This window comes from Balaenoptera physalus (genome assembly GCF_965194825.1).
Source record: "Balaenoptera physalus genome assembly, chromosome: 9".
NCBI classification, from domain to species: Eukaryota; Metazoa; Chordata; class Mammalia; order Artiodactyla; family Balaenopteridae; genus Balaenoptera; species Balaenoptera physalus.
Genome location: NC_138888.1, coordinates 6369 through 236541, shown reverse-complemented (window position 1 = coordinate 236541; position 230173 = coordinate 6369). Strand labels below are relative to the sequence as shown.

General features: G+C 47.2%; 6 protein-coding genes, 2 long non-coding RNA genes and 1 pseudogene across 32 annotated transcripts; 4 read left to right on the top strand and 5 right to left on the bottom strand.

Moving 5' to 3' along the window:
- Positions 1-17587: 17587 nt before the first annotated feature.
- On the bottom strand, positions 17588-31666 carry DLL1 (delta like canonical Notch ligand 1). 6 transcript variants are annotated; one of them, XM_082475745.1, is made up of 10 exons: positions 26356-31666; positions 25332-25745; positions 24849-25145; positions 23601-24150; positions 21751-21811; positions 21103-21233; positions 20812-20981; positions 20480-20696; positions 18558-19353; positions 17588-18365 (listed from the first exon to the last, which is right to left on the bottom strand). In XM_082475745.1, exons 2-10 carry the CDS (start codon positions 25383-25385, stop codon positions 18152-18154), a joined length of 2490 nt encoding a protein of 829 aa, XP_082331871.1. In that variant the 5' UTR covers positions 25386-25745; positions 26356-31666; the 3' UTR covers positions 17588-18151. The 6 variants fall into 6 exon arrangements, with proteins under 6 accessions (XP_082331871.1, XP_082331872.1, XP_082331873.1 ...); XM_082475746.1 differs by having other exon boundaries at positions 26364-31666; XM_082475747.1 differs by lacking the exon at positions 26356-31666 and having other exon boundaries at positions 17588-18151; positions 18248-18365; positions 25332-26243.
- On the top strand, positions 22281-24404 carry LOC309667371. Its single transcript, XR_014267732.1, has 4 exons — positions 22281-22701; positions 23170-23245; positions 23663-23745; positions 23975-24404. It is a non-coding gene; the product is annotated as an uncharacterized lncRNA (long non-coding RNA).
- A 6517-nt stretch (positions 31667-38183) lies between the features above and the next one.
- Positions 38184-123219, top strand: FAM120B (family with sequence similarity 120 member B). Of its 5 annotated transcripts, none has more exons than XM_082475755.1 (11): positions 38186-38334; positions 49209-50678; positions 55685-55865; positions 67651-67752; positions 74373-74545; positions 77999-78091; positions 91788-91994; positions 93426-93534; positions 96002-96094; positions 101864-101915; positions 122428-123219. In XM_082475755.1, the coding sequence occupies exons 2-10, from the start codon at positions 49230-49232 to the stop codon at positions 101902-101904; spliced, it is 2448 nt and encodes an 815-aa protein (XP_082331881.1). In that variant the 5' UTR covers positions 38186-38334; positions 49209-49229; the 3' UTR covers positions 101905-101915; positions 122428-123219. The 5 variants fall into 5 exon arrangements, with proteins under 5 accessions (XP_082331883.1, XP_082331882.1, XP_082331884.1 ...); XM_082475759.1 differs by lacking the exon at positions 38186-38334 and adding an exon at positions 38342-38521; XM_082475757.1 differs by lacking the exon at positions 67651-67752 and having other exon boundaries at positions 38184-38334.
- A 13665-nt stretch (positions 123220-136884) lies between these two features.
- LOC309666572 (uncharacterized protein) lies at positions 136885-164190 on the bottom strand (the record flags this gene model as incomplete). Its single annotated transcript, XM_082474041.1, has 2 exons — positions 146842-164190; positions 136885-141134 (listed from the first exon to the last, which is right to left on the bottom strand). The coding sequence occupies exon 2, from the start codon at positions 137824-137826 to the stop codon at positions 136885-136887; it is 942 nt and encodes a 313-aa protein (XP_082330167.1). The 5' UTR covers positions 137827-141134; positions 146842-164190.
- Positions 164191-165864: 1674 nt separating this feature from the next.
- Positions 165865-183446, bottom strand: PSMB1 (proteasome 20S subunit beta 1). Its single transcript, XM_082475775.1, has 6 exons — positions 183265-183446; positions 179453-179560; positions 176215-176296; positions 173652-173781; positions 167207-167313; positions 165865-166152 (listed from the first exon to the last, which is right to left on the bottom strand). The coding sequence occupies exons 1-6, from the start codon at positions 183375-183377 to the stop codon at positions 165967-165969; spliced, it is 726 nt and encodes a 241-aa protein (XP_082331901.1). The 5' UTR covers positions 183378-183446; the 3' UTR covers positions 165865-165966.
- A 110-nt stretch (positions 183447-183556) lies between these two features.
- On the top strand, positions 183557-200867 carry TBP (TATA-box binding protein). Of its 14 annotated transcripts, XM_082475768.1 has the most exons (11): positions 183571-183783; positions 184879-185162; positions 187057-187154; positions 187674-187714; positions 187860-188060; positions 190280-190665; positions 193296-193383; positions 195139-195230; positions 196272-196439; positions 197650-197744; positions 198441-200867. In XM_082475768.1, exons 5-11 carry the CDS (start codon positions 188007-188009, stop codon positions 198518-198520), a joined length of 963 nt encoding a protein of 320 aa, XP_082331894.1. In that variant the 5' UTR covers positions 183571-183783; positions 184879-185162; positions 187057-187154; positions 187674-187714; positions 187860-188006; the 3' UTR covers positions 198521-200867. The 14 variants fall into 14 exon arrangements, with proteins under 14 accessions (XP_082331892.1, XP_082331894.1, XP_082331895.1 ...); XM_082475766.1 differs by lacking the exon at positions 187674-187714 and having other exon boundaries at positions 183557-183783; positions 187857-188060; positions 196272-196400; XM_082475769.1 differs by lacking the exon at positions 187674-187714 and having other exon boundaries at positions 187057-187123.
- A 1891-nt stretch (positions 200868-202758) lies between these two features.
- On the bottom strand, positions 202759-209825 carry PDCD2 (programmed cell death 2). 2 transcript variants are annotated; one of them, XM_082475760.1, is made up of 6 exons: positions 209371-209805; positions 208520-208762; positions 208024-208155; positions 205968-206071; positions 204630-204743; positions 202759-203356 (listed from the first exon to the last, which is right to left on the bottom strand). In XM_082475760.1, exons 1-6 carry the CDS (start codon positions 209651-209653, stop codon positions 203198-203200), a joined length of 1035 nt encoding a protein of 344 aa, XP_082331886.1. In that variant the 5' UTR covers positions 209654-209805; the 3' UTR covers positions 202759-203197. The 2 variants fall into 2 exon arrangements, 1 of the variants encoding a protein (XP_082331886.1); XR_014267731.1 differs by lacking the exon at positions 205968-206071 and having other exon boundaries at positions 203220-203356; positions 209371-209825.
- On the top strand, positions 209807-211490 carry LOC309667372. The gene is made up of 2 exons (XR_014267733.1): positions 209807-209892; positions 210464-211490. It is a non-coding gene; the product is annotated as an uncharacterized lncRNA (long non-coding RNA).
- A 159-nt stretch (positions 211491-211649) lies between these two features.
- On the bottom strand, positions 211650-217747 carry LOC309666571 (immunoglobulin heavy variable 4-59 pseudogene; annotated as a pseudogene). Its single transcript has 3 exons — positions 217702-217747; positions 217541-217615; positions 211650-211972 (listed from the first exon to the last, which is right to left on the bottom strand). The product of its transcript is annotated as an immunoglobulin heavy variable 4-59 pseudogene (transcript).
- Between the last annotated feature and the right edge of the window lie 12426 nt (positions 217748-230173).

Here is a 230173-nt window from a genome sequence, read left to right as displayed (position 1 = left end):
CTAAGCACGCGTCTACTGAGCATTTTATATGTGTTTGTTCATTTATCCTCACAACGACTCTAAAGAGAGAACTATCACCCCCTTCCTCAGATGGGGAAACTGCGGTTAAATACCCTGGCTGAGGTGAGGCCACGCCCAGAGCAGGTCTGCCTGGTCCAGGGCCCCTGCTGCGGGCAGGCCGTCGGCACACGTGCCAGTCGGGCCTACCTGCTACCACTGTCATTAAATGCTGGTTCTTGTGGGTCTAGGCCCAAGACCTAAGGGAAATAAAACACTTCAGCTGCCAAGAGCCGGGCCTCAGTGAATATCACAAACCAAAGAGCTTTCTTGCTCCCAGGCACCTCACGCCACGTGGAGAACTGGCCGCCACCCACGGGAAACCGTCCGTGACCCCACCCGTCTCGTCATATGTTGGGGCAGAAGCATTATTTGGGGAATTTCCGTGAGTTTCCCAAAGCTCTGAGTCCTAACGTGACTTTGTAAAAGTGGGTGAAATCTGGGCGCCTGAGGCTCCAGGGGGCAGGATGGACAGACACCTTTCCACGCCCCCCAACCCCCAGGAAGCTGGCGCACCAGCAGGAACTGAGCCCCCAGTGAATCCAAGAAGAGGATGGCACAGGTTCCACCCACCCGAGTTGACCATCCGAGAGGTGGGGGTTGTCACGGGGACCCCAACCTACCACCCAAACTGCACAGATGTGCTAAAACAGCGTCTTTACTTTTGGTGGAACTGTATCAAATCGGGTTGGTACGCAGGTCATCCAACACTCACCAGCTGCTCTCTTTGGCAATTAAATGTGCCTTTGATCAACAAAATGGTAAAACACACCAACATAAAAATGAACATAGGCTCTACAGGGAAAACAATAAAAAGGGTGTTTGATGATGGAAAGATAGAGAATATCACCATCCTTGATAAGTTCTGACAACACGAGAGAGGCTGAGGAGTTAGAGCCACGTTGAAAAAGGGGTCACTCATCACATAACGAGGTCAACCAAACTGATAGGAGAACCGTTACTATTCCACTAGAGGAAGGCGACAGAAAATCATAACTCAGTGAGCGAACAGCCCAACTCGCTCATGATCAAATAGTGTAATTAAAATGATTGCTTACCCATTATGGTATAAAATTTCCTTGATAAGTATATTGTGGTAAAACAGGCGTCCCGTACATCAGGGGCACGGAAATTGGTTCCGTCTGGGGGGGAAGAGATTTGACATTTGGCGATGAGTGCCGAGAACAGAATCAGCTCAGGTCCTTTGACTCAGTAATCAGTGTGGCAGGTGGCAGGAGCTGTTGGCCAGTGTCATTACAGTAGCGAGAATTTTCTAAATAACCCCTTTATGGAGTATTAAGTAGCCTTTTAAAATGATGGTTTTGAAGACCATGGCGTAACACAGAAATTGCTGATAATATAATGCTGCTTAAAAATAGCAGGATATAAAATTGTTCGCAGAGTATGATTACAACTTAACATAAAGTACATTAGGAAAGAGATGCAAGAAAACATAGCAAATGACATGAATGCCAGGGTAAGAAAGCTAGGATTCAGTTTTGTTTTCCCAAACTTTCTGTAACACGGCTTAATCAATTTAGAATTTCAAACGAAAATTACTTTTTCCAACAAAAGAGAGTTTGGGTTTTTCCCTCTTGGTAGCGTTAAGAGATGGCTCCAAGCCAAAACCGCACACAGGCTCATGGGTGAGCCACACCAGCACCTGGTGAGAACTCCAGGTGGCGCCCAGTTGAGCGCTACGGCAGGTGTGCTGGGCAGCCCATCCGGACGCAGCTTCGAGACACCGGGAACCCCCCGCAGAGGACACCTCCTCTGCTTGAGGGCCAGAAATAAGCAAGACTTCTTTTTTTCATTTTTTTAATTTTGACTGCATTGGGTCTTTGTTGCTGCGCATGGACTTTCTCTAGTTGCGGCAAGCGGGGGCTACTCTTCGTTGCGGTGTGCGGGCTTCTCACTGCAGTGGTCTCTCTTGTTGCAGAGCACGGGCTCTAGGTGCGCGGGCTTCAGTAGATGTGGAACATGGGCTCAGTAGTTGTGGTGCACGGGCTTTGTTGCTCCGCGGCATGTGGGATCTTCCCGGACCAGGGGTCGAACCCCTGTCCCCTGTATTGGCAGGTGGATTCTTAACCACTGCACCACCAGGGAAGCCCAAGCAAGACTTTCAAAAACAACATAACAGAAAATAAACATTGCATAATACAAATACAGCACCTAGCAAAAAGCCATTATAAAATTGATTCATTTGACCTACAACTTAAAGGTTGAAATTACCTTGTTGGAAAACTGCCCACACGGTCCACCAGGTTGAATAACATTTGATGTGTAATTTGGACCTGTGTTTATCTTCTTAAACATAACCATTTTTTCACATTTATTTCACTCCATAAAACATTTCTTTTCACAGTGACTGTTACAAGCATAAAACAAGGCAAAAACGTTTTCTGTACCTTCTTTCAAAAATTCACTAACTCAAATGTCCTTAAAAATATTTTTTCCATGCTTATATATCCCTCTACCTCCCCTACGTGGCTCTTTCCGAACTCGAAGGCCCTGGTTTTCCTGAGATTAATGAGATAAAATATGCATAAGTGATTCATAAGAGGTAAAACAAGGTGAAACTATGACTCTGGCCATCACAATGCGTACCGCTGTCACTACCGTTGGACAGTCAAGTCTCAGAGATACCGGACCGTCCTGAATCCCACAGACAGACCCCACGTGGAATCCACAGGTGCTCAGCCCAGCTGCCTGTGTCCTGGAGGCTCTGGGGCTAGGATGAATGAGACTCTACAAGCAGGAAAAAGTCACTTGTCTCAGCTAAAGACTGGGCAAGGCCTGGAGAAAAGCCAATTAAAGGACGACCAGAGATCAGTGTGGAAACACGCCATTCCTTGTTCCTTGGAAAACATCGGAAACCTGCCCCCAGGGGAAGGGAGGCGTGGCCGGCTCTCAGCTGGGAAGGGGCCTCACCCGTCTCTCGGATCCTCGAGATCTGGGCGAGGAAGGAAGAGGGGCTGGTGCATGAGGATTCCCACCCAGGCCCAGGCGTGGTCAGGGAGGCAGGCGAGGATTCCAAACTTGCAGTTTCCTTGCTAGCGTGTAAGCGGCCACAGCCTCTCTTGTGCGCAAGAGGTTTCGTGAGCTTGAGGTGCCCAATCGCCGGTCCGAGTCCTGGCGTCCAGCTGTGCAGCACGTGCAGTGCGGGTTGTGGGTTAGAAACTCCAGACCGAGCGTCGCTCCCTGTGAACCCTCAGAACGACACCTGAAGTCTACGACTCACGTTGTCACACAAAGCTTCTCAGGGACGAGGCCGTGGGCTGAGTCCAGAACCTTCTGTGTGCCGGGGTGGAGTCCTACCTGAGCATCTTCCTGAAAGGAAGAAAGTTCTCGGTCTACCGCGGAGGCCTGCACCCTCCCCCTCATGTCCATCTGCCACACTGCAGCGCCAGCAACGCGAAGTCACATCTTCAGAGAGGCTTTACGTCAATGGCACATCACAGCTGCGAGAGCTGCAGCAGTGGCAGCAGCAAACCTTGCCGACGCGCCGCAAACGAGGGCCCTCCTGGCACACGCGGTCCCAACGCCCCTGCCGTGGAATCGCATCAACCCAGGCTGGCGCTCTGGGCCACCCATGCTCGATGGAGTGGGAACTCTTGTTCCAACCTGTTTATCGTCTGTATCATCCGTTCAAAACACAGCAGACACTTACTGGGCGGACAGTGACAAACTCGAGTCTGAGCCACCACGGCGCCCGCTGCCTCGCGCCCGGGGTGGTCACCTCCCGCCGGGCCCCTGCTCCTCACGGGCGCCGAGGCCCCTCCGTCGACTCCGCTCTCTGGAGTCAATCCTGAGGAAGAGTTGGGCCTTTTTCAGTAACCTGAGCCTCATCGTGCAACATCCGTTCTCAGGGTCTCCCACACGGAACAAGCCTCACTTCTCTGAGCTCCGTCGGGGCACCTTGGACATCTGTGCAATTTCAAAAGGAGAAGACGATGGGCTCTCACCGGGGACAGAGCTGGCAGCCAGGTGACGGAGGAGGGGGCGCGTCACCTGCAGCAGAACAGGCGGGACCACAGGGCCGTTGCCGCTTTCCAGGAGACCTCATGTTAGCAGCGGCTCCGCAGCCCGGCTGCCCCCAGGTGACAAAGGTAGGAGGTGTTGGGGGGTTTATTAACTGTTCCCTGGCCCCCGAAACCAGGACTCGGAAACTTGCTCTGTACAGAGATTTGTGTTTCTCTGAACTCTGTTACTGAAGTAATTGCCAAGTCTTTTCCTGTCCTCTGCTGACCCCAGGAAAGAGCTTTTTCCCCACACGTTGCCATTCCGAGGCTTCTATCATCTACCAAACCGGCCGTGTGCACTTCCGTGGAAAGACCCAGCTGGGAGGGGGCAAGAGCAGCCCTGACGCTGTGCCCCGGGGCTCACCCCGCGGGGGCTCTGGGGCGGCAGGGCTGACAGGGGATCTCAGAGCGGCAGGAGCTGGCCTCGGTCCCCCCGTCTGTGAAATGAGAGGCTTGGGTGTGTGGTCCCCCGCAAGGGGACCCCCAGTCCTCGTGCATGGGGGCGGTTCTCAGAACACACCGGGAGTGGGCCCAGCCCCTGCCCAGAGCTGCCCTCAGGCAGATCACCAAGCTCACGCCCCGTACCTCCAGGGGCCCCTCGGAGGGACATCCCAGAAGCCCCAGCTCCTGGGGGAGGGGGCTCACCAGTCTGGAAACAGCGCATTCTCCTCAACTTCCCTTTCAAAACTGGCCTGTTTCCTTGGCACTCTTGGGAAGATCAGGCAAAGAAGGCTTGACGATTCCACAGAAAAAAAATCAGTGTTCATTAGTGCATTTACTGGACATTATTTACTTTAAAAAGTTACAGTCTAAACCCCCCAGAACACAAGTGGTTAGGAGGGCAGAGGAGGAGGAGTGGCGTCTGGAGCTGGGGGAAATGCCAGCCCAGCAGGCGGGACACGGGGACTTTGCCTGCCCCTCCCGCCCCCCCCTCCCCACCAGGGCAGGGCTGCGGCAGGACCTGGAAGCAAGTGCTGGGCCGGCTCCCGGCTGACCCGGTGTCGCCAGCTACGTGCCCAGGTTGGGCCCAGGGGCTTCCGTCAACATGATCACTTTCTTCTTTGTTTTTCAAAGAGGTCAAAGGTCAGGGGCTGAGGGCTGGAGAGACTGGGGATTCTGAGATGTGGTTTCTTAGAAAACACCCCCCAGGAAAAAATACTTCTGTCACAAAATATCAATGCTGACCAGATGTCACTGGCTTTTTTTTTTTTTTTTTGCATGTGTCCCTTAACAGCTGGCAAGAATATCAGCTCAAATTATTCGCCACGAGCACACACTTTCTGTCTCCAGATGAAGGGATTTAAAATCCTATTTGTCAGTAAGGGATGGTGAAAACTGTGGAATGGATTTTTCTAGACCAAGAGAAAGGTGACTTTCTTCCCTGCCGCCTGGACATGGTCCCGAGAGACTGGAGGGCTGCTCCAGCCTCCTGCCTGCTCCCGGGAGCGCCCCCTGGATGAATCCCACATCCACCGGCAGGTCCTTCAGCAGAACCAGAAATGAGGCCACCGTTACTGCCTGTTCTGTCTTGGGATTTTGTAGGCATAAGACCAACCTCCTTACAATTTAGAAGCTCCCGGTCATTCCTGCAGTGTCTGTTGGTGTCCAGTCTAGAACATTCTATCATGCGTCTACTCACATAGACTGTCTTGGGGTGTTTTCCTAATTTCATGTACAGCTTCCACGTCTTGTCTTTTCTTGTGTTTTCTATTTCATTTCTACTCCCTGGGTGCTTTGAACAAGTAGGTCCTCAGAAGATACTCACTGAGGAAAATTTAAAGCAGATAACGCCTTTTTAAAAGCCATTTCACCTATTATAATGACTGTTCTATAGTAGGTTAAATGATATCCCTCCAAACCCAGCACCTCAGAGCGTGACCTTGTTTGCAAATGGGGTCGTGGCAGATAATTCAGGATGGAGGTGAGCTCATATCGGAGTGGGGTGGCCCTAGATCCAGTGACTAGTGTCCTTACAATAAGAGGCAGAGAGACACACAGGGAAGGGCCCTGAGAAGGTGGAGACTGCAGTGACGCCGCCCAAGCCAAGAACACCAAGGTGGTCACCCCCCCGGAAGCCGGCAGGGAGGGCCTCCCGGAGCCTCCAGAAGGGACCTGCCCCACCGACATCGGATTCTGGCCTCAGAACTGTGGGAGTCCACACTGCTGTCGTTTAAACCCAGCCGGCTTGAGGTACCGTGTTATGGCAGCCCCAGGAGCTAACCCAGGACCCAGGAAGCACAGCAAGTTACAGCTGGTTCTAAGGGAAGCCGCTGCCCCTGAGAGAAGAGCCTGCAAACCCACCAGTGATTCAGAGTCGCATCCAGAACGGCCCTCGGGTCACCCCCCGCCCCTCGGGACCCGCTGCAGCCACAAGGACCCCCAGGACGGGACACCCCTGGGGGGCTGCCCTGTGGGGTGAACTCGGCCACCACACCCAGCAGGCTCAGTGAGGGGGGGGCCACGGGACTGCCCAGGACCCCAAAGGGACATGTCCTCAGCAGAAGCCTCGGAGTTTGTGGCTTGAACGGATTGGCGAGTTTCCCATCTCATTTTGAGTTGATAAACAGCAGGAAAAGGCAAAAGACTAGACTCTCACTCTCCCACCGCAAAGGAGCCCAGAGATTTTAACTCAAAGTCAAGGATGTGGCTGCTGGGTATTTTCCGCACAACACAGCTCGGAGCCCAGGTCCTGCCCTGAATGTGACGCCCGGGGCTGCCTGGCACTTGAACTCTGACGGGGTGAGCATGCTCCTGGCTCTTGATCTCAAACATTCAACCCCATGGCACTGAACAGGTTAGAACCCGTGGTAAACAGGCAGCCCTGTTATTGCAAACGCTGGCGAGCAGCCCTAGAGCTCGGCAGGAAGAGTGTTTGCGGCCCTCACCCTGAACGCAGCCGGTGTCGGGGCCGAGGCGTCAGGAGGGGACTTCGCACTCATCAAACCAAAGAAATAACTCAAGTGACTTAATCGCATTTTCAGGAAGCACACAAAAAGCGAGTGAGAAAATCACGCAGAAATTCTTGGCATTTGGTATCTCAGAGTCTAAGAGCACAGAACCCAGCCAATAACAGAGACCCAGCTCAGCAAACACTGTGACCTGTTTTGTCTTTTGTGCAGGGAACGCAGGACACTTCACAGCTGTCTCATGGCCACAAGCGCTCTGCCAGGAGCACCAGCGTCTCGTTTGCTCTGCTCATCCGGGCCCAGCACCAAGTGATGCCGCTGGTGGTGAGGGAGAGGGTGCTGTCTGCGACCCACCCACCTTCAGGACAGACCCCACCAGAAACGTGGGAGCTGGAGGGGGCAGCCCAGGGAGCAGACACACCACCCACGCGCCTCACCCAGCACGCCTGTGCGTGAAGCCCGTACCGTCTACACAGCTCTGGGGGGCAGTTTCAGCCTAGGCGACAACAATCACCTCAGAAAGATGCCGTGAAGAACCAAATGCCATTTCAAAGCAACTGCAGGGGCTGCCGTTTAGACCCTCCCCAACCTGTCACCTCTCCAGCTCTGCTGCAGGTCTCAGGAATCAGCTTATAAATACTAAAGCTGTTGCTGTAATAAGAAAACGCAAGAAGCATTCCTTGAATATTTCCGAGCAAAATGCTTCTGCAAGCCCTTGGGTCCCCCACAGAAAACAGATTTAAAGAAGAAGCGCCGGCAACCAGTAGCAGCTGCCCCAGCACCTGTTATTTATTCCCATCATTACAGTTCTCATGGCATTTTGGAAAGAACTGAGCATTTTCCCTGAAGAAATACTCCGGGTTCTGGAGCACACAGTTGACTGCACCCAACTGCTGCGGGGACAGAGGGCCCATGAGGTTCACCGCGGGCAGAAGCAGCCTCCGCCAGGCCGCAGGAGAGGGGAGGCCGCGAGCCATCCCACCCCTCCTGGCCCCCTCCCTGCTTCCCTGCCCCGCCCTGGGCCCGTTTCTGCAAGGACTAAGGTGTCACCTATCTGTAGTTTTCACTCGCATAGAATGAATATCTGGAGCGAGGGTCTTCAGGGCCCTGGAGACGCTCTAAGGATCCACCCTCAGACACTGGCCGCTGCTGGAGCCAGGTTCACTTCTCCCTGCATCAGTCCCCAGTCCCCCTGTGGAGCTAAACGCATACTCGCTTCCTCTTGCTGCGGTAACAAACTTGGTCGCTCAAAACAATACAAGTGTATCCTCTCACAGTTTTGAAGGGCAGAAGTCTGAGACAGGTCCCACTGGGCTAAATACAAGTGTCAGCGGGGCTGCTCCTTCTGGGGGCTCCAGGTGGAATTGGTTCCCTGCCTCGTCCAGCTCCTCGAGGAAACCACGTTGCTTGGCCCCTGGCCCCTTCCTCCATCTTGCCATCTCTCTTGTCCTAACCTCTGCTTCCACCATCACCTCTCCTTCCCGCCTGACCCTCCTGCCGCCCTCTTCCCTGTACGAGGACCCTTTGATTACGTCGGGCCACCCAGTAACCCAGCATAACCTCCCATCCCCACGTCCTTAACTGATCACAAAGGCAGGTCCTGTTGCCACATGAAGCAACATATTCACTGGTTTGGGGGCCCAGGAGGTGGACAACTCTGGGCCTTCTTCTGTCCACCACATCCTTGATCCATGTAATTTTTAAATGACCTCTTTGAATTGGATCAGTTTCTGTCATCCACGCCACTGACGCCCTTCACCCAACCATTCCCTGGGTTCTGTTTCTAGGACGCTGGGATGTAGAAAGGACAGCTGAGAAGGGGTTCTTCCACCTACATCTTTCTGCCAATAATTTGTTCAACAAGTGTTGATGAGCACCTGCCGTGGAAGATGCCGGGCTCAGGGTGACCAGGGCCATGAGGAGGCCACGGGTGGGCAGGACACAGTCCTGGGTGGCCGTCAGGAGACCTGCGTGCTGTGTATCGCCCAGCCGCAGGGACAGAGCTTCCCAGTGGGCACGTCCTTCCTCCAGAAGCAAGCCTGGGTCAACAGAGCCTCCCTCGGGCTGTGCTTTCTTGCCAGTTTTGTGGGAAAATGCACCAACAACACAAATCCCATTGATCTGAATGAGTGTCACATGCTAATTTGGAATTTTCACTTCCTCAGTAGACCAAAGCAAGAAAGTGAAAGTGTAGCAAGAGGTCAAGACCTACTTGCTAGAACTTCCCAAATTTCTAGAGGTCGTTAGATTTCCTGCGGAGATGGCAGGCTGTCAGCACTGAGTAGAGCCGGCGACCCAGGAAAACTGGGATCATCACGGTGTCTCAGCATCCACGTCTGTTGTTCTGAGTCAAGCTTGGACGGCCTGGGTCTCACGGCCACCGGACCCCTTGCGAGCTGTGGGACCTAGTGATTGAACATCTATTTGCCTCAATTTTTCCATCTCTAAAGTCCTTAACCCAGGGCCGAGTGTCAGCGAGCTCTGGGTGAGGGCTATTAATATCCCAGGTAAATTCTGGTCATTTCCAGGAGGCTAGTCCCAGGACCTGAGGGGCTTTGATGCTGGAAGGAAGACCTTGCTGAGAAGATTAGCCTGTAAGTGTTTGGAGCTGGTGGCACTGAGCTCAGCACACCTAACGGGTGGATGGGCAGAGGACCAGCAGTGACTCCTCACTACTGATAAAGCCACACAGAGGCCAGGTGTCGCAAGGAGAGAAAAGAAGTTCCCCATCAGCCCCGTATGTTGGCTGTATTCCCAGGCTTCTCCTGCCTCTCTTCCATGATTACTGGGACCTCAGAGATGATGGGCACCAGAGATACAAAAGCAACCAGAGAGCGCTTATCCACAGAGAGGCCAGGCATAGGGAGGGGATGCCAGCTTTATGAGGCATAAAGGAACAGGCCTCCTGGGCCATGGTGCAGAGTGCGGCACCTCCCCCCAGAGGGGGTGGGTCTGCAGATAAGTGGGGACATACGGGGACCCAGGGAGAGGCCCTGTGGACCGGAGACAGGCAGCCCCAGCCTCTGTTTCCCTGCTGATAGGATAGAAATTGTGTCTCCCACTTAGAATCCGAGAACTATGGCAGCACGTTAAAAATCCTTTTCAAAAGATGTTTAAATGTTTCCACTGGCCACCGGGAAGCCGTGCGGTGGGGGAAGCTCAGAAACCTCTGGGATTTGGTCTCTCTGTTGGTGCTGTGACCTTGGGCTTCAACCTCCACCTCTGAAAATAAGGATTAAATGAAATGTACTTGGTGCAGAGCAGGGACCCCGGTTCTGGGTGGACGTTTGGGGAGCGGATTGGAGGCTTGACCCTAAAGGGCAGGAGGGAGGCCCTGGCCTCTGGCCGGCATCTGGGTCCAGGCAGGGCCCCTCTGGTATCACCCTCTGCGCGGCCATCCAAGCGGCTGGTACGGCGGGCACGGAAGCCGCCTCTGCAGCACTGACGCCTGCCGTTTTCACTTCCGGTCCTGGCGGGACCACACGTCGGCAGTCACTGTCATTCTGAAACTGTTTCCCTCTGGCCACGGACACCCGTCAACTCACAATTAGAGTACCGTGCAATTTTCAGTGTCTCGCTCCTGAATCTTCTATTTTTGCAGAGTAACGCTTTACTGACACCAGACTGCACAGCGCAGCGTCAAAAGGTGGTTTGTGATGACAGCCTAATTTAATCAGTGTGATCAGATCATTTGAACCCTAATGTTGAGTGGAGAATTGCTCCAACGCCATCTCGCTGTGTCAGATGCCAAGAGCCTGGGGGCAGGTGTTCAGCATACAGGAACTCGAGCCGGCCTCCTGTGACAGTGACCTGTGTCCCCGCCTGCAGAGTGGAGACACAGAGATCCCACCTCGCAAGCAGTTGATGCCGTGGTCGACGTGGGCCCGAGGTCCCACCCGACCACTCCCCTGGGCCCCTCGGGCTGTGGGCTCGGTGCCCGGCCCGTGCCCTGGCTGCAGGGACAGTGCCTCCCTTCCCCCTCGTGCACGAGGGCTGCAGAAAGAGTAACCGGGTGGCCGGCACCGCAGGCGCAGGACTTCTGGCCTCCAGCTTGTCTCCAGCTGCGACCAGAAGACAAAACTACCATCCGACTCTGCCGTCTGGGCTCAGGCAGGACGACAGGCCAGCAAACCCCACTTGTTTCTCTGTCCGGCGAGCGTTCCCAAGCTCTCCTGCGGCTGAGCCTCCAGCAAAGAAGACCCAGCGCTGTGTCCCCGATGTCAGCTGACGAAGCCGCAGGCTGGGAGCTTTCACGAACGCCGCCACGGGGTCACGGGGCGTGTCCTGTGGGAGTTTCCACGGGGTCATGGGGCGTGTCCTCTGGGATTCCCACGGGGTCATGGGGCGTGTCCTCTGGGATTCCCACGGGGTCAGCAAACCCCAGAGGCAGCCACCTGGCCGACCCACGATGCTCACGGTGAGGTGTCCGGAGCTTCAGGCCCCAGAGGGAGAAGCAGTGCAGCCCAAGTGCTCTGATGTAAACTGAATTCGGGTGAAATGAACCAAGGCAGAACTCCTTGCTTTCACCAGATGGTCTGTCTAAAAAGGTGTCTTTAGGTCTCAAAAACTTTTTAAGTTACGGAGGGTATGAGGGGCATGGAGCAAGGCCTGGAGGGGTGAGGCAGCATTGTCAGGAGAAACACGATAGGCGCGCTACCCAGAACTCCTGCTGGTTTGTGCTGCAGCGGGTGGCTTTATATTTTCTCTGCCAACAGCCAGGAGGGGGGTGGGTGGAAGCAGGTAAGGAGGAACGCGGTCCTTTGTATCCCTGCTGGCTGATTTGTAGAGTTTCATTTATTCCACTCAAGCACAGCTGCCCTCTGGGCCTCTCGCTGCCCCTGACCCCTCAGCCTGAGCCCCCATCTTGCCTCCCCACCTGGTCCCAACCCATCGCCCCGTGACCCTGGTCTTGGTGGCGACTGATGAAAGTTCATGCAGACGCCACAAGGAACAGCACGAGGAAGAGCAGGGGCACCTTGGCTGCGTCCTAATCCCTCTGTGCAGCCGCTTGGGAGAGGCCACCTCCTCGGCCACTCCCATCCTGTTCTCCCAACTGCATCAGAAACCCCACGTCCACCAGAGGCCTGGCCCTCAACAGAGAGAGGGAGCAGTCTCCAGAAGCAGAAGGGGCGCAGTAGGCAAGGCACTGACGGCAGCCCCAGGGAGTCTCAGCTTCCAATTCCGTCTCCGAAGATGCGAGCTCACAAGCCACGAAGGTTCTGGTCAAGTGCCCAGGACTGACACTCTCCCTTCTGGCCCAGTCTTTTTCAAGTTCAAGTTAACTTAAAGATTTATTAACTTTTTGTTAATATTGATTTGAGCACATGAGAGGTAGAAGCCAGTGCGTGTGTAGCACAGACGTAGCCAGCAGAAATTGGTGGTGGAGAATTTGAGCCTGAGCAGGCCCGCAGCTTTCTAGGTCTTCATGCTTGTTTCCACTGTACGTTTACGTGGTTTTCAGAGGTCACATCGCAAGGACATTCAGTCGCCACAGCAACCCACCACCAGCCCGGCCAGTCTTCCGAGGCTGCGGGCGATACCTTGGTCCCACGTGGATCCTCTCCCTTCTGGTTTGGACTCTCTCCTCTTACCCTGAGCCCGGTTCCCTTTTTAGGAGTGCTGCCCATGACGTCATCGCTGTTCATTCGTGTGCTTCAGAAAACAAAGAGATCCTGATCCTTGTGTCGCAGTACCTCTTAAAATGCTGGCACCTTCAGGGACAGCACTGCCGTTTCTTTTAAGGTTATAATCTCCATAACGCGGAATCAGCAAATGCCAGATGCGGAGCAGTGGATGTTTTCTTAAGAAACAAGAAAGATGAGAAAGAGAGTGTGGTTGTTCTTCCAGTCTTGGTAGCAAGAAAAAGCAAGGCCGCCGCCGCCGCCTCCCAGGGTGACGCAGGCCAGTTAGGGTTCTCCAAAGTGGAAATATTGGTTTAGTCGAGCAAATGGATGTAATTCAAGGTTGCTCTGGGGGGAAATGCTTATATTCTGCATGCACACGGATCATCTTTATAAAGTTTGTCTCCGAATTACTTCCAGAAGACAACTGCCTGACATGGTCGAGTGTACCGTGGTGCGCACGCCTGTCGCGTGCGGCTTGACGTCCCACAGACGCACACCCACACGTTTGGGGCCCAGCTCAGCCCGAGTTCCAAGTCCCGCTCTTCTTTTCAGTGTTTCTACAGACATCCAGCAGCTGCCCTTTAGGAAAATCGTTTAACTTCCGTACAGTTTTTCTACAAAATTCACAGCCTAAGAAATTACTAACTGCCTATGGCTTCGTTGGCTGGATACCAAGCAAACATCCTCACAGCACACTCTGTGTCTAGGTGACCTTTTACTTGTTAGAATAAAAACAAAGTAATATGGTCTCCCACTCAGTTCATATCTATGTTTGGCTTCATGCTATGGTCCCAAAGTACCAGTCACATTGGGAGGAATAAAACTTCTGTCATGACCAAACCCTCACACACTTGTGCGCGTTTCCCTCCTGTGCGGTAAGCGTGCACAGACGACGGCTCTGGCTCAAGCTCCAGGTGGGGCCTGGAGGTGGCGGGAGCCCTGCCCGCCCCCCGGGACGCACAGGCCTTCCACAAGTCGCCGCACATACTCAGCCGCAGGCCGGCCAGAGGACAGACAGTGCTGCGACAGGCCAGGTACCCCGGCCGGAGGCCCAGCGGGGTCTTCCCTGTCGGCAGCACGGCCCAGCAGACGGGAGGTGACAGCCAAGTCTCGGAGCCGGGGAGGGGTGCAGAGCCGCATGCCGACGGCCAGGGTGGCTGGAGCTGAGCGCTGAAGGGACAGGGGAGAGAATGACACAAACCGAGGCAGAAAGACGGCCAGGAGCCAGATTACACCGAGGCCTGAGAGACCAAGGCGAGGATTTTGAACTCTGTGCTAAAAGCAGATGTTAGCTGGTTTTAGCAGGAACGACGCTCTCGGGTTTGTGCTCTGGGAGCCCCTGGAGCCACGTGGAGAACGGGGTCCTCGCAAAGCTGCTCAGGAAAGACCGTCATTTTTCAGCAGAGTTGACAGTCACTGAGCCCGGCCAGCAGGGGAAGGGCCTGGATCTGGCACCAAAGCCCTGAGCAAAGCCCGCTGCGTCTCAAGCCGTCTGATTGGCTTGGTTCGGTCTCACAAGATTTTTCATCTGAACGTGCAAAGACCGGAAACCTCCCTAAAGCCCACTGTGCTCACACATCTACGAGACACAGCGTTACACGCGCACCTGTGAGTGTGTCACCTGGGTGCGTGCACTCACTGTGTAAGTAAGTCATCTTAATGCTTTTAGTTATGGAAAGTTTCCAACACACACACAAGGGGCGAGAAGGGTGCAGCCAGCTCCACCGTGCACCCACAGCCAGCCCCGCGACTGTCTGCTAGCAGCCCTCGTGTTTCACCTGCACCCCGCCCGCTGCCAGCACCCCGTCTCGTTATCTTTAAGTAAATCCCAGACATAATACTGTTTCATCCATAATATTTCAGAATTTTTCTCTAAAAGTTAAGTACTCTTTTTTGTTCAACTTAACAGTAATAACCTCTCACATCTAAAAAATTTACAAGTACCGCTTAACATCATTAAACATCCAGTCGGGCTTTACATCGCTCCAGTCGGCTCATGAATTTTTAAACTGTTTTCTAACTAAGTCGCTTCTAATCTGAGGGTCCCCTCATCCCTCTCCTTCTGCCCTGGACTCAGCCAAGCAGATCCTACTGGTGTCCGGACTGTGTCCTCAGCCCCCTGGACTCCTGTCAACAGGTGACTCGATCAAGGCGTCTGACCAGATTCAAGTTCAATTCTCTTGGCAAAAATACTTCCTCCACTGTGTCGCTGGCCGTCTACTCAACGACGCAGAGCATGCACCTGAGTCACACTCGCTCAAGGGCCTGTTTGGGACTTGTATACGGGTCACACACTTTACGTCTCGGTAACTGCCGGCTGCTGTCAGGCTCACGAGGGCACAAAATGAGAAACAGGTTGTCTCCCTCCTTCACTGATGGAACCAGGGTTACTGAGGGGGACCAGCTCCAGAGCTGGGCCAGGAGGGCTTGTGAGCCTGAAGGTAAGACACAGCCAGGAGGGTGGGAACCACCCCACCGTGGGGCAGCAGCAGACTGTGAGCCACTGAGCAGCAGACTGTGAGCACCTACACTGCTGTGGACAGGGAGGGACCGCTCGTCCTGACTGCAGACGGCCAACCAGTCAGGATGGAAGGAGGATGGACGTGACAGCCATCGTCATAACGAGAATTCTTTGCAGAATTTCTGGAAGTCCAAAATTACTTCCCTATGGAAAGTTAAAGGAAAAAGACCTAAGGAAAAGTATGTGCGCCCCGCCTTCCTTACGGTCTCACCAAAGTCCCGGAAGGCGGTGCCTGGAGCGTGGGGCTGAGGCCTGCAGGCCGGGGCCCTGGGCAGGTGTCACCCCCGCTCGGTTGCTCCTCAGAACTTGGGAGCACAGGCCCAGCACCAGCTTCGCCCCTGCTGAAGGGATCTGCCTTTTCACCTCCTTGCTCTTGGCACCGATGCTCCTTCCTGCCTGGTCCCTAGCAAGGCTAATCATGCTGGGCGTCGCTTGGGCGGTGAATTGTGCATATTTCTGTAAATACCCATGTGTTTATGTGGATGTCTTTGGTCAATGTACCTGAATTTCCCCCTGCAAATGACATAAACCCTGAAAGCTGAGGGACTATCTGGTTAAATGTCCAATTAAAACGTAAGTCTCAGGAGGGACCCAGGGAACCACGTGCACCAATTGTCAATTGGCTGGCAATTCCAAAGCTGCACCTTTAAGTCTCAGTTTGCTGTGTTACTTGCTTACCTAGATGAAAGATGAATTTATTCCCTGATTTTACTAGAAGGCTGGGAAAGATGAAAGTGAGATTATCTTTAAGTGCATTGAGGTTCTTTCATGGAATGGGCTTCGCAAGAATCCCAGAATATTCCATATTCTTGAAAATAGATAAGCCATTTAATTTATTATCCAAGTCAGGTCACTGCTGAAAGTGAGAGGGAGCTATGAATGACTCCAGGTTAACAAGCGTAAACTGGATTGAGTTCACCCCACTCTGTCACCAGATCCTGTAGACTCTTGAAAGAAACCTTGGTGACACCCTCAGTTATTCTAGAATATGCTGCTAACCCTTAAAGTCAGCAGGGGACAGTTTGAGTGTGGAAGAGGGTTAGAAGCCTGAATCTCCCTCAGCCGCACTTGGCCCTGACACTGACTTCTTTCCGTGGATGCAATCTCTCCACTGGAGTTTCTGCCTGTGAGCAGTTATTCCAAAATAACAAGCCAGAGGGGTGGGGAATGGATGGGGTTGTGTTTCAGATGCAGGAGCCCCAGCCGGGTGGCTCCTGGGGGTCGTCTGGCCCCTGATGTTGTTTTCTCGGTCTCCAGTCCACTGCACATGCATCTCCATCCTTTACACACAGGAGGATGGGCATAAGGACCGGTTAACACACAACTTGCTTTGTGTTTCCTCCGCAGGAAGAGTCCAGAATTTCTGACTGTACAATAACGACCAACGGAATAAATTCATCACAGTCACTGGGACAAAGGCAACCTCTTCCCTCTAATTAGTTAAGCCCTCTGCCTGTTCCCCTCTGACCCCAGGAATAAACCACTTTTCCCCAACAGTAACTTGTCTTCGAGAGCTGACCATCTGCACGGATCCTTTGGAACCACTGAATGGCACCAGTGATGGGGTCTGTTAAATCCCTGTCTTGTTCTCAATAAGAAGCTGAGTTTCTGACAGATAATGATCAAACCAGGATCTGGAGCCAGACTGCCCAGATTTGAATGCTGACTTTGCCACTTACCAACCCCAAGCAAGTACCTTCACCTCCCCAAGCCTCAGTCTCCTCAGCTATAAAATGGGAGTAACAAAGCTACTATCTCGGAGGATTAATGAGATAATTCACGTGGAGGCGCGGCCTGGCCGGTAGTAACCACTCAAGAGGAGTGTTTTTATCATTGCTGTTGTCTGTCCCATGGCAACTGCGGTTGAATTAGGAGGCAACTAACTCTTTTGAATTAGCTAGAAATAAACCCACAAACCAATGAATGAGTAAGTATTATTCTAGGACCGAAAGCCTTTGTCATGGCAACATTAAAGTGCTTCGTGGGTATTTAATCCAAAATGAGGTTTTGTTCCAGTCCTGATAAAAATAAGGCTCAGACGGAAGGTGACCAGCTCCGAGGCTTCTCAGCAGTGACCAGACGTGAGGCGCGGGTGTCTGTGCCCTCAGTTTTCCCTGGATGCATCCCAGGGGATGCGCAGGGAACCAAGCGACCAGCAACACTGCGCCTGCCCCCTCCTTGTCCTGATGGCGACCCTTGGAGGGTTCTTTGAGGTGGGCAGAGGAGCGAGGAAAGTTGCTTTTCATCAATCCAACGGAACTATGCAAAGACCTGAGAACCAGAAAAGCAGAGGCCGTTTCTGTCCTCACGGCCTCGGACGAGTGTGAGTGAAAGTCTGCTCTGACGAGGGGTGAGTAAGTACACCTCTGGATGTCGTTCATAATATTTATTTTGGAAAAATATTTTAAAAAGGAATTTCTTCATTAACAAAACAGTAAAAAAAAAACTCAAATAACATTTGCACAATATTCCATAAATACATTTATATACAAAAAAATATAGTCACATAGACCCGAAGTGCCTTTGTACATATTTACCAAAAATTTAAATTATAAAAATGAACATCACAAAATACTCAAGCTTTACAGATATCATGAAAAATATTTTTACAAATCCAAAAAATAACGCACATTTTTTTCCACCTAGAAAAAACACATTTTAGTATCAAAAAGGACAATAAAGGCAGTGTTTGTGATTCTAATTCAAGAAAAGACTGGCTCATAAGAATCCAAAATATACACTTCAAGCAGTGCGTGCTTCTTACGTAGTGATCAAGTCCATTCATTTAAATATATATCTTTTAAAAGCAACTGTCCATAGTGCAATGGAAACGTCCTAAAAGGCAGTGCGGCAGGCGCCCGGAGCGCCGGCCGGCCGGCCCTCGCGGGACGCGGGCCCGGCTTCCCAGCAGCAGGTCACGAGCAGCTCCGCTCCTCTCAGCAGCATCGTCGGGGACATATCCTTGGAGGGTCACGCATTCCAAGAGAAACGGGAATTCGCCACCTCACCTCCGCTTTACACCTAGAGGGGCCACGAGGCAGCGGGGAGGTTAGCGCCGGTCAGAGGCCCAGGCCCGACCCGGCCAGGCCGGGGTGGGTCGGGCGGCCGCGCACTGACCTCAGTTGCGATGACACACTCGTCCTTCTCCTCGGATATGACGTACACCGACTGGTACTTTGTGTCTTTCGAAGTGGAGTACACAGAATCCGGCCTTTTTCTTTCAGCTGCTTCTCCACTAGAAGGGAGATGAAAGGGAACCACAGTCAACACGAGGAAACGTTTCTGAACAGGAAAATGGCCAGAGCCCGGAGGAACACAGCCAGCTGGTCCCCCTGCCCTGCCCAGCCTGGCCCGAGGCACCCCCCGAGGGTCGGGCCCCCTCCCCAGCTTGCCTCCCCGCCCGTCCCCTCTGGCCCACAGCACGCACCCCCGGAGGGTTGGGGCGCTCTTCTCCTCCCCCGCAGAGCCCTGGGGCTGGCACTTGGCATCATGCTTGCTGGGGGGCTCCCCGGTGGCAGCGGCACCCTTGAGGCCCTGCAGCAGCTTATAGCCCACGGCGGGGTCGCAAGCCTTGAGGCTGTTCTTCTCGGTGCCGGGCTCCGTGTGGAGGTCCACCTTCTTGTTGGTGTTCTTGATCTGCGTGGCCCCGATGACGCTGACAGAGATGTCCTTCTCCCGCTGGCGGTTGGCCAGGTTATTCATGGTCTCCGCCTCCGCCGGGCAGGGGTCGGCGGGCGGCCGGCGCTTCTGCATCCTCAGCCGAATGCAGACGACGGCGGCGGCGCAGCCCAGGAGCAGCGTGAGGACGAGGACCACGCCCGCGCCGACGGCCACCCAGGGGAACGGGCCGGCTTGGCCCTCCGCGTACTGCTCGGTGAGGTCCACCACCACGGGGCCCGGGGGCAGCGCGGGAAGCAGGAACTGGCAGTTGGGGCCCCCGTAGCCTCGGGCGCACTCGCACAGGTAGCGGAGGGCCCGCTCGTGGCAGGTGGCCCCGTTGTGGCAGGGCGCGTGCTCACACCTGCTGACGGGGGCACTGCAGTTCCTGCCCGTGTACCCGGGGGGGCAGGTGCAGGAATACTCATTCGCGCCGTCCCGGCAGGTGCCGCCGTTGGCACACGGGGAAGAGGCACAGTCGTCCAGGTTGTCATCACAATGCCTCCCAGAGAAGCCGGCCTGGCAGCGGCAGACGTAAGCATCGCCAAGGTCTACGCACTGTGCACCTGGGACACGGACAAGGGCAGCGGCTTGTCACCCAGAAAACACCCTGAAGCACGTGCTGCCCCGGCCGCTGCGTCACACACCAGAGCAGAGACACAGGGGCAGACCAGACAGAGGCCACCGCTTAAGACAACATACATCAAACACGAGCCCACGGCGAGGGCTGGGGTGGGACTTCTGGTCGAGCTCCATAAATTACATAAAAAATACAGGCTAATACCTCCTGACATGCACCGTGCAAAACACTTTGCCTGCAGTGCTGCATTCACCTTCACAGCAAGCCAACAAAGGACCCAGTTTACAGATGAGGAAACCAAGGCTTAAAGAGGATGACGTGCTTGCCCACAGTTACACAGTTAGTGACAAGTAAGACTTGAAACAGAAAGAAAGAGAAAAGAAGGAAGGGAGGGAGGAGGCTGGGGTTTGGTCTTTGTCCTTCCAGAGCCAAGCCTGCTAAACCTCCCTATTCTTCCCCTCTAAACATGAAGCATCCACCGCTCTATTGGTTCAGTGGCTGGAAACAAACAGGAGAAAGAGCTTGACCCCAAGACTGCCACACCTTCTGTACAGAATATGGAGAGCAAAGCAAGCTGATTCCTCTCCATCGATTATCACACCCAACGCAGAAGCTCCAGAAGCTTCCAGAATGGTCCAGCCTGTCTGGGGCCCAGCTTCCCCCCTCTGTGAGTTTGCTTAGGGCATCCCACCCACTCGTGGAGACCATACATCCTTGGCAGCAGACGGCTCTGCTTGGTGACAGAGCAGAGCTGGGCTTCCCTCCAAAAGCGCAGTGGCTGGGCTGGCGCTGGGGCTGACCCGCTGACGTTTGGAGTCTCGGGCACCCGAGGTGCCGCAGGACCGCGAGCAAGTCATTGCACCTCCACCTGAGCTGGGCCCTGCGGAGAAGGAACGCTCCTGCCTGCCTTCCTCGCTCCCTGGGTGCTTCCAGACTCGAGGATAAGATTGCTATGAACAGTTTCTCACTGTTCAGACAAAAGGGCTTCTGAAACTCAAGGCAACTCACAAAGCGATGAACTCAGCCTGAAACTAAACTCATGCGCTTCTGCCGCGTTCTCACCAGTGTGGACCTCTGGACGAAGTCTCGGATGGGTCAGGCGGCCCGCTTACCGTTGGAACAGGGTGAGGAACTGCAGGAATCCAGTTTCTTCTCACAGTTAAAGCCAGAGAAGCCCCCAGGGCAGCGGCAGGTGTACCCTCCCTGGGGGTTGTCCGAGCACCGTCCCCCGTTGAAGCAGGGGCCGTCGGCACACACCATGGCACTCAGCTCGCAGATCCTGCCGTAGAAGCCAGGCGGGCAGGTGCAGGAGTAGCTGTTCTCGAGGTCCTGAGTAACGGAGAAGATGAAGAAAGCTTTCCTACGTCGTTGCGAGGGACCCACACAGTCTGTCTCAAACCAGGGTTCCCGGTTCGGCACGAGAGCCCACGGCGGCCAGACTCACCGTGCAGCTCCCTCCATTCCTGCAGGGGCTGGCACTGCACTCGTCCACCTCCGTCTCGCAGTTGGCCCCCGTGTACCCAGGCCGGCAAGAGCAAGTGTAGCTTCCCTGGCCCGTGTTGGTGCAGGTGGCCCCATTCTTGCAGGGCTTATGGTGTGTGCAGTAGTTCAGGTCTGTGAGGGTGGAGACAGGAAGAGGAGGAGAAGGGAGGCCCAGGGTTAAATTCGGGAGACTGTACTTCCCCGTGACAGAGCCAGGGAAGACAGGCTGCCTGGTGGGGGATGGGAGGCTTACCCTGGTTGCAGAAAAGGCCCCCCCAGCCTTCCTGGCAGTTGCATTGCCAGGGTTGCTGGCAGGTGCCATGGAGACAGCCGGGGTACCGAATGCACTGGTCACAGTACCGGCCCTGCCAGCCCACTCTGCACCTTAGAGGAGAGGACAGAGTCAGTGGACGCTGACGCTACCGGGTTCCTAGCAACACCTTTCCCACTCATGAGAGACTGTCTTCTAACAGCATCAACACCGCTGGTTCTCAAATGAGGCAGGACACTGGACCGTCCTCAGGAGCTTTAAACCACATGGGTGCCTTCGTCCCACGTCAGAGCGTCTGACTCTGGGTACAAGGGCCAACCAGGGTAGCATCTCTAGGTAATTCTAACGTGTTGCGAAGTTTGAGAACCAACTAAACTCTCTCCTCTTCTGTGCCAATTCTTTTTAAATCTCCATCTGTAAGTTCCACAACCATCGAGGAGCTTAGATGGATGACAACCTTTGACCCTATGCCCGTCCGTGTATTTATTTAGTAGAAACACAGAAAAACAGCCCCCTCCAACCAGCTAATCTTACCTGAGGTTTTCAAAAGAGCATCTAGAGATGCTTTACTAATACACTAGGTGTAAAAGGACAGCAAGAAAAAGAAAAGAGCAACTTTTGCAAACTTACTTGCATTCCCCGGGCTTGTCACAAAACCCATGCTGCTCATCGCACCCCGGCAAGCAGATGGCTGCAAGGAGAAAAGGCACAGGGTCAAGCCCAGCAGAGTGGCCCCCAGCACAACAGGGCTACAGACCGCGCTCAGCTCCGCCACAGAGCCTCGCTGAGCCCCGGGCATCGACCGTCCTGCCGGGTAACCACCGCGGACTTCACTCAGCCCAGGAGGAGCATTCTTCTTAACACAGCGGCTCCAGGACAAAAGAGCGCGGAAGCCCACCCCCACCCGGCCCCTTTTCTTCTAAGAGAGGGTCAGAAGTCCTTCCCCCTCCTCCTCCCCCACTTCCCAATTCTATGCACAAAGCTCCACCTCTTAATACCCAGAAAGTGTGTGTGTAGATAAGGGTGGACAGCTGGTATGCAGAGTACCAGGGCCAGACAGCTGCTCTATTGTCTGTTCTCTCCCCGCAGCTGCCCCAGTGCAACAATACCGGCCTCCCCCTCGCCCCCCGCGCCCCCACCCCTCACACACACCCCAGCGTGTGCACCACACACACACACACACACACACACACACACACACACGTGCACCCTTTCCACCAATGGGCACAGGCGTGCGTCCCAGCCGCCTATCCCCGGAGAGATCTAATCGATGGCACGCGCGAGCTGGGGGCGGGGAGAGACTCCAGTGTTTGAATAAGAAGAAAAAAAGTTTAAGTTTATGGCAACCCCACGGTGAAGGAGAGGGAGGGTAGCCAGGAGGGAGGCGGCAGGCCGGCCAGAGGTCCCGGAGGGGGTGGGGAGGCTGGAGGCTGAGGTTTCGAGCTGGCTTCCTTCTCCTGGTTATGAAACTCATTAACAAGCCGCCCCACAAGTTTTAAAGACAACAGAGCCAGCTCAGGCCAAGACGAGCTCAAAGGAGCTGTGGAAAGCTGAGCGGGCCGAGCGACCATGACGCTGCAGGTAGGCGCAAATCAAAACTGAGAAACTGCACCTCCCAGCGAGAGGTTCTGTCCTGCCAGAGAAGGCTCCCAGGCTCAGCGGCAGAAGGAAAGTTCCCTGGGGTTTCTGGGGAGCTCTAGGACCCACCCCACCTGACACCTAGAGTGCGAGGTGGCAGTGAGGCGACTGGGGTCCAGCTGAACCAGGCCCAGGAGCCAGCCGGTCCGCACAACCCTCCTACTCCCCCTGCACCTGTGCAGCTGCCCTGCCTGCCTGCAGAATACAGAACGACGGGCAGGCAGGGCCTACGTCACTCTTGTAAAGGCAGGTCCCCCCTCCCAGGCAGGGTGCTACGTAAGCATCCCGCAAGCAGGACAAGCAGAGCCCTCCCCAAGCAGGGCTGACAGGCCCAGGCCTCAAAACACACCCACCCACGTCCATAGACCCTGCGAGTGAAAATGTCACGAACAGTGGAATGTTTTTAAACAGGCTGAGCACACCAACTCCGGAGAGAAAATGAAGCACTTTTCAATGAGAAGCTGTCTGGGCGAAGAGAACTCCTTTGGTAAAAGCAGGCCCTGCACACAGCCTCCTCTCTGTTCCTCCCTTCCTTCCTCCCTCCCTTCCCTCAGGCTTACTTCCTGACCCCTGGCCCTGTGTCCAAAATCCTCCCTGATTAAGAAAGGCAGCTTCCCATAGCGGAAGTTAAAACGTCTAAGTTGACCCCCACCTGCCACTGGCTAACTGTGAGGTCTCAGCAAATCCCTCTGGCTCCCCGGCCCCGGTTTCCCCACCAGAACATCTCTCCGGGGCTAAGATCCCAAGATGCCAGCAGCTCAGGGACTATGTCCCCACCGCCGGGGAGCGCAGGCCCGGGGAGGGGTAGACGGAGGGAGTAGCGGCCTCCCGGAGGGACTCACGCTCAGTGCAGTACTGGCCTTTCCAGCCAGGGTTGCAGACTTTCTCCCCTCTCTCCCCGCAGGTGAAGTGGCCGAAGGCGTCGTCGCGGGGGCGGCAGAAGACGGAGCAGCCCTCCCCAAAGTAGTGTTCGTCACACACAAACCGGTAGGAATACTTGAGGTCTGTGCGGCCGCTGCTGTGCAGGTCCTGGGACCACTCCTCGCCCACCGTCAGGTGCCTCTGCGTGGCCAGGCGGCTGATGAGTCTTTCCGGGTTCTCTGCAGGAAGAGGATGGTCTGTTGGCTCTGACTGGGAACCCAGAGGCTTGGGGAGTGAGGGAGGTGGAAAGGATGCTGGGCAAGGAGGCTGAAGACCTTTCTCCTCAACCTTCCAGAGCAACTTGCAGAATGAAAGACGCAGACGTTTGTTTCTGGGGAGATTTGAACTCAAACACATAATAACTGGAGACGCAGTTTGCACAGTTTGGGAGTTTTTTGGTTTGTTTTTACCTGTTGCGAGGTCATCAGGAGAATCAGTGTGGAGAGCTTCAATGATCAGAGAGAAGGTTCCCTGGAGGAAGGGGGAAGAGACAGAAGATAAACCAGAAATGTTTAAAAAAGAATCAAAGCTTTCGGGACAACCAAGTCGTCGCAGATCTGTGTGCAGTGTGTCGTGGGGAGGGTCTCTGTACATCTCTTGTCTGATTTCACTTTCCTTAAGGAAATGGAAGAACTTTTTAAAGAGTGGTTTCCTGACGTGTTTTTTCATCCTGTTAATACAGGATATCACGGTAAAAAAAAAAAGAAAAAAGAAAAAAGGAAAAACGATTGCGCGGAGCAGGCGGGGTTGGAGGGGCTTGTCTGGAGTCTTCTGGTGAAGGAGCCAAGCAGAGGGGGCTGGGGGCTGTCGGGCTGCGAGGGCGACTGAACAACTAGCCGGTCCACGAGCTGGGGAACTAGAACTTTCCCAAGTGAAGGGGCCCGTTCAACTTGGGGGCTAGGGGCAGAGACCGGATACGGAAATGTCCTGGGTCCTCAGCCTCTCTGCCTCACTCTACCTCGGCTGTCAACTCCCACACTCACCCCCCCCCGCCGCCGCCGCCGCCTGCAGATCACCCGGGCGTGGAGTCAATGCCCCAGGCCCCCGCGGACCGCGGCGCCCACCTGCCCAGGCCCAGCCGCGCGCCCCCGCCGCGCCCCGGAGCAGGGCTGGCGGCCGCCTCCCTGCCCACCTGCCGCCCGCCCCGCGCCCGCAGGTGCGGCGCTCACCGGCCAGGTGAAGCCAAAGGGGAAGCGGATGGGGTTGCTGAAGGCGGGGTCCGCGCCCGTGCCGTCCGGGAGGCTGAAGGAGTCGACGCCCAGCACCGGCGTGACGGCGCTGCCGTAGGTGCAGGGAGGCTCGGGGGACACGCTGGCCTGGTAGTGCTTGAGGCACACGCGGAAGAAAGTCCTGCAGGCGCACGGCGGCGGCCCCGCGCCCCCGCGGCAGCAGTTGCGGTTCCCCAGCAGCCCCTTCTTGTTGACGAACTCCTGCAGCTTCAGCTCGAACACCCCGGAGCTCCAGACCTGCGGGCGAGGCTAGGGCGTGGGGCTCCGGGCGCGGGGAGCCCGCCCGGCCGCGTCCTGCCCTGGGCCCTGCCCCCCGCGCGGCCCGCGCCCCGGGTCCCCCCACCTGGCGCCACAGGGAGCCGGAGAGCCCCGCTGACAGCCTACCTGACGGCGCGGCCCTTAGGACCCCGCCTGGCAACTTACCTGGCACAGCAGGGCCGAGAGCACGGCGAGGGCCAGGGCGCACCGCCGGCCCATGGTGCACCGCCGGCCGCGCTCGCTCTCCTCGCGTCCCCCTTCTCTTCTGAAATCGCCAGGGAGTGCTCGGGGAGGAACGTGTCTCCAGGAGCGCGGGCAGGAAAGCGCCGCCGCTTTGCCTCGGGCTGGGATTATCCGGACTTCTTTCCTCAAGGGTCGGTCTCCGGCTCTTTCGGAGGCCGAGGTTCCTTAGATCCTCCCTGCGGAGGCGACTGCGGCTCCGGGGATGCGCGAGGAAAAAAAAAAAAAAAGGGCTCCCCGGAGAGATTGCTTCTGGCGCGGCAACTTTCGGTTTTCCCCTCTTTCTTCCAATCCACGAGTAGGTAGGGGTCGTCTGCTTCCTGGTTTTGTCTCAAGATTCTTCGCAGGAAAAAAAAAAGGAAGAAAGAAAGAAAGAAAAAAAGGAGAGAAAGCGTCCAGCTATTCAGCCCAATTCCCAACGAGCTGCAGGGCTCCCCGCGAGTCCGATTAGCGAGCCGGGGTCTGGAAATCCCACGCGCGAGGCGGTAATCCGGCGCCGGCGGAGCGCCCGCGGGTGCGGCCCGGCCGGCTCACTCGGCGGCCGCGGTCCGGGGAGCGCCCTGGACCCGAGTTTTTCCCAGGGACCCAGCCAGTGCCATCCAGGTCAACACCCGTGGTCCCGGACCGGGTCCCGGCGGAGGCTGCGCGCCAGGCTGTGCGTCCGGTGCGGCGCCGGCCGGGGCTCCGCGGGCGCGCAGGGGCTCGCGCTCGCCCCGCGCCGCCGCCTTATATCCCGCCGGCCGCCCGCATGGCTAATGAGATGCAAATGAGCAGCCCCCCAATCTGGCGAGAGCTGTCACAAAGGAGCCACTTTTCCAAACCCTCCTCTCAATGGATCGCCAAATGGTCAGTGAGCTGTAAAATGTGCAACCCTCCTCCCCGCCCCCACCCTCCCCGCCCCCGGCCCTCCCCTGCCCCCGCCCCCAGCCCCCCACCGCACGAAACGCACTCATTTACATTCCTGCAAAACGTCCACCGCAAGAATCCCCTCTGCGCCCGAGGCTGGTGCCGCCGCCCGGGCTCCCCGGCGCTGCCCTCCCGGCCACAGGCTCGCAGAGGCCCCGGGACCCGCGGGGGTGGCGCTGCGCCCCTGCCCTGCCGAGAGCCACCCGGCGGGTGAGGCCGCGTCCGGCCTCGGGAACTCTCCGGTCGCCGCGGCGCCCGCCTTCGTCCCTGTTGCGCGCCGCGGCCGGGGCCTGGCGGCGGGGGCGCAGTCGGAGGCCCAGTTCCCGGTGGACCGCCCCTTCTCCCGGGCAGCCTCTTCCTAAGGAGGAGTCTCCGGGGCGGGGGACCGGGCACGAGAGGGAGGGGGCAGGCTCGAGCGGCGGGCAGAGAGTGGCGAGAGGGCAGCGGCAGTTTCGGGAAGTTTGGGAAGGTCTGACACCCAGACGTCTCCGGGCAAGGACGGCGACTCTGCGTCTGGGAACACAGGGGCGAGCGCGGCGCCCCCGGGGACCCTGTTGCCGCGAGCTCGGGGTGTCCCCGCGCTGGTCGGCGGCCGCTGGGGGGCGGGGTCCGGCTAGCGCCCGAGATCCTGACGCCTTAAACCACCGCCCCCCCCCACCCCAAAAACACACACGCACCCTTCCGGGTGCTATTCTCGGCCTCCGACACCTTTCCTGGGTCTCCGGCCCCTTTCTCCTGTGTCTTCCCCCCTCGGCCTCCCTCTGCTTGGTAAAAAGTGAGTTTGGTGTGTGTCGTTCGCGTGGCTGTCATTAAGGCAGTCTGTTATTGTGCGAGGCTGAATCAGTGGCTCTTTGTGCGCTCAGCTGTATGGTAATGCAGACCGCACCTGCTCCCCGCACAATGCGGAGAGAAAGAGCTCCCCTCCGCGCGCGCCGCGGCCTCTGCAACAATGTCCGGCACATGTTCTAAAGACCCTCTAGCCTGGCCGCCTCAACCCGCAACCTTCGCACAACCATCACCTTATTAGGGTTTACACGTCCATCAGACACTAGAACTTTTGTTTTCTTTTTTTTTTAAGGGAAATGAGTTTATTGGGAGGGCCGAGAACACACGTTATCACACAATGGGCTATCTAAATTGCTCTTATGCTTGCGGGCGCAATGCAGAGTTAAGGTGGGGCGTGAACTCCTGCTCCGGCATCCAGCTTCGTGCTGGGCGCACTTCGAGGTCTCTCTCCCACCCCTATCTGCTCCTCCTCCATTCCCCCCTCCCCCCAACACCTAGGGCAGCTTCCTCCAGGACGAGCGGTGTCAGCGTTGGAGTACATGTCACTTTGATGGCGGCACAGCCCCAGGGCGCCTGGCCACAAGGGCCTTGCTCTAGGTGTGCTACAGCTGCCTTGTTAGTGGAAACGCGCACTGTCCTGGCAAAGTGTGACTTTCATTGAGGCAGATGTTGAGATCACAGTGTACCATATAATGCACGGGAAGAGGGAAAATTCTCAAATACCAAGTAATCAGTTGAAGTCATTCATGGCCATCCCTCCAGCTGTTAGGCAACAGGCTCCCAAATACCTTCAGGACAGATTTTAGGTTTTCCACTGATGCCAGAGAAGCAAAGAATTAATCAAAAGTAATGTGCATGTAATGTTTAAGGCTGAGGTGAGAAAGGCAGGCTTGGACCCCACCAGAACCCCCTACGGTTTGGTTCAGAACAAATGGAGACTTCAAAACCTCCTGTGCCCCCATGACGGTGGCAGTCCCAGCGTGGCCGCCCTCTGGGGACTTTTCGAGGACTCGCTGCATCACCACAGGGCTGGGCCAGTGCGAATCCTAATTTAATCTTGCCACCTAGTGTCAGCATCCTTTTTTCACTACATCCATGTTTCCTCTGAAAGCTAATTTCTGAGAACTCTGCTCCCTACTGCATGGAAGCTGGTGTGTGTGTGCGTGTGTGTGTGTGTGTGTGTGTGTGAGAGAGAGAGAGAGAGAGACAGTGGTGGGGAGAGAGGTAAGAGGGTTCCAGGAGCAGGAGAGGGCAAAAGAAGAAAGGAATGTGAACTCTAAATCCTCTGTGCTTCCAGACTGAGAGTAGATTTCAGTAAGAAATGAAATATCGGGAACCTTTTAATTAGAGAATGGAAGTGGGAAAGAGACTCATCTGAATGCCTGTTTAGAAAACTGGAAATAAAAAGTTCCACGCCCAAGGGCTTAAACCTTGTGGGGGGGGGGACGACTTGCCCCAAATCTTTAACAAACCCGCCTCAGTATCAAGTATTTGTTAAATTGACATGGCACAGATTTCTCGATTACAGCGGCAAAGCGGAACTGAAAGGCATCGTAAAATCCATCAGAATCCTGCCCAAAGCGTTCATTCTTTTCCAACTTAATTTATGTCACGCAATTCTGTATTGGGGAAATCAAGCAGAAAGCCCTTTTCTTGCCCTTCCTCCTCCTCCGGCTCTTCTTTCCTCTACTTTCTTCCTCCTCTTCTCTCTCCATCTTCTTCTCCTTCTCTCTCTCTCTCTTTCCCCCCACCCCGCGTTGGGCCCTCTCCCCCTCTCCCTTTCAAAGCTGAGCTAACGGGAGACTGTTTAACTTCAGTGTTTCTATAGGAGTCTGTTGTAGTTTAACTCCTGCACACCAGTAGCTGAGACGAACAAAGGAGAGACTCGAGGTCCAACTATTCATCCTTTCTTTGCACTTTAATTTTCATTGATTGGGAAGACAAGGGGAGCCCTTAGGGATTCAGGCTGAAGGGGGACGACACGCCTTTCGACGCCATCAGCCCCCTAGCCAGCCATCTGCTCCAAACCAAATGGCGTTTTTTCACTCCCTAACTGCATGTCTGTATACTCCTGCAGCTAATCGCTCTGAACCCCCTAATGCAGGAGGGAGCTTAAGCTCGACTATGTTAAATAGACTTGCCCCCGTGTTGGCTTTAGCAGTGATTCCCTCCTCCCACACACACCATAAATCCTCACCTTGCTCATTAGGAAAAAGCAGGAAACTTTCTTTTAAATACTTTTTGATGTCTCAGCAAATTTACTGTACAAAGTGAGGCTCATTAGGGCTTCGAAGGCACCCAATATATCAGACACAGGAGTGGAGAGAGGGATTTACCGCCTGGTGTTGGTGTTTTATTTCTGCCAGGCATTCAGAGCTTGTAGCCTGAATGACCCCAACAACCAGGGTAGGCCTAGCTGTACAGTCAGAACCACAGCCGCGCCAACTACAGCTGAGCTCTCGGTTTGTTGGCGACCCTGATCATTTTACCCATCATTTTATTAGGCCGCTTGGGAATAAAAGCTCATGACCATCATTTTATCAGATTAAATATGCCCATCCTCAGCAGTGAGTGCGACTCATACTGTGGTCAGCCCAATCCTGTTTCCTTCCCCCTTTGCCCAAAGAAAGGTTCTATCCCTGAGGTATGTGTGTGGCGGAGGTTGTGGCCGGGGGAGGAGGGCCTGGGCAGATTGCAATAAACAATGCCCAGAATAGGCTCCAGACTCCAAGCCAGCCCCAGGTTCAGTTTTCTGTGTAAACAAGTCTGGAGACTTGAGTGGGGTTTGTGTTTTCTTAGACCAACTGAATACTGTATACCCAACAGAGAGGTTCTCTTATTCCTAAGAAGAATTGGGGTCCTTGTTCAGAACAAGAAAATGAAAAACTTCCAGGCAGCAAATCTGGTGTTGATCAAACATGCCAGCTTACTTGAAAAAGAAGATGATGAAGGGAACCTAAAGCAAGTTTATGAATTGGTATTAGTATCACATCTCCCACCAGCACACCCTTCTGCCCATTCTCCCATCAGTCACAGGTCTGGAATCCTTCAGTGGGTAAAAGAGCAGGACTGGCCTGCTTGCTTTGCACATAGGAAGCTCCTACACGTATCTGTGGGTAAAACCGCACCCCTGCCGGGTAGCTATGACGGATAGTTCCTTACTTCTCCTTAAGGACCGAACCCCCGAGACACGTGAACATTTACAAGACGCGCTGGCCCGAATGTATACACGGTGTGTTTGCACCTGATCAAGTTCCTTCCGGATCACTCTATTGAAAATACATCCTAACCCAAGCCATCCGTTTGTCCACGGCGGGAAAGAGGGGCAGATCTAGCTTTTATATTCAGGCTCCGAGGCTTCCCTCTCGCTAAGGCTAAACGCTACGCGGCACACCAAGGAAGACCCCACAGCTCGGCCTCCCCTGCCCTCCCTGGGACATTTCCCTCGGAGGAGGGGCGGCCCGCAGACACCCAGGACCACTCCTGGTGGTCGGCAGGTTGGCGCGGGGCGGAGGGCGCCGGGACCGGAGGACAGAGCCCGGGAAGACCCAGTGGGCCTGACGCCTCCCCTCCGCCCTCCCTTCCACCCGCCAAGCGCAGACACCCGCGGCTAGGGAGGAAGGACGGCCCGGCCACGTGGTCCGGAGCGGGGACCCCGCGCCCTGGGGCGCAGCGCGGGCCGGGGTTGCGGAGGCATGCGCTGGTTTGCATGAGAAAGGCGGTCGCGTGGCTCAGCTGGCGGCGCGGAGTCCGCTCCTCCGACCCCGGGATCATCTGCCCGGCGGTCCACGCTCATCTCCATGACAAAGCGCTGTTTACCTGGCGCGGCTCCGGGCGCCTTTGTCCCGATCGGATGACCGCGCAGCTGCTCCGCTCGCCCGCCCGAGCGGCCCCCGACTGAACGCGCCGGGCCGGGCGCTCTGGAGGGCTGCCTGGAGGGGGTGCGGCGCCAGTGGGCGCTCCGGAGGGCTGCCTGGAGTGGGTGGCGGCGGCGGGCCGGACACTCGCCGCAGGGGCATGAGCGCCGCGTTGGGAGGGCCAGGTCAGCGGGTCACCCCCGGCCGCCGGGCGTGCGGCGTGGGGGGGGGGGCCACCCTGTCACCTGCACCGAGGCGCGGCCCCACCTGGGAGTCGCCGGCCCGTGACCGTGTCAGACAATGAGGATGGGAAAGAAAGGGCGGCGAGAGCGACCCGGGCCCTCCCGAGGCCTCGCTCCGGGACGCGCCCCATCCGGAGGTCGCGGGCACCTGTCGCCGGTCCCGGCGCCCGTCAATCACCCGGCCCGCGGGGCGGGGCGCGGGCCGGGCCGGAACCGCGAGGAGGCCGCCCCGCCCGCTCGTCCCAGCCGGACCCGAGCTGCCCTGCGCGACTGCGCCGTCCTTCCCCGCCTCCCACCTCTTTTCTGCGAGCATCTGCCCGCAGAGGAACAGATGTGGGCACCTGCGGTGACAGGCCGCATATGTTCCATCCTATTCACAGGCATTCAGACGTGGCTACAATGAGCGGCCTTTGTGCGCACAGTCACTAAATATATTAATCTGCACTCCCCAGAGCACCGGGCTGTTTAATTTTTCACTAGCAATAACATCTGATCTAATCCTTAAATCGGCTCCCAAAAGCCTGCCCTCCCGCCCTCCTTTTTTTCCTCTTTCTCCCCACCCCCTCCCGAAAAACGTGTGAAGCTATTCAACCTTCCACCTGTTGCCTGCTGAACTGGGCGTGGGTTCCTGCAGCATCTGATGTCGGTCGGGGCAGGGGGTGGAGGTGGGATTGGGGGCGGGCGGGGGCGACTGTGCGGGGGATGCTGCCTGGCCACATGGGCACCGCCAGGGCCTGTGCACCAGAAGGAAAGTAAGCGCAACGTGCGAGGGTGGCTCCCGAATGTTGGGCAAACAAAGAACGATGATTATTAAACAGCTTCCAAAGCAGCCCAGCATTCCCATCCTCTCCGTGGAAGCGCCTTGAAAATGTACAAGTTCCCATTTATCTTTTTGTTTATTAAACTCTGATGGTCATTATAAACACTGGTCAATAGGCCACACAGCCAAAAGGTAACATAAATTTCAGATGTACGACTTAGATTTTTTTTTAGCGATTTTGTTGCATGACTCTTTTATCTTAGCATCCCGTATTCTGTTTTGGTTTGTTTTCGGTCACAATGAGTCCCTTAGTGCCATTGTGGGTGTCACAATGCAGACGGACATCGGGCTGTGAATGAAGACAGAGGCAGTTTAAACAAACCAAGCTCTTTCTTTCCTTTCCGTCCATTGTACTATGAATGGGCCTTCTGCATTCGGCTGCTAGGAGACGGCTTTGCAAAGCCCTACTCCAGTAAATGGGCTGGAGAGAAAGGGACCCCAATAAACAGCCTAAGTATTGGAGAAAAAAGGGGGACAAGTTTAGGCAAATGTTTTTCCACCTTCGCATCAACACCTTTCCTAAGCTCAAACCGTAAGACATACTTTCCAGCAGTTTCCCTCCTTCTTGTCACTGTAATTCTTACTCCCCCCCCCCGACCCCCCACACCTCCTAGGAGACGCAGAGTGGGGACAGCACTGGCTCACCATTGAGATCTGTTTCCAAATGCTGCTTTGTCTCAGGAAAGTAGAATGGGGCATGGGGCTGTTTATGTCATCATCGCTAATAACTAAGGATTGCAAACTGCTCTCAAAATGAATGCCTGGAGGTGTTGCTAGGTAAGTAGGGGCAGGGTTGCTGAGTCTGTATATTTAAGGAACAATCATGAACTATGAATTGTTTTCGTGGTAGTTGGAACTGTTCTTATTAACATAGGTAGGTTAACTGAAGCAAGAAACATAGCTGTTTTCAGGTCAAGGGCCCAGCTCGAGTACATTAGGGAATGACCCACCACCACCACCTGCGTTTCTCAGGGGCTAGAACGAAGTCATAGGCCACCACCGACCCAAACGCAGTCAAGGGAAATGGGAGAACCACGACTGGCTTATCTCAATCACAGTTCACAGCTGGGGCGACTGTCAGACCCAAAGCACATGGCAATGAGAAGGCCAGTTCATTTAGTCATTTATTCATTCATCCACTCACTGCTCAAGGGGCTGGAGGTCCAGAGTGAAATCAGACCTGCTTCCTGCCACTAGATGAGTGGTACAAGTAGAGAAGTGTCGCTTGGTCTTTTATTTTCGGAAAGAGTTTTTGTAGGATTAATATGTCTTCCTTCAATGTTTGAATAGAACTCACCAGTGAGACGACCTGGGTCTGGAATTTTCTTTTTTGGAAGATTTTTACTTACAAATTCAACTTAATATAGGGTTTAAGAAATATAGGGTTACTCAGATTTCCTATTTTTTCTTTGGTCAGGTTTGGTAATTCATATGGTTCAAGGAATTTCTTCATCTCATCTAAAGATGTTCAAATTGTCTCCTTTTTACCCTTTGGTGTTAGTAAAATCTGTGATACCATCCTCCATCCTTATTACGGGTAATCCGTGTCTCCTATCCTTCTATCATGATCAGTACAGCTATGGGTTTATCAGCTTAATTGATCTTATCAAAGAACAGTCTTATTTCAGAATCTCCATCCTTCACTTCCTGTTGCCTAATGTCTAAAAATAGTAATTTCATATATTTTGTCTAGTTTTCTAGTTGTTTACAGTGGAAGGACAAGTTCTGTAGGAATTATTCCTTCATGCGCAGAAGCTGAAAGTTACAATACTTTTGGCTGCAAATAGCAGAAAACCCTAATTTAATATTCTTAACTGTAAGGAAAAGACATCAACTCATAGAATGAGGAGGTAGAGTGGTTTTAGTTAACTTCTGGCTCAACCATAACGTCAAGGCACAATGTGCCCTCCATCTTTCTGCCCCACCTTTCCTGTCTTGCTGGCTTCCAACATGGGTTAGCTCTCTCTGGTGACTGCATGAAGCCTGCAGGTATCCAATAAGTCACAAACAGACACAAGGACGGCCAGTAGAGGAAGAGGATAATTTCTTTCTATATGATGCTCTTTTTTCAGTGATAAAACAATTCTGTAATATTTAACGTGGATCAGCCATGTAGAAGTCAGTATGTTTTAACGGTTGTAGCTTTTTTTCTTTCCCAGTTTTTGGGAAACATTTTACTCTCCCTTAATTCCCAACTTCTCCCTACTTTCAACCTACAGTTTTCTATTTTTCTTCCTTTCTTTTTGTCCCTGTTTTTCTCACTTATGTAAATCCTTCATCCCGTTTTTAGATTCTCCCACGAACTGATAAATCTGATGTGTATAGTAGGGCACAGGAAAGTGTCTATAGGTGGTATGAAGCAGAAGGTGGGGAAAAGGATGTGAAGAGTCTCGTGTAAATCTTTGTGCTCCTTTTACACTGATTTCTATGTACAACTTTTCCTTTAGTATCCTAGGAAAGAGACCTGGAAGTAATCTTTGGCTCTTCCTTTCCTTCACTGTAGTGTATGGTAGTCGTAAAAAATTTTAAGAAGCCATTAGAATTTAGACAGATTCGAGTTTGAGTAATAATTGTGCCACTTACTACCATTGTACTAGTTACTTAATCACTTTTTAAAACTTATAATATTTTCCCTTTATCAAAGTAATATACTTACAGATTTTAAAATTCAAATAGTTCTTCTAGATTTACAAAAAACAGCAATTTCCTACATCACGCATTCCCACTCCCAATTCTTTCCTTTCTAACTCGTAGCTACTTCTTTTGAAATTTATTCATATTTTTAAAAAACTTTCTAATGCTATGTCTTTTTCAGTTGTGTACATTGTCTATGGACTTCCTAACTCTAGAAGATGAAGGTTTAACACTTCCACCTGATTTCCTAGACACGTGCATGTTTATGAACGCATAGAAGATCACCTCCCATTTTTTCAAAAATAATTATAGTACCCTTTTGATTAAATTACCATTCAGCATTTACCTCATTAAAATTATGGAATCATTATTCACAGCTGAGGCATATGCTACAATTACGTTTTCTTTTTTGTACAATTTTGTCTTTACTGGATTCAACAATTGCCGAATTTATTTGCTTATTGATTTTTCTATGTACCTATTACATATTGTCACCAAACCCTGAAGATCTCCTTTTAAAACACTCAAACAGGGCTTCCCTCATGGTGCAGTGGGTAAGAATCCACCTGCCAATGCAGGGGACATGGGTTCGAGCCTTGGTCCGGGAAGATCCCACATGCCGCGGAGCAACTAAACCCGTGTGCCACAACTACTGAGCCTGCGCTCTAGAGCCTGCAAGCCACAACTACTGAAGCCCGCACGCCTAGAGCCCGTGCTCCGCAACAAGAGAAGCCACCGCAATGAGAAGTCCGCGCACCGCAACAAAGAGTAGCCCCCGCTCACTGCAACTAGAGAAAGCCCGTGCTCAGCAATGAAGACCCAACGCAGCCAAAAATAAATAAATAAAATAAATTAAAACAAACAAACAAACAAAAAAACACTCAAACACCTCAGGCATTCCATGGACTGGCTTTTTCCTGGAGATGTGTCTCTAGCTTTCTCCTGGGATTTCCCACCTCTCTCTTCACTTGGATTCCCTACTGTCTGGGTCCTAAATATTCCTTTTTCTTGGCCTCTTAGTTTTGGAGAATATCCTCCAGCAGGTATCTGAGATAAAGTATTTGGTAGAAAATATTTTTGAGCTGCATATCTGAAAATATTCTACCCTCACAATTATAACTAATATTTTGATTTTGAGTAGAATTCCACATTAGAATTATTTTCTTCAGAATTTTGAAATTTAGTGCTCCACTGAATTTCAGTTTCCTGTAATTCTATTGAGACTTTCCATGCCATCCTGGTTTCCAATCCCTAAATGCGACATTTCTGTTTTTCCTTATGGAAAATCTTTAAGGTCCTTTCTCTGCCCCTGGTGTCCTGACATTTTGTGATGACGTGCCTTCATGTGGATCTTCATAAGTTTGTTGTGCTGGGCGTTTGGTGGGTCCTTTCCATATGAGAACATGTCTTTTAGATCTGGGAACTGTTCTTGAATTATTGCTTGAATAATGTCCTCTACTTCATTTTTCTGTCCTCTATCCTGTAACTCCTATTTTTCAGATGTCAAACTTCTTAATCTTCTACTTTTCTTATGTCTTTCTCTTTCTCCATCTTTTTCTCTTCCGTTATGAGAGATATCAAATTTATCTTCTATCAGTTTTTAAGTTTAAACTACTGCTTTTTTAATTTTCAAGAGCACATTTTCTGAATGTTCTTTTATATACTTTTTTTCCTTTCCCTGGTATATGATCTTCAGAGACTGCAGATCATGAAGTTTTTCATAATATTTTTCCTCTTCCTAGTTTGTTTGTTCCCTTTTTTGCTGTCTTCCTCCAACGTCTGTTGGCCTTGGTCATCTGTGCATATTTAGGAGGGGCAGAGCCAAGTACCGCCGAGTGGCAGGGCTCACACAGGGTGGTGAGTGGGGCTGTGGTGGCCTGCCTCCTCTGCCTCCACGGGTCTGCGCTGTCTGTCTGTGTGAGGCTCCTGCTCCTACAGTCCGGGATGCCTGGCTTCTCCCTCACACCACCTGAATCCCTACCTCCATCACTCTCCTCCGTTTGCCCCTCTGCCCACAAGTCCTCCTTCTTCTAATCCTGCCTCAGGCCCCACCCGCCCTTCCAGGCTCAGCTCTCACATTGTCTCCTTGCTGCCTTCTTCATCCAGGTGTTCTAAGACTTTATGTTTCACTTGTTCCCTGATACCTGAAGTGTGTGTTTGTCTCCCCAACCACCCGTGCACTCAAGGCTCGAGACCATTTCACATACTGTTGGTGTGACTCTATGGCACCCAACAAGTATTAGGTGCTGAGCGCTCTTTATTGATTTTAGAAAAAAATATCAACAGGAAATGAAAGCCTTGTATGCCGAATGAAGAGATGGCTTCCCAAATTATTTAATACATACATATGGTGTCACTTCAATTTGGTAATGCTTTTTTTTTTTTTTTTTTTTTGGTGGGAGGGCGGGTAGATCTTAGTTCTCTGACCAGGGATCAAACCCATGCCCCCTGCAGTGGAAGCTGAGTCCTAACCACTGGACCACCAAGGAATTCCCATCAATTTGGTAATGCTTTTTGACTGCTTGATCTGCAAGAGACTCTGCAGGAACAATATTTGACCATCTTATTTCCCTGATGGAAGCCTCCAGCTCCCTGGGGCTTGCAGCAGCCCTCCTGAAATATGTCATGTGTAAAGATACGTTTTGAGATGCATCTTAAATAACTTGATATCATTAATTGAAGTTTGTCAAGTATTTACTTAAAAAATAAGTTAGATTGGTTTCAAAGTTATTCTTCTGTCATTCTTCTTGGCTACCAAAATGTTCTCTTGGTTGTAGAGAAAAGGGTGGCGTTGTGACTAGAGGAATGGGAATTGTGTATAATCTGAAGCCTGCCTATCTCCCAGCCCAGGGGAGCATGTCCTTAATGGGAACCTTACTGGCCTTAAAGCATATGCAGAAACAAAGTCGAGGCGGTGGCTTCCAGAGTCCAAACTCCTTAACGTGAGACGCAGACACCGCACGACCAGGCAAGCGCGTCCTCGCTTCCTCCCCTACGCCACTGCCGTGGCTGCCCACCCCGGAGCTCTCATGCCCCGTTCCAGACCGCAAGCCTGCCCACTAAAACTGTGGGCTCCAGAACAGTTCGGGTGGCCGCCGCCGTCACAGCAATGCTAGCAAGGCTCCTCTCTACCTAGTGCTTGCTGTGCTCTGCTGTGTCCTTGGTCAGCCCGCGCTAGGAAGCGCCGCCCTCCTCCAGACAGTACAGACACCGAGGCCCAGGGTCGAGGTGGACAGCGCGCCAAGGTCCCTTGGCTGGAAAATCCACCCGTTCTGGACCCCCGGCCGCCTGCCTCCTGCGGGGCCCGGGCTCAGGGCCAGCCTGCCGTCTCCTAGCAGCCCGCACCGCCCTCCCGGCGCTCTTCCGCCAAACTGCGGCGTCAAGGCACAGGCTCGCATGTCCGCACCACTAGTGGCCCAAAGCGCCAGCGGGTGAGCCAGCGGCAGCCGAGCGAGGCGTGACCCCGACCTCCACGCACCGCGCGGTTTCCGAGGCAACGGGCGCTGCGCCTGCGCATCTCGCTCCCCGGCGCAAGTGGGGGCCCGGCCGCGCAGGCCCCGCCCACCGAGCGGGCGGGGCGGTCTCTCGGGCGGAAACGCGCGAGCGGAAGCGGAAGTGCGCGGCGGCTGCGACGGGCCGAGGTTTGTGCGGGCGCGTCTCCGGCTGTGCTGGCGCATCTCTAGGTAGGGCCGGGCCTGCGGGGCCAGCGCGTCTGGGCCGCTCTCGGCCGTCGCCTCGGCGCGGCGGCTGCGCTCGTGGTTCTGCGCCGTCGCGGTCTGGGCCGCGTCTCCCTCACCGCATGTCCCCACAGCCGTGCGCCCTGCCTGCTCCTCCCGGTGCCGCTTTGGCCCGACTCCTCCCCGGAAAGAGGTGTGCAGTTCCGGGTCGCCGTGTGGTCCCTGTTGGCCGTAGGGAGGCGTCCTCTGACCTTTGCACTTGGCGTCTCCGAACTTGGGCGCCTTTCCCAGTGACCCGGCTGTTCTGAGCCGGGACCGTAGCACCCAGCAAGCACCATGCCCTCCGGGGAATAAAGGCTGACGGGATGACGCCTAGGTGGCTGAGAGGATGATTTGTCCATGTCGGCCAAGGAGGGGCCAGAAGTTTCTATACGGGGGGGGGGGGTGGATTCCAGCTTAGTTTCGAATAAGTGGGAGTTGGGAGGTGCTGAGGGGCAAGAAGCCATTCATTCCTTCAGAGGGAACAGAATGCTCAAGACCTGAAGGTTTGAGACTGCCTGGCATATTCTGGGAGAGACAGGGTGCTAGAGCTGGGGATGGCAGGAAACTCAGGGGAATTGGGAACAGGGAAGTGATGTGATCGGATCGTAGTGTTAAAAGAGTCATCTGGCAGGCGTAGGGATGGTGGTGCTGGGTGACTGCATGTGATAAGAGGGCTTTTGCAGCCATTTAAGGAAGAAGTTTTAGGACTGAAAACCTGGAAATGGTAGTGGGGAGAACTTGGAGGTGAGTTTGATGGGGAAAAAGTGAGGCCGTGGTATTTCCAGTGACTTCCACATTTTTGGCTTGAGCGCTTGAGTAGGTGATGCAGAGAATGAGAACCACAGAATGGGGACAGGTCTGCAGCATCAGGTTCCTCACCTGTCGCCTCCCAAATGTATTACGCTCTGGTTCCTCCGTGTCTGGTGTCCTCCTCCTGTTTTGTCCTCCACCTCTGTCATTTCTGAATCGTGGCCTCCCATCCTCATGTGCTCTGTGGCCTGCCCACGTTTGGGCCTTTCTGTTAGGAGCTACCACTCCTGCACCACCACAGCCTTCACACATTCTCTATGTGTCGATTTCCCCATCACCCCATCTCTGCCATCTCTAAGCTCTGCCGTAGGGGTTTTCCCCCAACCTGGCCATCTCTCCCTCCCAGGACTGCAGTGGTGCATTCCTTATTGGTTGTGTTCAAGGAAAGCAGTGAGAACACCTTGGCTGTGTCAGGTCGCACACTACTCATCTCCACACATACCGTTTCCTGACCACCTTACCTCCCAGTTTCTTTGTGTAATTTCGAACAGGCATGTCTGTCTTCCAGACATGGAAATCTCTAATCACTTCTGGCCCTCAGTTTTCTCGTCTGTGAACTGAGAAGACCGCAGTAGGTGTTGGTGGAGGTCACTTACAGCTTTTACTATTCTGAGGTTCTCCCTACTCCCTGAGCCTGAATCAGTGTCATTTATGGGGCAGGTTTACTGTAAAGCTAATGAAGTTCAGGCTTCAGGGTCCTCGCTTTCACAGGTCCCTTCCAAGGCACTGGGAAGGACCTCAGTGGTCTTGTGTTTATAATTTTTTATTTTTTATTTTTATTTATTTATTTTTAAAAATTTATTTATTTTTGGCTGCGTTGGGTCTTCGTTGCTGTGCGCGGGCTTTCTCTAGTTGCGGCGAGTGGGGGCTACTCTTTGTTGCGGTGCGCGGGCTTCTCACTGCAGTGGCTTCTCTTGTTGCGGAGCACGGGCTCTAGGCGTGCGGGCTTCAGTAGTTGTGGCTCGCGGACTCTAGAGCGCAGGCTCAGTAGTTGTGGCTCATGGGCTTTGTTGCTCTGCAGCATGTGGGATCTTCCCGGACCAGGGATCAAACCCATGTCCCCTGCATTGGCAAGCGAATTCTTAACCACTGCGCCACCAGGGAAGTCCCATAATAGTGTATTCTTTTTTAGAAGAGGGACCTCAAATTATATGTTTCAGGCCCTACAGTACTTGGATCCCTACGAAACTGGCCATTAGTCATATCCGGCTGTCTTGGTTCTTGTGTTCTTGTCCTTCAGACTTTCCCCTCCCCACCTCCTACTCCTCCTTGTGTGTGCCTCTTATTGAGGCTTAGAGAGAAAATATGAATGAATGGAGCTGGTCAAACTCCTGCTGTAACCTGGCTTTGGTTTGCTCTTGGGTCAGGAAGAGAGGTGTCAGATTGGCAACTTAGCACCGTGGGCAGAATCTTCACAGCAGTGCATGTATTTGATTTGCTTGTGTGCTGGGTTGCCATCTCTTTCAAGAAAAGGTTGAAAGTAAGAAGGGAAGTCCACTTAATTGAGATCATAAAAGCAACTCTTATCTCTGTGGAAACTAGAATCATACACTGGAACTTCATTCAGAGGAATTAATCGCATCCTTATTTTATTAGTTTGAAAGTGAGGCAACCCTTATGCTATCAGTTACTTTTATAGAGCTTTATAATAAGTGTGAATAACTTTTACATTTTCATTTGCTTTTAGAAGCAAATTTCTGTTTCTTTACAAGGTGTTCTGTTGGAAAAGTCTTCAGAGTTAAAACATGTTATTTAAGGTTTAAATTATTTATATAAATATAATAAGATACTTCTAAAGGATTTTATAGTAGTAGTTTAAAATCTGCCAAATTGAGAGGTAAATCATTATCTTATTTTTACAAATAAGGAAATCAATGATGTACAAAGAGAGTCAGTGATTTGTCTTCAGTCAGCCAGTAAATCAGGGCCATTGCTAGCTAAAAAAGCCAGGTCCTAAGCACTCTTTTCCTTATAAAAACGTATGGTCCAGAGAAGGAGGAGTCCATTTAAGTCAGCTCTTACTGTCGAATGCTTGCTATAGCATGGACCGAGTTTATACTTGCCCATACCTGTCCAGCTGCACGCCCGTGTGCGTGCTAGGCTGTAGAAAGTACACAGCAGAGATGGATGCTTCCCCATCAGTCCTTGAGCCGAAGAATCAACTCAGTACAGATTCGTGTAAGTTACTGTAAGTCATTTATAATAAAGCGGTTGGCAACCAGGACAAGGGGACAGTAAGTCTTTGAACAGCAGAGTTTGCTGGATAGTTCAGTTTTGGATTTTTGCCCATTAAGCACCAAAATTTCACATTTAGGATGGAAATCTTTCTAAAATAGAGTATTTCCCTGCTTTTTAAATTTTTTTAAAATTTTTAAAAACATTTTTTAAATTAAAAAAAATTTTTTATTTTTAAATTAAAAAAAAATTTTTTTTTTTTTTTGGCCACACCACAGTAGCTTGCGGGATCTTACCCCAGGCCCCCTGCAGTGGAAGCACGGAGTCCTAACCACTGGAGCCATTCCCTACTTTCTTAATAGAGTGTGCTAAATATGATACGAACTTTCCCTAACCCCTGTGATATGATCTCAAGTAAACATTTTAAACATAAGATTTGTGATGCAAACGGTGTTAGGGCTCGTTGAGGCACATACAACTGTTTTCCCTGTTATTTGTTTGGAGTTTTTATGTCTTTCGGCCCCTTTCAGTTTTTCTGTCCCTTTGCTTTCCCCAGGTCAGCTGTTAGAGGTTCTGACCCTTGTCACTATGTGCATGCCTGCAAATGCCCTTTCCATACTTTTCTCTACTGTGGACTTAGGAGCTAATTGTTAGAACTATGGAGAAGAAGAATTTATAGATGATAAATCAGAGCCTGAGAAGTCGTTCATGAATAAATTATTTCAGTTTTACTTGTGAATTTTAAAATTTATATTGGAGTCTTATCCTACATTCTGGATACACGAGGCGTAAGTTTTTGTAGGTGGCAGACATTTTCCTTTTCTATGTTCATTGACTTGAAGGGGTTTTGTAGCGCTGCAGTCGGGTGGGGAAAGGCCCAGGGTCCAGCCTTCTGGGTTGCTCCTTTAGTCCAGATGTTCTGTTGGGCCCCTGGGACTGGGAGGACCTTCAGAAAGGAGCGCTCTGGGCTAAGCGCGTGCCCCGCAGGCTGACTCTGCCATGCGAGTTGGTGTTCCGCGCGTGCCGGCAGCCAGATCACTCTGAAGTGCAGTGTTGGGGTGGGGGCTCCCCTAGTGAGAGGAACCGGCTTCGGAGGCAGGTGGATTCAAATCCCGGCTTTGCCGTTGCTGTTTGTGACCTCAGGCAGGTGACTGAGCAGCACACACTTGCTGGCTGCCGCCCAGCAGGCAGCCATTCCTGCCTTCGTCGCTGGCAGGCGTGCCTCACAGTGAAGTCTGAACAAAACTTGATAGTGTGCCAGTGGGACGAGAGGGGTGTCTGCCGTGGGGCTTGTAGAATAAGCTGCACGTATTTAAAGTGTACGGCTTGGTGCGTTTTGACATGTGTTTGCGCACCCCCAGGCTTGCTTCTTTCCTGACGGACCCTGAGCCTTTGCTCCCTCTTTCAAGGTGCATGTCTTAGGGACTTTGTCTTGCTCGTTGCTGTGCCCACAGCTGCTAGATCTTTGGTATATGGGGGGAGGGGGGTGGAGGAGCAGAAGAGCCTCTCTGTACCCTCCTTTGTATTTTGCAGCAGGAAACAGGGCTCTGCCTCCCTGCAGTGTTGGGGCTCTTCCACATCCACGTGAGGGAGGGTGCTGGGCGGTGCCCGGGGTAGCTGGTTTTCTCCAGTCCGGCCTGCCTCTCTCCCTCCTCCGCAGCACAGGCAGGGCAGTGCTTCTAAAAAGCGCTTGCTTAAGAGCCCTGAGCAGCATCTGCTTTCCCTTAGGATGCAGTGTACACGTGCGTGCGGCTGTGGAGACTGGTCGCTGCGCCTCTTCATCTCTCCAGACTTCTTCCCTTACTGCAGAGGTTCTGGCCAGACTGAGGGGTTTTGTTTTTGTTTTTTTCCCCCCATTTTCCATGTTGAAGAACACATTTATGATACAGTAAATAAAGTTGCAGATTAAACTACCTAATAGAACGGATATTTTAAGCACCTTAGAAACACTGATTTAATAATAAAAAAGACACCTTATGGACTTAAAAAAGATTCATCCCTTATTCCTCTCGCTCACGCCCCCCGTCCGCCTGCTCTCCCCCTCCCTCTGGCTGTGCCTGCCGGCTCTTCTGCCTCATGTCAGGGCCGCTTGGCATGCCCTTCCTTGGGAGGGCCGTCGCGGATCCCAGGTCTGGGTTGGGTCTTCCTGCTGAATATTATGCACGCTCTCTGCTTTTCTCTGCCCTATAGTAATACCCAAGTGATCATTGCTTGTTGGAGGTTTTCCTGCTGGAGCATAAGCTGCCAGAAGGCAGGGACCCTAATCTGTCTTAGTCATAGCTCCACGTCTGCTGTAGCGATGACAAAGGTAGTTGCTGAATGAATAAACCCGATTTATGTCTAAATAAAGTTACCTGGTGTCACTGAGGAGAAGTAAGTGTGAATGAGTTACAACTACAGTTGGGGAAAAATGACCAATATGTGCTTTTGCGTTGACTCAGCAGTTTCACATCTAAGATTAATCCCAAGGAAATGATCAGAGATAGTGTGTTCAGAGATGTGTATTCACTGATGTGATTGACATTCTTATTTATGGCATGCAGCATTGGAAATGAATGTTCAACAGTAGGGTTAAATAACTCCTATTATGTCTACATGGTGCATCCATTAAAAGTGACACTGCAGGAGAAGGTTAACGTTATGACTTGGCAATATATTCATAATAAACTAAGACACAGAAGTAGATTATAGAAAAGCATGATCCCAATTTTTAGTAACAATGAATAATTAAAAAAACTAGAAATACATACTCAAATGTTTGTTGTAGTCATCCTTGGAAGATGAGATTATGAGTAGTTTTTTTTCTTTTTGTGCTGTCCTTAATTTCTGCAAAGAACATGGCTACTTTTTTTTTCATGGCTACTTTTTTAATCAGAAAAAAAAATTTTATAAATAAGTACGTTCCTGATATTAAAAAGTAATATAGGTAGTAAAAATCATAAATACAGTAAAGCCTGACTAAAATTTATATGGCTTTGTTTTAAATTTTGAGATAATTTAATAATTTTGACTTGTGCTGGGCTTATTTCACTAAACTTTAGCAACTAATGCAAAATGTTTGATGACCAAATTTATAATGTAAATAAAATTGCATCACAACAATTGAGTCTTATAAACCTCATTTTGCATATAAGAAGAATGAAGTAACTTGCTCCAAGATTCACTGCTAGTGCGTGGAGGTTAGAATTTCAACTCAGCTCAGTTTTGTTGTAGAGCCTTCCCTTCTGTCAGCAGTGCTGTGCTGCCCAGTGTTCTGTCTTTTTCCCTAGGACGCAGCCAGGAGGGGTTGAGCTCCCAACTCCATCTGCCACACACGGTTTTCTGAATGTTGGCGTCAGTGGTCATGGCCAGACTGTGGTCCGGAGGGTCCTCCAGGGAGGGCACCCTGAGTCTGGAGTCGTGACGGCTGTAGGCTTCCCATTTCTACTTTGAATAAACTTTATTGAGGTTGAAGTTAGCGTTAAAATATCCCTCTGACACTTGTTAAGACAGTGAGAAGGACTCTCTTCAAGACTTGAGTGGGGAGAGAGGCGGGCTCAAGTTCGAACACAGCACAGACACCGGGGGATTGAGAGCCTGCAGCAGAGGGAGGGCCAGTGGGACCGGAGGGCGGGGGAGCAGCTAGACCCGATCTTGGGGAGGGTCACGTGTCAAGGGGGGGGGTTGCTCAAGCTGACTCAGCAGGAATCTGGCTGAAATTGGTAAGGATGACCTTGCAGCTCAAGGTGGAGGCCTGTCGAGAAGAGGGCCCAGGAGCCTAAGTTTGGTCAAGGAGAGCGTGTTGGCCAGTAGTTCCGCGAGTCCCGTGTGGAGGCCTCTGACGCAGGGAGACCAGCCTGGGTGCAGCCCCCCCGGGACCACCCTCGGTGAACCGCTGCCCTGGCTGTGCATTCGTGAATTCCAGCAAACACTGGGCAGTTGCTGTGTATCGTGTGCTGGCCTGGGACACGTTTTTATCTCTGAATTTTCAGTCCCTGTTCTTACCCTGCTGTGTTGAAAGGGTCCCTGTAAGTTCCTCTTTTTAGCTGGGGCTAAGGGGGAGGAGAGGAGAGAGCAGACTTCAGACCCTCCACTTCAAGGTGTGAGGGGCCTCATGAGAGGGCCCAGGCCCAGACAGCAGGTTACCACTGAGAGAACAATTGTCCAAGACTCAGACACGAAGCAACGGAAAAAGAGGACTGTATGTTCTTCACTGAATCCTGGGACATTGTCCAAGAGATCCTTCCAAGATTATTCAGTTTTCTAACAGAAGGTCCCGCTCTGTTTTACTTTGCTGTTTACTCTTCATGAGAGCTCAAACACTGTGATGTTACATGTTAACTTTTAGATTTTTGTCTTGTAGAGACATTATTTCTGTCTGATAAAGATCTATCCAAAGGTTATGGTTCTATTTCTGTAGGACATTAACCCAGTTCGTCTCCAACTTTAAAAAGCTCACTTTGGTCGGCCAGCTCTTCAGATGCGCTGGAACTGGCTTCCTGTCTTACAGTCTCTTTCATTAATTTATATTTGCATGGGTTATGTCTTTTCACCTTTGAACATTATGCCTTGACACCTTTGGGATGCTGGAGGTGGCTCAAGGTGGCCGCAACTGCTGGTACTGGTTGCCTACAAACACTGCTCCATGGGGGGGTGTGCCCTGGGCTGTCCATGGGTCCACTGTCCCTGTGTCCAGAGTGACTCTCCATGTGTAGCTTTTGACCCCGTTCTCTCAGTGGCAGATAGGGTGCATATGTGTTTTGCTGAGCCCTGCCTCTCTCTTCATTTCTCTAAGTGTGTGTCCGCTGAAAGACTGTGAATAAAGGAGCTTCTGGGCTTTTCTCTCCAGGCTTCATTTACTGGTAGCCCAGTACATTGGGATTGGTCTGGGTGTAAGGAGAACAGAGCCATTGCTAGGAGCGAGGCCTCCTCCCGTGTCACACACTCTAGCTGCACTTGTGTGCCTGCTGCTGCTTCCTAAAATCTCCTGCACTGATGCTTTGTTTCCCGAACCAGTTGGTCAGCTACTCAAGGGCAGACTCTACTCTGTACTTCTTCTTTGCCCGCAGTTGGAATCTATAAACTTGTTGATTCCTGATTTCTCTTTATACACTTGCCCTTGGATGCCTTTATCTGTTTATTCGTTCACAAGTGCTTGCCAGGCCCTCATGTGCCTATACTGTGCTGGGTGTTAGGGATCTGACAGGGTGACATCTTCTGCCCTGAGGCCCGCATTAGCGCATGTGACTCCCAGACTGTGTTTTGGGCAGTGGGACTCCTGCCTAGTGAGACGTAAATTTTGTTTTCCTTCCAGACAACAGTTATCTAGATAATGACAATTTCCTGTATAATTTGCAGGTAGAATAAGTGAAATTTTATATATGTGTATGTATATATACAGGTATAATTTTACAATATATATTATATAATCATATTATATGTGTTTGCAATCATCTTAAAAACTACCTTTAGAGTATATGCTGTTAGCAATAAAAGGCTTTAAAAAACAGAAGAAAGTTATTTAAAAAGGTGATATCCACAGACTTCTCTTTTTAAGCATCTCCTTTCACACCACACTGACTGCATTGATGGCGGGCTAACACTGCATTAACGCTTTGAAGAGCCGAAGTGCCGGAAGGCATCCTCTAACGCCCAAGTCCCCAAACCTTTGCCTATCCAAAATTGTCTTTGTGAGTGCCATAGAAGAGCACATTGTAACATGACATTCCTGAGGTAATTTGTGATTCAAACTGTGAGAAATTGGCAGTGTGAAAGACAGGAGAAACCAGTACATGTTTAAAAAATAGTGAGCTTTTCACTACTGGGATAAGCAAGGAGGAAAAACATTTGAATAAAATCAAAGCAGAGGCTGAGCCCGACCTCTTGCAGAATAAAGAGGGGAGTGTTTCAAGAAACTCAGTGTTGTCACTTGCAGTTTTAGTAGAAAAATGCTTGGAACAAAAATGTCTTCTTATCGGTGCGGGAAGGCAGCCAACGCAAATGTGGCAGAGCTGCTGCGCAAATGGACCCACGTCTGTGTGGGGTGGGAGGGAAGGCGGTGCCGGGGCTTTTGCCCTCCTGGCTCCGTCTCCACGTGGGCTTGGTTGGTGGGAGGGTCCTCGGCACCCCGCACGGAGCCGGGGGAGAAGCAGGCCTCCTCTCACAGTATAGAAGAGGCAGCCTCCCGCTGGGTAAGACCTACCTCGGATCCAGGATCCACCTGTCGTCCACAGACCTTGCCTTTTTTTTTTTTTTAAATCCATTTTGGTATTTTGTACAGTCTGACATTGTGTTCTGAAACATATCTCCTTTCCACACCAGGCCCAGAGGGCCCGACTGGAGAACTACCTTATGGCTGAGATAATCATGTTATGAAGTCTATCGTCTGCTTCAGAAACACACACCTTCCCAAGATGAACCCAATGCTAGTAATAGGTCTACAGTGGTTTGGGGTATGTGGATCCATTATGAGTAACAACTTAATGAGCAAGGCCTCACTCAATTTCAACTTAAATGTGTGCTATTTGTGTCCACTCAGTTTTTAGATATTCTTTATTATTAATGGCTGTTAAACAGATAACTTCAAATTCTCTTAGGGGCAAGGGTCCATTAACAGGCAGCACATTCTTAAAAGATAAATCACGAGGGGGCCTTTTCCCAGCCTAGTAATTTATTTACTGAAATAGGGCTAATAGTTTTTTACCCGCCAGGGTTGTTGTGAAGAGTGGAGACGTGCCTTGAGTGCGCAGCGCTGTCTGGCAGGCAGTGGGCACAGACAGGACCTGTTACTGCTGTGTGTGGGCAGCCTGGGGCTCCGGCCCTCAGTCCCCAGCCTGGGAGAGGCACCATTCGCTCTTGTGCTGCTGTTTGCATAATAAGGGTTTTTTTGTTTTGTTTTATCGGAGGATGGGAAGCCCTGATGAAAAGAATAGGCCGTTAAGATAAAAGATGTCTGACTACTGATGGATGTTACTGGCTATATTACACCTTTTATTATGCGTAAGGACATCATACTTATTACATAAAGGACTCTGCTTAAATTTTTTCCAGAGTGTGAATTCTGACCCTTTGAACTATTTTGTGTGTTTTTACATTTTAGAATGGGCAGTTTTCCATCCAAAGTCAGTCAGTCACCACCTCAAATGTTGCTGCATTTGGCCTAGTGAATTTTCATGTAGTTTTCTTTTTAACACCTTTATTGAGATGCACTTGATGCACAGGAAACTGCACGTATGTACAGTGTATGATTCGAGAGGTTGAGCATGCGTTCACCCGTGACACCATCCCCACAGCCAAGGTGGTGAATGTGTCCCATCACCCTGTCTCCGCTCTGTCAGTCCCTGTCTCCTCCTGCCCCACTGCGGGCGACCACAGGGCTCTCGCCACTGCGGGCAGCTCAGCTCCCAGTGGGCTAGGCTTTTACGTAAGTGGGATCATGCAGTGTGCACTCCTTGGTCCAGCTTTCACTCAGCACAATTATTTTGAGAAACATCAGTGTTGCACGTACCAATTTTACATTTTACGTTTTCAAAATTAACTTCTGTTTGAGCTCCTAGATGGGCAGTATTACTTCTTTGAAATCGTTAACCTGTTTTTGAACTTTGTTGAGAAATCTCTTGAATAGTAGTCTTAGTGACAATCTTAAAAGAGTGCTGCCCTGTGCTGTCCTGGTGGAAGTCCGACTCAGCACCTCACTCGCAGGTGCAGCCCCACGGGTGTGTCCGGGGAAGCCTCTTCAGGCTCCTGACCGGCGTGACGTGCTCTGTGTCATGCTGGAGACAGAGAGTGAATGTTAAATATTGTCTGTGTTTGCTCTGAAAGGCGCCATATGTCTGGAGATAATGCCATAAGTACTCATTTCTTTTCCTTTCCAGATCCTTTCCAGGAGGTCAGTTATGGGTGTGAGAGGCTTACATGGATTTGTGGGAAGTAGCTGCCCACATGTATGTATGGTAGTAAATTTCAAAGAGCTGGCAGAGCACCACCGAAGCAGGCATCCTGGAGGGACTCCTACCATTGTGGTCGACGCCATGTGTTGCCTCAGATACTGGTACACGCCGGAATCTTGGATCTGTGGTGGCCAGTGGCGGGAATACTTTTCTTCTTTGCGAGAATTTGTGAAAACTTTTACAGCTGTTGGCATCAAGTTGATATTCTTCTTTGATGGCATGGTGGAGCAGTCCAAGAGAGACGAGTGGGTGAAACGAAGACTCAAGAACAACAGGGAGATAGCCAAGATCTTCCATTATATCAAGTCCCACAGGGAGCAGCCTGGCAGAAACATGTTCTTCATCCCCTCAGGGCTGGCCATATTCACTCAGTTTGCCTTGAAGGCCCTGGGTCAGGAAACTCTGTGTTCGTTACAGGAGGCCGACTATGAGGTGGCTTCCTACGGCCTCCGGCACAACTGTCTTGGGATTCTTGGAGAAGACACTGACTATTTAATTTATGACACCTGTCCCTACTTTTCCATCAGTGAGCTCTCCCTGGACAGTCTGGACACCGTCATGCTCTGCCGAGAGAAGCTCTGTCAGAGCCTGGGTCTCAGCCTGTCCGACCTTCCTCTACTGGCCTGCCTGCTTGGCAACGACATCATCCCAGAAGGCATGTTCGAAAGCTTTCGTTACAAGTGCTTGTCTTCTTATACCTCTGTGAAAGAGAACTTTGACAAAAAAGGTAACATTATCTTAGCTGTAGCAGACCACATATGTAAAGTTCTTCGGTTGCATCAAGGTGAGAAGAAGCTGGAAGAGATGTTACCTTTGGGGCCAAACAAAGCTCTTTTTTATAAAGGAATGGCATCATATCTTTTGCCAGGACAGAAATCTCCATGGTTTTTCCAAAAACCTAAAGGTGTAGTAACTTTGGACAAGCAGGTACTGTCCATGAGTTCAGATCCTAAATCCAAGCAAGAAGTTCCTGTGTGTACACACCCTGAATCCAAGCAGGAAATTCCCATGTGTACAGACCCTGAATCCAAGCAAGAAGTTCCTTTGTGTACACACCCTGAATCCAAACAAGAGGTTCCCATGTACACAGACCCTGAATCCAAACAAGAAGTTCACATGTGTACACACCCTGAATCCAAGGAAGAAGTCACCATGTACACCGACCCTGAATCCAAGCAAGAAGTTCCCTTATGTACACACCCTGAATCCAGGCAGGAAGTTCTCTTATGTACACACCCTGAATCCAAGCAGAAATTACCTGTAGGTATGGACCCTGAATTTAACCTAGAAGCACCGCTGTGTACAAACCCTGAAATTAAACAAGAAGATCCTGTAAATATGGGGCCTGAAGTCAAGCAACAAATAACTATGGTTTCGGATCCTGAAATCTTAAAGGTATGTAGATGTGCCCACCCAAATCTAATATGTCATGATTGAAAGTGTACCCACTGATAGATTTGCCAGTGAATATTTATTGACTGCCTGCAGTGGTTAGGACACTGGGGTGGGGGCGGGGGGGCGGACACAGAACAGAACCCTTGGAGTTTAGCTAGGAAGTAAGGTACAATACACGTGAAAACCCACATTCATTATAAACTCTGTCTCACGTTGTTACATCACTGTTGCCGAGAGAGTGCTCGGAATTTGAAAGAGAGTAATCACTGTGGGTTAAGTACAGAGAGAAGCTCCCAGAGGAGGGATAACGGAAGCCAGGCCTTCATGGGGCCTGAGATTCGCTGTGAACAGGTGAAGTTGGGGTCTGTGGGAGCGCTGGGAGGGCTGGCGTGTAGAATCTGTCCCCTCAGGCACAGTTCTGGGGCAGGTAGCTGAGGCATGGGGTTTGAAGGGCTAAGTAAGGAGAAAACAGTTGGAAAAGATAGACTGCAGCCAGATGGTGGATTTTAGTACATGCCACGCTAGGAATTTGGACGTAGTCCTGAAGGTAATATAGAGCCTTGATCGTTTTTGAAGGAGAGCCACTGTTTATTAACTGCTTGCTGCGTGTAGGTTCTGTGTACGTGCAGTGCGTGTATTTTATCTCATTGAATCCTCTCGTTCTCCTTGGGTTACAGAGAAGGTGCATGTCCACATGAATGCCCCGAGGCATCTCAGCAAGTGCAGAACCAAACATGACCACAACCTTTCATTGTTCCTGGCCTTGACTGTCACCATCTTGCACAAGTTAAAAACCTGGGAACCATCTCTCCCATTTTTCATAACCAGTCTCTCCCAAGTCTTATTACTTTGATCTATTCAGTGGCTCTTACCACCCTAGGCCAAAATACCGCTGATGTGAGTGACTGCAGTCATCTCTGAGCGCTCTTTCTAAACAGACTTCTGCCCCTTCCCATCCATTTGTCGTGCTGCACACAGAAATAAAGCTCTTACTTGCGTTCCATAGCTCTTAGGAGGGACACAGTCACCGGAGCAAGGCTGGCAGCCATCACCCAGCCGCCACCTGCGGTTCCACCTTTGTCTGCCCCTCGGCCTTGCCTGCGCTCTTTGCCCTCCTGGACGGCTCTCCTGCCCCCTTCCGCCTTTTCCACCACACACGCCGAGAAGCCCCCTGACTGCCCACCCTGTGTGTGGGTGCCTGACATTTGCAGCACGTGCCCCTGGAATGTCGTGTCTGGTTCCTGTCTTTCCTGCTAGATGGGGCGGTTCTGTGAGGGCAGGACCTTGTTTGTCCTTGTCACTGCCAAGCCCCTTGTCCTGTCCTGCTGTCTGTCTGGTAGGGGCTGCTAGTTCAGTCTCAGAGAGGATGTTCTCTGTCTCTTGCATCTTTAGGTTTTCTCTAGTGACTTCTTCCCTCCTTCTTGTACAACTGCAAGGGTTCTCCTGTCTGCAAAGTCTTTCCCCTCTTTCTCTGTTACATATATTGTAGCAGAGGAGCTAAGAGGTAGAATGTGATACATATTTTATGAGAGTTGTAGGTGAAAAAGTACTAAGAAGTTAAGAAATTTATTCTACCGGGAAGCATTCTTAACTGCTTTTTAGAGGAAAAAGAATGTGGGTGGACATTGGAGGAAGGTTAGAAGTGGACCTCCACATGGAGGTGCTGCCAGGCAGTGGGACATGAGTAGAACATGACAGCACGGGGACGGGTGGGCCTCAGCAGAGAATGAGGGGTCATCTGATGAGGAAGAAGGAGAAGAGCATAGAGGAAGGACAGAACTAAACCTGGGCTCGACTTGCACGTGTTCAGTTTGGTTACTTAGGTGGTTCTCCAATGATACATCTCTACGTAGTTGCTCATGGTTCCCAGAAGGCGTTCCTCACTGTGTCTCCTTTAATCATCGCACAGCTCTGTCGCTAGACGCGCGGGTGAGGACACAGGTGTGAAAGGTTAAGTGACATGGCCTGCAGTAGTCACACGGCTAGTGCTTGGCAGACCCCGGGGTTGAACCCAAGCCTTTGACGCTTTACAAGATCACAGCCGCCTTCCCTGCTGGTCTAGAAGTTCATTGGCGCTTAGAGAGGTGACACAGTCATGGTCAGTAGTCTAGAAGCAGGAGCGTGGAAGAGTTTGTAAGGGAACCCCCCTGCTCTGAGTCTCATTCGAGAGGCGGTGGTGTCTGCTTCTCAGCCAGCCCAGGACTCTGACGGAGCGATCACCTGCCACATCCACAGCGCCATCCAGGCCCTCTCTGCTCATTCTCTTCTGCCCTGGCCCCTGCCAGTCCCCGACTCCCGCCCCGGTCTCCCGTCTGTGTACGCCTTGCACCTGTCCCGTCTGGGCTCCTCGTCACGCACCCTGGCTCGTTCGCCACACCCACCCCATACCCACCTGGGCTTCCGCTGTGCTCATGGGCGTCCTGGCCATCTCACCCGGTCTCCTGCAAGGGGAGTGCGGACGGGTTGGGTCTGACTGCCAAGGGTAGCACGTGCGCGCTGAAAGAGTTCAGGACTTAGTTCTTACACTCTTTAAGGAGGCATTGGCTATCAGGCAGAGGTGTGGTGAGTGAGATCAGATCTTTGTTTTTTAAAACATTGGGTACACGGCAGAGAATGGCTATTGGCACATAGGAGGGTTGGGTGGCCTCAGAGAGCTGTGGTCACCCAGGGGCCTGGGGGAGTTCAGATTACAGGGATTTGGGGAGCAATTTGGAGGCAAAAAAGGCAGGAGCTGGGGATGGGGTTGCTCTTTCAGGAGGTTTGGCAGAAAGAGCCTGGGATGGGAAGAGGCCGGAGAATCTGGTAGGCCTGTCTGCCGGTGCGGGGGTGGGGGGAGGGTAAGGGCAGATAGTGTGCTGTTCCAGTGACACTCGCATTTATTGAGCTTAGTGATACCTTTGAAAACAATTTTGAAGTTTCTTAAGTTTCCCTTAATTTTTCCTTAAAAATTTTTTTGCAATGGAGTCTTCCAGCCCTGTCAATAGGTAACCAAAATTCAGATGTGTGCATTTTGACCACACATAGTCACCCTAGAAATCCTTAGGTGCAAAGTTGCTGAATGCAGCAATTACCTGAGTACACACCCACAACCATTGCTCTTTCCTCCAGAGTTACACACTGTTGGATAAACTGAATTCTTGCTTTAGAATTTTCAGATTAGGTGCATATGGTAAAGGTTTTCCAAGTGTGGAATGCTATATAATATCTGCAGTTAAGGGCAGAGATAAAAAGATGCTGAGGTGATGAGCTAATTAATGAATTAATATTATGCTTGTAGAGAACTTCTCTGAAAACCCTGTGTATACCCAGAAAAGAACGTTACATCTCAATTTCTATAGAGTTGCCAAAATTGAAGATTTCTTGGTAGAGTGAGTATAACTTATTATAGCTATATACATAAATTTGTCAAAATACTAAGTCTTTTGAAATAAAAAAAGAGTAAGAAATGGAAGAGGGAATAGGAGAATAAATTAGAAGGTATTCTGCCTTAAAAGGATCATGAAATATCTAGCCATATTGTTTCTGATAGATTCTGTATCAAAAGGGGCATTATAGAGAAATAGGTTACTTCTAATGATCTTTGATTGGTTAGAGCATCAAGTAATAACTCTTTTGGAATCCTTGCTGACCTTAAAGTTGCTAGCTTGTCTGCCATCCTGATTTAAAGAAATTTTAGCCATGAGATAGACACTCGAGTATGTCCAGCCTGAGAGCAGAAGTTATCACCTATTGGCCGTGCACTATGTGCCAGCCTCGTATATTAACACATTTAATCCTCACAATAGTTCTGTGAGGTCAGCACCTTTGTTAAACCTATTTTACATATGAAGGAAGTGAGGAGTTAAAGGGATTAGGACTCAAGTCTACAATAATGAATGGGTGTGACTGAGCTGCTTCATGTGTATGAATAACGAGACACTGACACACAGAGGTTTTGATGTTCCAGGTTATTGTCAGCACACTTTAAGGGCCGTTAGTGGTAGGCTGGATTTAAATTCTGAAGAGTAATCTAGATGAATTTATTCCTGCAGTAATAAAAATGTTTTTGCAGGAACATGAAACCTGTATGGAGGATATTATAGGCCATCTGATCGTAACTACTCATTGAATGAGAAAGTGGTATCCATTTAAATCATCCATCTCATCACCTACCACGTGCTGCCACTGTGCTGCATTCGAAGTAGAAAGAAATGAGTGCCCAGTGCATAGTTTCTGCTCAGTAAAAAATTCCTGAACAGTTGAATGAACGTGATGCAGTTTCTAATCCCAAGGAGTTTATGGTTTCATAGGAGAAGTAAGGCCAGGTAACCAGTGTAGGGTAAATGTGAGTTGAGCCCATCAGGCCAGGGGTAGGTGAGTTGCTGCTCAAAGAGGGTGACAGGGTTATGGAGAGATGACGCTTTAGGGGAACCTCGAAGGGGCAGAGACTGGGAAGTGGCTGGTTGGGAAGGGCTGAAAGAGGTCAGTTTCCCGGAGCACAGGGAGGGTTCTTGCAGAACCGTGGAGGTTGGGCCCCAGAGAGTCCGCGAGGGGCAGTGGTGTACGCGGGAAAGGAGATGGAGGCCTCCGCGGGGCCTCCCTTGACTCTCAGGCTGAAGAATCTGTGGTAGCCGGCCAGATGCTTTGAGGAGGTATTGATTGGGCCTCTGTTTCCAGGAAGGCAGAGTATCGCTGGGATGAAGGGTGGGTTGGAGAGAGGAGAGACTGGCGGGGGCGGCTGGAGCCCTGGCTAGCATCTCTCCCTGTCAGGTGGACGGGGTGATGAATGATGGCAGAAGGAAGTATGACAAGTCTGGTGGGTGGTTGGAAATTGGAGGAGGAGGAAGAGGGGTAATAGAAGGTTTTGAGCTGGAAGCCCAAAGGAAAGGAAGCACAGAGGCCAGCTTGACGTCATGAGTCCAAGTGATAGTTACTCTACTTCTGAGCCCTTAGAGGCGTTGGATTTCCTATTAAAGGTCACTGTTTTGTTTTCAACGAGAAACCAGTTGCATTTAAATTTCCGGCAGGTCGCCAGAGCACATCACGTCCAGGCAGAGAGCTACCTGGTGTACAACGTCATGAGCAGCGGGGAGGTCGAATGCAGTAACAGCCTGGAGGACGCGATGGACCAAGCTCTGCCCAGCCAAGCCTTCGTCTACCGCCCAGTGCGGCAGCGGGTGTACTCCCTCTTGCTGGGGGATGGCAGAGGTGAGTCGTGGTCTCGCAGTGACTGTGCTCATGGAGCTGAATTCTGAGAACTGGCCAGACAAAGTAGAGTGCATTCTTGCAGGACTTGGGGTTTGTTTCTCTGTGAAATCTGTAATGGAGAATGCCACTCACATCTGTGCAGAATAAAGGGTAAAATGCCTTGGGACGTCTATATCTAATTAGCAAGCAGTTGACCAGTATTCATTAAAAGAGAAGTGCACTGTTTCTGTAAAATGTCGAGGTTTTTTTTTTTTTTGGCCGCACAGCTTATGGGATCTTATTTCCCCAACCAGCGATCGAACCCACGCCCCCTGCATTGGAAGTACAGAGTCTTAGCCACTGGACCACCAGGGAAGTCCCTAAAATGTTGTATTTTTATGCCTTAAAAGGATTCGTGCTTTTTAAAAAATGTGAAAACCCTTTCCTCCCGTAGGAGTATAGCGTGTGTTTATTATTAGAAGACAGCGTCTAGTTACTCTCCCTCAAAATGTGAGTTTCGTAAAATGATTGTATGTAATCTAGTACATCATATTTTAAAATATAAACAAAATTTTCCTTTGGAGTTTTTGTAATTAAATTTATGTTTTTCAATCTGTATTTCAATTGCACAGTAGGAACAAAGAATATAAGGAGAGGACTGTCCATGGCTAGGCCAGTAAAATTGGGAGGACCTTTAACACCAGGAATAAAATTAATCAGACCCTGTAACCCTCTGTTAGGAACAGTCTGGGGGAATTGGGAGTGCCGGAGAGCACTGTAGCACAGGCTAGTGATGCTTAATGCATGCAGTTACCTCTGTGCAAGGCCTTGCTGACCTGAGGCAGGCTGCTGGAACATCGTGGTCTGATCGGATGGTGCTGGGATGAGAAACAGAGTCTAGCACACTACTATCAGGGCAAGGATTGAAGCAGAAAAGTCCTGGTGAAAGGATGTCTGTGGCCCATTTGCCTAAACTCCATTATCTCCAAACCTACCAACATGACTATTAATATTATTCCAGAAAGGAAACATTTACATAATCTAAAGGTGGTGATAGAATCATCAGATTGAAGTGTTGTGATTATTCTTTTTTTGGGCAGAGGGAGTGGCAGGTTCTTTGCACCCAGATTTTACTAGATTCCCAGCACCACCCAGCATGTGCTGCCTTCTCCCATAGGTGCTGTGAGAGTTCAGACACTGATGTGGCCTAAGGAGGACATGAGAAAGATGTTTAAGCTGATTTGAAGACAGAAACAGAAGAACCTATGTAAACTTTGAAACCAAATATTATTGAAATAATTTTTCTATTTTTCTTATGTGGTTCTCTGCCCATACTCTTTCTTAGTATGAATGATGGCACATTGACTCCGATGATTAAAGAAAAGATATCTTCATCATGAAAAAATTTTATGTTATAGAATAATATTGGCCTAGAATTATTTTTAGAGTATTTTGTTAAATGAGGTTAAAATATATAAACTTCATAACTTAAATTTCATACTTTCTTTTTTTAAATTTTTTTTATTTGTGGCTTTGTTGGGTCTTCGTTTCTGTGCGAGGGCTTTCTCTAATTGTGGCAAGTGGGGGCCACTCTTCATCGCGGTGCGCGGGCCTCTCATTATCGCGGCCTCTCTTGTTGTGGAGCACAGGCTCCAGACGCGCAGGCTCAGTAATTATGGCTCACGGGCCCAGTTGCTCCGCGGCATGTGGGATCTTCCCAGACCAGGGCTCGAACCCGTGTCCCCTGCATTGGCAGGCAGATTCTCAACCACTGCGCCACCAGGGAAGCCCTCATACTTTCTTAATACAATTTATTGACAGCCATAGAGATAACTTTATTAGATAACCACAATAACAGGAAAATTACTCAGATTGAACTTATCTTCACAACTGATCCTCACTTTCCTTTTTTCTTTCTCAACTTTTTGGCTTTCTACATGAAGTCTACATTATTCGGATGTAAACATAAAAAGCTGCTGTTGCAGGTTTATTTATGATGAATATAATAAAGCGTATTCTGTGCTGTTTGCTTGGCTTGGCTTACTATTGCACATGCACCTAAAAGAGATGTCTTTTCTACAGTTGAGCGCGGTGTTCTATAAATGCCAGTATTGTGAAGAGGGCTATGAGAGTCTTCCACCGACTTTCTGTCAGCTTGTTAGTAGTTTTTAAGAAAAGAGTGTTGAAATCTCCAGATACTGTTGTGGATGTTTTTATTTATTCCCTTCAGTTCTGTTAGTTTTTACTTCAGATGTTTTTGAGGTTCTGTTGTTAGTGAATGTACATAGAGGATTGTATGTTTCTTAATGAATTGGCTCCTTTAACATTATGAGATTTCCCTTTTTTAGAAAATCTGATCATATTCCCTATGTTGAAGCTGGCTTTGTCTGATACTAGTATACACACCCCAGTTTTCTTATGACTATGGTGTATCTTGTATCCTTTTACTTTAAAACTATTTCTTTATATTTAAAGTATGTCTCTTTTAAGCAGCATATACAGTCTTTCAATCTCTGTCTTTTAATTGGACTGTTTAGGCCATTTACACTTATTGTACTTATTGACAGTACATGTAATGTCTTCATGGGTTTAAGTCTTCATTTTGCTCTTTGCTCTGTTCTTTTTTCCCTTATATTCTCCTTTTCTGACTTCTTTTGGATTAATTGAATAATTTTTAGTATTTTGTTTTATATTGGCTTATTATTGGACTTGGATTATTAGATTTACCTGTTTTTGTTTGCTTGGTTTTTTTTAGCATTTTTTCTAAGGTTTATATGTCTTTAACGTGTCACAATTTGACTTCAGTATCATACCACGTAATGTGTATTGTAAAAACCTTACAACAGTGTACTTTCATTCTCCCTGCTATTCTGTATATTTTAAAAACTCTTTAAATGATTATATACTCAAGGGAGTTGCAAAAAATAGCTCATAGGGTTTCATGTACCCTTCACCCAACTTCCCCAAAGATGACATCTTATATAATAAAGTACAATATCAAAGCCAGGAATTTGACATTGGTACAGTACTATTAACTAGATTATAGACATTATTCACTTTTCAGCATTTTGTCTACCCATTCATTTGGTATGTGTATAGTTTTTTGCAGTTTTATCCCATGTCAAGGTACAGGAATGGTCCATCACCACAAGGGAACTCTCTCATGCTGCCCCTTTCTACCCTGCCCTCTGTCCCTGTCCCCTGGTGACCACTAGTTTGTCCTCCAACTCAACATTTTGGTCATTTTGAGAATGTCACATAAGTGGAGACATAGTAGGTAACCTTTTGAGATTATGCATATGTTTTGAACCCCATAACACACGATTCTTATTTTTACTTTAAACCATGGGTTGGCAAACTTTTTTGTGAAGGACCAGATGATAATAAATATTTTAGGTTTTGAGGGCCCCACAGTCTGTAACAAGTGCTGAGCCCTGCTGAGTCAAGTGCCATGGACCTACGTCCAGAAGGGTGTGGCTGTGCCAGTGATGCTTTATCTAGTTTTCCCATGTCACAAAATTTGAATTTTATGTCATCGGTCTGTGTCACAGAAAATTCTTCTTTTGATAATTTTCCAATCATTTAAAACAATATGAAAAGCATTATTAGCTTTCAGACTGTATAAAAGCAAGCAAGCCAGATTTGGCCTATGAGCCAAGTTTTCCAACCCTTCCTTTGAACAGTCAGTTGTCTTTTTTTTTTTTTTTTAAGAATTATTTATATTTTTGGCTGCGTTGGGTCTTTGTTGCTGCGTGCAGGACTTCTGTAGTTGTGGCCAGCTGGGGCTGCTCTTCGTTGCAGTGTGCGGGCTTCTTATTGCATCGCGGTGGCTTCTTTTGTTGCGGAGCATGGGCTCTAGGCCGTGCGGGCTTCAGTAGTTGTGGCACGTGGGCTCAGTAGTTGTGGCTCGCAGGCTCTAGAGGGCAGGCTCAGTAGTCGTGGCGCACGGGCTTAGTTGCTCCTCGGCATGTGGGATCTTCCCAGACCAGGGATTGAACCTGTGTCCCCTGCATTGGCGGGCAGATTCTTATCCACTGTGCCACCAGGGAAGTCCCAGTCAGTTGTCTTTTAAAGGAGTTAATAGGTGAGATGAGGTCTTCTGTGTGCACCATTTCTGCTGCTCTTTATTTCAGAAATATAATTCTGCTGGATGTAGAATTTTAGGTATTTTTGTTGGGCACTTTCAGGGTGTCATTCTGTTGTCTCTGGCTTGTGTTTCTCATGAGTTGACGATGGTCCTTCTGAGTGTTGTGTCCACAGGTTGCAAGTTTGTGATTCTCTGGCTGTCCTTAGGGTTTCTTCTTGATTTCTGGTTTTCAGCCACTGTTTAAGCTGAGCTTTGGAGTCGTTTCCTCTCTGTTTATTCTGCTTGCAACTCTTGAGCTCTTTGGGTCCATTTCTATTCCCTGTTGACTTAGAAACAACATTTCATGAAACGGTGCTCAACCTTTTCAGTCTCTCTCTCACCTGTCACTCTGGGCCTTCAGTTACGTGCCTGGTTCACACCTCACGGCGTCCCTCAGGCACCAAGGCTCATTTTTATGCCTCTTCTCTCTGTGCTTCAATTTGGGTCACTCTTGTTGTTGTTTTCGCATTTACAGTGTCTTTCCTCTGCAATGTCTAATCTGCTGGTAACCCATCCGGTGAAATTGTCATTTCAGATATTGTGTTTTTCAGCTTTTTAAAACAATCTTCCATTTCTTTCTTCCCTGTCTTCATGTTTTCCTTTAAATACTTAAACTTGTTCACAGTAGCTGTTTTCAAGTCCTTGTCTACTAACTCCATCATCCCTGTCATTGCTGGGCCTGTGTATATTTATTGACTTTTCCTCCTTATAATGGGTCCACATATTTCTGCTACTTCTGATGTCCAGTAATTTTTATTGTATTCTAGAAGATTTTGGATCTGTGAAGGGTCTCGATTTCTGTCCTGTCGGGCAGTTCATTTACCTAATCCTTTCAGGGCTTGCCTTATAGGGAATTTCAGGAGGTAGAGTGGCCCTGCTCCTGAGGCTGGGCCTTCCTGGGCTGTCGCCCTAGTGCCGGTGTTTGACAGCGTCTCTGCACACTGGCCTCGGGCGGCCCCGTGTCGCGGAGCCCTGTGCAGCTCGCGGGTCGGTCAGCAGGGCTCCCCATGGTTGTCTCGTCTGGCCTCACTGAGCTTTGCCCTGGACCCGCCAGGACCTCGAGCGTGCCCCTCTGCAGACTTCTGGAGCCCTCTCCGCACGGCACCGGCTCCTGGCTCTGCCTGCAGCCCCTGCTGTCACGGCAGCCTCGTCCTCTCAGAGTGGCTTGTTCTGCCGGGCCGTCCCGCCCTAGGCTGCTGTCTGCACGGAGCCTCGAGGTAAAAGGTGTCCGCTCGAGAATGTGGCAGCTTCTGGAGTTGTTGGAGAGGGAAGAGTCGTCAGCACGACTGCCCTGTCTCAGCCAACCCCGCCCTCCTCCAGTGTTCTGGGTGCTGACGGAGTTGAGTGCGAGTGTGGTTCTTGTTCCTTTTTTGTGACTGTGTTCCCCTTGGAGAGTTCTGCCCTGCATGTTTATACATTTTTCTCCCATCCATATGTCCGCGTTCCTTTATTGGAACTGCTAAGAGATGTTGCACTTTCTGGTCTGATGTTCTGTTTCTTCATCTTCTACTTCCTGGTGTGCTTTTCCTGCATCTGGGGAGCACTTCACCACTTCATCCTCAGCTCTTTTGGAGACGCGTCCCTCTCTCCCTCCTCTCTCCCCCGGGGCCTTTCTCCCCTCCCTCCTGAAGCTCCCCCGGGACCGTTGCATTCCTCAGCTCTTTTGGAGAAGCGTCCCTCTCTCCGTCCTCTCTCCCCCGGGGCCTTTCTCTCCCCTCCCTCCTGAAGCTCCGTCCTCTCTCCCCCGTCCTCTCTCCCCCGGGGCCTTTCTCTCCCCTCCCTCCTGAAGCTCCGTCCTCTCTCCCCCGGGGCCTTTCTCCCCTCCCTCCTGAAGCTCCCCCGGACCGTTGAACTCCTGCTGGGAGCCACAGGTTGCTGGCCTGGCTCCTGTTCTCTGTGGCTCCGTTGGTGGGAGGCCAGCAAAGCTGGGTTTGTCCCCTTTATCCACAGGGGATTTCATTCACTTGCATTGCTTTAAAAACCAAATCCATGTTGAAAAATACAAAATTTATTTTTCTGGCTCAGGCCATCCTTTTTTTTTTTTTTTTTTTATATTGGAGTGTAATTGCTTTACAATGTTGTGTCAGTTTCTTCTGTACGGTGAAGTGAATCAGCTCTATGTATACCTATATCCCTTCCCTCTTGGACCTCCCTCCCACCCCCCCCCCCCATCCTACCCATCTAGGTCATCACAGAGCACCGAGCTGAGCTCCCTGTGCTACACAGCAGGTTCCCACTAGCTATCTCTTTTACACATGGTAGTGTATATATGTCAATCCTAATCTCCCAATTTGTCCCACCCTCCCCTTCCACCCCTGTGTCCACATGTCCATTCTCTACGTCTCCGTCTCTATTCCTGCCCTGGAAATAGGTTCATCTGTACCGTTTTTCTAGATTCCACATATATGCGTTAATCTACGGTATTTTTCTCTTTCTGACTTACCTCACTCTGTATGACAGACTCCAGGTCCCTCCACATGTTTACAAATGACCCATCCTTCTGATCAGTTCTCTTTATCCCTCATGCCCTTGAAAACTAACTCCCCCAGATTCCTCCCTTACGCCATCATCAAAATTGATTTCCTCTCTGAAGATGCTTTGTGCTTTTCATTCTTAAGCTTATTACAGTTTGTCCTTGCACCCTGTTTACATGGGTGTTGTCCAGTGGCCCTCGTCCCCACTAGGCTGAGAGAGCAGGGACTGTTCAGGGGGCATTTTGCCGCACTTGGCAGATTTCTCAGGTGAATTAGGTGACCGATATATGTGTGTTGAGTGTGTGTTTAAAATGTTACCTTTTCACGAGTACTTGCATTTAGCAAGGCATTCCATAGAAAACGATTACCCTAATGGTTGAATTTCAGACACGGGAGGGGAGGGAGAGCGATGGTCTCACAAATCCCACTAGGTAAGCAGCTGTCTCTAAGCCCCGTCTGACTGGCAGGCAGGAGCCCACTCATTTGGAGTGAGGTTTAGAATCAAAGGTGCCTTTAACTCCACGGTCATCGACTGTCAGCACCAGGGCTCCTGCAGGTGTACAGCTGTGGACCCTGGAGGTCTGAACCAAAGCACAGCACCGAATTGATGGCTTCATACTTCAGAGTTCCTAATTATGGGCACGATTTGGATAATGGATCTGTTGGATACTCCAGTCCATCTGGAATGTTGGAGAGTGCCTCTTCAGGGAGTGGTTGGTCGCTGTCACTCCTACACGTATTTTATATAGTTGAATATATGGTATTTAGACAGCTCAATGGCATCATGGCCAAAAGTAGGGAGAAACCCTGAAATCAGCTCAGACCTTAGCCCATCCTTGGCTTCATACCCATTCTTACCACGGATTTTAACTCTGTCTCCGTTTTGTAGTCTCCCTAATGATAAAATTAGGTCAAATCACCGTAAAGCTTGATATATTTTAGGAAATAGAAGGAACTCAGAAAGATGCAAGAAGGCAGATTCTGTTCTGCTCTCCTCCTCTTGTCTCACTGGTTTGCAGCTCTGGAGAAGAGCCCACGCCTATGGCAGTCTTTAACAATTAAGGTTAACTGTCCTTTTTCCTTGTCATTCTCTCCTCGTTTTCACTTAGCAGACATTCTAGGAATCCATGGGAGTTGCAGGAGAATGATGGTCTTGTGATGGGCGGTTAGGGAGTCATGTCATCCGTGTGGTACCTTTACAAAGCGCCTATAGGCCATCAGCTCATCCAAGTCCTAGAGGTTGACCTAAAAGGTGACTTTTTTTTTCAAATGTATACAAAAAAGAATGGAGAGTTTTTCTATTTTTTTAAGGACTAAAGCCACACATAATTATAGATTAAACCAGCAATATAAAAAATATTACAGGATCCTAAGGACACATACATACTTTTTAAAGCCTGGAGGATTGTTATCAAACTTGAGAATCCCAGCATTTGAGCGGTTAGAGTTGACATTGCTTCCGCTCATTCTCTTTTCCCCTCCCAGTGCTCACAGACCCTCCAGGTTGTGTGAGAAGAGTGGGCACTGTTGAGAGTCTGTGTGTTGGCATAATCAAGAGTTTTTATGGGAGAGCGGTTGGATGTGTAGACAGTGCCACAGTTTTGCTCGCAGGGGAAAATGTCTTAGTTATACTAGAAACTTTTATAAAGCAGTATAATGTGTCTGTTCTTTGGGAATAGCAGAAGAACAAGTTTGATTATGCTGTTTTTCTGTTTTCCATATAAAATGTTATAGCGTGAATAGAGAGTAAAACTAGTAAAGAAATTTTACTTGAGTTTTTACTTTGCTCTTTTGAACTCAGAGCCTAGCAAATTGAAAGTTCAAGTGAGAAAATCAACCTTTTCTTTTAGGAATTACCAAACTCAGTTTCCTCTTCTCTTTTTCTTGATATGTAGGCATTTAAGAAGATTATTTTAATTCAGACAAACCAAATTATTGCAAACATTCCTGCTGTTGTTTCAAAGTGCATACCAGATTAAAACCTCTGAAATTATGTGGTACCCCAGAGAATGTGCTAAACTATAGGATTTTCAAGCAAAATGCATTTATTTTTATTTTAAGAAGATTTCAGGTAACACTTTGCATCCGGCTGTGGCTTTTAGAAGGAGTGGGCTGTAACTGTGTCTGTGGTAGGCATAGTCTGAACTAACAGTGAAAGTGCTTCCAAATGAATGTTTAGGTCTGGACAGAGACCTTATCCAGACTACAGACTTACTCTGCCATGTTGATAGCATTTTCTAGCTGCTCTGCACTGCCTTTTTACCCTCTTCTGGCAGAAGGAGGAAACGAAGGCGTATTGAGGGTCTCTGTCACCGGGCAGCTCACCAGGTGAGGGCAGGACGCAGAAGAACCTGCAGACACCTGCCCTCCATTCAGAGAAGATGCTTGTTTTTATCCCTCTTTTCCTGTATCCTTCCCCACAATTTATAAAATGTTTAGGGAATGAAAATTCAGATCAGCATTTCTGATTGAACTTCTATGCTCTGGCTAGTTAACTTTATTTGAAAATTAAGAGTTTCCTGTTCAAGGCTCTGTAAGTAGATAGCTGTAAGTACTGCGTTTTAAGCAACATAGTTTGTTGTTCTGAGACCTAGTCAGTTAAACTCATCAGATGTCAGTTAATCATTTTCTTGTAAAAGCAAAAGCTTCCCTTCTTTTGTTAATTAAGAAATACTTTGTAAATATTCACTTAACCCTCAATGGTCTAGATTATGGAGAAAAGACGGAATTTGGTGTCAGTGCTGGTCAAAATAATGAGGAAAGAAGGGATTGGGCATCAGTGGTGGTCTAAATTTTGAGGGAAGAGAGCTCTTGGCGTTGGTGCTGGCCTTGGGCCTGTTTTCTCTGCCGGCCTGATGCAGAGGTGGGTTCACAGCTCCTATTGGACTCGTCTCAATGGGCAGCTGTTTGCTCCTGGATTGCAGCTGAACGACTGATACTGTGTGGCATTTCTCCTGGGATATTTGTCCAAAAGATGACTTCCCTGGGTCTTAACAAGAAAGGAAATAATAGAAGGTCTATCAGGTGTTTTTATTTTATTTTATTTCTTTAATTTTTATTCATTTATTTATTTATTTTTGGCTGCATTGGGTCTTTGTTGCTGCGTGTGGGCTTTCTCTAGTTGTGGCCAGCGGGGGGCTGCTCTTCATTACGGTGCGCGGGCTTCTCATTGTGGTGGCTTCTCTTGTTGCGGAGCACGGCTCTAGGTGCGCGGGCTTCAGTAGTTGTGGCTCGTGGGCTCTAGAGCGCAGGCTCAGTAGTTGTGGTGCACGGGCTTAGTTGCTCTGCCGCATGTGGGATCTTCCTGGGCCAGGGCTCAAACCCGTGTCCCCTAGCATTGGCAGGCGGATTCTTAACCACTGCGCCACCAGGGAAGCCCCTATCAGGTGTTTTTAAATAAAGGATGCCAGTTCCCATCGTGAAACCTATCTTTACTTTCTTTGTGTGTTATTTAGAATTAAAACTTTGAGATGTCAACTCTGAACCCCTGTCCTGTGAACAGTTTTAGATGAAAGATGGTCACTTCCATGCGGTGTGAAGTGTGGCTTTGTGAATGTTTTAGTGATTCCCAAGGAGTCAGTTGGCAGGCTAGGTTCATTAATGGCAGCGGTTGAGTGTGAGTTACTAAACCTACTAAGGTTTGTCTCTTGGCATGAGTAGGACAGTATTCACTCAGTTGGCTATTTTTTAATGTAGTGAAAACCTAGGCCAAGAGGGTTATATAGAAAGTGGATTGTTTTGTTTTTAACAACATTAAGAATACTTCTCAAATTTTCTTTCTTTTTAAAAAATTTTTGGTATGTGTGAAATTTAGACTAAGATGAATTTGCTCATTAAACTTAACAGTTAATGAATATTTGCTCTGGGCCTTGTTTTATATGAAGAAGACACAGTTCTTGCTCTGGGGAGCTCACAGTTAGGGTGGGCAGCGCGGGAAATATGCAGGCATATGCGGGACTCTGGCCAGAGAACTGAGGGAAGGAGGCATGGGGTGCTGGGGGGTGCAGGGGGCGGCGCCGGCCCGCAGTAGAGGGACTGACGCCTAAGCTGAGAGTGAGGGAAAGGGGGAGTTCACCACGTGCCCGTCAAGGGAAGTGGGCCTCTGGGGGGTGGGGGGCAGAGAAGAGAGTGCGGACCAAATGCAGAGGTAAGAAAAGACAAGGTGAGCGTGGGGACCTGGGGGGCTGCAGCTGAGTGGAGCACGGCACATGAGCCGGAGCCATGGTTCTCCGGGGTCCCCAGACCAGCAGCGTCAGCTGCCCGGGAACCGGTCACCAACCCCCGAGCAACTCAGAGGCCCTGGGCGATTGCTGGGCTCCGGGGTCCGCACTTTCTTCTGGTCCCTGGGCAGCTATTGGGGGATCTTAATTAGAAAGAGCGACCAACCTGGTCAGATTTTCATTTTTAAAAAAGCAAAACCCCCAAAGCCCCCACTGACATGGAGAATGGCTTGAAAGGGGGTGAGGCTGAAGAGGGGCCTGCTCTCACCGGGGCGGTGCTGGCGTCGGGGGGGCCAGGAGTTCCCCTTGTGGCCCAGGCCAGGGCTGCTGTGGTGAGGGCCCTGGGGGCGGACAGGGTCTGGAGGCCGCAAGGGAGCCAGGCGCTGATGGCTTCGAGAGGCTGAGAGGGAACGCTGAGTAGGACAGGCTTCCGCCACCTCCGCTCTGCTGAGGACGGTAGAAGAATGGAAGCCAGCTGAACTTGTGTAGCAATTAATAATCCAGCAACAGACAGAAAGGCCTTTAATTCTAGATTATTTCTGTCAGCTTTCTGAATTGTCTGACATAACAATCGTCTTGATAGTTGCGTAAAGTAGTGAATTTAAGAACAGAAAGGACTGTCCTGTTCCTCCAGTTCTCTGTAAATGTTTTCTGGAATGGCGGGAGGGTGGGAAGGAAGGAAGGCAGAATGCTGCAGGAGTCATCTCCGTGGCTACCTCTTTGCCCCCGATAGTCACTTACCCAGGTGATCCTGCCATCCCCCCTCCCAAGGTTGTCGTTCTTGTTGGAATGAACGGATGGCCGTCAGATCAGAGGGTAGGGGACCCACTGCTGGAAGCCCAAGGCCTCTCAGTGACCTTGGATGTGAGAACTCACTCTGCTCACCAGCGTGGAGTTGGTCCCGGCCGACGTGGGTCTGGTGCAGTGTTAGCCTGGTGATGAATTGGCACTCACGCATGTCCACTGATGCAGCTGTTTTTACTCAGGTGGTGCCAGCACCTGCCCCACTGTCAAGGAGTGGTTTGTGTACTCTGGGAACCCACTGAGGCAGCCGGACCTCGTCAGGCCTCTGCAGATGAACATTCCAGGTACAGACAGCCCTGATTGAAATAAATCACTGATTTGTTCACCATGTGATGCAAGTCCAATACTGATCTCTGTGGAAACATACTTTTCCAGAACCGTACACGTACTAATTTTCATTTCTACCATGGGTCCCAGAGCAGTGTATCTAATAAAGTTCTAAAACAACTGAGGAAAGGGCATTATACCGGTTTCCCCGGGGCCCGCCTGCCAGATCGTCCTGTCTCGCTCCCCTCCGCTGCTCAGGGTCCGTGCCAGGGGGAGAAAGAAAGGTCGTCGTGGGCCGGGCCCCAGTGCCTGACGCCTGGCCGCCACTCAGTGAAACCCACCCAACTAACAAGGCTGGGCTCTTGCTACTCTGCTTGAGTCAGTTCTCGTCTTGTTCCCACCACTGGAGGTGGGCTTGAGGAACTGGGGAGGGGAGGCGAAGAAAAGTTATTTTAACTGGAAAAAAAGTTTTTCAAGGGAGGTATCTTAAAACACGAAATGGGAGGGGAGGAAAAAACAAAGTTCTCCTAAAAATTAGTTGAAGTAAACCCTTCCTTCCTGTGAGTTCTTAGTATCTGAAAAAGGTGAAGCATGTTTGTAGGAGATAGTGTTTTACATACAGACAGCTGAAGAAGAGGGGGTTTAGGGTTTATTTTAGTGGCCCTCGTTATTGTTTCAGAGAACAAATACTTTTCTAAAACTTTTATATTCCGTTTTTGTATGTATTAAATTCTCTCAAGTCACTATTGTTTTCCATCACTCAAGCCTATAATTTACCAAATAAGGATTTGAGCACTGCAGAACATTTTTCTTATAGGTGGAATTGTGTAGGGAGAGAAGTTGAAGGAATATTTCCTTACTCTCTCAGTTGGTGAGTGATATACTCGAACCTAAAAAGGTGCTGATCACAAAAACAAATTAAGATGAATTGACATTTGGTTTTACAGCAAGAAGTATTTTGAAAGGAGAGCCAAAATCGTTTACCAGAAGTGTTCTGTTATATGTGTAATTTTCATTTTATAGGATCTTTCCAAAAATAATGTGGAAGGTGATTACGATAGTTCTTTTCCTCATTTGAAATTATGGAGAATATTTGGTTATTCATGATTATGAGTTAATTTTAGAGACCACTCCATATAAGGTGTTAATAAGCTCTAGAAGTCATTCATTTATCAGAGAGACTGCTTCTGGGTCTTGTGAACCACAGGTTTGTGCGTGTGGCACACCCAGACTGCAGTTGGGACTCTGCTTCCAGAAGGAACCGGGGACGGCACGTCTGCCATCACTAGGAAACTGGAAATGGGATCTTGAACTTTTGTTGCAGGTGGTTTAGATGAATGACTCTGTTCATGCTTATGTTAATAATGATACAAGATGACAAGATTTTTATATATAAATAACTTTCTATATCCATGAGGAAAAATGGCAAGTGGTTTTAGACTAAATTGGAAAATGGACTATCCGATTCCTGTCTCAGGTATTTTCCACCACCCTGACAATGTGGGATTAAAAACAGTGGACTCCTGCTGCTTGAGCCTCACCTTGGCAGGCCCCTTGTGCGCAGGTGCAAGGTGTCCTTGCTGCCTGATTAAAGCCGTCCTTTCCAGCAAGGCCAGCGGCACTGCTAGAGCTGTTGCTTTGGGAGACCATGTCTGATCCTTCTTGTTCTCCTGAGATGGTTCAGTTAGGCTGATATCATGAATGTTAACATTTTCGGTGAGTCTCCCAATGTAGTGGCCAATGTAGAAAAAAAGACTTTTTCCTCTAACAGCACACATGATTTAACACTTGCTTTCTTAAATGGTGGAAATAAAAAATAAATCAGATGTTTTTTAACAAAGTGGAAAGGAGACAGAAGGGGAGCAGAAAAATTATAAAGATCACCTAAAAATTAGGTAAGAATTAAAAAGGGAAAGAATTATAAATGACCAGCCAGGGAGCAGAAAAATAAATTTCATTACTGGTATATTTTTTTCAGGGAGCTCATTTACATGCATATACTCCATCCGCATCCCCATCTTTATGTGTGTGTACATATACACACATCCAGATGTACTAGCTATATTATGTTTATAATTGTATAGATATTACATTCCACTTATCTTACAATATGTCATGAAAGATGATGTTCCTGGTAACACAAGAAGGGTGTACCTTGAAATTTAGCTTCCTTTCCCCAGACGACCCTTACAGGATCCTTGCGTCCATGTGTGTTTGTTCATTCTGAACACACCTCACTTACGAATGTTCTGCATTTTGTGGTGTGAGTCTTGGACCGCATAACAGGCAAGCATTTGAAATAGCTTTCTATCTCTAGAACTGGAGATTCTTCTTTAGACAAAGTGTAGATGTTTTTTTTTCTTCACAGAGCCATTTTTTAGTCATAATAAGCATATCCTTATTTTACAAACCTAGGAAAGCTGATGGCACGTATCTAATTGGTAATTTGTCTGTCTGTTGGGGTGGCCAAAAGTTCGTTCGTTTTTTCCATAAGGTGGCTCTAGTAGCACTTAGTTGTCTTCAACTTCATTCAAAACAATTTTGTTAGATTGTATGTGATAGCTGTCATATCAACGCGCATTTAATAAAAGACTTAACCAAAATTGGTGAATTTTTGTGTAGCCATTTTAACATTGAAGATGGAAGAAAAAAAGCAACATTTTTGGCATATTTTGCTTTATTATTTCAAGAAAGGTAAAAATGTAACCGGAATGCAAAAAAAGATTTGTGTAGTGTATGGAGAAGGTGCTGTGACTGATCGAATATGTCAGAAGTGGTTTGTGAAGTTTCGTGCTGGAGATTTCTCGCTGGACGATGCTCCACGCTCGCGTAGACCAGTTGGAGTCGACAGCGATCAAATCGAGACGTTAATTGAGAACAATCAACGTTACTCCATGCAGGAGACAGCCGACATACTCAAAATACCCAACTCAAGAGTTGAAAATCATTTGCACCAGCTTGGTTATGCGGATGTTTGGGTTCCACATAGGTTAAGCAAAAAAAACCTTCTTGACTGTATTTCCGCATGTAATTCTCTACTGAAATGTAATGAAAACAAAAAACAAATTGTGACGGGTGATGAAAAGTGGTTACTGTACAATAATGTGGAACGGAAAGAGATCGTGGGGCAAGGGAAATGAACCGCCACCAACCACACCAAAGGCCGGTCTTCATCCAAAGAAGGTGATGTTGTGTATATGGTGGGACTGGAAGGGAGTTCTCTATTATGAGCTTCTTCCGGAAAACCAAACGATTAATTCCAACAAGTGCTGCTCCCAATTAAACCAACTGAAAGCAGCACTCGATGAAAAGCATCCAGAATTAGTCAACAGAAAATGCATAATCTTTCATCAGGATGATGCAAGACCACATGTTTCTTTGATGACCAGGCAAAAACTGTTACAGCTTGGCTGGGAAGTTCTGATTCATCCGCTGTATTCACCAGACATTGCACCTTTGGATTTCCATTTATTTTGGTCTTTACAAAATTCTGTTAATGGAAAAAATTTCCATTCCCTGGAAGACTGTAAAAGGCACCTGGAGCAGTTCTTTGCTCAAAAAGATAAAAAGTTTTGGGAAGATGGAATTATGAAGTTGCCTGAAAGATGGCAGAAGGTAGTGGAACAAAAGGGTGAATACATTGTTCAATAAAGTTCTTGGTGAAAATGAACAATGTGTCTTTTATTTTTACTTAAAAACTGAGGGCACTTTTTGGCCAACCCAATAGAATGATTTTTTAAAGTGTTGTTCAAGAATCAGTGAGTAAACTTAGTATTTCTTGGCTATATAAAGATGTTTGACTCACTAGAATCTTGCAGATCATCTTAGAAGACTATTTTATAAAATGAAGTGAGGTGGAGTGGTATATTTTATGACAAGAAAGGGCTATATTTGACTCCTTCCATCATTTGCTGAACAACTGTAGTGAAGTTTTCTTGTTTCAGCTCCTCTTACATGTACTGTTGAAGGTTTCCATCTTGACACTTGTTAATACAGGTGAAAAAAGTGTTGTCAAATCTTGGCGGTTTCTGTGGGTGGTAACTGGAGGTCACCAACCTGCTCTGTGGGTGAGAGAATGTGCTCCTCGTGAGGAGATGCTGTCAGGGCCCCAGCCTCTGAAGCCACCTCCCTGATGTTGTGGATTAGAATAAATGGATTTAAAACCTCAGTCGTGTGTTTCTTCCATTTGTAAAGATAATTGTAAGCTTTGTCAACTAAATGTTACAAATACACATATGAGTCACAAGCCAGTGGTTGAATTTTGCACTGACTGCTTTTTATACCTAATTCACTATATTTTGAATGTATTAGGTAGAAGCAGTATAACGCTGTTATTTTGAAAACATGAAATTAGCTCATCCATGGAAGTTTAGAGTTTAATACATTGAGATGTCAACTCATTCTAGTCCATTTATATCTGAATGAATTTTTTTGCTTATTGTAAATAGGCTACTGAAGTTTATCCAACCAGAATAAAGATTCAGTTTGCATGTGAGTAGTCAGCGTTTTTTATTTTGTCTTTTTTTGGCCAGGGGTGCTCTTTCAAACAGAATGCTAAATAAATATTAATTTAAATCAGACTTACGAATTAAAACCTTCACAAGTAAATTTGAGACACACAGTGTATGCAGGTTAATTTCTGAAAGTGTCACCTCCCTTGTTCTCAGAGTGCACACAAACCAGACAGTTTTATGGTTTCTTACCCTAGGAATATGCAAGGAAAATAATCATAGGATAACTCTAAAACCCAACGATTATATTATTTCCATACAGAAAGCACACAGAAATGCCACGACTTAGAGTGTAGGAGTGTATTCATTCACTCGTGCATTTATAGCTGTAAAAGCACACACGGGACCGTTGCTTTGTTACTAGTGAGGCATCCAGCAGCCTCCACCCTGGGGTGGGTCCTCCCAGGCATCTCAGACAGTCTTCCAAGTTGTCGTTCACAGAAATGACCACTTTCCTTGTCCCTCTGCGCGGCCCTTCAGGGCTCGGTTGCTCCGAAAAGCCTTGAGACTTTCTTGTCTGTCCGTGGATTCACGCAAAAACCTTTGCCAAGTGACATAATTTGGTCTTTGAAGCTGATGTGTTTCAGAGGCAGTGTATTGTAGTTGGTGACCTACAGACCAGATCACCTGCTTAGATCTCTGGATTGTTCTTTGGAACATCTCAGCTGCCCATGGAGCTCTGGGTAAAGTGTAAGGGCTACCCTTGATCTTTTCTGGCAGAGTTATACAATTTCCTCATATTGTGAAATATTTTTACTTTGCTATTTTCAGCTATTTAAAAATGTGAAAGTCATTAATAGTTAATGGGTTGTACAAAAACAGACAATGAGCTGGATTTTGCCCACAGGCTGCTACTTGCAGACCCCTGCAAGATGATTGTTTTCCAGAAAAGCGTGTTTCTAAGAAATAATAGCTGACCCTGTGATTCTCTTGGAATAATATATCTTAAAAACGAGTGCTGTTGTTTTTTTTTTGTTTTTGCCAATTGCCTTCATTTTCTTTCTTCCAAGGGAAAAGGTGATTTAATAAATAATGAAAAAGTATTTCTGGGAGGAGGGAACACTTCAGCCATATCAGAAATGCAAGTGACTTCTGCTGGGCTGTTTCACCTCTGCTGGTGGGAAATACACACCTGAGAATATTGAATGACATTGTGAGAAGCATAAACAGAAAAGGGGAAGAACTTCCTTTTTTGAGTCACTTAATTCTGATACCATTTGGTTAGTGAGTTTTGTTTTCTTAGTGAAGCTGTGGGATGGTTAGGTCCAGCCGTCCTTGCACTTGAGGATGCCTTACAGCCACGGGACCTACAGGAAGTCACAGCTGCTGCTCTTGGCAGGACCTGGCCCAGCCCAGGCCTGGCGCCTCTGGGCAGAAGGAGCAGGGCTGCCGTGTCTTCCTCCAGACTCGTGCTGCCATTGATGGTGACTTGGGTAGATGAGTGAGAAGTTTTTCTTTCCTTTGATTTTAATAATTTAAACATATATATGAAATGTAGGAATAAAACACAAATTTAGTAGAATTTTAATATGTTAGGAATTTCTGTCTCGTAGTTCTAGGGATGTGCTTTCCAAAGCATGGGGCTCACAGATGCCCTGCTTATCCCAGTCTCTAGTTTGCTCAGTGCAGACTCCCAGGTACCTTACCTAGCAAAGCAGAATTTCTGCATACAGACCCCAGGAAATGTATTTTGTACAGTTTTGGCAGCTGGTTCTTTTGCACACTGAAGTTTGAAAACCACTAGTCTGGGGAAATAACAGCAAACTAACAGCAGATCGGTGGTGTTTCCGCCAAGCACCCCATCGCAGCTGTGCTGTGCCTCACGCCCTAAGACAGCACAGCGCGCAGCGCAGGTAGGAGAAAGCCCGCTTCCCCCACAACGTAGCCATTTGAAAAAAGAAGACTGGTTTCAGTGAAATACGTATATGCTGACCTCTTAGGGTTTCCGCTTGTTAAAACCAGGAAGTTCTGTTCTCGTTTATTTCCAGTTGCTTTACACTTTAAAGCCCACGGATACTGGGAAGGGAAGAGGTTAGTGCCCTTTATTCCTTTAGTGTATTTCTGCAGACGCGTGTTATAACCTGCTAGTGCAAAGAATCACGGTAAATGGACTTTCCTCTAACTAGGGGGAACGCCTAGTTTGAAGCTCCTGTGGCTGGGCCAAGAGGCAGGACTACAGGCCCAGCGCTTGGACACACTCCTGGCCTGTTTTGACCTTTCCTTCTCGCGAGAAGAGCTGCAGGTGGTCGAGAGCCCCTTTCAAGCGTTGTGCTGCCTCCTGATCTACCTCTTTGTGCAGGTAACCTCCTTTCCTGTCAAAGCCGCTGCTGTCACCCCTCGCCTTTCGTGGAGGGTGGTGCTCTGGGATGTAGCCGTGGGCTGGTCCCCTGCACCATCTCCGCCCAGTGTCTGTGCCATAAACTCCAGTCCTTCGAAATGCTCGGACTCCAGTGAGGGTTCTTTGTGGGCGTGCATTTGCGAAGCCCTGTCTGCTGCCGGACTTAGAGGTGGGCCCTGCACCTAAGTGTGATAGAGGCTTGAGGCGTCTGACCCGTGCAGGAACCCTGTTGCACTTTGCTCACGCTTGCCGAGCTTTTTGGGCTCTGGACTGTTCCCGTGTCCCTATGTGGGTGGTGGTTCCTGTTGGTGGGGTTTCATGTAATGGTGAGAAGGTCCAGCGCTGCAGTCCGGCTGACCTGGCTAGAGTCACAGCTCTTCCTTGGTAGCTCTGTGCTTCTGGGGAGACTACTTCAACTTTCCTAAGTCATCTAACAAATGTTCGCTTTTCAACCTGCGAACGGGGTCACACCTTCTTCCTGAGGCTACTGGCCAGGCATGCTGTAGAAGGCGAGAAGTGTCCTGCACAGGTGCCCAGAGAAAAGCCCACCAGGGTGGTTGTCACTGTCAGCTACCCCCACCCTCGGAGCTGGGCCACGTGCGGGGTGGAGAAGGCCACAGCCACGCGCGGGGAGGCGCCGCCAGGTCCTCGTTCGTGCGGTTCGTTAGTTTATGCAGGGAGCTTACAAGGGCCACTGAAAACATTCGCCTTTTATTAGTTTCCATGTGCATGATAACGTTGGGACACCTCAACAAAAGAAGGGCTTAAATACCTTCCATCTCCCCTTCCCTTCCCCAGCTGAACTGTTTGTAAAAGTCCTTTGCCATCAAGTGTCTGTTTCTTCAGCCATTTAGACCTTCTCACCAGCTTTCCTGATCCCCAGCAGCTGTCCCCTCCTCTGGTCTCCATAGGTGATAGGTCTGCGTCTGCTTTGCCATAACCATCAAGTTTTCATTTGTTTGGAATAGAAAATTATGTTTCTGTTTTTCAAACCTGAATGCACTTCAGGAATCATTGATTGTCTTTAAGAAACTTATGGTAGAATTAATTACATTTCAGGGGAATCATATACTGATTTTTCCTTTCTAAAAGTCCTCTGCCATTTTATAGCTAGTCCTGTATTTTGCATTTTGTACAAACGTGGTATATATAGTTAAATCACCCTTAGAGATTTTATTGCTTCTTTATTGGTTTCACACGCCCCAGTATCAACTTTAGTTTTGAGTAGAACTTTCCTTTATTTGCACCAGACTCAGCAAAGTGTAATCAATAAATGATGGCAGGATTATTTAGTATTTAAATGTAAAAATATATTTCTTTTTATATTTTTACTAAATGTACATGCATGTATTATCAGTTAATATTTTCTGTCCATTGTTTATGAATCTACAGGTGGCTGAGGTGGACCCATAGAGGGAATTGGGAAGTGGTAGATGACCGATAGCTGAGTTTTCTCCTCCAGAAAGATCAGTGGTTTTCTTCTCAATACTCCGTGTGAACATACGGATAGTGATGCCATGTGTTAGCACTCCTCGGACTACGTTTTGCATTATTTTTTCCAGCAGTAGAGATAGGTCCTTGAACCCGTTCACAGTCACCCGACACAGCTCTGCTTTCTTGTCAGCTGTGCAAGTGATCGTTAGTTATGAAAATCCACTTGCAACAGGAAAAAAATCCCAAATCACAGAACAGTCACTTTACATCTCACATATTTATATAAACCTGAAGCAAGACAAGCATCAGGAGGAAAACGTCTACTTTTACCTTCTTTCTACCAGTAACTACCTTTTCAGTGAAGATCTCTTTAGTGTAAGTCAGCATGAGATAGACTCAGTGTTGGTTTGACTTGCAAGGACACATTCAAATTGGAACTTTTTAAAACTAGAAAACAAATCGACACATCAGTGTTGTCCCTCAGATCAAAAGGTACTGTACTGTGTTATTATTCACGGGGTTAACTGTTCTCTCAGGATTAATAAGACTAAAAAGGTAATTTTTAAAAAATACTGTACTTTTATATAGTTAAGCTTAAATTAGATGTTTTGATGTGCCATATGGGATAACTACCTACTGTTCAGTGTACAGAACATGTAGAGAAACGAAACCCTCTCTTTTGTTCATTTGGAGTCATACCTCCAAGTGAGCAGCATTTTTTATCAGAGGCTTATCTGAGAAGCTTTTCTGGAAGTGTAAGTTTGCATCATAGAGAGTTTACATATTTTTTATAATCCATACTGGAGCAAATACTTTATAATAATAATATCCATTATGCAAAATTCTAAAAAATTGGTATTACTAAGACTCTTGCCTCCTCTGATATGTTATAGATTTGTTAATTACAAAGGTGGTGGCAGAGTATGAAATAGGTTAACTGAAAAAAATACGACATGAAAGAGTTATTCCTTTCTCATAGGTTGTGTCTTTTAAAATCAGCCTTCTGCAAAAGTTGCTAATGGCAAGAAGTAGAACTAACTGTATGCCAACAAACCTGTCTAAGCAGAGAGAGGTGAGGGTTTATGGGTTTAAAAAGAAATACTTTCTGCTTGGTCTTGCTTCTGTGGATTGGGATCTTTTTTCTTGGTCACGAGTGCTGCACATTTGTAGATTTCTTGGTTTTTCCCTGAAATAATTACAGCTGTCATTTATACAAAGGCAACAACTATTTTGGAGTAAACATGGAAATGGATAGTGACGGGACCAGTGTGGCATTTGGTGGCTGAGCCTCGTGACCCTGTGAGGAGGGTGCAGAGGCGTTGCCGATGGCCGGGCCTGGCGCCGTCTTTGAACTCCAGCCCCTCCTCCTTTCCATGGTTCATCGCTTTCTCCATGTCTCTGTCTCTCCTTGCTTCTCGCTCACACTTTGGTTAGACTCTTTGATTCCACAAAGGATGGGAGGGGACTCGCATCTGGGGAACGCTGGTTCCCTTTAAGCTGGGATCTGAGGGCACAGCTGGCGTCGGCGTCGGGGGCTGGCAAGGGTGGGTGTTTACCCCAGCTCTGGCCACTCTGGCTCAGGCCAGCTGTGGGTACTCTCCGTCTGCAAACCCCTGAATTGTCAGCTCCGGAAGTTTGTGTCAAAACTTGATGGCCTGTGTTGCTCCAAAACTTAGACTTGGTCATAGCTCAGGCTTTCCCCAGGCGTTCTGGAGCGTTCTGCCTTGCTAGTGAGTAACAGGCTCCCCTGTCCAGCTTGGCCCTGGGTGTCGTGGAGATTTTCACACCAGGGACTGTGGGTGGTGGGAGAAAAGACCCTGCTCACCTCCACTGACGTCTCTTCTGCTGCCAGTGTGTGTGTGTGTGTGTGTGTGTGTGTGTACGTGTGTACGTGTGTATGTGCACATGCATGTGTCCCATGCCTGTATTTGGTCAGAGCTGGTTTTCCTGGGGCTGACGCTGGCTCTCTCTCCCACGCAGGTGGACACCCTCTGTCTGGAGGATCTGCACGCCTTCATCGCGCAGGCCCTGTGCCTCGAAGGAAAGACCACCATGGAGCTTGCAGACTTGCAGGTACTGACTGTCACACCTCTGAGGATGGCCCACCTGACCAAAGGGGTGGCACACTTGCCAGCCTTCTTTACATTTGGTTGGTGTTTTACAGGGACGTTCCCCATGACTTATGTATTTTGTAACTGGAAATTTTTACCTTCTGAACCCCTTGACCCATTTGGCCCACCTCCTACCCCACCTCTGGCAACCACCAATCTGTTCTCTATGTCTGTCAGTTTGTTTTTGTTTTTGTTTTTGTTTTGTTTTGTTTTAAGATTCCACATAGAAGTGAAATCATATGTCATTTGTCTTCCTCTGATTTATTTCACTTAGTGTCATGCCCTCAATCTACGTTGTCACAAATACGAGATTTCATTCTTTTTTACGGCTGAATAATATTCCATTGTGTGTGTGTATGTATGTGTGTGTGTATAACAGTTTCTTCATCCATTGCACTCATCGGTGGACACTTACGTTGTTTGCTTGTCTTGGCTGTTGTAAATAGTGCTGTAGTGAACATAGGGGTGCAAATCTCCTCGAGATAGTATTTTTATTTTTTTCTGATAAATACCCAGAAGTGGAATTGCTGGATCATATAGTAGTTCTGTTTTTAATTTTTAAGAGCCTCCATGCTGTTTTTCAGAGTGGCTGCACCAGTTTACATTCCCGCCAACGGTGCATAAAGGTTCCCTTTTCTCCACACCCTCTCCAACATTTGTTATTTCTTGTCTTTTTGATGATGGCCATTCTAACAGTTATGAGGTGATACCTCATTGTGGTTTTGATTTGCATTTCCCTGATGATTAGTGATGTTGAGCACCTTTTCATATCCCTGTTGGCCATCTGTATGTGTTCTTTGGAAAAATGTCCATTCAGATCTTCTGCCCATTTTTTAATCAGATTGTTTTGTTTTTTTGCTGTTGAGTTGTATGAGTTATTTATATATTTTGAATATTAACCCCTTGTCAGATATATGATTTGCAAATAATTTCTCCCATTCAGTAGGTTACCTTTTCATTTTGTTCATGGTTTCCTTTGCTGTGCAGAAGCTTTTTTTCCTTTTTTTTTTCCCTTCTTTTCTTTTCTTTTTTTTTTTTTTAATTGAGGTATAGTTGATGTACAATAGTATATGTTACAGGTATACAACACAATGATTCACAATTTTAAAGGTTATACTCCATTTATAGTTTTTATAGTTATTATAAAATATTGACTTTATTCCCTGTGTTGTACAGTATATCTGTGTAGCTTATTTATTTTATACATAGTAGTTTATATCTTTTAATCTGCAGAAACATTTTAGTTTGCTGTATTCTCACTTGTTTATTTTTGCCTTTGCTGCCTGTGCTTTGGGTGTCAAATCCAAAAAAGTCATTGCCAAGACTGATGTCAAGGAGCTTACTGCCTATGTTTTTTTCTAGGAGTTTTATTGTTTCTGCTCTTATGTTCAAGTCGTTAATCCATTTTGAGTTGATCTTTGTGTATGGTGTAGATACAGTTTCATTGTTTTGTATGTTACTGTCCAGTTTTCCCAATACCACTTGTAGAGACTGTCCTTTCCCCATGGTATATCCTTGGCTCCTTTGTTGACCACTTATGTATGGATTTTTTTCTGGGCTCTCTATTCTGTTCTGTTGATCTTTGTGTCTGTTTTTGTGCCAGTACTAACTGTTTTGTTTACTGTAGCTTTGAGATACAGTCTGAAGTCAGGGATTGTTATGCCTCCAGCTTTGTTCTTCTTTCTCAAGATGGCTTTGGCTATTTGGGGTCTTTTGTTCCATACAAATTTTAGGATTGTCCTATTTCTGTGAAAAATGCCATTGGTATTTTGATTGGATTGCATGGAATCTAGATTGCCTTGGGTAGTGCAGTCATTTTAACAATATTCATTCTTCCAATCCATGAGCATGGTATATCTTTCCATTTGTGTTATCTTTAATTTCTTTCGTTAGTGTGTTATAGTTTTTATTGTACAGGCCTTTCACGTCCTGGGTTAAATTTATTCCTAGGTATTTTATTCTTTTTGATGCAGTTGTAAATGGGATTGTTTTCTTAATTTCTCTTTCTGATAGTTTGCTATTACTGTATAGAAATGCAATAGATTTCTATGTGTTGATTTTGTATCCTGCGACCTCATTGAATTCAATTAGTTGTAACGGTTTTTTGGTGGGGTCTTTAGCGTTTTCTACATATAATATCATGTGGTATTTTATCACAAATGGTGACAGCTTGACTTCCTCCTTTCTGGTCTGGATGCCTTGTATTTCTTTTTCTGCCTAATTGCTCTAAGACTTCCAGGACTGTGTTGAATAAAAGCAGCCTTGTTCCTGACCTTAGAGGAAATGCTTTCAACCTTTTACTCTTGAGTATGAATAGCTGTTAGCTGTTCCTCTGTTTGCAAAATAAAATTTTAAAGAGTTAATGTTGAGGTATTAGTACTAATTCTTAATACAAGGCTGTAGCCGCAGCCACACGGCCTTCCTTCTGGTCTCCTCTCTTGCTGCCATCAGCCTGCCCGTCCCCTCAGCAGCTGCTTGGCCACTCGCACCAGAGCTGGGCCCTCACCTGCTATCCTCTTCCCTCCTAAGAAAACCAAACAGCCAGGCAGGGGGAGAAAGGAAGCTGGAGGTCATGCTGGATCCTGTTTTGTTGTTCAGGTGGGGAAACTTGAGGCCCTGTGGGCAGCAGAGCGATCTGGGGCCATGTCCCTGGCGAGCTCTGTGACCTGGAACACGTTCTCATGAATGTACAGCAGAACCTAACTTGCCTCTTTTGTAGAATAAAGGGGACTCCACACTGCTTGCTGCCAGGTCAGGGCGCAGGGCTGTGGGGTCTTTGTCAGCACGGATGTGTGGTCCCACCCATCTGTTACTGGTAGAGCCAAGGTAGAATCAGGGCTCCTGACACCCAGCCTCTGTTCTTGCCTCTGCCCTTTTTTGTGAGAAATGCCCGTTCCTAGGAGGAGGGAGGCCTTCGGGAAGGGGCCCTGCAGGAGCACCGCGCTCGGACTGCCGCGTCCAGACACGCCAGGCGCCGCCCCGTCCTGGCTGCTTCCAGCGCAGAGGGCCTGCGCGGCCGTCACTCCCCACCAGTTCCTCTGAGTCCCGTGACCGGCTGGCATGTGCTCTCCACACGTGACGCCAGAGCCACCGTGGGAAGTGTTTAACCCGCCGAGAGGTTTCGACTCAGCTCTGACTCTGAGGAGCCCCTGGTCCAGACCCCGGTCTCTACAGGAGCAAAGGGGCCACATGGCCACTGGGCCTGGCCTTCCTGCTCACCGTTGCTCATGGGGAATTTTTAAAATACTCTCTTAGTTTTTTACCCAGCATTATTTTTCTTGCCCCAGCGGCCCAAGTATAGCTTTTAAATGATATGCGTATTTACATGTTCATTAAAAATCCAGGTGATTAGACTATATTTGTAAAGATTATATCACATTTTTTATAAATATACTGTACACACATTCATTTACAGACATAGAAGTCTGCTATATATGAAATCAAAGCATACAGGAACCCTTAATCTGCAGTAATATAAAAAAAGAAAGAAGAAAAACAGTATTACTTGGCATTAAAAAAAAAAAAGACAGGCTTTGTAAAAAGCAGGGAAGGCAGTGACCAAGGACACTGGTCTCCTGGGTGCTGAGAGCGCGGTGGGGCCAGGCCGTCCGTCTGTCAGTCCGTCTCCAGTCGCTGCTCTGTCCTCTCTGAATGCGGGATATGTACTTGCTAGTTTTCCTGTCAGCGTCATAACTGCCCACGTGTGCGTTCAGCCTACAGCTCTAGAGGACGGGGTCTGCTCACGTGGTCCTTTCATACTTGGTTTGTACAGCCCATGTGAACGCACGTGCATGCGTATAGATAGAGATGCAGGTGCATGGCTAGCAGGGAGAGTCAGTTAAGTAATGTTCTGAATTGTATAGCGAATAAGTAACTCGTGAAGTGCCCCGCCATAAGCGACTTGAAAGGGGGAGGGTGGATTCTTAGATTCTTCTGTCTGTATCGTTTAAGACAGGGATGCCTCAGCCAGAGAGTCCTCAAAGGTAAGGTGTCACATGTCATGATGTGTGTGTTCCTGTGGTCACTTGCCCCCGTCCTTTCCTGGCTGCTGCCCATCGGGCGGTGGTGGGAGGAGCCCTGGGCCTCAGCAACCCTGGCTCCTGCTGTGTCCTGTGAGCAGTACCTCTAACTTGGGCGCCCTGGGTGCCTGTCCAGGAATGTAAAAGGGGTGCACGTAGCTGCCTTGCTCACCCCCAGGGTTTTGTCAGACTTGGGCGCGTGCCCAGAGTGTTGTGTAAAGTCCTCTATGAAGCTTACTGTCACTGAGCCAAGCGGAGCCCAGGCCTGGCGTCCCAGCCAGACTGCGTGCTCTCAGAGCCTCTTCGCTCCGCCCCAGGGTGCTCCGCGGTTTAAATTTGCTTTCACTCGCTTCTTTTGGAATGAGCCAAAGAGACACTGGGGCTTTCTTTGCCTGTCAGTTCCTCTCCGCTGCATTGGGTCCCTGAAACCAACAAAACCATAAACCATCTCCTTCCAGGGGGAGGCCCTCAACTGCTGGAACATTCCAGGCTCACCTCTCCCACCCCTGGCGCTCGGGGAGACCTATCTGAGCCACCCCGAAGCCTAGCTTACAGGCTGGCACCTTTCCTGGCACTACCAGGGCTCCTTGGAAAGTTCTTGGTCATTTTTTTTTTTTTTTAAGAATTTCACTTTTATTTATTTATTTATTTTTGGCTGTGTTGGGTCTTCGTTTCTGTGCGAGGGCTTTCTCTAGTTGCGGCAAGCGGGGGCCACTCTTCATCGCGGTGCACGGGCCTCTCACTATCGCGGCCTCTGTTGTTGCGGAGCACAGGCTCCAGACGTGCAGGCTCAGTAGTTGTGGCTCACGGGCCTAGTTGCTCCGCAGCATGTGGAATCTTCCCAGACCAGGGCTCAAACCCGTGTCCCTTGCATTGGCAGGCAGATTCTCAACCACTGCACCACCAGGGAAGCCCTCTTGGTCATTTTTGATTGGGGAATTAAAAGGAAAAGAACTAAGAGTTAGTGGAAAGGAAATTTCTGTTCTGAAATTCGAGCTGTACCACATTAGCAAGGGGTCTGCTGTGAGCATAGCATCTCATCGCCCCGGTGAGGGTGTTTCAAGATTTACCGGACACGTGACGATCGGGGCTGGTCCACGGCTGGGCCCTCTCTGCCTCCTGTCGGGTGCTGGGCGAAGGTCCAGCGCTCAGCACATTTCGTATTGAAGGCAGTGCTGTGCCTTGGCGCTGAGTGCTCGGGGCCACAGGCAGTTCAGTCAGAGCCCTGCGTCTTGGGCTGAGCCACATCGAGAGGCCACAGCTCCTTTTCCACGTGAGTTCCCCAGCGTCGCGTCATCCCCCCAGCAGCCATGCACCTCTCAAGTGGGGAGCAAACGCAGCGTGTGTGAAAAGCAGGTGTAGATGTCTTCGTCGAGAGATCTCTACGTAATATTGCCCTGGCTGATAAATCCTCACTTTCTAAATCACTTTAAGTCCCATAGGCAAAAGTCAAAGTGCTTTGAGGACGTATTGAGATCACATTCTTACAGCACATCAAAATAGTATGCTTTGCTGATTAAATCACTGAAACAGCCACAGAAACACAGGACTGTGTAAAAGTACATTCAGAGATTTAGAAAAATGCTTTCATTATTAGGCAGCTCAAAATTGGATGAATGAGTGAATAGTAGAAATAGAATCTATTGAAAGTTTTAGTAGGCTTTTTAAAGTTGATATGTAAACATAGGAGATGAGTGCTCCAGACAGATTAAATTAGATAAGCAAGATGGCAAAGAAATGGGTAGGAAACCTGGTTTCCATATTTTCCTCATTTTTATTCTCTCTGGCATGCTTATGACTTTCAAATGCTTTTCCCAGGCAGAATATTGTTGAGTGACTTTGGGAGGGAAGAGAGGTTAGTGAGAGGGCTCAGGGTGCCTGGAACCCAGAGTCCAGAAGGCCCGGTGCCCAGCGGTGGCAGCAGTCCCAGTCTCACGTGTTTTGTATCACAGTACAGGTCCTGGTACTTGGTCCAGAAGATGCGGTCTCTCCGGGTGAGCACGAGCGTTGTGAAGAGACCACAAGGTGGGCAGTGGGGAACGCGGCTGACGAGCCCTTGAGGGAACTGGCCGTGAGGGCTGGTCCCAGCTCCTCCCCGAGTCCGTCTGCAGTGCTCAGACAGGTTCTCCGGGCGAGAGGAGCCCGGGGAGAATGGCTGCGCCCCTGGGAGGGGGCTGGGGGCCCTTGTTAAGTGAAGACGTGTGGGTGTGAGGGCAGCAACGGAGCAGGTGGGACGCCTCCTTGAGAGTCGGGAGAGATCTTGGCCTGCCCTCCGGGCCCGTAACGGTTCAGAAGGGTCGATCTCTTCCCCACCAGACACCCAGGGTGTGCACTCGGGCAGGAGAGAGCGAGGGAGGGCCAAACCCAGCCCGCCACCCCCCCCCCGCCCCACGCCCGCCCCCGACACAGCCACGCTCAGTCTCTCACACGTTGTCTGTGGACGCGTTCACATCACAGCCGCAAAACCGGGTGGTTGCGATAGATGCTCTCTGCCCTTCCCAGACAGCTGGCCAGCAGCCCTCGGCGTGAACCTGAGAGCTGGTTGGTGGGCACGGACGCTCAGGGTCAGAGGAGGGGTCCATGTGTGCATGCCTGGCAGCGTTCACAGCTGCCCAACTTTAGAATCTGAGCTATTCACATTTGGGTTTTCGTCCCTCTCCTGTTTTTGTCTTGAATCATAAGCAGATGTTACAACTTCTTACTGCTTCTTACTACATTCAGGTATTAAGACTTCACCACTCTGGCTTTGAAACTGTCTCTAGCTTCTGTTCTCCCCTTTCCAGGCCACTCATACCCCAGGGTAGATTAAAGATTTTGACGCTCAGAATCTGCACTTTTCCAAGTAGGCTGGCCTTCCAGGCCCTCTGATTCTGTCTGCCCTGGTGCCTGTCTTGCAGTCCAGCCCCCATGAAGCAGGCCCTCCACAGACCCCAGCTTTCCATGCCCACCAAGACCCAGCGCTCACTACCAAGGTGACTTCTTTCCTTCTGCAAATACCTGTAGTTACTCCTGGTTACCTGTACTTGCTAATAACATAAATACCTGTGGTTACCCCTGGTTACCTGTACTTGCTAATAACACATAAATACCTGTAGTTACTCCTGGTTACCTGTACTTGCTAATAACATAAATACCTGTAGTTACCCCTGGTTACCTGTACTTGCTAATAACACATAAATACCTGTAGTTACTCCTGGTTACCTGTTTGGGGCAATTACACAGGTGCTGTGTGATCCCGTTTCCAGTGTTGCAGGATCTACTTCAGAACCATGTTCTTCCTTTTCTCAGCGAGGGTCTCTTGCTGTAACGCTGCTCTTGGATACATGTCCCCTTTCTCATGTCATTCAGACTGTTCTTAAACTCCTTGGCTTGTGGCTTCTTCAGGAGTGGGGACTCCGCTTTATTCATCTTTGTGTATTCTCTGGTACCTATGCTTCTGAATAACTTAGCAGGTACTCAGCTAGTATTTGTTCAAATGAATTGAAATACATCCTTCCTGGGGCAGAGTAAGGGGCAGGCCGAGTGTTTATAACTTCCATGGAGCCCCCTTGTGTGTCGTATGTACTCAAATAATTGTCAGTTTGCTTAATGTTTGTATAAACCGCTGTGGTGTTGGTAGATGTCCTTTTTATCTTCACGAATAAGAGCCTTTCACATAAAATGTGTTTTTCTACAGCAGAAACGGACCTCAGATGTAATTTCAGTTTCACCTTTCTGTTTCTACAGCAACGTGATTTCTTTTACAAACCCCATCCCGTTGGTTGTGGTATGTATCCCACAGTTGAGCAGGTGGGCACCCCTGAGACACTGTGCCCACTCGCTCTACCAGTGGGGGCCGGGCTCCCCCGCCCCGCTGCCCCCGAGCCTGCTCACCTCCCACATCAGCTGGGCAGCAAAGCTCAGATACCTTGCACAGAATTTCTTCCCCAGACCCCACCTACCAGAGGCGGAGCTCGCTGGCTGCCTGGCGGTCCCCCTGCGGGCTCTGAGCTCCACGCACCCGAGGCCCCTCCCCTTCCTGCCCCGCGCCTGCCCCTTCCTCTTGCCCAGGCTCTTCACACCTGGGGCACCTCGGAGGTCTTTCAGGTTCTCCGGGGGTGAGGCTTTTGAAAGCCAGAGGTCGGAACTTGGCAGTTTTACCCTTTCCTGTCCCCATGTATTGATGGCACGAAGTCTTAGGTGACTGAAGGCCTTAAGGAAGAATGGGAAGAAGGGTGGAATTATATGGTTAGAATTACCTTACTACATTTTTTGTAAAGATTAGCCTTTTACCATTCTTTCAGTCCTGGGCCCTGTCTGCGGCTTTGTACTTGTAAACATAATGGCAGACCTCATGGTGGTCGTGGACCCTGGAGCGCCTTCCTTCTGACTGGATCTCTCAAGGCTGCAAGAGCTGCCTGAGAGGAGGTGGCGGGGCGGGGGAGGTGAGTCCAGCTTGGAAGCCATAGGACGTCTGCGTGTGTGCAGGTGGCTCTGAGTCTGGAGAGGGGTCAGGACCGAGGAGGCGGTCTGGAGTGGACAGTGCGGGTGGTAACACTGTGGGAAAAGCAGGCTTCACCCTGCCAGCCGTACGTGGGCTGTGCTGCTCCCATGGGTATTTCCTCTGTCACATCGTTTTTCGTGAAGGAAAACTTGACTGCATGTTCTCTTCTTTCCTCTGTTCTTGGGTCCTTTCTGTGAGCCAGAAAGCACTCTAGTAGAAATTGTTTTTCCTGTTTGTTATCTGTGGTCATCCATTCTGAACCTTAGGTGGAGGTCAGGATGAAGTTGGAAGTTACATGTGTGTTCAGAGGCTGTCTCCTCATGCCCTGCACCTTCGGGGGCTGCAGATCAGAAAGTTACGGTTGGCAGGCCTATCAGTCCTGCCGGACCCAGCATGCCTAAGAAAGCCACTGACTTTGGCCGGGTGGAGATTTTGTTTCTATGTGTGGTGAGTTCAGAAAACCTGCAGTTGTTCCACTGGGTATTGTGGGTATTTTAGTGATGTTACAGGGTGCTGCAGCTGGCCCAATCCTATGACAGGCAGCCCTTGCCAGTTTCTCACTTATTTCATTTTACTCTCTTCCCCTTTTGTTCCTTGCAAGTGTCCATTTAAATTCTAGTGGTGCATCTCAACACAGTTTACTTTTGCCTGGATTAAAGATGTGGTGTAAAAACGACATTGGATAAGAAAGTGTACAGGAGAAATGGAATTTTTATCTCTCTTGCTGAGGGCAGGAGCCGTGTAATGACTGCCCACGCAGGCCTCGATGTTCCCCTCGGGGCAGCACCTGTTGTCTCTCATGGTGACCCTGTGTTCGCCAGAACCCAGCCCTGCCCCTGTGCGTCGTGAGAAAGAAGAGGTTTCTGGATGCGCTACTGCTGGGTGCCTTATTAAATGGTACCCTGCCTCTGATTTCTTTTTCCCTCTAAGGTAGGATCAGAAGACGGTAGGTTTCCCCACGCAGCCTTCACATGTCACTTATTTACATGTAAATCCAGCAGCTATTTTTAAAGTACCCACTGTGTGGACAGCCCTCCTGCAGTGACCCGCCTGACACGCTTGCCCCTGCTGTGTTCTCACAGGCTTATCTGTGTGTCAGACAGGTGCGGTCGCGTTAGCCTCCGCTTAAAGGTGAGTGGCTCTCCAGGGCCTCCCAGGTAGTGTCCGCGCCCGCCGTACAGACGCAGAGCCCTGCTCCTCCGGTTCCCGTCTTCTCCCCCCACGCACTCATCACGAGTCACGTGCTTGGCTCCCTGTCTCCTGCGTGTTCACACACCTGCCTGTTGGCTCGCGTCTCTCCCCGTCCTGGGGGTTTGAGCTGACTCTGGCACCTGGCGCGTGGTTGTGCGGTTGACGTGTAGGTGCCGGCCCCCGGCCCCCGGCCTCCTGCCCCCGGCCCCCCGGCCTCCTGCCCCCGGCCCCCAGCCCCCGGCCTCCTGCCCCCGGCCCCCAGCCCCCGGCCTCCAGCCCCCCGGCCCCCCGGCCTCCTGCCCCCGGCCCCCAGTCCCCGGCCTCCTGCCCCCGGCCCCCAGCCCCCGGCCTCCTGCCCCCGGCCCCCGGCCCCTGAGCAGCATCACGTCTCGTTTCACGGCAGGGGGGAGCACAGGACAGAGGTGGGAGGTTTGGAAGGTAAAGTTGGGGAAGCTGCTGGGCTACGGGGGAGCGTCGGTATCGGATTCGAGCCCTGTGCCAGCCCTGTTGGAGGCGGAGAGTCTGGGGGTCGCAGGATGACTCGCTTAGGTGGGTGTCCCTGACAGCGTCCTTCAGCAAATAAAAGGTTTCTTTTGAGAATGAAAAGTATTAAGAGAAGGGACAGGTAAGTTACCCAGTGCAACATGAGAAGCCTCCAGGGGAGGATCTCAGCAGACGGTTGGCCCCGTTTTGGGTGGTCTCTGCCCTCAGAAACCATCTTTAACGAGCTCTCACGGAAGCCGCGGGACCCCTGTCTGACTCGGGAGGGCTGAGCGGCAGCCGGATGTTAGGAAAAGCCAGACCAGCCCCTCTGTTCCTCGTGTGCCTGCCCAGCAGGGTTCAGGCGGCCTCCTTGGGCTTGTGTTGTACAGTTGTGCCTGACTGTAGCCACAGAGAGCTTAGGGGCAGAACCTCCTGAGTCCAACCGGCCTTTCAGACCAGAGAAACTCAGTTTGCTTTTGTTTTGTTTTCTGGCGAGTGGTAACGAGTCTGCAGTGCTCTCCTCGCCGTGTCTGGATTTCCACCTAGTTTTAGGACAGTCGCTCTGGTGAAGCAATGCCTGAAACAGGGCATCAGCTGACTTGGGCGTTTTGGCCTCCATGTATACATAACTGCTAATACCTTAGCATATAAACACCACACAGTTGAGCTGTTTACTGTTAAATATTTACTGTGAGGCTTTGCAGCGTTAGAGCTGGTTTTTCTGGTCTCTGTGTCCCCATTAGACGCTCCATCGCCTCAGCAGGAAGCGCCCAGGGCTCAGCTCCCCCTTGTCTTCATTCCAAAGCGCCTTAAATACTATTTCCAAAATACGGGCCACTTCTATGTATGACTCTTATTGGTAAGGCCATACCTTAGCCACGTGGAATTAGTCCATGCTCACCAGCGACTCTGAGTCCGGATTCAGGGTCAGCCTTCTGCCACACTGACTTGTTCCCTAAATTCCAATTCTTTGGGGAAGAAGAAGAGTTGCTGTGTGACTTTCTCTGTTGCTGGAAGATAACCTCAGAGCCTCAGATTTTGATTCTGCAGCCTGTGAAAATCTTCTGCTCTTTCAACACAACCAACAGTTTATTTTTGGAATACAGACTTGGTTTAACATTTGAAAACCGGTGTGATTCCCTTCGTTAGTACCACGCATGATGCAGAGAAAGTATTCAGTGGAATTCAGTACTTGTTTGTTTGTCGTAAAAAGTCTCAGCAGACCAGGACTGGAAGGGAACTTCCTTAATCCAATAAAGAGTATCTACAACAGAAGTCAGACCTGATGGTAAAACAGTGGAAGTTTTTCCACTCTGGTGGGAGTGAGTCAGGGGTGCCTTCTTTCACCACTTCCCTTACACTGGAAGAAAAGAATAAAACTATCATTATCGACAGGTGGCGTGATTGTGTATATGGAAAATCCAGATCTACAGGGCAACCATTAGAATTACTAAGCAAATTTAACAGGGGCTGGTGCAGAGTCAACATACACTATCCAGGTATATTCTACAGAAACAATAACAAGTGAAAATTACCCCCACGTTTTTTGTGTTTACACTAACATCAAAGAAGAAATATGAAATACTTAGGAAGAATCAACAGTTGGGCAAAGTCTCCACACTGGCAACCGTAAAGCATTGCCGGCAGGATGCGCTCCTGGGCTGGAAAAAGGCTCACTGTTTGAAGAGGCCCGTTGTCCGCAGAGTGGTTTGCAGGCTCGGAGCATCCCCAGTGAGCCCCGCATACAGCGGCGTGTGACAGCACGGAGGGGCGGACGGCCTGGGGAAACCCCAGCAGCGCCAGCCCGGGGAGGCCGGGGACCGTGTGTGCGCTTCACTGCCGGAGCCGGTTCCGTCAGCCCGGGGGAGCCGGGGACCGTGTGTGCGCTTCACTGCCGGAGCCGGTTCCGTCAGCCCGGGGAAGCCGGGACCGTGTGTGCACTTCACTGCCGGAGCCGGTTCCGTCAGCTCGCTGGCGAGCAGGCCCGTTCCTGCTTTGAGGAGTCGGTTAGCGCTACCTCTGGGGACAGTGGGTGTGACAGGCAGGGGCAGGGGGGCTTCTGTGGCCCTGGTGACATTTGCTTCGTGGCCCAGGTGTTGGTTGCCTGGTTTGTTTGAAAATTCAAATGGCGCACATAGGATCTGTGCTTTGCGGAGTGGTGTACTTCATTTAAAATTTACTTTAAAACAGACAGACAGGTGTCGAAGAGATGAACAGAAACTGACTCCATTAGGGGAAAATGTGCTTCATTCGAGAACTGCCCCCAATACTCAGAAAATACGCAGCCTCTGCGTCAGTTCACCTGACCTTGAGCAGCTGTGGTGGGTGCACTGACCTGGGGTTGAGACCTGCCCTGACCCGTGCGGCCTGCAGTGCAGCCTCGGGGCTGGGCGCTTTGCGAAGAGGGGAATGCGGGAGGTGGAGAGGGTCCAGCGGTGGGCAGGCGGGAAGGTGCCGACTGACACTGCCACTCGGGCCCCCGAGCACTTGAAGTAGGGTGGTGCCTCTGAGAAATGGAGCATTTGATCTTACTGCACTTAAATTCAAACCTCGCCCAGGGCCCCAGCTGCCGGTGTGGACAGTGCGGCTCTAGATAGACAGGACCCCGTGTGCGTTGGTGCACAGGGCAAGGGCTCGGCGATGGAGAACAGGGAGACGGTGGAAGGTGCTGACGACGGCGAGGGGCGGGTGGCCTGGTGAGGGCGCGGGCAGGGAGACCTGAGGGTCACGACCACGCTTCTCTCAATAAGGGAGGTGAGACCTGACTTAGAAAGGGCATGAACATCTGTCCCTTTTCCTGGTTTACTTCAATTTTATAAACTATGTGAGATTCATAGTGACATTTAAAATCGCTGCTGTTTACTTTGAGCAACACAGATCCACCCGATGCTGACAGACTGAGTTGAACTTCCCTTTTTAACAAAACCCCGTGGACAGTTGCTGGCTGTCGGTTCACTGTGTGTGGTCAGCACAGGCCACAAATTCCAGACACACGAGCGATTGAAGGTGAAGGGTGTCTCTGCAGGTTCTCACCAAGCGGAGCCCCTGCTGTGTCCAAGAACAGGAAGGAGGTTTGACAACAGAATAAATATTTTGTATGGGTGTGACCTTAATTTGTAAGAAGTAACAGACCATCAACCCTATGCAGTAATAAGCCATTTTATTCTTAAATGATAGACATTCATGTAAAACATATCTAATACTGTTCACAGAACTCAGTGTGATTTTTAAAAATGCAGTGACTCATCAGTGTCTAAAATGACTCTGTCTTGGCTTCTCTTCCTTTGCCTTTGCTTTTAAAGAAAGTTTCCCAGTAGGCCCAAGGCTGCGATCCTGTCACCTTCCTGGCAGGTCAGAACTTTGGCCTTTGCAGCTCCAAGGGTGTCTGTGTGCAGAGCAGGTCGCACCCCGAGGGCGCAGCGGCTCTGGTTCTCTGCACGAGTGGCGCCTCCTCACCTTCTCTGTGCGTCGTGTCTCCACAGCTCGACCACGTCGACCCCAGGGCCGTGCAGCTGGGTACCCTCCTGGCCCGCGGCCTCACCACCCTGGTGCTGGTCAACAGTGCCTGCGGCTTCCCCTGGAAGACGTCGGACTTCATGCCCTGGAATTTGTTCGACGGGAAGCTGTTTCATCAGAAGTACCTGCAGTCTGAGAAAGGGTACACAGCAGAGGTGCTTGTGGAACAAAACGTGAGTTCACAGTTTTCTTTACGTTTAGAAAAGGTAGGTTTGAAATCAGTTGCTCAAATGCATCATGAAAACTCAGAGTCCTTGGCTGGCGGTCAAAAGGGTCAGCGGCACTGTCTGTCCTCACGGTCACTGTACTTTAGGATCAGACCCCAGAAATCCACTCTGAGGAGCCGCAGGTCCCAGGTTTTGAAACTGACCCAGAAAACAGTGTGGCTGCTGGTGCCGGTGGCCTCCTCCGTTGTGGCTGTGCCTCAGGCCTCAGGGTCAGCGTTGCTGAAGCTTCTGCCAGAACCTGTGAGGAGGCGGGCGAGCAGCGTCCCACCCAGTCTTGCACATTTTAAATTTTCGAGTGCTTTCACTCCTTTTCCCCTTTTTGAATTAAGAATGCACATTCCCTGCAGAGCTGCCTCCGCAGACATCAGACTAATTCGATAGGAGCGGTGATGATTTGTTACTTGAAAATATTCCCTGAAGGCTGACAGTTTAGTTGGGGTCATTGGCTGCTGTTCTGGCTTTGTAAGTACAACTGCTACACGGGTCCTGGAAGATTTCCAAGTCGGGCCTCGGCCAAGCTCATTTGGAACGTGTGTTAATACCCACGGGACCCTGTGATCAGCGAGCGCGGACTGGCCTGTGACAGGACAGCGCTCCACGCCTTCACATCAGATGGAAAACATTATTGATGTGTCGGCAATGCCGCTTCACACACAGACACAATCCAGGGTGTCATAGGAATGTAAGTGTTCAGAACTTAGAAGCAGCCGAAATTCTGTACAGTCAACAAAAGCAGAGTACTGACAAAAATGTCCTGTAAGTGTGGCTTTAGTACCGAATCAGTGAAAGGTAGCAGTAGGCCAGGCTCATGGCCTGCACATCACCCATCACGGACCCCTCCCTCCTTTCCTTCCTAATGTCTTGACCAAGTACAAAATGATTACAGGTTCACACTCACTGCTTTAAAACAAGTTAGGGCAGATAGGATCGAATATGCAATAGTACAGATGAGGCTGGAAGGGAAGGTCACATGTCGATTCGTTGTCTGTGGCCTTGCTCTTTCCACTTACTGTCTTACAACCAGGAGGAGCTGAGGTGATAACACATTACCGGCATGGATGTTTTAGGTATGATGGTGTGTTAGGGCCATAGATGTCACAGTGGAACTTGAGGGCCCTTTTGGAAATGCCTGTATAACCTACAGAGGACAGAGAAGGTGTAGCTGCCACTGTCGCCTTTCCAGGGCACGCAGGAGAAGATCAGTTTCTAAGAGCGTCTTGCTGAGTTGCAGCGTGGAAGGGAAACTGCAGCCATGCTCGCCCACGCCGCTGCAGCGTCCTTGGGCGCAGTATACCGTGTAGTTTCACTCACGTGGTCGCGTCTCCCGAGTGCCTGCCTGTGTCTGACGCTGCTCCGCCCCATCTGGTCTGTTTGCAGAGGTCCCGGCTCACCCGACTCCATGCCCTGAAGTCAGTCGTGTGCAAGGCCTGCATGAAGGAGAACAGACCCATCGTCAGCCGGCGGCACTGGCGTTCACACCACTCAGGTGGGCCCCAGCCTCTCGGTCCTGGGAGGGGCCCCACTGCCACGTGCAGCTGCAAGGAGAGGCTGCTAAAATTGGAAGAAGAAACAAAATTAAGATGATAGTGTGCTGCTGTGCGGTTTAAGTTCTGGTCCCCTTAGGAGGGAGTTTTCAGAGGGTTCATGTGCTGAGAGTTAAGGACCCTCCTCTGGGGCTGACAGATGTTCTCCTGGGTTTCCGTCTCATGATGATGATACCCTGCACGCTCGTGTGCCCTGTCCTCCCGGCACTTGACTCCCAGCGCGGTCGCGGCCACGGTGGTCAGGTTCCCCTTGAACAGAATCCCCACCGCCACACGCGCTGCCTTTGCGTCGCAGCCCCCCGCCTCGAGCTTCCGTTTTTTCTTGTTATACTTGATGATTTTCTGTGTGTTGTTTCCTTAGGATAGAGTTTCGTTGTTCACAGAATTATAGATCCAAACGTAATTGGATTTTAGATAAATGTTGCCGACTTGTTTTCTAAAAACACATGGTCACTTCACACCTTCACCAGTGGGATTAAGAGTTTCTGTTTCATGCATTCTTGACACCACTTAAAAGTTTGTTTTTCTGACTAATTTGATAGATGAAAAAGCCTGTCTCCTTGATTGGGTGCCTCTTTGTTTATCAGTGAAGTCGGACATCTTGTTCAGTAGCTTATTGTGTTGAGTTCATTTTAGTCATGTTCTCATGTCCTCGTTTGGGTAGGATCTATACCTGTAACTGTAGCAGCCCCATTTTTTCTCGATGGAATGGAGAATTACCCCAAATTCCTACCCCCCCAGACTGTCTTGGGTTCTCACACCAGCCTGGCACGTTTCACTCCGAGAGACTTTGTGCCATGAGGTCAGTGAGGCCTCAGGTCGCGTCCAGCTCCCGCCGGTCGGGGCTGTGCAAAGGGGCTTCCGGCCCCTCCCTACTCCTAATAGTGACAGAGTCCCTCCTGGCCTCGCCCCCTCTCCGTCCTTTATCTTTCTCCAGCTGCCTGGAGATAGGGAGCATTTGAGACCCCAAAGCAAGAGTTTATTCCTTGCAGAAGAAAGAGGCAGCGTTCTCTCTGTGTCCCCTGTTCCCCACATCTGTTGGCAGCACGTCACTCAGGCCGTCTGCCCTGTGAGCGCCGTACCAGGATTCCCGTCACTAGTGAGACTGTTAGCAGAGCAGTGACAGGCTGGCTGCGGACATGCAGATGGCAGGATGCAGGCTCTGTCAGCTACAGTAGTCACTGGGATTTGGATGCCTGAACCTCTTTCTGCATTTCAGAGTCTGACACTCGGGCTTAAGAGGACTGTATGTGTGACAAGTTTTCTTGAAAGCCCTAAGACAGCCTGTGGTTTCACAGAGTTTAATACTGCAGTACAGTCGCTCCTAATACAGACAGAAAACTCTGTGATCTCTTTCTGGTGAAGTGTCCATAAAATGGCAGACCTGGGTGATCCTGTCGAGTTACTCCAGATTATGGAAGAAACGGTTTCAGCAGATAGCATGAGTCAATTTACGTGATTTGGAAACTGCTCCTTTTTTCTGTCCTCGATGTCGTCATTTTCTTCACAATACAGCCTGATATTCTGTGGTTTACTCCCCTGGGCCCCGGTGGCTCGCCAGCACCGCGCAGGCTCTCAGTGGCAGAGCCCAGCCCCTTGGCCCCAGCCCGGCGTCCTTTGGTCACCTGCACCCAGCCGCTGTCGCCTCCTCCTGGGACGAGCTGGTGCGTGGACACTTGCCCCGGTGCCTTTCAGGCCGCTCCCTGTCCTCGGCTGGCAAGAGTGTGCATGGAGGGCGGGGGTCGCGGGGCTGGACCAGCACGCAGCCGCCTGCCCGTGTCCTCAGAGCGCTGGTTCGCCCCTGTGGCTGGTGCCGGGCAGGCTTGGCCTCCTTTCTCTATGGAATAGCGTGAGGTACCAAGGTAGTGTGTAGAATCACATTTAAATATGTACTTAGACTTGCTAGTACTGAATTCTAGTAGAGACAAACAGAAGGCGCCAGGGTTTAGGAATTTAGGAGAAGAATTTAGAGTGAGCCGATTGCGTGCCGATGAAGTTTGTGGGGGATTGGGAGGAGAGGGCGGCCTGGTCAGGCCCACCGTGTCCCAGAGCCCCACGTGCTGGTGGCCAGCAGTGCGGGCCTGGGCCTGTGGCCACTGCCCAGGGCCGCTGCCCGGGGAGGCAGAAAGGAGAACTTACTGCCCTGCTTTGAGGGACCTGAGAAGATAGCCTGCTCGTCCCCGACACAGACTCTCCTGGGAACAGGTTTAAGTGCAGCCCTGACCCAACCCAGCCGTGGTGCCGTGGCCCTAGCATCTGCATTTTTCAGGGGCTTTCCCTGTGATGGTAAGGATGTCAGAAGTTTGGCAGCTGCCAGCCCAGGGTCACCTTGCTCTACTCTTAAACACGTCTGCCATTTGGAGTTCAGCGTCTGGTAGCTGCTGACGTGCTGATCACGTGTCCCCACAGGGCGGAGGGGCCGACAGGGACCCAGCGCCCACAGGACGAGCTCTGGGTACAGCCGGTCTGGCCAAGGACAGCACTGGAGGGACCAGGGGCCAGGTAAGAGGCCGGCGGGGTGGCGGCAGTGTTCCGGAGACTGCCTCGCAGCTGTTTTGGAAATAGGTTGTATGTTTACAAGTAAATAAACAGATAAATGTACTGATAGATCTAATTGCTTTGCCTAGTGAAGTAGAGACGTAATTGCCGTGCTCGGTGCTAGCCTGCCTCTGCTCACCGCTTTATTCATTTTCTATCAATTTGTTCATCTGTTCAAGACCCAGTGTTTGGTAATTTACTCAAAGGAAGGCGCTTGTAAAGGCTACATATACATACATCCTTCTAATAAAATAAGAACACAAACAGTAACATTCTACCAGTAGAAGCATTTTCTTATGTTCTATGACTTGGTTTTTATACATAAGAGCCTTAACGGTGTGATCTGGGAAGTAAGATGAATCCTTTGCTTCTTATGTGTGTAATACAGATACCTGGTTTGAACGCATAAAGATGAATTTAGTACGTTGTAATGTACATTTTAAATACACAGAAAACCTCACATTGGTATTTAAATTCAAATCCCTTACAGTTTTGAGAGCCAAGCTGTATAGACTTTTGAATTACCTAAGATTTATAATTTTATCCTTCCAAATACAAACACACCTTTATTTTTTCTGTCACTTCTGCAACCTCTGAAATGTGTGGAGATTTTACAGGTTGCCCCGCACAGAGGTCTTTGTCTTTAACCAGACATCGTTTCTGTGAGCGGCCATTGCCGGTCGTCGTGGAGATGTGGCCACGTGGACTCCGCGTCAGGCTGTGTGTGGACCGCTTGTCCTGTGGTGGCCTGTGGGGGGCTGAGCTCTTCCCGCTGGTTCTTGGTAGGATCTGCGCTTACCTAATGTTAGGAGTCGGTTGTATGGTTCCGTGAGGCCAAAGTTTATGATGACTGTTTCTGAAATGCCCATCCCTGAGGGGAGAGGAAAGCTTCCCAGGGTTAGACTCGCAGTGGCTGCGGCTGTTCCTTTGAGCTCACTTCACCTGCAGTCTCTGCCCTCACAAGTGACGCCACCCACTGTCACCTGAAGCTTCCAGGTGGGCTGGTTGAACAAAGTGAGTAACGTTCCATCTTCTTAGAATCCCTGGTCCATTGTTGGGACGGGGTTACTTCGCCCCAGTGCCAGCTGAGTCATCTGAGCGATCGCGTAGCGCCGTGTCACTGAGCAGGGAAAATACCTCCTTTCCGTGACCTCACAGTGAGAAGGTGCTGAGGTTGACTAAATCACAGACAGGGCACCCAGAAAACCATAGGCAGGTCTGTGTACGCCCTGGAATCAGAAGGCGATAGCAGTGCTGTGGACTCAGGGCCGAGGGCGCAGCCCCTCAGACACCGGCTGGGGCCTGTGGGGGTCTGTCCACCCGTCACACCCGCGTAGTGCACAGGGACACGCTGCCGGTGGCACTCATCCGTCAGCCCCATCCCCCTCTAGCTGGGCGGTGGGACTGCTTGGAAACAGGCCGAATTTCAGCTTCTGACTCTTGAGAATGATGGGCCTTCCTCAGGGGAACCAGGGGGAAGGTGTTTCTGAGAGAAGGAGGAACCTGGACAGATATGCGGAGGCCTGGAAGGAACAAGGCGGGGCTCACCCCCCCCGCCACCTGCTGGGTTACACGAGGGGTCTGAGGAGGAAGGGTCCGAGGAGAGGGGCAAGGACGTGCGCAGGAGGCCACAGCAGGGCCCGCAGCCGTGGAGGGGCAGGAGCAGCCTCCCCCGGCCGCGCTCTCCCCTCGCGAGGGCCGGACAAGACGCCCTTGGTGTCCTGAGCAGGGTGATGCCAGGAGGGGCGGCAGTCAGTCAGCAGACTGTCACCCACGTGCCCAGAGCCCACGGCCTTCAGTGCGGAGCAGGGAGGAAACGTCGTGCGGTTCTCACTGGGTTTGGGTCTCGGTGCTGGCCCTGGGGCCTCGAGGTGTGTGGTGGGCTTGGAGCCGGGTGGGGGCCCGGATCCCCCATTCCAGATACGAGTGCGACGCTGGTCCCCCTGGAGTCAGGCCCCCAGGAGAGCGCGGAGGGCGGGGGAGCTGGGGGCCATCTTTAGCTGCCTGGCCTGGCGTGGCCAGGGTCAGCCCTCCCTCCAGAGTCCGCTCCCAAAGCCAGGAGACAGGCCCCTGCCAGCGCCTCTCCGGCCGTCTCCCTTCCCCCCACCACCCTGCGCTCCCCGTCGGGGCCTGGTGTGCTGTGAACGGCCACCTTCTCTCGCCCCTTTGGCTCGGGCCTGTGCCCTCTCCCTCCTGCTGGGCCTCATGGGTCAGGAGAGCAAGGGTGGGAGGCTGCAGGTTGAGACGGGCACCGGGCGGAAGAGGCCGTGACCTCGGGCGCCTGCGGGGGAGCACTTGGCCGACACCAGGCCGTCCTCTAGAGGGCGTGCCATCTCGAACGGCTCCTCCACCATCCCCGGGCCTCATCATCGGGTGTCCAGCCCAGGTACCCCTAGTGTCCTTCTAGCTCTGAGCCCCGAGGTCCTTTGCTGCTGCGTTTTCACGCTGGGACAGTGGCCCTGCAGAGTGCGTAAGAGGCAGACCTGTGTCCTTGGGACGCACCATCAGGTGCAGGCCTCGTGTTGCCCCACGCCGGGTGGCGTTGGGCCTGGTGCGTCCTTGAGTTTGAAGCCTGTAGAATAGTACACGCTACAGACTTTCTTTTCTTACTTCACTTGGGTCCAGACAGGCAGAAGCTGTCTCGAAACCTGGGTCCACCACCTGCCAGAGGCCTAGCCTGAGCAAATCACAGATCCCCTGGGGCTGTTCCCTGACCTCTGACCTGGGGCCGGGCTCTTCCTGCAGGCTGTGGTGAGGGCTGGAGAGAAAGTATCAATGGACTCGGCCTCTGGTGGCCCTTACCGTTGTCCTTTCTTAGATCTTGTTCCTCTCCTGGTGTTAACTCTAGTGTTTCTCTTAATATTTTTACGTTGATCTGTTTTATTAGAGTTGTTTTTCTATTAAAAAGCAAACAAAGTCAATTATACCTCAGTTAAAGCTGTTTTTTAAAAATAAAATAAAGGAAGGAAACAAAGCAAAGCTTGACTGTGCAGGCTTGGCCTGTGTGGGTTCAGCCATCACTTGACCACAAGACCAGAAGCCGTTGCTTAAACACCAAGTCCTATCCAGGGCGTTGCCCTCAACCTGGTCAGAATTTCCTCTGGTTGCCGGCCAAGGGCCACGGAGAAAAGGTCGTGAATGCTGACTTCGTCCTTACTTCCTTGTGATGGCAGAAATTTCAGGAGCATGTTCACATTGAAGAAGGAGAAACAGTTTTCCTTGGATCTACTGTAAACAAAGAGGTTTCTTCAAATTCTGTTGGCAGACAGGAGTAGTGTCTGGCAATTTCTCCTTGTGCAAATTAGAAAAACAGAGTGACTTTCCTTAGGGTGGAAGCGTAGGTACTCACCATCGGCCCTGGTTCCCTGCTGGGGAGGAATCTTCCTCTTGAGACCCCACGTAACTTGACAGCTGGCCCCCTGGGGAGCGGCCGGAACCCTGCTGGTCGTGCGGAGGCCCAGGTGCTGCCCGTGTTCACGTATCCTACGTGTGTGGACGGGCCCTGTGGAGGTTGAGGTCAGGCTGAGTTGTGTCGGTGAAGAGAGCAGTGGATGGACGCAAGCCTGAGAGCGAGCAGGTCAGTGCAGAAGGACAGGGACACCCGGACGCTGAGGGCCTTTGGGAGGCTGGGGGTGGCAGCGTCCCAGTGGGACTGGGCCAGAGGGCTGGCAGGCAGCTGGTGACTGGAGAACGAGGGGCTCCTCACTGGTCTGGCGGGGTTTAAGGTGCTGGGAGGAATGACTCGAGGAAGTGGTTGGGCCTGGGGAAGGAGGGTGGAAGGTTGTCACCTGCAGGAGCGCAAGGCCAGGTGTTGCCACCACCTTGGGCTGATGAGAGGGGTCGAGGACGCGTGCCAGCGAGGCCTGTGCGTGTCTGCTGAGTTTTCCCGCCTGGTCTCGGGCTTCAGGCACGTTGGCAGAGCAGAGGCCCCTGGGGAAACGTGCTGTCTCTCCCCTTCTTCCCCCTCTGCCAGTGACCTGAGCTCGGCCCCACAGGTCTCACTACCAAACCTCAAGTGCAGGTCACAGGACCCAGGTCAATACATGGACTTACGGAACCATCGACTCAGGGAATGAGGCCAGAGGTGCAGCTGCGACTCACCTTTCAGGTGTCGGTGGTTCCCGAGCTGGTGCCGGTGCCTTGGGGGTGTTTTCCCTGTAGACCCAGTGCATACGTTTGATAAGGGGTCTTTGAAGGAAACCCCTGCTCTGTCGGGGCCACAGTAGCCACACCAAAGTCAAGGGGTGCTAGTGCCAGAGGGCTGGGGCTGAAAAACTTCCTCTGGGAGGCCTCAGGTCAGAGGCAAATTGAGGTGGTGAGCGCTGAGTTGGTATCAGACTTCGGAATTTAGGAGTGGGGTGGTGCAAGTTCCGACAGGACACATATAAACGGCCCGAGTGTGCACACTTGCACGCTGCCCGACGTGGAGAGTGCTCAAAAAGTGTTACTGCCGTGCACGTGTGTTTCCTAATTGCAGGTGTTTCCGTATAGAATATGTTTCGTACACACACACACACACATACACACATTTGTATACATAAAGTCTTTCATTGGGACAGGAATATGTTTTTTCAGGTTAGGTAATCCACTTTTTCAGTTTTATGCTATGATTGAATTATGTCACCTTCACTTGGCCAGCACATTTTTTGCTGGGTTTTGTCTACTTTTGAACTCCTGTTTTAGTATTTTTTGGAGATACTAAGGTAGTCCAAGCAGAAAGTTGTCACTATTTCCAGGGCAGAGTTAACAGGCAAAATTCTTCCTATTGGTGAAGAACTAAGAATGCCTCAAAATGAGAGTATTCAGTTACTGCCCAGAAGTTGGGAGGTTTCCCACGGCCGCCCCCTGGCCTGATGAGAGGCAAGCCGTTCCATTTGGGCCCGGGCAGCCGAGAGAGGTGAGAATCACAAGGCTGTGAGAACTTTCTGGGCTGCGATCCAGTGCGCTAGGGGTGGGACCCTGGACCAGCAGAGGTGTGAACCTCCACTCACTAAGGGGGTGACCATCAAAGCTTTCGGAACTTTTAAAATGCTAGCCGGCAGCTAAAGTGAGAACGGTTTAACCTCTTCCATGCTGTTGGTGAGAAATGATGTGTTAAATTCCACAGTCAGTAGCCACAAATTTGCCTGTGATTTCTTCAGATTTTCACTTCTCTGTGGTAATTCTTAGGAGGCCTGGGCTGTTGTAAAGCTGCCTCCGATCATCTGTGATAACAAGGGTGGGGCCTGGAAACCTCATTCTGGCCACTGCTGTGACCTCCTGCTCCCCTTCTGGGGGTGTGGGGGACAAGACTGCCCATCACCTGTGAGCACGGCGGAAAGTGGGCAGCAGCCCCATGGGCAGGGGCAAGGAAGCCCTGGGCTCTGCTGCGGAGGGAACCCCACTCGCACTTTCTGTGCTCAGCAGAATGCCCCACGAGCCGTCTCCGCCTGAAAGGCCACTTCCAGACTTCACTGGCAGCAGCCACTGTGCAGGCGCAGTGCAGATGGAACTGGAGTTGAGGGGAGCAGGTTTGACACTGCTTCCTTCCACTCACAGGGCTGCCTCTTAATTAATTGCTTCCTACTTTAATGGAATAATTATGGTGGCCAAAACTGAAAAGAGAATAAAGTTCTGGCCCCAAATACAGCTCAGGTGTTGCTTTTATACATACTTAGAAATGTGCCATTTTTTCTGTTTGAATTTTAGAGAAATTTGATTCTTATTTTTTGTTTTCATATTTATTTGGTGCAGGAAGTAGACAGTATGACCCTGACCAATGGAGAAGATATTAATCATCTTCTGGGTAAGTCCACCACTTATATCTTTAGAACAAATCAGCTTTATCAAAGATTGAAGTAAAACATCTGTCTTTATAACATACATCTTTCATATCAAGTGCCAAACTTCAAAAGAATTCAGATGTTAAAACCTCCCAACAAGGAGCTAAGTTAACTTGGTTTCAAGATGAGTTTGCTTCCTTCAGAAAAAGTGTGCACAGAAAAAGATGCAGAGTCCGGCCATAAAACCCAGCACCCTCCTTCAGAGTGAAGTAATCAGACAGTGCCTGTCTTCTCTGAGGAGAGGCTCACCTGTGGCTTCTAGACCCAGCATCACATAAAGAGGAAAAACATCCTTGTCAGTCTTCTCCCTCGTATCATATAAAGAAAGCCTTTGTTGGCTTATTTTTAGACATCGTGCCTGATTCCATGGCCCCAAACAGATTGCATGGCCCCAAACGGTCATTGTTAACATCTTCATTCCAGTGTCTTCATCTGTGATGTGGGTATGGTTAGTTTCTTTTAATGAGTGGGAATCTCATTATATCCCACTTTTTCTAACTGTAACACTAGATAGTGAGGATGTTTCCCAGATGATCTTGTCTTTGAAGACATGATGTCTACTAGCTATGTCATTTTCCAGGAATTGTTTTCTAATTATAAATTCTAACCAAAAGTAAAGTTTCCAACCATATCTTCTGTTGGTCCTCAGAAGTGTTTGTATAGCGAAAGAGGTACCAGCTTCCTTCTCACCTTCCTGGTGGGAGAGGTAACCGCGTAGTCTTGACACAGCGTGAGACTCATGGGTCTGCTTCTGTTGTGTCATCCTTTTCATTTTGCATTGGTTAGGCTCAAGCCCAGAGCCTGTGCATATGAAGACACACCTGGGTTCTCAGCAGACATCAGGCATCAGGCAGGAAGCCTAATTTATGATGCCGCTAATGAGTGGTACATTTGTTGCCCTTTATCTGTGAGCCCTGCAGGGCTCTTGTTGTTAAAAAATATCTTAAATGAATCCAAGTTTAGAGAAATTCTTTTCATGGAGGAATTTTCAGATAATCCAAAAATTGAAATATTAAGCCCCAGATTGTTCTGAACTCAACCCCTGAGATTTTGATAATAGAAAAAAATCTAGATTAGGGGTTAGAAGACAGGCCCTTCATTAGCAGCTGTCTCCCTTTGGCCTGGAGCTGCTGTGACTACCAAGTCCCCTTCTGGGCCACAGCCACGACTCGGGAGAGCCCCAGCACTGTCAGACATGCTCACCGGCGCTCGTCGGACATGCCCTTCAGTTGACGTCGTTACAAACAGAAGAAGCCCTAATGAATCACAGTCCCGTTTGCATCCTTGCACTTGACGCTTCCCCTGGCTGACGGCTCTGTGTGCACAGCTCCGGACTTTGTCTTGTTTTAGAATCCCATCTGGTATTGACCAAAAAGGGATATAGTCTCCCGCTGTTTTAATACATTTATATCTCTTACGTTTGAAATATCCTCACCACTTCCTGCTGGTCCTTCTTAAGGACATCTGCATGTCTAGTCTCTTTTCATTCAGTCTTGTAGGACCTACAACCTTATTTCCCAGCTTTGGAAATAGATCTTTTTTTTCATGTGAATGTTTCCTATCTAAATTTTAACATTCTATTCCTTTCATTTTTGCTAATTTGAGACCACTGCTGCTTCTAGAAGTTTTGTTTCATTGCTGCTTATTTGCATAACTTTGTAATAAATTTCTCATTCCTTAGACTAAAATAGTAGACTTCCATGAATGTCATTTTCCCCCTTCATAATAAGTAAATTGTAACTTGTCAGTAAAATATTGGTGTTCCTTTAGCAAGCTTAAGTAAGCCATTGAGCTGGTATAATTTGAAAATACAGTGCAGTGATTTTTTTGTAATCTTGATGTTGTTATATAAATTATCTCTGCAGTTAAGTCTTCTGATGAAAGTTCCATATATCAGTTTAAAAATGAAACTAAAACAACGTATTTATTACTCATAATGAAATGTAATTTCACATTTCTTTCATTATTTGGAAGACATTTTACTATCCAACATATTGGGATCTTTGTGAAGAAAAAGGATGTTGAATTTTGTCAGTTGCTTCTTCTGCATCTATTGAGATAATCATATGATTTTTAGTCTTCATTTTGTTAATGTGGTATATCACATTGATTTGGGAATGTTGAACCATCCTTGCATCCCTGGAATAAATCCCTGTTGATCAAGGTATACGACCTTTTTAATGTATTGTTGAATTCAGTTTGCTAATACTTTGTTGAAGATTTTTGCATCAGTATTCATCAGGGATATTGGCCTGTGATTTTCTTTTCTTATGGTATCCTTGTCTGGTTTCAGTATTAGGATGATGCTGTCCTTGTAAAATGAGTTTGGAAGTGTTCCTTTCCCTTCCGTTGTTTGGAAGAGTTTGAGAAGGGTTGGCATTAATTCTTTTTTAAATGTTTAGTAGAATTCACCAGTGAAGCCATCTGGTCCCAAGCTTTTGTTGGGATGTTTTTGATTACTGACTCACAGTCTCATCTTACTGATTTGTCTGTTTGGATTTTCTATTTCATCATGATACATTCTTGGTAAGTTGTAGGTTTCTAAGAATGTATCCATTTTTTTCCAGGTTATCTGATCGTATAATTGTTCCTAGTAGTCACTTACTAGGAACACTTATACAATTCTTTGTATATCTGTAGTATCAGTTATATGTCATCTCTTGTTCGTAATTTTTTTTGAGTCATCTCTCTTTTTCTCTTGGTTAGTCTACCTAAAGGTCTGTTCATTTTGTTTATCCTTTCAAAAAACCAGTGTAGTTTCGTAGATCTTTTTTATTGAATTTCTCATCTCTATTTCGTTTATTTCTGCTCCAATCTTTTATTATTTCTTTCCTTTTCCTATCTTTGGGCTTAGTGTGTTCTTTTCCTGGTTCCTTGAAGTGTAAAGTTATGTTTATTTGATATTTTTCTTTTTTTTAATGTAAGGGTTAATTGCTATAAACTTCACTCTTAGAACAGCTTTTATTGCATCCCTTAAGTTTTTGTATGTTGTATTTTCATTTTTGTTTGCCTGAAGATACCTTTTGGTTTTCTTTTTGATTTCTTCCTTGACCTACTGGTTGTTCAAGAATGTGTTAATTTCCACATATCTGTGAATTTTCCAATTTTCCTTCTCTTATTGATTTCTAGTTTCATACCATTGTTATCAGAAAATATACTTGATGTAATATCAGTCTTCTTAAATTTTTAAGACTTGTTTTGTGGACTGACATATGATCTGTCCTGGAGAATGTTCTGTTTATACCTGAGAATACTGTGTATTCTGCTGTTGGATGGAATGTTCTGTATATGTCTGTTAGGTCTATCTGATCTAAAGTGTAGTTCAAGTTCAGTGTTAGTGATTTTCTTTCTGGATGATCTACCCATTGTTGAAAGCAGGGCATTGAAGTCCTATACTATTATTATATTGCTGTCTGTTTTTCCCTTTAGTTTTGTTAATATTTTCTTTATATATTTACATTTATACATTTATATTTATTTACATATGTATATTTTAACATCCTTTCATGATAAAAACATTCAGTAAATTAAGTATAGAAGGAATGTACCTCAACATAATAAAGGCCACATATGACAGACCCACAGCTAACGTCATACATAATGAATGGTGAAAGGTTGAAAGCTTTTCCTCTAAGACTGGGAACAAGACGAGGGTGCCCACTCTCACTACTTCTGTTCAACGTAGTGCTGGAAATTCTAGCCAGAGCAATTAGGCAAGAAAAAGAAATAAAAGACATCTACATCAGAAAGGAAGAGGTAAAATCTGTTTGCAGATGTCATGATCTCTTATATAGAAATTCTTAAAGACTCTGCCAAAAAACTGTTATAACTAATAAATGAATTTAGTAAAGTTGTAGGATATAAAATCAAGATACAAAAATCAGTTGCATTTCTGTACACTAACAACAGAGTATCCAAAAAAGGAGTTAAGAAAACAATCCTATTTATAATAGTATCAAAAAGAATAAAGTACTTAGAGATAAATTTAACCAGGAGGTGGAATATCTGTATACTGAAAACTATAAAACAATGATGAAAGAAATTGAAGAGGACACAAATAAATGGAAAGATATCCCATGTTCATGGACTAGAAGAATTAATGTTGTTAAAATGTCCATTCTACCCAAAGTGATTTACAGATTCAGTTCAATCCCTACCAAAATTCCAATAGCATTTTTACAAAAATAGAACAAACAATCCTAAAATTTGCATGGAACCACAAGATACCCCAAATTGCCAAAGCAGTATTGAGAAAGAAGAATAAAGCTTGGAGAATCACATTTCCTGATTTCAAACTATATTACAAAGCTAAAGTAGCCAAAACTACAGTTTCAGTGTAAAAGCAGACATATAGGTCAGTAGAACAGAATAGAGAAGCCCAGAAATAAACCCTCATACATGATCAACTAATATTTGACAAGAGCTCCAAGAATACACAAGGGGAAAAAATAGTCTCTTTAATAAATGATGTTGGGAAAACTGGATATCCACATGCAAAATAATGAAATTGGACCCTTATCTTACACCATACACAAAAATCAACTCAAAATGGATTAAGGACTTAAATATAAGGCCTAAAATTTTAAAACTCTTAGAAGAAAATATAGGGAATAATCTTGACATTCATCTTGGCAGTGATTGTTTTTGGATATGACACCAAAAGCACAGGCAACAAAAGTGAGAATAAACAAGTGGGAGTACATCAACAAAAGCTTCTGCACAGCAGAGGAAATAATGGAAAAAATGAAAAGGCAACAGAATAGGAGAAACTATTTGCAAACCGTGTATGATAAGGGGTTAATATGCAAAATATATAAGGAACCCTTATAACTCAATAGCAAAAAAGCAGATAACGCAATTGAAAAATGAGCAAAGGAACTGAATAGACATTTCTTCAGAGAAGACATACAAATGGGCAACAGGTACATGAAAAGATGCTCAATATCACTAATCATCAGGAAAATGCAGATCAAAACCACAATGAGATTATCACCTTACAACTGTCAGAATGGCTGTCATCAAAAAGACAAGAGACAACACGTGTCGGTGAAGATGTGGAGACAAGGGAATCCTTGTGCACTGTTAGTGGGAATGTAAAATGGTGCAGCCACTGTGGAAAACAGTGTAGAGGTTTCTCAAAAAATTAAAAATAGAACTACCATATGATCCAGCAGTCCCAGTTCTAGGTATCTATATCCAAAGGAAACTAAATGAATATCTCAAAGAGACATCTACACTCCAGTGTTCATTTCAGCATTATTCACAAGAGCCAAGCTATGGAAACAACATAAGTGTCCATTGACGAATGAATGGATAAAGAAATTATGGTATATATACAAAAGGAATACTATTCAGCCATAAAAAAGAAGGAAATTCTGTCATTTGTGGCAGTGTGAATGAACTTGTAGGCCATTATGCTAAGTGAAATAAGCCAGACACAAAAAGACAAATGTTGCATGATATCACTTATATGTGAAATCTAAAAAAGTTGAACTTAAGAGAGTAGAATGGTGGTTGCCAGGGGCTGGAGAGTTGGGGAAATGGGGAGATGTACATCAAAATGTACAAACTTTCAGTTATAAGATGAATAAGTTCTAGAGGTCTAATGTATAGCATGGTAACCATGTTAATAATAACATAATATATACTTGAAATTTGCTAATAGGTCCTAAGAGTTCTCACACACCCCACCACACACATACAAATGATAACTATGTGAAATGATGGTAATGTTAATTGGATTGACTGTGGTAATCATTACACAAGGTATACTTTATCAAATTTTATATATATATATATATATATATATATATATATATATATACACACACATACATGGCTTACAATGCAGATGTATGTAAAACAGTCATGTATAAGCATCAGACTGCTTAACAGTGGTTGTCTTTGAGGTGGGGATGAAATTACAAGAGACTTTTCATTTCTTGTATTTCTCTATTGTTTGAAAAAATGTTTTCATAATCAGGGAAAATATTAATTTGAAAGGGACCCAAAGATACAGAAATTTTTTCTTTATTCATTGTTCTATTGGCTAGAACTCCTCATTGGATACATATATGGTATATAGGATTTGAACCAACAACTAGCACAAACTGGTAGAAATAGAATTGCTGGATATTGTCAAATTGCCTTCTGAAACCGTGGTACCACTTCCACCCACCTCTCATGGATCCGTTCCCGCTGGTATATGAGTATGTTGACAGCCACACCTCTCATTGATCTTCAGTCTTTTTAATTTTTACACATGGTCAAAAAGGGTATTTCATTGATTTAGTTTGCATTTCTCTGAATATTAGTATTTTTACAACACTTACTATTTTCATACACTTATTGGCCCTTAGTATTTATTTTTGTGAACAATTTATTCACAGAATAAATAGGATCCTTGGCCAGATTTTTCTTGGCTGAATTTTTAATATTGATTTGTAGGACCTGTTTATATATTATGGGTATTAAACCTTTGCTGAAGAATATGTGGCAAATATTTTTTCCCTGTCCTTATTCCTGGCTTCCTTATGTTGGAAATCCTCGGTCACCTGCATACCTAGGAGTCATCCTTGATTTCTCCATTTCCCTGCGTCCTCACAACCAATCCGTCAGGAAGAGAGATGTCCTGAATTTACACTCTTCTACATGGTGCCCACTGCTGCCACTGTAGTCCAAGCCTCCCCCTCTCCATGCTTTACCTTTCACCATAGCTTCTGAAACTCCACATAAATAAACAGCAAAATCCCTTGACCTACAACAGCCTCTTTGGCTGTCCCTTCACCTCCTGCTCTAACAGAAAACCTGGCATTCCCTTAAGGTAGCTGTTTCCCCTGTACCTTTGTGGTCCTCATGCCTGCTTCCGGACTGCTCTGGTAATGACTAGAACTATTGTTGTGTTGGCCAAAAAGTTCCTTCGGTTTTTTCCATAAGATGGCTCTAGTAGCGCTTAGTTGTCTTTAACTTCATTCAAAACAACTTTGTTAGATTGTACTATGACAGCTGTCATATCAGCATGCATTCTTTAAAAAACTTATCCAAATTGGTGAATTTTTATGTAGCCCTTTTAACATTGAAGATGGGAGGAAAAAAACAACATTTTCAGCATGTTATGCTTTATTATTTCAAGAAAGGTAAAAACGCAACTAAAACGCAAAAAAAGATTTGTGCAGTGTATGGAGAAGGTGCTGTGATTGATTGATAGAACGTGCCAAAAGTGGTTTGTGAAGTTTCGTGCTGGAGATTTCTCGCTGGACGATGCTCCACGCTCGCGTAGACCAGTTGGAGTTGGCAGCGATCAAATCGAGACATTCATTGAAAACAATCAACGTTACTCCATGCCGGAGATAGCCGACATACTCAAAATATCCAACTCAAGCGTTGAAAATCATTTGCACCACCTTGGTTATGTGAATCGCTTTGATGTTTGGGTCCCACATAAGATAAGTGAAAAAAAACCTTCTTGACCGTATTTCCACATGTGATTCTCTACTGAAATGTAACGAAAACGTTCTGTTTTTAAAACAAATTTTGACAGGCGATGAAAAGTGGATACTGTACAATAATGTGGAACGGAAGAGATCGTGGGGCAAGCGAAATGAACCACCACCAACCACACCAAAGGCCGGTCTTCATCCAAAGAAGGTGATGTTGTGTATATGGTGGGACTGGAAGGGAGTCCTCTGTAATGAGCTCCTTCTGGAAAACCAAACAATTCCAGCAAGTACTGCTCCCAATTAGACCAACTGAAAGCAGCACTCAATGAAAATCATCCAGAATTAGTCAACAGAAAATGCATAATCTTCCATCAGGATGATGCAAGACCGCATGTTTCTTTGATGACCAGGCAAAAACTGTTACAGCTTGGCTGGGAAGTTCTGATTCATCCGCCGTATTCACCAGACATTGCACTTCCGGATTTCCATTTATTTTGGTCTTTACAAAGTTCTCTTAATGGAAAAAATTCCCATTCCCTGGAAGACTGTAAGAGACACCTGGAACAGTTCTTTGCTCAAAAAGATAAAAAGTTTTGGGAAGATGGAATTATGAAGTTGCCTGAAAAATGGCAGAAGGTAGTGGAACTAAAGGGTGAATATATTGTGCAATAAAGTTCTTGGTGAAAATGAAAAATGTGTCTTTTATTTTTATACATAACAAATTATCCCAACACTTAGTGGTATGGAACGTCCATGTCAAATGCTCACAGGCTCCGAGTCAGGAATTCAGGCAGCTTGTCTCAGCTCCACCGTGTCTTTGACCTCAGCTGAAGACATGACGTTATACAGAAGCTCATTCACTCACATGTCCTGCTGATGCTGGCTCTTGACTGGGGGCCTCAGTTTCTCTCCACATGAGCCTCTCCACTGGTCCGTGGGGGCTGGTTTGGGCTTCTTCCCAGCATGGCAATTGCCTACCAAAGACGAGTACCCCAAGAGCTAGAGAACAAGGCAGAAGCCATGTCGACTTTTATAACCTAACCTCACAAGTCATGCATCAGCTCTTCTGCCATATTCTGTCCAAAAAGGTAACCAGAAAGGCCTGTACAAATTCAGGTGGAGATGAAGTAGACTTTCCTCTTGATGGGAAAGGAGTAGGGTTCTGGAAGAGCATAGGAGACCAGAAGTAGTGTTGTGGCCATTTTTGGAAAATAGAATTTCCCACACAGACTATTTCCCTTCTCCATAAAAACAATGAACTTTAAATCTCATGTCATCCACCCCACCACCACGCTTCCTGTTGTACTTAACATTCTTCAAGATTTGGGCTCCCAGCTCACTCTTTCCAGCATGGCTCTTGGAATAATTTGAACAACCTTGGACTTGATAGTCCTTCCAATAGCGTAATGTTAGTCCCTTGACGCCCCTTTCAGTGGTCTTGTCTTCCACCGTGGCCTTCTCATTACCAACAGCTCAACCCCTTCATAACTTCAGTTTTATTTTATTTTTATTTATTTATTTATTGTTTATAGAGCGGGTTCTCATTAGTTATCCATTTTATACATACTGCTGTATACATGTCAATCCCAATCTCCCAATTCATCCCACCACCACCACCCCCCCACCACTTTCCCCCCTTGGTGTCCATACGTTTGTTCTGTACATCTGTGTCTCTGTTTCTGCCTTGCAAACCAGTTCATCTGTACCATTTTTCTAGATTCCACATATATGTGTTAATATACGATATTTGTTTATCTCTTTCTGACTTACTTCACTCTGTATGACAGTCTCTAGATCCATCCACGTCTTTACAAATGACCCAATTTCGTTCCTTTTTATGGCTGAGTAATATTCCATTGTGTATATGTACCACATCTTCTTTATCCATTTGTCTGTCGATGGGCATTTAGGTTGCTTCCATGTCCTGGCTATTGTAAATAGTGCTGCAGTGAACATGGGGGTGCATGTGTCTTTTTGAATTATGGTTTCCTCTGGGTATATGCCCAGTAGTGGGATTGCTGGATCATATGGTGATTCTATTTTTAGTTTTATGAGGAACCTCCATACTGTTCTCCATAGTGGCTGTATCAATTTACATTCCCACCAACAGTGCAAGAGGGTTTCCTTTTCTCCACACCCTCGCCAGCATTTGTTGTTTGTAGGTTTTCTGATGATGCCCATTCTAACTGGTGTGAGGTGATACCTTATTGTAGTTTTGATTTGCATTTCTCTAATAATTAGTGATGTTGAGCAACTTTTCATGTGCTTCTTGACCATCTGTATGTCTTCTTTAGAGAGATGTCTATTTAGGTCTTCTGCCCATTTTTTGATTGGGTTGTGTTTTTTTAATATAGAGCTGCATGAGCTCTTTATATATTTTGGAGATTAATCCTTTGTCCGTTGATTTATTTGCAAATATTTTCTCCCATTCTGAGGGTTGTCTTTTCATCTTGTTTATAGTTTCCTTTGCTGTGCAAAAGCTTTTAAGTTTCATTAGGTCCCATTTGTTTATTTTTGTTTCTATTTCCATTACTCTAGGAGGTGGGTCAAAAAAGATCTTGCTATGATTTATGTCGAAGAGTGTTCTTCCTATGTTTTCCTCTAAGAGTTTTATAGTGTCCGGTCTTACATTTAGGTCTTTAATCCATTTTGAGTTTATTTTTGTGTATGGTGTTAAGGAGTGTTCTAATTTCATTCTTTTACATGTAGCTGTCCAGTTTTCCCAGCACCACTTATTGAAGAGACTGTCTTTTCTCCATTGTATATCCCTGCTTCCTTTGTCATAGATTAGTTGACCATAGGTGCATGGGTTTATCTCTGGGCTTTCTCTCCTGTTCCATTGATCTATATTTCTGTTTTTGTGCCAGTACCATATTGTCTTGATTACTGTATCTTTGTAGTATAGTGTGAAGTCAGGGAGTCTGATTCCTCCAGCTCCATTTTTTTCCCTCAAGATTGCTTTGGCTATTCGGGGTCTTTTGTGTCTGCATACAAATTTTAAGATTTTTTTCTTCTAGTTCTGTAAAAAATGCCATTGGTAATTTGATCAGGATTGCATTGAATCTGTAGATTGCTTTGGGTAGTATAGTCATTTTCACAATATTGATTCTTCCAATTGAAGAACATGGTATATATCTCCAACTGTGTCATCTTTGATTTCTTTCATCAGTGTCTTATAGTTTTCTGAGTACAAGTCTTTTACCTCCTTAGGTAGGTTTATTGCTAGGTATTTTATTCTTTTTGTTGCCATGGTGAATGGGATTGTTTCCTTAATTTCTCTTTCTGATCTTTCATTGTTAGTGTACAGGAATTCAAGAGATTTCTGTGAGTTAACTTTGTATCCTGCAACTTTACCAAATTCATTGATTAGCTCTAGTAGTTTTCCGGTAGCATCTTTAGGGTTCTCTATGTGTAGTATCATGTCATCTGCAAACAGTGACAGTTTTACTTCCAATTTGGATTCCTTTTATTTCTTTTTCTTCTCTGATTGCCGTGGCTAGGACTTCCAAAACTATGTTGAGTAGTGGCGAGAGTGGACAGTCCTTGTCTTGTTCCTGATCTTAGAGAAAATGCTTTCAGTTTTTCACTGTTGAGAGTGATGTTTGCTGTGGGCTTGTCATATATGGCCTTTATTATGTTGAGGTAGATTCCCTCTATGCCCACTTTCTGGAGAGTTTTTTTCATAAATGGTGTTGAATTTTGTCAGAACCCTTTTCTGTATCTATTGAGATGATCGTATGGTTTTTATTCTTCAATTTGTAATGTGGTGAATCACATTGATTGATGTGCTTATATTGAAGAGTCCTTGCATCCCTAGGATAAATCCCACTTGATCACGGTGTATGATCCTTTTAATGTGTTGTTGGATTCTGTTTGCTAGTATTTTGTTGAGGATTTTTGCATCTACATTCATCAGTGATATTGGTCTGTAATTTTCTTTTTTTGTGGTATCTCTGTCTGGTTCTGGTATCAAGGTGATGGTGGCCTTGTAGAATGAGTTTGGGAGTGTCCCTTCCTCTGCAGTGTTTTGGAAGAGTTTGAGAAGGATGGGTGTTAGCTCTTCTCTGAATGTTTGATGGAATTCACCTGTGAAGCCATCTGGTCCTGGACTTTTGTTTGTTGGAAGATTTGTAATCACAGTTTCAATTTTATTACTTGTGATTGGTCTGTTCATATTTTCTGTTTCTTCCTGGTTCAGTCTTGGAAGGTTATACCTTTCTAAGAATTTGTCCATTTCTTCCAGGTTGTCCATTTTATTGGCATAGAGTTGCTTGTAGTAGTCTCTTAGGATGCTTTGTATTTCTGCAGTGTCCATTGTAACTTCTCCTTTTTCATTTCCAATTTTATTGATTTGAGTCTTCTGCCTCTTTTTCGTGATGAGTCTGGCTAAAGGTTTATCAATTTTGTTTATCTTCTCAAAGAACCAGATTTTAGTTTTATTGATCTTTGCTGTTGTTTTCTTTGTTTCTATATCATTTATTTCTGCTCTGATCTTTATGATTTCTTTCCTTCTGCTAACTTTGCAGGAGTTTTTTTGTTGTTCTTCTTCTTTCTCTAATTGCCTTAGGTGTAAGGTTACGTTGTCTATTTGAGATTTTTCTTGTTTCTTGAGGTAGGATTGTATTGCTATAAACTTCCCTCTTAGAACTGCTTTTGCTGCATCCCATAGGTTTTGGACTGTCGTGTTTTCGTTGTCATTTGTCTCTAGGTATTTTTTGATTTCTTCCGTGATCTCTTGGTTATTTAGTAACATATTGTTTAGCCTCCATGTGTTTGTGTTTTTTATGTTTTTTTCCCTGTAATTGATTTCTAATCTCACAGCATTGTTGGTCAGAAAAGATGCTTGGTATGATTTCAGTTTTCTTAAATTTACCAAGGCTTGATTTGTGACCCAAGATGTGATCTGTCCTGGAGAATGTTCCGTGTGCACTTGAGAAGAAAGTGTAATCTGCTGTTTTCGGATGGAATGTCCTATAAATATCAATTAAATCTATCTGGCCTGTTGTGTCATTTAAAGCTTGTGTTTCCTTATTAATTTTCTGTCTGGATGATCTGTCCATTGGTGTAAGTGAGGTGTTAAAGTCCCCCACTATTATTGTGTTACTGTCGATTTCCTCTTTTATAGCTGTTAGCATTTGCCTTATGTATTGAGGTGCTCCTATGTTGGGTGCATATATATTTATAATTGTTATATCTTCTTCTTGGATTGATCCCTTGATCATTATGTAGTGTTCTTCCTCGTCTCTTGTAACATTCTTTATTTTAAAGTCTATGTTATCTGATATGAGTATTGCCACTCCACTTTCTTTTGATTTCCATTTGCATGGAATATCTTTTTCCATCCCCTAACTTTCAGTCTGTATGTGTCCCTAGGTCTGAAGTGAGTCTCTTGTAGACAGCATATATATGGGTGTTGTTTTTATATCCATTCAGCAAGCTTGTGTCTTTTGGTTGGAGCATTTAATCCATTCACGTTTAAGGTAATTATCAATATATATGTTCCTATTTCCATTTTCTTAATTGTTTTGGGTTTGTTTTTGTAGGTCCTTTTCTTCTCTTGTGTTTCCCACTTAGAGAAGTTCCTTCAGCATTTGTTGTAGAGCTGGTTTGGTGGTGCTGAATTCTCTTAGCTTTTGCTTGTCTGTAAAGTTTTTGATTTCTCCGTCGAATCTGAATGAGATCCTTGCCAGGTAGAGTAATCTTGGTTGTAGGTTCTTCCTTTCATCATTTAAATATATTGTGTCACTCCCTTCCAGCTTGTAGAGTTTCTGCTGAGGAATCAGCTGTTAACCTTATGGGAGTTCCCTTGTATGTTATTTGTCATTTATCCCTTGTTGCTTTTAATAGTTTTTCTTTGTCTTTAATTTTTGTCAATTTGATTACTATGTGTCTTGGCGTGTTTCTCCTTGGGTTTTTCCTGCCTGCAACTCTCAGTGCTTCCTGGACTTGGGTGGCTGTTTCCTTTCCCATGTTAGGGAAGTTTTTGACTATCATCTCTTCATATATTTTCTCGGGTCCTTTCTCTCTCTCTTCTCCTTCTGGGACCCCTGTAATGCGAATGTTGCTGCGTTTAATGTTGTCCCAGAAGTCTCTTAAGCTGTCTTCATTTCTTTTCATTCTTTTTTCTTTAATCTGTTCTACGGTAGTTAATTCCACCATTCTGTCTTCCAGGTCTCTTATCCGTTCTTCTGCCTCAGTCATTCTGCTGTTGATTCCTTCTAGTGTATTTTTCATTTCAGTTGTTGTATTGTTCATCTCTATTTGTTTGTTCTTTAATTCTTCTAGGTGTTTGTTCTTTAATTCTTCTAGGTCTTTGTTAAACATTTCTTGCATCGTCTCGATCTTTGCCTCCATTCTTTTTCTGAGGTCCTGCATCATCTTCACTATCATTGTTCTGAATTCTTTTTCTGGAAGGTTGCCTATCTCCACTTCATTTAGTTGTTTTTCTGGGGTTTTATCTTGTTCCTCCATCTGGTACATAGTCCTCTGCCTTTTCATTTTGTCTGTCTTTCTGTGAATGTGGTTTTCGTTCCACAGGCTGCAGAATTGTAGTTCTTCTTGCTTCTGCTGTCTGCCCTCTGGTAGATGAGGCTATCTAAGAGGCTTGTGCAAGTTTCCTGATGGGAGGGACTCGTCGTGGCTAGAGCTGGGTGTTGCTCTGGTGGGCAGAGCTCAGTAAAACTTTAATTCGCTTGTCTGCTGATGGATGGGGCCAGGTTCCCTCCCTGTTGGTTGTTTGGCCTGAGGCGACCCAACACTGGAGCCTACCAGGCTCTTTGGTGGGGCTAATGGCGACTCTGGGAGGGCTCACGCCAAGGAGTACTTCCCAGAACTTCTGCTGCCAGTGTCCTTGTCCCCGTGGTGAGCCACAGCCACCCCCCTCCTCTGCAGGAGACCCTCCGACACTAGCAGGTAGGTCTGGTTCAGTTGCCTATGGGGTCACTGCTCCTTCCCCTGGGTCCCAGTGTGCACACTACTTTGTGTGTGCCCTCCAAGAGTGGAGTCTCTGTTTCCCCCAGTCCTGTCGAAGTCCTGCAGTCAAATCCCGCTAGCCTTCAAAGTCTGATTCCCTAGGAATTCCTCCTCCCGTTGCCAGACCCCCAGGTTGGGAAGCCTGACGTGGGGCTCAGAACCTTCACTCCAGCGGGTGGACTTCTGGGTGTAAGTGTTCTCCAGTTTGTGAGTCACCCACCCAGCAGTTACGGGATTTGATTTTATTGTGATTGCGCCCCTCCTACCACCTCATTGCGGCTTCTCCTTTGTCTTTGGATGTGGGGTATCTTTTTTGGTGAGTTCCAGTGTCTTCCTGTCGATGATTGTTCAGCAGTTAGTTGTGATTCTGGTGCTCTCGCAAGAGGGAGTAAGTGCACCTCCTTCTATTCCACCATCTTGAACCAATCTCCCCAATTTATCTGGACTCTCTGAGGAGGCAGACAGGCACAAGAGGCCTCTGGTGGTACAAAGTTCCAGTGCCTCAGAGAGTTCAGGGGAAGGAGAGAAGTCTGCTCTGGGTCCCTTCTGTGGTCACTAAAAAAATAACTTCAGTTTTAAACACCCACTGCCAGCCACACAGCTCCCTGCCTCTAGATCTGGGTGGTCCTTTGGTCAGATCAGGACCCCAGTCCACTGGTCCAGCCTCCTTCACTGGTCCTCACGTTCCTTCTCTGCTGTGTCCCCTCCCTGTTTACGTTCCATGGTCAGTAATCAAAGTGACTTTCTTGTATCTATTCTTGACTGCTTTGCCTCTCTCATTTTACTATGTTTATGTGGTAAAACTGCAAACTTCGGTTAAATCCAATCCTTTGCATTTGTATTGTGGCTAGAGAAAAACCCACAGTCAACCTTACCAGCCCCACCTTACACTCACGCTCGCCGACCTCAGGGAAGTCAGCCTCCACTCTGTCCCACCGTCACACGTTTCACCTCTCCTCCCTGCTTAGTTTTCCAGCACTCTCCCCGACCTCAGTCACAGCCGACAACTCTGCTTTCTGTACATTCCTACAGCCACATTTGCCCTCTTTCAAGCATCAACGCATTATCAAATTTAAATTGTATAAGCAAATGCCAGGAGAAATAGACAAATCCAGAATAACAGAGGGAATATCTGCTTTTTCGTTTCCTCCTGTGGCTGAGCTGCCCACGATTCTCTTCAGCTGTGCCCTCAAGTCCCTGTCACCTGGTCAGCGGCATTGCTCCGCCACAGCCTCTCCCCACCGCCCGGCTCCCGAAGCATCCGCTACACCCCCTGGTTATTCCTCCCATTTTGCAGAAACCCTTTGTAATCTACTTTCTCTCCAGCAATCATGTCATTTCTTTGCTTTCCTTTGGAGAAAAATAATTTTGAGCCCAGACTCCTATAGTCAGCCAAATTAGCATTGTAGCATCAGAGCAAAAAATTAATACACTTTCAGGAATTGTAAAATTTTGACCAACAGATCTTTTCCAAAAGAAAGTGGATATGCTCTAGCAAAATGAGCACTTCAGCTAACAGGAATGCATGGGATATAAGAAAGTGTTGAACAAAAAAACCAGTAAAATGTATAGTTATTGCTCTATAATTATTAACTGTAAAAAATAAAAAAGCAAAAACAATTGGAGACTAAAATCTCAGGGTATTATAAGGAAAGTTATGAGTGTTTCTGGGGCATAAGATGAAAAATAGGGGCTTCCCTGGTGGCGCAGTGGTTAAGAATCAGCCTGCCAATGCAAGGGACATGGGTTTGAGCCCTGGTCTGGGAAGATTCCCACATGCCGCAGAGCAGCTGAGCCCGTGCGCCACAGCTACTGAGCCCGCATCCCACAACTGCTGAAGCCCATGCACCTAGAGCCTGTGCTCCGCAACAAGAGAAGCCACCGCAATGAGAAGCCTACGCACCGCAATGAAGAGTAGCCCCCGCTCCGCAATGAAGAGTAGCCCCAGCTCGCCACAGCTAGAGAAAGCCCACGCCCAGCAACGAAGACCCAACACAGCCAAAAATAAATAAACAAATAAATAAATAAATTTATTTTTTTTAAAAAAAGGTGAAAAGTAAAGGCAGATTAAATTTTTTATCTTGCTTAGAGAATAGGTTTTGAATAAATCTAGCTGTTTTTAGAAAAATGTAAGTTTACGTATGTTTGTAAAATGTAGGGGTACACTCTAGAGGAAAGAAAGAAAGGGGGGAAGAAAGAAAATGATAGAGGAAAATCTGTCATACCCTTTATGCACCTGATATAAATCAAAATTATAAGCAACATACAAGGAGAAATAGACCCAATAAGAGTATATTTAATACATCTCTCTCTCAGAGATAAACAGATCAGGTAGACAAAGGTATGATATACATTTGAGTAACTTCATTAACAAGTTTACTGTAATAGAAATATACAGAACAATATATGCCCTCTTTATTTATATTATTTTCAAAAATAAATGGACAGTTAAAAAATCTAACTGGGTATTACAGGTTCCAAAGTAAATCTCAACCAATTTAGTGAAAAGCAGAAATCACATAAGACATATTTTCTGTCCATAAGAAAATAACTTAAGAAATCAACAACAGAAGGATAAAAAGCAGAAATCTTCCCACTTGGAAATTAATCCACCGTTCTAAATTTTTACTGAGGAAATCAAAATCAAAATTACTTTTAGAAATAATAATAAAAGTGCTACATTCAAAAATTGATGGGAAGAGAGTGATGTCAGGGAAGATGGTGGAGTAGGAGGCTCCAGGGTCCATCTACCTAGACAGCAGCTGTGCTGGCAGAACCTGTCGGAAGGAGCTGTTCTGGAACTCTGGAGTCTGAAGGCTTGCAGCTTCCCGGGGAGGCTTGGCTGGTTAGTTGTGATTAATTTCCATCCATCCCTTCTGGCTGCCCATCCTCCAGGCCCTCGGCAGAGAGCCGTGCCCACGTGCCTAGCGCAGCTTGCTGGAGCCGGGCCGGGCAGTGAGGTCCTGGGCCACACACCAGGCTTCTTGATTGCTGAGGGACAGGCGCTGGCCGCCACTGTCTCAACCCCTCAGTGTTTAAAGGGGCAACCCCTGGGGGCTTTTGTTTCCTCTTGTTTCCCTTTGTGCTCTTTTGGAAGCCAGACGTTTAAGGGTTAGGGCATTCAAAAGCAAGCATATATGCAGGGGAATTTAGAAAGCCTCCACACATGGCCAGGGAAGGGTGCAGGCTCAGAAGAGATGCGAGCAGGCCTTACGTGTCCCCCTGAGGCTGGTCCCCAGCACAGAGACGGCAACAGCAAACAGCAAACACCAGGAGATGAGGAGGAGCTGATTTCCAGAAGTGCCGCGGTATAAGGTGTACATGTCCAGTTTTCAACGGAAAATCACAAGGCATACAAAGAAATAGGAAGACGTGTCTGGCAGCTAAAACTGGCCTCAACAGACAGCGGTGTGACGGCATCAGGTCACCTCTGACCTTCAGCTTTATTGTGGAGGCTGCTCTCAAGCTTCTAAAGTGCCGTTCACGCGCTGCTGAGGTTTTGTTTCCGTCTCCGAGGTTTTCAGAGGAAGGAAGCTGGGTGTGAAGGCGTCTGCCTCCTTCGTGAGTGACTCGGTTACATCCTCCGTTCCCTCCACGGCCCGCAGCCTGTCCTCAGCTCTTCACCTCCCTCTTTTCATCCACCTTTATGCCCTGGTTAGCAGGTGCCATTCTTTCCATTGTTTTGCAGTAATGGAAGCTTCAGCTTCAGAACGGATGTTCCAGATTCTTCATTATCAAGATTTTGCCGCATTTGCTTCAACTTTCCATGTCTTTTCTTTGCTAACTTAACTCTCTTTCACTTTGTTAAAAGACAAACTAAAGCATATTAAATTTTTAAGAGTTTATTTGAGGAAAAAAATCAATTCAAATTGGGCTGCACCAAAGCAGAATCTGTTTGGAGGCGTCACCAGTAAGAGCTGAGGGGAACCTTGTCCAGAGAGAGGCGAAGCAAGGCCGGGAGCTCTCTGACTGGCTGGAGCTCGTAGCCTCTCTGGCTGCTTGTGATGGGTTGTCCTTAGGTTTTGATTCCTTCATTTCAAGGCATTTCAGGGTTACAGTTTCGGTTTGCTTACTTAGGCTGCTAAGGCCTTGGAGCCAAGTCAGTCTGATGGCCTCTTTGTTTAATTAATTTAACAACCTCTACACACTGGGTCTGTCTCTGGCCTGTGGTGAGGAAGGTGTGTCCTTCACTCTCTAAGGAGGTCGGTGTGGGTGAGCTTCTAAGGAAAGGCCTTAGGCCTGGCCATCCTGATGGGCCCCAAGTCGGGGAGGTCCAGCACCCAGCCCAGCTTCTTGGCACACACCTGACCACCAGCAAGAGCTTCCAAGGAGCCCCTGCTCAGAGCGGTGGGGGAAGCCAGCCCATCTCCAGCGCGCCCCACCTGCCGAGTGGACGGTGACATGAAGCTAATTCACGTCTTTCAGATCCGGAAAACTTTTCTCAAATGATTCTGTGATGATTTCTTCCTTTCATTTTCTCTGCTCTCAGCTATTTGTCTCAGAGGTTAGACACTGTATTCTGAGTCCTATAATTATCTTATATTTTCCTCCTAATATCTTTTTGTCTTTTTACTCTACTTTGTGGGAAATTTCCTAAACTTTATTTTCCATCCTTTCTATTAATGTTTTAATTTTGCTGTTTTTAAATTCTGAGAGCTCAGCATACTTAATTTTTATCACATTTTCTTCTTTGTGTCAAGACTGCACGTTTTCTCTCACATCTGAGATTAATTACACCTGTAGGTTTGTTTTATTTTGTTTCTCTTCCTTCATAGACTGTCCTTCCAAGTTTCTTTTTCTGTATGTTTGTTTTGGTTTCTGTTTTTACTTTAGTTTTTTTTTTCTCAGATGCCAGGTGATTCTTGAGTGTCCGCTCTTGTTGAAGAGTCAGGCATTAAAAAGGGGATTGGAAGTCTGTGCCTGGCGGGGCTTCCGCCCGCCATCTCCTCAGTCATGGGACCCTCATGGAAGCCCTGACACTGGACTCCTTCGCTCTCTTACCTCGGGTTGGTCACTTTCCTTAGAGCAAAGACCTCTAGTTTTCTTCTGGAGGCACAGAAGGGATGATGTAGTTGAGAAAATCTGAAGCTCTGCGTGACCTTTGGAAGCAGGGTGAGGGGCCTTGGAATAACCCCCAGGTTTCTGACTTGTGTTGGGTTAAGATTTCAGTACCGTTGACTTGGAAGCATGGGGAGAACAGCAGTAACCTGTGGGTGTGTTGCCCTTGAGACGCCGATGCCACACACGCACACAGATGCAGGCACACACGGCGAGCACATTTGTAGAGAACTAGGAATAGCACCTGGGGCACCAGCACCCACAGACCACGGAGAAAGGGGAGGTTGAGGGAGAGCTGCCGGAGGGGGCAGGAGGAGTTGGGTGCAAGTGCCCTGGGTCGCGGGGAGGAGCGTTTCAGAGGAGAGGGGCTGGCACCTTCCAGCATCACCGAGGCAGGAGTGACCCACAAAATAAGGATGATGTTGAGCCCTGAGGACAGCAGGGGTCACACGGAAGAAGCACATGGTTGGTGACGTCAGATCAGGAGACCCATCGTGGGCCTCCAGGGCCACACTCAGCGAGGGGGCGCCCCAGGGGCAGGGGGTCCTTCAGCTTCTCCTAGACCCTCCTCCACGTCCAGGCAGCACCGCACCCATGCCGACACACACGGCCTCAGGTGTGGTGCTCCCTGTGGAGGGAACTGCAGCTGACACACCCCTCCTTGCCCGCTCACCCCCCGCCCACCCAGGCCCTCCAGCTTAGGAGGCTGTCCTGTCCCGGCAGGGAGAGCGGGCTGGCTCAGAAGATGCGGTTGCCACGGAGACTCACGCAGTCACTTGTGTTCTCGCAGTCCAGCCAATGCCTGCCTGCTGGGTGGGACAGAACCCTGTCACCGTTGGAGAGAGAATTGTTTTAAAACTTGGACATTGAACATAGTGCCTCTGGCTTATCTACAGTCAAGACACATCATAAAATACACTGTTTCACACATTACTGGCACCCAGTCCAAGACGTACATGGGACGTGGTGTGTGTTTTAAACTCCCTTCCCCTTGTGCATTTCACAGGCAGCAGGTAGAGAAGGGAGCCAGGAAGACAAGGCGGAGCTGAAGACGCTCACGGAAAACCGCCTGCGACATGTCTCCCAGAACCACCACTGCAGCTTCACCCCGAATACAAGTATCGCCCTAACAGTGAGTGTAAATGCAGAGACGCTCGTGGGAGAGAACAGGGAGTGGAGAACTCGGCCGCGCTGCAGGAGTCCTCGGGTCGGCCGCACAGCAGAGGCCTCGATGTGAGTCCCGAGCGCGTGGCTGCAGCTCCTGCTTCGTTTGCACACAGCCTGGCGCACACACGTGTCTTCACGTAGCTGTCCTTGAGTTCAAAACACGATTTCGCAGAAAGTTACTTTCTCACAGTGGTGGGCCCAGGCCTCTGACATACAAGGATCCTTGTAAAATGCATTGATGTGTCCATGGTACAGCTTTTAGGTTTTGATTCCTTGTTTAAATTTGTCAGAAAGGCCATTTTGTCAGGAGTTAAGAGTTTTCCACTGGTGAGTGGAAATGACTGGTTTGTGGTGACCATTTTGCTCCTAGGAATTAGCCAGACCTCATCATTAAAGGAGACACATGCAAGAACCAGGGGAAAAGCCGTGACCCATCCGGGAGGGGGGCACCAGGGCCGCACTCCATGTGCTCTGTTCCTCAGCACTAGCCACAAGGCCCACAGGGAAACCTGCAGCTGTACCGATGGTCTGGTTGGGTTTGCCATCTCTCTTCATGTCATAACGGTGATCTGTGATACTAGTTTGTGGTTTATGCCAAATATAAATGATTAGTCTGTTACTAATGAGAAAACATGACTGACTTCTTTGCTTCTGTTTTTCATTTGGACCTGTAGTTAAAGTTCTAGAGCTGGAAAGGCCTTGGGGCTCTAACCCAGGCCTCGTAGGTAGCAGACGACTCCCACGAGGTTACCGTGGCGACAGCACGGTCTGGTCCTGGCTCTGCCTGGCCTCCTCCTACTTTGTGGCCCTGGTGTCCTCATCTTCAAGTGTAAGTCACACGTACTCCCTAAAAGGAAAGAAGTGATTTCTGTGCTGATTTGTTGCTCTTCTCATGTTACTTAAATTCGTGCCGACTCGCATTAGGTTCCTTATGCTCACAGCGCTTCCTTAACACAGCCTTCAGTCTAAGACGTGATGTAGATGAAAGGAAGCTAAATTATGACGCAGATACTGCCAGCATCACAGCCCCAGTAGCTCTCCGTGGGCTGCCGTAGCCTGTGCTGGAGGAGGGCTTCGCCGGGACAGTGGCGGCTGAGCCTCCTGCAGGGCCTGCGGTGGCGGCGCAAGGGGGAGCAGAGCCTTGAGGGGAGCGGGGCTTGGGGACCCTGCCCCGGGCGCCCACCCACCCCTGCAGCTGTGGTGCGGTGGGTCCTTCCTGTGCCTCGCGCCCCTCGGTACCAGGCTGGGAGTCCCCCCTTCGCTGCTCCCTCGAACTGGTAGAGCTTCTGGGGGACCGGGTTTCAGGAGGGCTCCTGCCTGAACTGTGCTGTGGGAACTTCTGCAGCAGCAACGTGTGTGTGGTCCCGTGGAGGAGCACAGCACGGCAGGGACGCTGTTTTCGTCTGAGACAAAGTGTACTTTTCTCAATTACTAATTAGTTGGATTTTATAAATCTGATTTTTGTTTCAGGTTTCAACACCCAGAATTTGGTTATGTTCATTTTTTTCCATCCTTTGAACTTCTTGTTTAAAATTTCAAGCTCTTTCAGGCACCTGCCACAACTTAGGAAGAAAAAGAAATAAGCAGGCACCACTATCTCCTGACTCACAAAAAAGAAAAAAAATTTTTGCAAAAGGGAAACGAAGCACATGTGTGAGGCGGGTCTGTGTTTTGTACGTGGTGTTGAAGCTTCGGCTGGCGACACACAGGTGACTGGACATCCTCGCCGGTCTTCAGTGTCGGCCTGGCTTAGTGCCCAGTGAATTCCTCACCCCACTGTCCTGCCGGCTTGGGGAAGAGCAGGCTTGCGGACCATGATGTTGTCAGACCACGAACTGCGTCCCTTGGTGGAAAGAGGGACCCTGAATGCCGTGCTCTGGGGAAGCCGCAGTTCCGTGCGGGGAGAGGGGACCCGGCCTGCGCGCAGGTGCTGCGTTCGGGGGGCCCCGCAGGGCCTGATGCTCATAACTTCCTCCTGTTTGATGCCAATGTAACCCGTGGCCGAGCCGGCTGCCTCCCTGTTAGTGTAGCAGAAGCTGACTCGTGGCTTCTTCCGTGGCTCCCGTCTCCCAGATGTTCTGGGAGCTCCTTGTGAAGCGTTAAGAAGGGCTGGAGCCGGCTCTGCAGACTGACGGTGAGACCCCATCCACGGAGGTGAACCAGCCAACAGCTGGCAAACATTCCCTCGCGTCGAGGTCCTGTGTGGTTAGAAAAGCTACTCGTTCACGGTCTCCGGTGGCACCGAAGGCCACGGCTCGTGCCTCCCCTCACTGCCCCCGGCCCAACCGAGCCCGCCTTGTGCGGAAGCAGCGCGGGTCTGCAGGGTGGTCACCGTTCTGAATGAGAAGGTGGGTGGCGGAAGCCGGCTTTATTAGAGGTTGGGTAAAAACTGAAGTTGACTTCAGCCTTCTCTTTTCGGCAAGTTTTCTGAACTAAAAAGAAGGAGAAGCAGCAGCCTCTCCAAACCAGACTGGTCTTCGCATCTCTGTGGTTTTCCCGGAAAGCCTCTCTCCTGGGGAGCCAGGTCAGCGCCCACAGGACACGCAGGGAGTTGCGGGGGAAACGTGTGCTGGTGCCGACGACCAGGCCCCCGCGGGCACCCAGGTCAGCGCCCACCTCTGCCCGGAGGTCAGAGCTGGAGGGCAAGGGGGTTCGGCAGGCAGTGACTGGAGGGCAGGAGGGAGCGAGGCCCACTGGTCACGGCTTCACACCTGGACACTTGTCTCCACTAGAGCCACTGAATGTTAGTAAAGCTGAGCATCCGGGGGAAACCTCTTCCAGGAAGGTTCGATGGGCTGTAGGTTTTCTCGCTGGCTGTTTTACAGTTTCGTCGTCTCCTAAACCCATTTTCTTTGAGGCAAATCTGGCACCAAGAGTAAAACACTGTCCAAGATCTGTTTTGTGGTTTGATTCAGCCTCTCCAGCCTGTCAGTCCTTTGCGTTAGCAGCTAACTCATAAGTTTGTATAAAATGGCCTGAGATATACTCTCCCTTTTCTTGATCCATGTAGCTGTTAAAATTCAGGAAAAGCAGATAATTCGATTAAATTAAGCCACCAGCCTGTCTGTTGAATCGAATGTTCAAGCCACAGCCCTTAACTTCGGATCCAGGCCAAGATAAAAGCCTGTCACGTGTGAAGAGTTATTGAAATAGTCTGAGCCGCTGATACACATCTGGTGTCACCCCAGCCTTCCTGTCCCAGGCAGCAGGGCAGTGACAGGTCACCGTGTGCCCGGGTGAGGGGGATGCAGTCAACTCGAAAGGAGGAAATTGTCTCATACCTTTGGCGTTGGTCTCAGAGCAATCCACTTCTGAGAAGACAGTATTGCAGTGGCTGAAGGAATCATGACTCAGCATGAGTCACCAATTTAAGGTTACAGAATTTTATTTCTTTCTGAAAAGGTTTTCCCAAAGAGTCATGCTCTTTCCCCCCCACCTTAGAAATCCTCCTCTTCCTTTGCTCTTTTCTGATATTCTGGGTTTCAGCATATTTCCTTCCAACAGTTGGACCTTTCCAAGTCTTAAAGCTGGATTAAAATCGTTTTAATCCCGGATGGTATGTAGCGACGTTCAGTCCCTGGCCCTCATAAAAACGTTCACAGCACATTATAATGAGCTGATTGTCAAACTGAATATTTCTGAGCTTGTGTGGACAGATGTCAGGAAAATCACCTTGTTATGTTGGATACTGAAGGGTTTCTCTTTCATAGAGGAGCAGCAGATCATCACAGTAGACTCCCAGGCTTTGGTGGGCCCTAGCAAGTACACAGAGACCGTAGAAAATGTGCTTTTCATCCTCTTAGGAACAGTTCTCGTTCTTACTGGTCTTAGACCCCTTTTATACCTAGAAACTATTGAGGACTCTAGGTTACTGCATTGAAAATTAAAAATGATAAAAAACCTTAAATGTGTATTTATTAATTCATTTAAAAATAACATTTCCCCCAAATTAGTGAGAAGAGCAGCATTCTTTTGCACTTTTGCAAATCCATTTCGTGTCCAGTTTTAGGAAAGACAGCGGACCGTCTGCAGCAGTGCGCCATTCGTCTGAGGGAAAAGGAGGACCAGCCCCAGGCCTGTGGCTCGAGAGCAGGAGGCCTTTGGTGGCCTTTCAGAGACGTGTGGACAGGCTTCCTGGAAGTCCTCCCAAACGCCACAGGCAGGAGTTCTCTGAAGGCAACTGCCGTGGAATCTGAAAGCGCTTCAGTAACTCCGGCCCAGCGTGTGTGACGGGCCTTGGTCTGCCCTGCACTCTGGGCGCACAGTTGTGTACCCTGCTTGGTCATGTGGAAAATACTGGCGCTCTGAGTTCTGCGGCCTTCCAAACGCTGGCATGTTTCCTTGTACGAGAGTCACCCTTGCTGCTGTCGCCCGCAGCCCCATCTGAGAGCTCTTCCATGTGCACGCCCTCCGGCGGCTGTGGCTCACACAGGGCTCCCAACTCTAATTTCTGCTTGAAATTTCAGATTTCATCATTGGCAACAAAACTGTTTTTGTGTTGTTTTCCCTGAAAGGACAACTTCAGCACCTCTGGAAAGGGAAAGTGGGAAGAGATACGGGTTAGAATGTAATGCATTAAAAAAAGCATCAGAAACAAGATGGCCAAAAGCTAATGCAGGACAGCCTGGAGGAGGCGTGGATGGAGGTGTGGGAGCCTGGGGACAGCGGGGAGTACTGACGTGACATTTGTGTGGGAGACTCTGTCCCCAGGGTCCAGATAGGAATTTACTCTCGTCCTGTCCATACAAAGCTCATTCCGAGTCGGGCAGCCCGAGGAAAAGGGAATGTCCGACTTATAGGGGCCACAGGACACGTTCAAATGCAACTAGAACAGAGGAAAGTGTGGCATGTGCAGGGGTCTTCTCCCGTCGGCCGGGCTGGAGGCTGATGCTTAAACCTCCCACAAAGGGGGTCAAACCAAATGCGGTGAATATTTACAAACAGCACAAGACGCAGAATCGCAGGGTCACACACTGGCCAGTGGCCAGGCAGCGTGACCACATGCTTCCCGCCCTTGAGTCCCCAAAGTCCCCACGAGGACCTGTCTCTGCCCCACCCCGTCCCTGAAGACGCTGAAGGAGATGTTTAATTCTCCTCCACCCCACAGGGAAGTGTGCTGCTCCTGTAAAAGCCACAGGCACAGCCCAGGGCTGGCAGGGCTGCTCACCAGCCTCTGGGCCCCTGGTCGTCCGCGTCCCACTCGGCTGACTGAAGCCCAGCTGCACACACGCGCGCTAATCTCCGTGACGCAGCACAAGGGGGAGGGCAGGGAAGGAGACGTCAGGGGACCGGGCGAGCGCCCTGCCCACCCTCCATCTGTGCCCGCGGCGGGGCTTACGGGGCACATGCTGCCTGTCGCTCACTGACCATCTGCTCCGAGTTGCTGAAGTGTCCCTGTTACCGTGGCAACACAAACACTCCCTGGTCAGATTTCACTTTTATCTGTGCTCTGGAATGGGGCTGGGGAGGGGTCGCGTCTTCCTTCCTCCCGGCCCTCCAGCCCCTCCCTCAGTGTTCCCTCCACCTCTGGCCTGGCCCTCTCCCCCCACTTCGGAGCACGTACGGTTGGAAGTAGAGCTGGCCAGTCTGAGAGCTGGGTGGCCGTGGATTTCTGTTCACCTGGCGCCTGGCTCCAGAATGGACCCTTCCCCAAATTTCAGGCTGGTGTCTGAGGGCTGAGTCTCTGCCCGCACGGGAGAGCTCCAGCTGGCTGGGACACTGTCCCTCGGCCAGGGAACGTCTGTCCACCCACGCAGCTTGGGGAGCTGGTTTAATGGGACAGATGGGTGGGCTTTCGTCAGCTGTTAGCAGGACCGTTTTGTGGGCCCTGTTGTGGGATCCACGCCCCTCCCGGCAGCACCAGGGGGCTCCTTGCAGGGGGCGCAGCTGCAGAGCCTCCTAGAGAGTCCGTGTTTCCGACTGGGGTTGAGAACTGCTGAAGGGAGCGGGCCGGTCACAGCCTCCTCTCCACCGAGGTGTCAGGTGGTGAGACTGGAGCCCCCCAGTGGGGGGCTAGGAGGGGTCTAGGGCAAAGCCAGACCTTTGCTATGTTACCCCAAAACTGGGTTCCCCTCTTGGTGAGCGTCAAGCCAGAAGACACAACCAAGCCCAGCGCGGGAGAAGGAAGGATTTATTACTTGTAGCAAGTAAGGAGAGCGCCAGGGATATTTCCCAAAGCAGCAATATTGGGGATGTTTTAAGCTTAGGGTACCTGCATCTTCATGAGGGGGCTTGAGCAGAAGAGAATTCAACACAGAATTGGGCAAAGGTGGACACAGCCCGAGCTTTAGTTGACTGAAGTTGGGAGGGCCAGCAGCACCACTCTTCGTCCTCCTGGGTGGGGGACTTAGTTACTGCAGAATAGCTCGGGCTGCGGCGTACGTCCCTAGTTCCCTCAGAATAGCTCGGGCTGCGGCGTACGTCCCTAGTTCCCGCAGAATAGCTCGGGCTGCGGCGTACGTCCCTAGTTCCCGCAGAATAGCTCGGGCTGCGGCGTACGTCCCTAGTTCCCGCAGAATAGCTCGGGCTGCGGCGTACGTCCCTAGTTCCCGCAGAATAGCTCGGGCTGCGGCGTACGTCCCTAGTTCCCGCAGAATAGCTCGGGCTGCGGCGTACGTCCCTAGTTCCCGCAGAATAGCTCGGGCTGCGGCGTACGTCCCTAGTTCCCGCAGAATAGCTCGGACTGCGGTGTACGTCCCTAGTTCCTGCAGAATAACTCGGACTGTGGTGTACGTCCCTTGGGGAGGAGCTGGGACTCTGTCTTATCGCTGATCTATTGCTTCTTGAGTGCTTTTCCTTTGTTCCTGCGTTCCCCACCTCCATTAAGGTCATTGACTGCTGAGACCTGTTCAAAGGCAAGCAGAATAGCTCGGACTGTGTCCAGGTTCAGATCACGCCAAAAATGGCTTCTTACGTCAAGAAAGCCGTGCCTGGTTCTTCCTCCAGGGACCCCGTGCCCCGTCTGCTTACAGTTACTTGCTTTTTTGAGAACTGAGGGATACAAAGTAGATTCTGTTTCTCCCACTGGTTCTTGTCGGGGAGACCAGCTCCCAGGTCTGGCTGTGACCTTGGGCTGCTTCTCTCGGTCAGGACGGGCGCGTGTGTCCGAGGCGCTTCCACCGGGCACCACGCAGACCTGCACGAGGAGGCCTCACAGGCCGGTGAGCTGCACATGCAGGGCCCACCCCCAGGTTTATCAGGAGAGGGCAGAGCATGGCAGTTCCTCCCAGAAACAAGGGCACCAGGCCGCCCTCCGTATTCTCCAAGTTGGTGGAACCACCCAGAGCTGGGACCAGGCAGGAGGGCAGCACAGGACCTACTCCAGGGTTTCTGGGGCCCCCTCAGCGCTTTGTCAGCCAGACCCTGGGCTTGGGCAGGAGTGGATGCCCAGGCAAGACCTGAGGCATCTCATGGTCTCCAGGGAGTCACTGGGAAGCCAGGGACCCGAGCGATTCCATGCGGTATAGGAAGCCACTTCTGGGGCAGAGTCAGCCCTTCGGGGCCAGACTCACCCACCCAAGCCTCTCCTGAGATGCCCGCCCTGCACAGAGCCCCCGGCTGCCATGGCTGCAGCACCCCCAGAATTTCACAAAATCTGCTGTGAAGGTTCATTTGTGGCTCTAGGACGTGACTTCCCTCAGACCCAGGGGCTGCGTGTCACCAGGAGGGTCTTGGTCCCCGCGGTCACTTCATCAGCACGGCCCCCCAAGCTCGGCAGTAGCCCTCAGCCTTCCGCATCGCACTGCCCACCGGAGTTAACCGTCTGCACGCTAGCCGGGCCCCCAGCCGGGCCCCCCAGCCACCTCCTGCCAGGCTTCCTTCAATCTCCAGTCACCCACCCAGTGCTCGACCGCAGGCAGGTCCTCCTTGCTTCCTAGAAACAAGAAAGCAGGTGCTTGGCTGCTTATTAAGTTACATTTTCCTGGCTGTTCACCATTGCACTTGTGAGCATAAAATAGTGTTATTTAAATAAAATTAAAATCTGGCCTTCAGCTTCCAAATTAACCAGCAAACATTGCTGGGCACCAAATGGCCTTAAGAGCAAGTCAAACTTGGAATTTTACCGAAAGCAAAACTCCTATTAGACTTTATTATCTCAACGGCTTTTTGAAATAGGAATTTCTTCATAATATCTCAAGTATCTTTTAATTTCCAACAGATGCACATAAAAGACCCATTTCCAGGTTACTTGGGTAAAGGGTGGAAAATACTGATTTCCCTCTGTGCCATTTACCCTGTCTGTTCCAACATTAAGCCATCGCAAATGTAGAAAGAAAGCAAACATAACATTGACACCAAAGAGATCAGCAAAAACGAAAACTATCAACTAATGTATAAGCAAGTGTGAAAATCCTAAGTAAGTAATTAGCGAACAGAATCCAGCAGTGTGTTAAAAAGATTATATACTAATAAGGGACTAAGTGTTTTTATTCCAGTGAAGTAAGAATGGGTCAATACTAGGTCTTTTGATATAAGCCACCATCTCGTAGAGCAAAAGATAAAAATGTCTCTATAGATGCTGACAAACATTGGATGAAATTCAACATCCACTCTCAGCTTTTAAAATGCTCCTGATAAAACAGAAATTGATGAATACGTCTTTAACATTATCAGTGCTGTCTCAGCCTGAAAGCTCACATCCTGGGGAACCCTGGAAACACTGGGAAGAAGACAGACCCTCACAATCCCACAGCCCCTTCACACAGTTTTGGTGGTTCTGGCCCATGCAGTTTAGTCAAGAGAAAGAAAGTACAAAAATGGGAAAGGATGAGATAAAGTGATGATTACTTACAGGTTATTTCATTGTATATCTGGAAAACCCTAGAGAAGCAGCTGAAAAATATGTACAAAAATACAAGAGAATTTGGCAAAGTAATCAGCAGGCTTCCTGTCGGGAAACAAGAACCACTAGGAGATATGATAGAAGAAAAGGCTTCATTTATCACAGCATCAAAAAAAAGATAAACTATATAACAATGCGGTTAGGAAGAAATATGAAAGTTCTACAGCAAGCAAACTGTACAGCACCTCTGGGGAACGCACACGCTGGGACGGGCCAGCACGCGTGCACTTGGGTTAGAGGGCGTATCGTAAAGATGCCAGTTTCTGCAAAGTTAGTCTGTACACATAGTGCAACCCCAACTAAAATGTTAACTCTTTAACTAGACAGGTTAAATCTAAACTTGTGTGAAAAAATAAAAATAGGACAAATCTAAGAGAAAAAACAAATAATAGAGGAATTAGTTCTATCAGATATTAAAACACATTTTGAAGTTATATTTTAAACTCTATGTTACTGGCAAATGGATAATTAGGAAGTCCAGAAACAGACCCAAAATACAGGTAATTTATGATAAAAGTGTTTAAATCGCTGGGGGAACATGATTTTCCTGTAGTGATGTTATGTAGACAAACATCTTGGAAAAGTATAAAGCTGGCCCTATACTTCATCAGAGTTAATTCCAGACAGATCAATTATCTAAATGCTAAAGAAGAGAAACAGACGTGTACTGAAAGAAACCACAGGAGGGTTTTTCATGTTGTATGGAAGGCCTAAATATAGCACAAAACCCAGAAGCCATAATGATATGAACAAAAAGATGACATAAGAATAAAAATGCATGGAACTAAACCATCACCATAAGCCAGTCAGAAGATAAAGATAAGCTGTAAAAAATATTTGTAACTCATATCAGAAAGAGGAGTTTCTTTGTTATTTAAGTCAATAATAAAGAGACCAATAGGTCAATGAGGAAAAGGAGGCAAAGGACGTGACAGACAGCTCACAAGAAGGAAGTAGAAGTCGCCCTTAAATGAAAAGATGTCCAGCTTTTCTCATAAAACTCCCCGAGCGACCATGTTCCACTTGGGTCAGGCTGAGCAGGCAATACGAAATCCCTCCCTTCTCAAGGGACGAAGGTTTGGCGTGTCCATCAGAACTCTTATTTCCGTGAATGTGTTCCACAGGTACAGGCACACGTGTGTGCAGTGACACGTGTGGTTATTCGTGGCCATGTTGCCCGTGGATCCACCCTCAGCCACAGGTGCTGTTGCATGTCACCTGCCCGCTGAGCGCTGGCCCTGCAGAGCGGAGCTCGGAGCCCAGCATTGTGGCCACCAAAATCCTCACCTGAGACTCGGACCCGTGGACACCGTCGTTCCCGTTAGGACCCCGACGTGAAGGGCTGGCTTGGGACAGGTATGACCCCCAGAACCCTCGGTGGCTTTGTGAGCCCCGAGTCATGGGGCCCAAGTCCCTGCAGGTCACAGGCCATCCTGAGGGCCCTTGTCTCTCCAGAGACCCTGCCCCTCACGCCCGTACCCGCACTGTCGTGGGAGACCTCACCAGGGCCTGGAGCAGCCTGGGCTTGGGGGGGCCCATCCACAGGGGCCGAGGAGCCACCAGCTGGGTGTTCATTGAAACCACGAGGTGCGTTCAAGTCTCCTCCTTATTTACATCTCAGCCTGTGTCTGGGCGAGGCTTTTCTCCCTGTGGGTTAATTTGGAGAGAAAACACTGCAATTCAGAAACATTTACAAATTGAAAAGGCACAGAAACGCTGGAACTGCCTTTTCTGATCACTTATTCAAACTCTTAGGGCTGTCTGAGCAGGACCCTTGCTCCTGGAGGTCAGTGGAGCCGAGGGACTTTGACCCCACGGAGAGCTGGAGCCCTGCCTTTCCGCCCTGAGGACGGACCCCTTCTCCCCACACAACCCATGTCACACGAACGAAGCAGTGATCGCATGGGACGAAGTCACCGGGAAAAGACGAGGAAGCTGGACATATGTATGCTGTGGGCTAAACTCAAGGTGAACAGAATTGAAGAGCCTTGGAACTAGGGACCCGGGTTTAAGGTTGAGGTCTCCAAGTCTGTGAACCTGCCCCTCTCCCGGGGACGCGAGTCCCATGCCAGATACAGGCTGGCACCAGGTGGGCCCAGCTCGGGGGCTCGACCAGGCTGGCAGGAGGCTGTCCCCTTGTCCGGGGTCTGTAGCTCTGCGGCACCTGCCCACTGTCCAGACGCTGTCCTCCCCGAGCTGACCATCTCCCCCCGGAGCCCGGCTCCAGTTTCCAGCTGTTCCCACGGATCTGAGAAGAAACTAGGGTTTGCACAGCAGCCGAAGAGCCTTTTTCATTCTGGAGTGTCTGTAACAGGTGGGAAACCAGTCTCCCAAAGGAGCCTCGTTGACGTCTTCCCTCTGTGCCTGTTTCTTGTGGGGAGAACAGCGTCTGGTTTATAGAAGCTGTGGCCGCGGCCTCTACATGTAGTCGGGCCGCAAAGCCAGGTCTGATGGCCCAGCTCAGTTTTAGTTTTGCCCACAGAGGTAGCTGTTCTGTTTTGGCTGTGCGATTGTGATGACGGGTACTTTACATCTCGGGGCTAAATGAGACAGCTGCTTCTCTGTAAGCGTCTTTGCTGAGCACACAGAGACCCTGCACTGACTGTAGGTGGCCTCAGCCACTCGCCCAGCGGTCCTGTCGGCTGCTCTTTGTGCCGGGGGCCAGGAGACCCCCTCAGCCCCACGTCGGGTGGACTGCAGAGGAGGCGGAGAAGATGGGAGGGGCTGGGGTTCCCATCACAAACACTCCCTGCAGCACGTCCCCAGCCCCACACATGGTTCTCTGAGCCAGTCCTGTTTTTTCCCAGGGCCCCAGCAAGGCACAAGCCAACCCTGATTTCCATAAGAAACTGTGGCCGGCATGAGGAGCTGGGGCCATGTGGCCAAGGTGGTTGGGAGACTGGCTGTGTGACTTTTAGCAAGTTACTTACCCTCTCTGAGCCTCAGTTCCCTCAGCTCGGAAAGCAGGACAACACTGGGTATCATGTAAGGACTGGCATGCAGTTCCCAGCACACGGGAGGTCTGAACAGTCGCTGCTTTCCTCCCTTCCCCCCCCCACCCCGGTGGGACCCCCGAGGGGTGGGCCCAAAGCTCGATGTCACTGGGAGTCACCCTTGAGCCATGGTTCTTGCTTCTCAGCGGATGTGCCGCGCCCACCCCGTGGGTTCCTCAGCAGTGGGGATGGGGGCAGGGCAGGAGGAGGTGGGGCCTGGGGGCCACAGATGTGCAGCCCCATCTGCCTGGGACCCAGGCGGCAGTGCCGTTGCTGTGTTTGTGTCCAAAGCCCGTGTTTCACCGCAGAACCTGACAGTCTGTGGATGGGATACTCGGGTGATCGCTTTGCCAGCAGGCACCTCTAAATCCTCTGTCCCGGCAGATCCGCAGTGGCCTCGCCCTCCTGGCGAGAACGGTGCGGTGTTGCCTCATCTGGGTCTACAGTGTGTGTGTGTGTGTGTGTGTGTGTGTGTGTGTGTGTATTAAATCTCTCAGCAGCTGCTGCCCATGCAAGACCAGCCAGCTCTTCTTTCTCCTCTTCCCGCCAGGAGAAGTGGCCTTACCTGACTCAGCGGGGGTTTGTGGAGTGTCCGCTTGCAGTTTCCCAGGCAGGGGTGGGGTCACTGCTCAGCCGGCCACCACCTCGCCTCTCCCCCGCTCAACTCAGGCAGAGCTGGAGCTCTCTGGGCCGCCGCGACCCCCCTGCCGAAGGAGTCCCAGTGACTTTGGGGGAGGCAGCGTCCCTGCCCTCTTCTGAGAGGGAGCCATGCGGCCCTGGGTTGGGGAGCGGCAGAGAGGGCGGTGGGGCTGGCTCGTCACCACCCAGCTCTGCTCGTGCGCGAGAGGACAGAGGAGGGCACGGCCAGGCACACCTTCCTCACCTCCGACCGGGGGTGCCGTCCCACCCGCCCTGGTGTCCCTCTGGGGCAGTGTCGGCACTGCCATCCGTGGGTCCTCTGGGGACCCGGGTGGGTCCTCCACTTTTCTGGTGAATGAGGAACGGAACAGAGATTTGCCCCAGCCCCGAGGGGGCGGGGCTCTGGCTCTGGCCCACAGACACAGGAATCTGCTTTCTTTAAATGAGACCGGATATGCGCCTGCACTTGGAGTGGCTGTTACGTGTGACCCAGACGTTGGGTCAGGTGCTCGCTGACCACTGAACCAGCCCCTTCGGCCACATTTCCTCAGGCCCCTGTAGCAGACTGAGTGGATCTCAGACTTTATGGCCAGAACCACCCAGAGTTCAGGACCGGGAGGGCACAGGAACCTGCATTTCTAACATTTCTGAGGAGCTGCACGTGCCCCTGGCCCGGGAACCAGACTTGGGGAACCAGGCTCACTGCTGACATCCAGCTTCAACTCCAGGGCTCACTGAAGGCGCACGGGCCCCTAGGAGGCAGGAAGGCCCCGGTTAAGAGGTACCTCATGCTGCTCAAACCTGAATTTGTGTGTAAGTTTCCTGGGGATCCTCGTTCAGGAGGCCTGGTCCCCCTCGTGAGCAGAGTGGTGACAGCACAGAACATCCCGGGGGCCACCTTCCTTCTCGGAGCTGGGGACCAGGCCCCAACATCCGCGGCTGCTCTGTGGTCCATATGCCCCCTTCTCGACCGGAGGCCTCTGCCTGACCCACGGGAGCCTGTTCCGGGGGACTCAGAGCTCCTGCCCGACCCAGCGGCCGGAACCCCTAACGGCTGAAAAGCTCTGTCCTGCCGGCTCTCACCTGCTGACGAGGACCTGGTTAGAGGGACGGTGGGTCATGCCCCACCCAGGCTCCAGGCTTACCCACCCGGGTGCCGGGACCCAACACCTGGCCGGGCCAGCCGCTGAATCGCCCGAGGGCGACGCCTCTCACCCCCCAGGGCCTCACGCTCCGCCCTCGGTGCGGGGGCCTTGGGCAGAAGGGTTCCCTCTGGTCCCCCCGCGCTGCTCTCCCGGCCCAGGCTTCCTCCTCTGAAGTTTTCCCCCAAGCCCCCCATGCAGACGTGACACGTGATAAAGAAAAGTGAGCCCACCTCTGGCTCTTATCTGGGGACATGGGACAGGCGACCCTTCCACCGACCGACCCGCCACGGACACGCCAGGCCCCTCTCTCCGGCGGACGGTGTCCCCCTGCCCTTGTGCTGGCACCACACCAGTGTCACAAGTCACAGTGTTTCTGAGCTGAGGAGACTCCAGGACGAGCTGGACGACCACGTCCACCCCTCCAGCCGACAGCATGGGCGCAGGGGGAGCGTGCCTGGGCCTCCCTCTGGGTGAAGCGATTGGAAGGCGGGGCTGCAAGCTGCGACGCCCCCGACCGCCGCCTCGGCCGCAGAGGGATGTGCTGCCGTGAACCGCTTCACACTTGGACTTCCCACCTGCGAGGGGCCGGCAGGAGGCGCTCGGGACACTGCCCTCCCTGGGCTTCGAAGTGGCCACGCCTGCACCTCGGCCAGCAGAGGGTGGGAGCCTGGCGGGCATCACACCTTCGTGCCGGTTCCAGGGCTGCCCGGAGCCTCCTCCGAGGGAGTCACAGATCTGCATAACCCGGAGGAGGGGCGGGGTGGCAGCGCAGGGCAGCTGGCAGATGAGAAAGGTCGGCTGTGGGCACCCCCAGGCCGCAGACCTAACCCCAGCAATGGCTTGGGGTTCCAGGTGCCACGTGGGCGGGCTTGGGCTGCTCCCTGTGGGAATCGCTGCAAAGACACTTCCGCTGCTGGGAAGCTGGTGGGAAGCAAGTTCCGGGGTCTCCAACCCCACAGAGGGGTCTGAGCCCCCATAGCCGGGATTACGTCGGCCTTTGCCCTTGGAGCACAAGCCAGACCCGCAGGGCTGTCCCTCAGAACACGGGCAATGGAGCCGTGTGGCCCCCGAGGACCTGATGGGGTTAAGGCTGAGGCAGGGGTGCAGCCTGAACCTGCTGGCGGGCGGGCCGACGTCCCCCAGCCTTCCCGCTCCCCGGCATGGCCCCGGGCAGCCCTCCAGGGTCCTGGCTGCAGGGTGAGGCTGGGTGTGGAAGAAAAGTCACTTTGGGAAGCTTTCCACTCAGGCCTGCCTCGCCCCCAGGGGTGCTCAGAATATTGCTTTTGAGAAGATTCTGAGGCGGGGCCCCAGACGCTCCGTTCCCGCGGCAGAGGGCCCAGGACCTGGAGCCCGCGGCCTGGAGGCCGGAGGCAGCGGCGGGGGCCCAGGAGGGAGGGCGGTGGGCCCCGGCGCTGGCTGGGGAGCTGCGTGCCTCTACCCACTCGACAGATCAGGGAATCGAGGCTCTGGGAGACAAGCCACCCACCCAGGTCACCGCGACCCGGCTCTGCTGGCTTCCAGGGGGCCCAGCACTCTGCTCCCGTCCCATGGCGCCACAGCCCTTCCCTGTCAGGGGCGACGGAGGCCACATCCGAGCCAGGGAAGCCCTCTGCCAGCATCTCGCCACAGGCCCCCAGGGCTCCGACTCCTCAGGAGACAGGAGGGGCTACAGCCCCGGGGCGACTGCGTACCCCGTGACGTACTGAGAACAGCAGACGTGGGTGTCGAAGGAAGCGGAAGTGAGGACGCAGGGGGGCCCGAGGGGCCAGGGGCAGCCAGCCCTGCAGGGGGCGGGGTGCGGGCCACGCTCAGGCCTGCGCCAAGGTTTCGGTCAGACTTCTGGGAAACGGGGTCCCCCAATCAGGGCAGCAAACCTTGTCTCGGTGAGGGTGGGGAGAGCCGGTGGGACAGGCGTGGAGCAGACACACAGTAAATCCTGGGGAAAGCGGCAGGGGCGCGAGAGGGAGGGCGGTGGCTTCAGCTGGACAGGCAAACAGGGCCGCATGTCTGAGCCTCCATCCAGCCTGGGGTAAAGCCGCAGGGAGCAGGCGTTGGGGCAGGCTCAGGCCAGGCCACACCATCAGAAAGGCTGGGCTGAGGTGCCTGGGCCAACCCCTCCGGGACACACTCGTGGCGCGTCTGATGGGCCCGGCCACGCTAGCCGTGAGTGTCAGGGCTCCCGGCCTCACGTCCACGCCCGCTGCCCTGATGCTGCCTGGTGACTCTGGCCCTGCGAGGGCTGGCTGAGCAGTGTTCTAGAAAAGCCCACCCTCTGTGTCATCAGAAGCAGGCCAGCAACTGGCCGACCCCCCAGCACATCCCTGGAGCCCCCTTTCTACTCAGTGGTCTGTCCAAATCCTCCCTGCGTCAAAAGGAATGCTTTCAGCTACAAGTAGCAGACTCCTGGAATAACAGTGGCTTCAGCAAACAGGCTGTTTTTCTCACAGAACAAGGAGTCTTGAGGTGGGGAGCTCAGGGCTATTTCAGTGCTCACTGATACCAGGGCACTGGGTGAGCATCTCCTCATGGTCACAACATGGCTGCATAGCCCTAAGTGTAATATGTTTACACAAAGCCAGAAGGAAAGGAGTGGGTAAGAAAATGTCCACCTAATTAATAAATAAATAACATAATGTGTGCAAGGTGTCCCATAACAGGGACAGCAAAATGGTAGTTATCGCTTTTATAAAAAAATTTAAAAAAGAAAAAGAAAGAAAGAAAAAGAAAAGAAAACGTCCAGCTAGTGGGAGTTAGCATAAAAGAATCCTGGCAGGAAAGTGACAGCTTTTCCCAGCCACTGAGAACCCAAAGTCTCTGTATGACCAACAGGGCTGCAGGAGCATGTGGACCCATCCAAGGAGACGGGAACAATGGGACACACCAGGCCAGCTTCATGGGCAGCAAAGCGGAGCCTGAAAGAGGTGAACTTCTGAACTATTTGCCTGAAGTAAGAAAAGTGGAACATGGACCTTGAACCATCACATGAGTAGCTGAACTCTTCAGAACCAGACGGGGAGCGGTGGGGTCACTCCAGGAGGCCGGTCCGACCGGCCGCTCCCTGTTCCTGGCCAATCTGAAGACCACCTAAGGAACAGTCCGGCCACGCCGTCTGCTGTCTCAGAGCCCAGCCCGTCCCGTCCCGTCTCCTCTGTAGAGTATCACCAGCCCAGCCAAGATCAGCGAGGCCAGAATGGCTCCCAGAAACACATCCAGTGCCAGGAACACGCCCCGGTCCTCTGAATGAGGGGTACTTCGGCTGTGCGCTCGGGACAGTGCCCCGCCCACGGCGCTCCCTCTGTGGAGCTGCCGCTGCGTTGGTGACGCCCATGCACCAGGCAGCGCTGCGAGACACAGGCAGCGACCCTCCATGGGTGTCGCTAGCGCCTCGGCCTCACGCTTTCTCAGACAGACCCTGCAGGACAGAGCAGCAGCTGTGAGCAGTGGTCCGAAGAGAAGGGAGACAGTGCCACAGACGTCTGGGAAACCCAGGTGAGACACGATGGTCCTGTGTAGGCTGCTCAGGACGCCGCTCGGTGCCGGGGCCGCGGGAGCACCGCACGGACGCGGACCGCCAGCGGGCCGCCTTCCTGGAGGCTCGGGGATTGGTGACGGTGCCACATTTCCAGTGTGCTGAGGCGGGCCGTCCGTCAGTGAGGCGTCCTGCGCCTTCCCTCCTCTTCTGGGCCTCCCTCTCGTTACTGCCGTGCGCTGTGAGCCATGTGGCCACCAGAGCTGAGCCTCTGCTGCACTCGGGCCACGGTGGGCAGGGGGCCTCAGCACCGGGCGCTGTCTCCACGCCAGCGGTGGGCTTTCCAGCCTGCTGGCCCACGGCAGGATGGGGGAAGACAGCGAGAGCAGCCCTGCGTGGTGAGGTTCTCTGGAGGCTGAAACAGACAGACAGAGAAGCTCTCTGACAGCCCCCTCCTGTTTGCTGAGCTGAGTGGCAAGGACTTGGCATGCCCGGAACCTGGGAAAGTCACATTTTAAAGTCCCTGCTGTGTATGGGATTTAGGGCCCCAGAGAAGCGTTCACTTTGCCCTGATCCAAATTGGTGCCGTCTCCTGCTGAGGCTAGTTTCCTTTCTTTTTTTTTCCTGCTTTCACAAAAATGAGCAAGTTAGCATAGAAGCACGGAGGAATCCCAGCTGCTCCTGACCCAGGCTGCTGACCCCTCCCTGAGGGCACCCGGAGGCCAGAGGAGTGTGATCATGGGTGGTGCCTGGACTTGCAGATCCAAGGGGAGCGGAAGCCTCCGCTCAGGCCGAGCACGCGGGGCCCACGTGGCTGGCAGTGTGTGTTGTGCTAAGCTTCTTAGACAAAGAGCTGTTAAATATATAAAACTATTAAATACTACAAATCCCTCCCATCAAATGGCAATGACGAGAAGCGGGCAGTGTTGCCGCACAATTTAATCTGTGAAGTTTGCATGACTTCGTCAGACAGCGGGGCTGCCACCAGCTGCTTTAACCACACAATGGGAGGAGGCCGCACGTCAGAGGCCCCTGCGACGAGGGTCTCTGGGGATCTGGCCACGTGACCTAAAGCAAACATGCAGGCCTGCCTGCGAGTTCAACAGCCAGGTCCAGGGGTGGCCTAGGAAATGCTAAATTATTTTCCTAGAAAAACAATGCATAATATAACATACAAAATGCCTAGCACACAGTAGGGACGCAAAAAATATTTGTTGAAGGATTTGATGAACGATGGAGCATTTGCATTTTGGTGTAACTTTTATCATTGCGTAATCAAAGAAATCCAAAATTCACAGCCATGCCGCCAAGCCACAGAGCCTGTGACCTTCCCCATCCCGTGTTCAGCCTGGATTTCACGTCTGTCCAGCGCCTGCCCCGTGTCGGTCCCAAAGTGACCAATTGTTCCCTATTGTTACCGTACATCTCAGCACCCCAGAAGGCTAATCACACTTCTCACTGAAATAGAGACATAGGAAAATATAAATGAGCAAAGAAACTACCTCCCCCAAACATAAGGAACTTTAAATGACCTGTGTGCCAGTGTCACTAGCAAATCTGCGAGAAGCCACAAACGGTGCCACCATGGGTGGGGAGGTGGGAAGACACCAGCCACCCCTACGCTGGTCACGGCCCTGCAGGACCCCCGCACCCGGGCCCGGGGCACGCGCTTGTGCACGCCCACGCGCAGCCCATCCCCGGGGGGCAGAGTCGGGGCCCCCCAGCCTCGTGTCAGAGGGTGCGCAGCGCGGCGTCTCCAGGCAGTGTTTTCTTTCCAGTGAAGTAGGAATGGGCCGGTACTAGGTCTTTTGATATGAACCACCATCTAGTAGAGCAAAAGATAAAAATACTGTCTTTATAGATGCTGACAAACATTGGATGAAATTCGACATCCACTCTCTGCTTGTGAAATGCTCCTAATAAAATAGAAATCCAAATAAAATAGAGATCCAACGCCGTGGAGCCCTCTTCAGACCCTCAGCTGCTTTTTTCCACAAGCTCCACGTCTGGCCCCTGTCAGGCGTCCCCAAGCTTTCACCACCACACAGCTTGTGTAGTGCAGACAAGTATTGATATTCCTGGCCTGTGTTTTATGTGCCAAATAAGTAACATAAACAGAAAATACTCACAGGCTTAGCAATACTAACAGACTTTTTTTTTTAATTGAAGTGTAGCTAATGTACAATATTATATGTTTCAGGTATACAATATAGTGATTCACAATTTTTAAAGGTTATACTCCAATTATAGTTATTATAAGATATTGGCTATATTCCCTGTGCTGTACAATGAACCCTGTAGCTTATTTTATATATAACAGTTTCTCTTAACCTCCTGCCCATAGATTGCCCCTCCCCGCTTCCCTTTCCCCACTGGTAACCACTAGTTTGTTCTCTATATCTGTGAGTCTGTTTCTTTCATGTTTTATTCACTAGTTTGCTGTATTTTTTAGATTCCACATATAAGTAATATCATACCGTCTTTGTCTTTCTCTGTCTGACTTATTTCACTTAGCATAATACTCTCTAAGAAGTCCATCCATGTTGCTGCAAATGGCAAAATTTCATTCCTTTTTAGTGGCCAAGTAGTATTCCATTGTATATATATGTACCGCATCTTTACCCATTCACCTGTCGGACATTTAGGTTGCTTCCACATCTTTGCTGTTGTAAATAGTGCTGCACTGAACACTGGGGTGCGTGTATCTTTTTGAATTGGTGTTGAGCACCTACTAAGCATCAAGCTCTGGTGTTGTGCACAGAGTTGGGGCGGGGGGGAGGGGAGGTGAAGAGACAGGTGCCCTCAAAGGGCCAGCAGTGGATGACGCTCAGGACCCATACCGCCACCGCAGGCAGCGCCGAGCGCGAGGGTCACCACTGGTAGCGGAACCTTCTCTCTGTGTACCGCTAACCCAAGGCCCCCACAGCCTGGACCGGCGGCAGTGTTGGGGTCGATCACGTGAGGGCCTGGCGAAGGAAGCGGGGCATCTGGCCCGTAGGCAGAGGTGGCCCCCAACACTGTCAGCCAGGGCATCGTAAGAGGAGGGCTGAAAAGGAATGGCCTGGGAGGAGGAGACCAGCTTCGCAAAATGTTACTTAGGCTCATAGTGGCTTTCCCTGGCTCCTGGTGGGGATGGCACCTCAGCACTTGTGCATACGGGTCCTCTCTGGTTGGAGGAGAAACTCGGCTCCCAGTGACAGACAGCCTTGGTGGATCAGCGTGGCCTGGAGGGGGGCAGACATTGGCATCCCCCCACCTCCCAGCCGAACTGGGAGAAGGGCTCAGGGAAAAGGAGGCTGGGACAGGTGTCAGTCAAACAATACTTCCCCTGCACCCCATGTTGTTACAGAAGTGGAATCAAGCTAAGAATCAGCCTGGGAGCTACCATCAAGAAGGCAAGAAATAACAGATGTTGGAGGAAGAGGAATCCTCGTGTGTTGCTGGCAGGGATGTACAATAAATCGGTGCAGCCACTGTGGACAACAGTATGAAAGTTCCTCAAAAAACTAAGAGTAGAGCTACCATATGATCTAGCAATTCTGGTTCTGGGCATTTATCTGAAGAAAACAAAAAGAGTAATTCAAAAATTTATATGCACCCCAATGTTCATTGCAGCACTATTTATAAGTGTCTTTACAGCCAAGACGTGGAAGCAACCCAAGTGTCCACCGACAGACGAATGGATAAAGAAGATGTGGTATGTATTTACAATGGAATACTACTCAGCCATAAAAAAGAATGAAATCCTGCCATTTGCAACATGGATGGACCTTGAAAGTATTATGCTAAGTGAAATAAGTCAGATGGAGAAAGACGGATTGTGCAGTTTTACTCATCTGTGGAATCTGAGAAACAAACAAAACAAAAACAAGCTCATAGATACTCAGCTGTATTGTGTCAGATGGAAACTACACTTGTGATGGTGATCACGCTGTAGTGTGTACAGATGTCAAATTATATTGTTCTACGGCTTAAACTTCTATTTTAAAAAAAGAAAAAATCAGCCGGGCGGTTGCCTTTGTGGGAAACGTGGTCACAGAGGAGCAATGAGGGCAGGCAGTGGTATCAGAGGGCGCTCGTCACAGCCTCTGGGGACAAGGGTGCAGGGTAGGAGGGAAAGGGGACCTTTTCCACAGTGCATAATTTATTTTTAAACCTGTGAGAGGCAAGCAGATGTTCTCTGATGGTTTTGCTTACAGGCCCAAAGTTGTCACCAGGGCCCAGCTAGTCTGGGCTTGTTTGTCACCAGCACAGGTCTGTACACAGAGGGGCCAGCAGGAGCCTGGAGCCCCCGCCCAGCACACCCCCTCCAGCGGGTGGGCGGCCGCCATCTGTCCCCCCCCCACCGTGGGGCTTCCAGGTGTGGTCCCACCTGAGGCAGAGGGCTGGATCTAATGAGCTTTTGAGGTTCCTTCCCTCACAAGCCCCTAAAGTCTGTTCACTGGAGCCCGTGAAAGGTTAAAAACATAAAGCAACCATGAATATAAAAGAGCCAAATGGAAGCTTTCCTCTCCCTGTGAGAGCCGACACCAGGGCCTGCCCTCTCAGCTTCTAGGGCTGCTGCCTGCCCGCAAGCCTCTGGGAACTAAGCCATCAACACTAGGCTGAGAAGTGAGGCCGCTCCATCTCGGCGCACAAACGACCCTGAAGAGTGTCTGAGATCAAAGGAGCCAGGCGGTGTCTCCAGCTCCGTCCCACAACGGCCCCCAGACGGGAATTCACACCTGCCTGGGGCTGGCCCCGGGTGAGGAGGCAAAGGTGCATGGGTTTGAACTTTCAAAAGGTGCCCTCCGGCAGCCCCTCCAGGGACAACAAGACGAAAGGGTGACCTTGCTACAGCACAGAAGATGCTTTTGTGGGGTCTGCATTGCAGCGGACCCTCTTCACAGGTCCTTGGCTTGAGGCCTCTAATCCTGCTTTCCACAAACTGCCCCTCGCCAGCCAGGCACAGAGCTGCAAGCTGTGTTGGAGTCCAGAGGGCTGCCCGATGTGACTTTGCCAGAAGGAGCCAGAACTCAAAGGATAAAGAGCGAGGGCAGGACACATTGGGAGGGACAGCGGTGGACACCTCGGCCAAATGGATGCATAAAAACTTAATCTAGTAGCTGGAGTGGATACACCTGAACTTGTTACCATGACCGATTTCCCTGAACTTCTCCCATTCAGCTGGGAAACCAAGGGCTGGCTACTTGAGTGTGTCACTGTAGCCCTGGTGACGTGAGCACATTCACTCAAAAACGTCTCTAAAATGATGCCCGGCGCATGGGGCTGGGGGTGCGTGCCCCTGCAGGGGGACTGCTCTCGTAGGGTAGCTTGCACACCCTCGGTGCTCAGTGAATGTTTGTTGGATACACGACTTGATGCTGGATATAACCTTCCTGAGGGCTAGCCTCTGCCACGGAACAATCATTCACCCGAAACTCTTCAAATGATGTGTGTTAGTTGTTTCTGCTCATTTCAGGTACTGTTTAGCAGTGTTGTCTGAGCATCTGGGTTTTGCCCCCGTGGCTCAGACGTGCATGGAGATTTCGGCTGTCCAACAAGTTTTCCCAGAACAAGCAAACTGCAGGTAACCGTAGTTCACCTGAGCCCTGTGGCCCAAATCCAACGAAAACACTATTTCAGGAAGAACTTAATTTTTGTCTACAAGAAGTGTCATTGGCTGCTATACACCATAAACTAGTGAGATAGTTGTCAACAGAAATCCTTCCTAGAATAGACAATTTTCTACTTAAAATTTGCCAACCTAAAAAATACCTACACAGGATTGTTTCTGCCAGTTTTTCTAAAGCCTGACTCATGGCTACACAATTTACCCTTGATCTTGGCTCACCAAAGATGGTCTTAGTGGTTTGAAAGTCAAGTCGACAGAGTTCTAACTAAGGCCCCCTTTAGCAGTGGATGGAGCAGCCGTCCACTAAACACACACCAAACTCGGGGCACCCCTGCCTGCACCCCCGGGACGGGACGCCCTCTGGACAGGCCCCAGGTGAGCCCCAAGCCCAGGCCGTACCCTCTCACATCTGCCCCCTGAGGAAGCGGAGCTTTGCTCGCCTAGGTGCTCACTCACTGTTCCTGTGACAAAGGAACAGAATGAATGAGCGTAAGGGCGGCCGCCCTGGACCCCGGCCCTCGACTGCTTCTGTCAGCAGAGGTACTGGCTAAGGGTGGGTGGCGACCGGGCACAGCTGCCCCTCCACCCCAAATGAGACCACCCCTCACCAAGCCGCTGTCAGGCCGGCCAGCCAGATTCCGACAGGTGGTCTGCACAGGTTAAAAACTCCCTATCCTGTTACTGGTTCCCAGAGCTATCCAGTTCCCCCTTCCTTCTTCTGGGGAGAACTTTGTTATGAATAGAAACTTTGAATCTCAAGGTGCGTCCTCTGTCCTTCCCTCCCGGGCAGGAGAACCTCAGACCAGACGCAGAGGAGCAGGGCCCGTGGTGCTGAGTCCCCTTCTGCCAGTGGAGGGCTGCCCTGGGCCACCCGACCGGACGCTGGTGCTTGTGGGCAGTTCAGGCCAAGATGTGGACAGGGGTTCAGGGATCCGCTTCCCAACCCACCAGCCAGGAGAAAAGGACTAAAGTGAGGGGCTAAATGATCCCTAAGGCCCTTGGCCCCAAAGTTCTACCACCTTATTGGGCTCACGACCCCAGTCACACTCTGGCCCTTCCCGGTGCAGGGTTGGCAGGGGCGGGGGGCGGGGAGGCCGGAGGAAAGCACAGGGGCTTGGCACGAGCAGGCACTAGCTGTGTGACCTTGGACAAGCTCCTCAGCCTCTCTGATCCTCGGAGCCCTCTTCCAACGCGGGGATGTGGTGCCTCCCTCTCAGGGTGATGAGCAGGGGCGGAGACCCGGCAAACGCAGCGGCTGCCACCTGGCTCTTGCCCTGGAGTTCACCTCCCACCCACTCCTCACAGCCTTCCCCTCCCCCCAACCACATCCCCATCACTAAGAATTCGTGGTCTCCCCAGATGTGTTGATGTTCCTTAAAGAGGCCTTGACAAATCATGAGTCTTCTCAGTTTCCTCATTTTAAAAAGCTGAATGATGCTTTCAACAACTTGTACTGCAAACGTTACCATGGAATCCAATGGAAAGTTACGTAAAAGTCCTTGAACAGTCTAAACACGACACGAACGTTAGTTATTGTAACGGCACACTCACCATGGCGACTGATTCAGTGTGGCACTTCATATGTTAAAAAATGTGGATTTTGCCACAAGTGCTCATAATTCAGGGAAGTCTTTTTCATGGTTTTTTATGGTAGGGATATGAGCTTTATTTGACAACCTAAGAGAAAGAAAAGTAGATAATTAACTTTGGTGTTTTTCCTTTTACCTTTTAATTGTTTTAACTCATTGGTTTTGTCTTGTTTTGTTTTTCTTTTCTCTTCTCAAGTGACCGTGCCTGAATACATGCTGTGATCCGCAGTAACAGAATGATCTGGGCAGTTCCGAGGCATGTCAGTCCCTCTCATGCCTCCCCAGCCAGCCAGACCCCGCCCAGCTTGCAGCCGTCGTGCTGGTTGGTCACCAGTTGCCTGGGACAGCAAAAAGGGAAGGGGACTGTTTCCCCTGGTCCCTTGTCCCACTGAGAAAGGTTCAGGGGAGGCTGGTGTGGTGACCAGATAAGGCGGGGCTTCCGGGAGACTCCAGACAGCGAGAAAGGAAAGTCAGGAATCGCAGACTCCCCCACTACCACCCTTCTGTCAGGCAGGTTCTCACTGGTCAGCCCCGAACTTCAGCTGAGATCCGAAGCACAGTCAGTGGTGCGTCCGAAGAAAGGATGAGCGAGAGCCCCTGCCGGGGGCCACCTGGCGGGGTTTGTCCCCAGGGCTGCGGTTGGAAAAGGTGGCCCTGGCACACGGCGAGCCGTGGGGTGTGGAGGAGGGAGGTGGTCTTGATGGCCGTCTGCACTCCCACTTCGCGTGGCGCCGTGGTCAGTTCTTTTCCCATGAAAGACCCTCCCAAGTCCCGCTAGGGAAGCCAGTGAGTCCTAAACAAGCCACGTTCATTTGGCGTTTGACTTTATGATGTCCTTCGCTGTCCGCAGTAACTCTGGGCGGTGAATGTTTATCAGTGAGGCCCCGAGCGCCACTGCCTGCGACTGGAAAGCACAGTCACGGTGTCTTGACCGGTCGCGGTTTGCCTTCTCGATGAAGGGAGTCACCGGTCCGGCTGGGGCTGCACGATGACCCAGGACCGGGGGGTCTCATTTTGCTTGAGACCCAGATGCGGAGGAGGGCGCCTTGTCAGGGCCCTTTTGGAGACCCCAGCAGCACCCTCCGGTTCCCGGGGAAATTCCCAGGCTCCCGGGCAGTCAGCCTGGTGCTGGCAGCCCTCTTCCCGGGTGAGTAACCGAGGCCTGAGAAGCTGTGCGTTTGCCCCAAATTATACAGCTGACAAGTGGTGGGTCCAGGGTTCCAAACCAGAATCCAAACCCAGGTCTGTACTCAAGTAGGCAGGCACGCGCACACACAGGCACACGTGTGCACACACCTGCACACGCTGGTGAGGGCAGCTCGGAAGGCTGCCCAGGCCCAAGGACCTTCACGCAGGCACAACGCCACAGAGCACCCGGGGTCAGGCTTGGGGCTGGGAAGAGCAGCTCTGTTTCGAGTCCCATCGTGAGGACTCTGCTGGTGTCGTTTAGCAGAGAAGCCCTAAGTCCCCACAGATCGCTCCTTATTGCTTAAAGAACAAGGCAGGTGGGGCCTGGCAGCCCAGAGAGCTACCGGCACCCTCTCCTGAGGTCTGCGTGCCTGCAGGGCATCTGACGTCCTGAATTCTAATCCTGGAAGCAGGAGCGCCAGCCCTCTCACCGGGCTAGTCCTGAGAGGGTGGGGCAGGGGTTGTTTCTGGAAGTCCAACCTAGAGCCCGCCCCTCGGCTTCAGATTCCGGAAGTGTCTGTCCCCTGTGTTATGTCCTCCTCTGCTTGAACCGGCTCAAATAGATGCGGGTATCTGCAGCTATACTCTGACCCCCAGATCCTGTATTTGCCCCCAGCTGGGCCTACGCTTGCCCTCCTTCTGGAGGTGAAGACTGCCACTGATGAACAAGTCAACCCCTGGGCCTTGTTCTTTCTTAGCTACGAAACAAGCCGGTCGACTGAGCTATTGCTCAGTGCGTCCTCACCTCCAGCCCCCCCCTTCGTGGGACGATAGTGAGGGCTTGCCACCGCTGAGCCAGGCCCGGAGCCTCCCCCCTCGTCCCAGGAGGGGACCTGCCAGGCCTGCTGCCCACAGCCCAGCAGCCACAGACCCCGAGTGAGAAAGGGAGCTTATCGTCCAACGCCACTGAGCACTGGGGTGATGACTTGGGGCAGTGTTGTCATAGCGACAGCTGGTTACTGCATCCAAGCATGGTTTTGAGAATAAAAGGAGAGATTAGACAGTTTCGTGTGTCACACACACACGAGCACTATCGTTGAGACACCGTCGCCTGACAGGCTCTGCCGGTGTCTGAGATCCAGCTGTTTGCTGGGAAGTCCTTTCTCCCCGGTTCTTCTCTCCCCTCCACCCATCTCAGCACCGTGCAAGGGTCTGATCACAGACGCTGTGCTCTGTAGGCAACTCCCTAGTGTCTCCCTACCCTCCGGGTGCTGTTCTACTACCTCAGGTGGGGCGGGGCACCACCAGGACAGTGGCCCCAGACGGAAGCCCCTCGCAGCCTTCCTGGGCCGCCATCTCCACCCTCCTCCCCAGCCGCCCCACAGCTAGTCCTGTGTGTTCCCTCGCTCAGCTCTGCCGGCTGCGTTCCCAGCCAGGCCCCCGTGAGATGCACTCAGGGAACCTCTTCCACCCTAGCGAGTCCCGTGGCACCCCTCCCCCTCCAGACCCCGCCGTGTGATTTAATAAACACAGACGCCTCCATCTTCCCCCCGCCAAGCTGCCTTCCCTCCTCCCCGAGGGGAGCTGTCGTGCTTGCCGTCGTGGCCCTTTCCGTCAGCTTCTAGTTGACCCGGGGACACCCAGCCTCTCCGGTCTGCACCAGTGGGGCGTCCCTCCACCTTTGGCAAACTGCCCTCAGGCCCGGTGCAAACACAGTAATTTTGCTCTCTCCATCTCTTCCTTTTGAATTTCCTCCACAGCTTCCACGGGAGTAAGGACACTCAGAGGGCTGGGGTCAGACAAGCTGAGCAAAGCCCAGGTGCCCCTGAATCTCCCTGAGCCTCAATTTCCTCGTCCGTAAAGTGGTGGCGTCCTTTCCAGGAGGTGGGGCTGAGTCAGAGGAGGCTGTGCTCACCTCCAGCAGGTGCCGGTCGCCCCTCCGTCCTCTCTGTGTGCGTCTCTGCCCCTGTCTCTCTGTCTCTCTCTGTCTCTCTCTCTGTCTGTGTCTTTCTCTGCCTCTGTCTCTGCTTCCACCCCTCGCAGTCATGCCCTGGCTACCTGGCCTCAACGCTAAGCCCTGGACGTCCAGAAGGCGCACACAGGAGCCCCTGCGGTGCTCACTGCCCTTCTTAAGTCACTCCTAGTTCAAGGGTAGCGTTTGAATGTGCCCTTGGCCCGAGAGGCAGGAGGCCCAGGGGGCTGATGGGAAACTGAGGGGACGGCCAGCTTCTCTGCAGGAGTTGGAACTCGAGACAGACAGGCAGCAGGAACTGAGCCGCTGGCAGCTGAAGCCAAAGCCAGAAGACACACAGAGAACAGGTAACGAGAAGCGGAGTCGGCGCAGGGGCCAGGCGGGAAGGGGCCACCTAAGAGGGGCTGCGTGTCCTGGGCCGACCATCTTCCTTCCCTCTCCTGACCCCTCCTGATCCGAAGGCTGCATCCCCCCTTTGCAGCCACATGAGCCCCTGCAGCCCAGGTGGGAGGGTCAGCCTGAGCCGCGGCCACAACGGCCCTTGCGTGTCTGGGGGTTTGTCTTCTCTTCAGCCAGGCCTCCGAGGGGCCCGGCCGCACACTGACCCGCTGAGCCTCCACCCTCCTTGTCACCCCCAGTCCTTGGCTCTCCCAGGATCGCGTCTCCTTCAAAGCGGCCACACAAACTAGCTTGACGAGCTAATCCCAAAACCTGAAAGAAATGAGGCACCATTGAAAGCAGTCAGGCAGATGTCCCCTAGACAATGGCTCTCCCTCCCCTCTGCACAGAAGGCTGGTAAGTGGGGACCTCAGACAGGTCTGGGCCACCAGCATTGACTGTCTGAGTACTTTCTCCTCACGGATTTCTCATCTAGAACAGAGTCGGAGGGGATTCAAAAGCAACAGGAGATAAACCTGGAAAAGCAGGTTTTCTCCTCATTGTAGTAATTCTTTAAGTATAATAACCATAGTAATAACTAATGCTTATTGGTCATGTATTACTTGTCAGATGTGTTTTCAGTTTAAGTCACTTAACCCTGTGGCACAGCCACTACCATCATCCCCGTTATTTTACAGATGTGGAAACTGAGGCACAGACAGGGCAGCACCAGGAGTCTCGCCCTGCGTTCCCAGTTCACAGCCTGAACTCCTAACCACCGCTGTCCTTTGCAGTTTTCAGGGAAGTGTCAGAAGCTAAGAGATCTGTAACATTTTAGGCTTTGGGGTCAGATGCGATCTCTTCGCCTCTCCAGCTACGGTGACTGTGGGGAAGGATGTACCCTCTCCGAGTCCCAGGCTCCTCATCTGTGTGACAAAGTAGGGCTACTGTCAGGATTAAATGGCATGAATTCTGTTACAGAAGACGCGGCCCTCCTGGTCAGAGCCAAGCCTCCAGGCTGAGGGGGGCTGGTGAGGGGGTGGTCTGAGGATTGCTCCTTGGGCAGGAGTTTTCCTTTGTCCCCTCGGTTGCCGCCCTCCTACCTCTACCCCACGGAGTGCTTTCTGATGGTTCTGGAAGCCCTCCTGCCTACCCATTTCTGTCCAGGGCAACTCCCCAGCTTGTGTCTGCTGGTTCCCAGTGTGGCTTCACTTTCATGACACAGAATCACAAAGTCCCCTCAAAACCTGTGTCCTCGAAGGAGCGGAGGGTCAGAGGCCTGAAGTGGTCTGTCCCGTGTCACAGGCTGTGTGGTACAGACGGTCACCGGTCAAGCAGGGGCTGGATCCACTCGTTCACCAAAACCACTTGCTGTGCACCCTGAGGCCCAGGCACCCGTCCAAGCGAGCAAGACGTGTGAAGCTTTGCCCTCCTGGCTGCAGTCGATAGGGGACAAGATTATAACCAGCAGACACTGCGCAAGGGGCCACAGCAGGAAACAATGGCGGAGGTGGGGAGGGCGTGGTGCTCCAGAAAGGGACGAGGGAGCCCCATCTTCTGAGCAAGCCGCCCACGCAGGGCGCCCCGCAGGCTGGGCGGGCGGTGCCAGCTTCCCGCCCGCTCTCAGGAGCCCTGCCCCCCGCCAGCTTACGCGTGGCCTCCGGCCCTGCCTTTCGGGCCCAGGCTCTCTGAGCACCTACTGTTTACAACAGAGCAGGGAAAGAATGAGGCTCCTCCCAGAATGGGCGCAGGGGCTGGGAAACCAGCAGGTGCTCTGGACAGAAAGCTCAGCAGAAAAGAGAATATCTGGAAACAGCCCTCTGACCTACATACCACAGAGCGGGAATGTGTCGGCTTCCAGAAGCGTCTGGGGACAGAGCTTCCCGGGTTTCAGCACCACTCCCCACGGCCCCTGGGGAGGCACCGGGACTCCCAGAAGGGGAGAGAGCAGTAACCCCTCTTATCCTCGAGCTTTTCTGTGCCTTTCCTCACTGTCATTACCACATCTGTGAACATCTGGATTCCAGAGAAACAGGGCACTGGATTAGATCTCTAGTAGCCAGGTTCTTAGGCAAATTTTTCCCCTTTAAACGAAGTAAGTCTATTAATATGAAAGACAACATACAGCTCTGGACACATGGCCTGTTGAGGCTAAAAGAGATGAAGGTTTCTTCATTTGGGAAAGGCTTTGGGGAGATATCTCGACTCTGGGAAATAGAGCACAGCTAATATCTGGGAGGAAGGCTCTCGTGCTCCGAGGTTTCGAGCGCCGATGGCTGTTGTGCGGTGTTTGTTGTGCTGTGTTGCGTTGTGTTGCTCACTTGCCTTTCTTTCTGGGAGGTTGTGCATCTCCGATCTTCTCCTTCCTTGGGAATTTTTAGCAAGTAGCAAATTCACAAGTATGAAATCCATGGGTAATGAGGGTTGACTGTATACATACGTACACATACATGTAGTCTCAGGGTATGTACATGTGAGATGGGCACCAAACATAGGCTACATTGAAGTTGCCAACCGTGTATTGTGCTACTTTCGTGTGCCCTGTTTGCTCCAAGCACTGGGACTGAAACACTGAGAGACACAGACTTGCTGCTCCCAGAGGGTTTATTCTAACGGGAGAGACTGAGTAAACTCAAGACAAGTGAACAAATAGTTGCAGATTATGCTAATTACTAGGAACAAAATAATCAGTTTACTCTTCCAAAGAATAAGTACTCAGACAGGGTAGATGAGAGAGATGACAGCTGGCACCTGAAGAGCCAAAGGAAGCCCTTCGTAACAGCATGAAGACGTCTGGGGAGGGGAGAAGGTGAGGTGGCTGGTGGCCTGGAGACCCGAAGTGGCTGGCGAGGCTGGCAGAGCCCCAGGCCTGGGGCGTGATTAGTTCTGTGGACGAGAATGGGGCTGGTGGGAGTGGTTAGTGGAATTTTGACTCTTTCTGTAATTGTGGATTTTTAATGAAAAGATATAGTCATGTAGCATAATATAATAACAAAAATTTAACTAACAAAAGCCAAGCGTATCCAAGTTTCTTCAAGAGTGGCCTCCAGAGCCCTAAGAAACACCCACAACCAGAACTTGGATGAAGAAGGAGAAAGCGTACAGAAGTCCGAGGAGCAGCTAATGAAGCAGGAGAAAGCTCCGGAGAGTGCGGCGTCACAGAGCCGAGACAGAAGGGAGTCCAGGCCAGAGAATTCTTGTTTGATTTGGCCTGAGTACATCCGTGGTGCCTCGACAAGAGCCCTTCGATGTGTCAGAGTGCAGGAGGGCACGTGGAGGGAAGGATCGCGGGCAGTGTTTGCAGAAAGTGTTTCGGGGAATTTGACTATAAAGAGAATCAGAGTAATGGAACAGCAGCTGGAGGGGGGTTAGGAGGCCAGAGAGGTCCTCTTGTTTCTTTATGTGGGAGACCCTAAAGCACATCAGTTTACCAGTGAGGATGACCAAGTCCTAAAGAAAGATCAGTAATTCACAACAGAGGAGGGCGTTATAGGAGGAAAGAAGACCTAGACAATGAGAAGGAATGGGGTCAGAAATTCCTGTGAAATAACTGATCTTTGTTAGGAGGAAAGACCTTCTCCAGTTGTATCTGGATGGAATAAAGAGAGAAAGGTGCAGATAGTATAGACTTGGGAGGAGAGTACAATGATAGTATAATACATCAGGGTGGCACAGTGGTTCCTGGTGGCACAGTGGTGACACAGTGGTTAGGAATCTGCCTGCCAATGCAGGGGACACGGGTTCGAGTCCTGGTCTGGGAAGATCCCACATGCTGCGGAGCAACTGAGCCCGTGCACCACAGCTACTGAGCTGGTGCTCTAGAGCCTGCGAGCCACAACTACTGAGCCCACGTGCCACAACTACTGAGCCCACGTGCCACAACTACTGAAGCCCACGTGCCACAACTACTGAAGCCCGTGCGCCTAGAGCCCGTGCTCCGCAACGAGAGAAGCCACCGCAATGAGAAGCCCACGCACCACAACAAAGAGTAGCCCCTGCTCGCCACAACTAGAGAAAGCCCGCGCGCAGCAACGAAGACCCAACGCAGCCAAAAATAAAAAATAAATAAATTTATTTAAAAAAAGAATACATCATAAAATATGATTTAATATTTGTAACTTTATAAGACTTCTCATATAAAAGAGTTCACAAGTCTGAAATCAATCTTTGGTTAACACAAACTCAGTTTTGGGGTCTGAAAATATAGTCACCATATCATGCTGGGTCATTTACAAAATTTTGCATGCATAGAGTTTTAACTGCAAAATGGCAGGAGGTGAGAGGAGCTGGTCCCATCCAACTGTTTGCATCAAACTAACCCCAAGGGACCTTAGGGAGTGGCCAGGGACTGGAGGCCAGCCCACAGAAGGCCAACAGGGGCGCATGCCAGGCAGAAGGGGGAAGTGACCCAGGAAAGGCACTGGTCAGCTGCAAAGCACTGTATCCTACCTTCAGTGGCAGCTGCTGCCTCCTAAGCTCAGAAACAAACGCTTAATTTGGAGATAAAGCTCCTGCTGGGATGGGAGGAGAAGCTAGCACAGCGGTTCCTCAAACTTCCTACCACCAAGAATTCTTTTTATCTTTTCCACCCCGCCTCCATTGACCCACCCTGTGTCAGGAAGGTTTTTCTTACAAAATTGCATTTAGTAACAATGAATTCTTCAAGAATCAAAGATATTTATAGCTTCCAGCCAAAGTTTTATTGAATAAAGCCCTGAGTTTGTTTAATTAATTATTTTAACAAATATTTATTCATCAGTAATGGTAGACACGTATGTCGAGCCCTCTAGGGTAACAGCCAGAAGTCACCATGCAGTGAGGAGTTACCCTCCTCAGGACGTCTGTGCAGGAGGAGAGGGGAGTGGGGACGAGGCAGGGAAGGAAGAGGAGGCAGAGGTGGGTCAGGGGTGGCTTCCCAGAGGCACCCCTGAGCTGGGACTTGAAGGAGAAGAAGGACAAATAAGAGTTTCCAAGTAGGGCTTCCCTGGTGGCTCAGTGGTTAAGAATCCGCCTGCCAGTGCAGGGGACACGGGTTCGAGCCCTGGTCTGGGAAGATCCCACATGCTGCAGAGAAACTGAGCCCACGAGCCACAACTACTGAGCCCGCATGCCACAACTACTGAGCCCATGCACCACAGCTACTGAGCCTGTGCGCCTAGAGCCCGTGAGCCACCACTACTGAGCCCGTGAGCCACAACTACTGAGCCCACACGCCTAGAGCCCGTGCTCCACAACAAGAGAAGCCACCGCAGTGAGAAGCCCGCGCACAGCAACGAAGAGTAGCCTCTGCTCGCCGCAGCTAGAGAAAGCCCGTGAGCAGCAACGAAGACCCAACACAGCCAAAAAGAAAAAAAAGAAAAAAAAAAATAGTTTCCAGGCAGACAGAAGGGGGTTCGGTCGTGGGCCCTCCGGAGAACGGGAACAGCCTGAGGCTTAAAGGAAATAAGTGCCGTTCACTGAGGACGTGCTGCGCGTCGGGGACCGGGCTGAGCACTCACACGCGTCTCTTCATCCGCGCCTCCTGACGTTGCACACGTTTCACAGGTGAGGATGTCTGAGGCCACGTGGCTGGGAAGTGAGGGAATTGGGCCCCAGGGCCGACAGCCACCGACTCTGCAAGTGTCTTTGGCCCACAGCAAGCAGTTTGTCGTCACTGGAAAGGGACGGTGGGAAGACAGGCCAGGACCTGAGGGCGCTGGTGCGGCTCGGCTGCGCCACGTTGGTCTGCAGAGCCGCTCCGGTGCCGGTGGGGGGTGGGCAGAGCACAGTGCGGACCCGAGCACAGAGCCATCCACTGCACCGCTGCCCAGTCACCCTGCAAACACAGAGAAAGCGGAGCCTCTTCTTGGGCCTTATTTCACATTAATGTCCAATTCATGTTAGATTTTCCAAAATATCGTCCCTGGACGCCCCCTCTAAGCTGGCATCTTGTAAACACCCCGGGGCTCATGGCACACCCTGGCTTCCTCTTGGCATCCAAGTCTGTCTTGGCTGCTGAATGAGCCCAGCTCCGACTCTTTCTAGGTGGAAATCCACGTAAATTTGCTTCCTATCTGTAACTTTCCTTAATTCAACCTCCTGGCACATACATTTGTCACAGCTGTAAAGGAAGGACAAGAGCTGTGATCTTGCCCTGACCATCTGCCACATTTGCAAGGAATACTGTCCCTGTAGAAGCTGATTTTGGAACGGAGTCATGGAGGAAGCTGAGATAAATAAGTGTCTCCTTTTCTGGACAATTCCTTGAGAGGGAATCTACTCCAAAAGGCAAGGCACTTAGTTTCTGCCCAGAAACTGATGTCACTTGGGCAACAGTATTCCATCTGAAGGTGACAGTGACAATGAATTGGTATCATAGACGCAGCTGGACCTCCCCACGGCACATTCACAAGTGGATGTGACATGTCACACGCCACCCAATTCCAGGTCATAGAGGCAAGAGGACACCCTTGAAACTTAAAGTTAGCTTTAGTTTAAGGAAAATGAGAGAGAATATGCTCAGGAATCATCGTTTGGATTCAATTCTTCTTCAGAGTGGCCCAGACGTAAAATATAAATAGGTTTACAAAGGCTTTACATAGCTTGTGGATGATTGATTCATGGCCGGCTGTTAAGGGAAGCTCAAGCCGACCAGGCTATTTTGAGGCCAAGCTCTGGGAGGCACCCTCTCGCTCCCACAAACTGTTCCCTCGGCGCTTTCAGAGAGAAGCTGCGCCTGTGCAGCCCACCCTCTGACTCCCTGTAAGGCCATCAGGGGTCTGAGCCCGGCAGGCAGGGAGCGGGCAGGGCAGCTGGCGCACGAGGAGTCATCACTGCGAAAAGCTTGACTCTGAAGTTTCTAAAAGGGAACCTGACAACCTGGGCCTCCCAGAAGAGGCACCAGTCACGCAGACCCTCTGCCCCGGTGCCCAGAGGAGCCATCTGGAGCTGAACTGAGCTGGAGCAGACACTTGGCTGGTGGGTTCCCTGAGTCCCTCTCCCAAAAACAGTCCCAATGGGAACAATAAAGATAAAGGCAGAGGTGACAATGAAACTAATAGCAACGCATTCTTACTATTATCCCTAGAATAAAATATGAACAGAGGTGTTGACCACACGCAGGCATAGGAGATAGAGTGTTGAATACAGGGGCTGAGCTGTAAGAGGATTCGCAAGAGCAAGCAAAACTCCCTCAGTTAGGGGGCTGGATAGTCTGGAAGGTGTGTTATTTCAGAAAGCAAGCGATATTTACATTATTAACACAGAGCAGGGTAACATGATAGAAACCCCGTTTAAAAACAAAAAACCAAAAACCTTGGAAGAAAACGCACTGCCCTGGAGGAGAAGCTGAGACCTTGGGAGGGAGCTTCCTACGTGGCCCCGGGGTTGGGCTGGGTAGACGAGCCCCGTCCCTGGAGATGCTCAAGCAGAGGCCAGGTGCCCCCACCCCAGGGCAGGGGGAAAGGACCATCTGACCTGCACAAGCGGGAAGTTTGAAGCCCTGCCCTGTCTGAGTTTGGAACCTATGATTGAAAGAACGTTGTGGCTTTTTTAGAAACTGAAGTTTATCTTATAGCGGCATAAACTAAAACAACCAATGGCACTTAGATATGTGTCACATCACAGTGGATTATTGTTCGACTGATAGAAACAGGTCAAATTTGCCGATCTAAGCAATGGTAAGACATAAACTTAGATTGCTCTGTTGATGAAAAATTGAACTGAATCTGATCAAGCTTCTAAATCTAACTACCAATTTATAGGAAAAGACAAGTACAGAAACTACAGGAATATAATCAGCAGTAACCAGAAAGTGGGAAACTCTGCAGCACAAAGCAGCTGGCCTCTTTGACCTTTGAGTTTCAAGAGATTGAAAGAGATTAATACAGAGAGAGAGAGACTGGCAAGGGAGAGGAAGATTGAAGAGAGAGATTGATTTATTTGGCTCCAGATATGAATGAACAGTAAATAGACATTTGTGAGACAATCGAGAAAATTTGAATATAGACTGGATATTTCGTTGAGAAATTAGAGTTAATCTTTTAAAGTATGATTATGAAATTATGATTATATTTTTAAATATGATCATTATCTTTTAGAGGGTTGAAATATTTATGGATGAAGTTATAGGATTTCATCTGATTTCTTCACATCAAATAGATTCTTTAGAATCAAATAGAAGATTTCTTTCTACTATTTAATAGAAGATACAGAACAGGAGGCACTGAAGTATCAGGAGGGCTCAAAACTGGCTGTAAATTTTGAGCAAATGAAGATCTCATATTAAAGTCTTCTCCAGTGTAAAATCACACACATATTTTTCTCATAGAATTACGAGGGATACGGGACAATACAAATTTATCAAGGGGAGAAGAGAAGTTAAAATGCCCCCCAAAACTACACCAAACTTCCTGATAAGTTTTGACCAGTAATTGTTTCCCTCCAATTTGTGAAAACTGTAAGAAAGAATGTGTTTTTTTCTTGTTTTTGAAGTGTTGATATTTGACGTTACTCCAAAGTTCCAATGGAATAAAAAAGGCATTGGTGATTTTCCCTGGAGTTATTCTTTAATTTTTTTGTGGGGGACATATTGCCTCTAAGCATTTATTAGCGTGTCTTTTTGAGGGAAACTACACCCTTCAATATCATTTTCTTTGTTAGAATTTTGTAATGTTTGCTAAAGGTTAAAACTCCTTTCACCTTCATGAAGCCTGAGGGAAGTAAGAATTCTCTGTGATTTTCTCCAGACAACCCAGAGACTTTGTGCACCTCTTTCTAAAAAGGCTAGGGTTCCAGTTTCATAATTCGACAGATAAACAAGACTAGTAGTCTGGCCATGCCGTTGCCTAACTGCCCACCAGTCCTGAAATACCGCAGGCACGCGCTCTGCCGCTAGCCCCATGCTTGCCCCATCTACCCACCCCCAAAATATTTGTGGCTTATGAAAATAGCACCATGAAAACAATAGTTTTTATTAGTTAACAATTAGGAAATGATCAGGTATATCTCTTGATGTCAGCGTGGCTGGTTAAAAGTGAGATACTCTGTCAAGCAACCTAATTTTTTACCAACTCAAACCAAATTACCAGTTAGATTTTTCTCATTAAGTTGATTACTAGATTGCATCCACACTCAAAATAAAATATTTTGAGGAGGTTGGCAAAAATGGAAGGGGAGTTATTAAATGTAGAATTCTGAATTTACAAAACTTTACCTAAAACTTTCTTTTAATGACAAAATATCATTACGGAGGTCTATAGAATAAGGAAAACCACGCATCTTGGGCCACTCCACTGTATTAATTCGGATGTTTTTCCTTCTGCATTATTATATTCATGTTTTCACATACCTATGGTCATGGCGCACAGACAATTTTCATTCTGTGGATTTCATGTAATGTTCTGCCCTAATATTCTGCAGTGTTACCACAAGGGCTTCACGGGCACTACTTTTAAGGGCTGCAGAGTTCCTAGGTAGTCAGGATTTCATAAATTGCTCAGTCATTCCCAGTGGTTGGTTTATAAGGAACTTAAGACAGAAACAGCGTCTGGATGAGGTTTTTATTTACCTAGATGTGCTGCACGTCAGGACCCCCACCAGCAACAGCCCACGTGGGCCGAGCTCCAAGGCTTTTCTCAAAGGGAACCAGGAACACCGCACAGGAAGAAGCTGAGGCTTCAACACATGACCTTCGCGTTCGGATCCCAGCCTCCCGCTGAGGCACAGCACAAGAGTCACTAAGCGCTTGGCTTCTTTCTCAGGAAGAATCGCCAGCACAGCCTCCCTCCTGCTCTGCTCCCTCTAGAACCTATATTCCTCTGTGTTGACTGTCTCCCTTCCCCCAACATAAGATGAGCTTCTCCAGAGGACTGGTGTCTGTCAGTGCTGCGCCCCAGGCCTGGCACGGAGATGGTGCTCACCTGGTAATTCGGGGAACAAATGAGCCTTGCAAACTCATCCCCAAGATCCTCAAACCCCTGGCTTTTCTTTGTTCTCAAGTCCCAGCTCACATGGTTCATACTCTTTTCAGAGCCTGCAGAAAGGAATATGACCAACCACCCTGGCTCTCTGACATTACCCAGGGTCTCCTGTCCGTGACCCTGTGTCTTTCTCCCTGTTCACACCTTCCCCTTCCCTCTGAGAAGTTTCACAAGGATCCTACAAATGAGGAGTGTTCCATGACATTTAAGGCTTTCAGAGCCTCAGAGTCCGGGAGCAGGATGGTTGGCAGTTCTCCTGGAGGCCTTCCCCAAGCCTACAAGCTTCCAGAGATTCGTACACATCACCCCTCCCAGGAAGCAGTGATAACAGAGTTCGTACAGTCCGAGATGACCTCCTGAGATGCTAGCCAACATTTCAGGTTTGTAGGTGGACGTTCTTAGCATCCTAAGTGAAGAGGAAAACCAGCAACATCGCCACAAACGGACCAGCCGTGTCTTCGGCCTCTGGGCCAGCCTCATGGTTCTCAACAGTCAATTCAAAAAGTTGATGAGATTATCAGAACGGGAAGAAAACATAATCCAGGTGCAGGTTTTGAAATAGTTAAAAATAAATGTTAGGAAAGAAAACCAAAACTAAATAGGTACTCTTAACAGGTCTATTACAAGTGTTAATATTTGAAAGACAGCCTTGAATTGAAATGTTTGGTCAGACCGTATATTACAGCATGTTTCAAACTTTGGCTTAGGAAATGTGGTCATTATAATGGCAAGCTTTCCTTTTTCCTTTTTAAACTTTTTCCAGTTAGGGCAGGTCAGCCTCGGGGTTACCAGATTTCTCTTCTGAGCAAAAGAGAAGAAAGGCAAAATTACCTGTGATATATAAGGAAAACACATGTCTCCCTTGCCAGTGGCACAGGAAATCAGTAGAGGCCAACTCCTATTAAATCAAAAGGCATTAAGTTAAATGCAAGAAAAGCAAGTCTTTTCTTGCATTTTCTTGGGGGTGTAGTTACTACTTGAAGTAAGCAGCCCACTCACTGGGATTTAGAACTTCATTAAATGGAGATTGTGCTCATGACTTTGTGGATATTTTCTACCATGAGCGCCTACACAAAATCTTCACCCACGAATCTCAGTGGCATTTGTAGCCTTGGGTCCTTAGAGCATCATAACATCACAGTTCATTTGAAAGGAACATACTGAAGTACAAGAAGTAAAAGGATTTACTGGTAGCAGAAAACAAAGAAAACCCAGAGAGAGAGCCCAGTAGCATAAAACGAATACTGAGTCTTAATTTCAGTTCTACCACCAGTCAGCTACCTGAGCAAACCCCGTAAATTTCCCCATTTCCAAAGAAATTCTGTGTTCTGATGTTTTCTCCCCTCCTTTCTCTTTCTCCCTCTCTCCCCTCCCACCCATACACAAACACAGGACCTCCAGTATAGATAACTACCTCCCAACTTTTCGGTTTATCTCTGCCAGTATCGATTACTACCAATTTTTCTGCATTCATCTCCTGTCCTTTCCACTTTGATATGAGGATGAGGGGGATTTAGCGCATAGCAAGGCAACCCTCCTTCCAGGTTACCAAACAGGATTTACCACCAGGCTCAGGGCTCTCACAGGAGCTCAGCAGTCTGCGCTGGGAGAACTTCGGCCAGCAACATGCTTCCTTACCAAACAAACACCAGGTCCCCAGCTGCAGGATGGCCAGCCAGATGAGACAACACTGCCATCAAGTGGCCTCAGGGAGAGTGGCCCACAGATCTGACTTCCATTAAGAGTGAGGGTCTGATGGCCTCCCTGGACCGCAGCCAACTCCTCCTCCAAACCCACAGCTTCCGGCAGGGCCCCTCCAGCAGCATCTCACTGCAGAAGAGGCACAGGTTGTGGGTCTGCTTGAGGACAGTGTGTGAGACCACACTCCAGGTCACCTATACTTTCTAAGTCAGCCCTGTGGATATCAGTTCATACCCCATGTTGGTTTTTTGTTGCTTGTTGTTTTCCCAGGCTGTTTTTTGAAAAGATTTTCCTACTACAGAAAAAACATTTTTCAAAGATGATTACACACTCCAAGGAGGCACTCAGACCAGGGAGAGCCACATGGGCAGCTAATCTCATGCTAGAGGAGAGAGGAGAGCAGATGCCTTCAGGACAGAGACGCTGGGCACCTGCTCAGAGAGGGTGATGGTGGCCGTGATGGTCAGGGCCTCTTCCTCAGCTGGACGTGCCCAGAGTCACTACAGACACACCGTGAGCCCCTCCCCGTCCAAGAGAGTAACCCGGCCCCGGATGTTAACAGACAACTCTCTCATACCCTCTGGCCTAACCGGCAGAACGGTAGCAGGAGGTTCTTGTACCCCAGCTCTCCAAGCCTTCGGGCTGCCCGCGGTCCAAATCGCCCATGGACATAGTTGCCTCCTCCTCTGTGGGGTGGGAACCTGAATGTCCTTCCCACGTTTAGGTGTGGCCTGCTGCTGCCAACTCAGGAAGCAGGCTGGCCGGTGAGGTGAGGCAGCACCTGTCTTCCTTTTGTGCCCATCTGGTGGGCGTGGTGGTGCCTTCAGCTCCCGCCGGCCTCCCTCTAGCTTCTCCCGGCTGCTGTGCCGGGTGAGTGTTTAGCCCAGCCCCTTGTAGCCATCTCTGGAGGTAGTGGGGCTGCTGAGAATGTCCTCACGCCCCAGTTCATAGTTTCCAGACTGGCCGTGTGTTCCCTTCACACCCACTGTCCCTTCCCACCAGCCTAGGCTGCGCGGTGCCCTGGGCCCCGGCGCCAAGCACACGCACATCTAACCGGCCCCTTGTAACGGCACGAGGTCAAACCTGTAATCAGTCCTTCGTTGTATGTCTCCTAAGGGTTGTTCCTCCGACTGGGCCTGCCTGAAGAGTTGTCACAGGAGTTTTCACATTGGGTATTTGTTTCCTAATGCAAGTTTTCATGGCCTAGTCCAGAAACCAGGACAATGTGTCTGGGGTGGGCCAGGAATTCTTTTTTTTTTTTTTGAAAGACACCAATTGTACTTGAACATTTGTTATTTATTTTTAAAAATTTATTTATTCACTTTTGGCTGTGTTGGGTCTTCGTTTCTGTGTGAGGGTTTTCTCTAGTTGTGGCAAGTGGGGTCCACTCTTCATCGCGGTGTGCGGGCCTCTCACTATCGCGGCCTCTCTTGTTGCGGAGCACAGGCTCCAGACGCGCAGGCTCAGTAGTTGTGGCTCAAGGGCCTAGTTGCTCCGCGGCATGTGGGATCTTCCCAGACCAGGGCTCGAACCCGTGCCCCCTGCATTGGCAGGCAGATTCTCAACCACTGCGCCACCAGGGAAGCCCCAGAAATTCATTTTTAACAAGCGCTCTACATAATTCTGATATAGGGGACCCACTAGTCACACCTTGAAAGTCGCAGACAGAGGGAATGGTAGACCCTGGAGTCAGAAGACGTTACTGAAGGGCTCTCCTAGGTTAACAGGTACAGAAAAGCAGGGGGAAAACCCATCAGGGTAATCATTGAGACATTTTAGTAATAAAGACCATTTTCCTACTAAGTGGTTCATGTTCCTCTCAAGTAGGCTTGCAGAGTCACTGTCTCACAGCCTGATTTGTCTTTGCAATTAGAGCGGGCAATGTGGCTGCGTGTGAAACTCAGAGGCACGAGAGTAGCCCCTGCCCGTCACAGGCTCAGCTCTGAGCCGGCGCTACCCCATTGGGCAGCCCTGTCGAGCAGACTGCAAAAAAGCATTTCTTCTCTGATAATTAAAGAAAAAACAAACATCTACACAGCATTCCAATTCAGTGTGTGTAAACCAAAGCCATGGCTAATACCTCCAAAGAGTAAGTGCTCCTTTCCCCCAACAATTTCTAATATTATCAGATTCTTTCAATTCTGTGCTACAGGCAGGAATGTAGCTCATCTGTAAAGCAAAAAGTCACAACATAATGGCAGCTTTCTAATCAGGACCTTAAAGACTGGCACCTCCAATCTATCTAAGTGCTAAAAGGCTGCCTTTTTAAGGTGAGCACTTGAGATTGAATGACCTATAAAAGCCACTCAAACTGGAGTCAGAGGGAGCTCCAGAAGGGTCCATATCTAGCACATTCTGGACAAGACCTTCAAATGAGACCACGTTCACGGTCTAGAAGAATATTATGCTAAAATAATTTGTACCTGAGGGTGGGGGGAAAAATGGTCCTAGAAAACTTGGGAGGTGAGGACCTTATAGAAACATACATATATACACAATATACATAATTTTAAGCAGTGAAAAACTGAATCCCAAATCAACAGAAAATCCTTTGAAACAAAAAGTAAAATACACCTGTAGCTTATATAACGGTTAATTTAATGTCAAATTGACTGGATGACAGGGTACCGAGATACTTGGCTAAACATTATTTCTAGGTGTCTGTGAGGGTTGCTGGGTGAGATCAGCATTTGAACTGGACCGAGTAAGGAGGCTGTTGCCCTCCCCAGTTTGGGTGGGCATCATCCAATTGTTCTCCCTCCCTGTTGCGCTGGGACTGCCGTCGTCCCTCGTCCTTGGGGACAGGATCTCACCCCGTTGGCTCTCCAGGTCTCAGGCCTTCAGACTCTAACTGGAACCCATACCCCCCACCTCTCCCGGGTCTCAAGGCTGCAGACCACAGGGAACGGGACTCCTCAGCCTCCATAACCGTGTGAGCCAGTGACCAGTAATAAATCTCCGGCTGTATCCTACTGATTCTGTGTCTGTCTCTGGATAACTGGTATAATAAAGACAAATGTGTACTTTGAGTGGGATAGTCTAGTTTCCAGTTGTGATGTTGTAAGAGAAACGAATGAGATGTCACCATTGCATCCTTGGTGCCTGTGACAGAGTATTCAACAAATACTTCTCGAGCAAATTTTAAAATATGTATCCTCTACGGGGTTTTGATCATTTAAATTCTTCATGGATGGCCAACAGTAAAATTGGCCGCGAGGCAAATCACACCCCTATGTAGCACAAAATTTGACTTGTTCGACATCAAGAAAATTACTCCAAATCCAATGTTGACTCCATCGCATTTTGATGGAGTCAAAATGCACTTAATAGCTCTAAAACAAAAACTCTATCGAAATTTAGGTATCAATTTTAACATTCCCAAAGTGTTTATAAAAATTATTCCAGATTTCTGGCTAAAGCCCGTTTACAGGGCTATCTGCTTTTACAATTTTCTTCTATTCTGGTTGATTTAAAGATTTTCCTCCAAAACTGCCATTCCAGACTGTTTAACAATCCCAGGGATGATAAATTTTAACATATTGTATTTACATCCATTAATGTCTTAATAAAATTGAGATGGTTTAAAGGTAATCTGCCCTTCAAGGCAAGCTGGGTGGACTAAATAAATTCCAAACACTCTCTTCATGAGATGGGCTGACTACTGTAAGACGATAAGCTGATCAAAACAGTGAACTTTTCCAGATAGATGAAAGCTAAAAGATTTTGTATCCTTAAAATACAAAACAGCTCTGGAGGACAGAAAAATACAGGAAGAATGAAGAAAATGGAAGGAAAAAGAAATTCTACTTCCTAGTTCTGTCCTGGAAGAAAACAAGTCATAACAAAATAAGTGCTTGGGGTTTTATTCTTTAATAAAACAGATCGGTCCAACAGTCCCCAGGTACAAACTTAACCAGTTCTGAACTGATCAAGGACAACGGCACAGAACTCAGTCCTTCCGCAGGGGCACAGTCTCCTCCTTGATGCCCTCCTTGGTCACGATGCAGATCCTGAGTGCGTCCCCAGTGTACACGTCCCTCTCGGCGGCAGAAATGAAGACGTCTTTCACGAGCCGCATGGCTCTGTCCAAGGACAGTGGGACATGCTCCACATTCTGCATGTTCTTAAAACCAACCTGGTGGGACAGAAAACTTGGATGAGGCATCATGTGACCATACAAAGGCAGTCCAGTCCCCTCCAAGGCTTTCACATGTCTCAGGGTTCAAAATGAACACATCTCACACAAACTTCAAATGTCCCTCAACTGAAATATTTCCAGACCTGGCTGAATTACACATACCTAACACCTGACAAATATCCACTGAGACAAAGCCACTGCTCTTGAAAAGCATACAGTAGAGGGGTGAACATATGTAAGCAAACTATTGTTACAGAATGTGCTGAAACTAAGAAGAAAATAGAGCCAGGAGAGCCCCAAGCTGTCATAACTGAATCTCCCGGGAGAAGAAAACAAAGCTTCAGCAGAAAATACATCTGAGTAGAGGAGTGCTAAAGGATAAACGAGTTAAAGGATGGAGTAACGTTCCAGACGGAGGCTGTGGTATCTCCAAAGGGATGGAGATGGGAAGGCACATCATTTCAAGGATCTGAGTGGAATACGGAGTGACAGGAGATGAGGCAGATAAGCAATAAGCAGAAGTAACTACATATTACATAACACATTTTAGATAAGCAAGGAGGATGAAATAGGGAAGTAAGCTTGGAGGCAAAAAGGATGTTAGGAAATAAACACAATGATCCAGGCAAGATGCCATGCAAGCCTGAATGCAGCCAGCACTAACAGAAAAGGGGGCAAATTAAAGATATACTTGGAAATTAGATTACAAAATGAGGTGACACAGAAATGGTGAGATTGGGGGAGAAATGCATTTTCATGATTTCAGGTAAAAATGGCAAGAGGAGAGAACAAAAAACATGGACCAATCATTGTAGACAGAAGCGCCTTCGAAGTCATGAAAACAGGGAAGAAGCTGGAGCCATGGAAGTGAGTGGCGGCAGGAGAACCAGTAGAACAGAGACAAGAAGGTTGGGTGGGGCACATCAGCCAAGCAAGCTCAGCAGTGAATCACAAGAAAGCATTGACTTCTGCGCTCCCCTAAGCTAATGAAGAGAATGCAGAGGAAGGCACTTCGTGTTAATGCCACCAGCCCTGGACGCAGTCTTATTACCTGGTTGTCAAGCAGGGGCTGCAGCATGGCACTGGCTGAGCCTCCAGCCTTGAAGGAGTCTCTCTGGTAGGACCCCACCGGATCAAAGCTGTACACAGCTCCCTTCCCTTAAAGAAGAAAACAGTCTCCGTAAGGATGCATCTTGACCACATTCCCAAATCGTGGTAAAAATAAATCTAATCAAAATGTGATACAAAATGGACTATCAACTTGGCTAAAATTTCAGAAGAAGTGCAGTCTGCTCCTCCCCTCCCCTCCCCTCCCCTCAGAACGCAATCGGAGGCCCACCTGCCCACTCCTGTCCGCTATGGCGTTTGCCACCAGGGGCTTCATGCTCTCTTCAAGCCACCATCACCGAATACCACGCCGTGGCTCCCACTATGTATGTGGTCTCACAGGTTCACTAGTTAACAGTCACAGGTCTTGCTCTAAGTTCTGCACCAAACTCCTCACAACATTCGTAAAAAGCTAACTGGTGTAGCTGCAGTACAGACACAAGTGTCAGGTTTCCCTGGTGCTGCATGGGAGAAGCACGGAAACTTACTGTGTGTTTTTAAACTAACAGTAAGCACACTCTTTAGCATCAGCACCATAAAAACATCAATTTAATTAAGAAGAAATTTCAGGGACTTCCCTGGAATTCCCTGGCGCAATGGTTAAGAATCCGCCTGCCAATGCAGGGGACACGGGTTCAATCCCTGCTCCGGGAAGATCCCACATGCTGCGGAGCAACTAAGCCCGTGTGCCACAACTACTGAGCCTGCGCTCTAGAGCCCGCGAGCCACAACTACTGAAGCCCGCGCACCTAGAGGCCGTGCTCCACAACAAGAGACGCCACCGCAATGAGAAGCCCGTGCACCGCAGTGAAGAGTAGAGAGAAAAAGTACGTACCCTATGACCCAGTAGTAATTTCACTTACAGAATTAAGATTTACCTACAAGTAATGCTTACATAAACACACAAAGCAATATGTACAAGATCATTTCTGTATCTCTTACAGAGCAAAAACTTACAAGCAACCAAATCCATTAGCAGAAAATGATATGTCAAGATAGCAATGTGCAGACTACGAAGAGGAAGACAGGTCTGTGGGACACATCCGTAGGACAATGTAAAATAAAGAGCTCTGTGGTATGCAGAGTACAGTCCTATTTTTGTTTAAAGGCCTTAAGTAAACTGTACACACATTTATATATACACACAAAAACGTATGGAAAGATTAATAAGTAAACTGTAGTTATCCATCTTTGTGGGATTACAGACAAGAAAAGAAGCGAATCACTTTATATGCTTTGGTATTGAGTTTATTACAAAGAATACATGTCACTGATTTTTAAAAAGGCCTTTTAAAAACAACTGTGTTCTGAGTGTGAGAAATCACGGATCATTTATAAGGTATGACTTAAAAGTGACACAACTGATTTTTAAAACACATTATGCCATAACTGAAACACTCCAGTAGTTACCCTGGGAGATGCGAGATAAGGACAATCTTCTTCCTACCATGGACAACTGCCAACGTTAGCTGTGTGTATTTTTCCCACAGCAGAATTACGGAGATATAACCGTAACCCTAACCCGGCTGAGGAGGCAGCACCTGAAAGAACCTGGAGAAGTGCTCTGCTGGGAGCAAGCTTAGAACAAGAAACAAGGTCACAGCGAGCAAGGCCACTAACTTCAGCACATAAAGAAGCGCTCTGAGGTATAAAGCCGAAAGAACAACCGTATCGCTCATGAGGCCAATAGGCCCAAGTAAAATGAGGCTCAAAAGATTTACCCAGGGCTTCCCTGGTGGCACAGTGGTTGAGAGTCTGCCTGCCAGTGCAAGGGACACGGGTTCGAGCCCTGGTCTGGGAAGATCCCACATGCCACGGAGCAACTAGGCCCGTGAGCCACAACTATTGAGCCTGCACGTCTGGAGCCTGTGCTCCGCAACAAGAGAGGCCGCGATAGTGAGAGGCCCGCGCACCGCGATGAAGAGTGGCCCCCGCTTGCCACAACTAGAGAAAGCCCTCGCACAGAAACGAAGACCCAACACAGCCATATATAAAAATAAATAAATTTAAAAAAAAAAAAAAAAAAAAGATTTACCCAAAGGCAAACCAATCTCAGAAAACCACACACAACAGCTTTGAGGAAAACGAAAGAGTGGAATGTTACCCAAGACCACAGCTTCAAAGACTCCCTTAGAAAAAGCAAGAGACATCTGTAACATGAGTGCAGAAGGCTGTCTTGACTGTAGGTATAAAGTGATTTTCCTCATCAAAATAATTCTTAAAAAGTGCGATGATTTCAAAGTAAAAAATAAAATAAAACCAGACAAGTCCTAGAAAAAAACACAGGTAAGCCTTTGGTGGGGAAGGCATTTCTAACAAAGTTAAGACACTCAATACCATAAAGAAAAGATTGACAGATTTAGATGAAACTCAGGAACTTCTGTGTAGCTAAAGACACATCCCAAAAGGGCAGAGACCAAGAACACTCTTGCACGGTATCTACCACATACATTACAAAGGGTTAACACAGTTGTTCTTATAAATCAGTAAGAAAAAGACTAACCCGCGAATAAGGGAATGAGCAAAGATTAACACATGGGTCAGTCTCCAAAGAAGAAATGAAAAGGGCAATAAACACGAAGACACCCAACCTCTATAAACAAAAAATACATATAAATTAAAACAACAAAGTATTTACTAGGCAAAGACACAGAATGTGTTAAAATTCTGATACTGGTTAGGATGCAAAAACAGAACCAAAAAAAACCCAAAATAAAAGAAGGTACTCACACCACTGCTGGAAGAGTGCAGGAGGACTCTTTCTTAAGGCCCAGCCCATGGTGCCAGCAGAATGCAAAACATATAGATATTCTCTGACCCGGAAGCTCGACTTCTAGGAATTTTTTCCAGGGAGATAAGCAGGGTCGGAGAAGTACACAAAATTGTATGTACAGGAGTTGTCATATTGTTTATATTAAGAAAACTGGAAACAACCTACATGACCCTCAGGGGACTGGTGGGAAACTACGGTGCAGCTCCATCCCGTATGTCAGCCTTGAAATCATTACGCATGTCTTCATCCACCAGCATAAAACTACCTCAGCAATAATACAGCCACTGTAGAGTAGCAGAAAAACATATAAACTACATCCTACTTATGTAGTGTACACGTATGCATACCAAGATATCTAAAAGCATGTTCGCTAGAAGTTGAATAGTAATTATCTCTAGGGACAGGCTTTGGGGGATTACTACTTTTATTTTTGTATCTCCCAGTACTATTTGACTTCTATAAGCATTATTGTTTTCATTACAGAAAAACTAAAGCCCTCATTAACTTGGGGAAAATTTTTTAAAAGAGGGCATGATTGCAACTGGAGAGGTAAGGGCACAGAGGTCAAAGTAGATAGCTGTTGACTGTGTCCTGAAGTCAGCTGTTGACCCAGTGTCCTGAGGGTCTCCATAGGAACAGAGCCCCACTTCCACCAACACAAAAGACAGGAAATAAAATCTCAAAACAGGGACTTCCCTGGTGGCTCAGTGGTTAAGAATCCGCCTGCCAATGCAGGGGACACGGGTTCAAGCCCTGGTCCGGGAAGATCCCACGTGCCGTGGAGCAACTAAGCCCATGCGCCACAACTACTGAGCCTGCGCTCTAGAGACCACGAGCCACAGCTACTGAAGCCCGCGCACCTAGAGCCCATGCTCCGCCACAAGAGAAGACACCACAATGAGAAGCCCGCACACCGCAACAAAGAGTGGCCCCCGCTCGCCACAACTAGAGAAAGCCTGCGCACAACAACGAAGACCCAACGCAGCCAAAAAAAAAAAAAATCTCAAAACTTCAGCAGAGGCTCTGGACTTGGCGGCACCAGGCTTAAGCACGGACAAGGTAAAAGGCAGGTACAAAAACAGAAGTGTTAAATGGAGAGCTGATGTGCTCCTTCAGTGCAGACCTTTATGACCAGATTTTGATTATCATTCTTCAGTACAAATGGACGGCCAAAATTCAAAAGAAATTTGAAGGAAGCCTCCAATGTAGAAAGCAGCAGCCAAAAATAAACAAGATGAAGAAAGCAATCTGAGGGATTCCCTGGTGGCGCAGTAGTTAAGAATCTGCCTGCTAATGAAGGGGACAGGGGTTCAATCCCTGGCCCGGGAAGATCTCTTCCCACATGCCGCGGAGCAACTAAGCCCATGCGCCACAACTACTGAGCCTGCGCTCTAGAGCCCGCGAGCCACAACTACTGAGCCCGAGTGCTACAGCTACTGAAGCCTGTGCACCTAGAGCCCGTGCTCTGCAACAAGAGAAGCCCCGACGATGAGAAGTCCACGCACTGCGATGAAGAGTAGCCCCCGCTCGCCGCAACTAGAGAAAGCCTGCGCACAGCAACGAAGACCCAACACAGCCAAAAGTAAAAACAAATAAATAATTTTTTAAAAAAGGAATAAATTGTCTCAGTGGGTGTATACATATTCCAAACTTATCAAATTATGCATTAAAAAAAAGCAATTGGATAAAATGTAGAGAACACAGGAAAACTTCAAAGGAAGTACAAAAAAAAATCTAGCAGTAACAGGATACTTAAAATAAAAATAAAGGAGCTAACAAATAAGAAAAAGCTCCTGGAAATTAATGATGGCAAAAATAGAAAGCTCAGTAAAGAATGAGGCACTGAAGTTGAGGAAATCTTCAGAGCGGAACAAAAAAATAAACAGGTGGGCAACATGCAGGGGAAACAATGAGGACCTATGGGATCACAGCCCAGCTGGCTGTGGAGAAGGCAGGGCTGGGAGAGCAGGAGGAGGAGAGGCAAGAAGAAGGCAGAGGAGGCAAAGGAAATGAGAAAAGACTCTGCACGAGGGGCCTCGCTGTCACCTCTCACAACACTAGGATACAGAAAAGACTCGGAAAGCAAAGACTCAAAAAGGTCTCCTGATTCCTTTCTTCAGAAATTTCTCTAGAGATGCACACCACCAAACAAGGAAGTAAACCAAGCAAGAGGAAAGCACGGGTGAAAGAGCTGGAGACTGTCCTGGGAAACAGAAAAAGAAGGCAAAGGACGGCTTTACTACACACATAAATTCCTCTAAAGAATAAAAGCAAATCAAACCAGACAAGATTAGAGGGGGGAAAAAAAAGGTTAGAAATGCCTGAGAATACCACCAAAACAAGCAAGAGTGTAATCACGTGGAAATCAAAGCACAGGGCTCTGAAGTCAAACAGATCCAAACCTTAGCTCTGCCGTTCAGCACACATGAGGTTTCTCCCATCAGCCTGATGCTCAGAAAGACTCAAAGGACATGTCCAGCTGCTGAGATTCAACGGCAGCTGTTACTAATGTTGCTAAAATCTGAACTTATTGACCTGACATTCAAGGCAGACGTAACTGATGTCAAAAAAGGCACCAGAAGTGCCCAGCATGCTGGGTTAGGCAAGCTAACCTGTGGCTAGAATTTAATTACCCAGGTTAAGTGTAATTAATTTCTATGTACCATTTCTGTGCTTTATATTTTCTCTTAGTTTTCAAGCAAGTTTGAAAGCCTGAAAAAACTGTGTCAACCTAATTTGTCCTCATATAAACCATGGTAGGTAAAATGATGAGAATGCTCCCAGAGGTCACACACAGGGGCAAAGGTGAGAGAGAGAGAGAGAGAGAGAGGGAGGACAAAGAAAAAAACCTACGGAACAGAAACGGACAGGAGGCAAAACTAGAGAGGAGATGAGAAGAACCTGACTCCATCCTACCCAGAAACCTTCCCTCCCAGAAAGATAGACTTGTTTCAATGATACCCAAGACATTTCTGTAACTTCTTTTTACAATGGACTACTCTAAAAGGCAGCACAGATCTGTCCTGGGAGATTGTATTTGATTTCTGGAAGCAACTAAAAGTCAATTCAAATCAGACCTGGTGAAAAACACTGCTGCCCTTTGATCCATGCTTTGGATCAAAAACAGCATGGAAATGTCAAGTAACAACGCTGATTTTCCCTGGCCCTCCTGGTACGACTCTGACAGAAAATCAAAGAGGGATTTTAAAAATGATCCAAAAACACTGGTGGAAATGCACTTCTTTAACACATTACTTTCAAAAAAACCTTTTGAAGTCAAGTATTGTTTGTCTTACTTAGAATCATACTTAGGTCAAGCTTCTCCAAGTCAGGTTTCTTTCTGTAAGATTAAAATGCTAAATATACTATCAAATTCATGCAAGATCTTGGGAAAATAGTAAAACAACTGACTGCCCAACATTCACTTAATACACCACTTGCTGTGTGTCTCTGGATAATCATTTATTTCCCTTTTAGCTTCAGTTTCTTCACTGATTTAATTATGAGAAAATGAAGTTGCTGGGAAGAGGGTATCTAGTTCTTTTCAACTCTGGTTGGAAACACACACGTCTAAGACATGCCACCCCATCCATCATCCAGAAAGAAAACATCCTACCTTCTTCATCGAGTCCCCCGATGATGTTGTACACATAGTAGGGAAAAAAGCGCCTAGAATACAGGATTGTAGACAGCATTGCAGCAATCGCCCCTGTCGTCATGGTCTTATTATTGGAATGTTTATACATCTGTAATTGTTAACAAAAATAACAGGCATGTAGGGGCAGAATATATTAAAGACTAGAACAATGAACAGTAAATTGAAAAGAATGAAAGCCTATCTTGGTGAAGTGGGGAAGGATGCCTGTTTCTTTCACGATCAAACAACACAATACTACTAAAATAAAATAATACTTTATTATGTCCTATCATTTTTGGGGGCTACAAACACTTCTATGGGAAAGAATGCTAAGTTTGCCCTCAGCTCTTTGGTTTAAAGACTACTTTCCATGCCATCCTCATCCCAGGCACTGCTAACTCCAGAGCAAATATACACAAACAGAGCATATGAGGCGACCTGGAGAGGGTGTTCCAAATCCAGCTCTCCACTCTGCAAACAGACAGTGGTCACGAAAGTCCATGGGCCAAATCCAGCCCACCGCTTGTTTCTATAAAGTTTTATTGGAACACAGTCTCGTTCATTCATTACACATTGTCTATGTCTGCTTTTGCACAAGGGCGGAGTTGAACAGTTGCCACAGAAACCACATGGCTCATAAAGTTGAAGATATTTGCTATGCTAACTCCTGATCAGACTCAGATATAAGTCCCTCTCTTTGCAGAGTAGATACCTGTGAGATATGAGGGCAGCACCCCAACTGTGTGTGAATACAGTACAGTGGTCTTGATCCTTAGAGTATCTACCATGGAGAACAGAAGTATCCAAAATAGCATCTTATACAGTGATTTCCAATCTTAGATTTACTACATCCTGGGGAATCCCAAATTATCCAATAAAATAAATTTAAGTTCAGCAATTTGTCAGCTACATAGCAAACATCTCTAGAGAGAAACCTAAGAAGTACTATAAAATCAAACAATGACAAATACTGAAGAAAGATGAGAAATGAGCTACTTGGATAAATCGGTGTATAGAAACATTTTTCCCACGGTTATAAAGAAAATTCTTGATTTCATTTCATTTCAAAACCAAGCACCAACATTTATTCACCTCACCATCTACACAATAATATATGAAAGAAAAATGTCAAGGACTGTACATTGAGTTGAACTCACTGTTGCTTGTTTTATTTTATTAACAAAACATTACTCTACATGTCATGTTTATTTTTGTCCTCTAAATGCCATTTATAAAATATGCATTAGGAATCATACAAATACATCAATAAGTCACTAAAGCTTTCAATATAAATAGGTTTTAAATAAATGTTAACAATTGATAAATGCTGAATGAAATCACTTCTACACATTCAGAAAGCAAGTATCAGTTAAACAAATTCATTACATACTCCAGTGACATGACTCATAATCTTAAGGGTTATTCACAAATAGGCAAAACAGAACGCGACCAACCCGACTAACTTTTTCATGTACCAGCTGGACTTACCAACTACTAAATTAAAAATTACGACACATAGCCTACAAAATTAAATAAGAAAATTAACAGCATATAATATTGACACTGTAAATATCAGCAGTTTAAAAAATGTCAGCAGGCTATAACTGATTAAGAAACAGAGCTACATTTCTGAATATTGACACATGGTGATTGAGAGTCCTACTCTAACCCTATTCTGTTACCAACTAAGAAGAGAGTAGTTACTGGTTATTATTACAGATAAAATCCATTTTAGTACAGTCCAAATTACACCTATCCTATTCTCCCTGAAACTATTTGCAGCAAACACTGCTAATGCACACGGGCGATAATGAAAATCCAGACGGGCCTCTGCTTTCATCAAGTCAGCATTCCTTTGTTTTCTATGCCTTCCCAGCTCCCACGGAAGACATGCAGGCAGTGTCAGCCCTTTAAAAACTGTAAAACAGGTTAGTCTGTCTCGTTCTCTTACTTCTTCCAAATACCACCCTTTTCTTCGTCTCCTCCACCCTCATCCACCTTGTGTCAAATCTCCTTCCTCAGCTAGCGACCAACGAAAGCCTGTTGAGGGGTAGGTGACAATGGCGTGGGTAGGTGATGATAATGGCGTGGGTCGTGCCTCCAGCGCCAACGGCTGGTTTGTTCCTTCTTCCCCTGCTCCTGCCAACAGTGCAGTGCTATGAAGAGAGCACGTCAGCTGACGGTACTCCAGACCAGGCTTCGGTCTGAAAGCTTGCCTCCTCTGCAGAAACAGATTTGTTTCATTTCTGAGGGAAGAGTATCTTCAGAAGAAACCCCTCCCAGTCTGCCTCAAAAAAGGTAGATAATCCTTTACTTCATACTGTACATGTATTTTAACAAAAGGGACTTGCTGTAGTTTCACATTATGCTACTTTGATGCTGCTGCATTAAGAGTATCATTTCATTTCCAGGGTAGGTTATAGTTTCACCTGCTGAACTAGTTCTTCTCCAGCTATTCTGAGCAATTCATGATGTACGCTTAAAAGAATCTAAAGAACTGTTATTAGCTTTCAATAGTGTAGACATATACAAAAGCATCTACCTTTAGTCTTGCTTCAATAATCTTTGTCAGGGTAAGACAGTCTCCATGAAAACCGCTACATCCAATGACTGTTTTGTCTGTTCTGTAAAAAAAACCACATTTCAGGAAACTGAGTTGGTTTGACAGTAAAGGAAAACATGTCTTGGGTAATTTTAAATTGAAAACTCCCATTCCCATTATTCAACAAATGGTAATGGGACAACTATTTAGTTAGCTCTTTTTGGGGGGAGGTGAGGGGGAGGTCCTGTACCCCGACATCTCACTCAAAAGAATAAATGAAACTATGAATGGACTAAGGAAAATATGAATTTTTTTACAACCTTAGGTTAAGGGCAGCCAATTTACATATGATATAACCCAATGTCCACACAGAAAAGCTTTATAGATTTGATTACATAAAAAATTAAAACTTCTATAAAAATACAATGAACAAAGTTTAAAAAAAAAAAAAAAAAGAACCGAGAGCGCCGTTGCCCAGGTTCAATCCCTGGTCGGGGAACTGAGATCCCATAAGCCACTCGGCATGGCCAAAAAGAAGAAAAAAAGAACTAAGAAAATATATGTGTAGTACGTACAACCAAAGTCTAATTTTAATTTCCTTATTCTACAAAGGGTTCCTAAAAATATGAAAAGCATTAACAGCACAATGGCTCATGGGGATGTAATACACAGCATGGTGACTACAGTTAATAAGCCTGTGCTGCATATTTAAAAGTTGCTGAGAGAGTAGATCTTAGAAGTTCTCATCACAAGGAAACAAATGTCATAACTATGTGTGATAACAGATATTAACCAGACTAATTGTGATCATTTTGCAATATATACAAATACAGAATCATTATGTTGCATACCTAAAACTATTATATGTCAATTATATCTCAATTTAAAAAAAACACAATGGAAAGATGGGTAACTTATATGAAAGTCACATAAAAAGAGACACAAGTCACCATAAACATATAAAGGAACCTCCACGCCAATCAGAAATTCAAATCTAAATAAGAGATGATTTAAACCTATTAGACTAATAATGCCTAATGCTGGTGACGTTGTGGGAAATGTGTACTCTCAAGATACTGGCAAAGAGTATACACTGATGCAAGTTTTTAGAAGGCTCGTTTGACAGTATCTAGTAGAAATTTAAATGCACACCATTTTCACTCAATAATTCCACTGCTAGAAATTCATCCAGTCAATAAACTTATGCAAGTTTGCAAAGATATACTCTAGGTTCACTTGTATGTAAGTATACATATTATTTTAATGGCTCTCCAAAACAAAACAAACAAAAACAACCCAAATGCCCACCAGAGGGAAACTGATAAAATTTTGGTACATCTATGTCTCAAAAATTAATTCCCAAGTCTTGACATGTATAAGGAAACACAAACCAATCTCATCAAGAAATAATCAGCAGAGGCCACGTGATACCCTTCCTTTTGGAAATATAAGGATGACTCATACAAAACGTACTTGTCCAGCTGCGGAGACCACTGGCACCTCCAGGGGCATCACCCGCATTTCCTGATCTACCCCTACAACCAAACGCACTGCACTGAGCCAAGGACCCCCAATATACCATAAGGCTTCACTGCCTATACTACTGAGAAGAGTTGACAGTACCAAGAGGGTAGAACAAAATCTGAGCTTCCAAATGATTTTGCCAAATATCCAGGTACATAAATGAAGGGGCGTTTTTATGCGAAGAATAAAGAGGAAATGTAAGTCTCAAACAGGTAAGGAAGAGGCAGACTTGGCTCTAGGTCAGCCCCAAAGGGTATGGGATCAGGGGCACGCAGGCAATTCAACTGCATGTATGGTCTAGTGCAAAAGATGCATGACAGGCTTCCCTGGTGGCACAGTAGTTAAGAATCCGCCTGCCAATGCAAGGGACACGGGTTCAAGCCCTGGTCCGGGAAGATCCCACATGCCGTGGAGCAACTAAGCCCGTGCGCTACAACTACTGAGCCTGCACTCTAGAGCCCGCGCGCCACAACTACTGAGCCTGCGCTCTAGAGCCCGTGCTCCAGAACAAGAGAAGCCACTGCAATGAGAAGCCCGCACACCACAAGGAAGAGTAGCCCCCGCTCACCACAACTAGAGAGAGCCCACAGCAATGAAGACCCAACGCAGCCAAAAATAAATAAATAAAATAAATAAATTTAAAAAAAAATGCATGACAGAAACACAGGAAGTCATTAATGTTCTGTCTCTATATACCTGAAGAATTTCATTAAAAAAAAAAATGGGTATTCACTTAGGCAGCACACAAACTAAAACAGAACATTACAAAGATGAGCAGAATCTTGCACAAGGATAATATATATAAAATTACGTATTTAAATTTTATTTATGACGTTACTACTTTCAAATTACAAAAGTTACAACTTAGAAAAAAATTATAGCATGGGTGCACTACAAATCGGAGAAGAGAAAGGGGTATCAAAAGACAAGTGGACAGAAAGGGAACTGGGAAGATGAAGACACGTTCACTGTTCTTTAGGTTAAGATGTGGGCCAGCTCACGCCCTGCAGCACCGCAAGGCCCACCCAGAGGACCCGAACCTCATCAGTCCACCCCTGCTACAATTCAAGGTTAAGACGATCTTGTGGACCAACGCAAGCGTAACCACCACTTTTAACTGTGTCTAAAAACGTTAAATACAAACACTGCTAACACGCAAGATGCATTTAGGTAATTTATGCAGACTTTCTTCCCCCATACACATAACTTTCCTATGTTTTAGAAAAAATATAAGCACCCCATTAAAACTGTGAACCATGGATATAACTCCTTACGATATGGTTAAATTGAATGTTTCAGGTTATTTTCTTTTTTAAGGTGCAGATTCAAAAAAAAATTCAACATATTAATGGATGCATAGAAAGATGAAAATATGTATGATAAAGTAATAATAATAAAATACTGATAAGATCTAGGTGATAGTATATGAGTGTTCACTACAAAATTATGCTACCTTTGTCGTATATTTGAAATTTTCATAAGACGTTGAGGTAAAAAATATTTAAGTTACCAAAAACACTGTTGGTACCTAGATATGGCAAATATCATGAAGACTACATACTGAATTATTAGAAAACAATTTCCTAACAAAAATGCAAGCTAAGCTCCAAACAGGCAATTTAAAAATTCATGAAACAAGTCATTTAGAAGTTAAATCTCCTGCAGTATTAAATCACAAGATGCTGAGAACATGTCCTTAGAAATATTTACTTACAATTTGTAACATTTGGGGCTGTCCCGTGTGTGAATTGAAAACCCCTCACTCAGTCGGGTGTCAGAAGCAACAATTGAAAAATCTTCTCCTGCAATTGCCAATACAGTACTGAGGGGAAAAGAAAGACAAAAAATTAATGAATTCTTCTGGATGGTAATAACACCTTTCCCAAAATGAGAATGCTCCACAGCATATATTGGGATAAAATATACTAGATGTAAGCAAGTGCAGGATTCAGACGGAAGAGGAAAGATCAGGGGAAAGGATCCCTGGCTACAAGTCATCTGGGAAAAAAATATTAAGTACTCCGTAAAAAACACAAACCTAAATCAGAGCTACAGGTTCCTTAGCAGAAGGTAACAGAAAAAAATCACTAACTTATCACCATCATCAAAAAATTAACATCTACCGATACTATAAAACAGCCAAAGGCCATGGCCCTGCCCGCCGGCGGGTGGAAGGGCAGTTAGGTGTAGACAGTGGCGCTACAACACAAGCTATCCGAGCTCAGGGAAGAGAGGCTTAGTGTTTTTCTTTTCTTTTACATTTATTTTGTTTTCTCTTTTTTAAAAATTTATATTCTCTTGCACATAAAAGCCATAAGCACGTATGTATAAATATATACATATATTTTTTGCTCATTTTAAGAACCTATCCCACTTTTTATTTTTTTAATTTAATTTTATTTATTTTTTTATACAGCAGGTTCTTATTAGTCAACCATTTTATACACATCGGTGTATACATGTCAATCCCAATCTCCCAATTCATCACACCACCACCCCCGACCCCTGTAAAATTAATTTTTTATTTTTTATTTTTTGGCCACGCCAAGTGGCATGTGGGATCTTAGTTCCCTCACCAGGGATGGAACCCCTGCCCCCTGCATTGGAAGTGCACACTCTTAACCACTGGACCTCCAGGGAAGTCCAAAGGCTTAATGTTTTTCATTTCTTTATATCCAAGTCTTTATATAATGCCTTGCACTCAGGAAGACACCCAAATATCTGTCGGAAAATGGACCAACAAAGAACAAACTTTTCCCTTAGTGGCTGTGTGGCTCATGATAGCAGTTTAGTGGAGGCCTAGAGCATGAATTCTAAAAGCAGACCGTCTGGGTTGTAAGTCTGGCTCTCCAGCTTAGCAGGTAATGAGACGGTGGGTAAGCTGCTTAACTTCTCAAGGCCTCAGTGTCCTCATATATGTATCAGAGATCCTAACAGTAGCTACCTTATTTGGGTATTAGAGGATTAAATGAGTTAATAATTGTTAACCCCTCATACCAGTGCCTGACACATAACTGGTCCTCCAGAAAGTGTTAGCTATGATCCTTGTGGCATAAGCAGGAGACAGCAGAGTATGATCACTGAGAACCTGGGCTCTGGAGTTACCCAAAACCCGTCCCTGCCACTTAACAGCTCTGTGACCTTGGACAAATCATCCAAGTTCAAGTTGATGATATCAGCAGCTGCTGTGTTAAAGGGTGGCTGTGAGAGTTAGACGGCATGACCCACATAAAGCACCTGCACTGTGCCTCACAGAACATAAGCGCTCAGAACACTCCGGCCATTATTCTTACCGAGGTGGGACGGCACTAAAAGTCCCAAGTAGAAAAGGATGGTATTGCACATAACATGAACAGTGAATAAAGGAAAACTGGTATAATTCAAATAGAACATTCAAACAACTTATTCAGGTGTCCCTTTTTGTGTATACAAGTGGAGTGGCATAAGGCTTATGTCATGGACAGATCCAACAGCAGCAGATCTCACATGGAAAAGCACAGATCTCGAAATTTTTGTGAGGAACCAAAGGTTATACGAGCAGAATGAGAAAAGTTCCATTTGCAAAGTGGAGTTTTAAGAAGACTACTGTGACAATAACACTATATGTGAAATAGGATGGAAACTCTTTCAGTAAGACTAATGCAGTAGGAAGGTAGCAACGTAAACAGGAAGAAACAGGTAAATCCAAAAAACATAAACACACGAACTGTACAGGTTTCTGTAACTACCAAAATGTGTTAGAAGCTGGAAGAGCCAATTTTGACATCCAAGATTTTAAACTCTGACAAGCAGCATGATGGCCTAATTATAAGCAGTGTAACTAAGAAGTGATTGAGAGGAATAATTAGTTTGCTTTTTGTTTTAATATCGTAAGTTATGGTGAGGGCAGAAAATCCGGGTCGAAAGTTGTATTTAAGAAGCCAGAATCGAGGGGCTCATGAAAGGTACAACTGGAGAAACAGATTTGGGAATATCTTCCCATAAATGAAACACGTGAGAGCACTCAGTGACAAATGTGGAGGCTCATCAACTGGAGTTTAACCACATTTAGTCAGAATAGAAAAAGACACAGGACTAAGTCTTATTTTGTAGAAGCAAAGGCTGCCCAAGAGCCAGCAGGAGTAACTATTAAAGAAAAAGAACGAAGACTGAGAAAAGGTAATTCAATAATGAGAACGCCATAGCAACTAACTTTAAGGCAGTCATTGGATTACAAAGGTTAAAAAGTGAATAATGAACACAATACCTTATAAGTCTTATATAGAATCTGCAACTGCCTCATGAAATGGGTCTATTAACGCATTTTGTAGTATAATTACTTCATTAGTTGTCATAGGAAATATTTAGAAGTGCAATAATAAAAGCATACATAAACTCCATGGCAACACAGCTATGGATTCAAATCCTGGGGCTCAACTTCACACCAGCTCTGTGACTAAAAAAGTTTAACTTCTAAGGGCCCAGGCTCATTTGTAAAATTGAGGCATATACCATCTAACACTCAGTCATCATGAGGATTAAAAAAGATAACTGCTTTCAATTTACAAAATGCTTCTCTTTTGATTCTCCCCCAGCCCCCCCGGCCAAAATATGAGTAGCTAAGAAAGACAAGGTAATCTGGGTTCAAGAAGTTGAGGGGTACCCAAAGACCACACTGCTCTTCAGTAGCAGAAACAAGGCTAAAATCATGGCCTTCCACCCTGTTTGCAACATACGGCAAAAATCTGCATTAAAATTTCAAATCCATAACGACCTGATTAATTAACCTGGTTGCCTTAAAGGACCATCTGTTTGTTCCAATTGGGTGGGGATATTTTAAAGTACAAAGTTTGGTTGGTAAACTATAATCAGTGCTTAAATATACAGCTCTTCATTGTTAGGAGTCCTAAACAGTGTTTTTCCACAACCCTGATTCTTTTAGTGTACTATCAAGGAAAAGTATTATTTAAGATAAAGATGGTAACTAATTAAAAAAAAAGACAACTTGAATGCAACATGCAAGAATACAATATTCAAAGGTCCCCCTTCTGAGTATTTTTTTTCCTGAACTTACGCTAACCCTTAAAAATAAACACTTATCTATGAAACTAAGTCTGGCCGACTAATCCTACCCGCTATTTAACATAACAGAAAATGATGAAGTAGTTTGATTTAGCTACAGACACAACTACATCTAACGACACGGCCAATCAACCCTAACTCTTTCATCTCAGATGCTCAACCTGCCCCTTGCCTGCTGGCGCGAGAAACCCACTGAGATAGTAAGGAAAGGTTCGGTCCATTTTTAAAGCTCTTCCAGAGCAGAGCCCAGATACCAATTTCTACCTCCTGTCCACGCAAACCTGCCCGTCCACATCGAGACCCAGTGACTGGCCTGTAAGGTGAAGCCCTGAGGAACAAGATCGAACCGAGCAACCACGGAGAGGGAGGGCTGCGGCTGGCGGGGCAAAGCCGGGTAGCCATGCCGACAGCCTTAGGCAGGGACATGGGGGGAGAAGGAGGAAGCGGCGGCTCTCCGGGCTTTACCCTCCGTTGAAAGCGTAGGGCGAAAAGCGCAGCTGCAAAGGGCCCGCGGCGCTGTGAGGCTCCACGGCCAGGTCTCTGCCCGGGCCCGAGTACGCGGCTACCGAGGACAACATGCCGAGGCTCCGCTCCTGCTGTCTCACGGCGAGATGGCGGCCCGTACCGGAAATAGCGCCACTTCCGGCTTCCGCGGCGCTGCCTCCGGCCGCTCGGTCTCACGCCGGTCATCGGTCCTAGAGGCAAGCGCAGTAGCCTTCCAGTGAGTAGCTGGCGCCCGCTCTTGCAAGAGAGCTGACAGCGAGGTAAAGGCTTTCTCTCCCCAGGAAACATTCGAAATCACTCCTGATGGATAAAAATTTTAAAGTCTGACCTTACAAAGAAATTGGCAAAACAATGGAGCAACGGAAGCTCGAAGACGCTACTGGAGCGTAAATTGGTACAGCCATATTTCGAACAGGGATTGGCATTACTCGGCATAGTTGAAAATACACACGCATCATGACCCAGCAGTTTCACGCCGAGGTATGTACCCTAGCCAGAAAGACGTGTAAGAATGTTCATAAAACATTGTTCTTAATGGCCCCAAAGTGGAAATGAGCTAAATGTCCATAAACTGCAGAATGGATAAAGCAACTGAGGGGTGTGTCACAGCAAAAAAATTAACCTACTTCAGCTAGAGCGAAGGCACATCAACATGGATGAGTCTTCCGACGTTGAGCGAAAGAATACATACTATATACCTTAGGGGTACACAGTGGGTAGGAAGGGCCTGTGTGGCTGGGGACGGGTAGGGGGTCGTGGAGCCGGCAGTACCGGTTGTCTTTACTTGATTTAATACCGTCTGTTAATCTGTACATGGGTTTATGTACTTCTTTATATGAATATTATATTTTACAATTTAAAAATGTTATGTAAAAAAGCAAGCAAGCAGCTGGCTAATATCGAATGGACTGTCTGATATATACATGCAATTCTGGAAGCAGAAAAGATTTTTGAAAAGTACTTTTTTAATTAAAACTTTCCCCATACTTTACTGTAAACAAAGGATTTTCTTTGATGGTTATGGACAGAGAAGTATTGTACTTATTCAGGTACTGTCCTGGACACAAAAATTCTGTAAAACATTTCCTATCCTTAAGGAGCTCACAACCTCATTGATTATATTAAGTACAAAGGAAGCAAATTAACAAGCATTACAACATGTAATTACGCCTAAATGAGCCATAGGAGAGGTACTCTGGGGTCCAACTACCTATAGTCTCTTTGTGACCAATGTGAAAATACTGCATAAGATGGTAGCAGCAGAATTAAAATATAATCGAATTTGTAAACCAGGTGTCTTTTTGTTTGTTCGTTTGTTTATCATTCTACATGTTTGAGACTAGCTAACATGCTTACCATGTGCCAGGCACTGTTCATGCATTTCCTTAATCCATCTCACAATCCTTAGAGGACACGTGCTATTATTACTCCATCCTACAGACGAAGAAACTGAGGCGGAGAGGTCTGGTAACTTGCTAAATGTCACACCGCTAGTGGGTTTAAACAGTCAACACTTAAAAATCAATGTCTTGCCTACTACATCCAGGAACAACCAATCGTAAAATACTCTGGCAGGGTGGCCTCGCCCGGAAGGCAGAAGAGCTCCGCCCCGCCCCTTGTTTCCCTTAAGCCGAAAACCCAGCAAATCACAGGAAGTGACGCAACGCCCACTCTTCCCATGGCCGGCGCTCCACGGCGGTTAGCCGGCCGAAGCCGAGGGCGGAACTGGCGGAAGTGACGTTAACAACGCGCGCCAGGAGTTCTGTAGGGTCGGGAAGGGTCGCCGTAGCGGGCGCCTTGGCCGTTTGCGGCTAAACTTCGTGTTCGCCGACCGTTAGTTGTCTCTGCAGTGACTCCAGGTAACAGCCCTTTTAGCTTTTCCCTGAGGTTTCGTGTAGAGGTGACCACTGCAGCGGGGCCCTGGGGTGATGGTGGGAGGAGGCGCGGAATGGATGGGGAGACCGCGCGGGGGCTGTTCCTCCTGCTCGTGCTGCCGCAGCTTCGGCCTGTACCGGCTGCCGACCCCGCCGGGTGCCTTCCTCTGCCGTGGTTCGAAAGCGGCTTCCCATTGTACGAGCGTGGGGTGCAGGGTGCTGGGAGGGGCCTGGGGCAGGACAGTCCCGCTCTTCCAAGACGCGGAGTCTTTATGTCCTGCCATCCGTTAATTTTTCTCGATATTGAAAGGCAGATTCACCCTGGCCTGTGCCCACCTGTTTTGCTACCAGCAGTGGTGGTTTTATAATAAAGTTGCGCTTGAGACTTTTTAACGTTTTGTCAGAGGCCGGAGACTCCAGGCACGCTAGAGCGTAAGATACAAATACACACCACTTTCCTTACAAGGTCTCCCTCTCTAGGCCCTGGACTGTGTGGTTTTCTCGTTTAAAACTCCAGGTAGGCGTCTCCGAAAAGGTTATGCTTGACTGACATATGCAGTCACTAGAAGGCTATGCAGAATTAATTGAGTCTTTTCCCTCATCAGTGATTATCTCCAAAAACTATCGAATTTGACTAAAAAATGAGGAGATTCTGCAAACAACTCTCTTTTGTGAGGATAAAGTAGTGCGGTAGTACTTGTGCGGTTTTAATGACACAGGGGAGGAAAGATGGTAAGTTCCATCACTGGGAATGAGAGATGAGCTCTGAAAATGGTAACATGAGGCCTCAACCTAGTTCCTCAGATTTCTTCTCTAGACTTAGTTTGTAAAAAGGGGTCTGGAGCCACCAGTTTCTGGATAATCTGTAGTCATATTAATGAGTGGTTTAAATCCTGCCCTCATTAGCTCTTGCCTGAACCACAGAAGTGAGTCTTAAACCGAACTTCCAGCCTCCAGTTTTATCTCTTGGAATTCATCCACAGTCTTGCCAGAGTAGATCTACTCATGGTGCACTGCAAAACCTTGTCACTGCTCGTATTGCTTATGTAATAATGACTTAAAATGCTGATAATGTGTCCCCACTTATATTTGCTGTCTCATCCCCTGCAGGAACATTCCATGCAGTCATGCTAAATTTGTTGCTTGCATACTGCATGCTCTTTCAGTGTTTGTCTCTTTCTGCTTGATCTTTCTTCTGCCTGAAATGCTGGATGTAAATTCCTTCTCTCCTTGCTAGACCCAGGCCGTATGGTCCCTGCTTTATGAACATACTCTTCAGAACACTTGGCAGTTATATTGTCTTGTGTGGCATGTATGCATTCATTCATGATCACATACTATATGCCAGGCCCTGTACTAAGTACAGATATTACAAAGACATATATTGCTGATTTCTTCACTCACGGGGCTTAGCATAGTGCATATCTGCTATTATAGCACTTAAGTTTTGCAGTGATTATTTACAAACCCTTCAAATTGAACTCTTTGATGCCAGGGATCAAATGCCTCTTCATTTTTATATTTGCAGCAGTTCTGTTGTTGTAAGAGGATAACAGTGTCCGAAAGAGCATAATTTTCTTAAATGTCTGATGTTTTCTGAAGCAGAGTTTTCTGTTTTTTTGGTCTGTTTTCCATTGATGAATATGTAGGATATATAGTCTTTGGAGTCCTTTGTCCTTTCAAAGTCATTATCAGATTCTTTCTGAGTGCCTATTTTGTACCAGTACGTGCTTGAGTTACATGTGTGTCTTTGACGTATAACTTGTAACTTTAAGATCTGTAAGTTCTGTGTGAGAATATCTTATTAGATGGTAATGTTTAAACTGAAATCTAATAACAATAGCTAACATTTATCCTGTGCTTACTGTGTGATAATTAGATGCTGTTCTTGAGGTGTTAATCGGTCCTGTTTGAATCGGTCAGTTCCCACAGCAGCCCCGAGCACGGTAGGAGTCCATCTGAACTAAACAATAAGAGGTAGTTCATCAGTCACTCGGTTCTTTTGACTAAAAGAAATTTCAAACGTGTAGCCAGTAAAGAGATGATTTGAGGAAAGCCAGATACAGGCATAGTTTGTATTTATGTGTTCTGAAGAAGTAAAGTTATTACATATATAAAAACATGATGCTTATTTTTATGTCTGTACAGTTTCTATCACAGTGTTTTATTTAAAGTAGTTGTTCAGTAAATGAGCACACTAAAATGTATTGGATCCAATTCAAAATTTATTAAACTTAATGCCCAAGACATTGTAGAGGATAGAATGCTGAATGGAATATTTTAAAACTTGAATTTAGCCTAATAGCGCTGTGTATACAGTGCATAATAAATATTTCTACTCAGATATGACAGGTTCCTTAGGAATTTGTTTTCCCTGGGTGTTTTTCCCCAAAAGTTTTTAATGTTGATTATGTATCTTAATTTTTAACATTATAAGACTATAAATTAAACACATAAAAAACCAATTTTTTGTCCTGTTGGTAATTTTGCATGCAGTCACAGGAAATGTGGAAGGAATAAGATTTCAGCTTTGTAAGGTAAAAAGAAATATATTCCAAAATAGTTTTGTTGGTTTTTTTCATTCTTTGTTTGTTTGTTTTTTGTTTAACCATGAAACTGGTTTATAAGACTGTATAGCTTACCTGTATTCTTACGTTAAACTTCAAACTTTTTTCAAAGCAGCGTCCCTGTTTCTTGGTGTGCGTGAAGATAACCCAGAGAGTTGCGGAAGTCGCTAAGAGTGTGCTGGGGATGCTCTAGGAGAAGACTGAGTGCCGCGGTGATTCCCAGTCCAAAGGTTTTTGATTTGCCGAGAAGAAAGTGAACCTCATGGATCAGAACAACAGCCTCCCACCCTATGCCCAGGGCCTGGCCTCCCCTCAGGTAACACAGCTGGAGGGAGGGTACACGTAGGACAGAATCTGCATCGTTAGAGACAGTGTAAAAGGGAAGCAAGGGAATTTAACCATCTGTTGTTGAAAATGGATTTATATTTTTTAAGCCTCCTTTATTTCATTGAGAAGTTCTATTAGGCTTTAAATAGGCATGATAGTGTTTGATTTGGGGAGTTTGTTTGGAAGCTAAAATGTGTATTTGTCTATAAAACTTAATCTTTTGATAAACACTTATGAAAGTGGTCCGAGTGATTATAGTGTGTTTGATTTTGGAGATAACTCTAGCCAAATTATTTTCTAGTTTTATCTTTTCATTTTTATGTTTAAGGTTCCAAATAATGTAGCTACTTTTAAATTTTTTAAGTAACTTCTGTTGAAATGTAGTTTACATACTTAAATAAAGACACTCTTTTTCTTTTAAGATTTAATTTTGTTTTTGGCTCCGTTGGGTCTTCGTTGCTGCACGCGGGCTTTCTCTAGTTGTGGTGAGCGGGGGCTACTCTTCGTTGCGGTGCACGGGCTTCTTCTTGTGGTGGCTTCTCTTGTTGCAGAGCATGGGCTCTAGGTGTGTGGGCTTCAGTAGTTGTGGCACGTGGGCCCTAGAGCACAGGCTCAGTAGTTGTGGTGCACGGGCTTCACTACTCCGTGGCATGTGGGATCTTCCCAGACCAGGGATCGAACCTGTTTCCCCTGCATTGGCAGGTGGATTCTTATGCACTGTGCCACCAGGGAAGTCCAAAAACACCCATTTTAAGTATGTGTTTTGATAAGTGTATGCACCTGTGAAAGTTATGGAACATTTCAATCACCCTAAAAATCCCTTCCTGCCCCTTTGCAGTCACTCCCCTAGCTCCAGGCAACTACTGATCTGCTTTCCAGAGTTAGAGATAGTTTTGCGTACTCTAGAATATCATGCAAATGGCATCATACCAGTATATGCTTTTTTTGTGTCTGTCTTCTCTGTATATCAGCAAGTTCCTTTTTATCACCAAGTAGCACTCTGTTGTATGGGTGTACCACAGTTTGTCCATTTTCCAGTTGCTGACATTAGGGTTGTTTCCAGGTTGGGGCCATTATGAATAAAGGTGCTGTACGTTTGTGTACATTCTCCATGTCTGCTATGTTTTTGTTTCTCTTGGGTGAGTACTCAGGAGTGGGATTGCTGGGTCATTGTGTAGTGCGTGTTTAACTTTATAAGAAAGTGTGTTCTGAAGCTCTGCCAGCGACCTGTGAGAGTTCTAGTTGCTCCACATTCTCACCAGCACTTGGGTTTTTACTTCAGCCATTCTAGAAGTACAAGCATTTTCCTGTTGACTTATGATCTTGAACGTCTTGTCCAGTGCTTATTAGCTATTTACAGATCTTCATTTGTAAAATGTCCTTCACGTCTTTTGCCCATTCTTTATTGGTCTATTTTTTCATTTTTTATTGAATTTTGATTGTTTTTTTTGTAGTCTGGATACAAGTTCTGTCTCAGATATATGTATGGTAGATGTTTTCTCGTAGTCTTTGGCTTAATTTTTAATTCTTTTTTAAAAAAATATTTATTTATTTTATTTTTTTTGGCTGCGTAGGGTCTTAGTTGTGCCACATGGGATCTTTCGTTGCGGCACGTGGGCTTCTCTCTAGTTGTGGTGCACGGACTTCTCTCTAATTGTGGTGCACAGGATCCAGAGCACATGGGCTCTGTAGTTGCGGCACTCGGTCTCTCTACTTGTGGCACATGGGCTTAGTTGCCCCGCAGCCTGTGGGATCTTAGTTCCCTGACCAGGGATCGAACCGGCATCCCCTGTATTACGAGACAGGTTCTTAACCACTGGACCACCAGGGAAGTCCCAAGTTTTAATTTTCTGAATGGTATCTTTCAAAGAGTAGAAGTTCTCAATTTTTTCTAAGTCTTAGAGCATTGTTATCCTATAGAGCCTGAAGGGTTAAGGAGCTTCCTTAAATTCTCACGTGTTGTAAGTAGCAGAGTTGGATTTCACACCCAGGTCTACGTCCACATCCTAAGCTCTTAGCTACTGTGTTACGCTGAAGAAGAAAGTGATGTGTGTGAGAATAGCAAGTTCCTCCCCATTACTGCGAAATAACCCCGTTTGTACTCGGAAGGGGCCTGTCTTTGCAAACCTCACCTGCTGTTCTACCAGCCAAGTCGTGCAGACACTCACAGCAGCCAGCCTAACCCATTGCTCTCCTAACTTCCCACAGGGTGCCATGACTCCTGGAATCCCTATCTTCAGTCCGATGATGCCGTATGGCACAGGACTGACTCCGCAGCCTATTCAGAGCAGCAACAGTCTGTCTGTGTTGGAAGAGCAGCAAAGGCAGCAGCAGCAGCAGCAGCAGCAGCAGCAACAGCAGCAGCAGCAGCAGCAGCAGCAGCAGGCGGCAGTGGCAGCCGTTCAGCAGTCGACGTCCCAGCAGGCAACCCAGGGGGCCTCCGGCCAGACACCACAGCTCTTCCACTCACAGACTCTTACGACCGCGCCCTTGCCGGGCACCACTCCGCTGTATCCCTCCCCCATGACGCCCATGACCCCCATTACCCCCGCCACGCCTGCCTCGGAGAGCTCTGGGATTGTGCCGCAGCTGCAGTGAGTACTTGTTGGACGTCCTTTCCCTGCCGTGGAGGGTCCCCTGGAGCTGTGCTGCTGTTCTTTGTTCTCAGATGGATTGATTGATTTGTGTGGCACTAATGGTGACCATGCATCCAAACGCGCTTTATCTCTCACTTGAGAAAGAAAAGGAAAGCTGTCTTAGTGAGTCAGTGCCCCCAGTAAAAGGCTCTCATAACATCTTGAGAAATTTAGTAGCTGTGCTTATATGCTTGGGCCAATGAAGTCCAATTTGGATTGCATTATTGTTATTGTAGACATTTTGCTGTAGCTGATTTACCAAATGAAGCTTTATGTAGTCTCCTTCCCTTGTGATATTTTTAATCTTTGGGAAGATTAATTAACTTAGTCGCAGAATCATTATAGTTCATAGTGGTCCTTGTTTTCCTTCATTGGTTATTGTAAGGGCTGCATGTAAATTTTTGAAGAACTGTGCCCTTTCCACAAGCTGAGCATGGCTGTTCTTGTCCTAAATGTATTTTTCTTTCTAATTGAATTAGATCCTATATATAACAGAACTGGGGGGTAGGGGACGGGTAGGGAAAATTTCTCCTTCCTGAAAAACAAACAAATATTGTTAAATATCTGTCACTGAGAAGTATATAGCTTTTGCCTTTAGGAAGTTTATGGCCACATCAGGGGTTATTTGTAACAACTGTGTTACCCAGTTTTCTTGTAAGTCATTCCTGATCATTTTTAGAACTAAGTAGTGTTTAGCCATGGATCCTGACTGTTATCCAGTGACCTAAATCTTGCCTTGGGTGTTTGTTTGATCTGAAACAATTTAAAAAACAAAATAATTTTAATCTTAATGATTTTAGAAAGATAAGCACTTGTTAGCTCACCTCTATAAACACCATACCCTATTGTCCTGCACACTTACTTGGCTCCTGTGTGCATTTAATTTGCACCTTTGGTTTAAATCGTAAATTCTACCCAGTTCAGATGGGGTGTTTGTTTCTTGCCAACACCGTAATATTTCTGGTATTCCACAAAGCGTCCCAGAAAATTCACAAGATTGTAGAAATTAAATAACATACTTTTATTTTTTTAATTTATTTTTGTTATAAACTTATTTATTTATTTTTATTTTTGGCTGCGTTGGGTTTTCGTTGCTGCGCGCGCACGCTTTCTCTAGTTGCGGCGAGCAGGGGCTACTCTTCATTGCGGTGTGTGGGCTCAGTAGTTGTGGCTCGTGGGCTCTAGAGCGCAGGCTCAGTAGTTGTGGTGCATGGGCTTAGTGGCTCCGCGGCATGTGGGATCTTCCCGGACGAGCGCTCAAACCCGTGTCCCCTGCATTGGCAGGTGGATTCTTAACCACTGCGCCACCAGGGAAGTCCAAATAACACACTTTTAAACAGCCAGTGGATTGAAGATCACAGGGGCAGTTAGAAAATACTTATAGACAAATGAAAACAAAAATGCAACATACTAAAACATACGGGATGCAGCAAATGTGGTGCTATGGGTGAAATTTATACCTATAAATGATCACATTAAAAAACAAGAAATATTTCAAATCAATAACTTAACATTACAACTAAAAAAAGAACAAACTAACCCCAAAGCTAGCAGAAGGAAGGAAATAGTAAAGATTAGGGCAGAGAGAAATGAAATAGAGAAAAGAAAAACAATAGAGAAAATCAGTGAAACAAAAGGTTGGTTCTTTGAAACAAATCAACAAACATTTAGTTAGACTCACAAAAAAAGGGAAGACTCAAATTACTAAAATCAGAAAAGGAAGTAGGGATGTTACTACCAGTTCTACAGAAATAAAATAGATGATAAGAAAGTTCTGTGAACTTGTGTATGTAAAATTGATTGGAAGGAAATAGGTGATGTAGAAATGAGAACATTGAGTTGATCATCCTAACTGGCATTACAGTTGTGTATTAAAGAAGACACCTAACCTCTTTTCAACCTAATTATGAGCCATCAAGTTTTCAAAGGTATTGCATTTTGACAGTGCAAAAAAAAGACCCAGAAGCAGCCATGAGCTGGAACAGTTGGAGATGTTATTTGCAATCTGGGATCAGTATTCACAAGAGAGTGATGTTACAACTAATTTATAAGCTATTTATAAAATTATATAAGAATATTAAAAAATGAAAAGTGTTCATTGGACCCAGATATAAATGGTGATGTTTGTTTTTCCTGACTTACTGAGGGTTAATCAGAGGAAAACACTGGTTTTCTTCCTTTGTCAAAGATAACTGAACTTCTGTTCTTCCAAAAGATACTTATTTTGAGAGAAGTGAGAAAGTCATACCTCACTTAGGAGCCATGTGTATACAGAGCAAGTTACCCCCATTTAAGCCTCAGCTTCCTCAAATGAAAATGGCAGTGTTAATAGTTATTACTTCATAGTGCATTGTAAGTATTAAGTGAGATTATCTTTGTAAAACGTTGGCATGGTGTTTGGTACTTGTTTAAACACTTAATAAATGTCAGCAATTTTTTAAAATTTTAATTTAAAAAATTAAGATAGTTTAAATTAAACTAATCTCATTAAATTTCATTAAATTAGTTCTAATGAAAGAATACGATTTCTAGGTAATCATCTAACACTAACAATAAGTAATCATGTTTTCTTTTCTAATTTCTTACAGAAATATTGTATCCACAGTGAATCTTGGTTGTAAACTTGACCTAAAGACCATTGCACTTCGTGCCCGGAATGCTGAATATAATCCCAAGGTCAGAACAATTTTAATGTATTTCAGACCATAATAATACAGAATTTTCTTCCAAAGGTCTCTAGATCAAAAAGAATATGTTGTGTTTAAGTTTGTTGACACCAGCAAAACAAGGATTTAAAGCAAAATATGCAGCATTTTTATTGAATAGCTGCCAAGTAAGAGACTCTAGGAATAAAGCAGTCCACAAGATAAAGTTTGACATATCCATTGTGAGGGGATCATGTGAAGTTACAGAACAAAATATATAGTATGATCCCATTTGTGTTTTGAAAACTATATAGAATAGAATGCCATGCTACCTGGAATTTACTTCAGAATAATCCAGTTGGAGAATTGGGAAAGGGGCATATGGATGAAACAAGATTAGCCAAAAGTTAATAATTGTTAAAGTTGGATAATAAGTACAAGAAGTTTATTATATTTTCTACCTTTGTATAACTGCCGATTTTGTTATAATAAAAAGATTAAGGGAAAAATACCTACAAGTTTTCTGATTTTAAGATAATAGCCTAGGGCTTCCCTGGTGGCGCAGTGGTTAAGAATCCCCCTGCCAGTACGGGGGACATGGGTTCGATCCCTGCTCTGGGAAGATCCCACATGCCGCGGAGCACCTAAGCCCGTGCACCACAGCTACTGAGCCTGCACTCTAGAGCCCGTGAGCCACAACTACTGAGGCCCGCACGCCTAGAGCCCGTGCTCTGCAACATGAGAAGCCACCGCAATGAGAAGCCCGCGCACTGCAAGGAAGAGTAGCCCCCGCTTGCCACAACTAGAGAAAGCCCGTGCACAGCAATGAAGACCCAACGCAGCCAAAAATAAATAAATAAAATAAATAAATTTATTAAACAAAAAAAAATAACAGCCTAATGCATATGGCAAATCCATATGAGTGTAGCATTATAAGAATCTTTTGTCAGAATTTTATTAAGTTGAATACATGATTTTACATAATTTTTTCTAATGAAATGATATTAGTTATCCAAGCAATAAAACCAGTAGAGGGAATTTAGGAAATGCAAAATAATTAGGCATTTCCTGGGACTTGTATAAACTAGAATATAATGCTAACATTTTTACATGGTGGTAAAATCAGAGAGAAGACATATAGTAGTTTTTAAACTAAAATTGTGAAAGCAATCTAATTTGTCAAAGAGTGATCTTGATTAGAAATAATACGAATTTTTTCATGTGTAATTGGATAGCAGATATTAAAATTTCAGTTATTTTGAAACTAATTTTTTGCTTTATATCATGTAACCTAATCACTGAGGCCATTGCATTTATATAAATGCCAATCCACCAATTCAGTTTCTAAAAGTATTGGAAACAGGAGGTAACGTCACTATGCGTTGATATGCTTGTAATCTGATTTATTAATTCCTTCTGGAGGTGGAAAAGGTTTATCAGTAGATTTGCCTAAAAAAAATTAATAAAACAAAATGTATAGTTAAAGAAAAATATTTTGCAAATATTCCTTGTCTTCAGTTGTTGGGATGTGTATGACAGAACATAGAGATCTCGGTCCAACTGCCTTAGCAGTCACAGCTTATGTGTTTGCTCCGTATGCAAAAGATGTGTGGCACATGGTGATGTGAGGGAGTCCTGTATGGAAACACATGACAGATATCTTGATAACTGTCTAAGTACCAGGTCCTTCTTACTATTTGGGGTGTTCTTTCTCATTGTCTAGTTCTCCTGACAGAAGTCAGCAGTCTGGCATGACATCATTAACTATTGTCTCTGGCTGTTTTAGCGGTTTGCTGCTGTAATCATGAGAATAAGAGAGCCCCGGACCACTGCACTGATATTCAGTTCTGGGAAGATGGTGTGCACAGGAGCCAAGAGGTGGGTTTAAAGGAGTTCATTGTCCTGGTCTGTATGTTACGAAAGAAATGGCTGTGTCATGGTTTCTAGGTGTTAGGCTAATACTTTAATAAAATGTTATTGTTGCTTTCTTATTAAAATAGTTGATTCTCATCCCTTTTAGACAGCAGTAACTTCATTTTCTTAAAGTCAGGCATTAGTTTAGGGTGCGTGCTGTCACCTTATTTCCACACAGTTCAGCATGTATGCATGCCTCGTTTTTGTCATTCATGACCCTGCACTTGAGAGCCTTTTGTCGACGATGATACTGCTTTCATTCTGCTTTTGTTACATGAGCCTGCCCTGCTAAGTCATAGTTTTGTCCAAGAGATGACTTCTAGGAATGGATAACGAAAGACTTGACATAAAAGAGGAATTAGTGTATGCATTCTTTGAGTATAAGTCTCATCATTATTTTCCTGTCCAAATGAAGCTTGTTAGTTTTCATCTCAGTAGAAACTTGTGAGCTAAAGTACAATAATATTAATGATAATGGTGATGATGATATTATGTTTCACATGTGTAAAATCTAGGGCTGTCGGGACTTCTCTGGTAGTCCAGTGGCTTAAGACTCTGCGCTCCCAATGCAGGCGGCCCGGGTTCGATCCCTGGTCAGGGAATTAAATCCCACATGCGGCAACTAAGAGTTTGCATGCCACAACTAAAGATTCCACATGCCGCAACTAGCGATCCCGCGTGCCGCAGTGAAGATCCCGTGTGCTGCAACTAAGACCCGGCACAGCCAAATAAATAAATAAATTTTTTTTAAAAAAAATCTAGGACTATCAGTAATTTGGTGAATTGAAAGGATTCATTTTGGTAGGCCTAAGTTTTCTGTCAAGGACACGGGAATACTTTGTACATAAAACTGTTAATGTCTGTTGAGCTTTTCTTTATTGGAAGGGGTGACCAGTTTACACTTTATAAAATATCTTTCCTAATTTGGGCTTTTTATAAGTTTTTCATCTAAATAACTGTTTTAGCTGTCTTTGAGTATGAATATTTCACTGTTTCTTTCCCTAGTGAAGAACAGTCCAGACTAGCAGCAAGAAAATATGCCAGGGTTGTACAGAAGTTGGGTTTTCCAGCTAAGTTCTTGGACTTCAAGATTCAGAACATGGTGGGGAGCTGCGACGTGAAGTTCCCTATAAGGTTAGAAGGCCTTGTGCTTACCCACCAACAGTTCAGTAGGTGAGTCTGAAATGGATTGTGATTGCTTTTGGCAACAATTAATTTATAATTTATTGAAACACTGTTCATGATAAAACATGCAAACTAATTAATATGTAAGAACAAATGATATACTTATAGGTATATTTATTGTTGAAGTTTCTTCCTGATGTCTTTGGTAACACGTGTTATTCTCACCAGCCTCCTACTTCCCTGTCATTTCACTTAACGACACCCAAAACTCCCCTTTACTGGGATGAAATTGATTCCCCTTCTGTATGTTTTATCATTTTATTGCTCACTAAATACATTTTAAATGCATGAACAAAGTCCACAACCTCTTGTATCAGTTTTTTCCCCAGTTGTTTGAATCTTTTGTGCTAGGCAACATTTATTTTCCCTGCTACTTCCTGACGAAGACTTACAAGGCAGGTAGTCCCTGCCCACCTCTCCAGCCTCTCTGCTCGTAGCACCCCCAAGGCTTATCATGCCCTTATTGCACCAGGGCCCTTGCACGTCCCACTTTTATACCTGGCACACTCTTATTTCACTTTTCACCTAGGAAAGTCCCACTGGCATTTCACATACCCACCCCAGCATCTCTTCCTCAGAGAAGCCTATCTTGAATTTTCCACTAGGTTAAACACAGTCACACATCCTAACTGTTTTCAATCTCTCTAACTAAGAAAATGAGATTACTAGGATTAGAATAAAACATACCAATAGTGCATTTAGTCAGACAGCATAGTCAGGGAAAGATTCAGTCTCCAACTAGTATCTTTTCTATCACTTTGGTTAAATTGCCTGAACAAAGTTAACAGCTAGAGATATTTCAGTTTAAGGAGATGAGATGTGAATGATTAGAAGGTAAACTGTGTGACTGTCAGATCTTACAAATAAATGATTATTGGGCTCTTGTAAGTCGGTGTAAACTTGTCCAGAATGAAACTTGATAAAGGTCGGAGACTATAGAACGTACTTATAAAGCTCTTGTTCTTATGTCCGGAAATCCAGATTCATTAGAAATAGAGTTAGTTGGTCTTCAAGTGCCAGTTACAAGTTGGCCTCCCTGGCCTTGAGTACTCTCTCCTGTGACGCTACTTAAGAATTGGGCTTCACCTCCCCATTAGTGTGCTGCTTACCCAGTACTTTCCCTTGTTCAGGTCCCCATTTTTCCTAAAGGCATGAGCAGCTGTTAATTTCTAAACTGTTTCTGCCATTTTCCTTCTAGTTATGAGCCAGAGTTATTTCCTGGTTTAATCTACAGAATGATCAAACCGAGAATTGTTCTCCTTATTTTTGTTTCTGGAAAAGTTGTTTTAACAGGTAAGTTGCAACAGGAAGTAGTGTTCGAAGTTTTGAAAGTGTGAAGAATGGCATTTTCTCAGTGCTAAGAAGTAATACCACATTGTCGGGACAGTTGACTAGTGACTTGTAAAGAAGCTTTGCCCCTTTTTCCTCTTCCCCTGACCCTGACACTCTGACGGGAAACGTACCCAGCAGAGGGAGTGAGCCGAGGGCAGTCAGAGCACAGCCCTGCTGGTGCTTCAGCTGAAGCCTGACCTTGGGGGGGAAGGGGGAGGTGGGCATTACATTGCATAACAGATGGCGTTTTAAGTTGGGTACCATCGTCTAAAACTTTGGGGTTCATCACCATTATCATGTTGCGACAACAAAGGAAGATTCAAAAGAGCTTGTTTGAAGGCAGCGATTGGGAGAATAAGATTCAGCCACTCTCACTGCTGCCCTGCTGGGTTCTGACACAGTCCAGAGACCAACACTGGTCACATGGGCAGACTGTGGGGAAGGAAGCTGGAGTCACCTGGGGCGCTGCTTTTGTAATTTTTTTAAAAAGCCAACTTAAAAAAATAACACCTTAAAAACAAAAATAGGATTATGACAAGGGTCCATCGTTGATGTTTTAATGCATCTGTCTTACTGGGTGTGGAGAGAATTGTGCTTGTGGTTTTATGTTAACAAATGCCGTTTCAGACTCTTCTCTACTCCAACTTGTCTTCATAGGTGCTAAAGTCAGAGCAGAAATTTATGAAGCCTTTGAGAACATCTACCCTATTCTAAAGGGTTTCAGGAAGACAACGTAATGGCTGTCATGTACTCCTGCCTCCCCCACCCACTTGTTTTTTTAAAACAAATCAGTTCTGGTACATTTAGTGGTGTTGTGGACGGCCCCATGTGATGAGAGGATGGATGTCCGGTTGTAGGTTGCAGCACGAGGTGAAGCTCTCCTGCATGTGTACCCCATAGGGATGCCAGGAAGGGGGTATTATTTCTACACAGAGAACACCGAAGTGTTACTGTAAGTTGCTCGAACTGTGCTGCTATTTGGGCAGCGCTGCCCGTTTATTTATATTTAGATTTTAAACACTTACTGCTGTTGACAAGTTGGTTTAAGGGACAAAACTTTAAGTGTTAAAGCCACCTCAACAATCGATCGGACTTTATTTTGTTTAATTTCTTCCCCATAAACCACAGTTTTTATATTTCTACCAGAAAAGTAAAAATCTTTTTTAAAAGTGTTGTTTTCTAATTTGTAACTCCTATGGGTTATTTTTGTGCCACATTCCGCCTTTTCAGTATTGCAGGACAGAATAGAAATGTATTAATGAAAACAAATGGCTGTACATATTTTTCTTCCTTCAGAGTACTCTGTACAATAAAGCTGTTTATAAAAGTGTTAGATTGATGTTATAAATGAAACTTTGTAAGATTCATGTGCTCATACTGTTTAAAAAGTCGTATTTTAGATATAATGCCTGAAACCATTTCAGTGTGTTTGCTTGCTTGCTTGCTTGTTGTTTGTTTCAATCAACATTTCATTGTATGTTGCAGTGAAAATGGAAGAATTGTCTGAAAATTTTAAGTTGCTCACAAAACGTGTTTATTACGTCCCATACATTGAGCACCTCCCGTTTCCCAGATACGTTGCCTTCTCACAAAAGCTGCAGTTAGGTTTTGTTCCTCTTTCACAAATAGGGCAAGGTAGGCCCCAGCTGAGGGTCTGCCCAAGGTTACAGAGCCCGTAAGTGGCAAACACGGGCTCTAAGCCAAAGGCCTTCAATGTTAGAGCTGGGGTCGTCCACCGACTGGTGAGGTGTGTATCTGTTTTTCTCATGAATATCAGGTGAGCATGTGTAAGTTCTTGGGGTTCATTGTTCGGGTGCATGTTTTTCTTTTTAATTGTAAAAATATTTTTTCAGACGGCTCAGCGGTATACAACCAGGAAGTTTCTTCCTTCCTCTCCCTTCTGTCTGTTTCCCCAGGTTAACTACCGGATTGGTGGGTACCTCCCCAGCCCTCTTCTGTTCAGATTTTTTCCTTTGGGGGTGGTTTTGTTATCATATTGAAAAAATAGTAAAGCATATGTTTGATTTTATAGCTTCCTTTTTTTAGTCACTATATCATACACATTTTTCCAGGACAAACATACTGCCATGAAATGGAATCTGATGGTGTCACATGATATAATCTGATGGTGTAATCTGATGGTTACACAAGTTTATGTATTTAACCATTTCTGTAATTATGGTCATTTATGTTATCTGTAGTGTTTCACTATTATAAACAGGTGCTGCAGGGAACATCCTTTTATGTGTATTTGTGGATAAGTACAGGTATTTCTGTAGTAACATGCCTAGAAGAGGAGTCACTGCATTAAGAGCATCTATACATCCTAGGTTTTGATAGATCCATACCAGATTACACTCCAGAGAGAACATGGTGTATGAAGGGCCCTTTTCTTGCATTTTCCAATCATTAGTGATGTCAGTAATGTATGGATGAATTGGAAAGACATCAGTCCAATATGATCTCCTTCTATTCAAGAAAGAATTGTTTCCCCCCGTGTGAGTCTTCTCTTAGGTTCTTCAGTAAAGTTTCGTAATTTTTTTCGTATAGGGCTTTACATTACATAAAAGTTAATTCCTAAGTAGTTTAGTTTGTTATTAATGGCATTTTTCATAAGACTTTAAAATTATTGGTGACAGATTTATTTCCAGTCACTTTACTGAATTCTTGTTACTCCGTATGCTCCAGTCCAGCCACACCACCCACCCAAATAGCCATTATCCTTTTACAGTGATTACCTAAACACCAATATAGGTCACTCTTCCATTTTAATAAATTGATGTTTTTATGTCTGTTTTATTCCTTAAGCTCCCCTGCCATCTCATTTAAGGAAATTTATAGGCTGTTTGGCTAGTAGTTTCTTAGTCTGTCTTGCTATTTGCAAACTCAGGAAGGTGCAGCCAGCGTATTCCTCTGTTCTCTGCATTTCGTGCCGGTGGCTGACTGCATCTAAAGGCTTGATCCCTTTGTAAAGACTGTAAGTAGTGTTTGTTAGGAATTTAACGCCTGATTGTCATCTCCTGATTGATCCACTAATTCATTAGTGGGTTGCAAAAGATAAAATTCTAATTATTTTTTTCATGATTTGTTAGAACACTTTTTTATATAGTGATATACTTCTTTCACATAGCAGGATAAGTGCTTGCTTCCTTCCCTTTAAAAGTTTTCAAGATAAAATACCTCATGAGTTCATACTAATATATCCAATGCAGATTCAGACTACAGGGCTTTTATTTGGTCAGTTCTATATTAAGTATTTTACGCTGAGAACCCTTAATTTTTAAAGGCACGTGGGATGATGAGTTAGTTAGAATAACAGAACACTACCACTAATATGAATATCAAAAGCACTGAAACATTTTTTCTTTGCTATGATTTCTGAATTGTCAAAGGATGAGACCAGCATTCAATAATATATCAAATAAAAAAGGACAGGTGAATGCACTGCTCTCTACAGTAGGGCGAGCTGCCTGGTCAGGCAGTATCTGGGCCAAGCAGAGGTTTGGGGGCAGCAATGCATGGGTCGGCAGTAGTGACTGATGTCCTCCGCAGGAGCAGTTGCTGGGCGAGATGTGTCCATCATTTCATGGTTGGCATGAAGGTTGTTAAATGTCTTGACATATCTAGAGGCAACTGAGTTGTTTTTTTATTTATCTAAATTTTCTTTCTTATTTTTGTTTTAGTCTCAACTAGTTGGTTTTTTTGGACATGGTTGCCAAGTCAGTGCTGGAAGTCTGTCTCCAAATGGAAATGCCCTGTGAACTTGCTGTCATCTCCAGACCTTGGCAGGGATACACACCTAAAGGATAGCTTGGCAGGTTCCCAACATGCCTGCAAGAATGTCTACATAATCTGGGGATCTCTCCAAATAGACCCTAATCAATTTGCTTAAAAAGTCCTTAGCAGTCAGGATGCTGTCCTACTTGGGCAAACTTCTGAATTATTTATAGTTTGGGCTATGAAGGCCCCACTAGTCCAGTATTTTATGTATCTTTATATAAATTACATACATATTCACACACGGGATATGGACTAAAACGCCAGGATTTCCTGATCTAAAACTATAGTGAAATAGCCAAGTCAGTGATGTTACCAAGTGACATTACCTCCAAAAAGATGTTTACGGTGGCAGTGCATTTCAGGGTTAGCAGGGATGTTACGAGAACTAGTTGCTGGTCTTCAAGCAGTGATCAACAGCAATGTCTCTTTAGGTTTGCCTTCGCAGCAGTGAAGCCTGCCCAGCACTAAGAGAATTGGGAATTATCACAAGGTAAGTATAAATCACTTGGGGCTGGAAGGAGCCTGAGCATGGTTGATGGCATTGATTTAGGAACCGCTTGTGTAAACAGAGGCAAACAGAGGCATCGGAAACAATATCCCTCACTTGAAAGCTACCTCAGGGCCTTCCCTCAGACTGACCCAGGGAAATTCCAGTGGCTGATTCCCTGTCCTTATTTGGGTTTTCTTGCCATGTGGACAGTGCTGAGATGGGGAGATGGAGAAAGAAGACCTTTCAGTCTCTGGTCTATAAGCAGTGCCACTGGCTGACCAAGGTGAGTTTTGAAGTAGAGCTTCTCTTTGAACTTAGGAAGTCTCAGGGTTTTACCCAAATATTTTTCTCCTTGTTTTAACTTTGCAAATTTTAGGGGCGAAATGCTCTGAGTGATGGTTGTTTTTTTTTTTTTTGGCTACTTTGGTTCTTTGTTGCTGTACACGGCTTTCTCTAGTTGCGGAGAGCGGGGGCTACTCTGTTGCGGTATGTGGGCTTCTCATTGCAGTGGCTTCTCTTGTGGAGCACGGGCTCTAGGCGCGCGGGCTCTAGAGCACAGGCTCAGTAGTTGGGACACACAGGCTTAGTTGCCCTGTGGCATGTGGGATCTTCCCGGACCAGGGCTTGAACCCGTGTCCCCTGCACTGGCAGGCGGATTCTTAACCACTGCGCCACCAGGGAAGCCTGAGTGATGGTTTGACTTAATTAGGCACATAACCCATTTTTATTATAGAAAGAAATATACATATAAAAAGATCATGTCACTTAGTCCCACTGTTCAGTTAACCAGTTCACATCTAGTGCATATCATTCCAGATATTTTTGGTGTACATACACATGTATAAATATTTTTACAAAAATAGCATACTGTGAATACCATCTATAATGGTACCATGGCATCTTTATCTTACTTGATGTGCATATAAGTCTGTATCATTAAGACTGCTTAGCCTCCTGCTGGACATACACCAGAATTTACTTAATTCCCTGCCACTGGACATTTCTGTCTAATATTTAGACAATGTAAACAACACCTAAAACAACATCTTTGTGTATCTCTGGTATAATTACTTCCTTAGGATAAAGTCCTAGAAATGGAAGGTGTAAGAGATGATGAATATTTTAAGGCTTTACACCATTGTCTTTAGGTGGCATCTGTTATATCTTGCTTCCAAACAAATTCCTCTGTGTAGCCAGTGCCCAGGCCACAGCTTTCAGCACAGGTGAAGACGGCCAGGACGCCCCAGTCGACACTCCTGCCCAGTCTGTCGGCCTTCAGGTAGTTGAGCAGATGAGGCATGACCTGGGAGAAGGATGGCACAGTCAGAGCGCTCCTCGGCGGTGAGGAGCACAGTCTGCTTTCAACAGACCAGACCTTCCTGGGGATCCTGGTCTCTCCATCTCCACACTCCACAGCAAGATTACAGACATTACAGTGTTAACATATTTAACAATCTAAAAATACTCTGCAACTCTATGTTTCTTTAAAGTCCCTCTCTATTTGCTGTCTTTCTTTTTCATTTGAGGAAGAAGTTCCTAAGTATAATAAGATCAGCTGATCTATTTGACCTGGCTGTTAACCTAATTATTTATTAATAATATGCCACAAAATAGGGATGAGGCTTCTATTTGGGCAACTTTTATTTTGGGTTATTTACAACCTGAATAGCAAATGCTGTTACTATGACTCTGAAGAAACACTAACCTAGTAGAATACAAAAAGGAAATCTATTGATGTATTTGTATAGACTAGAAATGGGTGTTAGGAGTCAGTGGTCTCATGGGAAAGAGTAAGAGCCAGCACTGCCACTACTGTTATCAAATTGCCTTATACAACCACCGTCAGCTCATCTTGGGCGTCAGTCAGAGCTCTGGCAGTAAGAACCAATCAGTTTTGGATCAGTCCTCAAAAATCCTTTTTTTATCCTAAGAAACAAATACCGCTTTATAAGGTTAGTGAATCCACAGTTCAAGAGCACTTCCGCACAACGCGAGTGGATCTTGATGCTAACAATTTCTTTCGGGGAAAAAAATTTTTACCTTAATGATTACATTAATTTGTTCTCCTAACAAATCTACAAAGCAAGACTAAACAGAGTAAGCGTTCTGAAACACTCTCACAAAGGACAGAGTCAAAGACTGTAAAAAAGGTACATTATTTTAAATTATAAAGGTAACAATAGAGGCACTAAAATAATATTGACCCTAACCCTAACCCTAACCCTAACCACACTGGGAAGTGGGCGATGGTCTAGATGGTGTGCATGACTACATTTAAATCCTCACTACTGCAAAACTCAGTCAACAGATAATGTCTAAAAAACTAGTAAACTGGTAAGTCTCAGAAAAAGCATGCTATTTAAAGATAGAAATAACTACCAGATAACCAGTAAAAGATAATTCCCTCCTTGCAACAAGCCCTAAGGTGGGGCAGGAAACTACTAATTTTCACTATAGGGAACCTTCCATAATACCATAGGGACCCATACACATATGTTGCTTTGGCAGTTTTTTAATGCTTAAAATTATAAAGCAGGGTAATTATATACTAAAATAGTACTTATTTAAGGTCATACCTGGAATTCAAATATTCTCTTGGCACCACAGGGGCAATCTGGAATCTCCTTTTCTTGAGGGATATTTTCACCAGAGATCCAGATGGGGGCAATCCCTCTGCCATATCTGAGAATCTAAAATCAATCAGGATCAGTTTAAATCACCAACATCTCATGTGATCTGAGGATCATCTAGAGAAACTCTGTACATACTCTTACAATTGATGAAACGCTCATCTGAAAACCACTTTACTGTCTGTTCCCCTGCGCCCCTCCACTGGGCACCATTAATACCGTTCTCAGTGTCATCAAAGGCAGCGGTGCCCAACCTTTTTGGCACCAGGGACCGGTTTCATTTCATGGAAGACAATTTTTCCACGGACAGGGACGGGGAAGGGCGGTGGTTCAGGCGTTACTGCGAGCGATGCGGAGTGGCAGATGAAGCTTCATGGTCCCAGTCCTCGGCCCCGGGTTTGGGGACCCCTGATCAAAGGGACTGTTTCAGCTTATCTGATTCAGGATATCCAAATTATTTTTCTTAGATGTCCATATGGTTAGAATCTGAATCCTATGACTATTTTGTGAAGAGACTAACAATAATCCTATTTCCCCATTACCAGGTTGTGAATCTAAAATGCAGCCCAGGGTTTGTGCTTACCTTCACACAGATATAAGGAACCTTAGTTTACAATTTTTAAAGGAATAAATACCAAGTGAGCCACAGTGTTTAGATAAATAAAACAGAAATAAATTTTGTTATAATAACATCTCATATAACAAATGAGTGACTTTCCTCAATATTTCTTGTTAAAAGCATATGCGTTGCTAAAAACTACCTTCTCAGTATTTAGGACCTAGGCCTACTCTTCCTATAAGCCCCTGGATATTTATTTGCTCTAGCGACTGGCTTATGGGAATTCAGCTGTCTTCTTTAGTGATTTATGTTTATGGTGAGGGAAGTTAAGGGGAATAAAGTTAATGGAAGAAAAGCGGCAAAGGGAAACATTTGCTGAATACTTTCTGTGACTCTACAATGTACCTTAATCCTCAAAACCACTCTTTTTTTTTTTTCCCCCACGCTGTAGATAGTTACATCAGAAGGTCGATATGTAATTCAAGAAGCCAGAATTCTTCATAACAGTAAAACCCGTTATTATTTTCACAAAACCACAGTGGTCTTCGTGCTAATGTGGCAGGTTGGTTTCTTAGTTCCCCAACCAAGGAGCGAACCTGGGCCCCCAGCAATGGAAGTGCAGAGTCCTAACCACTGGACTGCCAGGGAATTCCCTACTCAGGGTTTATACCCCTAAAACACCACCTGAAAAGAACAGAAGGAGCTGTATATGAATTCTATTTTACCTGTTCTGGTTCAAGGGATATTTTGGTTTTAAACTTCTGGAAAATTCTATCTTCCCTAGATTCATGTTTTGCCATGGAATCCAATTCTTCCTCAGGTGCTTCACCTAAAAAATTATCAAGATAACTATTATGCAACAGGAATAATCTCCATGTCTTGACAATAAACACATGCTGAGGGAGGCCAGTTTTAAACAACCAACTTAGTGTTAAATCAGACAGTGAAGGCCAGATGTTTCCAGAGGCTTTCCTATTTTAATTCATTAATGTTTGTGCTTTAAGACCATCTGACTTTGCAGGTACTCCATGAAGCATTATTACTATGCCGGCTCCTAGTAAGAGCTTCTCTTTAAAAGTGCAAATTAAAAGAACAGACCCCAAGTCCCAGTCTGAGGACTGCTGTGCCCAGCACACGAAAGCGCACCCCAAAAACACGAGCCCCGCTTATCGCTAGTGTCCTTCACCCACCTGGACTCTTATTTCCAATCTCTTCATGTTTCATCTCTCCTTTCCCTTACACTCATACAGTTATCACATGCCCTAACCCTACCAGCTCACTCCTTCACACTCACCTCTGGAATCTCAGCTACCTGAAACACCGCCATCCCCAACAGGATCGAGTCTTTGTAACTCAGAAGACATTTCTGATACCCTGAATGGGAACTGTAAGCCAGTAAGCTGACATTCTAATCTAAAATTTAATTTAGATTCTGAAATCTACATTTTGTGGTGGTTAAGAGGTCAAGTTTTGGAGTCAATAAGATGTGAGCTCAAACTTCAGTTCTAGAACTTAACAACTTTAGTCAGTTATACAACCAAACAAGTTATACCCAGAACCTCAAATTCCTCACTGCAAAATGGGGCAGAGTTTCTAACATACTGTTCTGATGTCAAGATTTTAGTAAGATCATGCACAAAAGGCCCGTGGTACAGAGTAACTGGGATAAATTTTGGCTACTGCTCAGCCGCAGCACAGGCACTGCTCCAGAGTATGATAACCTTGTGGTAACTGACAAAATCAAGTATCTGAAACTTGCCAGATAAAAGGGCCCCTGCTGCCCACCAAACACTGCGAGGCACTCTCATGTCCACCATCTCAATCAGAGAAACAAATCCTGGAGCCAGATAAACTTTCCAAGTTTCCAGCATCCTGTGCAGCCCCACCCAACTGACCACCTGGATACTTCCTCTGACATCTTTACAGGAACCAGAACATACCTTATATATGCCAAGGAGGGAAGTACAGAAAGGATATCGTCAAATGAGGCAATATTTGAAAAGTACAGGTTGCAGCCTCCCAAGTGAGCTGCCTTTTCCTATCAGTGCTTCTCTTCTTGGCATATTGAGCCCTCCCTTTCAAGCATTATATTTAATCACTTAATGAAAGAGGTTTTTTTTCCTTTTTTTTACACTTTTATTGCTTATTACTTTATTGGCCCCACGTCTGAGGGAGTAGAGACAGCATGGATCAATGGCATGCACTGTCCAGATTAGATACAGCGTGGTTTCATTTCACTGGACACTCAATACAGGGAGTTCTCTCTCACCTGTTGTTGGAAATTTTCTATCAGACTCCTTCATCAGTGAATTCTTTCCCAAAGCACACTCTCTAACACTGCTACCCACCAACAAACATAGCACCCCTCTTCCTAGGTGCTTTTAAACATCTGGCACTGAATCTTCTCATATGTTAGTTAAAAAGAAAAACGTTGTCTTAGCAATGATCTAAGACAGGTGTCTCCAAATTGGTTCTCTAATCCCTAGGTTTCCATGGCAGGTCCTCAGTGTCCCCTGAAATGGGTAAGAACATGTCCCTTGAGGCTGGAATGTTGGGACACTGGACCCTCTACTTTCTCTCTGCTTCAACTAGATTCAGTATTCTTCCCCCCACCTTTTTCCCTTTTTTCTTATACATATATCCCCTTTTTTAGATTTCCTTCCTATTTAGTTCACCACAGAGCACTGAGTTCCCTATGCTATACAGTAGGTTCTCATTAGTTATCTATTTTATACATAGTAGTGTATATTTAATGAATAAGTTTTGAAACTGATTCCTTACCCATGCTACCTATAATCTCTGATTCATCATCTTTTTCCACAACTTCAGGCATAATCTCATCTTCTGTTTCTATTACAATTTCAAATTCTGGAAAAAGGAAGCTGTGGTCTGGAACTGTACTGTCCAAATCACCTGAAACAAAGTAAGGTAACTAGCATCATTTGTAATCATTTAATTTGGAAGGTCAAATAATTTCCTACATCTGAAGCGTATTCCATGTCATAAAAGTTTCCCCTAATAATTAACATATGTAGCTCCAGCATTTCAGATTATGGGTCATAAATTAAATGACTACACTAAAGCTAGGCTGGGACGTGAGCGGGCAAGACCTCACAGTTCCTTCTTCATAAAGGTGTTTATGTCACTAGTTAACCAAAACTTTGAAAAGTATTACACCTTTTCTAATGTTAACGTTTATCCTCAAAATGAAAGATTTGGCCTGATAGACACTATGAAACTGAGCTGAGATTTAAAAATAAAAACAGAATTGACTGACCTGCTTGTGTACAAGCCTGCTTATGTCCCACTCTCCAGTCGAGAGTCTGATGCTCCTTACTGCAGTAATGTGCCTTGTGACATCTGGAGCATGTTTTGGGGCCTAAACAGCCACAAACTCTGCAGAGATGAGCCCCAGACTTGAGCTGGAGGCACACGGATTCCCCTGTCTCTGGCGGGGGATCCTCAGAAGGTGGATCATAGGCGTAGAAGTCGTTTCTCCTGGGCAACTGATTCCTAAAAACTAAGGAGACAGAAGGAGAAACGTTATACATGTTTTAAATAAAACAACACAGCAATTCAAATATTTGAGCCTTCACACAGGACTGAAAAGACAGTCATTTTTTAAACAGAAAAACAGAATAAAGTTTTTGCTTTCAAAGAGCTTATTTTCTGGAAAGTAAGAAAAAAGAGTGAAAACGAGAAACTTTTTAAAGTCTATACAACTAAGCAGGCTCTTTGAGCTTGTTCAAATTAGTAACAAAAGTAACATCAAGTCAGATTACATACATATGAGAAACGTGTTGGAACCCAGGTTTCCAAAAAATTACAGGTTCTATTATCTGAACGTAATGTACCACACCTACTACCGACTGATTAACAAAAAGCTGGAGGCGAAGAAGGCGCGAGCCCTTGGAACGACCCCCCCACCCCCGGAAACGCTCGCGGGGTACAGGGTAGGGGCCCGCGGCGGGGGCGCAGAGGAGGCTGCATGGTTTCTGGGCCCTGACCGCGAGCAAGGCCGCGCACGCGCGACCGGGGCCGCGGGCCGCGGGCCGCGCACCGCGCACGCGCGACCGGAGCCGCGGGCCACTCACCGCGCACGCGCTAGCCGGGCCCCGGGCCGCTTACCGCGTAGGCCGGCGCAGCACGGTGGCGTTCGGCAACAGAAAAGGAAGAGACCGCGGTGGAAGGCGTCGGCGCGGCCCGGGAGCGGCGCGTACAGCTGCAGCAGGAAGGCCAGTGGGCGGCCGCACTGCGCGCAGGCCAGCCCCGCGGGCCCCGGCAGCCCGGCTGCGCCCAGCCACGCCGGCCGGCCGCCCACCTTGCTGGGGAACTGCTCGCTGCGCAGCCGCCACGCCGGCGCCGCCTCCACGAAACCCAGCTCAGCCAGCCCGACGCTCGCGGCTGCCATAGGCGCAGGCAGCAGGCCTCTCGGACCGCCGCCCCGCTGCCGAAAGCGGAAGTCGGCGCGGAAGCGCAGTGGACGGCGGGCCAGAAGGGATTGGACGGCAGTGGAGAGGGGGCGGGGCCATGGGGAGGCCCGGCGTGGGCCCGCTTCGTTGTCCCTGACTTCCGATTGGTTGCTGGGGTAGGGGCGCGAAGCTGCTTGAGTCCTCGGGGGGTCTCGTGGAGGTCTAGGAGGGCGTTTAGGTGAGCTACGTGCAGCGGAGCGCGGGCTCTCTGACTTCCTGACGGCCTGGGCACGTCCTGCGGACACTGTTGAGCGCTCTAGGTCTGGGGGCACATATCCGCTCACCTAGGGGCGGATGACCCCAGTCGCCTACTGAGCCCTGGAGGTGGGGCTGTAGGGTGCTGGAGAGAGGCAGGGTGGAGATGCTGAAGGATTCAGAAATGTCATTGGCCCAGTTGGTCCGGGAAAGGGATGGAGCATGGCGTGAAGGGTGCAGTTAGGGAGAGGGTTTAGGATGATGGGGAAGGGATAAGCTTAGGGGTTAGGGCCTAGAGTTAAGGGTTAGGAGTTAGGTTTGGGTTTAGGGATTGGGCCAAGGGCTAAGAGTTAGGGGTTAGTGTTGTAAAAATTAATAAGCACAAACCTCAATTAAATAGGACTGGGAGACCAGAACGGAGCGCTCTCATGCGTTACCACAATTGCAGAGCCCCACAGTAAGAAGAAAGACTCTCATTTCCTGGCCTCAGGAAAGGACTGAGCCAGGACTCAAGGACTCAGCCAGTAAAAAGTTGTGTACTCTGTTTGCTATAGGCTTCCCAGTGTCCTCTTCCTTTCTACAGAGGTGTTTTCCTGCCCTTGACTCACGGGGATGCGCGTGTGCCTTGCTGTGGTTGCAGCCCTCCAAGTTGTGATTTCCTCCCGATCCTGAGAATAAACCCATATTTGCTGGAGAAATATCTGGCTGTCTGTTTCAGGTCAACACCAGGAAAACTAACTCAGGAAATGACCTAATCCCCCTTATATACCATCTTCAGTTAAAAAAAGAAAGGTGTTGGGAGAGGGGGGAAGCCAGTTAAAGGAGGTTATCAGGCAGTGCATAGTAAACAAGGGTATGTTTGTTATATAGATTTAAGTCCAGGCCTTCTCCATAGGTAAAAGTTTCTTGAGCTTCAGTCACCCTATTCCTGGTCAGGGAGGGAGACACCCTTTCAAATGGAGATTTACCTCATAAATTCCCCTCACAGAGGGAAACACTACTTGGTTTTCTGAGATCTTGTGTGCTTTTTTTAAACCGTAACCGTAACCCTACCCTAACCCTAACCCTAACCGTGACCCTAACCCTAACCCCATGGTGCTCAGGGTCTAGGACAGGTAGAGGGAGAATTTAAAAGGTAGAAGGCAGAGGATTATGTTGGGGTGGGTTCAACATCCACCCCAGTAAATCAGAAGCAGGAGGTTAACATATCCTGGGGGGAGAGAGACCCTGTGGACAGAGGTCCTGGGGGTGCACTGATCATAACCCCCTGAGGTCATATGTGCCTGTCTGACAGGAGGGCCTATATGCGGGCCACCTGTGCGTGAGGGGGTCGAAGTTGGGTTTGGACACAGGGTTGATGAAATGTGCTGGTACCTCCCTTTGTGGAAATGTTTTCGAATCACAGGGAAGCTGAGAGTCTTCTGGATGTTCTCTTTGTCAAGAAAAATAAATAAGATATAGGAACTTGATGGACAGATCCCTAGTGACTGATGATATCCCATCTGCAAATAGACAATGTAACTTTCTTGTTTGTTGGCTGTGCTGAGAATATGAGAATTCAGAGACAGAAAAAACATGAAATGTCCCTTGGGGCAACTGAATGTTTTGGAGATGTAATTCTTGATCCCAACCGAAAGCCCCTTCCCTGCCACCCTCTGCACGGGCTCCTGGGCCTAGTCTCTGAGCTCCCCCTGCAGCCCAGCCCCTCCTGTCTCCCTGCAGAGAGGTTTGTGTCTGGGCTCACACTGACTTCCTCTCACTGTCTCTTGCACAGTAATACACGGCTGTGTCCTCGGTGGTCACAGAACTCAGCTGCAGGGAGAACTGGTTCTTGGACGTGTCAGCAGTGATGGAGATTCGGCCTTGGAAAACAGCGTTGTAGCTTGTACTTCCTGTCCAGTACTCCATCCACTCCAACCCTTTCCCAGGGCGCGGGCAGATCCAATTCCAGTAGTAACTGCTGGTTACAGAGCCCCCGGAGACAGCACAGGTGAGGGACAGGGTCTGTGAGGGCTTCACCAGTCCTGGGCCAGACTCCTGCAGTGTCAGGTCAGACAGGACACCTGGGGACAAGGAGAATCTGTCCCTCTTAGTCACCTGCAGCCACAATCATCCCCATAGACCCTTGCCCTGAACCTGAGACACACACCTTGGGGACCTGTAACCAGGCAGAGGAAAAGACCCCACAGCTGCATCTTCTTCTAGACCACAGCTCTGCCTTCCCCAGAGACCTCAGCCCTGCCTGAGGAGCGAGCTTTGAGCCCCCACTACCCAAGGGTGGATTTTACCCTAGAGCTTGCAGGAAAATTTGCATGTGGGGAAGCCCTGTTCTTATAAGTGGGGATGGAGTGAGGTTACACTCCCTGTGATCTTTCTGGGCCCCTGTGAGTTCTCTTCCCTTCAAACTCACTCGGTATTTGAATCTGGGTTAGGGGAGCTCTTGGTTTAAGAGATACATTGAAATCAGTTTAAAACAAGGCATCTCCTTCCTAAGCATAAGAATAAATGGTGGACTATTTCAAATCTCATGTGTTTTTCAAATTGATATTAAAGGATTTAGCATTTGTTCAGATATTTTCTGAAACACAGCACATTTATATATCTACAACTGTCAAAATTTTATAATCATAATTTCATATGCAAATAATTATTTGATGTCTATATTGGTTTAAAAATGCTCATAATATAAAGAACAGATCTTTCCAGTATATATATTTTTAATTTAACCATTTACAATTTTACTGTAATTTGAGTAACTACATTCCAAACAGAGGCATGGTATAGGTTACTGATGGTGGAAGTTTTATTATTGTATTTATGGTACCCTGGGCAAAGTCCTCTCTTATGCCAGCTCATGTCATATTGCAGAGGATCCAATCTAATCACATCAGAAATAATCACACTCTTATACAAAGAAAACATTGAAAATAAAAAGAGTGACTGTGCATCTGTGTAATCCAGCCTCTTCCAGGGTTGAAATGATTATGGCAGAGGATTAACTAATCTACTGTCTTTGTCTACTATTATCTGTGAAGTTCGAGTTCAGGGTGGGAAATTGAAAAGGGTTCATAGCATACATTTGGTCATAGTAATGTAAACTTTAACCCTGACAGGAAACCCCTCACTCCCAGCCTCCCTCTCCCGTGTCCCTGGGGCTGGGCCCCGTGGTCAGAGGGTCCAGGGCTTCCCCACATAGTATATAAAGTTCTTAACACATTATGAACACCATCTTTTGTCATATATATGATTTTGAAATACATTTTCCCAATCTACATTTGTCTTTTCATTTCCTTAATGATATCTTTTGTGGGACAAATGTTTTTAATTTTTTAACAAAGTCAAATTTATCAATATCTTCTTGAATGGATCCTTTTTTTTTGATGTTTTATCTAAAAACTCATCAGACAGTGGTCATCCTCTATTGTCCACAGGATGGAAAAGCCTGATATGAACATAGAGGGCACTAAAACTGGTAGAGCTGTGTTAGAATCCTTAATGTCACTGAAATCTGATTTCTTTTGCCCTCTGACCAGGAGACCAACATTTCCAAGCATGAAGTACTGTTTCACCTCAAAGATTAATTCATTTGATTGGACTTTACAATGTGAATTGCTGTAGTGTATTTTAGCCTAGATAAGCAGACTTATCCCTGAGAAACTGTACATTTAATTGTCAGGCAGATGTGGAAGATACATCAAAGGACGTGCTAAGTAGAGAGGACAGGAGAAACCACCTGAGGGGTGATTTGAAGAAGATGGAAGTGACCAGCGAGGACTAAAGCTACAGAGAGGTTGTGCAGAATGAGACATAAAGAGGATTCATTGGAGCTAATGTCTGAGAACGTTCCTTATCCCAGTAAGAGCAATGTGTACAGTCATTTGTGCAGAACTAACATGAAAACAAGGGAAAGAGAGAATGGAACTTGCAAGACATGAACATGTGGAGGGTATTCACCCCTCTCAGCTTGACTTGCAGTGTGATAGATCCCTTGAACCTGGATGGGTGGTGGGAGTTTAAAGAATGTTCTCCAGTGAAGTTGCTAAGACAAGCACTCAGGAGATGCTCAGTTACTGGATTGTCGGGGTGACGGTGTCCCTTAGTGGTCACTCTGGGCCATGCAGGCCGTGTGACCCTGGTGTCCCCTTTTAAAAAAAATGTTTATTGGAGTATATTTGCTTTACAATATTGTGTTAGTTTATACTGTTCAGCAAAGTGAATCAGCTATATGTATACATATATCCCCTCTTTTTTGGATTTGGTTTTTGTTTTTTTCTTGTCTGAGAAATTTTTTATATCTTCTCCTATTCTAAATGATAACCTTTCTGTGTAGATTATTCTAGGTTGCAGATTTTTCTCTTTAAAGACTTTGAATATATTTTGCCATTCCCTTGTGTCCTGAAGAGTTTCTGTAGGAAATCAGCTGATAGCCTTATGGGGGTTCTCTTGTAATTAACTCTTTGTTTTTCTCTTGCTGCCTTTAGAATCTTCTCTTTAACTTTTGCCATTTTTTATTATAATATGTCTTGGTGTAGGTCCATTTGGGTTCATCTTGTTTGGGAACCTCTGTGCTTCCTGTATCTGGATATCTGTTTTGTTCTTTAGGTTTAGGAAATTTTCAGCCATAAATTCTTCAAATACATGTTCAACCCCTTCTTCTCTTTCTTCTCCTTCTAGAATCCCTATTATGTGTAGATTGACCCATCTTATATTATCCCATATTACTTTCATTTTGTTTTTTGCATTTGGCTTTTTGTCTGCTGATTTGATTGGGTAATTTCCATTATTCTATCTTCCAGGTCACTTATTCTTTCTTCTGCATTATTCATTCTGCTATTTATTGCTTTGAGCTCAGCTTTCATCTCGGCAAATGAATTTTCTAATTTTTCTTGGCTTCCCCTTGTAGTTTCTAGTTCCTTTTTACAGTAATCTGCATTTCTGTCAATAGCCTTTCTTAATGCCTTCAGTATTTTCATTACTGACTTTTTGAACTTGATGTCTGTTAGACTGAAGAGGTCTGTTTCATTGTTTGTTCCTTCAGGGGAATTCTCTTGGTCTTTTAACTGACAGTGGTTCTTCTGCTTCTTCGTTAGGCTTACGTTTCTCTTACTCTGTGAGTTCAGGAGAAACAAATATCTACTGTAGTCTTGGAGGGCTATTTGTATGATGAAGCGTCCCTACGTAGCTTGTGTGGGTTTAATTTTTTTTGGCGTGAGGGTTGTTCCTGGTTTGGATGCTTATGGTCTCTTTCCTCGGCATGTGCTGGCCTGTGGGCACTTTGCCAGGAAGGTGGAGGTAGCACTTGGCTCACGGCTGAGGGCCCCTTGGCAGAGGTGGCAGACCGCACACAACCCAGGGGAGCGAGGGCAGTGGTTGTCACTGAGTCATGGACCCTCAGCAGTGGCGGCGGGTACCGTGCACACCCCTGGGGAGGTGGGACAGTGCTCGTGCTGGGTTGCGGGATCCTCAGCAGTGTTGGGGCATTGAGCTCACCCCCAGGGTGTGGGGGGGTAATGGTGGCACTGGGTCACAGGAAGCTTGGCAGTGGTGGTGGGTCACATGCACTCCCAGGGAGGCGGGGGCAGGACTTGGCACCGGGCTGTGGGACCCTTGGTGTTGTTGGGCCGCGAATGCTCGCTGGAAGGTGGGAGCAGTGAGCTGCACCTGCACACAGGACACACGGCTGTAGCAGTGATCTGCACTGCCTCTGTAGTCCGAGATGCCAGCGGCGGCTAGTGCCAGCTCCCGTAGCTCATGTAGGCAGTGCCCTGATGGCTGAGAGGCCACGGAGAAAGATGTTACTTTGGTGGACCAGCCCCTCTCCTCCCACACCTCCCAACAATGGCACCCTGCCTCTCTGGCGGGCCCAGGTTTTTTTCCTGGACTCCCTCGGTTGTGGCGCACCACACCCTAGACCCTTCAAACTGTCTTCGCACAGCCACTCCCAGTCCTCTCCACAGGGTCTAACCTCCAAAGCCCAAGCCTCAGCAACCAGCCCCCACCCCAGCGGAAGAGTGTCTCAGGCTGGGGCATGCCAGTCAGCACCTATTGTCTGTGCACGTGTCTATCTGCTTTGCCCTCTGCACACCTCTTGCTGCACTCATCTCCAAGGCTCCAAAGCTCCCCCTCTGTCCCTGTCAGTGGGAGGGCTTCCCAGTGTGTGGAAACCTTTCCTCTTTCAGTGCTCCCTCCCAGCAGTGCAGAACCTGTCCTGATTAATTTCTCTCTCTCTGTTTTTCCTTTTGCCCTACCCAGTTACATGGAAATTTTCTTGCCCTTTTGGAGGTCTGAGGTCTTCTGCCAACGTTCAGTAGATGTTCTGGGAGATTCGATCCACAGGTAGGTGTATCGTTGATGTATCTGTGGGGAGAAGGTGAGGGATCTTGATCCCTCCCCCATTTGTCTATTTTTTTTTTACGCATTTTCTAGTTTTGAAGTGAAATAGGTAGTCATACTCTATAGTTGATGTTTGATGGCTGAACCTTAAGGCTCATTTCTCACTCTACTGATTCTGCTCACACATGGGACATCTGGTAGGAAAGCATAGCTTCTGTCTCCTTTGATATTGGTGGAAGATTGGAACCACAGGAGCCCCTTCAGAGAGAGGGGCCCTTGCTTTTCCCCACCCCTGAAGCACAGTAAAAACCCTGAACCAGTCCCCACTCCTCTCTATATAAGGCCATTTCTGACTTGCTGAAAGGCCTGACATTCTCTCAACAGACACCTTAATAGTGGAGGTGATAACACTCATATTCTTTTGGGGTGTGCGTGTGTCCCATCATCAAAGGAGACATCCATACCTAGCTTCAGTTGGGATCGTTGTGTCCTTTCTTGGTGTCACCTACTATTAAAGCTGTGAGTGTGGTGTCAAGACAAAGAGCATGGCCACCAGCAATGTTTCCTATATGGTTTCGGATTTATAACACCTCTTTTGCCTGACCCCAGCCTGCACTTTATGCCGTTCCCTGCTGGCTAGCTGGGGTGATGGACTGGGGTTTGCTGATCTGCATTTTTGAGTTCCACAGACTCTTCTACAGATGCAGCTGACTCAACATAGATTTGATAATTGATTGACATTTAGGGACAGGAGTCAGCGACTGTAACTGACTCTGCCTTTTGTGCATGTGAGAGTAGTTTTCTCTTATTCCAACAAATCTTCTATGAGATACTGAATATTTATGCAGAGAATCATGAGCCCAGAGAGGTTCCACAGGGAAAACTGCTACATGGATAGGAAGTTGCAGACTCTGACAGGAAACCAGCCCTTAACTTATATCTGCACATGTTCCTGGAGCTAAAACACACAATTGTGGTTCCTGAGCGCTCCCTACATCCCCTCTCCTATCTCCCTGCAGGGAGGTTTGTGTGTGGGCTCACACTGACTTATCCTCATTGTGTATCTTTTGCACAGTTATACAGGGCTGTGTCCTCGGTGGTCACAGAGCTCAGCTGCAGGGAGAACTTGTTCCTGGATATGTCCCTGGAGATGGAGACGGTACTCATGAGTTATGGGTTATATGCTGTGCCACCAGCAAAATGTATGCATCCCATCCACTCTAGCTCCTTCCTTAGGAGGTGGCGTATCCAGGTCCAATCATATGCATTGGTTGTGATGCAGAATCCAGAGACAGCACAAGTGAGGGAGAGGGTCTGGGAGGGCTTCACCAGTCTGGGTCCTAATTCCTGCAGCTGCACCTGGGACAGGACACCTGTGAACAAAGAGAATCAGTCACTGTCGGTCACCTGCAGTCACAACCAACACCACAGACCTGTGTCTGACACCTGAGACCCTCACCTTGGGGACCTGTCACCAGGCGGAGGAGAAGATCCCACAGCCTCATCTTCTTCTAGACCACAGCTCTGCCTTCCCCCCAAGACCTGTCTTTCAGAGGATAGAGCTGTGAGCTCCCACAGACAAAGGGTGGATTTTACCCTCAAGCTTGAAGTAAATTTGAATGTGGGCAAGCCTGTTCTTTCAACTGGCAAGGGACTGAGTCAGGCTTCCCTCGTCCTTCCTTCTTTCTTTCCCTGTCATCTCTCTTGTGATGTGGTTCTCACCAACCCCAGGTGCTTATTATATTGTTTTGTTGTTTCCTAACTTGAGTTTCAGACCACCCTTGTGCACCATTCATCCTGTGAATCTGTGATTTGAGAGGATGTCCTGTGGTGAAAGCATCAGGTGGGTCCACAGGAAGTTTCATTCCATTGCACACCTCAAAAACCACATTTTTTCCTTGCATCAGTACAATATCTGGATCATCATTACTCCATTCTAATATTTATGGCTCCATTAACAGATATTGAGAAAAAATAGCATTTTCCAGGTCAATAGCCACAAACAAGATACCAGTGTTAGATTAATTTTCTCAGCAATAAAATCACAGCTGATAGAGTAGCTTCACTGGAGTCACCACCACACAGTGAAGCTCACAATAATCTACTGTGATTCGCCAAGATCATGACTCATGCACAGACCAAAAGGTGAGTTGAAAGAAACAAGAAGAACTACGATTGTGCAGGCTGTGGAACAAGAACCACATTCACAGAAAGATAGACAAAATGAAAAGGCAGAGGACCATGTACCAGATGAAGGAACAAGGTAAAACCCTAGATGAAGTGGAGAGAGGCAACCTTCAGAAAAAAAAAATTCAGAATAATGATAGTGAAGATGATCCAGGACCTCGGAAAAAGAATGGAGGCAAAGGTTGAGAAGATGCAAGAAATATTTAACAAAGACATAGAAAAATTAAAGAACAAACACCTAGAAGAATTAAAGAACAAACAAAGAGAGATGAACAATACAATAACTGAAATGAAAAATACACAAGAAGGAATCAATAGCAGAATAACTGAGGCAGAAGAACGGATAAGTGAAGACAAAGAAGACATTTTGTCTTTGGAAGACAAAATGGTGGAATTCACTGCCATGGAACAGAATAAAGAAAAAATAATGAAAAAAAAAGAAGACAGCCTAAGAGACCTCTGGGACAACAGTAAACACACCAACATTCTCATTATAGGGGTCCCAGAAGGAGAAGAGAGAGACAAAGGACCCGAGAAAATATTTGAAGGATTATAGTCGAAAATTTCCCTAACATGGGAAAGGAAATAGCCACCCAAGTCCAGGAAGCACAGACAGTCCCAGGAAGGATAAACTCAAGGAGAAACACGCCGAGACACATAGTATCAAATTGACAAAAATTAAAGAGAAAAAAAAGTTATTGAAAGCAACAAGGGAAAAACGACAAATAACATAACATACAAGGGAACTCCCATAAGATTAACAGCTGATTTCTCAACAGAAACTCTACAAGTCAGATGGGAGTGGCATGATATATTTAAAGTGACGAAAGGGAAGAACCTACAACTAAGATTACCCTACCCAGGAAGGATCTCATTCAGATTCGACGGAGAAATCAAAAGCTTTACAGAGAAGGAAAAGCTAAGAGAATTCAGCACCACCAAACGAGCTCTACAACAAATGCTAAAGGAACTTCTCTAAGTGGGAAACACAAGAGAAAAAAAGGACTTACAAAAACAAACCTAAAACAATTAAGAAAATGGTAATAGGAACATACATATGGATAATTACCTTAAACGTGAATGGATTAAATGGTCCAACCAAAAGACACAGGCTCTCTGAATGGATACAAAAACAAGACCTATATATATGCTTTCTGTAAGAGACCAACTTCAGACCTAGGGACACATACAGACTGAAAATAAGGGGATGGAAAAAGATATTCTATGCAAATGGAAATCAAAAGAAAACTGGAGTAGCAATACTCATATCAGATTAAATAGAGTTTAAAATTAAGAATGTTACAAGAGACAAGGAAGGACACTATATAATGATCAACGGATCAATCCAAGAAGATGATGTAACAATTATAAATACATATGCGCCCACATAATAACACCTCAATACATAAGGCAACTGTTAACAGCTATAAAAGAGGAAATCAACAGTAACACAATAATAGTGGGGATTTTAACACCTCACTTACACCAATGACAGATCATCCAAACAGAAAATTAATAAGGAAACACAAGCTTTAAATGACACAATGGACCAGATAGATTTAATTGATATTTATAGGACATTCCATCCGAAAACAGCAGATTACACTTTCTTCTCAAGTGCACATGGAACATTCTCCAGGATAGATCATATGTTGGGTCACAAATCAAGCCTCAGTAAATTTAAGAAAATTGAAATCATATCAAGCATGTTTTCTTACCACAAAGCTATGAGATTAGAAATCAATTACAGGGAAAAAACCGTAAAAACCAAAACACATGGAGGCTAAACAATACACTACTAAATAACCAAGACATCACTGAATAAATCAAAAAATACCTAGAGACAAATTACAATGAAAACATGACGATCCAAAACTTATGGGATTCAGCAAAAGCAATTGTAAGAAGGAAGTTTATAGCAATAAAAACAAAGAAAACAACAGCAAAGAACAATACAACTAAAAGCTGGTTCTTTGAGAAGATAAACAAAATTGATAAACCATTAGCCACACTCACCAAGAAAAAGAGGGAGAGGACTCAAATCAATAAAATTAGAAATGAAAAAGGAGAAGTTACAACAGACACCGCAGAAATACAAAGCATCCTAATAGACTACTACAAGCAACTCTATGCCAATAAAATGGACAACCTTGAAGAAATGGACAAATTCTTAGAAAGGTATAACATTCCATGACTGAACCAGGAAGAATAGAAAATCTGAACAGACCAATCACAGGTAATGAAATTGAAACTGTGATCACAAATCTTCCAACAAACAGAAGTCCAGGACCAGATGGCTTCACAGGTGAATTCTATGAAACATTTAGAGAAGAGCTAACACCTATCCTTCTCAAAACTCTTCCCAAAATTTGCAGAGGAAGGAACACTCCCAAACTCATTCTATGAGGCCACCATCACCCTGATACCAAAACCAGACAAAGATACTACCAAAAGAAAGAACAAACTACAGACCAATATCACTGATGAATAAAGATGCAAAAATCCTCAACAAAATACTTGCAAACAGAATCCAAAAACACATTAAAAGGATCATACACCATGATCAAGTGGGATTTATCCCAGGGATGCAAGTATTCTTCAATATACGCAAATCAATCAATGTGATACACCATATTAACAAACTGAAGAAGGAAAACCATATGATCATCTCAATAGGTGCAGAAAAAGCTTTTGACAAAATTCAACACCCATTTATTATAAAAACTCTCCAGAAAGTGGGCATAGAGGAAATGTACCTCAACATAATAAAGGCCATATACCACAAACCCACAGTAAACATCATTCTCAATGGTGAAAAACGGAAAGAATTTCCTCTAAGATCAGGAACAAGACAAGGATGCCCACTTTCACCACTATTATTCAATATAGTTTTGGAAGTCCTAGCCACGGCATTCAGAGAAGAAAAAGAAATAAAAGGAATAGAAATTGGAAAAGAAGAAGTAAAACTGTCACTCTTTGCAGATGACATGATTCTATACATAGAGAATCCTAAAGATGCCACCAGAAAACTACTAGAGCTAATCAAAGAATTTGGTAAAGTTGCAGGATACAAAATTAATGCACAGAAATCTCTTGCATTCCTATACACTAATGATGATAAACCTGAAAGAGAAATTAAGGAAACACTCCCATTTACCACTGCAACAAAAAGAATAAAATACGTAGGAATAAACCTACCTAGGGAGAAAAAAGACCTGTATGCAGAAAACTATGAGACACTGATGAAAGAAATTAAAGGTGATACAAACAGATAGAGAGATATACCATATTCTTGGATTGGAAGAATCAATATTGTGAAAATGACTATAATACCCAAAGTAATCTACATTACCAATGGCATTTTTTACAGAACTAGAACAAAAAAATCTAAAAATTTGCATGGAGACAAAAAAGACCCCAAGTAGCTAAAGCAGTCTTGAGGGGAAAAAACGGAGCTGAAGGAATCAGACTCCCTGACTTCAGACTATATTATAAAGCCACAGTAATCAAGACAATATGGTACTGGCACAAAACAGAAATATAGATCAATGGAACAGGATAGGAAACCCAGAGATAAACCCATGTACCTATGGTCAACTAATCTATGACAAAAGAGGCAAGGATATACAATCTAGAAAAGACAATCTCTTCAATAAGTGGTACTGGGAAAACTAGACAGCTACATGTAAAGAAATGAAATTAGAAAACTCCCTAACACCACATACAAAAATAAACTCAAAATGGATTAGAAACCTAAATGTAAGACCGGACACTATAAAACTCTTAGAGGAAAACATAGGAAGAACACTTTTTGACATAAATCATAGCAAGATCTTTTTTGATCCACCTCCTAGAGCAACGGAAATAAAAACAAAATTAAACAAATGGGATCTAAAGAAAGTTAAAAGCTTTTGCAAAACAAAGGAAACTACAAACAAGACGAAAAGACAACCCTCAGAATGGGAGAAAATACTTGCAAATGAATCAATGGACAAAGGATTAATGTCCAAAATATATAAACAGCTCCTGCATCTCAATATTAAGAAAAACAAACAACCCAATCAAAAAGTGGGCAGAAGACCTAAATAGATATTTCTCCAAAGAAGGCATACAGATGGCCAAGAAGTACATGAAAAGCTGCTCAACATCACTAATTATTAGAGAAATGCAAATCAAAACTACAATGAGGTATCACCTCACATCAGTTAGAATGGGCATCATCAGAAAATCTATGAACAACAAATGCTGGAGAGGGTGTGGAGAAAAGGGAACCCTCTTGCACTGTTGGTGGGAATGTAAATTGATACACCCACTATGCAGAATAGTCTGGAGGTCCCCTAAAAAACTAAAAATAGAATTACCATATGACCCAGCAATCCCGCTACTGGTCATATACCCAGGGAAAACCATAATTCAAAAAGATACATGCACCCCAATGTTCATTGCAGCACTATTTACAATAGCCAGGTCATGGAAGCAACCTAAATGCCCATCAACAGACGAATGGATAAAGAAGATTGGTACATATATACAATGGAATATTAGCCATAAAAAGGAACAAAATTGGGTCATTTGTAGAGACGTGGATGGATCTAGAGACTGTCATACAGAGTGAAGTAAGTCAGAAAGAGAAAAACAAATATCGTATATTAATGCATATATGTAGAACCTAGAGAAATGGTACAGATGAACATGTTTGAAGGGTAGAAATAGAGATACAGATGTAGGGAACAAACGTATGGACAACAGGGGGGAAAGTGGCGCAGGGGGTGGTGGTGTGATGAATTGGGAGATTGGGATTGACATATATACACTAATATGTATAAAATGGATAACTAATAAGAACCTGCTGTATAAAAAAATAAATAAAATTCTATAATTCAAAAAAAAGAAGCTATAAGTATATATTATACAACAGAATACAGCCAATATTTTATAAAAACTATAAATGGAGTATAACCTTTAAAAATTGTGAATCACTGTATTGTATATCTGTAACTCATATAATATTGCATAGCAAGTATACTAATAAAAATTTTTATTCCAGAAAAAAAGACAGCAACAAGGGAAAAGTGACAAATAACATACAAGGGAACTCCCATAAGGTTAACAGGTGATTTCTCAGCAGAAACTCTACAAGCCAGAAGGGGGTGGCACAATATATTTAAAGGGATGAAAGGGAAGAACCTACAACCAAGATTACTCTACCCAGCACGGATCTCATTCATATTCGATGGAGAAATCAAAAGCTTTACAGAGAAGCAAAAGCTAAGAGAATTCAGCACCACAAAACCAGCTCTACAACAATTGGTAAAGGAATTTTTCTAAGTGGCAAACACAAGAGAAGAAAAGGACCTACAAAAACAAACCCAAAACAGTTAAGAAAATGGTAGTAGGAACATATATATTGATAATTACCTTAAATGTGAATGGTTTGAATGCTCCAAAGAAAAGACACAGTTTCGCTGAATGGATACAAAAACAAGACCCATATATATGCTGTCTACAAGAGACCCACTTCAGACCTAGGGACACATACAGACTGAAAATAAGGGGATGGAAAAAGATATTCCATGCAAATGGAAATCAAATGAAAGCTGGAGTATCAATACTCATATCAGATAAAATAGACCTTAAAATAAAGAATGTTACAAGAGACAAGGAAGGACACTACATAATGATCAAGGGATCAACCCAAGAAGATGATATAACAATTATAAATATATATATGCACCCAACATAGGAGCACCACAATACACAGGCAAATTCTAAAAGCTATAAAAGAGGAAATCAACAGTAACACAATAGTAGTGGGAATTTTAACACCTCACACCAATGGATCAATCATGCAGACAGAAAATTAATAAGGAAATGCAAGCTTTAAATGACACAATGGAACAAAGAGACTTAATTGATGTTTATAGGACATTCCATCCGAAAACAGCAGATTACACTTTCTTCTCAAGTACACACGGAACATTCTCCGGGATAGATCACATCCTGGGTCACAAATCAAGTCTCGGTAAATTTAAGAAAGTTGAAATCATATCAGGCATCTTTTCCGACCATGACACTATGAGATTAGAAATAAATTACAAGGAAAAAAAGTAAAAAACTCAAACACATGGAGGCTAAACAATACATTGCTATATAGCCAAGAGATCACTGAAGAAATCAAAGACAAAATAAAAAAATACCTAGAGATAAATGACAATGAAAACACAATGATCCAAAACCTATGGGATGCATCAAAAGCAGTTCTAAGAGAGAAGTTTATAGCAATACAAGCCTACCTCAAGAAACAAGAAAAATCTCAAATAAACAATGTGACTTTACACCTAAAGGAACTAGAGAAAGAAGAACAAACAAAACCCAAAGTTAGCAGAAGGAAAGAAACCATAAAGATCGGAGCAGAAATAAATGAAACTGAAGCAAAGGAAACAATAACAAAGTTTAATGAAACTAAAAGCTGGTTCTTTGAGAAGATAAACAAAATTGATAAACCTTTAACCACACTCATCAAGAAAAAGAGGGAGAGGACTCAAATCAATAAAATTAGAAATGAAAAAGGAGAAGTTACAACGGACACCACAGAAATACAAAGCATCCTAAGAGACTACTACAAGCAACTCCATGCCAATAAAATGGACAACCTGGAAGAAATGGACAAATTCTTAGAAAGGTGTAACCTTCCAAGACTGAACCAGGAAGAAATAGGAAATCTGAACAGACCTATCACAAGTAATGAAATTGAAACTGTGATTACAAATCTTCCAACAAACAAAAGTCCAGGACCAGATGGCTTCACAGGTGAGTTCTATGAAACATATAGAGAAGAGAAAACACTCATCTTTTTCAAACTCTTCTAAAAAACTGGAGAGTAAGAGACACTTCCAGACTCATTACTTGAGGCCACTATCACTGTAATAGCAGAACCAGACAAAGATACCAAAAAAGAAAATACAGGCCAATATCACTGATGAACATAGATGCAAAAATCCTCAATGGAATAGCAGCAAATGGAATCCAACCATACATTAAAGAGATCATACAATATGATTAAGTGGGATTTATCCCAGGGAGAAAAAATTTTGTCAATATCAACAAGTTGATCACTGTGATAAACCACATCAAAAATTGAAGAATGTAGTCCATATGATCATCTTAATAGATGCAGGAAAAACTCCTGATAAAATTTAACATTAGGCTTCCCTGGTGGTGCAGTGGTTGAGAATCTGCCTGCCAATGCAGGGGACATGGGTTTGAGCCCTGGCCTGGGAAGATCCCACGTGCTGCGGAGCAACTAGGCCCGTGAGCCACAACTACTGAGCCTGCGCATCTGGAGCCTGTGCTCAGCAAGAAGAGAGGCCACGATAGTGAGAGGCCTGTGCACCGCGATGAAGAGGGGCCCCCCCTTGCCGCAACTAGAGAAAGCCCTCACACAGAAACGGAGACCCAACACAGCCAAAAATAAATATAAATAAATAAATAAATTTAATAAAAAAAGAATGAGCAAGATTAAGATGAGCAAAAGTGAGAGGCTAAATCTTATGAAAAAAATTTAATATCCATTTATGATAAAAACTCTCTAGAATGTGGGAATAGAAGGAACCTACTTCAAAATAACAGAGGACACATATGACAAACCCACAGCTAACATCATAGTCAACTGTGGAAAGCTGAAAGCATTTCTTCTAAGATCAGGAACAAGGAAAGGATGCCCACTCTTGCCACCTTTATTCAACATAGTTTTCGAAGTCCTAGCCACAGCAATCACAGAAGAAAAAGGAATAAAAGTAATACAACTTGGAAAAGAAGAAGTAAAACGGTCACTGTTTTCACAGGACACGATTCTATACACAGAAAATCCTAAAGATGCTACCAGGAAACTTCTAGAGCTCATAAATGAACTGGGTAAATTTGCAGGTTACAAAAGTAACAGACAGAAATCTTTTGCATTTGTATACACTAACAAGGAAAGATCAGAAATGGAAATTAAGGAAACAATCCCATTTACTATCAATTCAAAGAGAATAAAACACCTAGAAATAAATGTACCTAAGGAGGCAACATATTTGTACTCTGAAAACTATAAGATGCTGATGAAACAAATCAAACATGACACAAACAGATGGAAAGATATACCATGTTTTCTGATTGGAAGAATCAGTATTTTGAAAATGACTATACTACCCAAGGTAATCTGCAGATTAAACACAATCCCAATAATTACCAATGGCATTTTTCAGAGAGCTAGAACAAAATTTTTTGAAATTTGTATGAAAACAGAAAAAACCCTCAAATAGACAAAGCAATTTTGAGAAAGAGAAAAGGAGCTGAGGAAGCAGGCTCATTGAATCCAGACTATACTACAAACCTACAGTCATTAAAACAGTATGGAACTGGCAGAAATACAGAAATATAGCTCAATTGAACAGGATAGAAAGCCCAGAAATAAACTCAACCAACACATGGTCAATGAATCAATGACAAAGGAGGCAAGAGTGTAAAACGGAGAAAAGACAGTCTTTTCAATAAGTGGTACTGGGAAAACTGGACAGCTACATAGTGAAGAATGAAATTAGAACACTTCCTAATACCATACACAAAAATAAACTCAAAATGGATTAAAGATCTAAATGTAAGACCAGATACTATAAAACTCTTAAGAGGAAAACATAGGCAGAACGCTCTTGACATACATTACAGCAATATATTTTTGGATCTATCTCCTAAAATAATGGAAATAAAAACAAAAATAAACAAATGAGACCTAATTAAGAGTAAAAGCGTTTGCACAGTAAAGGAAATTTAAAAAAAAAGAAGACAGCCTACAGAATGGGATTAAAGATTTGCAAATAATGCAACTGATAAGGGATTAATCTCCAAAATATAGAAACAGCCCATGAAGCTCAATATTTTAAAAAAAATACAATAAAAAATGGGTAGAAGATCTAAATAGACATTACTCCAAAGAAGATATTCAGATGACCAGAAGGCACATGAAATGATTCTCAACATAGGTGCTTATTAGAGAGATGCAGATCAAAACCAAATGAGGTATCACTTCATACCAGTCACAATGGTCATCATCAAAAAGTCTACAAATAATAAATGCTAGAGAGGGTGTGGAGAAAAGGAACCCCCCGTACACTGTTGGTGGGAATGTAAATTGGTATAGGCGCTGTGGAGAACTGTACCGAGGTTCCTTTAAAAAAAACTAAAAATAGAACTACCATATGATCCAGCAATCCCCCTCCTGGGCATATATCCAGAGAAAACCATCATTCAAAAAGATATATGAACCCTGATGTTCATTGCAGCATTATTTACAATAGTCAAGATATGGAAGCAACCCAAATGTCCATCAACAGATGGGTGAATAAAGAAGATGTGATATATATATACAAACACACATGCACACATACCATGGAACATGGAATACTACTGAGCCATAAAAAAGAATGAAATAATGCGATTTGCAGCAAAGTGACTGGATTTAGAGATGATCTCACTATGTGAAGTAAGTCAGATAAACAAAAACAAATACCATATGATATAACTTATACATGGAATCTAAATAGTGAACTTATCTACAAAACAGACTCAGAGACTTGAAAATTAAATTTATGGCTAACAAAGGGGAAGGTGTGAAAGAGGGATAAATTAGGAAGTTGGGATTAACATATTCATACTACAATATATAAAATAGATAATCAACAAGGACCTATGGTATAGCACAGGGTACTATTCTCCATATTTTGTAATATCATATATGAGGCAAGACTCTGAAAAAGAATATATATGCATACATGTATGTATAACTGAATCACTTTGCTGTATACCTGAAACTAATACAACATTGTAAATCAACTATACTTCAATAAAAATATACTAATTAAAAAATTTAAGAAGCCCCAAACAATAAACCTTTCTCTGCAATGAAATTTGTAATCTCATGGTGGGATAATTAGAAGTCATGGAGAGAAATTCATAAAATTATATTTAATTGGTTCAAAAGGTTATTGTCTATTTCAGCTTTTACCTCTGATTAAAATTAACAGACAGATGTAAAAAAAAGTGGAAAATGTAAAATAACAACAACAGAAACAGCAATAATAATAATAAAGAGAAACCTCAATTGAATAAAATTGCGTGAACAGAAGGGCAATTTGGCATGCCTTTCGGTGATCTCAGAATCCAAGAAGGGGAAGAAAGTTTACCTCTTCTTTTCTGGCAAGAACTCAGCCAAAAAACAAAACAAAACAAAAGAAACAAAACATGGAGTCAGTTCACTATAGCTGACTCAACTCCCTTTTTAGCTTGATAAAAGAGTTACTCTCTCCTGTTTTACTGGGGACGTGCACGTGGCTCATCATGACTACAGTCCCTGAATTGTAATTCTTGGTTGGTCCCGAATAAACTCATTTTTGCTATTGAAATAACCAGCAGCCTGTTTTATGTCAAAAAAGATTTACTTCCTATGACACTTTTTTTTTTCACTTTATTACTTTTTATTTTTCTGTAATTTACTGAGCAGGTCACTGGGATGGACTTGTGGAAATTCCTGCAAGCATCCTTGCTTAGAAGAGAGAAATTGGCCACAACCAACATGTAAGAGACAAGAGGAAATGATGATTAGCTGTGCTCTCCTGAGGGGAGGGATATGGATATTGGTGAAGGTCTAGTAATTTCTGTCATACTGTGTCTGGGAAACAAATTGCATGCATTTTGGTTGTTTTAATGTAATTTGAAGAATTACAACCCAAATTATTCTATGTATAAAACAAATTAAAAATTGTTATGTTTTATATGTTAAAGATCAGTTAATTTGGGGATAAATTATCATCACAAAATAAAACTCTGAAATAGTTGAGTACAGGTAGGAAGTTGTAAATATTAAAACAATCACATCCAGCCTTGGCCCTGTCTCGTCTTCTGGAGACTCAGGTCAGACACAGACAGGGCTGTCGTCCAGGTCTCATAATCCATGAAGTAAAATTTCTGTGCAGCCTGTCCTAAGATAGATGGGGAAAGACAGACAAGCCTGACCCCATGAAATAAAGTCCCAAGTTCAGAAACAGGAAAGCTCCCTGGAATCATGATGGATGGAGCTTGCAGGGGCGGAAATGATCCAGTGGAGAAACCCCAGCTTCTGAGAAAAAACCCCTCCATGACTTCTACGCCTGCCCTGAAATTGGTCCTCTTGTTTCCTGATGGCCCTGAGCGCCCCCTGGTGGTTGGAGCGGCCCCTGCAGGGAGGGTCCTGTCTGGACTCACCCTGACTTCTCACTGTGCCTCCTGGGACAGTAAGACAGGGCTGTGTCCTAGGTCATCACGGAGCTGAGCTGCAGGGAAAAATGAATCTGTGATGTGTCTCTGGAGGTGGAGAGTCATGTTTGGAGAGACAGGTTGTATGCTGTGCTATTCCTAGAACCAAAGCACCTCGGTCACTCCAGCCCTTTCCCTGGGGGCTGAGGGATCCAGTCCCAGCAGTCAGCACTCTTTGGATGGAGAATCCAGAAATAGGGCAGGTGAGGTAGAGGGTCTTCAATAGTCCTGGGCCCAACACCTGCACCTGCACCTGGGACAGGACACCTGGGGAAGGAAAAGTAATGAGACATGCAGTTCACAGATGTCACCCCATAATTCCACCTTCCTCAGACCCAGGAGATGCTCACAGCTGAGAGACGCCAGCAAGAGGAGGAATAACCAGAAGGATTTCATGTTCTTTTTGATTAAAT

Excerpts from the sequence above, each read along its gene's own strand:
- DLL1 (XM_082475745.1), bottom strand. The coding sequence starts at position 25,385 with ATGGGCCGGCGGTGCGCCCTGGCCCTCGCCGTGCTCTCGGCCCTGCTG. Across the intron at positions 20,982-21,102 it reads GGGCCTTTTCTGCAACCAGG|ACCTGAACTACTGCACACAC; the intron begins GTAAGCCTCCCA and ends CCACCCTCACAG. Across the intron at positions 19,354-20,479 it reads TTCCTCACCCTGTTCCAACG|GTGCACAGTGCGTAGACCTT; the intron begins GTAAGCGGGCCG and ends TCCGTGTCCCAG.
- FAM120B (XM_082475755.1), top strand. The coding sequence starts at position 49,230 with ATGGGTGTGAGAGGCTTACATGGATTTGTGGGAAGTAGCTGCCCACAT. Across the intron at positions 55,866-67,650 it reads CTTGCTGGGGGATGGCAGAG|GTGGTGCCAGCACCTGCCCC; the intron begins GTGAGTCGTGGT and ends GTTTTTACTCAG. Across the intron at positions 74,546-77,998 it reads TGATCTACCTCTTTGTGCAG|GTGGACACCCTCTGTCTGGA; the intron begins GTAACCTCCTTT and ends TCTCCCACGCAG.
- PSMB1 (XM_082475775.1), bottom strand. The coding sequence starts at position 183,377 with ATGTTGTCCTCGGTAGCCGCGTACTCGGGCCCGGGCAGAGACCTGGCC. Across the intron at positions 173,782-176,214 it reads TTATTGAAGCAAGACTAAAG|ATGTATAAACATTCCAATAA; the intron begins GTAGATGCTTTT and ends TAACAATTACAG. Across the intron at positions 167,314-173,651 it reads CGGGGGACTCGATGAAGAAG|GGAAGGGAGCTGTGTACAGC; the intron begins GTAGGATGTTTT and ends TTCTTCTTTAAG.
- TBP (XM_082475765.1), top strand. The coding sequence starts at position 188,007 with ATGGATCAGAACAACAGCCTCCCACCCTATGCCCAGGGCCTGGCCTCC. Across the intron at positions 193,384-195,138 it reads ATGCTGAATATAATCCCAAG|CGGTTTGCTGCTGTAATCAT; the intron begins GTCAGAACAATT and ends TGGCTGTTTTAG. Across the intron at positions 195,231-196,271 it reads GTGTGCACAGGAGCCAAGAG|TGAAGAACAGTCCAGACTAG; the intron begins GTGGGTTTAAAG and ends TTCTTTCCCTAG.
- PDCD2 (XM_082475760.1), bottom strand. The coding sequence starts at position 209,653 with ATGGCAGCCGCGAGCGTCGGGCTGGCTGAGCTGGGTTTCGTGGAGGCG. Across the intron at positions 206,072-208,023 it reads AGAGATTATAGGTAGCATGG|GTGAAGCACCTGAGGAAGAA; the intron begins GTAAGGAATCAG and ends ATAATTTTTTAG. Across the intron at positions 203,357-204,629 it reads AGAGAATATTTGAATTCCAG|GTCATGCCTCATCTGCTCAA; the intron begins GTATGACCTTAA and ends TCCTTCTCCCAG.